Genomic DNA, 281,353 nt, shown 5'->3' with positions numbered 1-281,353 from the left:
TGGACTCAGACTGCAAGATGGTTGGCGGGGGTGCACTGAGTTTACCCTGAGGGATGGGCAGCCCATGGCCTGTGTCTCTGCAGTTACTTAGCATGACCAGCTCACCACCATCACACACCCATGGGCTCCCGTCCCACAAGGACTCCATGGATGATGAGACCTGGATTTGAATTTGTTGAAATAAATGCATTCTTGCTTTGGTATTTGCAATATCCTTGTTTTTACTCCAGTACTCAGGTGACAACATCCAGTCTTCCTGGGTGAGGGCTCCCGCCATTGATGAACTCAGGTCTTTATTGGCCACATTTGACTCTGGCTGCATGCACTGGCTGTTTTGAATAATGTGCATCCAGTCCCGGTCCTGGGCTTGGGCCTTGGGACCAGACTTCATCCCCACTGACCGCAAGAGAGGACCTCTGACTCTCAGAGTCACACATGGAAGGGGGTCGAGTAGGAAGAGTCTGGAAGTGGCGAAGATTCCACTCCATGGCCCTTCTGATCGCCGGCCAGAGCAGATCCCAAAGAAGGCCTGGAGAGACCCAGGTCGTTCCCATTGGTTGAAGTTCCCAGATTATTTTTTTAATGGCTTGTGTTAAATGTTTACATGGAACCAATGAACAGCTTTAATACCAAAACACAATAAAACATTATTGTTTAATTACTGGAGTTACAGAAAATACTAATTCATGGTATGACAGTGTTGCTCAATCATAAGGATGGATGACAGACATCTTTTAGTCCCTGTAGGGTGTTTCTGTGCCTGCATCAAAATTTCACTTGGAAATAAAGTCAGATGTCTAATATGTGGCCTTTCTTATGTGTGAGACCTGGGCCTGGTGGTCCCCTAGCCCCACACCCTGCCCATTCCTCCCTCCAGGCCCTTCTTTCCCTGAGGGGAGGTGGAATGGAGGGGCACAGAGAGTGGTGGGCGTGTGTGAATGAAGTCTCTGCCGGACAGTGAGTGTGTCAGCTCCATGGTCCTCTCAAGACCCCAGTATCACGCTTGCATTCTGGGGGCCATGCAGGGCCCCACCTCCAGTGCCTTAGGGATCATCCAGGTTGGTGCCCAGACTGTCCTTCCTTTGCCTGGAAATGCTCCTGCCAGATGCTGCTTAACTAGCCTCTTCCTCTGGCTCAGTGACCATCACCCTGGTTTGCCTGGGATGGTCCTGGTTAATCCATGTAGTCCACATATAACTAGGGCTCCTGTTTGGATGAAAGGTCACATGATATCCACAGTCAGGGACATCTCAGGGCCCGATAACGGAGGACAGTTAGGAGCAGCAGGTTGGCTGGAAGCACACCAGGTGTGGCATTGCCTACCCTGGGCTCACGTCCTGACCAGGTCACTCACTGGTTCACAGTCACATCAATGGTCACTGAGTCTTTATGTCCTTGCTTACAACCCCCAAAGTGCAAATGCTTCCCAGTGCTTAGAAGAAGTTTATTGAGGTCTTGCTTCTCTTTCTGAATAATGCTTAGAAAAATATTAGAGCTACTCTGTTACCTTCTATTATTCTCTTTCACCCTGAAATCTTCATTTCTTTCCTCATTATCTTTTTGATCCCCCCTCTTCATTTTTCCCCATGCTCTGCCAATATCTTTGGCCTTCCTACCTGTACCTGGGTTGGAAGCAAGAGTCACCTCTGCCAGCATGTCCCCTTCCCAGGCACACACACCAGAGGTCCTCTGGTCCTGGGCACACAAACCTGAAAGGTAACCATATATTTGGGAACTGCAAAGACAACTCTCTTCTTCCTTGATTTGCCTGGACCCAGGGGTCTCATGGAGAAAATCCTGAAACCTGTTCATTATTGGGGTTTATGCATGTAATGACATGTCTGGTGAGCCTAGGAGAAAAATGCAAGAATGGTTAAGTCATGGAGGGAAAGTGAGGTCAGCATCTGGAGGGCAGGCCCTGCTCACCAGCAATGTACTGATGACTCCAGACACAAGGTGAGGCCCCCCCGGGCAAGATGTCCTGGGACGGACAGACTACAGGTAGACCAGGCCAAAGAGCACCGTCGAGAGCGAAAGCTGCTAGGGCTGTGAGATGACGGGTGCAAGCTCCCAAGCCTTCCCAGAGAGAGCTGAAAGGGAAGTCTTTGCTAAGTGGCTTGGGAGGGTGATAGGAGGAGAGAGAGAGAGAGGGGGAATGAACAGGAGAGGGCAGGAGGCAGCCCTCTTTGGGAACAGATATGCTCAGGGAACAGCTGAGCCTAGTAACCTGAGCAGATCCCCAAGCCCTCCAAGGTGTGCCCTGCAACCTGTTCCCAGGCCTGCCAGGTGTATCTGCTCTTAGATTTCCAAGGCTATGTTCCATTCATCGTCCCATTCATCTATGTCATCCCATCTTATCCTGTGGATTCCCATGGAATAGGGGATGGTGATCCCCCTGCTGGGTCCAAGCTTCACCCAAGCATCCAGCAGACTGCCCTGGAGTTATGGAGACGTGGCGTTGTTGGAGTTACTAAAGCCAGAGGGAATCTAGGCCTTGATCATGTTCCTACCCCCCACCTCCCACCACAAGTCCACGCCTAGGATTATGACACATAGTCAGGGACCAAAGCCCAGGTAGGTGTGTGCAGAATCTTCAGAGGATGACAGTATCCTCCCTGCCTTCAGTCAATCCACTGCTCCTCAGCTTTGTAATTCTGGGCAAGTCCTATTATCCCGCCAAGCCCCAGCATCCTCACCCATAAAACAGCAGAAAGAGTGGTTTAGGAGAATTTGTCTTAGAAGCAGGATGTGAGTAAGACCTATGAGTCAAGGCATCATCATGAACAAATACTGCACAAGGCCTCGCCGACTGAGGGCAGCAAGAAATCCACTTGACCCTCGGTTACTACTCTTACGGTTTTATCTCTCTGGTAACAATGACTGCTTAGGCACAAACTCTCTCCGGATTTAATTTAAAATAAATCTTATTTATTTGTGAAAAACAAGAAAGAAAGAAAAGCATTCATTCCCAGAACCTCTTTAGGCCCTGCACAGTTTCTAGGCGGGTTCTGGCCACAACTTACTCTCACTGTCTATAAACTTGAATTTCTGCCTGCACTGCGCAGAAAATATTTGATGCAGGGAAGAGGCTAGACAGCCTTGCTTCATAGAGCTTCCCTGCCTGCAGAGAAAGCATGTGGGTGATATTCCCACTGCTCTTAGGACCTTGGTCACTCTGAGAAGCTTCCCCTCCCACCCCTCCTACACGCACCTCCGAACTAATTCCAGTTCAAATCACCTCCCCCACCGCACCTGGCGCCGCCAGGCTCATAGCCTGACACACAGCACCCCCTGGAGGTGACAATGGGAGCTGCGCCCATAGTTACTTAGTTCTCTTCTGCCTTCTCATCAGGCAAACAATGCTGTTCGGGGGCAGTGAACACTTCTTATGCGAGTGAGTAACAGCTGGAGTGATTATTTATTCTGGGACTTCAGTTATAGTTTTCCTGTCATGGCACAAAACTGTGAGAATGCTCTGTTGGGAAGTAGGGATAAGGAATAAACAGAACCAGCCCTCCTTCCTTATCTAGAGAAGTACTTCTTAGAGCCTTAATTACTTAAAATAATACCAATACTACATGAACTGTTCCATAAAGTAGAAAAATTAGGAAATAGACATGTTTTTCAACTCATTTAATAAGGTCAGCTTTGCCTAGAAACCAAAGCCAAATAAAAAGGGCTACATACGGAGATTCTTCATGAACGTGCAAAAATCCTCCAGAATTGAATTCAACAGCATATAACACAATAACACATCATGACCAACGGAGGCTTATCTCACAAACACAAGGTTGGTTAAATACTAGAAAACCAATCAGTGTCCTCAGCAAACCACTGGTTTGTTCAGTGTTAACAAGCTAAAAAAGGAAAAACACGGTCATCTTAACAGATGCATCTGACAATATTTAACATCTGTTCATTATTTTTTTAATTCTTGAAATACTAGGAATATAAGAGAGTTTTCCTAATCTCAGTTCTCCTAAATGGATATATACCATTTTCATAGACGGGAAGTCTCAGTTTTGATAAGATGTCAATTGTTCCCCCTACTGATTTATAGCTTCAATTCAATTCAGATCAACTGTCTGATTCTTTAAAAAAAAAAAATCAGAATCTAAAATTTATATGGGTAATCAGTGGAACTAGAATAACCAAAATAATTTTGATGGACAATAACAAAGTTACAGGGTTTACAGCACGTGATTTCAAGACATATAGTAACCAAGACAGTGGGCACTGGTGAAAAAGACAAGCAACTGAATACCACAGAGCAGAGAGGACAGAAATAGACCCGCACACACGTGGTTAATCACTTTTTGACCTAATGCCAAGGGAATTCAATGGAACAGGAAAGGTTTTTCAACAACTAGTGTTGGATCAACTGGATATCAACATGGAAAAAAAATAAATCTTGACCCCTTCCTCATACAATAAAATTAACATACTCTACCTAAATATTAATTCAAAAAGGATTATAAAGGTTAAAACTTCTAGAAAATACTGAAGAAAAACTGGTGACCTTGGAATAAGCAAGGATTTCTTAAATATGGCACCAAGGGTAGGAATCATAAAAGAAAAAATCGATAAATTGGGATCTATCAAAAATCTTTTAATCTTCAAAAGGCACCGTTAAGGTCATGAAAAGGCAAGCCACAGACTAGGAGGAAAATTTGCAACACATACATCAGGCAAAGACATTTAGAATCGCCAAAATAATTCTTACTTGATCAATAACAAGACAAAGAACAGCCCCCTGGACTCCTTTGTTACACATGCTGACACTGTCAGCACTCAACAATGCTGTGAGTCTTTTCTTATCTTACTTCCCTTTCGAGGAAACTAGGGCAAAAACCAGTCAGGTCACCTAATCGGGGTCTATACTTTAGAAAGCAGTAGGGTTTGGGGATAACTCCTGACCCTTCTGCTCACATGGGTGCTGTACAAGTGAGGGGGAGGCAGAGGCTTATAACCATCCCAATTCCAAACACAGCCCCGGAGATCACCTCCAGGACTCTCTGTAGCCCTGGGGCCAAACGCTGGCAGGGGCTGGATGGGAAGATCCTCCTGGCTCCCACATGCTCACCTTAGCCCACTGCCACCTCCTTGTATCCCCCTTATCTGGGGGCCGGGACATCCCTTCCTCTTGGAGAGTTCTGGGGACAGAATTATCCCACTGGCTTCAGGCCACATCCACGGACGACACATCATGTCCCCTCGCAGGCACTGACTCAGCACTTCAGGGACTTGCCACAGACCCTGCCCTGCTTCTACATCCTCCCTGAGGCTCTGGGCCATCTGCACGAATCAAAGCCCAGCACCAGCTCCAGGTATCCCATTCTAAGACTTCATTTTAATAAGAACTAAGGGGAAACATTTTCTCCAAAGAGGTTCTTATTTCTGCTCACCATCCCCACCTTTCCTAGTCCAGAGGCTCTGCCTGGGCTCAAGCAATGATAGAAAAGTGTCCTCAGAGGAGGAGGCTGAGTTGTGATTCCCCAGGTGGAGGTGGAGCAGAGGGCTCAGCCTCCCCAGTGGGGACTAAGGAGGCCTTATTATTATAATAAATCAGTCTCACTTGATTGGCTGCAAATGGTGGAGTGATGTGACCATATGTCACTTGGGCATTAAACAAATCCTCATGAGCTAAGAATATGTTTGTTTAGCTAATTGACCTCTTTGGCCTTCATCAACCACTGGGTAAACATCCTCAGATAATGATTTCCAGAGAGCGGATTGTGGCTTTCAAGTGTGCTGAGAAGGGCCCCCAGCCCCAAGACCACCTCCTCCGGCTGCCTGCTGAAGCACATACGTGCCTGGTCTCAGGAGGGTACCCTGGCGGTAACGGGGCTAAGGGAAGAGAGTGGAGCCTGGCAACTCTCCTTGGCTATGTGGCCCACACTCTGAGCCATAATCATCCAGACTGTTACGTGAAGGAAATGCCCACGCCCAGAGGGATGGGGACATAAAGCAGGGGTTCCAGGGTCTAGGCTCTGTAGTACGTATTCTGGGAAATCTGTGATAAGTCAGTCAGAAGATGGACCCATGTCACGTCTATGCAAAGGAGCAGAAGTCCAGCTGTTTACTGGGGACTAATGATTTGGATACCTGTGGGGCCTGGACCTCAGAGACCCAAGTCCTCCAACTCAATTCTCCTTGCAAGCAGAGGGTTGTGGGCTGGGCACTCAACCAGGAGGGGAGTCTTCTCTAGTCAGGAGAATGGATACTTGTTATATCTCAGAGCTAACTTCTCCTGCCCTGGAATCACCAATCCCATTCCCCATGCCCCGTGGTGAAGTCCGGACATTTCATTCCCGTCACATGAAAGCTGCCATGGGCACCATTTCAGTTCCCTATGGAAGGGAATAACTTCAAGCTGTGAGGCAGATGGAAGCTTAGACTCAACCTCGGCATGATCTGAGTGACTATGGCCCCACTGGTTTCTTCTGGCTGTCACATCCCCCTCACACCTAGGACGGTGGGCTTCTGGTAGCTACTGAACTCTGTTTATTCAGCTACAAAATAGACTATCTAACACGGAAACCTTATCAGTAATTTAGTGCTTTCTTCTTGCCTGATGCTAAGCACCTTACCCATATTTTCTCACTTAGTCTATACAATAAGTAAGACACTTCCCTAAGGCCACAGAGGGTGGCAGAACCAGACCTCCAGTGAGTTCTCCCTAATTCCAGTGGTGCAGGTCATCCAGTGTAGAGGGGAAATGCTATTTACTTGCACGTTAATAACTTTCCTTTGCAGGATGAAAACCATCTGCATATAAAGTATGGAGCACAGAGCCTGGCACGTGGCAGGAATTCAAATGGAAGTTATTCATGTCATTCTACCAGAGGTGGTGCAGCCAGATGAGACCCCAACATACCTTCTGGGTCAAGCCACTTCCGCCCCTTCTCCCCAGTCCCCAGGGCTTATGAGCTTGAATTAAATAGGATTAAAGGCTTATCAGGGCTGGGAGCTACACCCCAACTCCTGAGTTTAGCCCCAGACCTTCTGTCCGCCAGCTGAGAAGGACGAGCGAGAAAGGCAGCTGCGCAGGGGAGTGGCTGTTGCCTTCGCACGGTGTCAAGAGAGCTTCTGTGCAGGAGCCAGCCCTCCCTCCGGATCCCCATGGTGAGAAAATGGGCCCTGCTCCTGCCCATGCTGCTCTGCGGCCTGACTGGTCCCGCACACCTCTTCCAGCCAAGCCTGGTGCTGGAGATGGCCCAGGTCCTCTTGGATAACTACTGCTTCCCAGAGAACCTGATGGGGATGCAGGGAGCCATCGAGCAGGCCATCAAAAGTCAGGAGATTCTGTCTATCTCAGACCCTCAGACTCTGGCCCATGTGTTGACAGCTGGGGTGCAGAGCTCCTTGAATGACCCTCGCCTGGTCATCTCCTATGAGCCCAGCACCCTCGAGGCCCCTCCGCGAGCTCCAGCAGTCACGAACCTCACACTAGAGGAAATCATCGCAGGGCTGCAGGATGGCCTTCGCCATGAGATTCTGGAAGGCAATGTGGGCTACCTGCGGGTGGACGACATCCCGGGCCAGGAGGTGATGAGCAAGCTGAGGAGCTTCCTGGTGGCCAACGTCTGGAGGAAGCTCGTGAACACGTCCGCCTTGGTGCTGGACCTCCGGCACTGCACTGGGGGACACGTGTCTGGCATCCCCTATGTCATCTCCTACCTGCACCCAGGGAGCACAGTCTCGCACGTGGACACCGTCTACGACCGCCCCTCCAACACAACCACTGAGATCTGGACCCTGCCTGAAGCCCTGGGAGAGAAGTACAGTGCAGACAAGGATGTGGTGGTCCTCACCAGCAGCCGCACGGGGGGCGTGGCTGAGGACATCGCTTACATCCTCAAACAGATGCGCAGGGCCATCGTGGTGGGCGAGCGGACTGTTGGGGGGGCTCTGAACCTCCAGAAGCTGAGGGTAGGCCAGTCCGACTTCTTTCTCACTGTGCCTGTGTCCAGATCCCTGGGGCCCCTGGGTGAGGGCAGCCAGACGTGGGAGGGCAGTGGGGTGCTGCCCTGTGTGGGGACACCGGCCGAGCAGGCCCTGGAGAAAGCCCTGGCCGTTCTCATGCTGCGCAGGGCCCTGCCAGGAGTCATTCAGCGCCTTCAGGAGGCGCTGCGCGAGTACTACACGCTGGTGGACCGTGTGCCCGCCCTGCTGAGCCACCTGGCCGCCATGGACCTGTCCTCGGTGGTCTCCGAGGACGATCTGGTCACTAAGCTCAATGCTGGCCTGCAGGCTGTGTCTGAGGACCCCAGGCTCCAGGTGCAGGTGGTCAGACCCAAAGAAGCCTCTTCTGGGCCTGAGGAAGAAGCTGAAGAACCTCCAGAGGCGGTCCCGGAAGTGCCCGAGGACGAGGCTGTTCGGCGGGCTCTGGTGGACTCCGTGTTCCAGGTTTCTGTGCTGCCGGGCAACGTGGGCTACCTGCGCTTCGACAGTTTCGCTGATGCCTCTGTCCTGGAGGTGCTGGGCCCGTACATCCTGCACCAGGTGTGGGAGCCCCTGCAGGACACGGAGCACCTCATCATGGACCTGCGGCAGAACCCCGGGGGGCCGTCCTCCGCGGTGCCCCTGCTGCTCTCCTACTTCCAGAGCCCTGACGCCAGCCCCGTGCGCCTCTTCTCCACCTACGACCGGCGCACCAACGTCACACGCGAGCACTTCAGCCAGACGGAGCTGCTGGGCCGGCCCTACGGCACCCAGCGTGGCGTGTACCTGCTCACTAGCCACCGCACCGCCACCGCGGCCGAGGAGCTGGCCTTCCTCATGCAGTCACTGGGCTGGGCCACGCTGGTGGGCGAGATCACCGCGGGCAGCCTGCTGCACACACACACAGTATCCCTGCTGGAGACGCCCGAGGGCGGCCTGGCGCTCACGGTGCCTGTGCTCACCTTCATCGACAACCATGGCGAGTGCTGGCTGGGGGGCGGTGTGGTCCCCGATGCCATCGTGCTGGCCGAGGAAGCCCTAGACAGAGCCCAGGAGCTGCTGGAGTTCCACCGAAGCTTGGGGGAGTTGGTGGAAGGCACGGGGCGCCTGCTGGAGGCCCACTACGCTCGGCCAGAGGTCGTGGGGCAGATGGGTGCCCTGCTGCGAGCCAAGCTGGCCCAGGGGGCCTACCGCACCGCGGTGGACCTGGAGTCGCTGGCTTCCCAGCTTACGGCCGACCTGCAGGAGATGTCTGGGGACCACCGTCTGCTGGTGTTCCACAGCCCCGGCGAAATGGTGGCTGAGGAGGCGCCCCCACCGCCTCCCGTCGTCCCCTCCCCGGAGGAGCTGTCCTATCTCATCGAGGCCCTGTTCAAGACTGAGGTGCTGCCCGGCCAGCTGGGCTACCTGCGTTTCGACGCCATGGCTGAGCTGGAGACGGTGAAGGCCGTCGGGCCACAGCTGGTGCAGCTGGTGTGGCAGAAGCTGGTGGACACGGCCGCGCTGGTGGTCGACCTGCGCTACAACCCCGGCAGCTACTCCACAGCCGTGCCTCTACTCTGCTCCTACTTCTTCGAGGCAGAGCCCCGCCGGCACCTCTACTCTGTCTTTGACAGGGCCACGTCAAGGGTCACAGAGGTATGGACCCTGCCCCACGTTACAGGCCAGCGCTACGGCTCCCACAAGGACCTCTATGTTCTGGTGAGCCACACCAGCGGTTCAGCAGCTGAGGCTTTCGCTCACACCATGCAGGATCTGCAGCGAGCCACCATCATCGGGGAGCCCACGGCCGGAGGGGCACTCTCCGTGGGAATCTACCAGGTGGGCAGCAGCGCCTTATACGCCTCCATGCCCACGCAGATGGCCATGAGTGCCAGCACCGGCGAGGCCTGGGATCTGGCTGGGGTGGAGCCGGACATCACTGTGCCCATGAGCGTGGCCCTCTCCACAGCCCGGGACATAGTGACCCTGCGTGCCAAGGTGCCCACTGTGCTGCAGACAGCTGGGAAGCTCGTAGCGGATAACTACGCCTCCCCTGAGCTGGGAGTCAAGATGGCAGCCGAACTGAGTGGTCTGCAGAGCCGCTATGCCAGGGTGACCTCAGAAGCCGCCCTCGCCGAGCTGCTGCAAGCCGACCTGCAGGTGCTGTCCGGGGACCCACACCTGAAGACAGCTCATATACCTGAGGATGCCAAAGACCGCATTCCTGGCATTGTACCCATGCAGGTGAGTCACAAGGGAAAGTTGGTCCCACATGGTCCCATGAGGAAGTCAATCGACTGTCCACACATCCAGGGCTCTGTGCAGGGTTCAAGGCAATGGCTTCCGGACTTGTTTTCATGTTAAAGTTTCACCAGTCAAATCTTTTCCTCTCTCTGACCCTGTCCTCCACTCCTCGTGCCCATGAGGTCCCTGACCACCTCTGGAGAACATCAGTACCCACAGAAGCTCAGGTTGAAAAATGCTAGTACAGAAGGAACTTCATTCTTGTCCGGGTAGAAAGCAAGAGTTTGCAGAATTTCTCTTTGTTGGTGTTAGAGAAAGAGGTTGCTAAGTCACATGAGGTCCCCGTGAGTTCCTCTCCTGGAAATGTGGGGTTTGTGTCCATCTACGTCACCTGTCTGCCTCGGGGGAATTGCAGTTTTTGTGAATGAGCCGGGGGATGGAGACAGGGAATCGGGGAGTGGCCCTGGCCTCACATGTGCCTTGGGGCTAGAACAAGGAGCCTGGGGACAGGCCCAGGGGTGCTGGTGCCCAGCCTAGACAACTCCCGAGGTGAGGCTGCCTTGGGGCACTGACTGCCTTCTCCCCTCCCCCAGTGCCAAGTACTGTCTCCCAAAGGTGTCATGCTGGGTGAGTGTGCGCCTAGATACAAGGGCCAACAGAATGGGAAATTCTGAGTGAAGCTGTCTGGTCAAAATATTTGATGTCAGCATTGCAGATCTGGGTAAATCAAGGCTAAGGAGGTTTGCTGCAGGGTGGATGAGAGAAAAATTCTGCAGATCAGGGGCCAAAGTTCGCCGCAAGCCTCAGCAAGCTCTCCTGTCAACAAAGAGCTCCATCAAAACAGCTTTACAACACCTCTCCACGGCCTTTATCATCTACTATTTCACTGCATGGCCACAACACTTAAGCAGGGAGCATTTGTCCTGGTTCCTTTGAAGGCAGGACCTGAGACAGGGGCTTGCGTGCGGGCAGTTGGTGTGGGAGATGTTTGCTGAAGCTGGAGTGAGGGAGCAGGGTGAATTGGATGGAGCCCAATTGGTGAGTCCATTATTGAGGCTGTTGTTTCTGAAGAGTCCAATAGCACCCTGACAAGTGTGAAGAGTGCCTCCTGGAGCTGTCCCTCTGCAGATAGAACTCAGTAGTTCCATCCTCTGTTAGCTGAAAGTCACCCCCAAACAAGAACTCGCTCAGGCTCTGGAGCAGCTTGGAGAAGATCTTGAAGTAGAAAAAGACAAGGGTGCCCAGAGGCAGGGCCCTGTCGGCTGTGGCTGAAATCAGAGGGCTGAGGCACCAAAAGCGTCTACGACCGAACTGTCATCTCATTTTACCAAACGGGGCACTGAGGCCTGGAGGAGCACACGGGACAGTGGCCTGCAGCCAGAGAACTTGTGACTGAGGTCAGCTCAAGGTCTGGAAGGCAGGGGTCCTGAAGTCAGCAGGGGTGCTCCTGGGCTGGAGTCACCTTGTATGGATTCGGGTCCTGGCTCTACCACTGGCTGGCTATATGAGCCCGAGCAAGTTCCTTAATCACTCTGTGCTTCGGTTTTTTTTTTTTAATTTAAAAGATGAGGATAATAGTGTCTTCTCTACAGCAACTTCCACACTGCGCTCAGCCCAGGTCCACATCCCCGGTAAAGACTCAGGAGCCCTGTAGCTCATGCCTTCCCTTCCTGCCTCAGATAGGGAGGGAGTGATGAACTCAGAGACAAAAAGTATCTGGGGAGCTCAGGGAAGTCAGAGTGGAGACTGCGCCTGGGCCTCTCAACTCAGATGCCAGGTTGAGGAGTTGGTACCCGTGAGCATTCCCTGTAAGGAGGCTGCTGATCACACATGGGATTCACGCCCCAGGCCCACTACCCATTTAACTTTCCAGGTACCATCAGGAAAGGCCCTGGCACCCACTCCTTCCTTACAAAATGTTAGCTCCCTTCCCGTGCCATCAACATTTTTCACGATGTAAAGGAATTCCATGGCACCCACTTTCAAATCTGAGCTTTCACTGTATCTGCAGAAGTGACAGGGAGTAGATGCCGGGCGGGGCTTGGCAGAACAGGGAACCACAGCTATGGAAGAGCTGGATGTGGACTTTCTTCTTTAGCAGAGGTGGTTGTCCATTTAAGTACCATGATCAGTAATGAAATAAAGAAATAAAGTAATCAAACCCCTAAAAACAAGTGAGCTTTCAAATCTTTCCTTTCCTGACATGGAGCTGACCTCCCACTCTTTCAGATCCCTTCCCCTGAAGTCTTTGAAGACCTGATCAAGTTCTCCTTCCACACTAACGTGCTGGAGGGCAATGTTGGCTACCTGAGGTTTGACATGTTTGGGGACTGTGAGCTGCTCACCCAGGTCTCCGAGCTGCTGGTGGAGCACGTCTGGAAGAAGATTGTACACACGGATGCTCTGATTGTCGACATGAGGTCAGTGGGCCTGAGCAGCTGCTGTAGACAGTCAAAGCCATGCGCATGGTAGGGAAGAAAGGACTCTGGGACACAGTACGGGACTAAGGGGAGCACCCGGCTGTCGGGGCTCTGGCCTGCTAGCCCGGGGTTCTGGTGTAATTGGCCGGATGGGGCTCCACCACCGGTAGGTTTTAAGCTCACATGGCCTCAATGTGCATTCTAGGCTGAGAAGCGCTGGGCCAGTCTGGTGGTCCCCAAATGTCCCTGGTCATAGGATTAAGTGAGGAGAGAGGGGAAGGGTGACCTTAAAAACACTGAGTCCAGGGTCCTTCTGAATCCAAATCCCTGCGAATCCAAAGCCCCAGGCATGAGACCCAGTGACTAGTATATTTGACAAGCATCATCCAAGTGACTCTGATGATCAGCCATGTTTGGGAAAGCTAGGCCTCCTCCTATGCTTGGATCTCATATCTTACAAAATCAGCGCAGGACAACCCTGGTCATGAGAATCATAAAGCCAATGGCCCAGTCAGAATATTACAGTTCAGCCACTATTGCTGCAAAAAGAACTCTTTACATCACAAAATTATTGCTGAGGGGATGCTTTCAGCTAGACCTCGCATCTGCTTCTGTGAAGGTATGCCTCACACAAGGCGAGTTTCCTTCCCAGAGCTGGGGGAGGGGAGTTAGGAGGGTAATGGGCAGAAGAATGCCCGTGTGTAGTGGCCAGCCCTCTCCTCACTCCAAGGACCATCAGGCATCTTCCACGTGCACTGGGAGGAGGGAAGCCTGCTCCCCGGGAAAATGGACACTGCCTCCACCCCCAGCTGCTGGATTGACTGAGAGAGAACTCTGGTTGCTGGCTTGCAATACTGTTGTGATTCTTATTTGTCACTAGGTGGCCCTAGATCACAGAGGTGGGTTCTCCTCCCTGGAAGAGAAACTCCCAGGGCTTGGGTTTGGGTATGTCAGAACTTGTGGCGTCTCTAATGACTTTATCCTTCAAACGCTCTATTGAACATCCAAATGACCCTCATGCCAAATCTCTTTCTGCTTAACTGTACTTGTTGTTCAGTCGCTCAGTCGTATCTGACTCTTTGCCACCCCATAGACTGCAGCATGCCAAGCCTCCCGTCCTTCACCAGCTTAACAGTATAGTCCACATTTTTTTTTTTTTTTTACAGAGGAGACCCATCCCACAGGTGTGCTTTGCTTAAAGATCCTTCCAAGCCACAGTTTGGAGGTTCAGATGCTGAAGTCATGGGCCCTGAGCCCATCCAGGCCATCCTAGACCATCAACCAGAAGAGATTGCTAATACACTGCCAACGCAGCTGTTGGCATTCCTTGCTGGACTCCTTGTTTCACAGATAAGGAGACAGGGGCCAGAGAAGTCACACAGTGGGACATATACAAATGGCCTGGAATGACCACAGGCTCCACGGTGCAGTCCCACAGCTCTGAACACTCCACCACTCAAGGACAGACTCCATCACACTAAATGCCGTTAGGACATCTCAGCTAAGATGCCCAGTGGGGACTGTGAAATTAGTAAGCATGAACCTGGGAAGAGAGTGTTCTCAAAATGTGCTCCACTCACAGGCAGCATGAGTTCAGGGGAGCAGTCCATGGTCAGCAAGCTGAGGAAATTTATCAACAAGTTCCAAGCTGCAGGACTTGTCAGAGCCTTTAATATAACATACAATATGTATCACATAACATATTAATACATGAACAGAAAGAATGGGTCTGTTATGTACTATTTTTTTTAACGAATTTGACCACAAAGTCCCTTGTTCTCAAGAATCTTGTACTCTGGGAAATGCCAACCAAAGAATTCTGTAAGATAAGGAAAGGGCACCATACTTAGGCTGCCTGGAATTAAGAACAGTCCACAGGGCGAGGATTTGGGCCCCCTGGGGGCATCGAGGGCTTCCCTGTGGGTTCTGCCCCTTAGTGGGCAACTTTTCCCTTCCTTCAGGTTCAACATCGGTGGCCCCACCTCCTCCATCTCTGCCCTGTGCTCCTACTTTTTCGACGAAGGCCCACCTATTCTGCTGGACAAAATCTACAACCGGCCCAACGACTCTGTCAGTGAGCTCTGGACCCTTTCTCAGCTTGAAGGTGCGTGCAGAAGGCTTTCCTTCCTATTATTCTAGAACCTCCTGAGAAATCAAGGAAAGACAGTTTGGGTTCAGGTAAAAGTAATCATAGCCAGAATATAAAACCCCTGTCCTATTCCATGCACTCTGTGTATGAGACCTTCAATCCCTGCAAAACATTTACCATTATGCCCATTTTCTAGACGAGAAAAATGAGTTCTAAGTCAGCTACCTTGTCTAAGGTCACTCAGCTAATGATTGTTCCAAAATTTGAACACTGGTTTGTCTAAAACCAAAATGCCTGCCATTCTTGCCATGACAACCATCAGTCTGAAAGACAAATGTAGAGCCAGAAGGATCCCCTGCCCATAACCAAATCCCAATGGGTTTCCAGTGGTTTTCCACCTTATCTGAACTCTCAGCAGCTGCCCAGCACATCTGCCTGAAGAAAGTTCATAACTCTAATGAACCTTCTGTTACCTGCCCTGGGCCCAGAGCAGAGGCTGGAGGAGGCAGTACAGCCCCTCTGCTTTACAGAACCACGGGTCTCCCGTTCACATCCCAGGGGATAGCCTGCCTCTGTCTCCCTTGCTTAGCTTGCAAAACCAAGGAACCTGGATGCCCATCTGACAGGAAGGCGCTGGGAAACCCACGGAGGTTGTGCATCTAATCAGAAAAGCGCTCTGCAATTTTCATTTGCGCATTTTCTTATCACACAAGCATTTGGGGGCAATCTTCCAAGATACACATTCAATAATATTACAAAATGTAAATAAAAATCAGGACCAGATGAATTCTCAATTTAAATAGATATTCAAGACTGGAAGTTAAAATCAGATCTGCAGACCATGGAGCCCAGGAATTGCCACGTCCAATATGGGAGCCACATGCCCCGCATGCATTGGAATGTGTAAAGTGTTAAGTGCACACGAGATTTTGAAGATTTTATGAAAAAAAGGATGTAAAATATCTCAATAACTTTATTGTTTAAAAATTTTGAGAGGAGCATATTTTGGATCCATGGAGTTAGTATTAATAAATAATTAATAAACAGTATTAAACTTCATTTTATCAATTCCCTTACACTTGTTTAACATGGTTGCTAGAAAACTTGAAATGACATTGGTGGCTTGCATTTAAGCTCATGTTGCATTCCTATTGGACATCACTGTCCTAGAGGTTGTCACCATTAAATCACAAACTTGGCTCTTCTGGGGGTCCAGAGTGAAAAGAGTCTGGTCAGGTTAGCCCTTCTCTCAGGTAAATCAGTCAAGCCTTTTCCCATCACTTGGTGAAAAACACTCTCAAGCACTTGCATGCTCAGGATCAGGCACACATCCTTATCCTCATTTTATAGATGCAGAAACTGGGGCTTAGAAAGGTGGAGTGAATCGCACGCAGACATGAGGATACAGAACCAACCCTCCTCTCTCTGAGTTGAGGCAGTCTGGAGAAGACCAGTACCCAGCGTGGGGATTTGACTCCCTATTTTGAAGGGTCTTGTATCTTGCAGGTGAACGCTATGGCTCCAAGAAGAGTATGGTCATTCTGACCAGCACTTTGACTGCTGGCGCCGCAGAGGAATTCACCTACATCATGAAGAGGCTGGGCCGAGCACTGGTCATCGGAGAGGTGACCAGTGGGGGCTGCCAGCCACCGCAGACCTACCACGTGGATGACACTGACCTGTACCTCACCATCCCCACCGCCCGCTCAGTGGGGGCTGCAGACGGCAGCTCATGGGAAGGGGTGGGCGTGGTACCTGACGTGGCTGTTCCTGCAGAGGCCGCCCTTACCAGAGCCCAGGAGATGCTCCAGCACACTCCGCTAAGGGCGAGGCGCAGCCCACGCCTGCATGGCCGCCGCAAGGGCCACCACAGGCAGAGCCAGGGAAGGGCGGGATCTCTGGGCCGCAACCAAGGGGTGGGCAGGCCTGAGGTCCTGACTGAGGCCCCCAGTGGGCAGAAAAGGGGCCTGCTGCAGTGTGGTTAGGGTTAGAATCGCAGCTGCCCTTGGGGCTCATACATTTGGTCTCTTCCCAACTGCCAGCATCCTTTCTGTTGGAGCACCTAGGGACAGGAAGCTCATCCCCTTCAAAGTCAGTCCCCTGCAGGGAAGTGAAGTCCAAATCTATCCCCACCCATGCTTCTTAATCACCAGCCCCTGGTCCTCACGCTGTCAACTAGAGCATCTCGGTCTAATCGCATGATAATTTGAGCCACAGATGCTAGGCACATGTACATTTTCTGGTAGACACATTTAAGAAAAGTACAAAGAAGCAGGTAAGATTAATTTGAATGATGTACTTTAACTCACTATATTCACAGTAGTATCATTTCAGTGTATACTCAATACAAAAATTACTATGAATTGGGATGCTTTTGCACCAAGTCTTTGAGATCGGGTATGTGGCCCATGCTTGTACCTTTCCATCAGCACATGTCACATTGGTCCAGCTCACAGCAGCCACCTGCAGCTGGCGGCTCCCGTGTGGCACAGTGCAGGCCCAGGGGTGCGGAGCGCCCACTCCCTCTCCACACTGTCCCCATTCTGTCCTCCCTGGGCCTGCATCTTTCCCATTAGAGCGCCTCTCTCCCTCTGCCTGGGACCACGTCTGTCCCCATCATGCGATGTTGCTCTCAGGGACAGGGATGTCCTGCTCAGCTCGTCTCCTACTGCTGCCAGCTGGCATGGCGCCTGACACAGGCAGTGGATACACAGTGAACACACACCTATCAAGCTGAAAAGCTACGTGTTCCTCCAGGTAGCTGCTCTCAGACACGCGAACACGAGTTCAGGTCCCTTAGTAATCCTCTCTTCTCTGCCCCAAACGCTCCCAATCCAATTGTACACGATAAGTCTATCTTTCCTGCATGTTTCTCCCATGACCGCTTCTCCTGCTTCTGCCACGGACCCAAAAATGAGCTCTGATGCCACGAAGCTTCCCACCATGCAGTGTTGCTGTCAGAGGAGAGAGTGGCCCTGGGCGGCAGTCTGGGAACCTGCCCAGCTCATCCAAGTGCAGCCTGTCACTGTGCCCGCTCTGACAACCAAGCTGACTCCTAACAGGGTGAGAAGTTTGAGGCAGGCAGAGCCCAAGAACTGCCCTGGATCTGGGCCAGCCCTGGGAGGAGACCTGGAGCCCAGGGGTGGCCTGGGGAAAGGAGACACCTCTAGCTGATGTCCTGGGACCATGCAACCCTGCTCTGCTAGAGTCACGGGGACCAAAGTCGTGGTGGGGCGAGGCCAGGAGGACAGGGGCCCCCACTGCCCATCCCTGCCCCTGGAGGCCCAGGCTCCAGGACTGCACGCTGAGGGTGAAGTTCTGCCTTGCCCTCTGGTGAGTCCAGGCTGTGGTCGCCACAGTGACTTCCCCAGGGGGCTAGGAACAGCCTGGACTTCATCAGTCCCCTTCCCAGACCTCAGAGGTCTGGAGAATCTGGGCCACCACCCATCCCTAGGGGTTTTCTCTGCTAGAAGACCTCAAACCAGCCCTTGAAAGCCCCCATGAAAGGCAAGATTTTACTCCAGCTCCTTTTCCTCCTGCTAAATTCAAGAAAGATTCAGGGCATGATTGAATTTAGTAGTATCATATATCCTGTGATCTAACCTTTTTCTTCATTAGACCTATTGCTATACAGACAAATGTATGATCACCTTCTATGCTTCCACTCTAGGACTCTCCTCCCTCTTCTCTCTCTCTCACATACATACACACACACACACACACACACACATATATACATGCATATATATTATATATATAGCTATCTGATGATTATCTAAAGCAAACAATAGTATCTTCTAGATGGTAGTATTTAGGCTGATATTTTAACTTTCTTCTTTATACTTTCTTTTTCTTAAATTCTTATGATTAGCATATGTCATTATTTCAGGATGCAGCAGTCATTATTCCAAAAATATAATAAGATAAAATAAATTATATAACTGAGTCACTATCATAGTGATCATTAGCAGTTGTTTATCTTTTATGAGTTTTCCTTTTACATCATTTGGATTTCCTTGATATGCACCACTGACATTTACTATAGCTTATTTTGTTTAAGGTGTCTTGTATGTGTTGTGGGGTCCACAGATGGAGAAGATCCTGGTGGGTCTTAAATGTCTTAAGTAGGGGAAGGGGTGGAGCAGTTCTTGGGGTGGGTGACATACACAGATCTCCCTTCCAAGTGTCACACCACCTGGACACCCATTATTACCATCTCCGCAGAGTCGACTCTGCCTCAGAGCCATAGACATCAGCGGTTATTCACTGGCAGCCATACGTCTAGCACAGTGCTGTTTGCCTTCGTTTAGGCCACCAGCATTTGCACCACTTTGGGTGTTCAGAGAATTGCTCCATATGAACTTGTGGGAAACAGGCTCACTCAGAAGCAGAGAGGTGGTTGAGATCCCAGGTTCCAGCTTGAGCCTGTCCAGGCGGGAAGGCCAGCTGTGTGACTCTGGGCAACTTAATTCATATCTCTGTGCCTCAGTTTCCTCTTCCACGCCATGGGCAAGATATTAGCACCTTTGGGGCTGTGTACATGCATGAGTTAATCTCATGCTTGGCCAATGTCCACTATAACCATTCCTCCACCATGAAACCAGATACCCTGGAGTGCACTTTCCAGCTCTCTGTGGGACACGTGTTCCTGCCTGGGCCAATCAGAGGCCCCTGTACCGGATGTTTTGTTTTGTTTTAATTTCTGCAGCAAATGACCCAGGGAAGCTGAGTAGCAGCAATGTCCAGATGGCGAGTGTGCAGGGCAGCACCGCCACGCCCCAACTTATCAGGGGCAGCAGCAGCACCCTCCAGAGGCAGTTCCCTGTGCCTGGCCACAGCTGAGGTCTTGCTGAGTAGCTCCTTGCTTCTGCTTACTATTCATCCTGGGCCCCCAGCTTGCCCACCCAACACCGGGTGAAGCCCTCTCAAGACAAACTTTTCTGCTTCAACCATTCACAGACTTTGTTTTTGTACAATGAACTGCACCATCCCTCCCCCTCCCTTGTCTTGAGGTCCTGGCTCAGTGCCTGAGTCCCCACCAGCCTTCTGCTCCATTTCTGTATCCCGGCCTGCAGCCAGGGCCGCTATTTTGCCATGCAGTCTTCTCACATCTCCTGCTGCTTGAGAACCCCTCAAGGCACCCACTGATGTGCCGTGAGAGGGTTTAGACGAGGCTGAGTATCCCCTCTCCCAAGATATACCCAGTCACAGACGTGCTGGACCTGCATCATCAGGATTGCTGCTGGGCCCAGCTCCCAGGCACCACGCTGAAGCACCAGAGGAGAGGATGCCAGCTTCTCTCCCATCTCACCCCCCTGCTTCCTGTGTGCCTGCCTCTGCCAAGCAGCCCAACACGAAGCAGATAGACACGTCTGTGTTTCAGAGAGGGTCATGACCACCCACACAGCTTTAATGCAATGAGAGGATACAGTTCAGAAAGTAAAAGGATGCAGCCAGAAACAGTCATGAGCAAGGAAACCTGCCTCCAAGGTCCCCGCTGGAGGGCACCCATCTCCCACCCCCTGGTTTCTCTAGGATTAGCTGCCACCTGGCCTAAGGATCTCCTTACTACCTTGCAGATCAGGGTGGCTGGCAGTGAAAATAGCTGCATAATCCAAGCAGCTTAGAATAAGGGTATCAGAGGCCACTGGCTTCCTGTCTCCAGTTCCAGGAAAACATGAGATGGTTGGGGAACAAAAGGTTAAACGTAAAGAATGGCAACCCTCCTTTCAGAAAGCACTGACTCCCCAACCCCTATTCAAAATCGCCTTCCAAAATTCTTTTCTAGGACATGGCACAAATCAAAACACATTGGAGAATAATCTGTTTTTTAAATAGAAGCTTCATTCTATTACTTTCATATCTTACTATATGATCTTTAGACCGCACACATGACTTCTACTAGAAAAAAAAAAAAATTAAACAAAATAGGCTCTTAAGAGAAGTGACCTGCAGGGGAGGCCTGCTGCCACCAGGGGGCACCAGCACCTCCCAAGGAAAGAAAGACTACAGGCTTCCCCTTGGGACAACCCCTGCTGACTTTCACCCCTCTGTAGGGGTCTCTCCCTCTGGCCAGAGGAACAGGGCGGTACTGCAAGGTTACAAGGCTAGGCCAGCACCCAGTCGATTCAAAGACTGGGATCGCAGTAGAGGTAAAGGTCTCCATCTGGTGGCTCCTGCCCCTCCCCATTGCCGCCACCACTAAAGTGCTTCCTTCGCCCCGTGCCATTTTGACCATCAGTTTTTAAAGGACATCTGGATAAATGGTAATAATGTCACATACAGCCCTGACTGCTGGCCTCACCTGAGGCCTGTGTTCATCCTGGCCGTAAGGAGCCCTCACCCAGAGATCACTCTAGGTTTCAGGGCCACCCTCCCCCAAGCCCAGTGGGCTTCACTCACTTTCTTGAACCTAATTTTATAGCCATTTGACTAGACTCCCTGGTCTAGGATTCAGGAACTGGCCAGAAGTAGAAATCTGGGACCCTGACCTTGTTAAGGTTTTACTTCTCTTCCAGAAAAAGCAGAAAGAAAACCAGATCTTGGTCAAAATTGAAAACTAAAATGGATGTGAATGTGGAATGTCTTATTTTAGCCTTATTAGCACACTTGGGGGACTTTTAAAAACCCTATCTGAATGGCTGCTACTTGGGAGATCACATATTAAAATATAATTTGCTATTTTTTCCAGCCACTATAGGTATTTTCCTTTCCATTGTCCAGAAAAGAAGCCAAGACTTTGTTTATCGGCTCAGTGGTTCCTGTGTTACCTGCCTAATGCTGGCATTGCCAGAAAGCCACCAGGGCTGAGATCCAGGGAGAAGGTCCACAGAGGCAAAGATGCCAGCACAGCTCGGGGGGGCTGTTTGATGCTGAGAGGGTATTCTCAGGTGTGAGGTGCTGGGGAACCTTCTGTAAACTGGAGAGACAGGGCAGGGATTTTAAAAAGACAGCCAGCCTACACTACCAGAACAGGATTGGGGTGAAGAACAGATTAAATTATATAAAGAGAATTTAAGGAATGTGGCAATTCTTACTCCAGAATTGTCAAGTAAAATTCATACCTGCTGATGTGATGTTTTGTGGCAACTTCACCCGCCAACTCTTAACCGGGATGGAAGGTGGCAGAGAGAGTGTGAGCAAAGTTGTGATTAAAAGTGACTGCTCTCCGGCAGATACAGGAGGGGGGAGAGAAAAGGGGTGAGACAGTCTTCAACCGCAATGGGGACTTTGGGAACCCAGCCTAGGGACAAGGAGGAAATGCCACATTAATAAACTGTAAGACATCACCTCCGTGAGTCATCTTGGAGTCTGTCGATCTGAATGTCAGCAAAACGACCTGCATCTGCATCAGTTTTTACCACAATGAACTCTGTCTTAAAAAGTTAAGTTGGGAGATGTTTTCTTGTGCTTCTTCATTAAATTAACTTTATTAAATTGTTTTCAAAATGTTTCTCTTGCTTACAAGTGATGCGGTCATTATTAGTAAGCATTCTGTTTGCAACCAAGCCAGAGGAGTATGGGTGGGCCAGGGAAGACACACTGGTCTAGACATCTACAGGGTCCTAGCCTTGACCGCACCACCTCCTGTCCCTGCATCGCTTTGCACGTCAGCTCTTGGTGGACCTCACTGCTATAAAGTGAGGGGATGGACCAGAAACGCAGAATCCCTTACAATTCTAAATTTCTATTTATAATTTTTTTTTATTTCAGTGTACTTATACCTGTCAAACTGATTTCAAAGAAATTATGGAATAATCCAACAAGCCAGAGGAAGACAGCTGTGCATGCAGTTTAACAGATGTCAAAACCCTTGTGAGAAGCTGGTTTATCAGGGGTGAGGCCAGACCAGGCATCTTACTCATTCCTTCTACAGAGGTCTGTTGAACACTTGCTTTGGCCTCCATTGTTCTAGTTGCTGGGGACAGAGCAGTGAACAACACAGCAAAAATTCCTTACATTCTAGTGATGGGAGATACAATAAACCAGATAATTCAGTAAAAAAAAAAAAAAAAAAACAGTATGCAAGAGAATGAAAATCCTCAAGAGAAGGCAACAGAAAATGTTGGGGAGGGCAGGGTGCAAGTTGAATTTTTAGACAGGGAGTCGATGCCTGGTGCTAAGTCCCAGTTTTTCAACTGTCCACAATGCCACACAGCCCAGCTGGGCCAAGCAGACACGTGGCAGGCTGGGAAGGATGTGAGCACGAGTGGGGCAGTCTGGGTTCTTATTCTCACACTGCTTCTCCAGAACCCATAGTCTTAGGAAAATCAGCTGGCCTCTTGGAGTTCAGTTTCTTCTGCTGTAAAATGGGAATTAAGTGTCTATCTCCAGGGCATATCATGCAAATTAAATGACATAATGTACGTTGCTGTGTGATGTGGAGTCTAAGGTTCCAACCACGTGAGGTGTCCTTCCCTGCCCCGCATGGGACAGTAGGGGAGGGAGACTCCCCAAAGCTTCAGTCTCCTTCTGGGCAGAACCTCCCTGTGGGCAAATTCTAGCTCCATGCAGTTTCCAAAGGGACTCAGCCTGCAGGGCTCCTGGGCTCCAAGCCTCTCTGTAGAAACGGGAGTGCTTCCTTGGTGCTTCTGAGAACCCTGCTTCTTCCTTCCAGATGGAGAGGAAATGGTTCAGGAGGTACATCTTCGCTCCTCCAGCCCACTTTACCTGTTGCAGCCAGAGGCCCCCTGGAAGGTCTTCTCAGAGCCAGCCCTCCAGGACCCTAGCTCCAACTCCTTTCCTTCAATGCCTTCCCACCACTGCATCTCCAAGAGTCGCATCCTCACTCTGTCTGCCCATCTGTGCCTTGCAGCAGCCTCAGACACCTGTATCTCAGGACCACCCTCTCCCTAGCATTTCCTGCCCTTTCTGAATCACCAGCTCTTGCTGGACTCTGCAGCTCAGCTTACACCCCCACCCCTACCCATGGGTTTGACTCAGTCATGCCCCTTGATGTGACCAGTGCAGCACAGGCCTCTCTGTTCTGCATCTGTCATGCTGCACCCGAATCATCTCACCTTCCAAACAAGGACCATGGGTTGAACTCATGTGGCCCCCCCAGGGCCTGGCACACAATCTGGCACAGCCCAGACACTCAGGGAGGCCAAGAAATGGATGAATATATGGGTGGCTGTGGAGAGTGGATGTGAGGGTAGGTAGGAAGTCGGGGGAGTAGGAAAGAGAGGGATGGGGCAGGGTGGCAGGAGGGACAAGCAGCTGCCTCGGGCAAGGCGGGAGCCAGATATGGTGACGGAGAGAGGTGGAGTCTGGGGGTATTTAGATGGATGGCGGCTGGCTGAGACCCCCACCAGCTCCTTTCTATCCACAAGCCTGAGTTCTGCAACTGAGGTCTGCAAGTCAAATGAGCAAATCTTGAACGTTAAGTGGAAACCAATTAAAAAAACACACTGCAGTGACTTGAAAGAAATTCCAACAAATGGCTTTCACAAACCAGCTTGTGTTTCAGCAGAGTTTATGATCTGAATTTGCATCATTAGGAATAAGGACAAATGTGGATGAACAGCAGGGGCGGAAACAACATGCATTAGATGATAAACAGCATCCACAGCTCTCCCGTCCTCACAGTGCTTCACGCCCTAAGGTTTTACGGTCGCTTCCCGAGAACTAAGAGGGGGGTGTTGTTTCACTTTCCCATTTTCACATATTCAGAATGTGAATAACCGTGGACCAGGTGTTGGTTGAATTACTGGTCCCAGTTCCTCCAGCCCCTGTAGGATTATACACGCACTCATGACTTCCCTACTGGCCCCCTGCACATCTCGCCCCTTAACTCTGGGTTTGGCCATCAACTTGTTTTGGCCGAGCAGATGTTAGTGGAAGTGACCGAAGCAGAGGCTTGAAGTGTGTTTGTGTATTTGGACTCGTCCTTCTGTGCTCTTGGCATAGCCATGAGAGAAGCACGATGTGGTAGCCCATGAGTCCTGAGAGAAAAAGCTACCTGGAACCAAGATCAGGCAAGCCCAGCTCAACCCCATCCAACTCACAGACCCAGGACCGAGAAACCCGGCCTGCACTGCTCGCCACTGCAATTCTGTGAGTTAACAACAGCTGACTAATCTGGACCATGACAACTGCACTCTTTACTTAGTGATGACACTGCCAGGCATGTGCTGGCCATTTCCCACACATCTTCCCACATAATCGTGACAACATCCCTCAGACACAGGCGTCACCATCTCCACTTTACAGATAAGGATGCTGGGACTCAGCTAGAAGAGTCTGCCCAAGCTCAGGGCTCGTATGTGAAAGGTCAGGACTCCAATCATGCCTGTCTGCCTCCAAAGCCCCTGCTGTGCACCAAACTTGCTTCCACGTGGAGCAGAAGCTGTGCTGACAGGAGAAGAGCCCCCTCCTGAAGGTGCTGGAAGCGCTTGGTGCCTCTTCCTCGGCATACCCTGTGACTAGAAAGTGCCTTGTTTCACAACTGTATTTCCTTTAAAACACATATGGGGGCTGGTTGTCTTTTTCCAATTCTGACTGAGCTGTTCATCCTCAAATGCCCCAGGAGACAGCCCTGCAGACAACCGTGACCAGCCTTTTCAGAGGAAGGCCCTGTGAGCCATCTTGGCCTCATGGCCAGCGCTTGCTCCAGACCGCCCGTTAACTGTGTGAAGTCATGTGCCGGCGGCCAGCGCTTGCTCCAGACCGCCCGTTAACTGTGTGAAGTCATGTGCCGGGAGAGGTGGTGGCGCTCACGGAAGCACTCGTGGCAGATGGGGCACGTGAGGGCCTCTGCTCTCAGCCTCTTGGAATGCAGGCTGGGCCCCGCATGCTCCTTTTTGTGGTGGGATCTCATGTGGAAGACCAGGTCGGACGTCAGGCGGAAGGACAGGTTGCAGTTGGCGCACCAGTTCTGGGTGGACAGGCCCAGGGAGGTGAGCGTAGGGGGCAGCAGGGCCCAAGAGCTGGTGGAGGACGACGATGGGGGCGTGGGGATCTGGACCGTGGCGTGCTTGAGCCACAGCGTGGGGGCGCCCAGGAAAGTGCCGCAGAGAGGAGCATGTGGTGGCCCTGTTTGCAGGTTCCAGAAATCACCCACCAAAAGCTTGGAGTTGGAAAGTCGACCCCAGCAAGTGACATCAACCGTGCTGATGAGTCCCAGCAGCTCTCCCAGGGCATCTGCAGGTTCACCGGCCTGAAAGACACAGGCTGGTCCCAGTCTCCCTGCTGGACCCCTGGCTGGCTTGCTGAAGGCACTTCTCTGCTCCCTGCGGGCTCCACTGGGCCACACAGAGACGCGGGTGCTGCCAGTTAGGTCCCTGCGGATATCAGGGGTCAGCTGCTGGGGGCCAGGCTGGCCTACAGGGCCACTGTGCTTCCTGTCCTGGGCCTGCCCACCCCCAAGCCTCTTCTTGAGCTGACGCACCTCTGTGAAGGCGCTCTGCCCCTGTTCCCACCAAGTCTTTTGGGGCATCAGCTTTCCCAGCCTGAGCTTGCCTGGGGCCACTGATAGTACCATCTCGGCACAGGCCTCATCCTGGCCACTGCCGCCCAGGGCAGTCTCAGAGCCCAGGCAGTTTGTTTTCTCCAGTAGCACTGGCTTCTGGCCCCAGCCCTGCTCAGATTCACTAAGCTGCCATCTGTTTTCAGCTGAAGGGCTCTGCAGAACTCCCTTCCCAGTAGCCATGGGGGCCACAGAGCCTGAGCCAGCTGAGTAAGGTGGATCCTCCGGCAGCTGTCAGCCCCAGGAGTTTCTGGAGGGCTTGGCCCGGGGAGTGGCTGTGAGATTGAAGGGCTCCCCTGGGGCCTGGGCCAGCACACTTGGACGACAGGGCTCTGCAGAGAGAGGAAGCAACAGGCCATGAAACGTGTGCTCTTCACTCAGGGACATATCATAGCATGCAGCCTGTAGGAACTTAGAGAACTCCTCCCCTCACCCGGGACCTCAGTATCTTGGGCCAGTTGCTGATAAGAGCATGAACTTGAAGGCAGACAAGTGTCCATGTGAGTCCAAACTCTGCCAGTCTTCAGCTGTGTGATGTTAGACGAGCTACCCTTCTAATTAATCTTCTCAGCTAACTTGACCAGAGACAGTTTTCCTCCTTTGCCTCCAAAGCATCCTGACTGCTACAGATGCAGCGACTCACCCTGACTCAGAGCACCACGGTTTCACCACTAGGGCTCCATCAGAGGAAGGACCACAGCGCACAATGCTGCCGCCCGGAGGCCAGACTCGGTACTGCCCTGCATCTATCAGCATCCAGGCAGGAGCTGCTGTGTTAACAGTGGCACAAGGCTTCCACCCGTCAGTAGTGACTTGGTTGACACTCTAACATCTCCGCACCCTGATAAACAGCAGTTTTTGTTCCTTGCTGCTCAGTATGCTAATTTTTCTTCCAAATAATCACACACACCAGGACATTTCAAGCACTTGATGACAGGAACTCTGTAGCACAGGTGACCAGAGGGTAAAAGCTGGACAATAAACACCCAGGCAAGGCAGGCTGGGTGCGCGGCTGTTCCTGGCCCCTGCTCCCATGCCTGGGGGAGCCGCCTTTCTACCAGGCCCTGACCCTGCAACAAGTGTGGGTCTGCCCCTCTCCACTCTCCTGACTACACTTGTTTTTCACACATTCATCCACTTGCTTGTCCTCTGCTCACCTGTCAACTGTCAGAGGTCTTCTTGTGCCAACCTACTTGGCATTAACAGGGGAATCAGCCTCTGCTTTGCCCTCAAGGTGCTCATGGCGCAGGGGAGATACACAATGGCCATATGTGAATGCGCCTGGAAGGAGAGGGAGCCATCAGCCCTGCTGGGGAGACATTTACCCCTCTTCCCTGACCAGCCCACCAGCAAGTTCTTGAAGCTTGCAGACCCATCTTTAAGTGTCTCCTCGGCTTGTGAGAGGTTTGCCGGACCACACTCCACTGAGTGTTCTGAGCTTTTATCATTAAGAAATATGTGTCCCGAGCCCAGGAGGACTGTGAGGAGTGGGCAGCTCTGATCCTTCCTCACAGGGACATCATTTAGGTTCAACTCAGCTTCTTCTTCTTCTTCTTGGCCTGCCTCCTGCTCCACCTGTAAAAGGCCTCACAGATACCTGCCCTCCTTATCACTATCTTGGTGACAGAAGTCTGTGACATGTGCTTGGCATATGAGTGAAGAGGACCCTGGTCCTGCAGTACTAAACATCCTGCCCGATGTCCCTGCAAAGAGGAGGCACAGCTGGGACTGAAACCCAGGTGTGCGCCCCCAAAGCCTGCATGGCTGCACTGGCCACGTCGCCTTCCCAGAGTCCCCCTGATGAACAACCAAGCCAACTACATGACCCAAATACCAAAGGAGGGTATACTGAAGGTTTAAGCTTCCTTTTCCTGCCTTCTCTCCAACTTCTCCCAAGCTTTTACCCAATCAGAAAGTCAGACTCTTTGTCTAACCTGTGAAGTTTGAACAGTTTGTGAGGAAACATATGCCAGACCTACCCTTCAGCCCATCCAGTGTGACTCCAGTCTCCTGCTTGGTCGTCCTGAAAGGACTTCCAAGATGGGCCACCAGGGTGAGGTGAGCCTCCCCATATATCTTTTCCAAACTGAGTCCTCAAAGGAGATGCCATTGACATCAGAATTAGTGCCGGTCAACGTTAGTTGAAGAGGCAGAGATGGCCATGTCACTGCACCGAGTGACCCTGAGCTGTCCTTCACCTCTCTCAGCTTCAACTTCCCATTAACTGGGGTTGGACTGAATTATCTCCACAGTCCTTTCCAGATCTAACCATGTGTGACTCCAGTTGGGATGAAGCCGTTTCTCCCTCTAGCAGTCTGCTCGACACACACACACACATCCAGGCACATTCACACCCTCACATACACATGCATTCACAATACATACACACCCACAATCTCACAGGTAGTCACTCTCACGTACATACTCACATACACTCAAACACATACACACTATTACACAATCAAATGCACATACACCCTCACACAAACTCCCCCTTCTTCTCTCTCTCACTCTCTGCCCCTCACTGTTTACCAGATGTAGAACCACCTGATGTGTTTCCCACAGCTGGGCAGGAGGCTGCCTTGCTGACCTGGCTGCACCCCTGTACTCCTCTGCACACAGCCCCACTGCGTTGCCCTCACAGCTCGGGCAACATTGTCCAACCACAGCCATGCAGACCCCATTGACAGAACTTCCAGTGTTTTGAACGACAGATGAGAAGACCTTCTCAGCTATAAAATTTGAAACATGCTGTCTTCCTGCAGGCTGGAGTGTTTGCTACCAGAATGCTTCATGATATAAGTATACATCTCACCATTTATTGACTACATAAATGTACGTGCCAGAGATGCCCAGAGCTTAACACATCTTACGTTATGGCATTTTCACAACTACATGAGGAGTGTTGCAGGTCTCAATCCAAATGTGTCCATCTACAACCTACAGATGCCATATCAATAAACCCTGTGCTGTTCCAGCTGTTTGAAACTCTTCTAGATCTGGATTCTGTCAACTGCTGAATCCACCCGAAACACTCATCAGTGTTATCATCCAACTCCTGATAATGATAATGAGAACAAGGAGGAGAAGGAAGGAAAGGTGGAGACCAAGGTACCGAACTGATGGAAGACCTTAGCATGCCGTCCACCCTCCCTGACTGAGGGTCACCACTCTCACACGCACCAGCACCGCCAGGTCAGGTCACCCAGGCAAGTGCAAAGAATGTCCTAGCAAACCCCTTCTGGGGACCCACCTAACCTTGGTCCACTGCATCTGCGGCAATCACCAGAAGGAAGTCTTTCAAATGAAAGATGATATGAGTCTGTTGTGGCTTGTTCGGGGTTAGGGGAACACAGGCACAGCCGCTCAGTGCTGCTTCTGTCCCCCTTTCCTACATGGACCTACCAACGCCCTTTGCAACTGGAAGGTGGCTCTCTGTCCAGAAGATCGCTGAGCAAAGCAGAGCCGCTCCCTCCTCTTTCTCTTTCCACTGACACCAGCTGTTCTAGCAGCAAGCGGATCTATGCATCCCTTGATTTTTTCCTCCCTTCCAATATTAAAGGAACTTTGCTGTCCTCCACACTCCTCAGTAGCCTAAGTCCATTCTGGGCTCTTGATCCCTGACATTATTTACTCATCCTTGTCACTCTGCTGTACGTGTCCTGAGAAGGGACTCTTCTTGCCTTCCTTGGTTATTTCAGTCTGAGCTCAGCAAGACAAACCTCTGAGCCATACAGACATCATTCAGTGCTGGCTTCCCTGGTAGCTCAGATGGTAAAGAATCTGCCTGCAGTGCAGGAGACCCGGATTCGATCCCTGGGTCAGGAAGATCCCCTGGAGAAGGAAATGGCAACCCACTGCAGTATCCTTGCCTGGAAAGTCCCATGGACAGAGGAGCCTGGTGGGCTGCAGTCCATGGGGTCACAAAGAGCCGGGCATGACTGAGCGACTAACACTTACACTTACACACTTGTGGTCTTCCTATTGAAGCAATCTGACTTCAATCCCAGACTCGCCAACCTTTTCCCAGCCTTCAGATGAAGTACTGATCTTGGCAGACTTCTGCAACTGAGCCTCCCAAGTCAAGAGTTTTGACCACGTCTGTCCTCCCTCCCACCGGGAATACTTCTCCCTCAGGACTCAGTCCATCAACCAGTGTTCTACTGACCAAAAGATGAAGTTTTCCGAGAAGTGAAGCCTCACCTGCCCCGCAGTGTAAAAGCGCTTGTTTCTCTGTTTATTACCTACTGCTGGGGCACTGGCTGCAGACTCAAATCATTCCTTCATCTGAGCAGCACTGGTCACGTTCTAACTTTCTGTTCAGGTTCTAACCAGGCTTCCAGCCTCACAGTCACAGGGAATTTAAGTGTGTGGGTTTCTAGGGTCAGAATGCCTGGGTCAAATACAGCTCTGCTCTTGCCAATCACGTGACCCTGGACAAGGTCCCGATCCTCTCCCTGCCTCTGTTGTCTCACTATGGATCATCTTAGTGCCCACTTCATGAGGTGGTTATGAGGATTAAATGGATTAACATACCTAGAGTGCTAAAGAGCCTGCCTCAATAAATGTGAAAGTGAAAATGTTAGTCACTCAGACGTGTCCAGCTCTTTGCCACCCTATATACTGTAGCCCGCCAGGCTCCTCTGTCCGTGGAATTCTCCAGGCAAGAATACTGGAGTGTGTAGCCATTCCTTCTCCAGGGGATCTTCCCAACCCAGGAATCGAACCCGGGTCTCTTGCATTGCAGGCAGATTCTTCTCCGTCTGAGCCACCAGGGAAGCCCAGGTTTATCATCATACTAGTAATTTATTATCATACTAGTTCTGAAGGTTAAAGACAAGCCCAGGGCTGCCTTCCCTCCACTCATGCCCCTCCCTGCCAGGGACCAGCACACAGTAGTGTTTAATAAGGGTCCAAACAGCCTGGGCAGTTTCCACCTTCCCCCTCCATTTACAGGAAAAAGAACTCTTTCTCAAGCAACTGAATGATAGCATGTTACTGATATCTGAACATACTCACCACCCCAAGCTAGCCAGCCAGCCTCCAATTGTCCCAAGTTGCAGCTCAGAAACTAGGTCTTATTCAGTGAAACCATCTCTGCCGACAGGGCCTTTCTCCACTGCTTCCTCTTCAGCTAAAACAAATGAGAACAGAAAAAAGTCTTCTGGGCCCCAAGACTTTGGTTTCCTCAGACTCTGGAGATGCTTCTCATACTTTTTTGGAAGATTTCTGAAGATAATCATCTATCTACCTCTTATATATGTGGATTGTGTGGTGCTGGGTTTTCCTAAAAGGGAAACATACATGTTTTCTAGATCTCCTCTAGCCAAAGAACTCTGAGAAAATGAAAAACTGCAGAGTTGTCCAGGCCTTCCTGGAGGTTGGCTACTGGTGCCACGCAGTGGGAAAGAAGAGAAGGACTTTCCAGCCAGCCCTCGAAGGCTCCACATTCAGTTATGCCTACATCCCTCTAGTAGCAATGCCTGCTATGATCAAGCAAAACCAAATGCAGGATTCCCAGGAATGTAGCCAGCTCCCAGGCCCACTGTGAGGTCAGCTGCAGTCCTAACACAACTTGGCCAGTTCCAGTGGCAGTCTTCAGAGGAAAAGTCCATGGTTTGTACAATAGACTGCATAGTCAGACTCTACAAGAACATCATTGGCTAGAAAGAAGAAGAGATGCAGTCTATTGGAGAAGGAAAAGAAATTCAAAAGCACTGCAGCTCAAGATTTTGCCTAGAATAAAAAAAAATTATGAGATCGTCTGTTTTAAAGAAAAGTTGTCACCTCTTAGGTTTTCTGAAAAAGAAATCTGCTAATCAAAGCAGACATGATAGTTCTATATCATTGGAAAAGCATCCCTTCCGCCTCCCTCCCCAAAGTCTAATACCTGGGAAGTCAGAGGTTAAATGATGCAAAAGACAATTTAACTCTTCAGTCCAGAGAACAGTCTCCCAAATCAAAGTGTCATGCTTATACCTATGAAAGTGTCCAATGTTCTTTGACATAAAGTAGAAAAAAAATTTTCTTTCAATAAACACACTGAAATCTTCTTCCATCATTTTTAATTTTTGTTCAATTCTGTGTGATTTATCTACTGACAAATTTCCTTTTGCATATCAACCAAAAGTTAAATAAGATGAATTATCACTAAAAATCATAACAAACTCAAAAAGCAGGTTAAATTAATTATGAAAAACAAAAGTCTCAAATGTTGGGCAGTAATTAGCAGCTTTAAAACCAAACAAGTTTCATTTTTACAATTATATATATATACACATATATATATATAGTATGTATATGCGCATGTTTGAACATATAGCTATACATACCACAAAAATATCATCAAATAATGAAATCATGTCTGATTAAATTTTTAAGAAGCAAAAAACTGCTTTGCTATATAATATTTTCTACTTCATTTCTCAAAAATGAATCAGATTTGTTTTCCTATATTCACTTAGTATCTTGGATATGAAAATGAAACCTTTCTACTGTGGTCTTATCTCATGTACACAAAAACATCACTCTCCAATGTCACAATAATTGTTATAAAAAGGCTGGATCATTCAACAGTAATTCTGAAACCTAATTTCTGCACACCACCAGCATTGCCAAGTATACACTTTATAAATTTATAGTTAACTTCCAGTTTCAACTCTCAGCCAAATGTTTCCCATGCAAAGCTCTGGCCTATTGTCTTCCCATAACTGCTCTCTGAATCCCACCCTGGCCCTCCCCACCAACCTGGCCTAGGACTGCCTGCACAGAAGGATGGCATGGGCCCCCATGTTCCCTTAATGGTCCTGCAAAATTTAGCTTCCTGGTGCTGTCTGTGTCTATTACTAAAGGCCAAATACCAAGAAAAGGATTCAATCAATGCCTTGTTTCTAAAGCCAAGTATTTCTTTCAGCTCACCCTGAAAACTCAGAGATTTATAACTTGATCCTTTATGTATTTTCCCACAACAGGCACTGAACAGGTTACATGCCTAGATCTTTGATATAATCAGTTGGAGAAAGGATCTGGAACAAATGCATCGTTATTATCCTAGTACCCAGAACAAACTCTGGCTAATAACGGAGCGGCAGAGGATGGGTGAAGGGCTGAAGGGATGAATTAAAAGGATTGCAGCACAAAAAGTCAACCTAGGAGGAAAAAAAAAAAAAATCCAAGGTGGAATTCTTGATGGGGGAAGGAAAAGGGGAAGAAGGGAGGAGGAGAGAGAGAAAGAAGGAGAGAGAAAAGGAAGGACGGGGGACACAGGTAAAACAACGATGGACAAGAAAAGGTGAGACAGATGAGAGAAAAATACAGAGAGAAGCAAGGAGACAAAAGACAGAGGCAGAGGGCAGGGAGAGGGGCAGCACAGGAGCGGGGAGAAAGGAGCGATGGAGAAGGCTGGTGACAGCGGCAAGAACCGAGCAGTTAAAGGCAGGGCTGAGAACCTGCCCCGGGGTAAGGCCAGTAGAAATGAGATGACTCCCGACCCCCACGCCCATTCGCGGCCCCGTCCCGGGGGCAGGACAGCGCGTCTCACCTCGGCTCTCTCGCGGCGCTGGGGACGCGCTGGCAGCCCCGGCCGCCTCCAGGTCGCGGCCGTGACACGCGGCTGGGAACTTGGCGCGCGAGCCCTGGGGCCGGCTGGTCCCCGCCTTCCCGGACTGCCCCGCCTCTGAGGCGGGGCCTCGGGCCCGGCCCCGCCCCGCCCGCAGCGGGCAGAAGGGTTTCTGGGAAGGGCCTGCGAGTGGGCTGAGCCCTCAGAAAGGGGCGCCTAGGAGACCCGCTCCGAGAAGGCAATGGCCCCACTCCAGTACTCTTGCCTGGAAAATCCCATGGGCGGAGGAGCCCGGTGGGCTGCAGTCCATGGGGTTGGACACTACTGACGCGACTTAGCAGCAGCAGCAGCAGCAGCAGCAGGAGACCCGCTGCACCGCCCGCCGCAACCGCCCGCCTTCACCTAGCCCTCTTGGCGGGGCCTGGCCGGCCCGCGAGCCCGGCTCCGCATATCTCGACCGGCCGCCCCCGCTGGCTCAGGTCTTGCCCCATGCCTCGCAAGTTCGGGACTGAGGAGGGTGCCCTGGCGCGCGGGCTCGCCTTTGGAGGCGGCCCTTGGACCACGGCAGAGGCTGTACGTGATCTGTGTGCTGCGACTTCTACTCTCTTAGGTCTCCGAGACCCAGGCGACAGACAGTACAGATGGTCGGTGCCCTGCGGCTGCAGATCCTCCGTGCGCTGCCCAGAGACCCCCATCAGCGTCATGGACTCTCCTTCCCTTCCAGGCTGAGCGGCCCGTGCAAGCTCCATATTTGTGGCTTCCCTGAGAATCACCCAGACTTCACTGGAGCTGACCCTCGGCCTCTCAGCCTTTGCTGAGCCACCTCAGTTCTGAAATGGCAGCGTTTTGCCCGATAACGGTGAGTTCTGTGACTTCACAGAATGCACAGGTGGCAGGGAACTTAATTACTCGCGGAAGGTGGGAGAGGCCAGCACCTAAAGGGTTGGGGACCAGAGGAAATGCCTTCTAAGTGACTGCATTCATGCCAGATCGTGGACTAAATAGGACATAGACCTGGAGTGAGGGTGAGAGGAGACGGGAGTAGAGTCTCAGGTAACCTGAATGGTTGCAGTGGCATCCAGGTGTATGGGTCACATTGTTTGAGCCCAGCAGAAGGGCAGAGCAGATTGGATAGGGGAAGAGAGAATCCTTGAGGGACTAAAGGGAACCTTCCTTCAGTCACTCAGTAACTGTTCTGGATGCCCCTGAAAGGAGAGTGTGGTTTCCTAAGGTGACAAAGCCCTGTGCTTTTCTCAAAGATTTGGGAGCATCTGTTACACAAGGCAAGATTGTAAAGGACCAAAATTATGATGAGTCTGAGGTGGGCAAAGTGAAATTCAGAACAGACATTAAAGTTCTGGTAACGGCCCCCAAAGCAAAACTTTCCTTCTGTGAAGAGAGCCCACTAATTAACATGGACATGAGAAATCAAATCTCTAATGTGCAGCTCAGTCAGCCTTACTGGAATTACAGGACTTCTAGGACAACCTCGAAAATAATCTGTCCACCTAGAATTCTGTATCTGACCCAACTGTTATTCAAGAGTGAGCACAACACAGATATTTTCAGGGGTACAGAGCCTAAATTGAACACCCTCACAACCTTGGTGAAAGAACTAACAAAGAATGTGTTTCAGAAGGAAGGAAACAGAACCCAGAAGAAAGCAGAGAGTTTCAAGAAACAGTGACTGTAAGTCCAAGATCAAGATGTCAGTAGGGTTGGTTTTTTATGAAACCTCCATGAATTGCAGGCAGCCACCTGCCCTCTGTGTCCCAAACACTGCCTTTTCACTGTAACTGTTTGAGGCCCATCTCTCGTCTCTTACTTTTCTTATGAGGATACTAGACTTAGGCCCAACACTTAAGACCTTATTTAACCTTAATCACCTCCCTAAACACGCAGCATCTAAATGCAGTCCCATTAAGGATTAGGGCTTGATAAATTAACTTGGCAGTTAGGGCACAATTCAGCTCATAGCACTCAGTAAATATCAAATAAGTTACATCAGTACTTAAAAAACTTCCCACAAAGAAAATACCAGATATAGGAGATAGCGTATCAAAAATTCATGAAGCAAATCATTGTGATCATGTTCAAAATCTTTCCAAAGACAATGTAAAACCCTCCCAAGTGCATTTTAGGAGGCTCAGTTCAGTTCAGTTCAGTCACTCAGTCATGTCCAACTCTTTGCAACCCCATGAATCGCAGCACACCAGGCCTCCCTGTCCATCACCAACTCCCAGGGCTCACTCAAACTCATGTCCATCGAGTCAGTGATGCCATCCAGCCATCTCATCCTCTGGTGTCCCCTTCTCCTCCTGCCTCCAATCCCTCCCAGCATCAGGGTCTGTTCCCTCCCAGCATCAGATGACTCTGATGACTCCATCAGAGTCAACTCTTAGCATGAGGTGGCCAAAGTACTGGAGTTTCAGCTTTAGCATCAGTCCTTTCAATGAACACCCAGGACTGATCTCCTTTAGAATGGACTGGTTGGATCTCCTTGCAGTCCAAGGGACTCACAAGAGTCTTCTCCAACACCACAGTTCAAAAGCATCAATTCTTCGGCACTCAGCTTTCTTCACAGTCCAACTCTCACATCCATATATGACCACTGGAAAAACTATAGCCTTGACTAGATGGAGCTTTGTTGGCAAAGTAATGTCTCTGCTTTTGAATATGCTATCTAGGTTGGTCGTAATAGTCTTCAGTTCAGTTCAGTTCAGTTCAGTCTCTCAGTCATGTCCAACTCTTTGCGACCCCATGAATTGCAGCACGCCAGGCCTCCCTGTTCATCACCAACTCCTGGAGTTCACCCAGACTCACGTCCATCGAGTCAGTGATGCCATCCAGCCATCTCATCCTCTGTCATCCCCTTCTCCTGCCCCCAATCCCTCCCAGCATCAGAGTCTTTTCCAATGAGTCACCTCTTCACATGAAGGTGGCCAAAGTACTGGAGTTTCAGCTTTAGCATCATTCCTTCCAAAGAAATCCCAGGGCTAATCTCCTCCAGAATGGACTGGTTGGATCTCCTTGCAGTCCAAGGGACTCTCAAGAGTCTTCTCCAACACCACAGTTCGAAAGCATCAATTCTTTGGCGCTCAGCCTTCTTCACAGTCCAACTCTCACATCTATACACGACCACAGGAAAAACCATAGCCTTGACTAGACGGACCTTTGTTGGCAAAGTAATGTCTCTGCTTTTGAATATGCTATCTAGGTTGGTCATAACTTTCATTCCAAGGAGTAAGCGTCTTTTAATTTCATGGCTGCAGTCACCATCTGCAGTGATTTTGGAACCCCCTAAAATAAAGTCTGACACTGTTTCCACTGTTTCCCCATCTATTTCCCATGAAGTGATGGGACTGGATGCCATGATCTTCGTTTTCTGACATGCTGAGTTTTAAGCCAACTTTTTCACTCTCCTCTTTCACTTTCATCAAGAGGCTTTTTAGTTCCTCTTCACTTTCTGCCTTAAGGGTGGTGTCATCTGCATATCAGAGGTTATTGATATTTCTCCCGGCAATCTTGATTCCAGCTTGTGTTTCTTCCAGTCCAGCGTTTCTCATGATTTACTCTGCATAGAAGTTAAATAAGCAGGGTGACAACATACAGCCTTGACATACTCCTTTTCCTGTTTGGAACCAGTCTGTTGTTCCATGTCCAGTTCTAACTGTTGCTTCCTGACCTGCATATAGGTTTCTCAAGAGGCAGGTCAGGTGGTCTGGTATTCCCATCTCTTTCAGAATTTTCCACAGTTGATTGTGATCTACACAGTCAAAGGCTTTGGCAGTCAATAAAGCAGAAATAGATGTTTTTCTGGAACTCTCTTGCTTTTTCCATGATCCAGTGGATGTTGGCAATTTGATCTCTGGTTCCTCTGCCTTTTCTGAATCCAGCTTGAACATCTGGAAGTTCACGGTTCACATATTGCTGAAGCCTGGCTTGGAGAATTTTGAGCATTACTTTACTAGCGTGTGAGATGAGTGCAATTGTGCGGTAGTTTGAGCGTTCTTTGGCATTGCCTTTCTTTGGGATTGGAATGAAAACTGACATTTTCCAGTCCTGTGGCCACTGCTGAGTTTTCCAAATTTGCTGGCATATTTAGTGCAGCACTTTCACAGTATCATCTTTCAGGGTTTGAAATAGCTCAACTGGAATTCCATCACTTCCACTAGCTTTGTTCGTAGTGATGCTTTCTAAGGCCCACTTGACTTCACATTCCAGGATGTCTGGCTCTAGGTGAGTGATCACACCATCGTGATTATCTGGGTCATGAAAATCTTTTTTGTACAGTTCTTCTGTGTATTCTTGCCACCTCTTCTTAATATCTTCTGCTTCTGTTAGGTCCATACCATTTCTGTCCTTTATCGAGCCCATCTTTGCATGAAATGTTCCCTTGGTATCTCTAGTCTTTCCCATTCTGTTGTTTTCCTCTATTTCTTTGCATTGATCGCTGAGGAAGTCTTGCTTATCTCTTCTTGGTATTCTTTGGAACTCTGCATTCAGATGCTTATATCTTTCCTTTTCTCCTTTGCTTTTCATTTCTCTTCTTTTCACAGCTATTTGTAAGGCCTCTCCAGACAGCCATTTTGCTTTTTTGCATTTCTTTTCCATGGGGATGGTCTTGATCCCTGTCTCCTGTACAATGTCACATCCCTGTCTCCTGTACAATGTCACGAACCTCAGTCCATAGTTCATCAGGCACTCTATCTATCAGATCTAGGCCCTTAAATCTATTTCTCACTTCCACTGTATAATCATAAGGGATTTGATTTAGGTCATACCTGAATGGTCTAGTGGTTTTCCCTACTTTCTTCAATTTAAGTCTGAATTTGGCATAATAGTCTTACCTAATAGCAAATCCAGATAAGAACAGCACAAAAATAGGAAATTACTGACTAGCCTCTCATGAGCAAAGGCAAAAAAAATCTGAACTAATACTAAATTCAATCCAGCAGTTAAAAAATATCATGGCCAATTTGAATCTATTGACAATATGTTAATGTTGTTTCAGCTGCATTAATTTAATTAGCCATATTAATAGATTACTGGAAAAATATGTTTCTCACAAAATATACAAAAAATTTTAGTTAAAATTCAGCATTCATTCATATCTAGCACACCAAGAATATTAGTGAAATACCTTTATCTGATAAAGGATTTCTATCAAAAGCTTTCAGTATCATTCTTAATGGTGATGTGTTAGTGGCATTCTTTTAAAAATCAAGAATGCCTCCATCATAGCTCTACCCTTTGGAGTAGTCAGGACAATGTTTTTTATTTTTATGCTGATCCAGTGAATTTTATAGTTAAATTTTTAAAATAAGAGAGCCTAGCAAGTTGAGTGCAGAGAAGGCAATAGCACCCCACTCCAGTACTCTTGCCTGGAAAATCCCATGGATGGAGGAGCCTGGCGAGCTGCAGTCCATGGGGTCGCTAAGAGTCAAACACGACTGAGTGTCTTCAGTTTCACTTTTCACTTTCATGCATTGGAGAAGGAAATGGCAACCCACTCCAGTATCCTTGCCTGGCAAATCCCAGGGACCGGGGAGACTGGTGGGCTGCCGTTGATGGGATCGCACAGAGTTGGACACGACTGAGGCGACTTAGCAGCAGTGGCAGCAGCAAATAGAGTGACTATATCAATCAATAAGTACCTTAAAACTTAAACAACTTAAAACTCTATTTAAAGTACTGCTTATACTAGCAGCAAAAAATGTTATTTAGAGAAGGTACTTGACAAAAGAAGTGAAGATCTTCATAGGGAAATGAAAGGTATTGAGAAGGACCCAAATGGATGAAGACATTCCCATGTTCACTGAGGAGTCCCGACTGCAGATTCAAATACCTCAAAATGAATCATAAACAAATATTAAGAAGGTTTTGGTGGAGTGAAAAATCAATTCTAAAATCAAGAGTTGATTCTAAAATGTGCATGACCAAACAGATGGCCAACAATTACCCTAAGAAAACTTCAATGGGTGATTTGCCTTGTACTATCAAGGCTCGCTCTAGCTCTCTAAGTACATTAGGCTAGGTATAATAATTGAACCCTGTGTATATCAGATTATAACAAACCGCACCAAATCTTATCAGCTGCAAAGCACAAACTATATTTCACTCATATATCTCACTGTTGCACATATACATGTCCATCCCAGATTCCCAAGAGGGAGCAGCACTTCTCACTTACTCAGCTCCTAGGCTGTTAGTTCCACATAAGTCACACCTGGATTTGTAAAGATTCTGTTCAGAAGTGGTACATGTAACTTCTATTAATGTTTCTTCAGTGGAGTCAAGTCCAAGTCTGCCATGAATATGGCAGGGAAGCAGTCCTCTACAAGAGGAAGGGAGCAGGAAAAACAGTAATACAATCATTCACATGATGATAATTCAGACAGTGTGGCATCATTGGATATAAACCAATAGATGGATAAAGACAATAGAACAGAGAGCACAGAACCGGGCCAAAACAGTACAGATTTTGAACACATCAGAGGTGATGTGTGAATCATGGAGGAAAAAAGAGAACAGACAGCAAATGATGTGGGGACAATTTGCTCTATATATGGGAAACATGAAACCAGGTCCGTAGCAAGAATCATACTCATAAATTAATTGCAGATGGATTCAAGATGTCAGTGTGAAAGGCAAATCTTTAAAACTTTTAAGATAAAACCTCTTTCACCTTAACAAAGAATTTCGTAAATAAGATACAAGCTGTGCAAAACTTAACAGCTTCTAAAAAGTGACAAATTCAACTATGTTAAAATCAAGAACTTAAAAAAGAGTACATATGTATACATACAATACACACACACACACACATATATACACACACACACTTATTCAGGAATACATATATTTACACATATAAATCACTTTGTTCTACACCTGAAACTACCACATTGCAAATCAACTATACTTCATTTTTATAAAACCAAAAATTTCTGTTTTATTAAAAGGCATTAAATAGAGTGAAAAAAGAGCCACACACTGAAGAAGATCTTTGCAACAATTGATAAAAGATTAGTATCCTCAATAAACATGGAATTTTAAGGAATCAATATGAAAGAGAAACAACTGAATTGGAGAATGGATACGTGCAGAAACAGGCATTTCACAAAGCATGGAAAACGAATGACCCAAAATCTGTTGAACAGAACATCAGTCCCTTCAGACTGAAACAGATGTTGAATCAATATAAAAATATATAAAAATATGACAATAGCAAGTGTCATGAAGGATGTGAAGCAAAGAAAACCTAATAAGCTGTAGGGAGAAGTATACTGGACTTCATCAATTCCAAATATCTTTTATTTAAGATATTCCATTATTTAAAACACCACTTGAATAACAGGAACTACAAAAATCTCCAACACAATGCCTAGACATTTGTAGTTTTTGTATTTTTGTTATACATATTTGAAGGTCTATTTTATATTTATTACACAATGATTTGCAGCATATTTCTCTCTTCTCTTGTGACAACAAAAGAAAATAAAATAAATTGGAAAAATTGTTTCTAAAAATGTTTATATTCACAATCTGAGTTTTTGAAACACTTTTGACTCAGAGTTGTTTATGTCCAAGGTTGATCTTTGGAGACACAAGTCACCCACCCCTTTCTGATTTCTGGTCCCAGAAACTATGAGCATAATAAAAGCTTGTGCTTACTTGCTCAGTCATGTCTGACTCTTTGTGACCCCGTGGACTGTAGCCTGCCAGGCTTCTCTGTCCATGGGATTCTCCAGGCAAGAATACTGGTGTGACCAGTCAGAATGGCTGCGATCCAAAAGTCTACAAATAATAAATGCCGGAGAGGGTGTGGAGAAAAGGGAACCCTCTTACACTGTTGGTGGGAATGCAAACTAGTACAGCCACTATGGAGAACAGTGTGGAGATTCCTTAAAAAACTGGAAATAGAACTGCCTTATGATCCAGCAACCCCACTGCTGGGCATACACACTGAGGAAACCAGAAGGGAAAGAGACACGTGTACCCCAATGTTCATCGCAGCACTGTTTATAATAGCCAAGACATGGAAGCAACCTAGATGTCCATCAGCAGATGAATGGATAAGAAAGCTGTGGTACATATACACAATGGAGTATTACTCAGCCATTAAAAAGAATACTTTTGAATCAGTTCTAATGAGGTGGATGAAACTGGAGCCTATTATACAGAGTGAAGTAAGCCAGAAGGAAAAACATAAATACAGTATTCTAACGCATATATATGGAATTTAGAAAGATGTTAACAATAACCCAGTGTACGAGACAACAAAAGAGACACTGATGTATAGAACAGTCTTATGGACTCTGTGGGAGAGGGAGAGGGTGGGAAGATTTGGGAGAATGGCAATGAAACATGTAAAATATCATGTAGGAAACGAGTTGCCAGTCCAGGTTCGATGCATGATGCTGGATGCTTGGGGCTGGTGCACTGGGACGGCCCAGAGGGATGGTATGGGGAGGGAGGAGGGAGGAGGGTTCAGGATGGGGAACACATGTATACCTGTGGCGGATTCATTTTGATATTTGGCAAAACTAATACAATTATGTAAAGTTTAAAAATAAAATAAAATTGGAAGATTAAAAAAAAAAAAACAAACAAACAAAAAAAAAAAAAGAATACTGGTGTGAGTTGCCATGCCCTCCTCCAGGGGATCTTCCCAACTCAGGGATCGAACCCAGGTCTCCCACACTGCAGGGTGGATTCTTTACTGCCTGAGCCACCAGAGAAACCCAAGAATACTGGAGTGGGTAACACATCCCTTCTCCAGAGCATCTTCCTGGCCCAGGAATCAAACCAGGGTCTCCTGCATTGCAGGTTGAGCTACCAGGGAAGCCCCATAATAAAATAGCTCTTGCTTTATGTCACCCAGTTTGGGGTGGTTTGTTAAACAACAGAAAATAACTGGCATGCCCCTCATTCACAAGGTACTTTGACATCCTTGCAGGACCTTCTTCCCCTTCTAGATCCTTCCATCCATGGAGTCACAAGAATGATCACTGAAACTCTCTACACTTCCACTTTCCAGACTTCCTCCCATCGGTGATATCCTCATCTAAGCCATCTCAGCTGCTCTCTTTCAGTTGACAAAAAGGTAGGATTTCTCCAGGATTTTAATGGCCCCCTGAGAAGGATGAGGGACAGAGGTCTCACCCTACTGCCCCTCCAAACATCCCCTGCCTCCCCCCAGGGTTGTCCACAGGCAGGACATTGAGTAGAACCGCAGGTCATAAAGTCACTATGCCAACCTTCCCATCCATTATAAGGGTCATCACAAGGAATTCTGCTTCCTTGGGGTGGGGGAAGGGCCCAAAGCCAACCATCTTTGCCTCTTCCCCCTCGGGGGAGGTACCAGGGGTGGCTCATTTTGCACCGCGGTTAGAGGGCTAGAGGGGTGGAGGCCCCTGGGCAGCGGAGGTCGTGGGGGCTGTGGCCTGAGGGGGCCTGGAGTGGCCAGGGCCCAACAGGGCCGTATGTATGGCCAGGTAAATGGAGAGCAGTGGGCCCTGGATACCCGGCCCCGGGCTCTTCCTGTTGCTGTTGCTGCTCCCTCCACTGCTGAGTGCAGGGAGCTTCCAGCACGATGTCCTGAACTGGAGAAATTTCCGCCACCTTGACTTTGGCTGGAAAACCATTCACCGCTACCTCAGCCCAGGCTGGGGAAGCCTCCACAGGAGCATCAGGAGCAAGGCGAGCAAGTTGCATGACTGTGATGGTGCTTTTGACTTCTATTTAGTCTTGGATGCGTGAGTAGCCCTCCCATCTGGCCCCCTGTGCTTCTCAAGGAGCCTCTGTCACCAAGGTCACTGACGGGAAGAAGGGGTTCAAGGGGTCCCCTGGCTTTGTGACAGAGGAGATGAGGACGGTCTTGGTCAGACCCAAGGAATAGACCTCTATGGCCTCCTTGTTCCTAGACAAAAAGAAAGCCCCAGGCATCTATTTCCTGCGATATCTACTTCTGGAAGGAAAAAGGGCACCATAAGGTTTCCCAGTCTCTCTTTCTTCAGCTCGGCCAGGATCTGCGATGCACGTGCATGACCTTAAACACCTGGAGTGGCAGGTGATTGCTAGGCCCCGCCTTCTCAGCAGCCGTGGGAAGCTCACAGTGCGTTTTGGTTTTGTTTTCTTTCCAGAGAGATTGCTGTGTCCTCTGTTAGGCACTCTTGTAGTGTTTCTGCTTGGAAAGTCCTTTGCTTTGCTGGTTGTAACTGTTTTGCTGCTTTCTTCGAAAGCTTGGAGAACCACGTTTTAATTTGTGTCACTTTAAGAACAGTTTGGTTTGTCTACCTGTGGCCCTGGGAAACCTGGGCTGTGCATTAGGTACCTTCTGACCCTCAAAGGAAAGGGCGAGGTGAATCCTCAGGCTGGAGAGATTGCCTTGGTTCTATTTTCAACTCCTCTGTGAGACGGAGGATAAACTTTACTTATTTAGTAGTAACAATGGCTTGACTCTCAGTAGCACTGAAACATTTTTACGGTTTCCAAGGCTCATCACTGGCATCTATCATCCTCAAGACAATCCTGGGAGACATAGTGGGAATGTATTTGCCTATGCAATCTCTTGGAAAAGGGAAATGGACTCCTAGAGGTTGGATGAGGTATGACAGAGGCTGGTGGAGGTGCCAGGACCAAATCCTGCTGGATTCTGCAAATGGGTGGAGGAAAAGAGGCTGTCCAAGAAAGGGACCTACATACCCATTCCCCAGCCTCAGGCCATTACAGTAAGAAGAATAAGCCTCAGTTCAGTTCAGTTCAGTCGCTCAGTCGTGTCCGACTCTTTGCGACCCCATGAATTGCAGCACGCCAGGCCTCCCTGTCCATCACCAACTAACTCCCAGAGTTCACTCAAACTCATGTCCATCTAGTCGGTGATGCCATCCAGCTATCTCATCCTTTGTCGTCCCATTCCCCTCCTGCCCCCAATCCCTCCCAGCATCAGAGTCTTTTCCAATGAGTCAACTCTTCGCATGAGGTGGCCGAAGTACTGGAGTTTCAGCTTTAGCATCATTCCTTCCAAAGAAATCCCAGGGCTGATCTCCTTCAGAATGGACTGGTTGGATCTCCTTGCAGTCCAAGGGACTCTCAAGAGTCTTCTCCAACACCACAGTTCAAAAGCATCAATTCTTTGGCGCTCAGCCATCTTCACAGTCCAATTCTCACATCCATACATGACCACAGGAAAAACCATAGCCTTGACTAGATGGGCCTTTGTTGGCAAAGTAATGTCTCTGCTTTTGAATATGCTATCTAGGTTGGTCATAACTTTCCTTCCAAGGAGCAAGTGTCTTTTAATTTCATGGCTGCAGTCACCATCTGCAGTGATTTGGGAGCCCCCCAAAATAAATCTGACACTGTTTCCACTGTTTCCCCATCTATTTCCCATGAAGTGAGGGGACCAGATGCCATGATCTTAGTTTTCTGAATGTTGAATTTTAAGCCAACTTTTTCACTCTCCTCTTTCACTTTCATCAAGAGGCTTTTTAGTTCCTCTTCACTTTCTGCCATAAGGGTTGTGTCATTTGCATATCTGAGGGTATTGATATTTCTCCCGGCAATCTGGATTCCAGCTTGTGCTTCTTCCAGCCCAGCATTTCTCATGATGTACTCTGCATAGAAGTTAAATAAGCAGGGTGACAATATACAGCCTTGACGTACTCCTTTTCCTATTTGGAACCAGTCTGTTCCATGTCCAGTTCTAACTGTTGCTTCCTGACCTGCATATAAGTTTCTCAAGAGGCAGATCAGGTGGTCTGGTATTCCCATCTCTTTCAGAATTTTCCACAGTTGATTGTGATCTACACAGTCAAAGGCTTTGGCATAGTCAATAAAGCAGAAATAGATGTTTTCTGGAACTCTCTTGCTTTTTAGATGATCCAGCGGATGTTGGCAATTTGATCTCTGGTTCCTCTGCCTTTTCTAAATCCAGCTTGAACATCTGGAAGCTCATGGTTCATATATTGCTGAAGCCTGGCTTGGAGAATTTTGAGCATTACTTTGCTAGTGTGTGAGATGAGTGCAATTGTGCGGTAGTTTGAGCATTCTTTGGCATTGCCTTTCTTTGGGATTGGAATGAAAACTGACCTTTTCCAGTCCTGTGGCCACTGCTGAGTTTTCCAAATTTGCTGGCATATTGAGTGCAGCACTTTCACAGCATCCTCTTTCAGGATTTGAAAGAGCTCAATTGGAATCCCATCACCTCCACTAGCTTTGTTCGTAGTGATGCTTCCTAAGGCCCACTTCTGTGCGTGACACTCCCAGAATTGTCTGGCTCTTTCATCCATTGGTGAGCAGTCTTATTCACTCCCTTGTCCCCTTGCTCATCCCCTCACTGAAATAATTACTGGAAAACTTCTATACACCACTCACTGTTTTGGGCAATGGAGATAAGGCAGCAAACACAACAGAACTTGAAAAGTCCTTTTCCTCTTAGAGCTTTCATTTTAGGAGGCAAGACATAAATCAAAGAGGAGCTAGGGTATTAGATGGGGATAAACACCAGGGGGGAAATCAGGACAGGAGGATGAGAAGTTTTGAGGGAGGGACTGTTCTAAAGAGGTACCCAGGAAAGACTATAGTGACAGACTGAGAATACTTGGATGACTTTTGAGCAGAGTAGGTGTGTGATTGGATCATGTTTAAAAGAGTCACAGATGAAGGGCACAAGAATAGAGCCTTCTAAGTGAGGGGTCTGGTGCAGGAATCCAGGGAGGAGACGATGGTAGCGTGGACCAGTAGATATGGGTGGCAGTGATGAGTGGAAAGATTCTGGAGCTATTTTGAAATCAGAGACTCCAGGATTCCAGAGAGTGTGGATGGTCGGCGGCTGGGGGAGCCAGGTGCGTTGCTAGGTTGGAGATAGGGGTAGGAGAGGAAAGCAGTTTCTTCACCATGTCTTCTTCATAATGTGAGTAAATATTATTATCTCCATTTTACGCATGAGGCCAGGAGGCTGCTCAAGGCCTGGGGATGAATGACCTACCGAAGCCTCAATATAGAATACACAGATCCAGAATTGGAGCTCCGGAGTCTTAGTCTTTCTCTTCAACAGTATGATTATAATGTATCTTGATGCGAGTCTCTTAGTTTATTTCATTTGTACCTAAGATCCTTGGAATTATAGGATCATATATTTTGTCTAATTTTGGACGTTTTTGGATGTTATTTCTTCAAATAATGTTTGTTTCTTTTTCTTTTTGCTTTATTAATGCACACAGTATGTATATCGTTCTGCTTAAGTGTGTCCTGCAGGTCCCTCAGACTCTGACCATGTTTATTCGTTCCTTTTCCGTTATGCTCCTAACACTAGACCGCAGCGATTGTCCTGTCCTCCGCTTTGCTTGTTCCTTTCTCTGCCTAGTAACTTTTTTATTGAACCACCCTAATTATGATTTTTTCAATTTATTATTATACTTTTCTGCTCCAAAATTCCTCCTTGATCTGTTAATGATTTGTCCTTCATGATATTTATTTTGCTCATGTATCACTATCCCAATTTCCTCTATTTCTTTCTCTTTATTTTCCCACTGTCTGAGTATATTTAAGATGATTTTAAGTGTTTTTCCAGTAAGTCTGATGCCTTACAGAGTTTCTAGTAAGTCTGATGCCATTCATCTTCAGGAATGATTTCTGTAATTTTATTTACTTCCTTTGAATGAACAGTGGTCTGGTTTCTTCGTATTTTTTATGATTATTTTTGTTGAAAATTAGGATTTTTATTACTATAATGTGGTACATCTAGAAAGCAGAATTCACCATAGCTCACTGGGTTGTATTTGCTTTCATCTGTTAATATAGACTCATGTAATAGTCCATTTATTCTGAATCATTTCCAAACTACTTTTGCAAAGAATATTCCTTGTTGTTGTATGTGATCACTAGAGTTTCTGTTCCTGTAACTCTTATTCATTGAGTGTATTGACAGAGATTTCCCAAATGCCAGGATCTGAAACAAACATGAAATCATTGCAAAACAGTAAAAAGACATGGGAGTGATGGGAAGAAGCCACCTCTTCCATTCTTTGTAGAATGTTTCTTTACTAGGACATTTCTTTAGCACTTAGCCAGACCACCACTGAGCCTAGGGACCAGCCTGAGGTGGAAACTTAAAGTCTTCTCAAGACTTTCCTGCGCATTCTCTTGGGCTGCGCGTATGGGTCTGTTTCTAAATTCACCTATGCCCGCCACAGCTGATTTTAAACATCCTAATTGACACCAGCCAGGTAAGGTGAGCTTTACAAAATAATGTGTAAGTAAGGTCAACATTCCGCCCTCTGGATCAAAGTCAGCTTGGGACAAAGCCGGTGATCAAAAACAAAATTGTTGCCATGCCAGAGAAGGTGTGGGAGAAAGGTGACGAAATATGCAGCAGAACTTTCCTACCATTTTGAAATGAACTATTTGTTGGCTGCACCTTTGCTTTATTGTTGGTTTTTGTTTCTTAGGACTCCTAGAAAGCTGATGCTGATAGGTATGGTTGTTGAGTGTGTCCCTGGGGGAATGAAAGCTTAGATTTTCAGAATCTGCCATGTTGATGACATCCTTCATGCTATAAGTTGTTGTTTGTAATTTTATTTTCACATTTGGGAGAAACTACTTGAACACAAATTTTAAATCAAACACTCTTACTGTTCACAGCAAAAGTCGTGAGGCTCCTAACCCTTTCCTCACCAGTTTCGATCTCACTTCCAAGAGGCAGCCACGGGATCTCACTTCCAAGAAAAATCTTGCAGATTTTCCTTGTGATAATACGATCACATTTCCAGTGCTGTGCTTGTACTGACTACTGTTTCCTGCTTTTTGAGGCTTACACCTTCTCTACTGAGTTCTTATTAGAGGAGGAAGAAAATTTAGCTTTCTTAGAGGTCAGCTCTCCTACATGACCCTGCCCCAACAACTTCCAATGTCCCATCATAGTTATCTCCGTAGGGTGTTTTGGTCTCAAGCATAGTATCAAAGCTATCCTGCAATTGCTGGTGGTCCTTGTCTCTCCACTCCCGTATAAGAGGAGGGCACTGGTGATGCTTGAAACTTGTTTAGCAGAAGCCCATGTGGCTGCTCGGTTCCAGAGTGCCCCCTTCCTAGGGACCTGGAGCTCCCTGTCATGGTTTCCACTGCCATAAACGCTGGTGTTCCCTTATATTCTAGAATCTAACGCTTCGTTCACAATAATCCCACACTGAAACCTTTTGCAGAGTAGTTGGGTGGGTTAAAGACTTGAGTTTCCTTTGTATCTTCTTTGGAAGACCCTCTGCAGTGAGGGGGCACTCAGTGGAGAGGAGTGATGGGAGGGAAAGCAGGATGTGGTGTGCATGGTCAGGAAAGGCGTTGCCTCGCACCAAAAGTACAGGAGCTCCCCGGACAAAGTGTGCATTGTGGGTAGGTGGGCCATCTCATGCTTTGTCGCCCACAGTTGCCACACACAGCATGTCTCCCGGGTCTGCTAAGTTGAGGGGCTAAATCATGGGGTTTACAGCTGGTTCTTATGGTTCACATCCATGGAAATGTTGCTTGATCTGTAAGTAGTTCCATTTTCTCATCTGTAAAATACAAATAATGATGATTTCATAGAAGTGTTCAGCATTGGATATCATGCATGTAATGTGTCTGGTATGTACATACTCCATGCTGCTGCTGCTGAGTCACCTCAGTCGTGTCCGACTCTGTGTGACCCCATAGATGGCAGCCCACCAGGCTCCCCCGTCCCTGGGATTCTCCAGGCAACAACACTGGAGTGGGTTGCCATTTCCTTCTCCAATGCATGAAAGTGAAAAGTGAAAGCGAAGTCACTCAGTCATGTCCGACTCTTAGCGGCCCCATGGACTGCAGCCTACCAGGCTTCTCCATCCATGCAATTTTCCAGGCAAGAGTACTGGAGTGGGGTGACATACTCCATGAATAATAACTATAGTATTGTTAGAATTATATACCCTTAGTTTACTCACCATCTCCTAACGGCTTTAGATACAGCCAAGAGGAGTCAGGACGCCCTTGGGTATATGAGAATTACACATTTAAATATGATATTCAGGGTGTTTATGGGCATGGTGATCACTGCAGGTAAAAAGAAGGAGCTCCGGCGGGTTTTCTCAGACTCACAATCCATATCAAAGACTTGAGCCAACATTCGCGGAGGAAGAGCCCAGAACGAGGCACCAGCCTCAGTTTCTCTACTACCATGTGCAGAACCTTGACAAAACCATTAGCCAGAGAGACCCACATTTGCCCTCCGTAACTTGGAGCACATCCTGCAGAGGTGCGGGACTGCGAGGCCAGCAGGGCACGTGGAAGTTCTTCACACCTACATATAAGAGGTTGTGAGGCTCTCCAGCCTCCCCATTCTCCATTCAGGTAACTGGTCAGAGCCGATGGCAGTGAGAAACTGGAAGTGGGGATAGGGAGGCCCTGCAGCTCTCCCTGACGGTGTGGCATCACGGCACCAGGATAGCAGCATCCTGGACCTAGTGCTGCCCTCCCCATGAATGTTCCCAGAAAAGGCCTTCAGTGTTCAGCGTGGCTCAGCTTTGCAGGCCGATAAGAAAGTAGTAGAATAAAATAATCCAAGTAGTACATCCTTCTCCTGCCTGAGGCCAGGGCTCTTCTTGTCGTGTCGAAATTAGGGGACCAGGAGTGCAAACGTATTAGAATTGCTCAGACTTCTCCAGCCAGTGTATCCTCCCTTATTCCTTGAGTGTCAACCAACCTGGTTTACTACCCAAAGTGTCTCATCCCCAACAAGAGTCAGGTTGGTCACCTTCTCCACCACTCACGCTGGTGAAAGTCACCACCAGGGTGACCCAAAGAGGTTGCTAAGGGAGTATGACAGCCTTCAGCTACACGGGGTGGGGAAGGGTTGCTAAAGACTCTGCTGGAAACTGGAGAGGCAGACAATCTGCCCACCGCAAGGAGGCGCCTCATCCCTCCTAATCAGGTCTTCTTTGTTTTCAGGTCAAACGGTGAAGGCAACACCTGGAATGAAATTTGTGATTTAACAGAACGGCTGCTGAAGAGGTTTACCAAGTATGGCTGGCGTTTTTCTCTGCCAGACAGAGCACACAGCTCTTTACAGTCGGTGAAAATGGGAGTCCTTCGGTTTCAGGAGCAGAGAGCCCTAGGTGGTGTTCTGAGGCAGAATTACCAGTCACACTGATCTTACCAGGTCCCAATAGCTCAGTCGGTAAAGAGTCTGCCTGCAATACAGGAGACCTGCGTTCATTTCCTGGGTTGGGAAGATCCCCTGGATAATGAAATGGCAACCCACTCCAGTATTCTTGCCTGGAGAATCCCATGGACAGAGGAGCCTGGTGGGCTGCAGTCCATGGGGTTGCAAGAGTCGGACACGACCAAGCAACTAAGTACATGCTCAACATCTTTCTTGACTCCTGCCTGGGAATCAGGTCACAGTGTAGGGGACACCCTCTGTCCTTAAGAACCTCACAGATTAGGAAACAGGCAAGTCTCATACCTAAACACCGAGTTAAAGGGTGCCAACGACCAAAGGATAAGAACAAAGGAGTTACTTGCAACTTTAAGGAAAAAACAAGTATTCTTAGAAAAAGAAGAAGGCAAGCTTGGCTTCCTAAAGACTGTGGAATATTGAACTAGATCTTAAAGGATGAGGAAAGACAGGGTAACAGAAACCACTTCTGTAGTGAGTGGTCTGTTTGGCTAGAAAGCGGGGTTGACTCAAGGGACGACTGAGAGATGAAGCTAAACAGGGCAGTTCGGGAGGCTTCTTGTGCCAGGTTCGTGATTACCTGCTGTGAGCAATAGGGAGCTATAGATTATTCTAGGGCAGGGATCTGACATGATCAAGGTTGTGCTTCAGGAGAAAAGTCTGATAATTATGGATTAAATGAGATGGAACTTGAACCAGGAGAAGGGGGAACCCAGCTAGGTAGCAATTTCATGAAAAGATGAGTCAATGGACCAGAAGACAGTGGGGGAAAGAGAGAAGGATGTGTGCATGAATGGCTGCTGAGAGGTAGAACACTTTCCCTGAGATAAAAGGCAAGCATGGAAGACAGAGAGGAAGGAAGTGTGGTAAGGTCCAAAGAATTTTACATTAGAGGAGAGGTCCGTGGAGAGGCCCTCACGCACAAATGCATAAGTGCCCACTTTCTTGTGCGTGCAGGAAGCATGCACATGTTTCTGTGTGTGCTTACGTGTGTGTGTGTGTGTGTGTGTGTGTGTGTGTGTGTCTGAGAGAGAGAGAAAGAAACTTTGGGGGCTTGGGGTGGGGGGATATAGAAATGGACCGAGATGACATCTTAGCAACTTTCAGCAAGATCGTACATCTTACAGGCCTCTGAACCCGTCATGAAAGTATTGGAACTTTCAGGATTAGAGAAACGCACACCAAGGCGAAAGAGTTGGGATGGGTAGGGCAGAAATTGACACGCACCGCTGCCTCTCTGGCTGCTCGTTGATATTAATTTTGACCAGTGTTCACGGCTTCTTATGAACCCTTGCTTCCTCCCCAGCCCTAAACTGAGGATTTCTCTCATCACCTACTCCTCAGTCAGCAATATCATTCTGCCACTCACCTCAGACAGGTAAGTGTCATTTTAAATCTCCAAGGTAGGCCTGGTGGGCACGGTCATAGAGAGGCCCAGGGAGCTGAGGGTCTCCACTGGGTGCAGGCTGGGCCAGCCTGGGCTCTCCTGAGTGCCCACTCAGACCCCAGTCCTGATTCCCTGGCTCCCACTGACCCCTGGCTGTACTGACACCAGCAGACTCCTGTGCTGCTGGATCATCTCAACCCCCTCCTAGCCCTGCCCTCCACTCATCCTGTCCTCTCAGCCCTCTTCGCCTTTCTCAGAACTGGCTCACTGTGAGGACTCCTGGGACCTGGAGGAGCAGATGCAGGCCCTTTGTGAACCCTGGCCTGTGTTGGGCACCTGCCCTGCGTGCCAGTCTCTGCTCTGGGCCATGGGGGAAGAGGGCAGGCAGAGTCAGAACCACGCAGCAGGGATGGGCATGATGAAGTGCTGGAGCTTCACTGTGTGGGAGCTTGGTCCCTTGGTGGATCTGAGACAAGGAAGCCCATGCGTGTGGTTCCAAATACCAGGCAGAACTGGGTGTAGGAGGGAAGCATGACACAGCAGCATCCTAAGTGTGCCAAAAAGCCTGGAGGTGTTAAGACGTGCTTCTAGTAACAGGGAGATAAAGATGCTCCTGATGCGCTGAACCCAGTTCAGTGGGTGAAACACTAAAGAGAGGTTAAGGTCATTTAGAACTAAGTGGGTCCAGGATTTGTGGCACAGCACCCTTTTCAGGACCTTGGAGAGAAGCCACAAGCAGCAGCTTAAACAGGACAGCAAGGTTTCCAAGGAGGAAGTGTGATGGTGTCAGTTCATGGAGATAGGTGGCAGAGAGGTGTCCAGTGAGGACTGGAAACGTACCTCTGGGGGCAGAGCTGCCCAAGGAGGAGAGGAGGACAACTGCCTCTTCCAAGGCGTGGGGCTCGAGGCCCGAACCAAGAGAGGTTTAGTGAGGCTCATGGAGGGCCTCCACAGTCCTCTCTGGAAAGTGAAGGAGAGAAATCTTCCATGACAAGAGGGTTCAGGAGAGGGAATGGAGCTCAAGGGAGAGGAAAAGAAGTGAAATCCTGTGTGTGGGGGGTGGGGGGGAGTGGGTTGGATGGGGAGGGGAATACATACCTAGGAAAACAGGTCAACATCAACCATGACCCTCATTCTTCCAGCTCAGGAGGACCCCACAGAATCTTGCTGGGAGCTGGTCTCAGCCTGGGGTTGGGCATTTCCAAAAGTGCCTAGGCATTTAGGAGGATGTGGCAGAGGGCTGGGGTGGGTCTTGCTGTACAAGGTGAGTCCAGAGTGGCTGAGGGAGCCTGATAAGAAGTGTGACTCTAGAGGGTCTGCAGAGGATTTGGGGCAGGACTGGGACCGGGGCTGGTGCTCTCTGAGCCCTATCCACTGGGGCGAGCAGGCTGAGAGGGCACCGTCCACACAGGCCTTGCTCTGGTGCTGGAGAAGCCAGACAGCATGGGGCTAGGAAGCCTCAGGCATGCTGGTGGGGGTGGGTGAGAACTGGGAAGAGGTTCGGCAGCTCCTGTCGTATGAGTGGGGTACTTTAAGAGCAGGAGTGATTGCTGAGGGAAGTAGGAGCCTGGTGTCATGGTATGAGAAGAGCTGGAAGGGCAGCAGAAGAGAGAGCCACTCATGTGAGAACGTTGCCTGATGATGTGGGTCCTGGGCAGGAGGCTGTGAGCACTGAGAGTTCCAGCATATTCTGAAGTGTGAATGACGAAACTGAAATCTTCTAGAAAGTGCCAGGACATGTGTTTCTGCTCAGCTAGGTAAGATCTGCTTTGGCTTGCCCTGGCAATGGGTCCCAGGTCTCCTCTTCTCATGGGCTAGGTTGAGTAGGTCTGGGGCTCTCATATTTCACTGCACATTGAGCATCTCTGCCTGCAGTGAGAAGCCAGCCTTCAGGGACCATGTAATCCTTAGACTTGCTGTGACAGCTCAGCCCATCACACTGGATAAGCCTGAACCTAAGTCTCCGCCCCCCACCCCAGTGTGTCCCAGTCCCATCCCCTGCAATCTGCTTTAGCAGAGGATGACATCTCATTGTCATGGCAGCCTGGAGTCACTACTCTCCCTTTCATGGACAGCCCTCAGGTCGCTTTTCCAGCTTATGGTCTGTTTCTTCAGGAACAGATGAAGGCCAAGAGCCCTAGACTCTAACAGAGAAGCTTGACTACTCCCTTTAGTGCTGGTCCAGAGGGAGAAGTGGCTTGGAGGGACCAAGTCCCCCTCAGGGATCTGCGGCTGAAGAGGAGGGGACAGGGCAGCGTATCATCAGCAGAGTGACTTTGCCAAACGCAGCCTTGCTTGTTGGAGGATAATGTGCCCTCACCAGGGACCCCTTAGGTGCCAGCAGTACCGCCAGTCATGTTGGGGGTGCTGGACCCACAGGTGCACATCCAGAGTGCTCCCCTCTCAACACAGATAGTTAAGGCAGGGCCCTTGCTGAGTCCCCTGAAGTCTGGATGCCTGATAAAGGGATGAGCACTTTGAAAACCAGGTCCTACTTGTGGGACAGAAAAGCAGCTTCCTCCATACCCCTGAGTTGGGAATGAAGAAGGGGTAGGGCTGGTGCTGTCCGTGGCAGATACATGGGCAGAAGAGTGAGGACAGGGCCGCTTGTGTCCCCTCAGGTCCAGGCAGGTCTGCACAGGGCAGAATGGTCCCAGGGCAGCCGGGGCTGTTTGTAGCCATCAACACCCATTCCTCCTCTATTCTCCTTTCGAATCGTTTTCAGAAATGAACTAAAACAAGGTCTTCAAAGACTTCGGGGGGTAAGGCCCTCAGGAACCAGAAGATTGCACGATGGATTGAAAAGGGTACGGACTCTATAGGTCAGAGGATTTATTCTGCTTTGTCAAGTTCTTAAAGAATTATTGGGTCATCTCACTGCCCTCCCCCAACTTTCCTTTATTTTGTTTCAGGCAGGTGATGAGATTGCGAAAATTTACTCTGCTAGTAAGTTGCCCGCTGATGTCACTGTGCTCAGGTGCGACAGAGCCAGGCCCGGGCCTCAGCGAGGGCTGGTGCACACCCTCCTCGGCCAGCTCCTGGCGCTGACTCTTGGCGCGAGCTCCTTGCCCTCTCTGTGCTGCAGGTCCCTCCTCCCCACAGTGAGGATGAAAAGCTCCCCCAGGGATGTTCCTGAGAACCACATGGGGTCATGCTTTAAATTCCTAGTTCTTACTAGATATCATTGCTTGACCTACAGTTGGACTGCATGAAAAAGAAAAGAGAAATTCCAGGGACAGTGAGTGAGTAAATATAGTTCAGTTTGGGGAGCAGAGGCCTTGGTGCCCCTGCCTGCCCACACTCTGTCCACCACGGCACTGGCTCTGCCCCTTCAGCCTCTCCCCTGTGGTTGACTCTCGTCCTGTGACCATGTTTCCAACAGTGGGAAAGGCTGTGCTCGGCCCAGAACCACTGGCATGTAGACTGTAGGGCTGTGGCCTCATCAGGAAGGAAGCACAGGCTGCTGGGAAGGCAGGGAGCTGGGCGGGGCTGCTGCCCAAGCCTCTGGCAGTCAGTCTGGGTGCTCCTCCCTGAGCTCAGCTGAGAGGCTTGTCCTGGCCAGCGAAGTAGCTGCAGTTGCCATTCAGGATAAAGGCTGTCCACCCGCCCCTAGTGAGGGTCACTAGGAAGCACTCTGAGCCCGGCTCCTCATCTGTCACGTGAGTCCTAGACTAAGGGTCCTTCTCCGTCCAGGTGCTCTGGGTGGTGGGTACTCAGGTCAGGGTGGCCCCTCCTCAGGAGGAGGAGATGTGGGCGCTGCACTGTGGGCCTGGCAGCCTGAGGCAGGTGCTTGCTGACCAGGCCACTCCCTGCTTGTTCTGCAGACAATAAAGCTGCCAGCATGGTTTATGCTTTGACTGCTGGATCACTGGACAAATGGACAGTGTGGGCTGCTATGCGGGAAGTAAGTCCCATCCATCATTTCCAACTTTGTGTCCCATCTGGTTGTGTATTTTCTACTCACAGTCTTTTTTTCTATTAGTCCAACAGGTTGAAGAATTTTAAGACCAAACTTTATGCCATAGGTATGAAAAACTCTCAGAGAAACCAGGTAATTCAGAACAGGTAACCAGGCGCCGCCCTTGAACCCAGTTGGGGAAATTTTTCAAAGGCAGCTGTCCCAGTATCACCCAGTGGATGTCCCTGTACCCCAGCCCAAGTGTTTGGACAACAGGTAGTCACTTCAGATGAACAGAAGGTGTTGTGTAAACTCTACACCAGAGGTGTGGGTGGAGGAGCTTTCCACACCCTGAGGGTGGGGTACTGACAGATGCCAGGCTTGGAGTCCAACATGGCAGCAGGCAAGAGCCTATTTCCCGGGACAGAATGCTGTGTTCTCAACCCTTGTGTGTTTGCCAAGCCATCCTCTCTTCCTTGTAGTTGTTTGAAATTGTGGGTGCAAAGACCCAGGTATATGAGCTACCCAAACCTGATGACATGGAAGGCTTTATTGTATCGGTGAGTGTGGGATAAATGTGAGAAGGAGGTTGGGGTAGCTTCTCACCATGCTCATGCGTGTCTCTCTTCCTGACCCTACCACCTATGATACTCTCTTCCAGCTCGTGGGAAATTCCTGTAAGCAAGTTATGGGTGGGGACACCTACTATGCCTGTGTAGGAGGTACGTGCTGGGGTCACTGTTCAAGAGTAAATGACATTTGCGTGTGCGTGATGTGAATGTGCCTGAGTCTGAGGTGTGTGTCTCTGGTGTAAGTGTGAGTCTGTGTGTGTGTGTGTGTGTGGTGTCTTGGTGTGTGCTGTGTGTGTGCATGGAGTGTTGTTGCAGAAATATGTCGGGTATGTTATTGTGTGTTGAGTATTTAAGTAAGTGTGTGTGTGAGTCATGTCTGCCATGGATTATGATGTAGATATTGGGTGTAATTACCTTTTCTTCTGGTTTTATTGAGATATACTTGACATACAGCTCTGTATAAATTGAAGGTATATACCACCAAACGACTTCACATACATGTGTTGGGAAATAATTACCCTAGTAAGATTAGTGTAATTACCTTTTTAAAATTCAAAGCTGAACAGTTTTACTTAGATATAAGAAAAATAAAGCACAGATTAATAAGAAATGTATTTTAAGTAATAAGAAAATTTATTTTTAAACTCTGAATGGAACACTGGCAAATGTAATCCAACAATATATGAAAAGGACAATACATCAAGACTAACTAAGGATCACCTCAGAAATGCAAGTTTGACTCAGTATTTGAAATATCAGTGTAATTTACCACATCAGCAAAATGGAGAAAGAAAATATGACTTTTTTCAATGGATGAATAAAAGAATTGGACAAAGTTCAAGTCATAAGAGGACCATAGTCTGACAAAGGCAACCACACAAATTCTCACAGCCAACACTATACCCAGTGATTCAACAAGGATGGCCTCTCTCTGAGGTCTCGAACTTGACGAGGATACCCTCTCTCCCTGGGAGGGTCCCTGACTCGGTGTGGGAAGGACCCTGTGCAGTCAAGTTTCCATTAGAAGCGCTCTCTCTGAGTGAGCTCTGTGTGTGCCAGCCTGAGCATCCACATCACTGGGATTTGCACAGTTGAGGCAGGTGGATAAGCACAAGCTCCCACGGGTAAACGGCTCCCAGCTGGATGCAGCTGGACGCAGACCCAGGAGACTGGTCCTGGTTGCGGTGCTCCAAACTGCAAGACCACAGTGCAGTAGGCTGTGGTCACACAGAGCAGCGCTCATATCTGAGATCTGCTGCCCACAGGTACAAAACCAGGGCAAGTTGCTGAGTATCTGGCAGCTCCAATTTCATCCTCAGAGTCTAAATAACAAACATCCACTATCACATCTGCAAAGAGATGTAGACGCAGTGGGATTCACAGTGACTGGCACAGTATCTGGAAGCTGGTGGTCCTTACCAACAGGAGCTGGCCCCTGGCTCTGCCCCCACTCTCATGCAGAGCCCAGGTTGGGGAAGGAAATGGTTAAAGAACACCCAGGATGAAAACGTCCTCAGCTGCACTCACTGTAGGTCACGTCTGACCCTGACTCCTCCTGTCTCTGACCCTGTGACCTGCAATGCGAAGTGTAGATGTGAGGAGAGACACACACACGTGCAGGGTCTTTCCCTGCTTCTCTGGTGTTGCTGCCAGCTGTCTAACAGCCTGACAGCTTCCATGCTCTGATCATGTCCCCAGGACACACACAGCCCTGTCAGACCCCAGGGGAGGATGCCTGTTGTCATTCACGCCCTGTGGTGGCCCAGCAGGGGTGACAGGTGCCCACTGCACACCCTCTGCCAGTGAGGTCAAGTGGTACTGCTCTAACCGTTACCACTGCCGGCATCTTGTCGAAAGCCGTCTCACAGCACGGCTGTCACTGGGGGGAAAGCTCAAGGCAGGAACCTGGGCCTGAAACAAACAGAAGCTGTCACTCTGAATAAGTCAGTAGGCCGGGCGTGAGGAAGCCTGGAGGAGGTGAGCATGAGGCAGGTCACTTCTTCAGCCTCTCAGGACTAAGACTCTACTCCAAGACTAAGCAGAGGCCTCTGCCCGCCTCCTTGCCTCCAGGCCTGTGCCCCAGGCCTGCCTCCAGGCCTGTGCCCCAGGCCTGCCTCCAGGCCTGTGCTCCAGTCCCTCCTCTGCCCAGGGCACGAGGGGCTGAGCAGGCCGCTTCCCTTCCCACCTGACCACAGAAGCTGAGGCCCTCCAGCTGGATCATCAGACTCTCCAAGGACCAGCCTCTGCTGTAAGCTCACCTGCTGCAGAGGCTGTGGGATCAGGGGACTGAACTTCCTGAAAAACCTCCCTCAGCTTTACAGGCTTCAGCTTACCACCCTTTCAGATGTTACTCTCCTGGTGCCTCAGTCCCAGAGCCTCTCCTGGTCAGCTGCTCGCTGCGGCTTCCCACAGCTTTGATGTTTTTCTGTCATTTGTCACTTATGTACTGTGACTTCTGCTTCACTGTGTCCATGGCTATTTTAATTTTTATCATTCACCTCGCTTTTTCCTACCTTTTATTATGGAAATGTTCATAACTATAGCAAAGCAAAGTGAACACAGATGTACAGTGGACTCTCCTGTCTCCACTACCTGGACTGACAGCATTTCTATCATCGTTTATCATGGGGTTACCTCACCTCCAAACCCTTCATTGTGCCTAACTTTACCTGGTAACTTTTTGGTTGAGTTCTCTTTTTGAAATGCAGCAGACCTAAGTGTATCATTTGATGAGTTCTGACAAATGCACAGGGCACCCATGTAACCCCAAACCCCACAAAGACTCAGAGCATTACATTTGCACCTAGAGTGTCCCCTCAGCTCCCTTCCCAGGCAATCCCTCCCCCACCCCCTGGAGACAGCTACTCCCTGATTTCTTCCTCTACAGTCTAATTTGCTGCTTTAGAACCTCTCCTCAGTGACTCACAGGGATGAGCACAGGATCTGGCCCCGGGCACTCGCCACTGTGGTTTGGGGATTCACCCACCCTGTGGGTTGCTGGGTTTGCTTGAGATTTGGCCCTGGAAGGCAGGCTGGAGGCGGCAGCCTGTCACCCGTTTTCCTGTATATGACCAGACCAGAGTGAGTGTCTGCAAGAACCCGGCAGCAAAGGCCATAGTAGGAGCCAGTGCAGAGCAGGGCTTCCCTCTGGTGTCCAGCTCTGCATCCTGGCCAGAGACTCTCTGTGAGGGGGGGTGGGAAGGCTCTGTGGGGCAGGAGGACCTGAGGCATGAAGGATGGTCACAGACGGGCACTCCTGCAGCCAGCCTGGGCAGAGACTGCCCCTCCTCCAGGATAAGGTCCCCCCTTGTCCCATCCCACTTTCTCCTGAGCTAACAATCACAAGGAGTTCTGCTTTTATATGTAAACTCCTACCTAAATATACTTTATGAAGATATTTTTCCTTTAGTGGGATCGTGCAGTACATAATGTTTTCCAGCCTCTGCACGGTATTCCCTGCATGAATGGACCAATGTATTTCATTAGTCTCCCTTGGTCAGTATTCAGATCATTCCTAATAAGTATACTACAAGTCACATTGCGGGACTGTTCTGATGGTTACCCCTCTTGGCTCAGAGTATCCCTGGGATCAAGACCAGAAGTAGAACTGATACCTTGAGAGGCCACCCAGCTCACTGTGGGCAGTGTCCAGCTTGTCTCAAAATGGCCGTGCCAAGCTGCATGTAGGGCTCCGCCATCTGCCCTCCCCAAGGCAGGTCACCTCTATCCGTGCACCCTAGTCAGTCTCGTGCAGGTTGCATGCCCTCTTCAAGCTCCTCTCCACCTGGCTTTCTCAGGGAGCCTGCCTTCCCATAACTCTGTCTGGCGGCCCCAGGTGACCTGGTGTGTAACTTTTCTTCCAGAGAGAAAGCTCTCTCCTCCACAAAGGATCAGTATCCCTCAGGCTGTTGATCCTTCTGCCTCTGGTGGGCAGCTGCACTGTGCATGGGAAATGAAGCCCTGTGCGCTGATTTCAGTTCTTCTTGCAACTTCATTTTCATCCTGTGGGGCTAACTGTTGAGAGGAATTAGGATATGGGGTGTTGGGAAACAGAAGAGGCTGCTGCCTGGACAAAGAAAACTTGTTTATTTTGAACTCTCTTCTGCTCAAAAACCTGAAACCATCACCCTGCCTTCCACTTTGGAGACTTGCCAGAGTTTAGAAGCCCTCCTTTGAGAGCAGCACTGCCTGGGGCAGAGGGGCTCTGCTGCGAAGGTGAAGCAGCACCTGAGCAGGGCTGGAGGCAGCAGGAGACCCAAGGCGGAAGGAAGGCGCCAGGCTGAGGGCAGTGCGCACTGCCACTGAAGAGGCAGCATGGTCTGTGCTCTGGGCTGTCAGCTGGCCCTGCCCTCGGCTGCTGCCCTCCCTCCTGTCACCCACATGGAGGAGGAGGCAGAGTCCAATCTTTACCATGAGGCTGGGGCTTGCCAGCTCCTCTCTGGTTCCAACTCAGTCCAACGAGCTGAAAAATCCACGTATCAAAGTGTCAGGGAGGATGTGTCCCTGGAGAGGAGTGTGATAGATGTTCAGAATTAAGGCAGGAATGGGCTTCCCTGGTGGCTCAGCTGGTAAAGAATCCGTCTGCAGTGCGGGAGACCTGGGTTCAATCCCTGGGTTGAGAGGATCCCCAGGAGAAGGGAACGGCTACCCACTCCAGTATTCTGGCCTGGAGAATTCCATGGACTGTATAGTCCATGGGGTCGCAAAAAGTTGGACACGACTAAACAACTTGCACTTCATTTCAAGACAGGAGCAGAGGCGGTGTGAGTGGGTGCTGGGTTAGGTACTTGAGCTCAGATTCTGGCCCTGTACCTGCCAGAGAGTAGGGGGAACCTCTTGCCCTATCTTAGCTCCAATTTCACCCTCTGTAAAATTGGGAGTAGTAGATCATGTGTACCTTGTGGATTCAGGAGACTTAAAGGAAGAAGTATAAAGATTGATAGGCGCACTGTAGATGCTTGCTTGTGGAGAACATCATTTTGAATGAACACAGCAGGTAGTGCCTTGCATGGATTTTCCCACTTTTCTGGTTCCTCTTGTCTTTTTGGCAGGAAGGCTACACGGTCTATTTTTGCCTCATCTAGAGCCCGACCTCTCCATATTCTGGCAGTTAAGGTTTCCTTTCTCTGCCTGTGTCTACTTACAATATAGTTTATTCGTTTAGAGCTATGCTTCTTTGCAAAAAGTAATCCTAAAATGTAAATTGCAGACAATCCGCTTTGAGACTGAGGGGCAGCTGCCCTGCTCAGGTGGACCCAGTTGTGCTGGCAAACGTGTATGTGCAAGACACAGTCCCACCTGCTTTTTCTGGGACAAATACAGATTCCCATGTCTCGGTGAGCAGAGAAGGTGCTTCGGCTTTTGTGTCATAGTTCAGCTGACCATATGTGCATGGGTTTACTTTGGGGCTGTCTATACCTATGTGTCTCTTTCTGTATTAGTACCATACTGTTTTGGTTACTGCAGCTTTGGAGTATAGTCCGAAAATAGGAAACATAATACCTCCAGCTCTGTTTTTTTTTTTTTTTTTTAATTTTACAATATTGTATTGGTTTTGCCATATATCAACATGAATCCACCACGGGTATACACGTGTTCCCCATCCTGAACCCTCCTCCCTCCTCCCTCCCTGTACCATCCCTCTGGGTCGTCCCAGTGCACCAGCTCCAGCTCTGTTCTTTCTTCAAAAATTTTTGTTTATTTGGTGTCAAGAAAGTATGCAGACTTTAAACAGGGGGTGCGATTTTTGGAGAACCCTTGAAAACCTAAAAAAACTTATCATCAAGCCAGCTTCAGCCCACAGGCTGAGAATATATTTTCTGCAAGCAGAGAAATTGCAAACTTGGCCCTGATCTGATGGGAACTGCAGGGATACCTGAAGCAGGAGGAATCAGGACTGCCAGATAAAAGTCTGTGCTGGCATTTCTGAGGAATGCTCCTCGAGTTAACTGACCTTGGGCAAATGAAGCATATGGGATTGAAATTCACCAACTTTGTCCAGGAGGCACAGGTGGAGGCTAATGACCTTGGGCTTAGAGCAAGAAGACTTGCATGTTATCCTGGACAACTCCCCAGATTGTTGTGCTTAGCCTCTTAGTCAGATCCAACTCTTTGTAACACCATGGACTGTAGCCTTCCAGGCTCCTCTGTCTATGGGGATTCTTTGGACAAGAATCCTGGAGTGGGTTGCCATGCCCTCCTTCAGAGGATCTTCCCAACCCAGGGACTGAATCCCAGTCTCCCACATTGCAGGTGGATTTTTTACTGACTGAGCCACCAGGGAAGCCGTCTTCTCTGGGTCCCCTGGTATTTGCCTCCGGGACCAGAAATTCCCAGCAGCCTAGAGAGAGGCTATGGCCCAGAACTTCACTTTAGCATATCAATGTCTCTCACCCTGGCAAAAGGAAGTGCTGGTGAACCCTGGGGGCATTGTGTGAGGAACATGAAGGGTCAGGAAGAGGGAAGGGAAGAGCAGTCATTGAATACTTCAGAACCACATCTAAGACAAGGTTTTATCCTCCATGGGGGATTCTCCTGTGCAGGGTCCTTTCCTCCTTGCTTGCCTCACCCAGGTCCTGGCCTTGCTCCTGGGGTCTCTAGCCTGCTATAGGCACAGAGAAGCACAGGGAAGAGGAATAAACCCCAAGTGCGAGAAAGTCCTTTGTGTAGCTGGTGCTACACAAAGCACCAGCCTTGTGTGCTCAACTCAAACAAGGGTCAGATCTATCTTCAGCTTGCTTTATCTTGGTTCCTGTCTTTGTGTAAGGGAGGGCCTGGTGGAGAGCACTGCCTGCAATGCCTAGGGAAGACTCTGGGACATATGGGTCAGAAACCCGAGACTGGATTTGCCTCTGTGGTGGGGATGACATTGGGTGCCTTTAGTGAGTTTGATGGGTCAGGGGAAGTAGTAAGAGGTCCCCTGAGTTCTCAAAGCCCAGCCCTGCTGCCTCAGAGTGGACCGTCAGTGACAACAGGTGAGCCCAGGGGACAAATGGGTTATTCAGACCCTGGTTCCTTACGGGTGTCCCCGGGGAATGCAGTTATGGGGTGACCTGTAATAATTGTGAAGTCGGAAGGAAGTCAGGACTCAACCACTCCTAACACAGAAATTTGGATGTTGCCCTTGCAGAATCCTACCATCTCGGATTTTATGCACCTGACCTGAGTCCAGACAAAATTAGTGACTATACTTGCAGATATAAACTGGACAAAAACAAAGTCTACAGTAAGTAACCCCCCACCTTGGTGCCTCTAAGTGACAAACTTTCCACACCACACTGCATTCCCTCAGCCAACCCAGCCGTCAGATGCCTTCCTTACCATTCACTTAGACACTCTGAGGATAGAAGGAGTGGGGACAAGCAGAGGCAGGGACGTGGCTAGGAAACCTGGCCCCCTTGCCCTTCATCTCAGGCTGGGGAGTGATCAGTCCCCAACAAGTCAAGAAAGCCTTGGATCCGGGCTTATCCCTGCAAAGGCTCAGCCCTGCTGGGAGCGCTGGCTCTGCCCTCATGCTACATTCTCCCACTATTTCCTTGGCCCTCCCTCCCCTTGAGAGAAAGGACCTGAATCTTATGAGTCTGTTGGTGAGAAGTGGAGGCAGCCCTGGGGCCCTGAGTCTGTGCAAGGTGCACTGAGCTCTCCCAGGAGAGTTGGGTCACCGGGATTGAGAAAGGATGACAACAGCCAGGCCTGGGCCCTGGGATCTTGGCTCAGGCCCATTTTACATGTGTGATTTTGACCTAATGAATGTTCTGTTCTCAGCCTCTATTATCTGTACTGTAAAATGGGGTCTGTAGAGTAGGTGCACTAACTAAGCCCTGCCGCTGCTGCTGCTGCTAAGTCGCTTCAGTCGTGTCTGACTCTGTGTGACCCCAAAGACGGCAGCCCACCAGGCTCCACCATCCCTGGGATTCCCCAGGCAAGAACACTGGAGTGGGTTGCCATTTCCTTCTCCAATGCATGAAAGTGAAAAGTGAAAGTGAAATTGCTCAGTCATGTCTGACTCTTAGTGACCCCATGGACTGCAGCCTACCAGGCTCCTCCATCCATGGGATTTTCCAGGCAAGAGTACTGGAGTGGGGTGCCATTGCCTTCTTTGAACTAAGCCCTACCATATACATAAGGCTACTATTTGGAAATATTCAGGCACAAATATCCTCCACAATGGGGGAGCAGCCTGAGAAAGCCCACAGTGGGGGCAGGAGATGTGCCCTCATCACTGAGGCAGGTCTGACCTCCCCCAGAGAGTGCCTGGAGATAGTTGGACTTCCTCTTCCTCCTTAACTCTCCCAGCCAACCCCCTGATACGTTGATTGGATATGATTATATTATGTTCTCTGACTCCTCATTCCAGGGTCATCTGATAAACCCAGAGCGAGTCCTCTCCACCAGGACACTTCTGGACCATGTCTCCTTACATGGGTGCATAGAACAGGCAGGGCTCTGCCATTTCCACACTCTCACACCACACAGGGTGTAAATGGCCTTGGGGGTTAGATTTCCCTTGGTCTGTACTTTCTCAGGAGTGGTTCCTACCGTAAATCATTTGTATGGAGAACGTATGTTTATTGAGCACCTGCTGCATCAGGTTATGTGCTAAGTGGCTTATATGCACGATCTCAGTTAATTCTCAAATGAGACCTAATTGTATGTAGCTGATGCAGTAAGAGCTGGAAAGCAGTGATCTGACCACCTAGTCTGGGCCTTTGGCCTTGCTGATGAGAGTTCTTGAAAAAGGTTGGGAACAACCTATCATCCAATAAATGTTCTCAGACACTTCTATTACTGTTTTCTCACTCGTGGTGTCCTCAGTTTCTCTCTGAGGTGGACCAGCACAGAGATCTCACATGGGAGAGCTTATTCCTGCTGGGCTCTCTGCTGACCACCATGGTGGATGTGGCTGGAGGCTGACCAGAGTGGTGGATCAGCAGTATTTATTGCCATGAGCCCTGAGGATTGCCATGAGTGCAATGAGGATTCATTTGGTAGTCTCTCATTATAGTTTACTCTGATTAAAACATCTGGGAAAACTTTTTAGTAAACACAGAAAAGCATAACAAAGATTAATTTTAAAACCAACATTTCTGTATGCTTTATATTGTCTATCTTAAGTGTGTCATGATTTCACATATTAAGAAATCTTTAAACATGGTGTTCTTGTGACCCTCGGTATATGAGGTGGCTGCCATTACCTCACTCTCCCTGCTGTGTGAACACTGTGGAGATTATACTACATTTTCTTGTGATTTTTTTTCACCCTAATCTCAGCCATTCTACCCCTCAGACACAAATCCTTCCCCCTAAATAAACTTAGTGATTAGTTTTTTAATATCAGTACCAATGAAGGGGAAAACAGTTCAGAACTTCGTCGCTAATGTGAGAACTGAATTATGGCCAAAAGCTGGTCACTGGGAAGGGAAGTGCAGACAGTCAGGGGGTGAGAATAGTTAGGGTTCAGGAGAGGGAAGGCTCCACAGCCACTCACCGTGCACTGGCGGGGGCTCCTGAGGGCCATCTGCCAACCCCCACAACATTATAGAACAAGCCCGGACACAGGGGCTTCCCTGTGTGCACAGACAGCACCACCACCCACCCAGACGCTCTGCTCACTAACCTGCGTGTCATCCGTGACTTCCATTTGTTCTCATCCCACATCCAGGCCACCTACAGGGCCTTCTGCCTCTGTATCCAAACTCATCTGGACTTGGACAGCCCCTCGACACACTCACTGTACTTAGAATAAAGCCCACACCCCTTCCCAGGGTCCACGAGTCCCCCACCACTCATCTCTTTCCGTCAACAAGTTCAGCTGACTGTGCCACAGGCCATGGCACAGGTGCCCACAGCCTGGCACTCTTCCTCAGCACTTCCCTTGCCTTTCCCCTCATCTGGTTTCAGCTCCAGGAACATTGCCTCAGAGACCTTATCTTTAATGAGAATTCTCAATAACATACAAAAGTGGCAAAAATTGTATAGAGCCCTTGAAGCAGCCTTACCTGCTTTCAATAATTATCAACGCTGGCCAACCTGGTTTGCTTATATTTTCACCACTGATTATTATAAAGCAAATCCCAGATATCCCCCATCATGTTCTGTGTAAATATTTCATTTTCTCTTAAGGAGAAATTGTGTCTCTAAAAGACTAAGCAGTTATTCCTTCCACTCCCTTCCCTATTCCTTCCCTTGCTTATGGACATCATGGTGCTTTTCTCCCTGGCATTCATTTTGTTGTTTGGTACTTTATTGTCTGTCTCCATGTTGAGTCCCACAAATGTCAGGCCCTTAAGAGCAAGCTTCTGCCCACCTTGTTCCCATGAAACACCTGAGCCCCTGCACCGCGCCTGGTGCATGGTAGGGTGTCAGAAGAAGGCAGAGAAGAGAAGCTGCTTCTGCCGGAGCGGTGGCTCTGCTTACCAAGGGCAGGCAGAAGGGGAGGGGTGGATGGATGGACAAGTCCATTGACACTCTTCATATGATTGTCTTTTAGCTAAACCACCTGACTCAGTGACTGGAGAAAAACTAGTCTGCATAGGACATGTTTTTCTTGAGGCTGGAAAGTAAGTGTTTATGATCTGGGGCCCTTTGGGCAGGTTTCCCTGCCATGAGGAGTCCGGAGTGTGGGATGCCCCATTTACTGAGGGCAGCACATGTCTGTCTCCAAGACGGCTCAGGCATCCTCCACCCCTGTCCTGGTTGATAATCCCCTGAGGTGTAAAGAGATCCGCTGTGGGCTGTGACCCAGGCTCTGCTGAGGAGGGCAGGATGTGGGAGACGGTGTGTCCCAGGGATGGTACCTTTACTCCAGGAAGCTTTTCCAGACGAAGCCAACATGCTGTGTACATACAGAGTTGGGATGGTGACACATACAGCCATCCTTAGTCACTTAGTCCGTGGTCATGAGGGTATCTAACCCCATGCAGGGCTCCTCACTGCCTGGTCTGCCTTCATTTCAGAGGTCAGTCGCATGTTGTCTGGGCATCAGCTTTCCTTGCCCGTGCTTCCTGCTCCCTGGAAGCTCCAAACGCCTGATGTTTGACGTCATTACAATAAAGACATCTGGGGAAACAGATTGAGACAAGTGCAAGAACTGTCAGTTGTCACCTTGTCAGCATTTGCCCTCTTCTATGCTTTAGGGTGGTCATCGTTGATTACTCTCTGAACAGGGAAAATACCTGGAGTGAGCGAAGCCTGAAAATTACCAGCAGGGACTGTGTGAGTGAATGTTGGGTTGCAAGAGAATCTGCTTGGGAGGAAGAGACAACCAGGGATGCGGGACAGGGGAACAACATCATTGGGAAAGGGCCAGCCAGTTTGGTGCCTGAGTTCTTTATCAGGGAGCTATCCCCACAACTCTGGTTTGTGAAATTCACTGGAATGCCTCTATGAGTGTCTCAAGGTGCAGCTGGCTATCTGGGTCCTACAGAAACTGCCTTCTCTGTGAACCAAGTATCGTTGAAGGTATGTGCAAGGAACCAACTCAAGCTCTAAGCAACTCCAAAAATGGCTCTGAGCTTCTGCCCACCTGGACCCACAATGCCACCTCTCCTGGCCCAGGACTTGTGGTGGGTAACTCCAGGTGCCAGCCTGGATTCCAGCTGGAGTGAATGTAAAAGGCTGGGACACTGCACACTAGGAGACAGAATCCAGCCCTCTGAGACTCCCAGGCCCTCCAAATTAGAGTCCCAAGCACAGGGGTCTGGAGGGTGGGAGCAGCTGTGGCCATGCCCAGGCTGTGTCTTCACTGAGTTGGTGCAGCAGCAGGTAGGGCTCTGAACCCACTCATTACCTTCACAATCCCAGCCTCCCAAGACTGGGGAACACAGGCGATCACTTTACAGAGGTCATCAGCCTCCCTTCTGCCTCTCCTCCTTTCTCATGTTCCTCTTCTGCCCCTCTCTGAAAACTGGCTCTGACCTCTGCAGGGGCTCTACCCTCTGTTCCTGGGCAGCTGGCAGGGTCACGGGGAGGTTGGGGCTCAGCACAAGGAGACAAAGCTGGGAAGAAAAGGCTGCTTTTCCCAGCTCTACAGCATCTCGGCTGCTTAGCCTGGGGCAGCCCGGCATGGATAACAGAGCCTGTCGGCCTGGACTGAGCTTTCTCTAGGAGGAGGGACGCTTGTGCCTAATGCCACTGCCCCTAGGTCCAGTCCCAGCTGGTGAGCGTTCCCTCAGTGTGATGGTCCTTGTGTGTCCATCTCTGCTGGTCCCTGCACATCCTCCTGAGGATCTGAGCCTGAACCTCCACAATTCCCACCAGGAGTCCCTCCACCTAACTGCTGTCTGTCCACGGGCACATTGAGAAGAGAACTCTGGAGCTGCCTGTGGCTCCAGGCCCAGCATCGATCACTCTCAGCCTGACTTGGCCTCTCCTTTAAGCAGCCCTATTTCCTGGACAGGGGCTTTCTCTGTCCCCTTCCCTTCTGCTTCTCACCAGCAGAGCTGTTGATGTGGGGAAGAGCTGGGCAGTGCAGGCCCATGTATGCAGCAAACACACCCTTGGTTATGAACAGAGCTCACTCCTTAAGCTCCCATGTGGATATGCCCTGTACTACTGGGCTTTCTAAAGCCTCTCTCTAATGCTTTCAAGTGCCTGCACTTCCTCACCACAGGTGTGAGATGGAGCCTCAGAGAGTAGCTGTGCCCAAGGTCACAGAGCTGGGAAGTAGGGAAGAGAAGCTACGGGTAGGTGATCTCTACCTCTTCTCTTGCCTGCCTCTGCTCTTGCACCCCCACTCCTCAGGGGCCCCCAGCCCTCCCTCGCCCACCTGTGTATCATGGCTTTTTGTGGTCCTCGCAAAACCCCAGTGCGCTCAGCCAAGGCGGGCAGTGAGGGCTGGGCTGTCACTCCTTGGAGGACTGGGCTTCCTTAACAGGGCTCTGGGCAGAGCCTCTGAGCAGAGTCAGAGGTGGGAGTCTGTGGCCCAGGGCTCCACAGTGGCTCTCTGGGTACCAGCCATGATCTCCTAGCCCCACTCTGGTCCCTATAGATGAGGCAACCTGAGGAGAAGGGGAATTGTGGGGTCTAGTGTGGGGAGTGCATTTTGGGTGCATAAGAAGTGGTCACTCGGGCTAACCCCAGGACTTTGGCACGTGTGCTCTCTACAGTATGAGCCTACAGAGCCCACAACGACTACAACGACCACAAAGCCTACCACAACAACAAGGACAACCACAACCACAGCGCCTACAACTGTCACGACAAGGAGGACGACAACGACGAGGAGGACGACAACGACAACAACGACGACAACGAGGAGGACGACGACGACAACGACTACAACAACAACGACGACAACGACGACGACTACAACAACAACTACAACAACGACGACGACGACGACAACAACGAGAAGGACAACGACAACACCAACGACTACAACAACAACTACTACAACGACGACGACGACAACGAGAAGGACAACGACAACACCAACGACTACAACAACAACTACTACAACGACGACGACGACAACGAGAAGGACAACGACAACACCAACGACTACAACAACAACTACAACAACGACGACGACGACAACAACAACGAGAAGGACAACAACACCGACGACAATGACTACGACAACAACGACGACGACGACAACAACGAGAAGGACAACGACAACACCGACGACAACAACGAGGACTACGACAACGACGACGACGACAACAACAACGAGGAGAACAACGACAACAACGACTACAACAACAACGACTACAACAACGACGACAACGACAACGAGGAGGACAACGACAACACCACCAACAACAACGACAACAAGGAGGACGACGACGACAACAAGGACGACGATGACTACGACTACAACGACTACTACGACCACAACGACGACGACCACAACAACAACGACAACTACTACCACGACGACGACAACTACTACCACGACGACGACCACCACCACCACCACCACCACAACCACAGAAAGTACAGTCGTCCCCGAGACTACAGTGCCCATTGTTGTCACCCAGAGCCCGGTTCCTCTCTTGTACCCAACACTTGTCCCATCCCTGGTTGTGGTCCCGTTGCTGCTTATCTGCATCTGCTGCTACAAGAGGGTGAGTGACCCCTGCCTGCACAGCCTCTGCACAGCCCTCACCAACCCCCTGAGGGGCGGGGCACGTGCTGGCCCCAGAACCCTGCCTGTGGGAAGCTTTCTATCAGCTCCAGGGCCCTCACACTAGCAAACAAGGTGCAGACTATCCTCCCATTCTGGGCATAGACACAGCCTGGGCTTCTGGGGGGCCACCTGCCTCATGCGTTAACTTCACAGGGAAGGGGCCTATGAACTGTCCAGACCCCTGAGACCAAGGCTGTCCCACAGGAGTCAGACTCCTGAAGGACTCAGGTAGACCAAAGCCCCAGAAGTCTCTGCTGTTGGGGGAAGAAGAGGGGTCTGTGTGGTCACTGATGGCCCAAAGGGAGAAGGCTGCTGGCCTGGAGAGTGCTAACCTTGAGGCGGCTGTGCCTTTGAAAGCAGCATGGATCCCTGCCCATCTCTGGTACCTTAGTCACTCCTTCATCAGTCATAATAAGTCACCAGGATGTGCAGCTGCCACCTTTGCCCACAGGAGCTCACTGTCCAGTGTCTGGTCTGGTATTGGCACCTGGGGGACATTGAGGGTAAATGTCACCTTCAGAGGGTGTGTCAGGAACCCTGATAATGAAAAGAGTAGAGACTGGCCCTGGGGAGGGAGGGGAGAAAAAGGGGATGGCCAGCTGGATTTGCGAAGACACAGGCCAGAGCGGGAGAAGAATAGGAAAAAGCAGGGCTGAGAAAGGATAAGCAAAGCAGCGTAGAAGCTAGCAGATCAGATTTCTGCAAGAGGTGAGTGAGGAGAGAAAGCATGGGGAGAAGGAGGTGGACCATCATCCCTGAGGGCTGGGAGGCAGGCAGGTCTGCAGGCGGATGGGAGAAGAGGGGAGCTGGGAGGGGTGTGGGAAGTGCTCTCTTGTCTTCATATTATGTCAGGGCTGCTGATGAAAACTCCCATGTGCAGCCTCTGCCAGGGACCAGGGGCCTTGATCTGCCTTTCTCCACCTTGACCCTACAAGGATGTATTGATTCCCCTTTGAAATCTGAGAAGTCTAAGGCTTAGGAAGATAGTCACAGGTCATGAGCACCTAAGAGATACCCTAAAGCCTGTTTTTTGCCCACTTACTGTTGCAGAGCAGTGTCCCAGTGTCTGCATGGCTGAGTCAGACTTGCCCATGCCCTTTCCACATTAATTATATCTCTTTAACATCCTAGGTCATCAAGGAGCCACCATCAGTCCAGAATCCAAAAAAAGTGAGTGATGTGTTTGGCTGATGTTGAGAGCACGCCTGATGCACACATTGCCTTGCACACTGAGACCCCCTAATGTGTATGGGGCTATGCCCCTCAACCCTTCCAGCTCCCACCTATCTGAGCAGAGAGAACTGGCGGAAAGAAGAGGGTGACAGGGGGCAGAGAGGGATGCAGATGAGAAACGGACTCACACCATGTCGCCCGCAAACACCATTCCCCAGTTCCCAACACCACCTGATACAGGGCCTTTATCAAGGAATTAGCAATGTGGGGTGGCCTGTTTTAGAAACACCTGTGATCCCTCCTGGAATCAATGAGCTTTTTGTCAGTTCCCAAAGGACTGTGTGTAGGATGGTCCTTCCAGGACGCAGGTGAGCGTTTGGAAAAGGATCCTCAGGTTTCCAGGCCTTGGTCTCTCCCCGCGCGCGATGCATGTTGTGCCCTGTCTCCCTGACCTTCTTCTCCATCTCATTTCAGGGTGGAGGTCTTGGCAGGGTTGGCCCTTAGGGCCTGGGGACTAAGGAAGGAGGAGGGAGTCTTACCTGGCATTGAGCTGTGAGGGGGGCACAGCCCAGATGAACGCAGAGACAAAGGGTCAGGAGAAAATGCTGTGACTGACCCAGAGTGGGGACCCAAACCAGGGCCCATAAGAAGTAGAGTAGGGGCTCATGTCCCAAGAAAGGGAGACCTGGGTCTGAGATCTAGTGGCCAACAGGGTCACTGCTTGGCATCGACACTGGCTGCAGTGGGACCTGGGGGACTGGATCTGCCAGAGGCGGGTGAGTGCAGTCCTGTCAGCTGCTACTGCTACATCCCTGACAGCCTCCATCACCTGGCGCAGCCTTGCACCCGGCTTGCCCTACCAGGGAGGCCTCTGGGAACCAAGGGGACAGGATGAAGTTTGCTGATGTTTGGAGAAGAGTCTTTGTAAGCCAAATGGAGCTGATGTGCTTTCACATGGAGGCCACTCTCTTCCTGTGCCGGGTGCTGCTCATCTGTCCTGGATTCTCCCACAAACATTTGCAGAGTGGCAAGTACTTGACAGGTGCCAGGGCAACAGATGTCATGTGTCTGCACCCAGGAGCTGCCAGACAAGAACTCAGACAATTGTTTCTCTTTCTCACAGCCATGCCCTGCACAGACCACAGTGATTGTCTCCCGCTGTGAGTGCCAAGAAGACAGGATAAGACAGATGGAGGTGAGAAGGACTCATAGGAAGGGAAGGATGACAGCCTTAAGGCTGGCTGTTTGGAGAAGCAGGAGGGCCAGATTGATCCACATGGACTTGGGCTTAAAAGACCTGGCTTGGATGGAGATGAGCTTTATGGGCTCTGGTCTCCTGCCACTTGGTGACAGAGCAAATCCAGAAGCTCTTCCCACCCGAGTGGCTCAGGGTAAGACAAAGAGTTGAATGTTCATGCACTCACTGCCTCCAGCTGTCCCAGCACCAGGGTTTCCCCTTGAACAGGCCCAGGATTCTGGATGTTGGTGGCTGAATCACAGCTGGCCAATTCCTAGTTCTCACAGAGGTTGCCATCAGCTCTGACAATGTCCTGAATTTCACCAGAGAGTGATTGGATGAGAGAAAAGAAACAATGACAAAGAGCCACACACAGGTCAGCAAAAAAGAAAAACAAACGTATGAGCCAAGATCCCACCATGATTAAAATAGCTGTGGGAAGTGCCCACAGCTCCTGTCTGCTCAGTGAGAGAGGCAAAGGCCTTACTGCATGTTCTTGTGGCACCTGAGATGGGGTGACGGGAAACACCAGAAGGAGGGAAGCTGAGGACTCTTCCCTCTTCCCAGTGACTGAGATCCTCGCTGGCAGGAGGCTGAGAGAGGACAGGGACTCAGGAGGGCCGCAGGTGGCAGGTGCGAGGAAGAAGGAACCAGCATCTCTGGTTCACTTTGCCCTTCTCCTCCTGGTCCTGCCTCTGTCCCTGTGGGTCCATTGCTTCCTCCCGGGAGCTTCAGATGGCAGCTGGAAGGCCAGCCCCACGTCTCCCCTGACAGTCACTGTGGGGGCCCAGGAAAGCCAGAGCTCACCTTCCAAGGGGGAGGAAGCCACCTGCCAGGGATTTGTTCCCACTCAGAGGCCCGGCCGCGCATCCTACCTCCACCAGGTCCACTTTCTGGCCTGTCCTTCATTTTCCTCATCTTTCTCTTTCTCCCCAGTATTGGGACCCTTCCCCCTGAGCAGGGAGTGGGTCTCTTCCCTGCCTTCTCCCTTTGTGCCCCCAAATGCAGGCCCTCTTCCCCCTCCTTCATCTCCTGCCCGGTCCCCATGCCCACCATGTTTCTCCTTGAGGACCTCTCCTTGGCTACTGCGCACCTCCTCCAACCTTTGACGTTTGATTTTTATTCAAAAGCAGCCCCAACATCTCCTCCTACACCTAAAGCACTGATTTGTTCCAGAATCCAATTCAGTCTGTGACCCACAGAGTCCATCTCCCAACAAACACAGAAGGTTTCCCAGCCCCCTGCCCCAGGTGAGGCCTGCAGCGCTGCCTCAGCCAGTGTGTGGGGACACAGCCCTGGGGACTCGTGGGAGATGGAGGCGATGCTGCTCATCTGGAGGCAACGTCTGTGCCTGTAGCTTCCTCACAACCACATCTGCTTTGCAGGGAAAACTGGATGTTTTTTATCACTTTCTTCAGCGCTGCAGCCTGGTGCCATGGATGTGGTGTCAACCCAGGGACATGGTAAGCTGGGTACAGTGTGCTCCCCGTGGGCTGGGTTCTTGTTTTTGGTCTTGACAGTTACTGCCTGTGACTGTGGTTCAGAGAGCCTTGTGGGGGCATCTGCTAAGAGGAAAGCCCAAGACATGGAGACCTGGACATCATGAGCCTCCAGATAATTCTCAACATGGTGCCCATGCATTTTCCCTGCATGGTCATCTCAAGGATGTCAGGACCTTTTTTCTCCAGAGCAATGCCCAGAACTTCCAATCCTGAGTAAAAAGGGCTATGAGGCGTATTGGGCTCCCATCCATCATCCCTCCCCACTACCTACCCACCGCTGTGGGACTGCTGGCTGCACCCCACCCGTGAGACCCTCCTGGGCTGGTTACTCAGGTACCAGGAGTGGTGGAGGACGTGGTGACACCCCCTACCCAATGTTGTCCGACCAACACTGACTGCATTTACCAGGTCATAAAGATGCCCTCCTTGCGTCAGTGCCTGTGACAATGGGGAGAAGCCAAATCATCCCAGTTGTCATCCTTGGAATTTACTAATAATGATGGATAACAATGGTGCATCCTTTCTGCGGTCAGTTGCTAAACCAAGAGTGTTTTCACTGCTTTAATCCTCCCAGTAACTGTATAGGTAGATACTGCTATTATCCTAGCTTTGCCAAGGGGGAACTGACCCACAGAGAGGCTGAGTGACTTGACCCAGGTCACAGAGGCTGGGAGGAGCAAAGCTGAGCTTGGATTCTGAGCCTGGCCACTCTCACTGCTCTGCCCCCTTTCCGTTCAGCATTCATGGTCTCATGATGGTTACTCCCAAGCCACCAGAGATCTGCCCTCCTCAGGCCTCCAGATGCAAAGAGGTACTGCTCCTGGTTCACCTGGGAAGCACCTGGGCATCATATTTTGGGGTGTTCTCATGCACAGACCTTTTGTACAGACTGGGCCAGGGATCTGGAGGATGTTCTGGTTCCAGGGTCTGTAGTTAGGCTGCACTGACTGTATTCACTGAATCAGCCAAACACTGGCTCAGGTGGCTGGTCAGGTGGGTGTTAGAAGCTCTGGACAGGCCTGAAGCCCCTGGACACTGTTGGGGACACAGCTGAGGCACGGTCCCGCCCGCCAGAGATGCTGCTGGTGACGGAGGCGTCAGTGCAGCTGGGCTCCTGGCTGTGGATCAGAATAGAGCTCTCAGGCCCAGCCTTACTTATACAGAAGCTCCATTTTCCATATATCTCTTGATAGCTCCCTGGAGACTTGAAAGTCATGAATATGTCAGTGAGTGCCTGCTTGGCCAGATCATAGTCTGTGACAGGGTGACATTTAAGCTAAGAAATAATTAATGAAAAGGAGTTGGTGAAGTGAATATCCAAAGTCCATCCCAACAGAGGAAACATCCAGTACTTTTACCCTGGGGCTCTTAGGCTTGGAGAATCGAAAGGCTGGAAATTGAGTACTGTCTTCATCAGTCCAATGGTCAAGACATTCCCAGGTTACCAGTGTCACCCTATGGTGGGTGGGGGACAGATGAGTACCAGCAGATCAGAGCGTCACAGGAGCACCAAGTCCACACTGCGTGTGGTCCAGACATGCACTGAGTCCTCCTGTGGTGAGTGTATGAATGGACACGTCCAGTCATATGTGATTCTTTGTAGATGCTTCGTCTGTTTCTCTGGCATGCATAGGCATTTGGGATCTAATGAAATAAGGCACAGATATCTGCTTTGCAGGGCACTGAGCAGGGATGAAGAAAGGTCCCTGCGGCCTTTTCTGGAGTTACTGACTTCAACCTGCTACTAAGTCTGCAAACTTAGTTTCTTAAATGCTCCAAGACCTACCATGTGTATCTCAAACAGGGATAAAACAATAAAATACCACCGAACCAACAATAATGCACTTATGAAGAATGGTAGGTGTATTTTTGGTGAGGGCAAGGGAGGATTCGGGTGAGTCTGAATAATCCAAAGTCTGGAGTTCTGTTGACAAATCTGATCCGTGGCTCCTACCAAATGTTACATCTGGTGGTGTTACCACTGTGGCATCCTTACAGGCAGGGGTGACTCTGGCTCCCCATCCTAGCTCACACAAACTTCAGGAGGACAGCAGCGTGTCTAGAATCTCCCACGCTCACTGATGCCCGTGTCCTCTCAGCGCTTGGCTGGGAGGATAGTGGAGAAAGGGACCCACTCTCTGCCTCCCATTCTGGAGAAGAACTTGCCCTCTGGGTTCCCACCTTGTCCTACCCTCCCTCCTCACAGTGGGAAAGGGAACCAACTTAGATCCCACCCCAGAAAAGTCTTCCATCACCAGGCATTATATTCTGATTTGTGGTATCTCAGCCCATGTTCCTGTAGGGCTTTTTCCTAAGAAATAAAAAAAAGATATGGTGTGTGAGAGCACCTAGTGTGAAAAAGAAAGTGGAGCGCGTGGGAATGAGGAAGGGAATCTTAAAAGTGGAGGAAATGGAAAACGCGTGGTCTGAGTTGGACCATGTCTGGAAGGAGGTGGTAACCGGGAGACAGAGCCCTGGCATCGTGCTCGGTGGAAACCATGGGGGGAGGTGGAGTGGTCAGCAGTTAGCAAGCCCCTCGGACCCTTGAAGTCCAAGCTGTCACCTCCTCTTCCTCACACAATGGCTAGCACAGGTGGGCTCCTCTCAGTGTCCTCACAGACCCTACTGCTGCTTGGGAAGAAGTTGAGGATGATAAGGGCCCACCCTCTCCTGGCTCTATTGAACCTCCCCACACTTAGTCAATTATTGCTTTGAGGGTGATGAGTTACAAGGAGGATGAACAAAGTAAGGATGGACTTATGGGCCTCAGCCTTCCAGTATACTTCAGAAGGCTTCCTGCTACGGCCCAGCTTGTGCTAAAGACATAATGGTCTCAAACCTGTGCCTTAAAATAAGTACAAACAAGGAGACAATTAATGAGGGGGGTTTATTGTGCAGGAAACTGGCTCACATAGTGGTCCAGTCTTTTGCTGAACTGGACCGTGTGATCTAGCGGTCACTGTGACAGGCCTCTCGTCGGCCTGCGGGCCACCCAGGTCAGAAGTCAGGAGCTCAACCTCGGCCACTCCCCCGTTGTCACAGCACTCCAGGGACATACAAGTAATGGAGGAATCTCAGAGATCAGACATCTTGCTAGAAAAGAAACATGCAAGGTTTATAAGATAGACTGAGTAGGGATAGTTGGAAATATTTGTTGGAAATGAAGTTAAGGGGATAGTTACGGGGATTCATGGAAAAGGTAGGACTTAGGGTGATTCTTAAAAGGTGATTAGGAGCTCGCTAGGAAAACACGGTATGGAAGGATACTCCAAAGAGAGATAATAGCCAATTATCTCTAGGTTGTGTAATAACTTAGAAATGGTAACCTAAGTTGTTCCAAGAAAGATTTTAATCTGATTGCCTTCATCCTAAGCAGCCCAGAGTTGGTGTCAGCTGCTCAGTGTGCTGAGGCTACCCTTCTTGTCACAACCAGGACACTTAGCAGGGGACTAGAGAGAGATGATGGCAAAGCTAGAAGCAACTGATACTTGGATTATGCTGTCCCAAAGGGTCGATGGCAATCTCTACCCAAACTGAAAGATCTGTATGTGCTGCTGCCTTAACAGCCCATCACCCATCTGAGGGCACCATCGTGTGCCCTTGCCCTGTGGGCCCAGAGCTCAGACTGAAAGTTGTGGTGAGGACTCATCCTTTGAGCACACAGTCACCAAGAGAGCCTGGTCAATGCTGGGGCTGCTGTGGCCATCAGCACTCATCCTTCCACAGGCTCCCAGTGCACAGGGGAGCAGACAAGTTCAATGCCAGAGCAAAGGGGACCCAAAGTCAGAAAAATGGGGCTCCATGGGAAAAGCGAGAGTAGATTCCAATGTCCGAACGAGTCTAGACGTGGGAGCACAGACTGGAGGCCCACACCCAGAAAGAGGAGTGGCATCAACAAAGGCTGACCCTGGGAATCCTGAGGGGTACTGAGCTTGATCTCCTCGAGCCAAGGAGACCACAGCCTTCTGCTCCCAAGTCCAGTGGCTCCTCAGTGATATTCTGTTTCTACCCTTCTTCATACAGGGGAGGTGCATCGACTTTGCCTTAATGAGTCCTCACTGCATGCCAATGCTCTATGGCTCAGAGACCTGCCTTCAACCCAGTCAAGAGTGCCTCCCCCTCAATATCTGCTGCTCACGTTGTCAGCATCCCCCACCGATATGCTCTCAGCCACCGTCCAGGATGTTACCGCTGATCCCTCCCCCAGAGGTCTACAGAAGTACTTTATCTCTCCCGCCCCCATAGCTCAACATCTAAAGAACTTAAAACTGAAAATTAGGAGCCCCTTTTGTACCAAATTAGACATATATATATATATATAATACAATATATATCTTGTGTTTTGGATTACAGTCAAAAGGAGCTGGAATTAGTTTCTGATCAGCAGGAGAGTTTCTTGCCTGGGGAGCACTGCTCCTCTGTATGAGACGCAACTGTACTCATCTACCAGGACAAGGCACCCTGGTGTCCTGTGGATGTAGACGTGATGAGTCCCATTCCCACAAGACAGACCTCCATCTGTCACCAAGCGTTGAGATGCATGGGGTGTTAGACGAAATATGCTCTTTCAAGAAAGCCCCAAATATCTGATATATGGAAATAGTCTGGTGTCCATTACTCACTTGCTGTTACTTAATCTCCTGGGTGAGTTACGTAATCTCCCTGTACTTCAGTTTCCTTACTGAAAAGATGTGGATAATGGTGTCTCTTCTAAAAAGAGGGCGACAGTAACTGCTGCAACATGCTCAGCACAAGGCCAGGTCACTTGTAAAGACTCAGGGGCCCAGGTCTTTAAGGTCTTCTCTGCTTCACCAGGGAAGGAGACAGTGATGAGCTCAGAGACATCAGCAAGTGTGTGGTGAGTGAAAAGATGTTAGAAAAAATCATCACTGGAACTTTAAGCACTGGATACCATGACAAAGGGTTGGCATACATGAGAATTCTCTGAAAACTGTTAACCACAGGAAGTTAACATCAAAGGCCACCACCCATGTAATCTCCAAGATACCATCAGAAAAGGTCCTTCCACCACTATGTCCTTGACAAACATGAGTTCCCTTCGTGTACCTTAATTTTTCTCATAGAGTTAATTCCTAGTTTCCAATTTCCTATCAGCTCCTCTGATTTTTCCTATCAGCTCCCAATTTTCCAGGTCCCTTCTGAAGAAGCCTTTGAAGACATAATCAGGTTTCTTTGCACACTTATATGCTAGAGGACTATCAGTAGACAAAAATTCATTGTGAAGATCACACAACATGTTTATGAAGATGAATCAATACCCTGGACCAAAGAGTCCCAGATGAGTAGAAGTGGCTACTACCTCAAATGTGTACATACCAGTGCAACAAACAAGGGACCATTAAGAATCAAGTAAACATGAGAAGATGAAAAGAAGTGAATAAAATTCCCTAAAGAAATAGAGATCTATGAACTCTCTTATAAAGAATTCAGTCCTCTTCAAGCAGTTTAGTGAAACGCAAGAAACATGGACAGACAACTACATGAAATTCAGGGGGAAGATGCACCAACGAAATGAGAAGCTCAACAAAGAAAACAATCAAAAGAACGACTGAAAACGAGAGCTGAAAAATAAAACACTGCGTTGAAGAATAGAATAAAGTATTTCAGCAACAAACTCAAGCAAGCAGAAGAAAGAATCAGTGAACTAAAAGGTAGATCATTTGAAATTATCCTGCCACAGGAGTGAAAAGAAAAAAAAGTATTAAAAAGTGACAACACACGCTGGGACATTATCAGTAGAAAAAATAGTGAATTATGGAAGTCCCATATGAGAAGAGAGAGAGAGAAAAGAAAGTATATTGGAAACAAAATGGTTGAAAACTTACCAAACATGGAATGAGAAATACATCTAGATTCACGAGGCCCAAAGAATCCCAAATAGCTTGAGCCTGCAATGGTTACAGGAAATTACATTGTGAGTAAATAGTCTATGGTCAAAGACACAAGCAATTTTTAAAGCAACAAGAAAAAAAAATGAGCCACCACATGTAAGACACCATCATAACACTCAAGAGAGACTTCTCAATAGAAACTGCAGACCAGGAGAGAGGGATGATGCATTCAAATACAGAAAGAAAATAAAACTGTCAAGGAAGAATATTGTATCCAGGAAATCTACTCTTCAGAAATGAAAGAGATATTGCAAACATACCAAAGAAACAATAACAAAACAAAGCTGAAGGTGTTCATCACCAGAAAATTTTCTGTATAAGAAATGCTGCAGGAATTTCATCAAGCACAAATAAATGAATAATAATTAGTGTCAGAAGAATGTAAAACTCACCAGTAATGGCTGATCCTGTAATATTGTCATAATAGTGCATAATTCACTCAGAATACCAGTTAAAAGGTTAAAAAATATATTAAACAACCATAGCTACAATAATTTCTTACTGGACACAAAACATAAAGTATGTGAGTTGTCATATTGATAACCTAACATGAAGGAGGAAGAAATAAAAGGAAAAATTTAGGTATGCTATCAGCTTAAAATAGAACATTATAAATATCAGATATTTTAGGTATGCTTCATGATAACCACAAAGAAATAACCTCTGGTAGATATACCGAAGATGAAAGAGGAATCTTAGCATACCCCCTACTAAAAGTTATAAAATAACAAAAGACAGCACAATAAGAATGCAGGATACAGGAATCTTGGGGCTGGTACACTGGGATGACCCAGAGGGATGGTATGGGGAGGGAGGTGGGAGGGGGGTTCAGGATGGGGAGCACGTGCATACCCGTGGCGGACGCATGTTGATGTATGGCCAAACCAATACAATATTATAAAGTAATTAGCCTCCAATTAAAATAAATTAAAAAATTAAACTAAATTAAATAATTAAAATAAATAAATAATAATAAATATTAATAGGAGTGTAAACTTCAAAAAAAAAAAAGAAGCTAGGGAAAATGGATTTAGAAAACAGTTGAAAAAATTAACAAAATGGCAATGGTAAGTACCTACATATCAATAATTACTTTAAACAAAGTAAATTCAATTAAGAACACATAAAATAGCTTAATGGACAAAAACAAAAAACAGGTCCAGAAATATGCTGCCCATAACAGAATCACTTCAGCCTTAAAGACACACAAGGATTAAGTGATGGAATGGGAAAAGAGACTCCAGCAGAGGGTAAGCAGAAGACAACATCAATACCTATACCTTATAGGGAACGTAGACTTTAAGCTAAAAATGCTCTAGGGGAAAAGGTCATTATATAATGATAAAAGAAAGTCAATCTGTCAAGAAAACAGCAATTGCACACATTTATGCACCCAGCATTAGAGCATCTAAGTATATAAAGCAGTTATTAACAGAACACATGGAGAAATAAGGGCTTTCCCAGTGGCTTAGTGGTAAAGTATCCACCTGCAATGCAGAAGCTGCGGGTTCAGTCTCTGGGTCAGGAGGATCCCCTGGAGGAGGGCATGGCAATCTACCCCAGTATTCTTGCCTGGAGAATCCCATGGACAGAGGAGCCTGGTAGGCTACAGTCCATAGGGTCGCAAAGAGCTGGACACGACTGAAGCAACCCAGCATGCACGCAAGGAGAAATAAATAATACAGTAAAAGGTGGAGATTTTAACATCCACTCTAAACAATGGAAAAATCATCCAGATAGAGAATTGATAAGGAAGCGGCCGATTTGAAGAAAACCAGACCTAAAGGCCAAATGCATTATATTTCATCCAACAGCAGCAGACTCCACAATTTTCTTAAGCGCCTATGGGTCAGTTTCTAAAGTAGATCCTTTTTTAGGCTCCAGGTAACTCTTGATAAATTTAAGGAGATCAAAATCATGGCATGTGTTTTTTCCAAACACAGTGGTATGAAATCAGAAATGAATATCATGAGGAAAGCTGGAAAATCCTCAAACACGTGAAAAGTACATACCACACACGTCTGTACCCAATGGATCAGAGAAGACTTTTTCAAAACAAAAATAGACAAATATCTTGAACAACAAAAAAGTAAAGACAATATATAAACAAAATCATGTGGTATGCCTCAAAAACTTTTCTAAGGATGACATTTATAAAAGTAAATTATTATTTTAAGGAAAAAGAAATAGTTCAGCCTAAGGAACTAAATAAGCACAAAGTAGAGTGCAAGGATGGTTCAACACACACCAAACTATAAATGTAACGTCACATTAATAGATTGAAAGAAGAAAGTCATATGTCCATGTCAGCAGATGCAGAAAATGCATTTAAATGAATTCAACATCCATTACTGATAAAAACTCTCAACACATGTATGGAAGGACCATAGCCCAACAAAAAACTCCATATATGACAGTTCACCAATTAACATCAACCTGGATGTTGATCAAACCCAGGTCTCCTGTATTGCTGGCGGACTCTTTACCACTGAGCCAGAAAACCTTAGAGACACCACAAAATAAATTAGATATGATCAACAAATTCAGTAGAGTTGCAGAATAAAAAGATCATAGAAAAATTACTAGCATTTCTATGGAGTAACAATGAAGGATCTGAAAAAAATGAAGACAGCAATCCCATATACAATAGTATCAATAAAACAATTAAAGATAAATTTAACTGATAGATGAAAGAGCTGTATATTAAGACTATAAGACATTGATAACAGAAACTGCAGAAGGCATAAATAAATGGAAAGATGATTTATATTCATGGATGAGACTAATCAATACTGGTAAATTGTCCAGACTCCCTAATGCCATTTATGCCTTCAGTGCAATCTCTGTCAAGATTGTTTTAAAGATGGCATTGCATTCATCCCTGCCTTTCCCTGATCAACTCCACAAGCAAGTTCTTGAAGCTAGCACACCCATCTCAAAGCATTTCTTCAGTTTGTGAGACGTTTGCTGGACCACACTCCACTGAGTGTTCTGAGTTTTTGTCATTAAGAAATATGTGTCCTGAGCCCAGGAGGACCTGAGGCGTGGGCAGCTCTGCTCCTTCCTCATGGGGACATCATTTAGGTTCAACTCAGCTTCTTCCTCTTGCCCTGCCCCCTGCCCCCCCTGTAAGAGGCCTCACGACTACCTGCCCTGCTCACTATCTTGATAAGCGTTTGTGACATGTGTTTTGCATATTTCACCTCCTTCCATCCTCCATATACCTGTAGGGTCATCATCATCCTTCACCGATGAGGAGGGCCCAGATCCTGCCTCACTAGCATCCTGCCCAATGTCCGCTGCAAGGAGGTGGCACAACCGGGACTGAACCTCAAGTGTGTGTCCCCAGAGCCTGTGCTGCACTGGCCACGTCCCCTCCCAGAGCCCCCAGTGACGAACAGCCAACCAACCGTGTGACCCAAACTCCAAATGAGGGCACGCTGAGAGTTTAAGCATCCTTTCCTACCTTAACTCTAACTGCTCCTGAGTGTTTACTCCATGAAAAAGTCAGATTCTTGTCTAACTTCCTTGCACTTCTAACAGCTCCTGAGGAAATACAGGACACCCAAATATGTGTCTTTGGGTCTCCTGTGCTTTGTCATCCTGAAAGGACATCCAAACTGTGCCACTGTCAGCATCTGAGCCTCTCCTAATGTCATTTCAAACCTGATTCCTCCAAGGGGATGCCACTGACATCTAAGGTTAGCGTTGGCCACTGTTCCTTGAAGAGAGACAAAGTCAGACACATCACTGCACTGAGTGACCTTGAACTGATCACTCACCTCTCTCAGCCTGAATTTCTCATCATTATGCTGAATTTGGGCCAAACTATATTCACAGTCCTTTCTAGATCTCCCAGTGTATAACTAGAGCTGGGATGAAGCTAGAGTAATTACTTTTTTAAAAGCTCAAAATTAAAATGAGAAAATATATATTTTAAACCCTGAACATAACGTAACATAGCAAATGAAATCCAATAAAGTACAAAAAGGGCAATACATCAAGACTAATTAGGGTTCACCCCATAAATGCAAGTCTAATTCAGGTTTGCAGTATCGATATAATTTACCACATTGGCAAAATGGAGAAGGGAAACATGATTATCTCAAAAAAGGAAGAAAATAGTTGGAAACAGTTCAAGTTCAGCATCACAATAGGAGCAGGCTAACAAAAGGCAGCTGCACAAAATGCATTCTCACAACTAACATTACACTCAGTACTCAGTGGGGACGGTGTCTCTCTGGGACCTGAAGCTTGACCAGGAAGCCATCTCTGCCTTGAGAGGGTGCCTGCATCAGTGTGGGGAGGATCCTATGTAGTTGCTCTTCTGATCGACGTCCTCTCTCAGAAGCATCAAGTGGTGTCCGATGAGGACAGGGCTGTAAGAAAAATCATGGCTGGGACTTTCGACTCTAGGTACTAAGACATGGGGTCCTACACATGAACATTCTCTGTAAAAGGCTGCTGCCCACATGTAGGTCCACATTCCGGGCTTACCAAGCACATAGTCTTTCAAGAACTAATTGGAAAAGGCTCTGGCACCTGTTAGCTCCTTCAGACAGGAGACTAAATCTCAAAAAGACCACTCACATCATAATGAGGGAAATACAAATGACGACCACAAAGGAAGGCTACATTGATCGGAAAATATATAAAATACGACAATATCAAGTGTGGTGAGGAATGTGAAGCTAGGAAAATCTAATAGGCTCTAGGGAGAAGTACACCAGATTTCCTCAATTCCAAAACACCATTTATATCGGATACTCCATTATTTTAAATACCACTCCAAAAATGCTTTTGATCACTTCTAATGTTTATTTTGCATGCTGAAAGACCTAGACTCATTAGGGGAGGATTTTTAACATATATCACTCTTCCTTTATGCACATAAAAATGAAGAGAATAAAGTAAGTGGGTTAAGGTATTTCCAAAAAGCTTTAAATTCATATTCTTAGCTTTTTAATCATGTTTTATTTAGACTTGTGTATGCCCACATAGAACAGAGAGAAGCCATTGCCACTCAACCTTCCCTGATTTCTGGTCACAGAACCTAGGACCATCATAAAATAGTTCTCGTTTCTGTGACTCAGTTTGGGGGTGATTTGCTACACAGAAGATGACTGAAAATGTCCCACATTCACAAAGAACTTTGACATCCTTGCAGGGCTTCTTTCCCTTCTAGATCCTTCTATCCATCCACTGGGTCACACAAGTAACCACTGCAGCACTCCAGGCTGCCAATTTTTGACCCAACAGTGATGTTCTTATGTAAATCATCTCAGCTGCCTTCTTTCAGTTGACAAAAAGGCAGACTTTTTGAAGGAATTATGGCCTCCTGAAAATGTTTGGGATGAAGAACAAATGGAAGCTTCATCTTCCCCCACCGCCCATGCCTCCCTACTGGGATGTCAGTAGGCAGGACCCTGAGCAGGCCTACGGGTCACAAAGTCACCATGCCAACCATCCTGTCCCTCATAAGGGACAGCAATCACAAACCCTGCTTCCTTGGGGCAGAGGAGGATTGTGCAGAGAGTGGGACCATCCCCCAGGGCCAGCCTCTTGCCTCTTCTGCACTCGGGCAGATATCAGGGGGGCCTACAGCACCAGCACACCTCGGTGAAAGGGTGGAGGCGTGGGGTCCCTGGGAACCAGCGGAGGCAGCAGATGCCACGGCCTGAGATGGCCTGATGGCCAGGGCCAGTGGGACCACGGCAGGTGCCAAAGGAAATGGGCAGCGCTGGGCCTGGGGTGCTGGGCTCCATGCTCTTCCTGATGCTCGGGCTGCAGCCTCTACCGCTTAGCCGAGGGAGATCCCTGCACCACCCCCCAAACTCGAGAAGCTTCCACCTGGGCTCCAGACATCACGGAAGCACCTGGGAGAAGCTGAAATCCTGCGAGGGTGCCTTTGACCTGTACTTCATAGTGGACGCGTGAGTGGCTCTCCTGCCTGGCCCCGGTGCTCTTCAGGGAACCTCTGTCTGCAGGACCACTTCATGTTTGATTAGACCCAAGGAACAGACCTCTGTGTCCTCCTTGTTCCTGAGTTAGGAGTGCCCTGGGCCTTTGTCCCCTGGGACATTTATATTTTGGAAAGTAAACAAAACACCACAGGGTTTCTGGATGGCTGTCAGTCTCTCCATCAGCTTGACCTGGATCTGTGACCTGCGTGTCCCTTAATCAGCTGGAGGGGCAGCTGATTGCCAAGTGCTGTCTTCTCAGTACTTGGGAGAAGCTCACTGTGATTTCTGGGTTTGTTTGGTTTCAGTTTTTTAATTTACCCCAGTGACTTCTATTTCTACTGCCTCCAGAGAGATTGACATGTCATCTGTTAAACATTCTCATGGTGTCACTGCTTACAAGTCCTTTGATTTGCAGGTTCTAAATGTTTTCTTGCTTTCTTTGACAACTTGGACACCCACGTGAATGCTTGTGTTCGCTTTCTGAACAGTTTGGTCTGTCTGCCTATGGCCTTGGGAAACCTGGGCCTCTTATTTTTTTTTTTTTTTTTTGGGGGGGGCGGTTTTTCCTCTTTGTTTTATTTATTTATTTATTTATTTATTTAGTTTTTTCTGACTTTCAACCAACACAGGTTAGTGTCCTGGCCTGTGACTTTTATTTATTTATTTATTTAATTTTATTTTATTTTTAAACTTTGCATAATTGTATTAGTTTTGCCAAATATCAAAATGAATCCATCACAGGTATCCCCTCTGGCAATCAAGGAAGGAAAGGGAGGGGCAGGGCCTCAGACTGGAGAGGTTGCCTTGGTTCCATTTTCAACACCTCTGTGGGACTGATGATGATGTGTGTGTGTTCATCACTCAGTCGTGTTCAACTCTTTGCGACTCCATAGACTGTAGTTCGCCAGGCTTCTCTGCCCATGGAATTCTCCAGGCAAGAATAATAGAGTGAATTGCCATTCCCTTCTTCAGGGGATCTTCCTGATCCAGGGATTGAACTTAGATCTCCTGCATTGCAGGCAGATTCTTTACCATCTGAGCTACCAAGGAAGCCCAGGGCTGAGGATAAATTTTATTCACTCGGTAGTAATAGTGATATGACTCTCAATATCACTGAAGCACTTTACAGTCCCCAAATTCCTTTAAGGCACATCTGCTATCTTTAAAACATATGGAGGCAGAGTAGGGAATGTATTTGCATTTATAATCGACTGGAAAGAGGGCAGGCGCCTAGACATTGGATAAAGTAGCCCAGAGGCTGGTGAGAGTAACAGGACTGAATCCTGGATTCTACAAACGGGAAAAGGAGCAGAGGGTCAGGGAGACGTAAGTCTAGAGTATGGCTACAGTGGAATACGCCAGGCTTATCTGAAAGCACAGCACATTCCTCAGGCCCCACTGTCTTAAGCGTCCTCAGTCTCCACCCTGGCACTAAAGTTAAAGACAAAGGGAGCAACCGAAGGAAGAACCAGGAAGGGCCTGAAGCTTTCCCTGCTGGTGGAGTATCATGATGCCAGGACAGCAGTGTCCCAGGCCATGTTCAGCCCCTCCCCAGACAGTGGTCCCAGAAAAGGCCTTCGGTGTCCAGAGTGGCTCAGCTTTAAAGCTGATGAGAAGAAAATGGAAATAAAATGTTATAACACCCTCCTTGGCCTGAGGCCCTGGTGCCTGTTGGAGGCCCATAAGTGAGGGACAGGAGAGCCAACACAGCAGAATTTTTCGATGCATCTTTCCTTATTCCCTTGTCTTGAAGCCTTAAGTACAATGATCAACCCTCCTGGTTTGCCACCCGAAGTTCCTCACCCCCCTGCCCATGGGTCTGGTTGGTCACCCTCCCCAGCACTCACAGTGATGAAAGTCACCACTAGGGTGACCCACTGAGGTCGCTGAGGGAGTGTGGCAGCCTTGCACTGCCTGGGATGGGAAGGATTTGCTCAAGTTTCTCCTGGAATCTGGGGAGGCAGAAACTGCACCCACTGGATGGATGCTCCTCATGTCTCTGACTCAGGTCTTCTTTGTTTTCAGGTCACAGAAGGCAAAAGATATTTGGGAGGACATTTGCCAACTAGTGGATGAGATAACGACGAAGTACACAAAGTATGGCTGGGGTTCCTCTTCCGGGCTGGCTACACAGCTCTCTAGAGTTGGTGGTCGTGGGTCTTCCTCTTCCGGGCTGGGCACATAGCTCTCTAGAGTTGGTGGTTGTAGACGTCCCTTTGCTCAGGAGCACAGAGCCTGGAGTGGGGGTGTTCTGAAGCAGAAAGGACACAGCACTCTGGTTCTATCAGGTCTTAACAGGTTTCTTGGCTCCTGTCTGTGAGTCAGGCCACATTGTAAGGGACACAGTCTGCCCTGAGGACCTCACAGATTAAGAAACAGGCAAACCAGTAACCAAACACAGAGTTAAATTGTGCCAAGGTTTAAAACTAAAGTGCAAAGGAATTACTTTCAAGTTTAAGGAAAAAGCAAGTATTCTTTTTTGAAAGTCAAGTGTGACTTCCTAGGGGATCTGAATTTTTGGACTAGATTTGAAGAATGGGGAAAGACAGGGTCATGTAAACAAATAGCAGATTTCTTGTCGAATGAGTGATCTGTTTGACTAGAGAGTACAGTTAACTATGGGGAGGGTTGAAAGGTGACTGGGACAGGACAGCATGGGACCAAAACCTTTAAGGCTCATAATGCCAAGCCAAGGGGCTTAAAATTCCTGCTCTGAGCATTTGGGAGCTACAAGCTGATTTTTGAGCAAGTGTCTAATATGATGCATGACGTTCTCCAGGTACCAAAGTCTGCTAACTGTGGTTAAAATGATTTGTAACAAAAACCAAGAGCAGCAAGGAGCATAGCTAGGGACCTATGGTAGCAACTAAAATAAAAATAATGTGGTCAATGGACCACAAGGCAGTGGAAGGAGAGAGAAGGGAGAGACGTGTGGAAGGCTGAAACGAGGTAGAGTAATTTCTTTGAGAAGGCAGAGGAACCAGATATCAAATTGCCAACATCTGCTGGATCATAGAAAAAGCAAGAGAGTTCCAGAAAAACATCTATTTCTGCCTTATTGACTATGCCAAAGCCTTTGACTGTGTGGATTACAATAAACTATGGAAAATTCTGAAAGAGATGGGAATACCAGACCACCTGACCTGCCTCCTGAGAAATTTGTATGCAGGTCAGGAAGCAACAGTTAGAACTGGACATGGAACAACAGACTGTTCCAAATAGGAAAAGGAGTATGTTAAGGCTGTATATTGTCACCCTGCTTATTTAACTTATATGCAGAGTACATCAGGAGAAATGCTGGGCTGGAGGAAGCACAAGCTGGAATCAAGATTGCTGGGAGAAATATCAATAACCTCAGATATGCAGATGACACCACCCTTATGGCAGAAAGTGAAGAGGAACTAAACAGCCTCTTGATGAAAGTGAAAGAGGAGAGTGAAAAAGTTGGCTTAAAACTCAACATTCAGAAAATGAAGATCATGGCATCCAGTCCCATCATTTCATGGGAAATAGATGGGGAAATGGTGGAAACTGTGGCTGACTTTACTTTTCTGGGCTCCAAAATCACTGCAGATGGTGATTGCAGCCATGAAATTAAAAGACACTTGCTCCTTGGAAGGAAAGTTATGACCAACCTAGATAGCATATTCAAAAGCAGAGACATTACTTTGCCAACAAAGGTCCGTCTAGTTAAGGCTATGGTTTTTCCAGTGGTCATGTATGGATGTGAGAGTTGAACTATAAAGAAAGTTGAGCGCCAAAGAATTGATGCTTTTGAACTGTGGTGTTGGAGAAGACTATTGAGAATCCCTTGGACTGCAAGGAGATCCAATCAGTCCATCCTAAAGGAAATCAGTCTTGAGTGTTCATCGAAAGGACTGATGTTGAAGCTGAAACTCCAATACTTTGGCCACCTCATGGGAAGAGTTGACTCATTGGAAAAGACTCTGATGCTGAGAGGGATTGGGGGCAGGAAGAGAAGGGGACGACAGAGGATGAGATGGCTGGATGGCATCACTGACTCGATGGACGTGAGTCTGAGTGAACTCCGGGAGTTGGTGATGGACAGAGAGGCCTGGCGTGCTGCAATTCATGGGATGGCAAAGAGTCGGACATGCCTGAGCGACTGAACTGAACTGAACTGAACTGAACTGAATTTCTTTGATATGAACAGAACACGGGGAAGGGGGCAAGGAGGGAAAAGGAGTGATGTTACAAAGCATATTGGAGCAGATAAGAGGCTGAGAGAGCCGTGCGGACGTGGGCGGGGCCCTTCTGTGCACATCTCATGTGCGTGCCTGTGTGAGGGAGAGACAGAGAGAGAGAGACAGAGGGAGACTTGGAGTGGAGCTGGGAGTATAGGGATGGAGCAAGAGGGTCCCACGTCTCCACAGGCCTCAGAACCCTTCACTAAGTTATAGGAACCTCTGGGCTTCAGGAAATAACCCCAAAGCAAAAGAGTTGGAATGGGAATAGAGAAACTGGCAGGCACCCCCTTCCTGGCTCCTCACTGGCTTCATTTGCGTACTTCTTCTCCAGCCCTGACCTGCGGATGTCCTTCATCACCTACTCCACACAGGGCCGCATCGTCATGAAGCTCACCTCAGACAGGCAAGTGCTGTTTTAATCCCCCAAGGCAGCCATGGTGGGAGGGTCACAGGAAAAACCAGGGAACTGAGGGTTCCCTGAGACATCATAAGGAGCCATAAGGTGCAGACTAGGCCATCCTGGACTGTCAGTGTCCACTCTGACCCCCAGCCCTGGCTCCCTCCCACTGACCTCTGGCTGGGCTGGCATTGGTAGACCCCATGCTGCTAGATATCTCCACCTCCTGTCCTATCCACCCAGCCCTCTTCTCGTTTCTTAGAACTGGCTCACTGTGAGGACTCCTGGGACCTGGAGGAGCAGATGCGGGCCCTTTGTGAACACTGGCCTGTGCTGGCTCCTGCTCCATGTGTCAGTCTCTGCTCTGGGCCATGCGGGAAGAACCAGGCGGCAGGGATGGGCGTGATGAAGTGCTAGGGCTTCCATGGATTCACCCCTTGGTGGCTGAGACAAGGGAACCCATGAGTGTGGTTCTGAAGACCAGGCTGGGCTGGGGTCAGGAGGGCAGCATGACACAGCAGCATCCTGCTGCTGCTGATGCTAAGTCGCTTCAGTCGTGTCCAACTCTGTACGACCCCATAGATGGCAGCTCACCAGGCTCCCCCGTCCCTGGGATTCTCCAGGCAAGAACACTGGGGTGGGTTGCCATTTCCTTCTCCAATGCATAAAAGTGAAAAGTGAAAGTGAAGTCACTCAGTCGTGTCCGACTCTTAGCGACCCCATGGACTGGAGCCTACCAGGTTCCTCTGTCCATGGGATTTTCCAGGCAAGAGTACTGGAGTGGGGTGCCATTGCCTTCTCCACGTGCCCAAAGGCCAGAGGTGGAAGATAGGGAGCTCATGAGCATCCAGGAGCTCAAGATGCTCATGATGCAAATGACTGAAACCCAGAGAGTGTGGGGGTGCCAGTGCATGGAGACAGCACTCCCCAGGCCTGGCTCCCAGGAGAAGCAGGGACTGGGGCTGCCTGTTCAGTGAGCTGGGGAAAGCGTGGTTTTGTGTGTCCCTGTGGTCTGCATTATGGAGAGAGAGACCTGAGTGAGTGTGAGGTGCAAGCAGCAAGTGAGGGGGAGTTGTCAGGCAGGCGGAAGAGAGAGAGACGGGGCCTCTGGTAGAGGAGCTGCCTGTGGGGGAGAGGAGGACCGCTGACTCCTTTAGGCAGAAGACTCAGAGTCTGAACCAATCGACCTGTGGGGGCGACTCCTAAGGGGCTCCCAGTCCTCTCTGGAGAGTGGAGGTGAGGCTGTCTTTCTCAAGGGAAAGTGTCAGAAGAGGAGTGGGATGAGGGGACGGGAAAAGGGTGATGGAGTTTTAAGAAGTTAAGGGCTTCATGGGGACATAAGCAGGCTAGTGTTCTCTTCATGCATGGAGCTGGGAGTCGAGACTGAGCAGGTGGCAGGGAGGGCAGTCTAAGAAAAAGGCTGGTGGATAAGAGTTCCAGCATATTTGCAGGTGTTGTCAGTGAAACAGAAATCCTCCCAAAAGTGACAGGAAGAGCGGGGTGGGCAGGGCCTGGTTTGGCCTCCAGTGGCCCTGGTCACAGGCCTCCTCTGTTCCCATGCTAGGTCAGGCAGGGCAGGACCAGGGGCTCTCACATTTCAGCTCATGGCAGAATCACTTCTGCTTGAGGCAAGAGCCAGCTTTCAGGTGCCACGTTCTCTAAGACTTGCTGTGACAGGTCAGCCCATCACACAGGACAAGCCTGAACCTAAGCCCCACCCCCTGGCATGTCCCAGTCCCATCCCCTGTAACCTGCATTAACAAAAGCCAACAGAGATCCCTGTGGCAGCCTGGGGTCCCTGCTCTTCAGCCCTCATGGACACTCCTCAGGCCTCTTCCCCATTTATGGTCTATTTCTTCAGGAGCACATGAAGCTGTGCTTGATCGATGCTAAGGGAAATAGTCAAGCTGCTGCATTAGAGTCTAGGGCTCTAATGCAGCAGCTTGACTATTTCCCTTAGCATCGATCAAGTGAGGGAAGTGGCTTGGAGGGACCCAGTCCACTACAGGGGACTGCAGCAGGGGAGGAGGGGACAGGGCAGGAGCATCAGCAAAGTGACTTCTCCAAACTCAGCCTTCCCTGTTGGAATGACCTTACTGGGGACCCCTTAGGTGCCAGCAGTACGGCCAGTCATGGTGGGGGTGCCAGATCCGTAGGTGTCCCCCTCACCATGGATAGTCAAAGCTGGGTCCTTGCTGAGTCTCCGAGGTTTGAATGCCTGAGACAGCGATGAGCATGCTGAAAGGCAGCCATTCACGGGGCCAGCAAAGCCGCAGCATCCACACTCACTGAGCAGGGGACAAAGAAGGATTAGGGTTAGTCCTGTCAGCATCAAAGACATGGGCAGAAGGGTCAGGACAGGACCACGTCTATCCTCTCTGGTCCAGGCAGGACTGGTGCAAGACAGCTGGGGCTGTTTTACAGCCCTTAACTCTCGTTCCCCCTCTACCCTCTTTTCCGATACGTTTTTAGAACAAAAATACGTGATGGTCTTAAAAGACTTCAGGACATAGTGCCTACAGGAGCCACAAACATGCAGGAAGGACTGAAAGAGGTACAAGACAACTCTGAAAACTTATTCTGCTTTGTCAAGTTCTTAAGAGTATTATTGGTTCATCCGCCAACATTCTTTCAATTTGTTGCAGGCAAATAAACAGATTCAACAAGCTACCTCAGGAGGTAAGCTGCCGCTGACGTCACTGTGCTCAGGTGGGACAGAGCCAGGCCCGGGCCTCAGCGAGGGCTGGTGCACACCCTCCTTGGCCAGCTACTAGCGCTGACTCTAGGAGCGAGCTCCTTGCCCTCTCTGTGCTGCAGGTTCCTCCTCCCCACAGTGAGGATGAAAAGCTCCCCTAGGGATGTTCCTGAGAACCACATGGGGTCATGCATTAAATTCCTGGTTCTTACTAGATATCAAGTGCTTGACCTACAGTTGGGTTGCATGAAAAAGAAGAGAAATTCCAGGGACAGTGAGCAGAGTTCAGTTTAGGGAGCAGAGGCCTTGGTGCCCCTGCCTGCCCACACTCTGTCCACCACGGCCCTGGCTCTGCCCCTTCAGCCTCTCCCCTGTGGTTGACTCTCATCCTGTGACTGTGTTTCCAACAGCGGGAAAGGCTGTGCTCAGCCCAGAACCACCAGCATGTAGACTGTAGGGCTGCGGCCTCATCAGGAAGGAAGCGCAGGCTGCTGGGAAGGCAGGGAGCTGGGCGGGGCCGCTGCCCAAGCCTGTGTCGGTCAGTCTGGCTGCTCCTCCCTGAGCTCAGCTGAGAGGCTTGTCCTTGCCAGGGAAGTAGCTGCAGTTGCCATTCAGGATAAAGGCTGTCCACGCGCCCCTAGTGAGGGTCACTAGGAAGCACTCTGAGCCAGGCTCAGGTTCCTCACCTGTCAAGTAAGTCCTAGGCTAAGTCCTCTGTCCCTCCAGGCACTCTGGTGGCAGTTCTGGGGTCAGGGTGGCCCCTCCCCAGGAGGAGGAGGCACAGGAGCAGAGCTGCAGGCCTGGCAGCCTGAGGCAGGTCACTTCAGGTTCCTTGCTCACCAGGCCATCCCTTGCTTCCTCTCTAGACAGGAATACTTCCAGCCTGATTATCACCCTGACTGCGGGGCCACTGCAACCAAGGACGTTACAGGACACAAAGAAGGAAGTGAGCGCTGTCCACCAGTATCAGCTTTGTGCTCCATGTAGTTGGGTGTTTCCACTCAAAACTTCTTTTCTCTTAGGCTCAACAGGCTCGGGATATGGGGGCCAAGGTTTACTGCGTGGGTGTAAAGGACTATGAGAGAGATCAGGTAATTCAGAGCAGATAACCAAGTGCCACGTGTGAGCCCAGCTGGGGAAAGCTTTCAAAGGCAGCTGTCCCAGGGTCACCCAGACAATGGCCCTCGACCTCAGCCCAAATGTTTGGACAACAGGTAGTCAGATGAACAGCAAGTGTTGTGTAAACCTACACACCAGAGCTGCGGGTGGAGCTTCCACTCTCTGAGGGTGGGCTGCTGACAGATGCCAGGGTTTGGCTCTTGGAGTCCAACATGGCAGGAGGCAAGACTCTATGTCCTGAGATGAGACTGCTGTGTTCTCAACTCCTGGCTGTGTGACAACCATCTCCTCTCTCTTGTAGTTGAATGATATTGTAGAAAGAAAGGACCAAATGTATGGGACAGAGGAATTCAATTCTGCAGAAACATTTGTTACGTCGGTGAGTGTGGGCTAAACATGAGAGGGGAGGTGGGCTGCCTTTTCCCCATGTCCCTGCTATCAGTCTCCCTGACCCTGCCACCCCTCTGTTCCAGCTCGTGAAAAATTCATGTATGGAAGCCATGGCTGGGGACACACACTTTGTCTGTTTAGGAGGTAAGAGCCAAGTCACAGATCTAGACAGAAGTGCTTGTGTGTGTGTGTGTGTGTGTGTGTGATGCATTCAAGTGGTATGGGTGTTCTGATTGTGGCATATGTGTATTAGTGTGTTTCTGTACATGGCTTGATTGTGTGTGTGGTGTCTATGTGGTCTGAGTGGATTGTGTATGGTATGTGTGTGTGGTGTGCATGTGAGTATCGTGTGAGTGTGTGATGTGTATGTGTATATGACACGACTGTATGGAAATCTGTCCAGCATGGAAGTGTGCATTGATACACACACGTGTGACTGTGTGACACGTGTATGCCAGGTGTTCTGTGTGGATGTGTGGGATTACTTTTATCTCACAGATTGATTGAGAGGTTATTGACATATAGTTCTGTATGGTTTTGAAGTATACCACATAATGGTACAGACTTATATTGCAAAAAGGTGACCATAAATAAATTTAGTTTTTAAAATATAAAACCAAAAATTTCTTTAAAAAATTAAATATACATTGATGCTTAAAACTCTCAACAATACTTATCACATGAATTCAAACTACCCATAAAAACATAATACATCAAGATTAACTAGGGCTCACACATGAAATGCAAGCCTGATTCAATATATAAAATATTAATGTGATTTTCCTCATCAGAAAAAATGGAGAAGAAAAACTTGATTATTTCAGTGGGTAACGAATTGGACATAGCTCATGGTCAGTGTCATGCTAGTAACAGAGCCTAACAAAGGCATCCAGGGAAGCCATGTCTGCCCCGAGAGGGTCTCTCCACCAGTGTGGGAATGATCCTGTGCAGTTGTGTTTCTATCAGAAGCCCTCTCTCTGAATGAGCTGTGTGCATGCCAGTTTGTGCATCCATATCACTGGGATTTGTAGAGTTGAGGTGGGTGATAAGCACAAGCTCCCACTGGTGACAGCACCAAGCTGGATGCAGCTGGATACAGACGCAGGAAGCCGGTCCTGGCTGTGGCGCTCTGAACTGCAAGACCACAGCGCAGAAGGCTGTGGTCAGACAGAGCAGTGATCCTATCTGAGCTCTGCTGTTCATGGGTACAAAACCGGGACAAATTATTGAGTATCTCCCAGCTCCAATCTCATCTCCAAGAAGTTGAAATAACACCCACCACCCACTATCAGATCTGCAGTGGGACATAGAAGCAATAGAGTGCACAGGATCTGGAAGCTGGTGGTTCTCACCAATAGGAGCTGGTACTAAGACTTCCATCACTGACCCCTGGTTCTTCCCCTACCTCTCTGCTGAGCTCAGGTTGGGGAGGGAAGTGGTTAAAGAACACCCAGGGTGAGAGCATCTCCAGCTGAGCCCTCAGTGGGTGGAAGCTCTCTGACCCCTCCTGTCTCTGACCCTGTGGCCTGTGCAAGGTGTGGCCATGGAAGGAGACCCCACCCACGTGCAGGGGCTTTCCTTGCACATCCCAGCTTGCAAGCAACCTGAGAGCTTCCATTCTCTGATCATGTCCCCAGGACACACACGGGCTTGCAGACCTCAGGGGAGGATGCCTGTTGTCATTCATGCCCTGTGGTGGTCTAGGTGGGGTGACAGGTGCCTGCTGCACACCCTCTGCCAGTGGGGCCCAGGGGTGCTGCCTTAACCTTTACAACTGCTGCCATCTTTACAAAAGCTGCCACATAGCATGACTGTCACTGAGATAGAAAGCTCAAGGCAGGAACCTGGAGCCTAAATAAAGTAGAATCCGTCACTCTGAATAAGTCAGTGAGCTGGGTGTGAGGAAGCCTGGAGGGGTGAGCATGAGACATGTCACTTCTTCAGCCTCTCAGGCTCCCTCCAGGTCTAAGCAGAGGCCTCTGCTGGCCTCCCTGCCTCCAGGCCTGTGCTCCAGCTCATCCTCTGCACAGGGCATTAGGCGCTGAGAAGGCCACTTCCCTAACCCACATAACTGTGGGACTGAGGCCCCCAAGCTGGATAACCAGACCCTCCAAGGACCAGCCTCTGCTCTAAGTTCACCTGCTGCAGAGGCTGGTAGGTAGGGGCCTAGGCTTTCTGGAAAACCTCGTTTAACTTTACAGGATCCAGACGACCCAGGTTTTGAGACTTCACTCTCAGAGCACCTTAATCCAAAGGCTTTCCTCGGCATCTGGCTCCCCTGGTTTCCCACAGCCCTTGATCTCTCCTCTCATTAGAGGCTTCTCACCCGGTATGAAGCATGACTTCTGCTTGGCTATGTCCACATCTTTATTTTTATCATTCAGTAAATTCTTTTGCTTCAGATTTTATTATGGATCATTTCAAACCCCCAGCAAAGTAGAAACAATTATTTAGTGGGCAATCCAATCTCTACCACCTGAATTTGCAATTAATATCTAACTGTATTCCCTTTCATATTAATCTGTCTAGCTCTCTTTCTATGTCTCTTTTTATCAGTCCATCTTATTTTTTGATGCATTTCAAAATAAATTACAATCATCAGATTACTATACCACATATCTTTAATTGGGAAACAATTTTACTAAGATTTCTCTTTTTGAAATGCAGCAGAACTAAGTGTATCATTTGATGAGTTGTGACAAATGCACACAGCAGCAAAGCCCACGAAGACTCAGAGCATTACATTTGCACCTAGAGTGTCCCCTCAGCTCCCTTCCCAGGCAATGCCTGCCCCCACCCCCCAGAGGCTGCTACTCCCTGATTCTTCCTCTACAGTCTAATTTGCACTTTAGAACTCTCCCCAGTGACTCTCAAGGGATGAGCGTGGGCTCTGTTCTGGGGCATGGGCACCATGGTTTGAGGATTCATCCCTCCTGTGTGCTTCTAGGTTTCCTCAGACCTTGACCCCGGGAAGGGGTGCTGGAGGCAGCACCTGGTTACTCTTCTTCCTGTATGTGAGCAGACAAGACTGGGTGTCCTCAAGAATACTCAAGGCCACAGTAGGAGCCAGTGCAGAGCAGGCCTTCCCTCTGGGGTCCAGCGTCCAGCTCTGCATCATGGCCAGAGACACTCTGGGTGGGGGCAGGCTCTGTGGGGCAGGAGGACCTGAGGCCTGAAGGATGGGCACACAGCGCCGATGGACACTACTGCAGCCAGCCTGGGCAGAGGCTGCCCCTGCTCCAGGATAAGGTCCCCCCTTGTCCCATCCCACTGTCTCCAGAATCAACCACAAAGAATTCATCTTTTATGTGAAAGTGTTGGTGGCTCAGTTGTGTCCAACTCTTTGCAACCCCATGGATTGTACCCACCAGGCTCCTCTGGCCAAGGAATTCTCCAGGTAAGAATACTGGAGTAGGTAGCCATTCCCTTCTCCAGGGGCTCTTCCCAAGCCAGGGATCTAACACAGGTCTCCTGCATTACAAGGTCGATTCTTTACCAACTGAGCCACTAGGGAAGCCCTTTTGTATGTAAATTCCTACCTAACTATACTTTACAAGGATATTTTTACATTCATGGCATCTTGTAGTACATAGTGTTTTCCAACCTTCTACACAGTATTTCATTTTATGGATGGACCAGTTTATTTCATTACTCTCCCTTGGTCAGTATTCAGATTGTTCCTAATTGGTAGATACTAGAAGTTACACTCAGAGAAGGCGATGGCACCCCACTCCAGTACTCTTGCCTGGAGAATCCCATGGACAGAGGAGCCTGGTAGGCTGCAGTCCATGGGGTTGCTACAGGTCGGACACGACTAAGCGACTTCACTTTCACTTTTCACCTTCATGCATTGGAGAAGGCAATGGCACCCCACTCCAGTGTTCTTGCCTGGAAAATCCCAGGGACGGGGGAGCCTGGTTGGGCTGCCGTCTATGGGGTCGCACAGAGTCAGACACGACTGAAGCGACTTAGCAGCAGCAGAAGTTATACTATAGGACCATCTTGGTAATTACCTCTCTGTGAGCTTGGAAAAGGACCAGAAGTTGACCTGCTGCCATAAGGGAAAGCCAGGTCACATTTCGTCGTGTTAAGTTTCTCTCAAAGTGGCTGTGCCAAGTAGCATGTGGTGCTCCAAGACCTGCCCTCCCCAGGGCAGGTCACGTCCATCTGTGTACCCTAGTCCGTCTCAAGCAAGTCAGATGCCCTCTTCCTGGGCATCTGCTCATCTCCATCAGCCTTCTCAGGGAGAGGCCTGCCTTCCCAGCTCCTCTCATTGGAGCCCCCGGGTGGCCTGGTATATGTATTTTCTTTCAGAGAGAAAGCTCTGCATTCCAGAAAGGATTGGTCTCCCTTCCAGAGCCAGTCAGTCCTTCTGCCACATGAGAGCTGGTGGGCAGTGGACTGCATGTGGAAATGCAGCAAATGCAGCCCTGGAAGCTGATCTTAGACCTCCTTGTCACTTCATTTTCGTCCTGTGGTTGATACTGTTGGAGGGATTGGGGTGCTGAGGTAGAGGTTTAGGAAACAAAAGGAGCAGCTTTCTTGATAAAGCAAAAGGCCTTTACCTTTAAGTCTCTTTTGCCGAAATACTAAAACCATCACCCTGTCTTCCACTTTGGAGACTTGCCAGAGTTCATAAGCCCTCCTTTGAAAGCCGCAGTGCCTGGGGCAGAGGGGCTCCACTGCGAAGGTGAAGCAGCACCCGAGCTGGGCTGGAGGCAGCAGGAGACCCAAGGAGGAAGGAAGGCGCCAGGCAGAGGGCAAAAGCCAGTGTGGCCTGTGGCCTGGGCTACCAGCCAGCCCTGACCTCTGCTGCTGCCCTCCCTCGTCTTCCAATGGAGGAAGAGGCTGGGCTCAATCTTCACCATAAGGCTGGGACTGCTAGGTCCCTTATGAGGGTTTCTGCTTAAAAACAGTCTGTCATAACATGTTAGCAGGCTAGTGTCAGCCAACTGGCCAAGAATCTATTTACTTCAAAAGAGAATTTGCAAACCCCACCTTGATATGATGGGGGCCGCAGGAACACCTAAAGCCGGAAAAATCAGGACTGCCAGGTCTAGGGCTGTGCTGGCATTTCTGAGGAATGCTTCCCAAGTTAACTGACCTTGGGTAAATCAAGAATATGCAACTGGAACTAGCCAAGCTGGGCCAGGCTGCAGGGGTGGAGGCTAAAGACCATGGACTTGCAGTAGGATGGCCTGCATTTACCCTGGCCAGCTCCCCAGGGGCAGGCCTATGACTTGCCCTCTCTGGATCCCCCGGTATTTGTTTCAGTTGCCAGGAAGCACCCCTGGGGACCCAGTAGTCTGGCGAGGGGCTATGGCCCAGAACTGCATATCAGTGTCTACCACCCTGGCTAAAGGAAATGCTTGGTGAATCTCTGTGGTGGGGGTAGGGCATTGTGTGAGGCAGGTGAAGGGGCAGGAAGAAGGAGGGGAAGAATAGTCACTGCAGACTTCAGAACCACAGCTAAGACAGGATTCCACCCTCCATGGGGAGTCTCCTGTGCAGGGTCCTTGCCTCATTGCATGCCTCACCCAGGTCCTGGTTTTGCTCCTGGGGTGTCTAGCCTGCCATAGACACAGAGAAACACAGGGAGGAACAGATTCTCAAGTGTCAGAAAGTCCCACAGGCACCGGGCTTGTGTGCCGAGCTCAGACGAGGGTCAGGACTGTCTTCAGCCTGTGTTGTCTTGGTTCCTCTGTGATTTTCAGTGGCAAGCACTGCCTATACCACTTAGGGAAGAGCGTGGCTTTTCCGGGTCTTGATTTACCCCTGTGGAGGGTATGAGACTGGGTGTCTTTTAGCTCTACTGTTCATTCAGGTTTGTAGCAGCACCCCAAGGTCTCAAAGCCCAGCCCAGTAGCCTCAGAGTGGACACTCAGTGAGGATCTTGCACAAGAGGTAACCAGAGTTTGGTTCAGACAGAGCTGCTTCCTCATAGAAGTCACTTGAGAGTTCAGTTTTGGGTGAAATTCTGTCTGCTTCCTCATAGAAGTCACTTGGGAGTTCAGTTTTGGGTAAAATTCTGTAACTGTGAGATCAGAGGGAAGACAGCACTGAGGCCCTTCTAACACAGACCTTTGGATGTTACTTTTGCAGTAGCCTATGATGTGACATTTTTTGCATCTGGCCTAGATGAAAAAAGGAAGGATGAAATTGTTTGCAGATATCAGCTGGGCTCCGGCAAAGTCTTTGGTAAGTAAATCCCTTGATACCTCCAAGTAAGAAATATGCCACAACACACTGCATTCCCTTCACCCAACAAAGCCTTCAAAGTTCTTACTGGCCTCTCACTGTAGACACTTTAATGATAGCAGCAAAATTGACAAGTGGAGGGGGGACTTGGCTGGAAGCCTGGTTAACTCTCCCTTCATATGGAAATCTGAAAATAATCAATCCCTTAGCATCTTTTTTTTCTTTATTTTTTTTTATTGAAGTATAATTGCTTTACAGAATTTTGTTGTTTTCTATCAAACCTCAACATGAATCGGCCATAGGTATACATATACCCCTTCGCTTTTGAAGCTCCCTCCCATCTCCCTCCCCATCCCACCCCTCTAGGTTGATACAGAGCCCCTGTTTGAGTTTCCTGAGCCCTACAGCAAACTCGTTGGCTATCTATTTTGCATATGGTAATGTAAGTTTCCATGTTACTCTTTCCATACATCTCACCCTCTCCTCCCCTCTCCCTATGTCCATAAGTCTATTCTCTATGTCTGTTTCTCCACTGCTCCCCTGTAAATAAATTCATTTTTCTAGATTCTGTATATGTGTGTTAGAATACGATATTTATCTTTCTCTTTCTGGCTCACTTCACTCTGGTATAATAGGTTCTAGGTTCATCTACTTCATCAGAACTGACTCAAATGCCTTCCTTTTATGGCTGAGTAATATTCCATTGTGTATATGTACCACAACTTCTTTTTTTTTTTTTTTTTAGTGGATTCCATCCATGTTTTATTCTTCAACTAACCTGGCAGAGCTAAACCACAGCTGACTCAGATTGCATCCTAAGTATAATAACAATATTTTCAACATGAATAACTTCTTAGATAGTAACATGGGGGCATTATATTTGTCCTATTTCACACACTGTTTTAGTTTTGATTATTAGGCGAAGGAGGTAAAGCTAGACTAAAAGAAGTTATCCTAGGTGAATCATCATCAGTGTACTGAAGAAACTTCTTAAGACAGTACGATATCCTTTAAAGTGAATCATTTCCGTTCAGTTCAGTTCACTCAGTCGTGTCCGACTCTTTGTGACCCCATGAATCCCAGCATGCCAGGTCTCCCTGTCCATCTCCAACTCCCAGAGTTCACTCAGACTCACGTCCATTGAGTCGGTGATGCCATCCAGCCATCTCAACCTCTGTCGTCCCCTTCTCCTCCTGCCCTCAATCCCTCCCAGCATCAGGATCTTTTCAACTGAGTCAACTCTTCCCATGAGGTGGCCTAAATATTGGAGTTTCAGCTTTAGCATGGGTCCTTCCAATGAACACCCAGGACTGATCTCCTTCAGAATGGACTGGTTGGATCTCCTTGCAGTCCAAGGGATTCTCAAGAGTCTTCTCCAACACCACCGTTCAAAAGCATCAATTCTTTGGCACTCAGCTTTCTTCTTTTTTTTAAATATAAATTATTTAATAATAATTAAATAATATATAAATATTTATTATTATTTATTATTAATAAATAAATATATAAATAATAATATAAATTATATAAATATAATATATATATTTTAAAATATAAATTATTTATTTTAATTGGAGGCTAATTACTTTACAATATTGTAATGGTTTTGCAATACATCAACAAGAATCCGCCACGGGTGTACAAGTGTTCCCCATCTGGAACCCCGCTCCCACCTCCTTCCCCATGCCATTCCTCTGGGTCATCCCAGTGCACCAGCCCCTAGCATCCTGTATCATGCATCAAACCTGGACTGGTGATTCATTTCATATATGATATTGTATATGTTTCAATGCCATTCTCCCAAATTATCCCACCCTCTCCCTCTCCCATGGAATCCAAAAGACTATTTTATACATGTGTGTCTCTTTTGCTGTCTCTCATACAGGGTTATCATTACCATCTTTCTAAATTCCATATATATATGTTCAGATCAGATCAGATCAGTAGCTCAGTCGTGTCCGACTGTTTGCGACCCCATGAATAGCAGCACGTCGGGCCTCCCTGTCCATCACCAACTCCCGGAGTTCACTGAGACTCACGTCCATCGAGTCAGTGATGCCATCCAGCCATCTCATCCTCTGTCGTCCCCTTCTCCCCCTGCCCCCAATCCCTCCCAGCATCAGAGTCTTTTCCAGTGAGTCAACTCTTCGCATGAGGTGGCCAAAGTACTGGAGTTTCAGCTTTAGCATCATTCCTTCCAAAGAAATCCCAGGGCTGATCTCCTTCAGAATGGACTGGTTGGATCTCCTTTTAGTCCAAGGGACTCTCAAGAGTCTTCTCCAACACCACACTTCAAAAGCATCAATTCTTCAGCACTCAGCCTTCTTCACAGTCCAACTCTCACATCCATACATGACCACAGGAAAAACCATAGCCTTGACTAGACGAAATTTTGTTGGCAAAGTAATGTCTCTGCTTTTGAATATGCTATCTAGGTTGGTCATAACTTTCCTTCCAAGGAGTAAGCATCTTTTAATTTTATGGTTGCAGACACCATCTGTAGTGATTTTAGAGCCCAGAAAAATAAAGCCTGACACTGTTTCCACTGTTTCCCCATCTATTTCCCATGAAGTGATGGGACCAGATGCCATGATCTTAGTTTTCTGAATGTTGAGTTTTAAGCCAACTTTTTCACTCTCCACTTTCACTTTCATCAAGAGGCTGTTTAGTTCCTCTTCACTTTCTGCCATAAGGGTGCTGTCATCTGCATATCCGAGGTTATTGATACTTCTTCCGGCAATCTTGATTCCAGCTTGTGCTTCCTCCAGTCCAGCGTTTCTCATGATGTACTCTGTATAGAAGTTAAATAAACAGGGTGACAATATACAGCCTTGACGAACTCCTTTTCCTATTTGGAACCAGTCTGTTGTTCCATGTCCAGTTCTAACTGTTGCTTCCTGACCTACATACAAATTTCTCAAGAGGCAGATCAGGTGGTCTGGTATTCCCATCTCTTGAAGAATTTTCCAGTTTATTGTGATCCACACAGTCAAAGGCTTTGGCATAGTCAATAAAGCAGAAATAGATGCTTTTCTGGAACTCTCTTGCTTTTTCCATGATCCAGCAGATGTTGGCAATTGGATCTCTGGTTCCTCTGCCTTTTCTAAAACCAGCTTGAACATCAGGAAGTTCACGGTTCACATATTGCTGAAGCCTGGTTTGGAGAATTTTGAGCATTACTTAACTAGTGTGTAAGATGAGTGCAATTGTGTGGTAGTTTGAGCACTCTTTGGTGTTGCCTTTCTTTGGGATTGGAATGAAAACTGACCTTTTCCAGTCCTGTGGCCACTGCTGAGTTTTCCAAATTTGCTGGCATATTGAGTGAAGCACTTTCACAGCATCATCTTTCAGGATTTGGAATAGCTCAACTGGAATTCCATTGCCTCCAATAGCTTTGTTGGTAGTGATGCTTTCTAAGGCCCACTTGACTTCACATTCCAGGATGTCTGGCTCTAGGTCAGTGATCACACCATCGTGATTATCTGGGTCGTGAAGATCTTTTTTGTATGGTTCTTCTGTGTATTCTTGCCATCTCTTCTTAATATCTTCTGCTTCTGTTAGGTCCATACCATTTCTGTCCTTTATCGAGCTCATCTTTGCATGAAATGTTCCTGTGGTATCTCTGATTTTCTTGAAGAGATCCCTAGTCTTTCCCATTCTGTTGTTTTCCTCTATTTCTTTGCATTGATCGCTGAAGAAGGCTTTCTGATCTCTTCTTGCTATTCTTTGGAACTCTGCATTCAGATGTTTATATCTTTCCTTTTCTCCTTTGCTTTTCGCTTCTCTTCTTTTCACAGCTATTTGTAAGGCCTCCCCAGACAGCCCTTTTGCTTTTTTGCATTTCTTTTCCATGGGGATGGTCTTGATCCCTGTCTCCTGTACAATGTCATGAACCTCATTCTATAGTTCATCAGGCACTTAGTATACTGTATTTATGTTTTTCTTTCTGGCTTACTTCACTCTGTATAATAGGCTCCAGTTTCATCCACCTCATTAGAACTAATTCAAATGTATTCTTTTTAATGGCTGAGTAATACTCCATTGTGTATATGTACCACAGCTTTCTTATCCATTCATCTGCTGATGGACATCTAGGTTGCTTCCATGTCCTGGCTATTATAAACAGTGCTGCGATGAACATTGGGGTACATGTGTCTCTTTCAATTCTCGTTTCCTCGGTGTGTATGTCCAGCAGTGGGATTGCTGGGTCTTATGGCAGTTCTATTTCCAGTTTTTTAAGGAATCTCCACACTGTTCTCCATAGTGGCTGTACTAGTTTTCATTCTACCAACAGTATAAGAGGGTTCCCTTTTCTCCACACCCTCTCCAGCATTTATTGCTTGTAGACTTTTGGATAGCAGCCATTCTGACTGCGTGAAATGGTACCTCATTGTGTGATGTTGAGCATCTTTTCATGTGTTTGTTAGCCAGCTGTATGTCTTCTTTGGAGAAATGTCTATTTAGTTCTTTGGCCCATTTTTTGATTGGGTCATTTATTTTTCTGGAATTGAGCTGCAGGAGTTGCTTGTTTATTTTTGAGATTAGTTCTTTGTCAGTTGCTTCATTTGCTATTATTTTCTCCCATTCTGAAGGCTGTCTTTTCACCTTGCTTCGAGTTTCCTTTGTTGTGCAGAAGCTTTTAATTTTAATTAGGTCCCATTTGTTTATTTTTGCTTTTATTTCCAATATTCTGGGAGGTGGGTCATAGACGATCCTGCTGTGATGTATGTCAGAGAGTGTTTTGCCTATGTTCTCCTCTAGGAGTTTAGTAGTTTCTGGTCTTAGGTTTAGATCTTTAATCCATTTTGAGTTTATTTTTGTGTATGGTGTTAGAAAGTGTTCTAGTTTCATTCTTTTACAGGTTGTTGACCAGTTTTCCCAGCACCACTTGTTAAAGAGATTGTCTTTTCTCCATTGCATATTCTTGCCTCCTTTGTCAAAGATAAGGTGTCCATAGGTGTGTGGATTTATCTCTGGGCTTTCTACTTTGTTCCATTGATCTATATTTCTGTCTTTGTGCCAGTAGCATACTGTCTTGATGACTGTGGCTTTGTAGTAGAGCCTGAAGTCAGGCAGGTTGATTCCTCCAGTTTCATTCTTCTTTCTCAAGATTGCTTTGGCTATTCGAGGTTTTTTGTATTTCCATGCAAATTGTAAAATTATTTGTTCTAGCTCTGTGAAAAATACTGTTGGTAGCTTGATAGGGATTGCATTGAATCTATAGATTGCTTTGGGTAGTATACTCATTTTCACTATATTGATTCTTCCGATCCATGAATACGGTATATTTCTCCATCTATTAGTGTCCTCTTTGATTTCTTTCACCAGTGTTTTATAGTTTTCTATATATAGGTCTTTAGTTTCTTTAGGTAGATATATTCCTAAGTATTTTATTCTTTTCATTGCAATGGTGAATGGAATTGTTTCCTTAATTTCTCTTTCTATTTTCTCATTATTAGTGTATAGGAATGCAAGGGATTTCTGTGTGTTGATTTTATATCCTGCAACTTTACTATAGTCATTGATTAGCTCTAGTAATTTTCTGGTGGAGTCTTTAGGGTTTTCTATGTAGAGGATCATGTCATCTGCAAAAAGTGAGAGTTTTACTTCTTCTTTTCCAATCTGGATTCCTTTTATTTCTTTTTCTGCTCTGATTGCTGTGGCCAAAAGTTCCAAAACTATGTTGAATAGTAGTGATGAAAGTGGGCACCCTTGTCCTGATAGTGATCATTTGATCATTATGTAGTGTCCTTCTTTGTCTCTTTTCACAGCCTTTGTTTTAAAGTCTATTTTATCTGATATGAGTATTGCTATTCCTGCTTTCTTTTGGTCTCTATTTGTGTGGAATATCTTACTCCAGCCCTTCACTTTCAGTCTGTATGTGTCCCTTGTTTTGAGGTGGGTCTCTTGTAGACCCACCCCAACATATATAGGGGTCTTGTTTTTGTACCCATTCAGCCAGTCTTTGTCTTTTGGTTGGGGCATTCAACCCATTTACGTTTAAGGTAATTATTGATAAGTATGATCCCATTGCCATTTACTTTATGGTTTGGGGCTCGAGTTTATACACCCTTTTTGTGTTTCCTGTCTAGAGAAGATCCTTTAGCATTTGTTGGAGAGCTGGTTTGGTGGTGCTAAATTCTCTCAGCTTTTGCTTGTCTGTAAAGCTTTTGATTATCATAAGCTTCATATTTGAATGAGATACTTGCTGGGTACAGTAATCTGGGCTGTAGGTTATTTTCTTTCATGACTTTAAGTATGTCCCGCCATTCCCTCCTGCCTGAAGAGTTTCTATTGAAAGATCAGCTGTTATCCTTATGGGAAACCTCTTGTGTGTTATTTGTTGTTTTTCCCTTGCTGCTTTTAATATTTGTTCTTTGTGTTTGATCTTTGTTAATTTGATTAATATGTGTCTTGGGGTGTTTTGCCTTGGGTTTATTCTGTTTGGGACTCTCTGGGTTTCTTGGGCTTGGGTGATTATTTCCTTCCCCATTTTAGGGAAGTTTTCAACTATTATATCAAGTATTTTCTCATGGTCTTTCTTTTTGTCTTCTTCTGGGACTTCTATAATTCGAATGTTGGGGCCTTTAACATTGTTCTGGAGGTCTCTGAGATTGTCCTCATTTCTTTTAATTCGTCTTTCTTTTTTCCTCTCTGATTCATTTATTTCTACCATTCTATCTTCTACCTCACTAATCCTATCTTCTGCTTCCATTATTCTACTATTTGTTCCCTCCAGAGTGTTTTTGATCTCATTTTTTGCATTATTCATTATATATTGACTCATTTTTATTTCTTCTAGGTCCTTGTTAAACCTTTCTTGCATCTTCTCAGTCCTTGTCTCCAGGCTATTTTATCTGTGATTCCATTTTGTTTTCAAGATTTTGGATCATTTTCACTATCATTATTTGGAATTATTTATCAGATAGATTCCGTATCTCTTCCTCTTTTGTTTGGTTTGGTGGGCATTTATCCTGTTCCTTTACCTCCTGGGTATTCCTCTGTCTCTTCGTCTGTTTATATTGCTGTGTTTGGGATGGCCTTTCTGTATTCTGGCAATATGTGGAGTTCTCTTTATTGTGGAGTTTCCTCTCTGTGGGTGGGGTTGTATAGGTGGCTTGTCAAGGTTTCCTGGTTAGGGAAGCTTGTGTCACTGTTCCGATGGGTGGGGCTGGATTTCTTCTCTCTGGAGTGCAATGAAGTGTCCAGTAATGAGTTATAAGATGTCAATGGGTTTGGAGTGACTTTAGGCAGCCTGTATATTGAAGCTCAGGGCTATGTTCCTGTGTTGCCAGAGAATTTGTGTGATATGTCTTGCTCTGGAACTTGGCCCTTGGGTGGGGCTTGGTTTCAGTGTAGGTATGGAGGCATTTGATGAGCTCCTATTAATTAATGTTCCCTGGAGTCAGGAGTTCTCTGGTGTTCTCAGGATTTGGACTTAAACCTCCTGCTTCTGGCTTTCAGTCTTATTTTTACAGTAGCCTCAAGACTTCTCTGTCTATACAGCACCTTTGATAAAACATCTAGGTTAAAGATGAAAACTTTCTCCACAGTGAGGGACACCCAGAGAGGTTCACAGAGTTACATGAAGAAGAGAAGAGGGAGGAGGGAGATAGAGGTGACAGGATGAGATGAGGTGGAATCAAAAGAGGAGAGAGCAAGCTAGCCAGTAATCACATCCTTATGTGTGCTCCACAGTCTGGACCGCTCAGAGATGTTCACAGAGTTATACAGATAAGAGAAGAGGGAGGAAGGAGACAGAGGTGGCCAGGACAATAAAGGGGGAATCAAAAGGAGAGAGACATCCAGCCAGTAGTCAGTTCTCTAAGTGTTCTCCACAGTCTGGAACACACAAAGAGATTCAGAGTTGGGTAGAGAAGAGAAGGGGGAGGGGGCAAATAGAGGTGACCTGGTGGATAAAAAGGAGAGTCCAAAGAGGGAGAGAGCAGTCAAGCCAGTAATCTCGCTCCCAAGTAAAAATGGGTACTGAAGATTGGGTTCTTAAAGGTACAAAATTGATAACAAATACCAAAAAGCAAAGATTAAAATCTAGAGTAGAGGTTGGATTTTCAAAAATACAATATTAAAGAAAAGAAAAAGAAAAAAGTCACAAAAATTATAAAATATATATATATATGAAGTTTACTTTAAAAAATAGGGTCTCTTTTTTTTTTCCAAAGTAATAGTAGGTTATAAAAATGAAAATTAAAGGAGTATTAGAGGACTTAAAATTTTTTTTAATTAAAAAAAATAAAGAATGATAGTAAAAATAGTAAAAATATATCTAGGACTTTCTCTGGTATTGTTGTGGGCAGTGTGGGGTCAGTTCATTTTTGGCTAGTTCCTTGATCCAGTTTATATTTCTCAAGATCTGTAGGCCCCTTCTTATGTAGTTGGTACTAACTACAGGGTTTTAATCTATTGCATCTGTCACTTCCAAGGTGGTTCCCTCTGTTTTAGCTTCTTCTGTTTGCTGGTCTCTTCAGTGTCTGATTTCTGCCCTGACACAAAGGGGACGGTGGTGGACACTTTTTTAGGCTCACTTGTTCAGTCGTGCTGTGGGGAGGGAGGGACGCTGCAAACAAATAACACTGGCGTGTGCTCACAGTGTCTCAGGCACACTGGGCCTGCCCCCGCTCACAGCGTGTGTGCTTTCCCTGTCTACACTGCTTAGGCTCTAGGTTGCTCCACTGGGAACCATCCGAGGCCAGCCCTGGGTTGTATGCACTTCCCAGGTCTAAGCTGCTCAGGTTCAGGCACTCGGGTAGTCCTCAGAGGTGCAGACTCGGTTGGGCCTGCGTTTGTGCCCTTCCCAGGTCTGAGCAGCTCAGGTGATGAGATGTTTGGCGAGTGTGGTCACTGCGACTTATCACCTCCCTGTCCCTGCCGCTCAGTTTTCTGGGTGTACAACTGGCGCACCTTCTCAGGCGGATGTTGACCATCCAGAATCCCAAGAAGTCTCAGTTAGCAAAGAAGCCTGCTTGCAGTTTGGTAGATACTGCCTCTCTGCAGCAGCGATTGCCCCCTTCTGGCTCTGCCTGCCTGTCACCAGAGGGGGATGGTCTGTAGCCAGCTGGCTCTGTTCAGTCCTTTGTTGTGTGAGCGGGCCTGACGGTGTCTTAGGTTAGGGGTTTTCGCATAGCTCTAGTCAGTCCTTTGTTCTGTGCGTGGGCCTGGCAGTGTCTTAGGACTTTTCACGTTGTAGCTATCCCACAGTCTGGTTTGCTAGCCCAAGTTAGTTCCCTCAGATTGCCCTCGGGGCATTCAGGCCAGGTCCTTACTCTAAGCAATGCAGCCCGGGTCTCCCCACCCAGCCCCCGCCTGCTAGTGGCGGATGCAGGCGTCTGCGCTGCTTCTCCGCTGGGGGAGTTACAGTTGGGCACGTAATCTGTGGGTTTTAATTATTTATTTAGTTTCCCTCCCTGTTATGTTGCCCTCTGTGCTTCTAAGGTTCGCCACAGACTCGGCAGTGAGAGTGTTTCCTGGTGTTTGGAAACTTCTCTCTTTTTAAGACTCCCTTCCTGGGATGGAGCTCCATCCCTACCTCTTTTGTCTCTCTTTTTGTCTTTTATATTTTTCCCTATCTCCTTTAGAAGACAATGGGCTGCTTTTCTGGGTGCCTGATGTCCTCTGCCAGCATTCAGAAGTTGTTTGTGGAATTTACTCAGAGTTTAAAAAATGTTCTTTTGATGAATTTGTGGGGGAGAAAGTGGTCTCCCCGTCTTATTCTTCCGCCATCTTGGGACTGCCTCCACAACTTCTTTATCCATTCATCTGTCAATGGATATCTAGGTTGCTTCCATGTTCTAGCTATTGTATGTAGTGTTGCAATGATCAATGGAATACATGTGTCTTTTTCAACACTGGTTTCCTCAGGATATATGCCTAGGAGTGGGATTACTGGGTCATATGGTGGGTTTACTCCTAGTTTTTTATGGAATCTCCAAACCATCTTCCGTAGTGACTGTATCAATTTACATTCCCATCAACAGTGCAAGAGTGTTCCCTTTTCTCCACACCCTCTTCAGAATTTATTGTTTGTAGACTTTTTGATGAGGGCCATTCTGACTGGTTTGAGGTGATATCTCATTGTGGTTTTGATTTGCATTTCTCTAATAATGAGTGATGTTGAGCATCTTTTCATGTGTTTGTTAGCCATCTGTATGTCTTCTTTGGAGAAATGTCTGTTTAAGTCTTTTTCCCACTTTTTGATTGGGTTGTTTGTTTTTCTGGTATTGAGTTGTATAAGCTGCTTATATATTTTGTAAATTAATCCTTTGTCAGTTGTTTCATTAGCTATTATTTTCTCCCATTCTGAATTTTGTTTTTTCACCTTGCTTATAGTTTACTTTGCTGTGCAAAAACTTTTAAGTTTAATCAGGTTCCACTTGTTTACTTTTGTTTTTATTTCCATGACTCTAGTAGGTGGGTCATAGAGGATCTTGCTTTGATTTATGCCATCAAGTGTTCTGCCTATGTTTTCCTCTAAGAGTTTTATATGTAAGTTCTGGTCTTACATTTAGGTCTTTAATCCATTTTGAGTTTATCTTTATGTATCGTGTTACGAAGTGTTTTAATTTCATTCTTTTACATATAGCTGTCCAATTTTCCAGTACCATTCATTGAAGAGGCTGTCTTTGCCGCATTGTATACTCTTGCCTCGTTTGTCAAAAATAAGATACCCATAGGTGCATGGGTTTATTTCTGGGCTTTCTATCTTGTTCCATTGGTCTATATTTCTGCTTTTGTGCCAGTACCATACTGTCTTGATGACTGTAGCTTTGTAGCATAACCTGAAATCAGGAAGATTGATTCCTCCAGCTCCATTCTTCTTTCTCAAGACTGCTTTGGCTATTTGGGGTCTTTTGTGTTTCCATGTTAATTGTGAAATTTTTTGTTCTAGTTCTGTGAAAAATGCCATTGGTAATTTGATAGGAATTGCATTTAATCTGTAGATTGCATTTGGTAGTATAGTCATTTTCACAATATTAATTCTTCATACCCAGGAACCTGGAATGTCTCTCCACCTGTTTATGCACCTTTGATTTCTTTCATCAGTGTCTTATAATTTTCTGTGTATGATTCTTTTGTTTCCTTAGGTAAATTTATTCCTAGATATTTTATTCTTTTTGTTGCAATGGTGAATGGGATTGATTCCTTAATTTCTCTTTCTGATTTTTCATTGTCAGTATATAGATATGCAAGTGATTTCTGTGTATTGATTTTGTATCCTGCAACTTTGCAAAATTCACTGATTAGCCCTAGTAATTTTCTGATACTATCTTTAGGGTTTTCTATGTACAGTATCATATCATCTGCAAACAGTGAGAGCTTTACTTCTTCTTTTCCGATCTGGATTCCTTTTATTTCTTTTTCTTCTCTGATTGCTGTAGCTAGGACTTCCAGAACTATGTTGAGTAATAGTGGTGAAAGTGGACACCCTTGTCTTGTTTCTGATCTTAGGGGGAATGCTTTCAATTTTTCACCACTTAGAATAATGTTCTTTAGCACCTTTTTTGAAAAGATAAACATTATTGATAATCCTTTGGCCATGCTCATTAAGAAAAAAAATAGACTTAAAATAAAAAAAGAAGTGAAAGAGAAAAAAATCACAACTGGTATCACAGAGATACAAAAAGTCACAAGGGAATACTACAATCAGTTATATGCCTACAAACTGAATGAAAAAGAAATGCGTAAATTCCTAGAAACTTATAATTTTCCAAGACTGAATCAGGAAGAAATATATAATCTGTACAGACTGACCACTAGTATTGAAATTGAATATGTAAAAAAAAAAAAAAAAAACTCACAGCAAACAAAAGTCCAAAGAGAAATGGCTTTAGAGGGGATTTCTACTAAACTTATACAAAAGAACTAATACCTATCCTTATCAAGCTATTTCAAAATATTGAAGAGGAGGAAACACTCCCCAAATCATTGTTCAAAGCCACCATTACCCAGCTACCAAAGGAAAACAAAGGAAAACTTTCACTACAGAAAAAGAAATTACAGGCCACTATCTCTGATGAAAAAAGATGGAAAAAAGCTCAACAAGATATTAGTGAACTGAATTCAAAAATATATAAAAAGGGATAAAACACCTTAATGAAGTGGGATTTATTCCAGAGATGGGAAGAATGATTCAATATACACAAATCAATGAATATAATTCACCATACTAACAAAGAAAAGTTATAGACCATCTCAATAGACAAAGCATTTGACAAAACTAATATACATTCATGATTAAAAAAAAAACAACCTTATCAAAGGTGATACAGAAGGAGCACAGCTCAACTTAATGAAACCCATTCATGACAAACCCACAGCTGACATAATACTCAATAGTGAAAAGCTAAAAGCTTTTCTTTTAAAATCAGGAACAAGACAAAGTTGTCCATTCTCATCACTTCTATTGAACATATATTGGAAGGCCTAGAGACAGTAAGCATAAAAGAAAATAAAAGATGTTCAAATAGGAAGGAAAAAGTAAAACTCTCACTATTTGCAGATGTATAATACTATACACAGAAAGTAATAATAATAATAATAACTCCACTAATAAGACCATTAAAGACAGTAAATGAATTCAATAAAGTTTAGGAAATAAGATTAATATACAGAAATCTCTTACATTTCTATACACTAACAATAAACTATCAGAAAGAGAATTTAAGAAACTAATCCCATCTACAATTACATGAAAAAAAATAAAATACCTAACAATAAACTTAACCAAGGAGGTGAAAGTCATCCACTTAAAACCTATAAGATATTGATGAAGGAAAATGAAGAAAACACAAATGAAAAGAAAGGCCACGTTCATGGATTGGAAGAATTAATATTGTTAAGATGTCCGTATTACCCAAAACAATACACCAATTTAATGCAATTCCTAGGAAAAACTCTGTGACATTTTTCACAGAAATAGAATAAGAATAAATAAACAAACCCAGTTTGTTTCATCTATATGCTGGGCATATCATGAGAAATGCCAGGTGGATGAGTTACAAGCTGGAATCAAGAAAGGTGGGAGAAACATCCACAACCTTAGACATGAGGATGATACCACTCTCGTGGCAGAAGTGAAGAGGAACTTAACAGCCTCTTGATGACGGTGAAGGAGGAGAGTGAAAGAGCCAGCTTAAAACTAAATATATGTAAAAAACAAAACTAGGATCGTGGCGTCTGGCCCCACTACTTCATGGCAAATGTAGGGGGAAAAAAGTGAAAGTAGTGACAGATTTCCTCTTCTTGGGCTCTAAAATCACTGCAGATGGTGACTGTAGCCTTGAAATCAGAAGACGTTTGCTTCTTGGCAGGAAAGCGATGACAAACCTAGACAGTGTGTTGAAAAGCAGAGACATTACTCTGCTGACAAAGGTACGTACAGTCAAGGCTATGGTCTTCCCCAGTGGTCATGTATGGTTGTGAGAGTTGGACCATAAAGAAGGCAGAGAGCTGAAGAATTGATGCCTTCAAACTGTGGTGCTGGAGAGGACTCCTGGGAGTCCCTTGGACAGCAAGGAGATCAAACCAGTCAGTCTTAAGAGAAATCAATCTTGAATACTTGTTGGAAGGACTAATGCTGAAGCTGAAACTCCAGTATTTTGGTCATCTGATGCAAACAACTGACTCACTTCCCAGTGACTTTCCCAAGTCCCTGATGTTGAATAAGATTGAGCGCAGAAGGAGAAGAGGGCGTCAGAGGATGAGATGGCTAGATGATATCACCAATGCAATGGACATGAACTTGAGAAAACTTCGGGAGATGGTAAACAACAGAGAGGTCTGGCATGTTGCAGTCCATGGGGTTGCAAAGAGTCAGACATGACTGAGCAACTGAACAACAACAACAGAATAAATAATCTTAAAATGAATACAGAACCACACACATACAAAAAAAAAAAAAAAAAACCCACAAATAGTCAGAGCAATCTTGAAAAAGAACAAAACTAGGGATATCATGCTTCCGGTGTTCAGACAATAGCACAAAACTACAGTAATCAAAACAAAAATTGACACATAAATCATAGCATAGGGATCCGAATCCCAGAAATAAACACATGTACATATGGTCAATTGCTGCTGCTAAGTCACTTCAGTCGTGTCCGACTCTGTGCGACCCCATAGACAGCAGCCCACCAGGCTCCCCTGTCCCTGGGATTCTCCAGGCAAGAACACTGGAGTGGGATGCCATTTCCTTCTCCAATGCATGAAAGTGAAAAGTGAAAGTGAAGTCACTCAATCGTGTCCAACTCTTCACGACCCCATGGACTGCAGCCTACCAGGCTCCTCCATCCATGGGATTTTCTAGGCAAGAGTACTGGATTGGGTTGCCATTGCCTTCTCCTATGGTCAATTAATCTATGACAAAGGAGGTAAAAAAACAATATAATGGAGAAAAGACAGTCTCTTCAATATGTGATACTGAGAAAATTGGACACCAGCACATAAAAGAATGAGATTAGAACATTTCCTCACAATATATACCAAAAAATAAATAAAATTGCATTTAAACAAAAAGTGCCAGAGAGGATGTGGAGAAAAGGGACCCTCCTACACTTCAGTTCAGTCCCTCAGTCATGTCTGACTCTGCAACCCCATGAACCACAGCATGCCAGGCCTCCCTGTCCATCACCCACTCCTGGAGCCCACCCAAGCCCATGTCCATTGTGTCAGTGATGCCATCCAACCACCTCATCCTCTGTCGTCCCCTTCTCCTCCTGCCTTCAATCTTTCCCAGCATCAGGGTCTTTTCAAATGAGTCAGCTCTTCACATCAGGTGGCCAAAGTATTGGAGTTTCAGCTTCAACATCAGTCCTTTCCATCAGGAAAGGTGGTCTGGTATTCCCATCTCTTTACGAATTTTCCAGGTTGTTGTGATCCACACCGTCAAAGGCTTTGGCATAGTCAATAAAGCAGAAATAGATGTTTTTCTGGAATTCTCTTGCTTTCTCTATGATCCAATGGATGTTGGCAATTTGATCTCTGGTTCCCCTGCCCTTCCTAAATCCAGCTTGAACATCTGCAAGTTCTCGGTTCACATACTGTTGAAGCCTTGCTCAGAGAATTTTGAGCATTACTTTACTAGCATGTGAGATAAGTGCAATTGTGCAGTAGTTTGAGCATTCTTCATCATTGTCTTTTTGGAACTGGAATGAAAGTTGACCTTTTCCAGTCCTGTGGCCACTACTGAGTTTTCCAAATTTCCTGAATACAACACTTTCACAGCATCATATTTTAGGACTTGAAATAGCTCAGCTGGAATTCCATCACCTCCACTAGCTTTATTCGTAGTGATCCTTCCTAAGGCCCACTTGACTTCAGACTTCAGGATGTCTGGCTCTAGGTGAGTGGTCACACCATCATTGTTATCTGGGTTATTAAGATCTTCTTTGTACAGTTCTTCTGTGTATTCTTGCCACCTTTTCTTAATATCTTCTGCTTCTGTTAGGTCCATACCATTTCTGTCCTTTATTTTGCCCATCTTTGCATGAATTGTTCCGTCGGTATCTCTAATTTTCTTGAAGAGATCTCTAGTCTTTCCCATTGTATTGTTTTCCTCTATTTCTTTGCATTGATCACTGAGGAAGGCTTTCTTATCTCTCCTTACTATTCTTTGGAACTCTGCATTCAGATGGCTATATCTTTTCCTTTCTCCTTTGCCTTTTACTTCTCTTCTTTTCTCAGCTATTTGTAAGGCATCCTCAGACAACAATTTTCCCTTTTTTGCATTTCTTTTTCTTGGGGATGGTCTTGATCCCTGCCTCCCATACAATGTCACAAACCTCTGTCCATAGTTCTTCAGGCACTCTGTCTATCAGATCTAATCCCTTGAATCTATTTGTCACTTTCACTGTATAATCATAAGGGGTTTGATTTAGGTCATGTCAGGATGGTCTAGTGTTTTTCCTTACTTTCTTCAATTTATGTCTGAATTTTGAAATAGGGAGTTCATGATCTGAGCCACAGTCAGCTTCTGATCTTGTTTTTGCTGACTGTATAGAGCTTCTCCATCTTTGACTGCAAAGAATATAATCAATCTGATTTTGGTATTACCATCTGGTGATGTCCATGTGTAGAGTTGTCTCTTGTGTTGTTGGAAGAGGATGTTTTCTATGACCAGTGCATTCTCTTGGCAAAACTCTGTTAGCCTTTGCCCTGTGTTAGCCTTTGCCTTTGTACAATTCATTTGGTACTCCAAGGCCAAACTTGCCTGTTACTCCAGCTATCTCTTGACTTCCTACTTTTGCATTCCTGTCCCCTATGAAAAGGACATTTTGTGTGTGTGTGTGTGTTAGTTCTAGAAGTTCTTGTAGGTCTTCATAGAACTGTTCAATTTCAGCTTCTTCAGCATTAGTGTTTGGGGCATAGACTTGAATTACTGTGATATTGAATGGTTTGCCTTGGAAACGAAAAGAGATCATTCTGTCATTTTTAAGATTGCACCCAAGTACTGCATTTTAGACTCTTGTTTGACTGTGAGGGCTACTCCATTTCTTCTAAGGGATTCTTGACCACAGTAGTAGATATAATGGTCATCTGAATTAAATTCACCCATTCCAGCCCATTTTAGTTCACTGATTCCTAAAATGTCAGTTGTTCATTCTTGCCATCTCCTGTTTGACCACTTCCAGTTTACCTTGATTCATAGACCTAACATTCCAGGTTTCTATGAAATATTGTTCTTTACAGGATTGGACTTTATTTCCATCACTAGTCACATCTACAACTGGGCATTGTTTTTGCTTTGGCTCCATCCCTTCATTTTTTTCTGGAGTTATTTCTTCACTCTTCTCCAATAACATATTGGGCACCGACTGACCTGGGGACTTCATCTTTCAGTGTCCAGTCTTTTCATACTGTTCATGTCTCAAGGCAAGAACACTGAAGTGGTTTGCCATTCCCTCTGGACCACGTTTTGTCAAAACTCTCCACCATATCCTATCTGTCTTGGGTGGCCCTACACAGCATGGGTCCTAGTTTCATTGAGTTAGACAAGGCTGTGGTCCATGTGATCAGTTTGGTTAGTTTTCTGTGATTGTGGTTTTCATTCTGTCTGCCTTCTGATGAGTAAGGATAAGAGGCTTATGGAATTATCAACCCCAGCCAATTGCATTTTGCCAATACTTTCACTGTTGATTTATTGTTGTTCAGTCGCTAAGTCCTGTCTTACTCCTTGCAACCCCTTGGACTGCAGCATACCAGGCTTCCCTGGCCTTCACTATCTCCCAGAATTTGGTCAAACCCATGTCCATTGAGTTGGTGATGCCATCCAACCATCTCATTCTCTTTTGCCCTCTTCTCCTCTTACCCTTAATCTTTCCTAAGCACCAGGGTCTTTTCCAATGAGGCAGCACTTTACATCACGTGACCAAAGTATTGGCGCTTCAGTTTCAGCATCAGTCCTTCCAATGAACATTCAGGGTTGATTTCCTTTAGCATTGACTGGTTTGATCTCCTTACAGTCCAAGGGACCCTCAAGAGTCTTCTCCAGCACCACAATTCAAAAGGATCAGTTTTTCAGCACTCAGCCTTCTTTATGGTCCAATTGTCACATCCATGCATAACTAATGGAAAAGCCATAGCTTTTACTATACTCAAATTTGTTGGCAAAGTGATGCCTCTGCTTTTTAATATGCTGTCTAGGTTTGTCACAGTTTTTCTTCCAAGGTGCAAGCATCTTTTAATTTTGTGGCTATAGTCACTGCCTGCAGTGATTTTGGAGCCAAGAAAATAAAATCTGTCACTGTTTCCACTTTCCCTACATCTATTTGCCTTAAAACAATGAGAGTGGGTGCCATGATCTTAGTTTTTTGAATGTTGAGTTTTAAGCCAGTTTTTTCATGCTCCTCTTTCACCCTAATTAAGAGGCTCTTTAGTTCCTCTTCAGTTTCTGCAATAAGGGTGATGTCATCTGCATATCTGAGGTTGTTATTTCTCCTAGCAATCTTGGCTCCAGCCTGTGATTCATACAGCCTGACATTTGTCATGATGGACTCTGCATATAATTAAATAAGCAGGGTAGCAATATACAGCCTTAATGTACTCCTTTTCCAATTTTGAACCAGTCCATTGTTCCATGTTCAATTCTAATTGTTGTTTCTTAACCTGGATACAAGTTTCTCAGAAGACAGGTAACACGGTCTAGTATTCCCATCTCTTTAAGAATTTTCCAGTTTGTTGTGATGCAGTCAAAGGTTTTAGCATAGTCAATGGAGCAGAAGTAGATGTTCTTCTGGAATTCCCTTGCTTTTCTATGATCCAATGGATGTTGGCAATTTGATCTCTGATTCCTCTGCCTTTTCTAAATCCAGCTTGTACATGTAGAAGTTCTCTGTTCACATACCGCTGATGCCTAGATTGAAGGATTTTAGCATTACCTTGCTAGCATGTGAAATGAATACAATTGCACTGTAGTTTGAACATTCATTGGCATTGCCTTTTTTTGGTATTGGAATGAAAACTGACCTTTTTCAGTCCTATGGCCACTGCTGAGTTTTCCAAATTTGCTGACATATTGAGTGCAGCATTTTAACAGCATTACCTTATAGGGTTTTAAATAGCTCAGTGGATTTCTATCACCTCCATTAGCTTTGTTCACAGTAATGCTTCCTAAGGCCCACTTGACTTCACACTCCAAGATGTCTGACTCTAGGTGAGTGGCCACACCATCGTGGTTATCTGGGCCATTAAGATCTCTTTTGCACAGTTCTTCTGTGTATTCTTGCCATCTCTTCTTGCTCTGCTTCTGTTAGGTCCTTGCCATTTCTATCCTTTATTGAGCCCATCTTTGCATGAAATGTTCCTTTGGTATCTCTAATTTCCTTGAAGAGATCTCTCATCTTTTCCATTCTGTTGTTTTCCTCTATTTCACTTCTTCATTGATCACTGAGGAAGGCTTTCTTTATCTCTTTTTGCTATTCTTTGGAACTCTGCATTCAGATGGGTATATCTTTTCTCTTCTCTTATTTTCTCAGCTATTTGTAAGGCCTCCTCAGACAGCCACTTTGCCTTCTGCATTACTTTATCTTAGGGATGGTTTTGGCCACCAACTCCTGTACAATGTTATGAACTTCTGTCCTTAGTTCTTTGAGCATTCTGTCTACCACATATAATCCCTTAAATCTATTCGTCACCTCTGCTGTATGCTGCTGCTGCTGCTAAGTTGCATCAGTCGTGTCCAACTCTATGCAACCCCATAGACAGCAGCCCACCAGGCTCCCCCATCCCTGGGATTCTCCAGGCAAGAACACTGGAGTGGGTTGCCATTGCCTTCTCCAATGCATGAAAGTGAAAAGTGAAAGTGAAGTCGCTCAGTCGTGTCTGACTCGTAGCGACCCCATGGACTGCAGCCCACCAGGCTCCTCCGTCCATGGGACTTTCCAGGCAAAAGTACTGAAGTGGGGTGCCATTGCCTTCTCCAACCTCTACTGTATAATCATACGCAATTTGATTTAGGTCATACCTGAATGGTCTAGTGGGTTTCCCTACTTTCTTCAATTTAAGCCTGAATTCTGCAATAAAGAGCTCATGATATGAGCCACAGTCAGCTCCAGCTTTTTTTGTTTGTTTGTTTTCTGACTATATAGAGCTTCTCCGTCTTTGGATGCAAAGAATATAATCAATCTGATTTCGGTACTCACCATCTGGTGATATCCATTTATAGAGTAGTCTCTAGTGTTTTTGGAAGAGGGTGTTTGCTATGATCAGTGTGTTCTCCTGGCAAAACTCTGTTAGCCTTTGCTATGCTTCATTTTGTACTCTAAAACCAAACTTGCCTGTTATTCCAGGTATCTCTTGACTTCCCAATCCCCTATGATGAAAAGGACATCTTTTTTTTTTTTTTTTTTTGGTGTTAGTTCTAGAAGGTCTTATAGGTCTTCAGGCAACCATTCAACTTCAGCTTCTTTGGCATTAGCGTTTGGGGAATAGACTTGGATTACTGTGATTTTAAATGGTTTGCCCCAAAAATGAACCAAGATCATTCTGTTGTGTATGAGACTGCATCCAATAACTGCATTTCAGACTTTTGTTGACTATGAGGGCTACTCCATTTCTTCTGAGGAATTCTTGTCCACAGGAGTAGATACAATGGTCATCCGAATCATTATTGAGAAGCAAATCCTAAATATCCCTTCATGTCCTGTTTCTCCTAAAAGGAACCTGTCTCTAAAAGACAGGAGAGGTCACTTCCTCCTCAGCAGCTGTGCCTTTCCCTCCTTCCCTTATACCTTCCCGTGCTTATTGATGTCACAGTACTTTTCTCTCTTTTTGTTCACTGTTTCTTACTTTACTGTCTGTCCCTCTCTCCAGTCCCACAGATGTCAGGCCCTTGAGAGCAGGGCCTCTGTCTGCTTTCTTTACACTAAAAATCAAGGCCCTTTACAACAACTTTATAGGATACAACCCTCAAAAACTGTGAATCACAGTATTGTACATTGGTAACCTATATTGTATATCAAGTGATCGTAAATAAATAAATAAGTGAAAACATAAAACCTAAATATCAGAGCTCTACATAGTGTCTGGTACATGGTACCAGAAGAAAGAGAAGAAAAGTTGCTTCTTCCCAAGTGTTAGTTAGCTCCGCTTCCAACAGCAAACAGAATGGGAAGGACAGATAAGTGAACATGTCTGCTGACTTTCTTCTCGTGTGGTTTTCTTTTAGATGAAAAGCCCATCTCTATGAATCAAGGAAAGTTAATTTGCCCAGGACATATATTTGACAAGGCTGGACAGTAAGTATTTAGGGTTGGGAGGCCATTTGGGCCAAGAATGTAGGAAGTCACCTCTGCTGGGCAACACATGTCTTTCTCAGGACAGCCCAGGTCACCCTCTGCACCTGGCCTGGTTGGTGGTCCCTCGAGGAGCTCAGAGACCCACTCAGGTTCTGCTGAGGGCAGGATTTGGAAGATATGCAACCAGGGATGGTAACTTTGCTCCAGGCAGCTTTTCCAAGGGACTCCAACATACTCTGTACATACAGAGGAGTCAGGATGGTGACACAGTACAGCTATTCCTGGTCACTTAGTTCATGGCCAGGAATACATCTGACCCCATTCAGGACTCCTCATTGTCTGATAACCTTCATTGCAGAGGCCAATCTCATGGTGCTTGGGGATAAACTCCCCTTAACCCTACAGACAGCTCTCCAGTAACCCTGATTGGCTGATGTTCAAAGTTATTACCATGAGAAGAACTGTGGGCTATGGACTGAGCCAAAAAAACTGTCTCTTTGACCTGGTGGTTACCCTCTGCCTTTCTGTGCTTTAGGGAGGTTTTCATTGATTACAGCCTGAACAATGGTGTCAGCTTTATAGGCGAAGACTTGAAAATTGTCAGCAAGGATTGTGTGAATGACAGGGTGGGACTGCGGGAACCTCAGTGGACTGCAGCTTGGGAAGAAGAAACAGAAGATGCAGGCGCATCCTGGGAAGAAGAGGTGAGGGGAGAAAATTCCTCAAGAAAGGCCTAGCAAGTAGCTAATGAGACAAGCATCTCTGGCAGCACCTCACTGCCAGATAGGTGCCCTTATCCCTTTACCAGATTTGCAAAATTCACTGTAAACTCTTCTATAAGGGCACCGAGGTTGTAGGCATCTGTTCAGGCCTTGCAGATACTCTGCTCTCTGTGAACCATGTCATTGAAGGCCCTTTAAAGGGACCAATTCCAGCTCTAAGCAGACTCCAGAAACAGTGCTGAGGCTCTGTGTGCCCTGAACCCACCATGCCACCTCCCCTAACCCAGGGCTTGTGGTGGGGAGCTCAAGGCTACAGCCTGGATTCCAGCTGAGGTGAGTTGGAGAGGATGGGATACTGTGTACTAGGAAAACAGCGTCCAGGTGCTCTGAGACCCCTTGGCTCAAATCAAGGTGCAAGGCTCAAGGATCTGGAGGGTGGGAGAGCTGTGGCCATGTCCACTCAGCGTGTGTCTTCACTGCATTGCCGCAGCAGCAGACAGGGCTCTGAACCCATTCATGACCATCATAGCCCCCAGCCTCCCAAGACTGTTTGGAGAACACTGGTGGTCACTTTGCAGAGGTCGTCAGCCTCCCTTCTGCTTCTCCTCCTTTCTCATGCTCTTCCACTGCCCCTCTCTGCTAACCAGCTCTGCCCTCTGCCCTCTGTTCCTGGGGAGTTTGCAGGACTGTGGGGAGGGCAGGGCTCAGCTCAGGAAGAGGAAACTGGAAACAAAGTGCTGCTCCCAGGGGTCTGCTTTTCCCAGCTCTGAAACATCCAGGCTGCTTAACCTTGAGCAGCCCAACTTGGGCAACAGAGCCTGTCAGCCTGGAGTGAGTTTTCTCTGGGAGGAGGGATGCCTATGCTTAATGCCACTGCCCCTGTGTCCAGTCCTAGCTGGTGTGGGTTCTTGTAGTGTGACAGTCCTCGTCTGTCTCCCCTGCACCCTGCATATCCTCCTGTTGATCTGAGACTGAACCTCCACTTTTCCCACTAGAGTCTTTCCACCTGACAGCTGTTTGTCCATAGGTGCATTGAGAAGAGAACTCTGAAGCTGCCTGTGGCTCTGGGCCCAACACAGGGTCACCCTCAGCTTGAATGGGCCTCTCCTTTCAGCCTCCCTGTTTCCTGGGCATAGGCTCTCTCTGCACCCTTCCCTTCTGCTTCCCTCCAACATAGCCATTGATGTGGGGAAGAGCTGGGCAGTGCAGGCCCATGTATGCAGCACATGCACCCTTAGTTAAGAACAAGAGTACAGAGCTCATTCTCTAAGCCCCCATGCGGACATGTCCTATACTGGACTATAACCTCTGTCTAACATGCTCAAGTACGCACTTACTGCTGCTGCTGACGCTAAGTCGCTTCAGTCATGTCTGACTCTGTGTGACTCCATAGACAGCAGCCCACCAGGCTCCCCCATCCCTGGGATTCTCCAGGCAAGAACACTGGAGTGGGTTGCCATTTCCTCCTCCAGTGCATGAAAGTGAAAAGTCAAAGTGAAATCGCTCAGTCGTGTCTGACTCCTAGCGACCCCATGGACTGCAGCCTACCAGGCTCCTCCATCCATGGGATTTTCCAGGCAAGAGTACTGGAGTGGGGTGCCATGGCCTTCTCCTACCCACTTACTTCCTCACCACAATGTGAGACCGAGGCTGTAAGACAGGGAGTAGCTTTGCCTGAGGTTGCAAAGCTGAGAAATGGGGGAGAGAGGCTATGGCAAGGTGAGTTGGGTGTCCTATCTTGGCTATTGCACCCCCACTCTCAGGGGCCCTGCAACCTCCCTCTTACTCATCTGTGTATTGTAGTTTGTTGTGGTCCTCACAAAATCCAAGTGCTCTCAGCCAAAGCAGGTAGTGAGGGCTGGACTGTTACTCCTTGGAGGACTGGGCTTCCTTAACAGGGCTCTGGGGAGAGCCTCTGAGCAGGGCCAGTGGTAGGGTATTTAGCCAAGGGCTGCACAGTGGCTCTCTGGGTACCAGCCATGATCTCGTAGCCCCACTCTGGTCCCTGTAGATGAGGCAACCTGAGGAGAAGGGGAATTGTGGGGTCTAGTGTGGGAAGTGCATTTTGGGTACATGGGAATAAGTCACCCAAGTCAACCCCTGGTCTTTGGCATGTGTGCTCTCTACAGTATGAGCCTACAGAGCCTACAACTGTCCCAACAACTACCACAACAACCACAAAGCCTACCACTGTCACAACGAGCACGACGACCACAACTACAATGCCTACCACAGTCATGACAACAACACAGACAACCACCACAACACCTACCACAGTCAGGACAACAACAACAGAGAAGACCACAACACCTACCACAGTCCAGACAACAACAACAACAACAACACGGAAGACCACAATGCCTACCACAGTCAGGACAACAACAACAACAACAACACGGAAGACCACAACGCCTACCACAGTCAGAACAACAACAACAACAACAACACGGAAGACCACAACGCCTACCACAGTCAGAACAACAACAACAACAACACGGAGGACCACAACACCTACCACAGTCAGGACAACAACAACAACAACAACACGGAAGACCACAACGCCCACCACAGTCAGGACAACAACAACAACAACACGGAGGACCACAACGCCTACCACAGTCAGAACAACAACAACAACAACACGGAGGACCACAACACCTACCACAGTCAGGACAACAACAACAACAACACGGAGGACCACAACACCTACCACAGTCAGAACAACAACAACAACAAGAAAAACAACAACAACAACACGGAAGACCACAACACCTACCACAGTCAGAACAACAACAACAACAACACGGAGGACCACAACACCTACCACAGTCAGGACAACAACAACACGGAGGACCACAACACCTACCACAGTCAGAACAACAACAACAACAACAACACGGAGGACCACAACGCCTACCACAGTCAAGACAACAACAACAACAACAACAAGGAGGACCACAACACCTACCACAGTCAGGACAACAATAACATGGAGGCCAATAAGGCCTTTCACTGTCAGGACGACAACATGGAGGCCCATAACGCCTTTCACCATCAGGACAACAGCAACATGGAGGCCCATAACGCCTTTCACCATCAGGACAACAGCAACATGGAGGCCCATAAGGCCTTTCACCATCAGGACAACATCATGGAAGCCCATAAGGCCTATCACAGTCTGGACAACAACAACGTGGAGGCCCATAACACCTTTCACCATCAGGACAACAACAACAACATGGAGGCCCATAATGCCTTTCCCCATCAGGACAACAACAGCATGGAGGCCCATAAGGCCTTTCACAGTCAGGACGACAACAACAACACAGAGGACCACAACGCCTACCACCGTCAAAACAACAACAACAACAAGAAAAACAACAACAACAACAAGAAAAACAACAACAACAACAAGAAAAACAACAACAACAACAACACGGAGGACCACAACACCTACCACAGTCAGGACAACAACAACAACAACAACACGGAGGACCACAACGTCTACCACAGTCAGAACAACAACAACAACAACACGGAGGACCACAACGCCTACCACAGTCAGGACAACAACAACAACAACAACACGGAGGACCACAACACCTACCACAGTCAGAACAACAACAACAACAAGGAGGACCACAACGCCTACCACAGTCAAGACAACAACAACAACAAGAACAACAACAACAACAACAAGGAGGACCACAACGCCTACCACAGTCAGAACAACAACAACAACAACGAGGACCACAACGCCTACCACAGTCAGGACAACAACAACAACAACAAGGAAAACAACAACAACAACAAGAAAAACAACAACAACAACAAGGAGGACCACAACGCCTACCACAGTCAGAACAACAACAACAACAAGGAGGACCACAACGCCTACCACAGTCAGGACAACAACAACAAAGCAAACAACCAGAACAACAACAAGGCCTACCACAGTTAGGACAACAACAACAATAACAACAAGGAAAACAACAACAAGGACAACAAGGATTACCACAACGCCTACCACTGTGAGGACAAGCAGGACAACGACGACAACAGTGATGACAACAGTGACAACAGTAGCCACAACAACGACCACAACAACCACAACGATGACAGTGACGACAATCCCTACTACTTGCACAAAGACAACAACCTCTGTGACTACAGTTGTCACCCAGATACCGGTTCCCAGCAGTCCTTTCTTGTATGCTACATTCATCCCCTCACTGATCGTGATCCCATTGGTGCTTATCTGTATCTGCTGCTACAAGACGGTGAGTGACCCCTACCTGAACAGCCCCTGTCCAGCCCTCCCCAAGCCCCTGAGAAAACAGACACATGCCTGCCCCATGATGCTGCTCTTTGGCAGGGTCCCATCAGCTCTGAGGCCCTCACACCAGCAAACAAGGTACAGACTCTGTCTTTCCATATCTGGGCATAGACACAGCCTGGGCATCTAGGGGGCTGCCTGCCTCATGCTTTCACATTCAAAAGGAAGGGATCTATGGGCTGTCCCAGCCCTGAGGAGAAGGGACACTGGACCCTCTGAGACCAAGGCTACCCTAGAGCAGTCAAGATTCTGAAGGACTCAGGTGGACCAAAGCCCCTGAAGTTTTTGCTGTTGGGGGAAGGAGAGGAGTCTGCAGGAGTGGATGTGCCTTTGAAAACAGAATGGATCCCTGCCCATCTCTGGTGCTTTCTGTCACTCTTTGATCAGTCTTCACTAAGTCACCAGGATGTGCAGGGCCCTATGCTGGGCATAGAGGGGCAGAAATGAAGCACCCATCACACTTTCCCACAGGACCTCACTGTCTGGTGTCTCATCTGACATTAGTACCTGGATGTGGGGGAGGGGTGGGCATTGAGGGTAAATGTCACCTTCAGAGGGTGTGACAGGTGCCCTGGTCATGAAAAGAATAGAGACTGGCTCTGGGCAAGGAGGGGAGACAGAGGGGATGGCCAGCCAGGTTTGCAAGAGCACAGGGCAGAGCTGGGTGAAGAAGAGGAAAAAGAAGAGCTGAGAAAGGACAAGCAAAGCAGCATAGAAACCAGGTTTCTGCAAAGAGCGAGAAGTGAGGAGAGAAAGCTTGGTGAGATGGAAGTGGACCATCATCCCTGAGGGCTGTTAGGCTCGGGGAGGGCTCAGGGGGATGAGGGATGGGGAGGAATTGGGGAGTGTTCTTTTATTTTCATATGATGTCAGGGCTGCTGATGAAAATTTCCCGTTGGGGCCTCTACCAGGGACAAGGGGCTTTAGAGTGCCCATCTCCCCCTTGAGTCTACACAGAGGTATGAATTCCCATTGAAAACGAAGGAGCCTGAGGCTCAGGAAGGCTACACTCAGGTAATGTAGACTGTAACTCCAAAACCCATGTTTTGACCCCTTACTGCTGCAGAAGAGGGTGCCTTCCTGTCTGCGTGGCTGAGCCACAGTCCTTCATGCCCCATCCACCCTATTTATGTCTCTTTAACATCTTAGGTCATCAAGGAGCCACCATCAGCCCAAAGACCAGAAAAGGTAAGTGATATGTTTGGTTCAGATGTTGTCAGCACACCAGCTGTGCACACTGCTCTGCGCAGAGAGGCCTCTGCTACCCATGGTGAGATGGCCTCTTGCAACCCTCTAGTTCCCACCTACATGGGCAGAAAGAACTGGCGGAAAGAAGAGGGTGACAGAAGGAAGGGAAGGACCCTAGAGAGGATGTGAGGCTCATAAATGGCACCCAGACAACACTGTTCCCCAACCCCCAACACAGCTTGATCCAGGGCCTTTAGCACTGAATTCAACAATGTGGGGTAGCCTGTTTCAGGAACAGCTATATTCTGTCCTGATATCAATGGGCTTTTTGAAATTCCCAAAGGACTATTTGTAAGATGGTCCTTTCCAGGACTCAGGTAAGTTTTGGAAAATGATCCTCAGGTTTCAGGGACTTGGTCCCCCTCCCTGGGCTCTGATGTATGTTGGGCTTTGTTTCCTTTTTCTTCATCCTTGGCTTATTTCAGGGTGAGGGTCTTGGTGGGGTTTGCCTTTGGGGACTGGGGGCTTAGGAGGGGGGACGGAATCTTACCTGACATTGAGGTGTGAGCCCAGATGAGCATGGGGACAAAGGGTCAGGAGAGGATGCTGTGGCAGACTCAGGGTGGGGACCCAAACCAGGGCTATAAGAAGCAATTAGAGCAAGGGGCTCATGTCCCAAGTCAGGGGGACCTGGGTTTGAGATCTACTGGCAAACAGGGTGTCTGCCAGGGCTGGCATTAACACTGGCTACAGTGGGGCCTGGGGGGCTGGATCTGCCAGAGGTGGGTGAATGTAGCCCTGTCACCTGCTAACGCTACACCCTGGACAGCTTCCATTACATGGTACAGCCTCACACCCAGCTTCTCCTATAAGAGTGGCCTCTGGGAATGAGGGAACAGGACAGAGTTTGTTGATCTTTGGAGAAGAGCCATCTTCATAAAATAAATGGGCTTGGTGTGTTTTTACATGGAGACCACTGTCTTACTGTGCCAGGTGCTGCTCATTTCTCCTTGATTCTCCAACAAACATTTGCTGAGTGGCCAGTACTTGACCAGAGAAGGCAATGGCAACCCATGCCAGCACTCTTTCCTGGAAAATCCCAGGGACAGGGGAGCCTGGTGGGCTGCCGTCTATGGGGTCACACGAGTCGGACACGACTGAAGCGACTTAGCAGCAGCAACAGCAGCAGCAGTACTTGACAGGTGCCAGGGCAACAGATGTCATGTGTCTGCATCCAGGAGCTGTCAGATGAGAAAGTCAACAATTATTTTCTCTTTCTCACAGCCATGCCCTGTACAGACCACAGTGATTGTCTCCTGCTGTGAATGCCAAGAAGACAGGATAAGCCAGATGGAGGTGAGAAAGGCCCATAGGAAGGGAAGGATGATCCCCCTCAAGGCTAGAGGTTCGGAGGAGCAGGAGGGCCAGATTGATCTACATGGACTTGGGTCTAAAAGACCTGGCTTGGATGGAGATGAGCTTTATGGGCTCTGGTCTCCTGCCACTTGGTGACAGAGCAAATCCAGAAGCTCTTCCCACCCGAGTGGCTCAGGGTAAGACAAAGAGTTGAATGTTCATGCACTCACTGCCTCCAGCTGTCCCAGCACCAGGGTTTCCCCTTGAACAGGCCCAGGATTCTGGATGTTGGTGGCTGACTCACAGCTAGCCAATTCCTAGTTCTCACAGAGATTGTCATCAGCTCTGACAATGTCCTGAATTTCACCAAAGAGTGATTGGATGAGAGAAAAGAAACAATGACAAAGAGCCACACACAAGTCAGGGGAAAAAAGCAAAAGAAAAAGAAACGTATGAGCCAAGATCCCACCACGATTAAAATACCAGGAAGTGCCCACAGCTCCTGTCTGCTCAGTGAGAGAGGCAAAGGCCTTACTGCCTGTTCTTGTGGCACCTGAGATGGGGTGACGGGAAGCACCAGAAGGAGGGAAGCTGAGGACTCTTCCCTCTTCCCAGTGACTGAGATCCGCGCTGGCAGGAGGCTGAGAGAGGACAGGGACTCAGGAGGGTCGCAGATGGCAGGTGCGAGGAAGAAGGAACCACCATCTCTGGTTCACTTTGCCCTTCTCCTCCTGGTCCTGCCTCTGTCCCTGTGGGTCCATTGCTTCCTCCCGGGAGCTTCAGATGGCAGCTGGAAGGCCAGCCCCACGTCTCCCCTGACAGTCACTGTGGGGGCCCAGGAAAGCCAGAGCTCACCTTCCAAGGGGGAGGAAGCCACCTGCCAGGGATTTGTTCCCACTCAGAGGCCCGGCCGTGCATCCTACCTCCACCAGGTCCACTTTCTGGCCTGTCCTTCATTTTCCTCATCTTTCTCTTTCTCCCCAGTATCGGGACCCTTCCCCCTGAGCAGGGAGTGGGTCTCTTCCCTGCCTTCTCCCTTTGTGCCCCCAAATGCAGGCCCTCTTCCCCCTCCTTCATCTCCTGCCCGGTCCCCATGACCACCATGTTTCTCCTTGAGGACCTCTCCTTGGCTACTGCGCACCTCCTCCAACCTTTGACGTTTGATTTTTATTCAAAAGCAGCCCCAACATCTCCTCCTACACCTAAAGCACTGATTTGTTCCAGAATCCAATTCAGTCTGTGACCCACAGAGTCCATCTCCCAACAAACACAGAAGGTTTCCCAGCCCCCTGCCCCAGGTGAGGCCTGCAGCACTGCCTCAGCCAGTGTGTGGGGACACAGCCCTGGGGACTCGTGGGAGATGGAGGAGATGCTGCTCATCTGGAGGCAGCGTCTGTGCCTGTAGCTTCCTCACAACCACATCTGCTTTGCAGGGAAAACTGGATGTTTTTTATCACTTTCTTCAGCGCTGCAGCCTGGTGCCATTGATGCGGTATCCAACCAGAGACATGGTAAGCAGGACACAGGGGTGCTCTCCGTGGGCTGGGGTCTTGGTTTTGCCCTTGAAAATTGTTCCCTGGGACTGTGAATCAGAGAACCCTGTCCCAGCATCTGCTGAGAGAAATGCCCAAGACGTAGAAAGACCTGGAGGTCATGAGCCTTCAGATGATTCTTCACAGGACACCCAAGCATTTCCCCTGCATCCTCATCAAGGATATCAGGTCTGTTCTCCAGAACAATGCCCAGAACTTCCAATCCTGAGTAAAAAGGGCTGTGAGGTGTATTTGCCTCCGTCCGTCATCCCTCCCGACTACTTACCCACTGTTATGGGACTGCTGGCTGCACCCCACCTGTGAGACCCTCCTGGGCTGGTTGCTCAGGTATCAGGAGTGGTGGAGGACATGGTGCCACGCCCTTCCCAATGTTGTCTAGCCAACACTGACTGCATTTACCAGGTCATAAAGATGCCCTCCTTGCGTCAGTGTCTGTGACAATGGGGAGAAGCCAAATCATTCCAGTTGTTATTCTCCAAAATTAATAATAATGATGGATAATTTTGTTGCGTCTTTTCTGTGGTCAGTTGCTAAACCAAGAGTGTTTTCACTGCTTTAATCCTCCCAGTAACTGTATAGGTAGATACTGCTATTATCCCAGCTTTGCCAAGGGGGAACTGACCCACAGAGAGGCTGAGTGACTTGACCCAGATCACAGAGGCTGGGAGGAACAAAGCTGAACTTGGATTCTGAGCCTGGCCATTCTCATTGCTCTGCCCCCTTTCAGTTCAGCATTCATGGTCTCATGATGGTTACTCCCAAGCCACCAGAGATCTGCCCTCCTCAGGCCTCCAGATGCAAAGAGGCACTGCTCCTGGTTCACCTGGGAAGCACCTGGGTATCATATTTTGGGGTGTTCTCATGCACAGACCTTTTGTACAGACTGGGCCAGGGATCTGGAGGATGTTCTGGTTCCAGGGTCTGTAGTTAGGCTGCACTGACTGTATTCACTGAATCAGCCAAACACTGGCTCAGGTGGCTGGTCAGGTGGGTGTTAGAAGCTCTGGACAGGCCTGAAGCCCCTGGACACTGTTGGGGACACAGCTGAGGCACGGTCCTGCCCACCAGAGATGCTGCTGGTGACGGAGAGGTCAGTGCAGCTGGGCTCCTGGCTGTGGATCAGAATAGAGCTCTCAGGCCCAGCCTTACTTACACAGAAGCTCCATTTTCCATATATCTCTTGATAGCTCTCTGGAGACTTGAAAGTCATGAATATATCAGTGAGTGCCTGCTTGGCCAGATCACAGTCTGTGACAGGGTGACATTTAAGCTAAGAAATAATTGATCAAAAGGAGTTGGTGAAGTGAAAATCCAAAGTCCATCCCAACAGAGGAAACATCCAGTACTTTTACCCTGGGGCTGTTAGGCTTGGAGAATTGAAAGGCTGGAAATTGAGTACTGTCTTCATCAGTCCAATGGTCAAGACATTCCCAGGTTACCAGTGTCACCCTATGGTGTGGGGGAGACGGATGAGCACCAGTAGATCAGAGCGTCACAGGAGCACCAAGTCCAGACTGCATGTTGGCCACACATGCACTGAGTCCTCCTGTGGTGAATGAATGAGTAGGAAATGAATGAATGAACACTTCTAGTCACGTATATTTCTGTGTAGATACTTTTGGTCATTTCTCTGAAACAAGGAGCATTTTGGATCTGATGATATAAGGCAGAGAAATCTGCATTGAGGGGTGCTGTGCAAGAATGTGGACAGATCCCTTTGCCATCTTCAAGTGATCATAGGAACGTGCTGGCTTCAACCTGTTACCTAGTCTATGATCTTGACCTAGTTTCTTGAACATTCCAATCATAACATTTTTATCTCAAAATCAGGGATAAAATAATACAACACCACTGAATTTATAATACAGTTATCAAGAATGCTAGGTTACTTTTTTGTTGAGGATAAGGGAATGTCCAGATGAGTCCACACAGCCCAGAATCCAGAGGTCCTGGAGTCCCATTGGCAAATCCAATCCAGAGACGCCCAGAGATGCTGTCAGCTAATCAGTGTGCTCAGGCCACTCTCCTTGTCACGTACAGGACTCTCAGCTGGGGAATAGTGGGAGATGATAGAAAAGCCAGGGACAGCTGGTACTGCAGACACATTATGCTGCCCCAAAGGGAGCCCAGAACAAAAGTTGTGTATGTGGTGCTGCCTCAACACCCCATCCCCCATCTAATGGCACCATTGCCTGCCCTTGCCCTGTGGGTCCAGAACCCAGGTTGAAAGTTGAGATTAGGACTCGTCCTTTCGACAAACACTCACCAAGAAAGCCTGGGCAGTGCTGAGGCTGCTGTGGCAATCAGCAGCAATCCCAGTGCAAAGGTGACCAGACAAGTTCAACACTAGAGCAAAGGGAGTCCAGAGTCAGAACAACAGGGCTCGCTGGGGAAGGGAGGGCATATGTCCAGGGCCTGAATAGAGTCTAGAAATAGGCATCCAGATTTGAAGCCAGCACCCAGGAAGAGGAATAGCATCAGCAAAAGCTCACCCTGGGGATCCTGACAGGTACTGAGTCTGATCCCCTTGAGCCAAGGAAACCACAGCCTTCTGCTCCAATTCCAAGGCATCTCAGTGACCCTCTCTCTCTCCTCTTCTTCACACAGGGAAGATGCCCCAGCTTCGCCTTAATGAATCCTCACTGCGCACCAATGCTCTGTGGCCCAAAGATCTGCCCTCAACCCAGGCAGGAGTGTTTCCCCCTAAATAGCTGTAGCTCTCACTGGCAACATCACCAACCCATACGCACTCAGTCATTCTCCAGATTCCTGCCGCTGAGCCCTCCCACTGCCAATAAGCTCTGCAGAAGTCCTTTGTCACTCCCACCCCCATAGCCCAATGTCTAAAGCACCAAAAACACAAACTGTTAAGAGCCCCTTTTGTACCAAATTAAACATATATATTGTGTTTTGGATTACAGTCAAAAGGAGTTGGAATTTGTTGCTGATCAGCAAGAGAGTTTCTTACCTGGTAAGCACTGCTCCTCCATATGAGACAACTGTACTACTCCCACCAGGACAAAGCACCCTGGTGTTCTGTGGATGTAGACAGGATGAGTCCCATTCCCCAAGACTGGTCTCCATCTGTCACCAAGGGTTGAAATACGTGTGGTGTTAGCCGAAATATGCTCTTTCAAGAAAGTCCAAAATATCTTTGATGTGTGAATACAATCTGTGTCCATTACTCACTTGCTGTTATTTAATCTCAACATATTGAAAAACAGAGATATTACTTTGCCAACAAAGGTCCATCTAGTCAAGGCTATGGTTTTTCCAGTGGCCATTTATGGACGTGAGAGTTGGACTGTGAAGAAAGCTGAATGCCGAAGAATTGATGCTTTTGAACTGTGGTGTTGGAGAAGACTCTTGAGAGTCCCTTGGACTGCAAGGAGATCCAACCAGTCCATTTTGAAGGAGATCAGCCCTGGGATTTCTTTGGAAGGAATGATGTTAAAGCTGAAACTCCAGTACTTTGGCCACCTCAAGCGAAGAGTTGATCCATTGGAAAAGACTCTGATGCTGGGAGGGATTGGGGGCAGGAGGAGAAGGGGACGACAGAGGACAAGATGGCTGGATGGCATCACCTGACTTGATGGATGTGAGTTTGAGTGAATTTCGGGAGTTGGTGATGGACAGGGAGGCTTGGCGTGCTGCGATTCATAGGGTCACAAAGAGTCGGACACGACTGAGTGACCAAACTGAACTGAATTGAATCTCCTGGGCAAGTTACTTAATCTAACTGTGCTTCAATTTCCTTACTGAAAAGATGTGGATAGTGGTGTCTCCTCTAAAAGGAGCCACAAGGGTGACAGTAACTGCTGCAACATGCTCATCACAGGGCCCTGTCACTTGTGAAGACTCGGGGGCCCAGTCTTTAAGGTCTTCTCCCATGCCCCAGGGAAGAAGACAATGATGAGCTTAGAGACATCAAAAAGCATGTAGTGAGTAAAAAGATGTTAGAAAAAATCATGACTTGGGCTTTTAGCTCTGGATATCATGACAAGGGGTTGGCACACATGAGAATTCTCTGAAAACTGTTGACCACATATAGGTTAACATTCAAGGCCACCACCCATATAATCTCCAAGATACCATCAGAAAAGGTCCTTCCACCTACTATGTCCTTCACAAATGTGAGTTCCCTTCCTGTACCTTTATTTTTCTCATAATGTTAATTCCTGGTTCCCAGTTTCCCATCAGCTCCTCTGGTGACACAGACAGACCTCCCAATTTTCCAAGTCCCTTTTGAAGAAGCCTTTGAAGACATGATCAGGTTTCCTTGCACACTTATGTGCTAGAGGACTATCAGTAGACAAGAATTCATTGTGAAGATCACACAACATATTTATGAAGATGAATCAATACCCTGGACCAAAGAGTCCAAGATGAGTAGAAGTGGCTACTACCTCAAATGTGTACGTACCAGTGCAACAAACAAGGGACCATTAAGAATCAATAAACATGAGAAGATGAAAAGAAGTGAATAAAATTCTCTAAAGAAATAGAGATCTATGAACTCTCTTATAAAGAATTCAGTCCTCTTAAAGCAGTTTCAGTTCAGTTCAGTTGCTCAGTCATGTCTGACTCTTTGCGACCCCATGAATTGCAGCACGCCAGGCCTCCCTGTCTATCACCCACTCCCGGAGTTCACTCAAACTCATGTCCATCGAGTCAGTGATAGCATCCAGCCATCTCATCCTCTGTCGTCCCCTTCTCCTCCTGCCCCCAATCCCTCCCAGCATCAGAGTCTTTTCCAATGAGTCAACTCTTCACGTGAGGTGGCCAAAGTACTGGAGTTTCAGCTTTAGCATCATTCCTTCCAAAGAAATCCCAGGGCTGATCTCCTTCAAAATGGACTGGTTGGATCTCCTTGCAATCCAAGGGACTCTCAAGAGTCTTCTCCAACACCACAGTTCAAAAGCATCAATTCTTCGGCATTCAGCTTTCTTCACAGTCCAACTCTCACATCCATACACGGCCACTGGAAAAACCATAGCCTTGACTAAATGGACCTTTGTTGGCAAAATAATGTCTCTGCTTTTGAATATGCTTTCTAGGTTGGTCATAACTTTCCTTCCAAGGAGTAAGTGTCTTAATTTCATGGCTGCAATCACCATCTGCAGTGATTTTGGAGCCAAGAAAAATAAAGTCTGACACTGTTTTCACTGTTTCCCCATCTATTTCCCATGAAGTGATGGGACCAGATGCCATGATCTTTGTTTTCTGAATGTTGAGCTTTAAGCCAACTTTTTCACTCTCCTCTTTCACTTTCATCAAGAGGCTCTTTAGTTCTTCTTTGCTTTCTGCCATAGGGTGATGTCATCTGCATATCTGAGGTTATTGATATTTCTCCTGGCAATCTTGATTCCAGCTTGTGCTTCTTCCAGCCCAGCGTTTCTCATGATGTACTCTGCATAAAAGTTATATAAGCAGGGTGACAATATACAGCCTTGACATACTCCTTTTCCTATTAGTGAAATGCAAGAAACATGGACAGACAACTACATGAAATTCAGGGGGAAGATACATCAACAAAATGAGAAGCTCAACAAAGAAACAAAACTATCAACAGACCAACTGGAAACTAGACCTGAAAAATACCATGAATATTTTTGTTGTTTGGGCACTAAGTCTTGTCCAACTCTTTGCAACCCTATGGACTGTAGCATTCCAGGCTCTTCTGTCTTCCACTGTCTCCTGGAGTTTGTTCATATTCATGTTCATTGAGTCAGTGATGCTATCTAACCATCTCATCTTCTGCCACCCTCTTCTCCTTTTGCCTTCAGTCTTTCCCAGCATCAGGGTCTTTTCCAATGAGTAGGCTCTTTGCATCAGGTGGCCAAAGTATTGGAGTTTCAGCTTGAGCATCAGTCCTTCCAATGAATATTCAGGGTTGATTTCCTTTAGGATTGACTGGTTGGATCTCTTTGCAGTCCAAGGGACTTTCAAGAGTCTCTACACCTACATCTACAGTGCAGGAAATCCAAGTAGAAGGGGAACCAATAGACAGTAACTGTCACTGTAGCACTGAGTACAGATGACCACAAAAAGAGGCCAAGGGGACACATTCATGCAACTCTGTCCCCCTAAATTGTCTTCTTTTCCCTCAATTCTCTTTGAGCAAAGAGGTTTTTGTGTCATGTGGCCAGCAGTGGTCTGGAGCTAGCTCATAGGGCCTTGTAGGATTTTCAAGAATTTTGTGAGCCAGCTATTTTAACGCAGACATTATAGAAAGCCATATTAAGTAAACTGTTAATAAATTATATATTTTTAAAAGGCAATAAATACCCCCCAAACTCAGAACTTCCTAATTCTTTTACTAGAGAAGGCAATGGCACCCCACTCCAGTACTCTTGCCTGGAAAATCCCATGGACAGAGGAACCTGGTAGGCTCCATTCCATGGGGTCCCTAAGAGTCGGACATGACTGAGGGACTTCACTTTCACTTTTCACTTTCATGCATTGGAGAAGGAAATGGCAACCCACTGCAGTGTTCTTGCCTGGAGAATCCCAGGGACAGGGGAGCCTGGTGGGCTGCCATCTATGGGATCGCACAGAGTCAGACACGACTGAAGCGACTTAGCAGTTTTGGCTGTTGAATATCTTGCTGCAGATGGAACTGCATCTGCAGCTCTGTATGGTAGTTCTGGTGCCCTGCTCCTGTGCATTTCTGCCCAACTCCGCATCTAATGACATCAGGAGAAGAGAGAACCATAAACCCTGACAGGGAGACATTCATCCCTGTCCTTCCCTGAATGGCTCCACCAGCAAGTTCTTGAAGCTCACAGGTCCATCTTCAGGTGTCTCCTCAGTGAGAGAGTAACAAGCAGAAAGGCCAGGGGTCTCCAAACGGAGGAAATAGGCTGCAAGTGTCAGGCATTTTTATCTCTCTTAAGCAGCAGGAGGAAACAAACCAGCGATATTTTTCCTTCTCTATAGAGGTAGGTGTAGAAGACTCTTGAGAGTCCCTTGGACTTCTCTATACAAATTTAAAAGGAGGTTTCTCTTAAAACACTGTGTTGCCATAATGACACCTGGTTTCGCCTGAAGTTAACTATTCTCAAACCTTGAGTTAACCAATTTTTCTTATGGAAATGTTTGTCTTAAGCTATGCTAATGTGCTATGCATTTACCCCAAACTCTGTTGACAAGAGGGTTCCGCCTAATCGCTCAGAACTTACTTGACAAACCAGTATGTTATACTCAGACATTGTTCCTCTAATCTATGTAAATGAAACTATTTGTATGGTAATCTGCCCTTCTACAAGATTCAAGTCAATCATTTTATGGCCCAGGATGAATCATCTGGTGCCAAGATTATCCCAAAATACATTTTATGAATGAAGGGCCTGGTGCCATTCTGAGTTTTAAGACATTCCTTTCTTTCATTAACAGACTGTTAATGACTATATAACATCCAGCTGAAGACTAGCAGGGGGGTGCTCTTTCTGCCCCCTTCTGATGACTATGTCAGAAGCTTTCTCTATCTCCTTTATACTTTAATAAAACTTTATTACACAAAAGCTCTGAGCGATCAGGCCTCGTCTCTGGCCCCGGCTTGAATTCTTCTCCTCTGGAGGCCAAGAATCCCGGCGTGTTTTTGTTCAGCAACAACCTTTCATCAGCTTGTGAGAGGTTTGCCAGACCACACTTCACTGAGTGTTCTATCATTAAGAAGTATGTGTCCTGAGCCCAGGAGGACCGCAAGGAGTGGACATCTCTGCTCCTTCCTCACAGGGACATCATTTGGGTTCAACTCAGCTGCTTACTCTTGCCCTGCCTCCTGCCCCAACTGTAAAAGTCATCATAGCTACCTGCCCTCCTGCTCACTATCTGGGCAAAAGGAGTCTGTGGTATGTGTTTTGCGTATGTCGCCTCCTTCCATCTTCCATATACCTGGAGGGCCATCACCATCTTTCACAGATGAGGAGGATCCAGGTTCTGCAATACTAAACATCCTGTCCAGTGTCCTCCTACAGGATGAGGCTCAGGCTACAAGCACCATGTATGATCCCCAACTCCTCTCAGATGACCTCTGTGGATGTGTTTGTTTCTCTCTGGGTCACTCCTGGCCCTGGACAGTAAGTTCTGGGCCAGGGACCACATGCACAGCCACTCAGTCCTGCCTCTGTCCCCACTTCCTACATGGACCTACCAACGCCCTTGCAACTAGAGGGTAGTTCCCTGTCCAGATGATCATCAGGCAAAGCAGAGCTGCTCCCTCCTCTTTCTCCTTCCAAAGACACCAGGGTTCTGGCAGTGAGTGGATCTATGCAGCCTTGTTGTTTTGCTCCCATCCCGTATTAGAGGAACTCTGCTGAACTCCACACCCCTCAACAGCCTCACTTCATTTTGGTCTCCTGTTCCCTGACACTGTTTACTCCTGTCCCCTGACACTGTTCACTCCTGTGGCCCTCTTGTATGTGTCTTGATAAGGGTTCTTCTCGTTTTCCTTGTGTCTTCCAGTCCGAACTCAGCAAGACAGCCCTCTGAGCCACACTGACATCTTTCAGTACCACCCGTTGTCTTCCTTGTTGAAAGAACCTGATTTCAATCCCAGATAACCCAACTTTTTCCCAGTCCTTAGATCATGGGCTCATGGAGTAATGATCTTGGCAGCCTTCTGAAACTGAGCTCCCCAAGTCAGCAGTATTGAGGGGTATATTTTCATGGACCCCACTAATAAATGAACTTGACTTAATAGTTAAACAAGAGTCAAATCAAGTTTTTTTATACTTTTTACAGGTACTTTTTACAGGAAAAACATCTAAAAATAAGAACATTAAAAAGTTGATTATAAAAGAATATGCCATGATGCTGGGCAAACCAAAAGAAGGCTGGAGTCTTCAAGAACAGTAATGAAAACCAGTGTGAGGGTTAAAGAGGGCAAGTTCCTAATGGTAAAATTTTATTTCTTAGAAAGCTACATTATTATTTAACTAGCATGCACTTACAAAAGAAAAATTATAACTGATAAAGAGAAATTGTCAAATCCACTTTATACTGAGAAACTGGAACAACTGTCTGTTAAAAAGACAAAATATTACTTAAACTATAGAAGGTTTGAACAACACAATAAACAGAATAATGGGATTTATAATGTAATATATATATATAATTTAATAATAAGGAATCTTCCATTCAGTCATGTATCAAAAAAGAAATGTGGACTTCCTTGGTGGTCCAGTGGTTAAAATTCTGTGCTTCTAAGGCATGGGGTGCAGGTTCCATCCCTGGTCAGAGAATGAAGATCCCACATGCCACATGGAATGGCAAAAAAAATTAAAAGTAAAATAATCAAAAGACCATATTCTCTGATTACAATGCAATTGGTTTGGATATTGATGATAAAAAGAAAGTTTAAAAAATGCATACAATCAAAAATTTTAAATCATACATGTAGATAATTATGACTCAAAGGACAGATCAAAACGAAAATTTAACTGTTCTTAAAATCAAATGATAGTAATTATTACTTATTAAAACCTATGAGATACAGTGAAAGAAAAATTTAAAGAAATAGTTGAGCCCCAAACAGAAAAGGTGAAATATGAAAATCAATAAGACAATAATTGAATGAAACGTATTAGAAAAAGAATTGCAAAATACTCAAAGAAAGTGAAAGGGACAAGATGTGAAAGAACAAATATATCAAATGAAAAACTAAAATTCAGTAGGGAGTAATAATGAAAACTAAATTTATTTGAGAAGTTTACAATTATAGATACTACACTAATGAAATTGATCATAGAACATGGCAGTGTTTCCTAATCTTTTTTAAAAAATTTTATTTTATATTGGAGTATAGTTGATTAACAGTGTTGTGTAAGTTTCCGGTGTATAGCAAAGTGATTCACTTATAATCTATTCTTTTTCAAGTTCTTTTCTCATTTAGGTTATTACAGAATATTGAGCCAAGTTCCTGTGTTATACAGGAGTTTTTTAAAATATCTTTTCCTTATAGACGCTTACTCCTTGGAAGGAAAGTTATGACCAACCTAGATAGCATATTCAAAAGCAGAGACATTACTTTGCCAACAAAATTTCGTCTAGTCAAGGCTATGGTTTTTCCATTGGTCATGTATAGATGTGAGAGTTGGACTGTGAAGAAAGCTGAGCGCCGAAGAATTGATGCTTTTGAACTGTGGTGTTGGAGAAGACTCTTGAGAGTCCCTTGGACTGCAAGGAGATCCAACCAGTCCATTCTGAAGGAGATCAGCCCTGGGATTTCTTTGGAAGGACTGATGCTAAAGCTGAAACTCCAATACTTTGGCCACCTCATGTGAAGAGGTGACTCATTGGAAAAGACTCTGATGCTGGGAGGGATTCGGGGCAGGAGGAGAAGGGGATGACAAAGGATGAGATAGCTGGATGGCATTACCAACTTGACGGACAAAAGTTTGGGTGAACTCCGGGAGATGGTGATGGACAGGGATGCCTGGTGTGCTGCGATTCATGGGGTTGCAAAGAGTTGGACACGACTGAGTGACTGAACTGAACTGATAGCCCCCTCACGAAATTTTAGTACCATTGATATAACTATTTATATCTTTATGTATACTGTCCTTCATACCTCAAAAAAGTAAGACAAGATTTCACCTCCGTGGGGCCATATTCTCCCTGTTATGAATACATAGAATAAGAAAAGACATAATTAAATTCTAATAGAAATTATAAAGAGAGTATAATTACAGATAGAAACATAAAAATCAAACATTCTGAAAACTTTATACCAATATGTCAGTAGATAATCAAATTCCAAGAAAAACATGATATTTGAAATTACTGATAAACAGAAGCACGCAATAATCCAGTGTGTTAGTCTGCTTGGGCTGTGACTGAAACAGTGGAGACTTGTTTTTCCCGGGGTTCTGGAGGCTGGACACCTAAGATCAATGTGTCTGCAGGGTTGGGTTCTGAAGGGACCTCTCTTCCTACACTGAGGCCACCTTCCTACGATGTTCCCCACTGCCTTTTCACTATGACTGCATGCAGAAATAGATGTGGTGACCCTTCCTCTTCTCATGAAGACAACAGACCTGTAGCATTAGGGCCCAAGCTTCTGATCTCATTTAACCTTAATCATGTCCCTTAAGCCCCTGTGTCCAAAAGCAGTCACACTAAAGATTAGGGCTCAATCTATTAATTTGGGAGGAGGGGCACAATTCAATGCATAGCACTTAGTAAATGTTTTTAAAAGTTTTATCAGTGGTTTAATTTCTTCCCACAAAAAAAAAAAAAAAAAACACCAGGTAGAGAAGATATCATACAAAACATAAGCAACAGACTCTCAGACATAGAAAACAGACCTATGTTGCCAAAGGGAACAAGAAGGGAAGGAGTGACAAATTACAAGCATGGGATTTACAGGTGCAGAAGACTATGCATATATGGACAAGCAACAAGAATTTCTTCTATAGCACAGGGGATTATGTTCAATATCTTTAATAGCCTGTAATAGAATATAATCTGAAAAATAGAACTATATTACTTTGCCATATACTGAAACTAACACCATATTGTAAATGAATACTGTTCAATTTTTTTAAAGATGGTGAATAAAGAAAAAATATATAAAAATGTGACAATAACAAATGTCATGAAGAATGTGCAACAATTAAAACCTAATTATGATGTCAGGAGTATACCACATCTCATCATATCATCCCATCATATCATATATTTAAGGTGTTCCATTATTTTAGATATCTTTGCAACAACAACAAATGGAAAACAAGAACAACAGTAATTGCTAACATAATATTTTCCATCATAGGTATTTGTAGCGGCGGGGGGGGGGGGGGGCGGTGTCACGCTGCCATTAGGGCAAGGCTGTTAGCCCAAGACCTTATTGCGAGATGGTTAGTGCCCACGGTTAGAGGTCCCGCTGCTCTAGCACTCAGCCTCACAGAGACCCCTGTGGCAGAGAGTATGGTGAGAACCAGGTCCAGGCTTTCTCCCTGGGGCCCTCTAGGGCCTCCAGAATCAGGCCAGCAGGTGAGTTGGGGTCAGGCGACAGGCTAGGGCTGTATCCTGTAGAGCTCGAGAGCCCTCACCACGGCCACCCACTGACCACACCCAGGCTTCGCAGCAGCAGCTGCCCCTGCCCCCATCCCACCTCAGAGGCCTATGGTGGCAGCAGCATCCGTGGGTCGCAGGCCCCATTGGGGTGGCCTTGGGAGCCTGAGGGCCAGCAGGACCCTGGGTTCCTGGCTCCCTCAGTGATGACAGCTGGTCAGGGACTGGACACCTGGGTCTGAGGGCATCACTACCTAAGATCTGCTTCCTCAGCCAGACCTGGACGCTGGCGGGAGGATCCAGACTCGGTGCTAGACAAGGTCCTGGGCAGGGAAATTAGACCCCATCCCGACTCCCTCTTTTTAGCCAGGGACTGTACCTCAGAGGAGGAAAGTTGAGTCCTGGATCCTTGAACAGGTAAAATGAGGGAAGGCTATGGTTTTTCCTGTGGTCATGTATGGATGTGAGAGTTGGACTGTGAAGAAAGCTGAGCGCCGAAGAATTGATGCTTTTGAACTGTGGTGTTGGAGAAGACTCTTGAGAGTCCCTTGGACTGCAAGGAGATCCAACCAGTCCCTTCTGAAGGAAATCAGCCCTGAGTGTTCATTGGAAGGACTAATGCTAAAGCTGAAACTCCAGTACTTTGGCCACCTCATGCAAAGAGTTGACTCATTGGAAAAGACTCTGATGCTGGGAGGGATTGGGGGCAGGAGGAGAAGGGGATGACAGAGGATGAGATGGCTGGATGGCATCACCGACTCAATGGACGTGAGTCTGAGTGAACTCTGGGAGTTGGTGATGGATAGGGAGGCCTGGCGTGCTGCGATTCATGGGGTCGCAAAGAGTCGGACACAACTGAGCGACTGAACTGGACTGAACTAATGTCACTTTGTTTATGGGATTTGTTAAGTGTTAAAAGTCAAAAGGAGGCAAGGAGACAGAATTAAATGCCTCATCTTCCCTTTCTTGTCAGAACAGAAAAGAGCATTTCTTTGGTGAGGTTAACAGACATGTCGTGACCTGACTGTGACCTGACCTCAGGAACAAAGGATCTGACACCAAGAAATTTGCAACAACTAACCATGTCCCAACCTCACCTTTCCCATAAAAGGGCTTTCCTGAAAGCTTTCAGGGAGTTCAGGGATTTTTAAGGCGTGAATCACCTGTCTTTTGCTCTGCAAAGGCTCTGCAATAAACCTTTGTCTGCTCCAAGCTCAGACGTTTCAACGTTGTTTGGCTTCACCGTATGTTGGGCACATGGACTTGTGTTCCATAACCATTTTAGATTTAATAAGAATAGATTTTGATATATATCACTCTTTTGTGCATACAAAAGGAAACAACTTGGCTAAAATATTTCTAAACACTTTTACATTCAGTCTGAATTTTTGAAACACTTGATTCAGGGTTGTTAATGCCCAGTGTTGCTCAGTGGAGCAGAGATAGGCCATCCCCACTCAGCCCTTTCTGATTTCCTGTCACAGAATTTGTGGGTATAACACAAAAGATCTTGTTTTATGTCACTCAGTTTAGGGTGGTTTGTTAAACAGCAGAAGATAACTGGCGTGTCCTTCATTCACAAGGAACTTTGACTCTCCTGCAAGACCTTCTTCCCCTTCTGGATCCTTCCACCCACTGTGTCACAGGAATGACCACTTCGACGCTCTACGCTCCCAGTTCCTGGACGTCCTCCCAATGGTGATGTCCGTATCTAAGCCACCTCAGCTGCCTTCTTTCAGTTGACAAAAAGAGAGGATTTCTCTGGGATTTTAATGGCTGCTTGAGAGGGTTTGGAATGAGAGACAGAGGCCTCATTTTATCAAAAGATCCTCTGCCTGCCCTCTGGGATTATCAGCAGGAGGACAATGAGCAGAGCTGCAGGTCACAAAGTCACCATGCCAACCTTCCTGTCCATCATAAGGGTCATCACAGAGAAGTTAGTCTCCTTGGGGTGGGGGAAGGGCTGTCCCCCAGGGCCAGCCATTTTGCCTCTTCACCCTCAGGGCAGGTACTGGGGAAAGCTCACAGTGCACTATCGTTAGAGGACTGGACTTACCAAGGTCCCTGGGTGCAAGCAGAGATGATAGCGGCCCCGGCCTGAGGTGGCCTGGAGTGGTTAGGATCAAGTGGGAACTCAGGAGTGGCCAGTTAAATGGAGACCAGTGGGCCCTGGATGCCTGGGCTCTTCTTTTTGCTGTTGCTCCCCCTTCCACTGATGTGTGCAGAGGGCCTCCAGCACAGTGCCTTGGACTGGACAAATTCCCACCAACACCTTTGCAAGGACTGGGGAAATGTTCATTGCTACTTCAGCCCAGATGAGATAAGCTTCCATGGCAGCAACATGCAGCACAGGAGCAAGTCGAACAAGCTGTATGACTGTGATGGTGACTTCAACCTCTATTTCGTCCTGGATGCGTGAGTGGCTCTCCCACCTGGCCCCGGGTGCCCCTCAAGGCACCTCTGTCATTAACCTTACTGATGGCAGGAGACGGTCCAAGGGAACCCCAGGCTCTGAGAAAGAAGAGGCAAGGACAGTCTTGATCAGACCCAAGGACAGACCTCTGTGACTCCCTTGTTCCTGAGGCAGAAGGAATGCTAAGTGACAGACAACAGACACGGAAGCACACACACTGTATGATACAATTATGTGAAATGTCCAGGATAGGCAAATCCACAGTGACAGAAAATAGACGAACGCTCACAGGGGATAGGGAGATGTGTCGGGCGTGGGGCGGGGCGTGGGGCGCGGAGTGGTGGCGGCGGCGGGCGGTGGTTGGGGATTGACTACTAGCAGCGACAGATTTGGGGGCAGTGATAGAAATTTTTTACAATTAGTGGTGATGGTTGCATGACATAGTGACTACACTAAAAACCACTGAATTGTAGTCTTTCAAATGGTAGAAGTGAAGTCGCTCAGTTGTGTCCGATTCTTGCAACCCCATGGACTATAGCCTGCCAGGTTCCTCTGTCCATGGGTTTTTCCAGGCAAGAATACTGGGGTGGATTGCCGTTTCCTTCTCCATTCAAACGGTGAACTAGATGTTAAATAAATTTTGTGCTCGGTCATGTCCAACTCTTTTATTACCCCATGAACCATAGCCTGCCAGTCTTCTCTGCCCATGGGATTTTTCAGGCAAGAATACTGGCCTGCATTGCCATCTCCTCCTCCAGGGGATCCTCCCAACCCAAGGATTGAACTCGTGTCTCCTGCATCTCCTGCATTGGCAAGAGGATTCTTTACACTGAGATGCCCGACAGTGACTTCATATAAAATATAAATTTTATCTCAATTTTTTTAAAGTATTCAGAGAAAAGAGGAAGGGGAAAACATTGTAGAGTTGTGTCAGGCAGTTAAATAATAAAAGTTGTAATAATAAAATTAGGTCACTTTTCTGAAAAAAAAAATGGGCAGAAGACTTGAATAGATATTTTTGCAAAGAAGACATGTAGATGACTAACAGGCACATGAAAAGATGCTTGGCATTGCTAATTGTTAGAGAAACACAAATCAAAACCACAGTGAGGTACAATCTCACCCCTGTCAGAATGACTATCATCAATAAGTCTACAAAATGTTGGGGAGGATGTGGAGAGAAGGAGACTCTGGAACACTATTGGTGGTAATGCAAATTGGTGTAACCACTATCAAAAACAGTATTGAGGCTCTTTATAAAACTGAAAATTGAACTACCATATAGTCCAGCGATTCCACTCCTGGGTATAAATTTGAGAAGATAGATGCACTTTATTGTTTATAAACAGTGTAATTTCCAGTTGCCAAGGCATGAAAGCAAACCAAATGCCCATCAACAGATGACTGGATTAAGAAGACGTGTGATGTATATATAAATATATATGTGATTACTACTCAGCCATGAAAAATGAAATAATGCCACTTGCAGCAACATAGAGATTATTATACTATGTGAACTTAAGTCAAAGAGAGAAAGACAGTATTGTATGGTATCAGTTGCATGTGGAATCTGTTTAGATTATTATTGTTTTATTATTATTGTATTATTGTTTAATAATACAAAGGAATGCATATACAAAACAGAGCAGACTCAGAAAGAAAACAAACTTGTGGTTACCAAAGGGGAGAGGAAATGGGGGAGAGAAAATTAAGGCTATGAGATTAACAGATACAAACTGCTCTATAGAAAATAGACAAACAACAAGAAATTACAGGGGATTATGCTCATTATCTTGCAATAATTTATAATGAAATATAATCTGCACAAATACTAAGTCACTATACTGTACACCTGAAACACAATATTGTAAATCAACTACACTTCAGTGAAAAGATTGTTCTGAGCTCTTTGTCAGACAGTCCAAAGATCTCCATTTTTAATTGAAATATAATTGATTTGCACTGTTGAGTTTCAGTCTACAGAAAGCTGATTCAATACATACATATTCTTTCCATTATAGATTATTACAAGATATTGAATACAATTCCCTGTGCTATACAGTAGGTCCTTATTGTTTATCTATTTTGTATATAGTAGTATGTGTAAATTAATCCCAAACTCCTGATTTATTGCCTCTTCTTCCCTTCCCCTTTGGCAACCATAAGTTTGTTTTCTATGTCCGTGAGACTGTTTCTGTTTTGTAAGTTCATCTGAATCATTTTCAAGGTTCTACATATAAGCAATATCATAAGTGATATCTTCTTTATCTGTTTAACTGTCACTGGACACTTAGGTTGCTTCCATGTCTTGGCTACTGTAAATAGTGTTGTTATAAACATTAGGGTATATGTATCATTTCAAATTAGAATTTTCATCTTTTCTGGATATATGCCTAGGAGTGGGATCTGGATCACATGGTAACTCGATTTTTAGTTTTTTAAGGAACCTCCATGCTATTCTCCACAGTAGCTGCACCAATTCACATTCCCATCTACAGTGTAGCAGGGTTCCCTTTTCTCTACACCATCTGCAGCATTTGTTATCTGTAGACTTTTTGAAGACGGACATTTTGGCCAGTGTGACTGCATTTCTCTAACGATTAGTCATGTTGAGCATCTTTTCATGTGCCCGGACTCTTCTTCAGGAGATGTTGCTGCTCAGGAGGATCCTGCAACCTCTTCTCTAAATGCTCAAGGCTCTAGCAGCCCCATGTATTATACCTGCTCCATGGCTTCTGTGGTCTGACCTTGTAAATTTAGAATATAGGAAAATAGCCTGGGCAAGCTGTGAATTTGGTGGCAGGAGATAATTCTTCTTCTCTCTCTAGTTCCTTAGATTTCAGAATTCACAGCTATTAGAGTGAATATATGTGTTAGACTGTGAGGACCTCATAGATCATCAAGCCCAATTTTCACCTGTCCCCTTTTAGGAAAAAGACTCAATTTTGCCTGCTTACACGCACCCAGTTACCAGGGTCACGCTTCCTATAGATCCAGCCCACTCTTTTTCGAGAGATAACTGAGTTTTAGATAATACTTCCTTGCATGGAGCCACAGTAACATTATTACATAGCTCAAAAATGACCCCATCTGGATAGAATGGATTCTGAGGTCCACTGACAGTGCATTATTTGTTTTCTACTTTGTTTTGTTTTTATTTTAATACTGTATGTTCCCCAAGATTACTTCCTGCTCCAGGCTGAAAGTTCTCACTTCTCTGTATTTCATATCCCTGTGCTTTCTACCGGAGAAGGCAATGGCACCCCACTCCAGTACTCTTGCCTGGAAAATCCCATGGACGGAGGAGCCTGGTAGGCTGCAGTCCATGGGGTCACTAAGAGTTGGACACAACTGAGCGACTTCACTTTCACTTTTCACTTTCATGCATTGGAGAAGGAAATGGCAACCCACTCCAGTGTTCTTGCCTGGAGAATCCCAGGGACGGGGGAGCCTGGTGGGCTGCCGTCTATGGGGTCGCACACAGTCGGACACGACTGAAGCGACGCAGCAGCAGCAGCAGCAGCAGTGCTTTCTACCTGACCCTCACTCCCTTCAGCTTTTCCTTTGTTTTCAGATGACCTAGTGACTATACACTGGTTACTTGCTTTATGTATCAACTGCATCAGCCCCTCTTTTCCTCTTTTAGTTCACAACCAACACCATTAGGCGGGTGGGTTAGCACTTAAGGGAAAACTGAGCCTCAGAAGGCTTCCTTGTGGCTCAATGGTCAAGAATCTGCCTGCCAATGCAGAGAATGTAGGTTTGATCCCTGGATCAGGAAGTTCCCTGGGGAATGGCAATCCATTCCAATATTCTTGTCTGGGAAATCCCATGGACAGAAGGAGCCTGGTGGGCTACATCCATGGAGTCATAAAAGAGTCAGCCGCAGCTTACCAACTAAACAACGAGCCTCAAAAAAATTAAGTAGCATGCTCCAGAGACTAAGAGGAAATTCAAACTTGGGTCTTCCAACTCCTGGCTGCCTGGCTGCATGGTACATGGTAATTGTTGTTCTTTTTGAAGCTCTTTTTAATATAATACACATAATAGAAAACTTTCCTTGTATGTACATTCACAGTGTTGTGTGACCATCACCACTGTTCACCTCTAAGATGTTTTCATCATCACATATTGAAACTGTACACATTTTTTTCACATTTAACTTAGCTCTATTCCTTGCCCTTGACAAATATCTCCCCAAACCCTCTTCCCCCAAGTCCCTGGCAGTCACCATTCTCCTGTATACTTCTGAGTTTGCCTATTTGAGATTCCACAAAAAAAAAAAAAAGAGAAATTGTATAATATTTGTCTTCTGTGCATGGCTTATTTACTTAAGGTAATGTCTTTAACATTTGTGTCAATTTGTGTTGACACAAAAGGCAAAAATTTATTTCTTTTTAAAGACTGAATAATATCCTATTGTGTGTGTGTATCATGTATTCTTTATCTGTTACTGGGCACTTAGATTGTTTCCATATCGTGACTATTGCAAATAATGTTAAAATGAGCATGAGAGCAGACATACATATCTCTTCCAGATCCTCGTTTTATTTTCTTTGGGTCTATACCCAGAATTCCACTTGTATTTTAAGAAAAAAGAATTGAAGAAAAGACTTTTCCATTATTTTCATCCTCATTTCCCACTTTTTTTGCATCTCCATGTGATGAGCATGCCTCTAGCAGAGAAAGACCAAATAAGTAGAAATGAGTCAGTCCTTGAGGCAGCGCCTCATGCTGCCTGGCTCATTGTTCCATCACATATTCATCAGGTATAAATGGAAAGTTAACAGCATCCAGAAAAACGCATCCCCGGAATCATTCTCCTGTCAGGCACAGAGACACCAGGACAATCACCATCTGTTTGAATGCCAACTCTCTGGGGCAGAAACTTGCTTAAGATATAGTACAGTCACATAAACCCCCCTGGCCTTAGCTTTCTTGGAATCCCTTTTTCTGAGCCTTCCTATTTTTTTTTTAATTGGAGAATATTTGCTTTAGAATGTTGTGTTGATTTCTGCCATATAACAACGTGAATCAGCCGTAAGTATACACACGTCCCCTCCCGCTTGAACCTCCCCCTTCCCCCCAACCCTATCCCACCCATCTAGATCGTCACAGAGTACCACGCTGAGCTCCCTGTGGTACACAGCAGCTTTCCCCGAGCTATTTTACACATGGTAATATACATGTTTCAACGCTACACTCTCAGTTCATCCCACCCTCTCCTTCCCCCATGTGTCTACAGGCCTGTTCCCTGTGCTTGTGTCTCTATTCCTACCCTGCAAATAGGTTCATCATACTACTTTTCTAGATTCCATATGTGTGCATTAATATATGATATTTGGTTTTCTCTTTCTTCATTCTGTACAACAGGTTCTAGGTTCACCCCCCTTGCTAGAACTGACTAAAAGCATTCCTTTTTATGACTGAGTAACATTTCATTGTGGGTACGTACCACAACTTCTTTATCCGGTCATCTGTCGATAGACATCCGGGTTGCTCCCGTGTCCTGGCTGTTGTAAATAGTGCTGCAAGAACACTGGGGTACATGTGTCTTTTTGAATTATGGTTTTCTCTGGGGTATGTGCCCAGTAGTGGGATTGCTGGATTCTGTGGTGGTTTTATTCCTAGAAAACTGTACATATTTTTAAACACCCCCTTTTGCCCCAGTTCCTGGTAATCCATGTTTTATTTTCTGTATCTGTGAATTTGTCTAAGATACACATATACATGGGTTGATACAGTAACTGGCCTATTGACTCTCATTTATTTCATTAGCAAAATGTTTCTGAGGTCCATCCGTGTCGTAACATGTGTCAGAATTTCGTTCCTTTACGTGGCTGAATAATATCCCATTGTGTGTACATGTATTTACTTTATTTGTCCATCTGTTGATAAGTGCATGGGTTGTTTTCACTCTGGGGATCTCCAACACTTATTTTTCAAGTTGTGTGTTGTTTTCTTTTGGTAACAGCCATCCCAGTGAGTGTGAAGTGGTACCTTGTGGTTTTGTTTGCTTTTCCTAATGACCAGTAATGCTGAGCATCTCTGTGTACTTGATAACTGACCATTTTTATATGTTCTTTGGAGACACATCTATTCAAATCTTTTGCCCATTTTTTGAATTGGGTCCCTTGGGATTTTGTTGTTATTATTCTTGAGCTGTAGGTGTTCTTTATATATCTGGACATCAATTCTTTACGAGATACAATTTGTGAGTATTCTATCTCATTCTGTGGATTATCTTTTCACTTGATTAATAGTATCCTTTGCACAGTAGTTTTAAATTTTCATGAGCTTTGACTTGGTTTATCTATTTATATCTTTTGTTCACTGTGCTTTTACTGTCGGATCTAAAAAAATAACCACTACCAATCTAATGTCATGAAGCTTTACCCTGTGTTTTCATCTAGGAGTTTAATACGGGCATACCTCTTCTTATTGTGCTTTGCTTTGTTGCTCTTCACAGATGCCACATTTTTTTTTTTTACAAGTTGAGGGTTTTTTGGCAATTTTTCATTGAGCAAATTTATTGACTCAGTTTTCCTAACAACATTATATTTTAATTCTGGTATGTACATTGTTTTTAGATATAATGCTATTAAACACGTAATCAATTCAGTTGAGTCGCTCAGTCATGTCCGACTCCTTGCAACCCCATGGACTGCAGCATGCCAGGCCTCCCTGTCCATCACCAACTCACAGAGTTTGCTCAAACTCATGTCTATCACGTCGGTGATGCTATCCAACCATCTCATCCTCTGTCATCCCCTTCTCCTCCTGCCTTCAGTCTTTCCCAGCATCAGGGTCTTTTCAAATGAGTCAGCTCTTCGCATCAGGGGGCCAAAGTACTGGAGTTTCAGCTTCAACATCAGTCCTTCCAATGAATATTCAGGACTGATTTCCTTTAGGATTAACTGGTTGAATCTCCTTGCAGTCCAAGGGACTCTCAAGAGCCTCCAACACCACAGTTCAAAAGCATCAATTCTTCGGCGCTCAGCTTTCTTTATAGTCCAACTCTCATAGCCATACGTGACCACTGGAAAAACCATAGCTTTTACTAGACAGATCTTTGTTGGTAAATTAATGTCTCTGTTTTTTAATACGCTGTCTAGGTTGAAATAGAACATGTAATAGGTTGTAATAGAACATGTAACAGATTACAGTAAAGTATAAACATAACTTTTATATGCTCCAGGAAATCAAAATTCGTGTGACTCACTTTTTTGCAATATTCGCTTTATTTCAGTGGTCTGGAACAGAACCCATAATATCTCCAAGGTATGCCTTTAGTTTTAGGCCTTCTTACATTTAGGCCTTTGATCCTTCTTGAAATATATTTTGCATATGTGCAAGGTAAGAGTTCAGGTGCACTCTTTTGCATATGGACATCCAGTAAAAATATGTAGAAATACTAAAAATACTCTCCTTTCCCACATTACATGCTCTTGGCACCCTTTTCAAAATCATTGGCCGCATTTACAAAGATTTGTTACTGGAAACTCTGTTCTAGTCTTTTGTTCTGTATGTCTGTTCTTATGGCATTACCACTATTATGATCACTGTAGATGTGTAATAAATTTCAAAACCAGAAATGTGAGTACTCCTATTATGTTCTTCTTTTTCAAGACTTTTCTAACTCCTTGAAGGCCTTCTGAGATTCATATGCATTTTAGAATGCATTGTTTAATTTCAGTAAAAAAAAGGCTACTGAGATTTTGGTAGAGATTTCACTGGATCTGTAGGTAGCCTTATTAGTAATTTCAGCTTAACAATATTGTCTCCAGCCCATTTCTTTCCAATGATTTATCTTCTTAAATTTCTTTCAGCAATGTGTTATAGTTTTTGTGTACAAATCTTTTGTCTTCTTGGTTAAATTTTGTTTCTGTTAGATGCTATTTCAAATGGAATTGAATTTATTTATTTTTCGGAATGTTAATTGCTATTATATAGAAATGCAATGATTTTTGTAGTTTGATTTTGTATACTGAGACTTTGATGATATTTTTTATTAACTAACAGATTTTTTAGTTGAATCTTTGAGAGTTTTTACACGTAAGATCATATTATCCAAGAAGAGAAGCACTTTCACATCTCCTTTTTCAATCTGTATAATTTCTATTTCTTTTTCTTGCTTTTCTAGCTAGGACTTCCGATGCTATATTACATAGAATTAACACAAGTGGCATTCATATGTTGCTCTTGATTTCAGGGTCAAAGCTTCTCATCTTTGGCCAGGATGTGATGGTTTTACACTTTTCATATATAGCTTTTGTCATGTTGGGGAGTTTTCTCTATTCCTAATTTGAGTGTTTTTTATCAAGAAAGAGTGTTGGATTTTATCATACTCTTTTCCTACTTGAATTGAGATGATCATGTATTTTGGTTTCTTCATTTGATTAATGTGGGATGTTACATTTATATGATTTTTATATGCAGAACCATTTTTGAATTGTAGAAATCCTACTTGGTCACAGTGTGTAAACATTTTAATATTCTGCTGGATTCAGTTTCCTGGTATTTCCTTGAGGATTAATGCATCAGTCCATGAAGGACGACTGGTATTGTGCACTTGCAGTGTTTGGCTTTGGCATCATGTGATACAGCCCTCATAGAGTGAATCTGGAAGTGTTCCCTCATCTTCAGTTTTTTGAAGAGTTTAGAAAGAGTTGTTGACTGTTCTTGAAAAGCTTGGTAAAATTCACCCTTGAAATCATCTAGTCCTTGGCCACTATTGTTGGGGTATTTTTCTATTCATGATTCAGTCTTTTCACTAATTATTGACCTATTCATATTTTGCATGATTGGATTTTGGTGGATTGTATATTTCTAGTAATTTGCCCATTTTGTTTAGGTTATCAAATTTTTTGAATAGAAATATTCATAGTATTACCTTATAATCCTTTTATTTTTATGTAATCAGTAGTAGTGTTTCATGTTTTGATTTTAGTAATCTGAGTTCCGTTTTTTTTTAAACAAATCTATAATCAGAATAGGATTGTTTATAGCCATAACTTTTCCCTCTTGGCACTACTTTTACTGCACCCCAAATGCTTTGATATGTTGATTTTTCATTTTCGTTTGATTTATGGTATTCTTAAATTTCTCTTGTGACTTCTTCTTTGATCAATTTTATTTGTTTAAAATTGTACTCTTTAATATCCATACATTTCCCATTTCTTCATGTTTCTTTCTACTATTGATTCTCACTTCATTTGTGCTTGGAAAAAACATTTAGACAATTTCCATCTTTAGAATTTGTTTGAACTTACATTATGACCTAACATATGATCTACTGAAGAGAATATTCCATGTGCACTTGGGGGGAAGTCTGCCTTCTGTTGTTATTAGTTAGAGTATTCTGTGCAAATTTGTTAAGTACATTTGGTTTATAGTGTTGTTCATGTTCTGTTTCCCTTATTTCTCTATTTCCTTATGTTTTGTCTAGTTCTTCTATCCTTATTGAAAATTTGGTATTGATGTCTCCAATCTTTATTGTAAATCTATTTCTCTCTTAAATTCTTACAGTTGCCTCATAAATTTTTGGTGCTCTAGTATTAGGTGCTTGTTTAAAAAATTGTTATATTTTCTTGTTAAATTAGCCCTTTTATGAATATGTAATGCCCTTCTCTGCCTTCCTAAAACTTATTTTAATTGAACCATAGCCGATTTACCATGTTATGTTAATTTCTGTTGTACAATCAAATGATTCAGTTGTACAAACATACATTCTTTTTCATATTCTTTTCCACTGTGGTTTATCATGGGATATTAAATATATTTTTCTGTGCTGTACTGGAGGATCTTGTTGGTTTTCCATTCTATATATAATATTTGTATCTGCTAATCCCCAACTCCGCCCCTATCCCCACACCTTGGGAACACAAATCTGTGCTCTGTGTCTGTCAGCCTCCAGCTACTATTTGACACATAAATTTTTTCAGTATCAAAAATGATATTGGAAATGGACAACTTTTCAGATAAGATATTTTTATCCTCCTTTTTCTTTCCTTTAGGATAAATCTTCAAAAATAGGATTATCTACGTTTCTTAATTTTTACAATTCAATGTGTTATGCCAGTTATTTTGCAAAGGCAAAATAATCCTTTCTCCAACAATAGAAGAGCTTTCTAGATTCACCTAAACTTTACCAGCATATGGACATCTATCCATCTGTCTCTCTGAAATTTAATATGTAAAAATGATGTTTTGTTCATGCTCTTATTTCCACTTAATTGATTACTGGTGAAATCATTTTAACAAATTAAGTAATAACTATATTTCCTTCTTCAACAGTTTTTTACTTAAAATCTACTTCATCTAATATAGTCACACCATCTCTCCTTGCGTTTCTTTCAACATGGAATATTGAGCCTCTTTCCTTTTCAAATATGCGTGTCCCTACGTAAAAGTCTGCTGTAGACACGTACACACAGGCCTCTTTTAAAAGTTGGAGTAGAGCTGCTTTACAACGTTGTGTTAGAGTGCCCTGCAGAGCAAAGTGAATCGGCTATACACAGACATGTATTTATATACACCCTCTTTTGGGGTTTCCTCCCCATCTACGTCATCACAGAGCACAGAATAGCGTTCTCTGTGCCATACAGTCAGCTCTCGTTAGTTACCTATTTTATACATGTAGTATAGATGCGTCAGTCCCAATCTCCCAGTCCGTCCCACCAGGCCCTTCTCTCCTTGATGTCAATTTTTGTAAATCCATCCTGCCGATCTATGAAGTTTGTCTGGAAGTTTAAATTCATTTACATTTGAAGTAATTGCTGCATGGAAGGACGTCTGCCATTTTGCAGCTCGTTTTTGTTCGCCTTCTAGCTTTTTTGTCCCTTATAGTCAACATTTCTGCTTACGCATATGTTCACTAGAGTTTTTTTTTGTAGTGACAGGTTTTGTTTTTCTTACTTTTTTGTGCATATTCTATTATAGATATTTTCTTCATGATTATATGGACTTTAGCTAATATGTTAAAGTTATAATAATCTTTTTACAACTGAATCATCTTGCTTATAATGCTGATATAACAGAATTGTTTTGGAATTGTGAACGATGCTTGAAAAGTTTCTGATACATGTTCCATGAATGATAATTCTGAAACTGTTAGAGTCTCTATCTTTAGCTTCCTTACCACCTCCTGACAGTTCTAGACATAACCAAGAGGAGGCAGAAGGAATGGTAGAGAAAAGAAGGATGCTCTTAGGTCTGTGAAAGTGAATGGAGAAAATCACATATACATATGATATTCAGGATGTCTAGGCTCATGGTGATCTCTTGAGGTGAAAGGTTGAACTCCTGGTTGGTTTTTCTGACTCACATGCCTTATAAAAGACATGGGCCAACATTCACTGGGGAAGAGCCCATGACAGGGTACTAGCCTTTCATACCTACCATGTGCAGAACCATGACAAAACACTTAGCTAGAGAGACCCACATTTGCCCTCCATAGCCCGGGAGTGCAGCCTGCAGAGGTGTGGGACTGCAAGGACATTTGAGCCCTGGTCTGCAGGGCACATTGACGTTCCTCCCATCTGAACAGAAAGGGTCGTTAGGCCCTCTAGCCTCCCCATTCTCCATTCAGGTACCAAAGTCAGAGCTAATGGCAGTGAGAAACTGGAAGTGGGGTAGGAAAGTCCTGCAGCTCTCCCTGATGGTGTGGCACCACGATGCCAGGACTGCAGAATCTTGGCCCTAGTTCAGCTCCTCCCCATGAGAGTTCCCAGGAAAGATCTTCGGTGTCCAGAATGGCTCAGCTTTGCAGGCTGATAAGAAAGTAGTAAAATAAAGTGGTTTGAGTAGCACATCTTTCTCCTGCCTGAGGCCAGAGCTCTTATTGTTGGGTCAAACCTGGGGGACCAGGAGAGCAAATGTACTAGAATTGCTCGGGCTTCTTCGACCACTGTATCCTCCCTTATTCCTTGAGTGTCAGCCAACCTCGTTCCCACCCAGAGTCCCGAATCCCCAAGCACATGAGTCAGGCTGGTCACCTTCCCCACCACTCACGCTGGTGAAAGTCACCACCAGGGTGACCCAGTGCGGTTGCTAAGGGAGTATGACGGCCTTCAGCTACACGGGGTGGGGAAGGGTTGCTAAAGAGTCTGCTGGAAACTGGAGAGGCAGACAATCTGCCCACCGCAAGGAGGTGCCTCATCCCTCTTAATCAGGTCTTCTTTGTTTTTAGGTCGGACAGCATGGGCAGCTCCTGGAAGGACATTCACCAGTTAGTGCAAAAGATGGTGAAGAAATACACAAAGTACGGCTGGTGTTTTGCTCTGCCTGGCAGAGTACACAGCTCTTCAGAGGTGGTGGGCGTGGAAGTCCCTCAGGCCAGGAGCACAGTGCCCAGAGCCCAGGACAGTGTCCTGAAGCAGAAAGAAAGACGCTACGTTGGTTCCATTGGATCTTGGCAGCTTTCTTGACCCTTACCTGGGAGTGAGATTACACTGTAGAGGAACGCAGTCTGTGCCTGAAGACCTCACAGACTAGGAAGTGGGCAGACCAGTAACATACAGCTAAATGCTGAGTTAAATGGTGCCAAGTGCTGAAAGCAAAGGTTCAAGGACTTATTCGAAATTAAGGGAAAAAAGCAAGTACTCTTAGAGGGGGAAAGAAGGCAAGGATGACTTCCTAGAGGATATGGAATTTTGCACTAGGCCTTGAAGAACAAGAAGACAGATTAATAAGAACCATGAAGGAAATTTCTTGTGCAGTGAGTGATCTGTTAGGCTGGAAAGCAGGGCTAACTCAGGGGAAGGCTAATAGAACAGTCTGGACAGAACAGTGTGAGGCCAAGTCCATGGGGCTCATAATACCAGGCCCTGGGGCTTGGATTTCCTGCTGTGAGCAATAGGGAGCTGTAGATTATCCTAGAGTTGGGGCCAGAGGGTAGAGTGCCTGACATGGTTAAGGTTGTGTTCCAGGAGAAAAATCTGATAATTATAAGTTAAATGAGGTGGAACACGAACCAGAAGTGGGGAACCCAGCTAGGGACCTATTATAGCAATTTTGCAAGAAGAGAATGAAGGTCAATGGACCAGAAAACAGTGCGGGGAAGAAGGATGTATATGAGAGATACTGCTGAGAGAACAACTTCCCTGAGATAAGAGGTGGACAGGGAAGACAGGAGAGGAGGGAAGTGTGGGAAGATCCAAAGGATTTCACGTTAGAGGAGAGGCCAGTGGAGAGGCCTTCACGCCTCTCCACGTGCCACCTTTATGTGGGCAGGGAACGTGTGCATATGCCTCTGTGTGTGTCCTCGTGTGCGTGTTAATGATTTTTTAAATTTATTTATGTGTTTAGTTGTTTACTTATCTTTGGCTTCACTGGTTCTTTGTTGCTGCATGCAGACTTCCTCTAGTCGCAGTGAGTGGGGGCTACTCTTTTTTCCTGTGACACTGCCCACCAGGCTTGCTTTAGAGGATTAACGCAGCACTTGGCTGTCTGAGGTGAGCTTCGCGACAGTGTTGAACTGTGTAGAGAAGGCGATGAAGGGCTCTTTGCTGCCGTGTGCAGGCTTCTCATTGCAGTGGCTTCTTCTCTTGTGGAGCACAGGCTTTAGGCATGCAAGCTTCTTTGGTTTGCATGGGCCTAGTTGCCACGTGGCATGGGAATCTTCCCAGAGCAGAAAGTGAACCTGTGTCCCCTGAATTGGCAGGTGAACTCTTAACCACTGGAACACCAGGGAAGTCTGTGTGTGTGTGTGTGTGTGTGTGTGTGTGTGTGTGTGAGAGAGAGAGAGAGAGACATTGGGAGTGTTGGGCATATAGAAATGGACCAGGATGCCATCCCAGTGATCACTTTCAGCAAGTTCGCACATCTCACAGGGCTCCTTTTACAAAAGGAATGGGAATTTTCAGTGTTTGAGAAACAGAGCCTAAACAGGAGAGCTGGGTTATGGAGCAGGGAAACTGTAAGCCATCCCTCTCCTGGCTGCTCACTGGCATCATTTTGAGCTCACGTGCATGTTCCTTCCACAGCCCCAAACTGCGCATGTCCTTCATCACCTATGCTGCACAGGGCAGCACGGTCATGAGCCTCACCTCAGACAGGTAAGGGCTGATTTAATCCACTAATGCAAGTCTAGTGCGTGATGTCACAGAAAAAAAAAAAAACACTGGGGCTCTCGGTGACCCAACGAGGACCCACTGTGTGCAGGCTGGGCCATCCTGGGCTCCCCTCACTGATCACTCGGACCTGCAGCCTTGGCTCCCACTGATCTCTGGCTGCACTGGGACTGGGAGACCCCAGTGCTGCTCGACCACCTCCACCCCTCTAGGCCCTGCCCTCCACTAGTCTGGTCCTCTCCACACACTTCCATTTTCTCACATTCGGCTCACTGTGAGGATTTCCTTGAACTGGCTGAACAGGTGTGCAGACCTTTTATGAACTCTGGCCTGTATTGTGCACCTGCGCTTGTACTGATCTCTGCTCTGGGTCAGTGAAGGTGAGGAGAGATGGTCGTACCTAAGGGATAGGGGATGGGCTGTGTTGAAGTGCTAGAGGATTCAGTGGAGGGGAGCTTGCTCCTGGTGGGCTTGAGACAGATGGCCTCATGAATGTGGTTCTGAACACCAGACTAGACTGCAGTTCCAGAGGCAGACCCAGGTGTGTGCCGAAAAGCATGGAGGTAGGAAGGAGTGGTGCTTCTGAGTAGCTGTTATGTTAAGAATTTCAAGGACACAAAAGCTGGAACCTAATTCAGAGTGAGTGAAGCACCAAAGATAGGTTGAGGACATTTGCGACTGGATGCCTCCAAGATTTAGACACAGTCCCTGCTCAGGACCTTGTAGAGAAGTTGGAGTAGCAGATGAGCTGCAGCAGCAAGGATGCTGGGGACAGAGTATGGGGGTGCCAGCATGTGGAGACATGCCTGGCTCCTAGAAGAAGCAGGGCTTGGGCTTCCTACTGTGAGCTGGGGAAGGCATAGTTTTCTTCATGTGTGTGTTTCAAGCTTAGAAGAGATACTGGAGTGGGCGTGAGGTGAAAGAAGGCAAGTTCATGGGGGCAGACTCTCGCAGGCAGAGGAGAGAGAAGTAGCAGGGGCTTGACGTGGGCTTCTGGGAGAGGAGTTGCCCGTGGTGGAGAGAAAGATCATTGACTCTTCTAGGTTACGGAGCTCAAGGCCTGGATGAAGAGAGCTTTCTTGAGGCTCTTGGAAGGCATCCCCAGTCTTCTCTGGAGAATAAAGGAGGGGAAGTCTTCCAAGACTGTGGGTTCAGGAGAAAGAATGGGACTCAAGGGAGTGGGAAATACTTGAAATCCTGTGTGTAGTCCAGGATACACCTAAGACATATCAAAATCAACCATGGCCTTCATGCTTCCAGCACAGGGCCTGGCAGAATCTTGGTGGGAGCTGGTCTCAACCTGAGATTGGGCATTTCCAAAGCTGCCTAGGCATTTAGGAGGATGTGGCAGAGGGCTGGGGTGGGTCTTTCTGTACAAGGTGAGTCCAGAGTGACTCAGGAAGCCTGGTAAGAGGTGCAGCTCTGATGGGTCTGCAAAGAATGTGGGGCAGGACTGGGACCAGGGCTGGTGCTCTCTTATCCCTATCTACTGGGGTGAGCAAGCTGAGAGGGCACCGTCCACACAGGCCTTGCTCTGGTGCTGGAGAAGCCAGACAGCATGGGGCTAGGAAGCCTCAGGCATGCTGGTGGGGTTGGGTGAGAACTGGGAAGAGGTGCAGGAGCTCCTGTCGTGTGAGAGGGGTACTTTAAGAGCAGGAGGGATTGCTGAGGGTACTAGGAGCCTGGCGTCATGGTATGAGAAAAGCTGGAAGGGCAGCAGAAGGGAGAGCTACTCAGGCAAGAACGTTGCCTGATGATGTGGGTCCTGGGCAGGAGGCTGTGAGTACAGAGAGTTCCAGAATATTTTTGTGGTTCAAACAACAAAATTGAAATCTTCCAGAAAGTGCCAAGATGTGTGGTTCTGCTCAACTAGGCAAGGCCTGCTTTGGCCTGCCCTGGCAATGGGTCCCAGGTCTCCTCTTCTCATGGGCTAGGTTGAGCAGGTCTGGGGCTCTCATATTTCACTGCACGTGAGCAACTTTTCTGAGAAGCCAGCCAGCCTTCAGGGACCACGTACTCATTAGACCTGCTGTGACAGCTCAGCCCATCGCACTGGATAAGCCTGAACCTAAGCCCCAGCTCAGTGTGTCCCGTCCCATGCCCTCTGACCTGCTTTAGCAGAAGATGACATGCCGTCATCATGGCAGCCTGGAGTCACTGCGTTTCCGCCCCTGGGGACAGCCCTCAGGCCTCTTTTCCAGCTTTTGGTCTATTTCTTCAGAAGCATATGGAGCCCAGGAGCCCTAGACTCTAATGGAGCAGCCTGACTACTTCCTTTAGCACCGATCCAACGAGGGAAGTGGCTGGAAGGGACCAAGCCCACCTCAGGGGTCTGTAGCAAGGGAGCAGGAGACAGGGCAGGAACATCAGCAGGGTGACTTCTCCGAACTCAACTTTGCTTGTTGGAGGATAATGTGCCCTCACCAGGGACCTCTTGGGTGCCTACAGTACCACCAGTCATGTTGGGGGGTGCCGGATCCACAGGTGCGCATCCGTGGGTGCTCCCCTCTCACCATGGACGGTCAAGGCAGGGCCCTTGCTGAGTCCCCTGAGGTCTGGAAGCCTGAGACAGGGATGAGCACATTGAAAGTCAGGACCTACTTATGGGACAGAAAAGCAGCATCCTCCACGCTCACTGAGTGGTGAACAAGGAAGGGTTAGGGTTAGCTCTCTCGGTGTCAAAGACACGGGCAGAAGGGTCATGAGAGGATCACTGTGTCCTCTCTGGCCCGGGCAGGTCTGCACAGGGCAGAATGGTGCCAGGGCAGCTGGGGCTGTTTGTAGCCATTAACCTCCATTCCCCCTCTACCCTCTTTTCCGATATGTTTTTAGAACAGAAATACAGGATGGTCTTAAAAGACTTCAGAATATAGTGCCTTCAGGAGCCACAAACATGCAGGAAGGATTGAAAAAGGTACAAAGACAGCTCTGAGAATTTATTCTGCTTTATCAAATTCTTGGAATATTATTGTGTCTTCTCACTGCCTTCCCCCAAATTTTGTTGCAGGCAAATGAGCAGATTGAAAGCGTTTACTCCAATAGTAAGTTGCCCGCTGACGTCACTGTGCTCAGTGGGGACAGAGCCAGGTCCAGGCCTCAGCGAGGGCTGGTGCACACCCTCCTTGGCCAGCTCCTAGCCCTGACTCTTGGAGCGAGTTCCTTGCCCTCTCTGTGCTGCAGGTTCCTCCTCCCTGCCATAAGGATGAAAAGCTCTCCCAGGGATGTTCCTGAGAATCACATGGGATTATGCTTTACATTCCTAGTTCGTGTGTGTGTGTGTGTGTGTGTGAGTCACTCAGTCACGTCTGACTCTTTGAGACCCCATGGACTGTAGCTTGCAAGGCTCCTCTGTCCCTGGAATTCTCCAGGCAAGAATACTGGAGTGGGTTGTCATTCCCTCCTCCAGAGGATCTTCCCAACCCAGGGATCTAACCCATGTCTCACGCACTGCAAGGCAGATGCTTTACCGTCTGAGCCACCAGTGAAGCCCACATTCCTGGTTCTTACTAGATATCATTGCTTGCCCTACAGTTGGGCTGCATGAAAAAGAAAAGAGAAATTCCAGGGACAGTGAGTGAGTAAATAGAGTTCAGTTTGGGGAGCAGAGGCCTTGGTGCCCCTGCCTGCCCACACTCTGTCCACCACGGCCCCGGCTCTGCCCCTTCAGCCTCTCCCCTGTGGTTGACTCTCGTCCTGTGACCATGTTTCCAACAGTGGGAAAGGCTGTGCTCGGCCCAGAACCACCAGCATGTAGACTGTAGGGCTGTGGCCTCATCAGGAAGGAAGCACAGGCTGCTGGGAAGGCAGGGAGCTGGGCGGGGCCGCTGCCCAAGCCTCTGGCAGTCAGTCTGGCTGCTCCTCCCTGAGCTCAGCTGAGAGGCTTGTCCTTGCCAGGGAAGTAGCTGCAGCTCCCTTTCAGGGCATAGGCTGTGCCACCTTGCCCTAGTGAGGGTCCATTAGGAAGAGCTCTGAGCCAGGCTCAGGCTCCTTATCTGTCAAATGGGTTCTGGCCTAAGTCCTCTGACCCTCCAGGCGCTCTGGGTGACAGTTCTGGGGTCAGGGTGGCCCCTCCCCAGGAGAAGGTGATCCAGGATCTGTGCTGCAGGTTTGACAGGCTGAGGCAAGTCACTCCAGGTACCTTGCTGACCAGCCCACTCCCTGCTTCTTCTGCAGACAAGAATGCTTCCAGCCTGATATTCACTGTGACTGCTGGGCCACTGCTGCCAGTGACGTTACAGGATTCTAAGGGTGAAGTGAGTTCCATTCATCGTTACCTGCTTTGTGGTCCATGTATTTGGGTGTTTTATACTCAAAACCTTCTTCCTCTTAGGCTAACAAGGCTCGGAGTATGAAGACCACGATTTACGCAATGGGTATAAAAGACTATAAGAGAGACCAGGTAACCTAGAACAGTGACCAAGTGCCACTCTTGAGTCCAGCTGGGGAAAGCTTTGGGACAGGCAACTGTCCCAGGGTCACCCAAAGGGCCCCAAGTGTTTCAACAACAGGTAGCCCCAGCAGATGAATGGCAAGTGTCGTATAAACTTACACACCAGAGGTGCAGGTGGAGAAGCTTTACACATCCCTGTGGGTGGGCTGCTGGCTGATGCCCGGGTGTGGCCCTTGAAGTCCAACGTGGGCAGGAGGTGAGGGTCTCTCTCCTAGGATAGGACTTGCTGTGTCCTCAACACTCACTATTTACCAAGCCATCTTCTCTCCCTTTTAGCTGCTGCAAATTGTACAAGGAAAGAGACAGGTGTACCATGTGGATGAATCCAACATCGATGAAGGCTTTATTAGATCAGTGAGTGTGGCTAAATTTGAGAAGGGGGCTGGGTGGCTTCCCACCATGCTCACACCTATCTCTCTCCTTGACCCTGTCCTTCTGTTCCAGATTGTGGGAAATTCCTGTAAGCAAGTTATGGGCAAGGACACATTCTATGCTTGTGTGGGAGGTATGTGCTGGAGTCACTGTTCTAGACAGAAAGGCATTTCTGTGTGTGTGGTATGAATGTGCCTGAGTGTGTCTGCACCTTTGAGTGGTATGAGGATAGGCTCTGAGTGTGTTTGGATGAGTGTGAAGTGTGTGTTGGGGGTGAAAGGAAGTATATTGTGTGTTTTGAATGGAGTAAATATATGCTGTGCATGTGGCGTGCATGAGTGTAATGTCTGAGCGTGTGCCATGTGTGTGCATATATGAGGGGCTGAGAATGCTTCAGCCATGTGATTGGGCCTGTTTTTGTGTGAGGCACATCTGTCAGAGGTTGTGGTGTGATTATTGTATGTATTACCTTTACTTCCAGTTTTGAGAAACAATTAACATACTGCCTTGTATAAATTTAAAGTGTAACACAAAATGACTTGATATACATGTATTGGGATACGATTGCCACAGGAAGTTTAGCCTAATTACTTTCTCAAACTCAAATCTAAAATTATCATTAAAAACTAAGAAAAGATAAGTGTTAAACCCTGAACATAACACTAGCAAATGAAATGCAACAATACATAGAAAGGGCAATACATCAAAAATAATTAGGGATCACCTAATATAATCCCCAGAAATGTAAGTCTGATCTAGTGTTTGAAATTTCAATATAATGTATCACGTCAGCAAAATGGAGAAAGGACAATATAATGTATCACATCAGCAAAATGGAGAAAGGAAACGATTATTTCAGTGGAGAAGCAAACAGCTGGACACAGTTCAAGTTCAGCATCATAACAGGAGCAACCTGATAAAGACATCTATGCAAATTTTCACAGCTGATACTACACCCAGTGATTCAATGAGGACTGCCTCTCCCTGAGATCTGGAACTTGACAAGGATGCCCTCTCTTCCACGGGAGGGTCCCTGCATCAGCGTGGGGAGGATCCTGTGCAGTTGAGTTTCTGTTAGAAGCCCTCTCTCTGAGTAAGCCCTGTGTATGCAAGTCTGTGCATCCACACCACTGGGATTTGTAGAGCTGAGGTGGGTGAGTAAGCACACGTCCCCACTGGTGACAGCACCCAGCTGGATGCATCTAGATACAGACCCAGGAGGCCGGTCCTGGCTGTGGCGCTCTGAACTGCAAGACCACCGCGCACAAGGCTGTGGTCAGACAGAGCAGTGCTCATGTCTGAGCTCTTGCTGCTCATTGACAGAGAACCGGGGCAAATTGCTGAGTATCTGCCACTTTGAGCTTCATCTCCAAGAAGCAGAAATACCAATGCCCATGCAATGAGACATAGATGCAGTGGGGGCACAGTTACTGGCACGGGATCTAGAAGCTGGTGGCCCTCACCAACAGGAGCTGGTACTAAGGCTTCCATCGCTGAGCCCTGGTGCTGACCCCACCCCTCTGCTGAGTCCAGGATGGGGAGGGGAAGTGGTCAGAGAGCACCCAGAATGAAAGCCTCTGCAGCTGAGCTGTCTGTGGGTCCCGTCTGATCCTGACTCCTCCTGTCTCTGACCCTGTGACCTGCAGGGCAAGGTGTAGAATGTGAGGAAAGAACCCCCCACACACGCAGGGTCCTTTCCTGCATGTCCCAGCTGTGCAACAGCCATTCTCTGATCACATCCCCAGGACACACACAGGCCTGTCAGGCCTCAGGGGAGGATGCCTGTGGTCATTGATGCCTTGTGATGGCCCAGCTGGGGTGACAGGTGCCTGTTGCAAACCCTCTGCGGGCATGACCCAGCGGTGCTGCTCCCGGTCCAACTGCCGTCATCTCATCAAAAGCTGCCACATAGCATGACTGCCATTTGGAGGGAAAGCTCAAAGCTGGAACTTGGGCCCCAGTAAAGCAGAAGAATCTATTCATCAGGCAGTCATTCTGAACAAGTCAGTGGGCTGGGCAGGTGGCTGCCAGGAGCAGGTGAACACGAGGAACACGGCCTCTTCAGTTTCTTGGGCTCTCTCTAGGACGAAGCAGAGGCCTCTGCTGACCTCCTGCCTCCAGGCCTGTGCTCCAGCCCTTGCTCTGCACAGGGCACAAGGGGCTGAGAAGGCCACTTCCCTGACATGCCTGATCACGGAGACTGAGGCCTCCAGGCCAGACAACTGGGCCCTCCAAGGTCCAGCCTCTGTTGTAAGCCCTCCTACTGCAGAGGCTTCAGGGTCAGGGGATTGGGCTTCCTGCAAAACCTTCCTCAGCTTTACAGGGCCAGTTTTTGAGATTTCACACTCAGAGTGCCTCAGTGCCAAAGGCTTTCTTGGTCAGCTGGCACCCCTGGCTATCACAGCCCTTGCTGTCTTCCTCTGTCGTCACTCATCACTCAGTATGAGTCATGACGACTGCAGCTCTTCCAACCTTTTATTATGGAAGGTTTCAAACCTACAGCACAGAGAGAATGAACAATGGGCACTCCTCTCTCTACTACCTGGATTTTCAATTAATATCAGACCATATTTCCTTTATCACGTATTTTCTCTAACTCCTCTTTCTTTCTTCTCTCTCTTTCTTCATCTATTTATCTTATTTCTTGATGCATTTCAAAGTAAGTTATTATCTCTAATATACTGCCTCCAAAGTCCTATTCTGCATACCTTTACCTGGGGAACAATTTTTGTTGAGTTCTCATTTTGAAATGCAGCAGACAAGTATATTATTTCATGGGTTCTGACAAATGCATACAACACCTGTAACCTCTAATCCCATGAAGGCTCAAAGTATTGGAGGTGCCTCCAGGATGTCTCCTCAGCTCCCTTCCCAGGCAATACCAGCCCCCACCCCTTGGATGCAACTACTCCCTGATTTCTTCCTCCACAGGCTAATTTGCTGCTTTAGAATCTCTTCTCAGTGACTCAAAGGATGAGTGCAGGGTCTGGCCTGAAGCTCTCAGCGCCATTGTTTGGCAATTCATCCATCTGTGTGTTTCTGAGCTTCCTCGAAGCTTGCACCCTAGGGGGAAGGCTGAAGGTGGCGGCTAGTCACTCATTTTCCTGTGTGTAACTGGGCCGGAGTGAGTGTCTGCAGAAGCACAGCAGGTGGGGCCCAGCAGTGGAGGCCATGGTGAGACACGGGGCAGAGCAGGGCTTCCCTCTGAGGTCGGCGTCCAGCTCTGCATCATGGCTGGAGGCCCTTTGTGAAGGGGTGGGTGGGGCAGGCTGGGTGAGGCAGGAGGACTGCAGGGTGTGGGCAGGACCCATTGTTCAGACGGGGCTGCTCCTGCAACCAACTTGGGCAGATACTGTCCCTCTGCCACGTAAGGTTCCCTCTTGACCCATCCCTCTGTCTCCAGGTTTAACAACCGCAAAGAGTTCAGCTTTCATGTGTAAATACCTTCCTAAATACACTTCACAAGGATATTTTTACATCAATGGGATCATGCAGTCTGTTGTTCAGTTGCTAAGTCACGTCTGACTCTTCGCAAGCTCGTGGACTGCAGCACATCAGGCTCCTCTGTCATCCATTATCTCCCAGAGTTTGCTCAAATTTATGTCCATTGAGTTGGTAATGCTATTTAACCATCTCTTCCTCTGCTGCCCCCTTGTCCTTTTGCCTTCAATCTTTCCCAGCATCAGGGTCTTTTCCAATGAGTTGACTCTTTGCATCAAGTGGCCAAAGCATTGGACATCAGTTTCAGTATTAGTTCTTCTAACGTTCAAGGCGGATTTCTCCTTACAGTCTGAAGGACTCTCAAGAGTCTTCTCAGCACAATTCAAAAGCATTAATTCTTCAGTGCTCAGCCTTCTTTATGGTCCAACTCTCACATCCGTACATGACTACTGGAAAAACCATATCTTGGACTACATGGACCTTTGTCAGCAAAGTGATGTCTCTGCTTTTTAATATGCTGTCTAGGTTGGTCATAGCTTCTCTTCCAAGGAGCAAGTGTCTTTTGATTTCATGGCTGCAATCACCGTCTGCAGTGATTTGGGAGCCCAAAAAAGAAAAATCCATCACTGCTTCCACTTTTTCCCTTCTATTTGCCATGAAGTGATGGGACTAGTGTCAAGATCTTAGTTTTTTGAATGTTGAGTTTCAAGCCAGCATTTTCACTGTCCTCTTTTACCCTTATCAAGAGGCTGTTTATTTGCTTTTCACTTTTTGCCATTAGAGTGGTGTCATCTGCACATCTGAGGTTGTTGATATTTCTCCCAGCAATCTTGATTCCAGCTTGGGATACATCCAGCCTGGCATTTCATAAATGACAACCCACTCCAGTATTCTTGCCTGGAAAATCCCATGGACAGAGGAGCCTGGTGGGCTACAGTCCACGGGGTCACAAAAAATTAAACACGATTAAGCATCTAACCCTTACCCCTTACTCTGCATATAAGTTAAACAAGTTAAACAAGCAGGGTGACAATATACAGCCTTGTCATCCTCCTTTCCCAATTTTGAACCAGTTGGTCTGGTTCTAATTGTTGCTTCTTGACCTGCATACAGATTTCTCAGGAGACGGGTAAGGTGGTCTGTTATTCCCAAACTTCCACAGTTTGTTATGATCCACATAGTCAAAGGCTTTAGTGTAGTTAATGAAACAGAAGTAGATGCATTTCTAGAATTCTTTTGCTTTCTCCATGATTGAAAAAATGTTGGCAATTTAATCTCGGATTCCTCTGCCTTTTCTTAACCCAGCTTGTACATCTGGAAATCCTTGGTTCACATATTGCTGAAGCCTAGCTTGAAGGATTTTGAGCACAGCCTTGCTGGCATGTGAAGTGAGCACAAGCGTAGAGTGGACTGAACATTCCTTTGGCATTGCCCTTTTTTGGGATCAGAATGAAAACTGACTTTTTCCAGTCCTGTGACCACTGCTGAGTTTTCCAAATTTGCTGACAATATTTTCCAAGCTTCTGTGTAGTATTTCATTGTATGGATGGACTGATTTATTTAATTGGTCTTCCTTGATCAATATACAGATTGTTCCTAATAAGTTGATACTACAAGTCAGACTATATGTAGGACCTTCCTGATGGTTACCTCTCTGTGAGCTTAGGAAAGGAATTCACTAAGATTTCAATGAGAAGTAGAATTTCTACATGAAAGACACACCCATGTTAAAGTCAGTCATTGTCCCATTGCTTTTGCTTTTCATCTGGGAGTCCTAAAGTTTTCACTCTTGTATTTAGTTCTTTAAACCATTTTAACTTTATTTTTGTAGATTAAGGGATAAAATGGTCTTTTTTCGTTCTTTCACATGGAGCTGTCCAGTTGTACCAACAACATTTAGTAAAGAGATTTTTTTTCTCATTGTATACTCTTGTCTCAATGTAATAGATTAACTGACCACATATGCACGGGTTTATTCCTGGGCTCTCTATTCTGTCTGCTGATTTATGTGTCTGTATTTGTGCTAGTACTATCTGCTTTGACTTCTGTGGCTTTGTAGCATACTCTGAAAACAGAGAGCAAGATGCTTCTAGTCCATTCTTCTTTCTCAAGATTGTTTTAACTACTGGATTCAAGAAAATATGCAGACTTTTCTACATGGGCTTCAATATTTTCAAAACTGAAAAGAAAATATGTCAGCAAGCCAGCATCAGCCCATGAGCTAAGAATCTATTTGCTTCAAAGCTGAGAATTTGTAAACTTCACTTTGATGGAAGTTTCAGGAAGACCTAAAGCGAAAGAATGAGGACTGCCAAGTTCAAGGCTATGCTGACATTTCTAAGGAATGTTCTTCAGAGTTAACTGACTTTAGGTAATTAACTGACCTTGGCCAGGAGACAGAGGTGAAGGCTAATGACCTTGGGTTTATAGCAGGAAGACTTGCGTTTTAACCCGGCCAGCTCACCAGAGGCCAGGTGCACTAATTGCCCTCTCTGGATCCCCTGGTATTTATTTCTGTTGTCAGGAAGCACAAGTGGGGATCCAGCAGCCTGCATAGGGGCTATGATCCAAAACTGCACCTCAGCAAATCAATGTCTCTCAGTCTGACAAAATAAAGTTCTTGGTTAATCCCTGGAATGGCAGTGGGGGGTTGCATGAAGTACACGAAGAGTCAGGGAGAGGGAGGGGAAGAGCAGTCATTGCAGACTTCAGAACTAAAGCTAAGATTTCACCTTCCATAAGAGATTCTCTTATGCAAGGTCCTCACCCCCTTGCTTGCCTCGGTCAGGTCCGGGCCTTGTTTCTAGGGTCTTCAGCCTGCCATAAGCACAGAGAAGCACAGGGAGGAAGAACAGACCCCCAAGTGTCAGAAAGCCACACAGGCACCCAGGCTTGTATGCTCAGTTCAGACCAAGAGTCAGGACTCTCTTCAGCCTGTGTTATCTTGGTTCCTGTCATTTATGTACGGGAGGGCCAGGTGGACAGCGCTCCTGGTATGTCTCAGAGAAGACCTCGAGACATCAGTCAGAGAGAGACCTTTGCTTGGGGTTGGCCCTGTGGAGGGTGTGAGACCTTGATGGGCTTTGATGGGTAGGGGCAGTGGTGAGAGGCCCCCAAGAGCCCAACCACTTCAGAGTAGACCCTCAGTGAAAACAGGTGAAGCCCAGAGTTGAAGAGACATTGATTCAAACACAACTGCTTCCTCATCAGAGTCCCAAGGAATTCAGTTGAAGGGGTGACTTATTATAACTGTAAGATCAGAGGGAAGTCAGCATTCAACCCCTCCTAACACAGTCATGGATATTGTCTTTGCAGAATCCTACCAACTTGGTTTTTTTGCACACGGTCTAAATCCAGACAAAATTAAAGAATATACTTGCAGATATAAGTTGGATGAGATCCAAGTCTATAGTAAGTACCCAGGTTGGTGCTTCCCACACTGCTCTTCAGTACATATAGCAAACCAAGGCTTCAAACCCCTTCACTGTAGAGAATACAGGCAGCGTGGATGATGGGAGAAGGGACCTAACTGGGAAGGCCGACCACCTTGCCCTTCAGCTCAGGCCGGGGAGCGATCAGCCCTCAACACATCAAGAGCGTCTTGGCTCAGGGCTTGTCCCTAAGAGGCTGGACTTGGGGTGCTTGGGCTGCTCTCACTGCTCTATTGCTCTCACACTTTACTTGGCCTTCACGCCCCTTGGAAATAAAGATGTGACCCTCATGACTTCCGGTGAGTAGTGGAGGCAGCCCCAGGACCCTCAGTCTGTTCCAGGGGCACTGCGCTCTCCCAGGAGGGTGGAGTCACCTGGGATTGAGAGCAGATGCCAATCGCCGGGCCTGGGCCCTGGCTCAGATCCACTCTACATGTGTGATCTTGACCTAACGAGCGTTCTGTTCTCAGTCTCTATTATCTCTACTATACAATGGATCCCATGCGGTAGATACACTAAGCCCTATCATGCATGTAAAGCTGCTATTTGAAAATACTCAGGTACCAGATGTTCCTCCACAATAGGTGAGTGGCCTGAGAAAGCCCACAGTAGGGGCAGGAGATGAGCCCTCATCACTGAGGTGGGTGTGATCTCCCCCACAGAGTGCCTGGGGACAGGTGGACTTCCTCTTCCTCCTCAACTCTGCCAGTTAGCTTCCTGATACATTGATTTGATATGATTGTTTTATATTCAATGACTTCTCGTTCCAAAGCCATCTGGAAAACCCAGTGCAAGTCTCTCCCTCAGCACACTTCTGGGCCATCTCTCCTCCTTCCACTGGTGCATAGGATGGGCAGGGCTCTGCTATGACCACACTCCCACACTACAGAGTGTGTAGATGACCTCAGGGAGTGAAATTATACTTTCTCAGGAGTGATTGCTGCTGCTGCTAAGTCGCTTCAGGAGTGATTGCTGCTGCTGCTAAGTCGCTTCAGTCGTGTCCGACTCTGTGCGACCCCATAGATGGCAGCCCACCAGGCTCCCCCGTCCCTGGGGTTCTCCAGGCAAGAATACTGGAATGGGTTGCCATTTCCTCCTCCAACGCCTAAGAGTGAAGAGTGAAAAGTGAAAGTGAAGTCACTCAGTCATGTCCGACTCTTTGAGACCCCATGGACTGCAGCCTACCAGGCTCCTCTGTCCATGGGATTTTCCAGTCAAGGGTACTGGAGTGGGGTGCCATTAAGTAAATCATTTGTATGGAGAGCTAGTGTTTATTGAGCATCCACCATATCAGGTAATGTGCAAAGTGCCTTACACGCACTATCACAATTAATTCTCAAAAGAGACCCATTGTTATTTCTTTGTACAGAGCTGATGTAGCCATAGTCACAGTGGTCTAATTGCCCATCTGTGTCTACTGGGCCTTCAACCGTATTGATAACAGATTTATAGAAAGGCTAAATACAACCTATCCCCCACGAAATGTGCTTAGATAAACTCCCTGGGGTCTATGACTCTACAGCTTTCCCACTCTTGACTCACCAATGTTTCTCTCTGAGGTGGATCAGCAACAAGGCTCACACGTGAGACTCCATCACACAGTCCTGGGCTCCTCTGCTGACCGCCACACTGCATGTGGTTGGAGGCTGACCAGAGTGGCAGAGCAGCACTGTTCATTGCAAGAGCAGTGATGCGTCAATGAGGATAGATTGGGTTGATTTTAATTACATTTTCCTCTAACAGAAACATCTCAGAAGACATTTTAATAAATATAGAGAGGCATAACAAAGAATAATTAATTTTTAATCAATATTTGTACATGTTTTATGTTGTCTATCTTTGGTATATAATGTTTTTTATATTAAGAAATCTTTAAAATTGGCAATGGAAAGATTTGGTTTAATCAATTAATAGTGATTTGAAAGCTCCTCTGCAGTCAACCATGCATTTCTTGGCCTTCAGTATACGAGGGCAGCAGAAGCGGGGGTAGGGGGGCGGGGGTAGAAGGACGGACAAATCCGTTGACCTTCTTTTCATGTGGTTTTCTTTTAGATAAAGAACCTGCCTCTGTGAGTAATGAAAAAATAACTTGCCAAGGACATATTTTTGCTAAGACTGGACAGTAAGTGTCTATGTTCTGGGGCCATTTGGGCAGGTTTCCCCACCATGAGGAGTCCAGACTGCGGGATGCCCCATTTAGTGAGGGCAGCACACGTCTGTCTCCAGGAGGGCTCAGGCATCCTCCACCCCTGCCCTGGATGATAATCCCCTGAGATGTTCAGGGATCTTCTGTGGGCCAGGCTCTGCTGAGGAGGGGAGGATGTGGGAGATGGTGTGTCCCACCGATGGTACCTTTACTCTGGGCAGCTTTTCAAAATGAAGCCAACATGCTGTGTACATACAGAGGAGTCAGGATAGTGACACATACAGCCATCCCTTGCCACTAAGCCCAGGATCATGAGGGCATCTGACCCCATGCAGGGCTCCTCACTGCCTCATCTGCTTTCATTTCAGAGCTCGAGCTCATGTTGTCTGGGGAGGAACTCCCTTTACCCATGCTGCTTGCAGTACAGTAACCCCAAATTCCTAAGTCAGTGCCTTCAGAGGAGAGCTGGGGCTACAGACTGAGCCAAGTGTAAGCACTGTATCTGTCCTGTCTCTTGGGTTCCATCTGCCCTTTCTGTTCTTTTAGAGTGATTATTGTTGATTACTCTCTGGACCTGGGCAAGACCTACAGCAAGCGATTCTTGAAAGTTACCAGCAAGGATTGTGTAAGTGACAGGGTGGGTGGGGTGCAGCCTCCCTCTAGATATGTCTAGAATACCTGCGCTGCAGGGAAGACACCCTGAGAATCAACAGAGAGGAACAATATCCTCACAGAAGAGCCAGCAAGTAGCCTGTGCATACAGGCCCCTTGAACAATACCTCAGCCATATCGCACTGTTGGAAAGTTGTTTCCCCCATCCGCTTTGTGAAATTCAAGCTAATTCTTTTACAAGACACCTGGGGCATCTGTCTAGGCCTTGCAGAAACTTTACCCTCTCTGTGAACTAAGTGTCATTGAAGGCACTTGAAATATACCAATTCAAGCTCTAAGCCATTCTAGAAATGGTGTTGATATTCTGCCTACCATGGACCCACCATGCCACCTCCCCTGCCCAGGCCTTGTGGTGGGGAGCTCAAGGCTCCAGCCTGGATTCCATCCAGGTTGAGTGTAAGAGGCTGAGACACTGTACTAGGAGACAGATTCCAGGCCCTCTGCGAACCTTGGGCTCTCCAAATTGGGGTCCCAGGCCTAGGGATCTAGAGGGTGGGAACAGCTGTGGCCGTGATCAGTCAGTGTGTGTCTTCACTGCGTGGGTGCAGTAGCAGGCAGGGCTCTGAACACACTCGTGAACATCACAGCCGCAGCCTCCCAAGTCTGTTTGGGGAACACTGGCGGTCACTTTGGAGAGGTCATCAGCCTCCCTTCTGCCTCTCCTCCTTTCTCACGCTCCTCCACTGCCCCTCTCTGCAAACTGGCTCTGACCTCTGCAGGGGGGCTCTGCCCTCTGTTCCTGGGGAGCTGGCAGGGCTGTGGGGAGGGTGGGGCTCAGCTCAGGAGGAGGAAACTGGGAACAAAGTGCTGCTCCCAGGAGCTGCTTTTCCCAGGTCTATGGCATCCAGGTCACTTAGCCTGGGGCACCCCTACCTGGGTGACAGAGTCTGTCAGCCTGGAGTGAGGTTTCTCTGGGAGGAGGGACACCTGTGCCTAGTGCTACTGCCCCTGTGTCCAGTCTTGGCTTGTGAGGGCTCCCTTAGTGTGACGGCCCCCATGTGCACCTGCCTTCTCTGCTCCTGCACATCTTCCCAGGAACCTGAGACTGAACCTCCACATTTTGTACATGAGACTTGCCACCTGAGAATCCCCCATCCATAGGCACATTGACAGGAGAACTCAGGAGCCACCTGGCTCCAGGCCCAGCATGGGGTCACCCTCTGCCCGACTGGCCCCTCCTTTCAGCAGCCCTGTTTCCTAAGCACAAGCTCTCCATGCCCCCTTCCCTTCTGCTTCTCTCCAGCAGAGCTGTTGATGTTCGGAAGAGCTGGGCACTGCAGGTCCGTGTACGCAGCATGTGCACCCTTGGTTATGAACAACAAGAGAAGAGAGTCCATTCTTTAAGCCCCCGTGTGGACCCAGCCTGTGCTGGGACTTTCTATAGCCTCTGTCCAACGTGCTCACGTACCCACTAACTTCCTCACCACAGATGTGAGATGGGGCCTCAGAGAGTATCTTTACCCAAGGTTGAAGAACCAGAAAGTAGGGAAGAGAAGCTCTGGGTAGGTGATCAGGTCTCCTGCCTCTGCTCTTGCACCCCCACTCCTCAAGGGCCCCCAGCCCTCCCTCGCCCACCTGTGTATCATGGCTTTTTGTGGTCCTCGCAAAACCCCAGCGCTCAGCCAAGGCAGGCAGTGAGCGCTGGGCTGTCACTCCTTGGAGGACTGAACTTCCTTGACAGGGCTCTGGGGAGAGCCTCTGAGCAGGGTCAGCAGTGGAGGTCTGTGGCCCAGGGCTCCACAGTGGCTCTCCAGGTACCAGCCATGATCTCCTAGCCCCACTATGGGCCCTGTAGATGAGGCAACCTGAGGAGAAGTGGTCCTGAGTAAGCCAATGTGGAAATGGGTAGTGGGTGCCTTGGAGGAGATCATCCAAGGCAACTCCAGGACCTTGGTGTGTGTGCCTTCTCTAGGGTAAGCCTTTTGAGCCCATCATTGTCCCAATGACCAGGATCTGAGTTCTGAGATTTTTCCATAGGAGAAAGATCCATTGCACACATTCATCTCTCAGGAGGCCATAAGGTCCGTGGCTGTCCATAGGAGGAGGCCCCACTACCTAAGCGTGTCTCAGAGGAGGAGGACCCAGTCCACATGTTTGTCTCACAGGTGGAGCCCCCAGTGCCCACAGAGCCCACAGTGCCCGCAGAGTATCCGGATCCCGGCAATCTTCTCCTGTTACTTTCACTCATCCCACTCCTGGCCGTGATCTCACTGCTGCTTCTCTGCCTCTGGTGCTACAGAAGGGTGAGTGAGCTCTGCCTGCACAGCGTAGAAATCCAGGTTTTCACCAAGCCCTGGGGAGCCTGGCATGTGTCTCACCCACAACCCCACCTGTGGGCAGGTTCCCATCAGCTCTGGGGTGCTCACACCAGCAAACAAGGCACACACTCTGTCCCCCATCCCCAGGCATACATACAGCCACCTGCCTCATGCTTCCATCTTCACAGGGAGGTGGTTGATGGGTTGTCCCAGCCCCTAGGGACAAGGGACTCCACACCCCCTGAGGCTTGGACTTCCCCAGAGCAGTCAAGCTTCTGAAGGATTCAAGTGAACAAAACCTCAGGAGTCTCTGCTCTTGAGGGAAGAAAAGGTCTGCAGGGACACTGATGGGAGGGAGAGGCCAGCCAGGAGCACGCTAACTTCCAGGGCAATTGTGCCTTTGAAAACAGTATGGATCCCTGCCCGTCTCTTGTACCTTCTGTCACTCTCATCAGTCATCACTAAATCACCAGGATCTGCATGCCCATGCTGGACACAAAGGGGCAGAGATGGAGCAACCACCTCCTTTGCCCACAGCAGCTCACTGTATGCTGTCTGGTCTGGTATTGGTACCTGGGGGACATTGAGGATAAATATCACCTTCAGAGTGCGTGTGGCATGTTTTCTGATAATGGTAAAAGACAGAGTCTGGCCCCAGGGAGGGAGGTAAGGGGAGGAGATGAGGGCTGTAAGGAGTTTTCTCTCATCTTCATTTGATGTCTGAGCTGCTGATAAAAACTCCCAGGTGAGGCCTCTATCAAGTCCAGGGTTCTTAGTCTACCTGTTTCCCACTTGCCCCTCCATGAAGGTGTCAATTTCCCTTTGAAAACTGAGGAGTTTGAGGCCCAGGAAGGTAGAACCTTGCTGCTCACAGATGCTCAGGCCTTGGGCACCTAGGTTGACAGCCCAATGCTCATGTTTTGTCCCCCCAATGCTGCTGAGCAGGATCCCCTCCTGAAGCCATGACTGAGCCAGAGACCTCCACGCCAATTTCAGCTGTGTCTATATCTCTTTAACATCCTAGATCTCCAAGGAGCCAAAACCAGCCCCAAAACCAGTCCCAAAGGTAAGTGGTGTGTGTGGTCCTGACGTTGCCAGCAGGACTGATGCACACTGCCCCGCTCAGAGAGGCCTCTGCTGCCTACATGAGACATCTTCCTGCCCCTCAAGCTCCCTCCTACTTGGGCAGCAAGAACTGGCATAAAGAAGAGGGCAACAGAGGGACAGGGAGGGAGCCCAGAGAGAATGTGAGACACGCAAAATGTCTCCCAGAGAGCACCATTCCTCAACTCCCAGCATGGCCTCATCCAAGGCCTTTAGCACTGGATCAGCAATGTGGGGTAGCCTGTTTCAGAAACAGCTATGATTCCTCCAGAAATCAATGGGCTTATTATCATTCACAAAGGAATGGTTCTTCAAGTACTCAGGCAAGTTTTTGGAAAAGGATCCTCAGGTTTCAGGCACCTGGACACCCTCCCGAGGCACTGGTGTGTGTTGGGCTCCGTTTCCTTGATCTTCGCCCCTGGCTCATGTCAGAGTAAGGGTCTTGGCGGGGTCAACCTTTAGGAACTGGGGGCTAAGGAAGGAGGAGAGAGTCTTACATGGCATTGAGCTGTGAGGGAGGTGCAGCCCAGATGAGCAGAGGGACAAAGGGTCAGGAGAGGATGCTGTGGCAGACTCGGGTGGGGGGACCCAAACCAGGGCCCATAAGAAGAAGTTAGAGCAAGGGGCTCGTGTCCCAAACCAGAGGGACCTGGGTCTGATGTCTACTGGCAAACAGGGTCTCTGCAGGGCTGGCATAGCACTGGCTGCAGTGGGGCCTGGGGGGCTGGACCTGCCCGCGGTGGGTGAGTGCAGCCCTGTCCCCTACTGTTGCTGCACCCCTGACAGCCACCGTCACACGGCGCAGCCTCGAACCCGGCCTCTCCTGCAGGGGCGCCTCTGGGAACCAAGGGGACAGGGTGGAGTTTGCTGATGTTTGGGGAAGAGCCGTCTTTGTAAGCCAGATGGAGCTGGTGCGCTTTCACATGGAGGCCACTCTCTTCCTGTGCCGGGTGCTGCTCATCTGTCCTTGATTCTCCCACAAACATTCGCTGAGTGGCCAGTACTTGACAGGTGCCAGGGAAACAGATGTCACGTGTCTGCACCCAAGAGCTGCCACACACAAGGACTCGGACAATTGTTTCTCTTTCTAGAAGCCATGCCCTGCACAGACCAGAGTGATTGTCTCTTGTGGTGGGTGCCGAGAAGACACGCTAAGAGAGATGGAGGTGAGAAAGGTCCTTAGGAAGGGAGGGATGACCCCTTCCAGACTGGGGAGTCAGAGGAGCAGGAAGCCAGTTCCTACAGTAGAGACCTGTGCCCCAAGTCTTGGTTGGTTGGAGATAAGCTTTATGGGCACTGTATGTTGGTCACATCATGCCAGAGAAAACCTGGAGGCCTCTCTAACCTAGGCACTTAGAGGAAGACAGTGGGTATAAGGGCTCAGGTGCCCACTACCTCCAGGTAGCCCCAACATCATAGTCTCTCCCTGGATCTTGGTGGCTGGCTCACAGCGGGCCAGGCCCTGGTTCTCACAGAAGTTGTCATCGGCTTTAGTAATGGCCTGGGTTTCACTGGACAGTGATTAGATGAGCGAAACAAACTGAATGACAGTCTCATGGTGGCCACAAGAAAAAATATTTCTGAGCCAAGTTCCTACCATGGTTAATCTACTCAGAAGGGCCTGTGGCTCCTACTACCCTTGCAGAAGTCTGCTCATTGAGAGAGAGAGAACCCACTGCACTATCCTTGTGGGCCCCGAGATGGGGTTATAAGGGCCGCATGGAGGAGGGGGCCTGAGGATACTTCCCTCTCCCAGAGACTATCTAGCCCCAATCAGTGGAGCTGGATCCCAGCCTGGCAGAGGTGTGAGAGGTAACAGCAGCAGAGAGGGCCTGGAGTAGCTGGTGTGAGGAAGAAAGGAGCCACCATTTCTGCCCACCTTTTCCCTCCCATCCTGGTCCTGCCTCTGACCTTGGTAGGATCCATTGCCTCCCCATAAAGGCAGCATCTGTGCTTATAGTTTCTTCACAACCGCATTTATATTTCAGGGGAAACTGGATACCTTGTGTGACTTTGTTCAGCACTGCAACCAGATGCCGCTGATGTGGTGTCCGACCAGGAACATGGTAAGCAGGGCACAGGATACTCCCCATGGGCTGGGAGCTTGTTTTTGTCCTTAACATTTGCCCCCTGAGGCTGTAGGTCAAAGATCCCTATCCAAGGCTCCACTCACCTGTGTGCTTGAATCTGTGGTCAGGCCCACTGCAACCATTCACCCTGAAGTCCAGTCCCACCCCCCCGCATGCCTCCTGTGCTGAGGAACCTCCACAGTGGGGGGCACTCACAGTCCATGTGTAGGGAATAACCCTGAAGGGCCTGATGCTGGAGTTCTTCTGGATCCACAGAAAAGTTTCCACGTAAGGCCATTCCTTCAAGATCAGAAGATGTAGCTGATCCAGTAATACATAGAAACAGAGAGTTAGTCAAAATAGGGCACAGAGGGGGGGAAATGAATAGGAGAAAAACGTCAAAGAACTAAATGAAACCGAGATAAGTAAGCAACATGATACAGGGTTAAAAGTAAGATGCTCATCAAACTCAGAGAAAATACGTGAATACAGTAAGAACTTCAAAATAGAGATGTAAAATATAGAAAAGAACCAACTTGAGCTGAAGAATACAATAACTGAAATTAAAAGTACACCACACACAATTTCCCAGTCACGGGGCCACCACTGAGGACTCAGCAGCCTCACGCCCGAGCCCCCTCACTTCCTGACACTCCGTCCCCCCTGCCCACCTTCTCCCACCACCACCTTCTCCCACCACCACCTTCCACAGGCCATTTCCACCAAAGAAAAGGAATCATATTTATTGTATGTCTGCTATCCAGAACCTCCACTTTTGACCCCTTTGCTGAGGCAAGTAAGGGTGATGATCTGCTTCCAGCTGGCACTGAGGATTATATTCGTATAAGAATTCAACAGAGAAATGGCAGGAAGACCCTTACTACTGTCCAAGGGGTCACTGATGATTGTGATAAAAAGAAACTAGTTATCTTAAACTTAAGGCATTTAAGAAAAAATTCATCTGCAATGGTACTGTAATTGAGCATCAAGAATATGGAGAAGTAATTCAGCTACAGGGTAACCAGCACAAGAACATATGCCAGTTCCTGGTAGAGATTGAACTGGCTAAGGACCCCCGAAGGTTCAGGGGTTTTAAGTGCTTTTGGCTCACTGAAGCTTACTTAAGTGAGGATTTCCTTGCAATGAGTAGAATTTCCCTTCTGTCCTTTGTCACAAGTTTAAAAACCTCACAGCTTGCATAATGTAACCATTTGGGGTCTGCTTTTAACTTGGACTAGTGCAACTCCTTCATGCAATTAACTGAAAAGAGCCATGCTGTCTAGTCTTGAAGTCCCTCATTTAAACAGAGGTCAAGCAGTAGGTGCCTGCAGTGTCCAGCCTGGAACAAAGCAGTAACAGTGATGCTTCAGCCAAGTTCCAGAGCCCCAAGATCACAGGCGGCTATGTCTGGCCGGAAGCTCCTCGGCAGTCTCTCTGCAGAGTTCCCTGCCTTGAGAGAAGGTCACCGCCTGAACAGCCCTTGATGAAGCAGAGAGTGAAGGGTGGGTGAGGCAACTGTGCTGCTACAGGGCACCTTCAGTGTCAGGGAAAGATCTCCTGATGTCTCCAACGTGACCCAGTGGGCAGAGCTTAGAGCAGCTACCCTCCAGTGAGGTGACAGGACATCTGGCTTGCCACCAAGGTATTTTTGACCAGACATGTCCTAGTTAATGGGAGAAGGCAATGGCACCCCACTCCAGTACTCTTGCCCAGAAAATCCCATGGATGGACGAGCCTGGTGGGCTGCAGTCCATGGGGTCGCTAAGAGTTGGACACGACTGAGCGACTTCACTTTCACTTTTCACTTTCATGCATTGGAGAAGGAAATGGCAACCCACTCCAGTGTTCTTGCCTGGAGAATCCCAGGGACGGGGGAGCCTGGTGGGCTGCCGTCTAAGGGGTCGCACAGAATCGGACACGACTGAAGCAGCTTAGCAGCAGCAGCAGCAGTCCTAGTTAATCGATGTCCAAACTAGAATGTGAGGCCAACCTTCTATCAGTTAAATTTTTGACAAGGGAATAAATTTCAAACTGATCTTATCAGTCTTGTGGCTATAGAGCTCACAGCTTACTAACAGCAGCTGCCCGATGCGATGTGAACTAAACTGGTTTTGGTGGGTTTTTTTTCCCCCCTCCCTCTTCAGTTTTAATGCTATGTAATATATTTAAACCCTTACTTAAATAAAACTTTTTTTCAGAAAAAAAATACACTACATAAAATTAACAGCAGAATAGATGATGCAGAAGGGAGCAGGAATCTGGAAGTCAAATTAGGAGAAATCACCCAATCAGAACAGCAAAAAGGAAACAGAATCTTAAGAAATCAGGATAGTTTAAGGGGTTTCTAGGACTACCTCAAGCATAACAACATTCATATTACAAAGTTCCCAATAGAAGAAAGAACGAAAGGGACAAAAAACTTACCTGAAGAAATGACTGAAATTTTCCCTCACCTAGAAAAGGAAACAAATATCCAAGTCAAGGAATCATGGAGAGTCCCAAGCAAGATTAACCTGAAAATACTTGCACCAAGACACCTTATAATGAAAATGTCAAAATCTAGAAAGAAAGAAAAAATTATAAAGACAGCAAGAGAAAAACAACTAGTTACATGCAAAGAAACCCCCATAAAACCATGCACCGCTACTTCAGCAGAAATTCTATAATCAAAGGGCCGAAAGAAAAAAATGCATGACCAAGAATTTTCTATCTGGCAAGTTTACCGTTTACAATTGAAGGAGTGGCAAAGAATATCCCAGACAAGAAAAGCTGAGTCCAACACTACTAAACTAACCACACAAGAAAAGTTATAAAGAGACTTATTTAAGTGAAAAGTTAGAGGAGGAAATGACAACTCATTCCAGTATTCTTGCCTGGGAAATTCCATGGACAGGAGAGCCTGGCGGGCTATAGTCATTGGGATTGCAAAGGGGAGACATAACTTAGTGGTTAAACAACAGCATGCCTTCTCTGGGGCTTCCCAGGTGACTCAGTGGTGAAGAATCCGCCTGCCAAGCAGGAGACTCAGGTTAAATCCCTGAGTCAGGAAGACCCCCTGGAGAAGGAAATGGCAACCCAATCCAGTATTCTTGCCTGAAAATCCCCATGGACAGAGAAGCCTGGCGGGCTACAGTCCATGGGGGTCACAAGGAGTCAGACGTGACTTAGCAACTAAATAACAAATGAAAAGGATAAGACTGTAAGTAGAAATAATATTTTTTTTTTAATCTCACTGGTAAAAGCAAAGAATGTAAAGATAGTGTGAAGGTTACAAGACCAAACAATTTAAATAAACTACAAGTACAATAATTAATCAAGGGATATACAAAATAAAAAGACATAAAATATGGTGTCAAAAATGTAAAACATTGATCGGGTGGAAATGCAGTGTTTAGATTGCATTCAAGTGTAAGTGCCAATCACACAGACTACTAGATACAGAGGTTGTTAAACTTAAAACACAGAGCAACTACACACCATAAATGTATAAATGGTACACAGAAAGGAAGAGAAATAAATCCAAATATAACACTCAAGAAAACCATCAAATTACAATAAAAGACAGCAGGAGAAGCAGAAAGGAAAATAGAAAGAAACACACACACAATTAACAAAATGGCAATAAGTACACCACCATCAATAACTACTTCAAATGTAAATGGAATAAATGCTCCGAGCAAAAGATGGAGTCTGAGTTTATTTTTTTAAAGACTATTTAATCTACTGCAAGACAATCACTTCATATTAAAGAAACACAAAAGTAATGGAAAAAGTGTTCCATGCAAATAAAAAGCGTATCAATACTTAGATAAAATAAACATTAAAACAAAGGCTATAGTAAGAGACAAAGAAAGACATTACATAACGATAAAGGGATCAACCCAACGAAGGATATAAATCTTGTAATACTTATGCACCAACATAGGAACATCTAAATACATGAGGCAAATATTAACAGACATTTTTTAAAAAGAGAAATCAACAGTAAAATAGTCATGCGTGTTCAGTTGCTTAGCCTTGTCTGACTCTGTGGCCGCCCCATGGACTGTAGCCCACCAGGCTCCTCTGTCCATGGAATTTTCCAGACAAGAATACTGGAATTTGGGGCATTTCCTACTCCAGGGATCTTCCCAACCCAGAGATCAAATCCATCCCTCTTGTGTCTCCTGGATTGGCAGGTGGATTCTTTACCACTAGCACCGCCTGGCATATAGTAGAGGATTTAACACCGCACTTGCAGCAATGGATAGATCATCCAGACAGAAGATCAATAAGAAAACACTGGCCTTAAACAGCACATTAGATCAGGTTGTTTAATAGATACATATAGAGAGAGAACATTCCGTACAAAAGAGCAGAATACACATTCTTTTCAAAAGTATGTGAAATATTCTCCGGAGATGTGACATATAAGGCCAGAAAACAAGTCTAAATAAGTTTAAGGACACTGAAATTATACTAAGCATCATTTTATATGCTTAAATAAATAAGCAATTATATTAAGCACCACAAAGGAATGAAACTAGAAATCAAACACAAGGAAAAAACTGCAAAAAAAAAAAAAAAAAAACACGTGGAGATTGAACATGTTACTAAATGAGTCAAAGAAGAAATTAGAAGAAATAAAAAATATTTTGAGACAAATGAAAATAGAAACACAACATTCCAAAACATATGGGATACAGCAAAATCAATATTAAGAGGGATGCTTATAATTATACAGGCCTAGTTTAAGAAATAAGACAAATTTCAAGTAAATAATCCAACCTTGAGCCTAAAGAAACTAGAAAAAAAAAAAAAACCTAAAGTTAAAGAAGAATATCAGAATGAAAATAAATAAAATAGAAACTAAAATAGCAATTGAAAAGGTCAGTGAAATTAAGAGCCGGTTCTTTGAAATGATAAACAAAATTGACCAACCCTTAACCAACCTTGTCAGCAAAAGAAGAGAAGGTGATTAATAAGCACATGTATTCAGTGATAAAATAAATTATGGGGGTATAATATACAGAATGGAGAATATGGAATAATATCATAACTTTAAATGATGACAAGATGGTAAACAATTGTGATCATCTCATAATGTACATACATGTCAAACCACTATGTGGTATACTTGAAACTAATATAACATTGTATGTCAATTATATGTCAATAATCTAATAATAAAAATGGGCACTGGTCATTGAGGAAGCATCCCCCGAAAATGAGCTGGAGAATCTGGGAAAGACCCGATGGTTTTCTTCTTCACAGGGTATTGTGGAAGGCCTTTCCTACTTGCTGTCTGCACCTCCTGGAGCTGAGTGCCAGCTGCCAAGGTGCTTAGGCCACCCAGTCTGGCATTCTGGGCCCTTCAGCTAAGAGTCCTCAGCTGAGCAGGAGATAGGGACAAGGAGATTTTGCCCCAGTCAAATGCCAGGGGCGGTTGGTGTTGCAACCATATTTTTCTGTCCAAAAGGCCTGAATCAGTCTTCCCAACCTAAACAGCCTGTGATGCTGGCACCCCCACTGCCTGTCACCCGTCTAATGGTGCACCCGTCTGCTCTTGCACTGTGGGCTCAGAGTCCAGTCTGAGTGTCATGATGGGGATTCATTCACTTAGCGCAACTGACCGAGAGAACCTGGGCAATGCTGGAGCTGTGATCAAGCTTCATCCTTGCTCTCCAGGCTCTCAGCCAAGGGGGACAGAAAAGTTCAACACCAGAGCAAAGGAAGTCCAGAGTCTGAAGCCTGGGTCTCCTGGGCAAGGCAGGGCAGACTTTCAGTGCCTGAAGAGAGTCTCAAATAGAAGCAGAGAATGGAGGCCAGCGCCCAAGGAGAGAAAAGACATCAAAGGCCAGCACTGTGGGTCCTGATGGGTAGTGAGCCATATGCCCTTGAGTGGAGGAGACCATCGTTTACCAGTGTCTTCTGAGTGACTTCCTATTCCCTCTCTTTTGTATAGCATAGGTGCGGCAGTCTTAGCCTACCAGAGCTTCACTGTGAACAGAAGCCCTGTGGTTCAAAGATCTGCTTTCAACCCAGCCAGGATACCTTCCTTCTAAACAACTGCTGCTCACGGTGCCACCACCCTCCACCTGTATGCTCCCAGCCGCCCTCCAGTATGCTGCCGCTGATTCCTCCCACTCCCGGCGAGTTCTACAGACCCTCTTCATCACTTCCGCCCCCATAGCCTAACACCCAAAAGCACCAAACCCACAAATTTTTAAGAGCCCTTTGTGTACTGAATTAGACATATAGAGAGAGTCCTGGTTACAGTCAAAAGGAGTTGGGATTTGTTGCTGAGCAGCAAGAGAGAGTGTTACCTGGTGAGCTTTGCTCTGCTGTGTGAGACATATCTATACTGCTTCTGCCAGGACAAAGCATCCTGGTTACTATAGATGTACACATGGATGAGTCTCACTCCCTGTCTTCATCTGTCACCAAGGGCGGGACACAAGGGACTTTAGCATAATTCTGCTCTTTGAAAAGAGCCCAAAATGTCTTTGAAATAGTAATATGATCCTTTGTCCCAAATTACTGCCTGTTAATCCTGGGGCAAGTGATTTAATCTCTCTGTGCTTCAAGTTCCTTGCTGAAAAGATGGGGATAATATTGTCTCCTCTGCAGGCTGGCCATGAAGATGGCAGTAGGGCAGCAAAGTACTCAGCACAAGACCAGGCCCCTAGTGAAGACATGGGAACTCAGTAACTAATGTCTTCTCTGTGCTCCAGGAGAAGATAGGATGAGCTCAGAAACATCAAGAAGTGTCTAATGAGGACAGAGGTGTAAGAAAGATCATGGCTGGGACTTTCAACTCTGGGTACTAAGACGTGGGGTTCCTACACATGAACATTCTCTGTAAAAGGCCGCTGACCGCATGCACATTCACATTCCAGGCTTACCAAGCATATACACGTCCAAGAATTAATTTGAACATGTCTTATCACCTGTTGTCTCCTTCAGAAAGGACCCAAAATCAATCCCATAAGTAATGAGAAGCATGCAAATCAAGACTACAGAGAGATATTGAGTCAATAGGAAAATATATAAAAATATAACAGTACCAAGTGTCATGAAGAATGTGAAGCCAGGAAAACCTAATAGGCTATTGGGAGAAGTACCCCAGATTTCCTCAATTTCAAAACACCATTTATTTAAGACATTCTGTTATTTCAAATATCACCCCAAAAATGCTTTGATCGCTTCTAATGTATATTTTATATATTGAAAGACCTAGGCTTATTAGACAAGGATTTTTAGCATACATCATTCTTTCTTTATGCACATAAAAATGAAGAAAATAAAATAAATCAGTTAAGATATTTATTAAAAGTTTTACACTCAGATTCTTAGCTTTTTAATTACTTTTGACTTATACTTTTGTATGCACATGTAGCACAGAGACAAGCCATTGATGGCCACTCAACCTTCCCTGATTTCTGGTCACAGAACCTAGGAGCATAATAAAATAGTTCTCATTTATGTGACTCAGTTTGGCATGATTTGCTACACAGAAGAAGAAAACTGAAATTTCCCTCATTCACACAGAACTCTAACATCCCTTGAAGGCCTTCTTCCCCTTCTAGACCCACCCTTCCATCCACTGGGTCACTCAAGTAACCACTGCAGCACTCCAGGCTGCCAATTCTTGACCCAACAGTGATGTTCTTATGTAAATCACCTCAGCTGCCTTCTTTCAGTTGACAAAAAGGCAGACTTTTTGAAGGAATTATGGCCTCCTGAAAATGTTTGGGATGAAGAACAAATGGAAGCTGCATCTTCCCCCATGCCCCATGCCTCCCTACTGGGACTGTCAGTAGGCAGGACCCTGAGCAGGCCTACGGGTCACAAAGTCACCATGCCAACCATCCTGTCCCTCATAAGGGACACCACTGCAAACCCTGCCTCCTTGGGGCAGAGGAGGATTGTGCAGAGAGTGGGACCATCCCCCAGGGCCAGCCTCTTGCCTCTTCTGCACTCGGGCAGATATCAGGGGGGCCTACAGCACCAGCACACCTCGGTGAAAGGGTGGAGGCGTGGGGTCCCTGGGAACCAGCGGAGGCAGCAGATGCCACGGCCTGAGATGGCCTGATGGCCAGGGCCAGTGGGACCACGGCGGGTACCAAAGGAAATGGGCAGCGCTGGGCCTGGGGTGCTGGGCTCCATGCTCTTCCTGATGCTCGGGCTGCAGCCTCTGCCGCTTAGCCGAGGGAGATCCCTGCACCACCCCCCAAACTCGAGAAGCTTCCACCTGGGCTCCAGACATCACGGAAGCACCTGGGAGAAGCTGAAATCCTGCGAGGGTGCCTTTGACCTGTACTTCATAGTGGACGCGTGAGTGGCTCTCCTGCCTGGCCCCGGTGCTCTTCAGGGAACCTCTGTCTGCAGGACCACTTCATGTTTGATTAGACCCAAGGAACAGACCTCTGTGTCCTCCTTGTTCCTGAGTTAGGAGTGCCCTGGGCCTTTGTCCCCTGGGACATTTATATTTTGGAAAGTAAACAAAACACCACAGGGTTTCTGGATGGCTGTCAGTCTCTCCATCAGCTTGACCTGGATCTGTGACCTGCGTGTCCCTTAATCAGCTGGAGGGGCAGCTGATTGCCAAGTGCTGTCTTCTCGGCATTTGGGAGAAGCTCACTGTGATTTCTGGGTTTGTTTGGTTTCAGTTTTTTAATTTACCCCAGTGACTTCTATTTCTACTGCCTCCAGAGAGATTGACATGTCATCTGTTAAACATTCTCATGGTGTCACTGCTTACAAGTCCTTTGATTTGCAGGTTCTAAATGTTTTCTTGCTTTCTTTGACAACTTGGACACCCATGTGAATGCTTGTGTGCACTTTCTGAATAGTTTGCTCTGTCTGCCTATGGCCCTGGGGAACCTGGGCCTCTCATTAAGTACCTTCTGGTCCTCAAGGAAGGAAAGGGAAGGGCAGGTCTTCACACTGCAGATATTGCCTTGGTCCCATTGTCAACTCCTCTGTAGGGCTGAGGATGCATTTTACTTATTCAGCAGTAACAATGATATGACTCTCAGTATCACTGAAGCACTTTACAGTCCCCAAATCCCTTTACTGCACATCTGTCATTATTAAAACAGTTCTGGAAGTAGAGTAGGGAAAGTATTTGCATATATAATCAACTGGAAAGAGGGAAGGTTCCTAGACATTGGATGAAGTAACCCAGAGGCTGGTGAGAGTAGAAGGACTGAATCCTGGATTCTACAAATGGGAAAAGGAGCCGAGCGTTGCCAAGAAAGGGCCCTACACACTAATTTCCCAGCCCCAGGTCAGCAGGAGTAAGCCTGGATTGTGGCTACAGTGGGATGACATTGTTGTTCAGTTGCTAAGTCATGTCTGACTCTTTGGGACCCCAGGCTTCCCTGTCCTTCACTATCTCCCAGAGTTTGCTCCAACTCATGTCCACTGAGTCAGTGATGCCACCCAACCATCTCATCCTCTGTTGCCCCCCTTCACCTTCTGCCCTCAATATTTTCCAGCATCACAGTCTTTTCCAATGTATTGGCTCTTACCAAACACACTGGCTTGGGCAAGTCACCCACTTCTCTCTGCCACAAGTGACCCCATCTGTACAATGATCTTCATATCCACTTCACCAGGCTGTGATGATGATGAAGGGCAATTCATAGGTGGTTTTCCTACTACAGCATCTGATGCAATAAAGAGTAAAAGCATGGGAGGAACTTTAGTTGGTGGCTCAGAGGTTAAAGCGTCTGCCTGGAATGCAGGAGACCCGGGTTCGATCCCTGGGTCGGGAAGATCCCCTGGAGAAAGAAATGGCAACCCACCCCAGTACTCTTGCTTGGAGAATCCCATGGAGGGAGGAGTCTGGTAGGCTACAGTCCATGGGGTCGCAAAGAGTTGGACACGACTGAGCGACTTCACTTTCACTATGGGAGGAAATACTGAGGAAGGCAGAGCCCCACTCTTTGGACACTCCTCTGTGTTCCAGAGGACCGTGATCCAGCCCTCACTGCCCTTGGTGGGGAGATGGGCTACCAGTTAGTTAGTGTTTTTGAAGTCATCTGGGACATTCCACTCATGATATTAGCAGTCCTGTTTATTCATTCACTCCTTTATTAATTCATCCATTTACAAATAATCACTGAGCAATGCTATACTTTAGCCACCATTGGGGGAAGGTGGGATAAGGCAGAAAACAAAATTCAGTAAAGTCTTTGTCCTCCTGGAGCTTCCATTTTAGAAGAGAGACAAGTGATAAATAAAGGGGAGAATAAGCAATATTTTACATGGGAATAAGCATACTGGAGGATTTCCAGGCAGGAGAATGGAAAGCGCTCTGTGTGTGTGTGTGTGTGTGTGTGTGTGCTTAGTCACTCAACCATGTCCAATTCTTTGCAACCATTTGGACTGTAGCCCATGAGGTTCCTCTGTCCACGGGGTTTTTCCGGCAAGAATACCGGAGTGGGTTGCCACTTCCTCCTGCAGGGGATCTTCCCCACCCAGAGATCAAAACTAGAGAGTATACTAAGGAGCTGGTCGGGAAGGCCAAGCTCACAGACTGGAAGCTGAGAAGTGGGAGAAACTGCATGTTATTTGTACAGAGAACATGTACAATTGGATTGTGATCTAAAAGAGACACAGTTGATGGTTACCAAGTGTAGGGCCTCCTGGGAGACCAGTGAGGGGCCTGGGGCAGGAATCTAGGGTGAAGATAATGGTACTACAGTCCAGTAGGGCGTGGGTGGTGATGAGGGCCAGATACTAGAGCTCTTTTGAAGGTGGAGGCAACAGAGTTCCAGGCAGAATTGATTGGCGGAAGCCATCTGTGTCCCTACACTGAGGATAAGGGTAGAGGAGGAAAGTGATTTCATCACTGTTATTAATGTGAATCAATGTTATTACCCCTGTTTTACAGATGAGGCAAGGACGATGCTCAGGGCCAGAGAAGGACTAGAAGCAATGTTCTATTTTCTTCTTGGGTAGGATTGATCAGAGGAGGACAGATAGAGGAGGAGGCAGAGTGAAAAGAAAAAATGGTTCAAGGAGGCCCAGTGAGAGGTTGGGAAAAGACAGACAGGAGCCTGGGGGCAGGTGTGTGCAATGAGAAAATAGGGACATGGGCCCCAGAGGAGTATCCACGTGAGATTTACAGGTGGAGGGAGAGAAGGATTGATGTAGAGGAGAGAAGCAGGACTTCAGGATCCACCCACATCAGAGACATGAGGGTTCTGGGCAGTGTCACCCCGGGTGCGCTAAGGAGAGGGGCTCAGAGTTGCCATTTCTGATATTAAGTGGTAAATTGAGGCACAATTTAATTTTTAAGAATTTATCTGAGCATACATGGAGTTGAATTCAGTTCAGTTCAGTTCAGTCCAGTCGCTCAGTCGTGTCCGACTCTTTGCGACCCCATGAATCGCAGCACGCCAGGCCTCCCTGTCAAACTCCCGGAGTTCACTCAGACTCACGTCCATCAAGTCAGTGATGTCATCCAGCCATCTCATCCTCTGTCATCCCCTTCTCCTCCTGCCCCCAATCCCTCCCAGCATCAGAGTCTTTTCCAATGAGTCAAAGCTTCACATGAGGTGGCCAAAATATTGGAGTTTCAGCTTTAGCATCATTCCTTCCAAAGAATTGAATTAGGAAATGCCAAATCAAAATTGTTAGAAGCATTTCACCACCAGGTCACTGATCACTTCGCTTCACTTTTTTTTTTTTTTTTAAACTTTACAATACTGTATTGGTTTTGCCAAATATTGAAATGAATCTGCCACAGGTATACATGTGTTCCCCATCCTGAACCCTCCTCCCTCCTCCCTCCCCAAACCATCCCTCTGGGTCATCCCAGTGCACTAGCCCCAAGCATCCAGTATCGTGCATTGAACCTGGACTGGCGACTCATTTCATACATGATATTACACATGTTTCAATGCCATTCTCCCAAATCTTCCCACCCTCTCCCTCTCCCCCATAGTCTATAAGACTGTTCTATACATCAGTGTCTCTTTTGCTGTCTCGTATACAGGGTTATTGTTACCATCTTTGTAAATTCCATATATATGCCTTAGTATACTGTATTGGTGTTTTTCTTTCTGGCTTACTTCACTCTGTATAATAGGCTCCAGTTTCATCCACCTCGTTAGAACTGATTCAAATGTATTCTTTTTAATGGCTGAGTAATACTCCATTGTGTATATGTACCACAGCTTTCTTATCCATTCATCTGCTGATGGACATCTAGGTTGCTTCCATGTCCTGGCTATTATAAACAGTGCTGCGATGAACACCGGGGTACACGTGTCTCTTTCCCTCCTGGTTTCCTCAGTGTGTGTGCCCAGCAGTGGGACTGCTGGGTCACTCTTTTTCTTTCCACTCCTGAAACGTGATAATTTCAGTTGTCCTGTCCTCAGCTTTGTTGGTTCTTTGTGTTGTCTGCTAACATCTGATATTGAACTGTAAAGAATTTTTCAGTTTAAATATGGAACTTTTCAGCTCCAGAATTTGTTTGTTCTTTTAATAATTTATGTCTCTTGTTGATAGTATCATTTTTCTCATATACTGTTTTCCTGATTTTGTTTATTTGTCCTTATTTTCCTTTGACTCTGAGCTTCTTCAAGTTTTTGTCTAGAAAGTCTGGAGCCTTGGTATCCATGGGAATGGCTTCTGTAAATTTATTTATATCTTTTGAATGAGCAACGTTCTATTTCCTTGTATATTTTGTTGAAAATTGTTTTTAAACTATAATGTGGTTATTCTAGAAGTCAGAATTTCCCATTGGCTGTTGGGATGTGTGTTTCTGTTATTGTAGAATAATATTTTAGAAGTATGTAGCAGTTTATATTGAAACTTTTCCAAACTACTTTTGCAAATAATATTCCTTGCTGTCTGTAATCACTGGAATTGCTGTTTCATTAGCTCGTAGTCAGCTAATTTTTGATAGAGATTTCCTAGTTTTCCAGAAGTTGAACAAATATAAAATCATCCCCAAAAGAAATAAACAGAGAGAGATAGAAGATAGACAGGCAGAACAGCACTTCTCTCAACCATTGCAGAATGGTTATTTGCTGGGGCCGTTCTTCCACCACTTAGATAGGCTTGCTCTGAGCCTAGATACCCACCCAAGGGAAAAGTTAAAGGTCTGCTCGGGACTTTTCTAGCCCTGGCATATGTGTGGCTTTTTTAATTCACTTGTATACACCTACTTTTGAGCATTCTAATATTCATCCAAACAGGTTTAAAGAGATGTACATAATAATTCATAAGTTAGATCTACACTGATTCTTCTGGAATCAAGCAGAACTTGGCAACAGGACCACTGATCAAGATCAAAATGGCCACTGTACCAGGGAAGGAGTAGGGGAAAGGTGAATAAAATTGCCACAAAACTCTTATGCCGTTTTGAAGAGAACTATTTCGTGATTGCACATTTGCTTTATTGTTAACATTTTATTGTTTTTTAGAGTCCTTACAAAGTTGGTGTTGACAGCTTATTGGTAAAGAATCTGCCTGCAATGCAAGAGATCTGGGTCCGATCCCTGGGTCGGGAAGATCCCCTAAAGTAGGAAATGGCACCCCGCACCAGCATTCTTGCCTGGAGAATTCCATGGACTAGAGAAGCCTGTTGGGCTACAGTCCATGGAGTCACAAAGAGTCAGACACAACTGAGTGACTAACACTCTCACTTCCAGAGTTCCTACAAAGTTGGTGCTGACGGCTTATTGTTGTTTACTCAATGTGTCCATGGGAGAATGAGGACTTGGAGTTTTAGAATCTGCCATTTAGTTCCATTCTCCATGCTACAAGTTTTTGTTTGCAATTTCATATTTTAATTTAGGATGACATGCTTAAACATAAATTTAAAATCAGACACTATTATAAAATTTACAATGTTAAAAAAAAAAAAAATCTGTGAGTCTCCTGCCTGCAGGCAGACTCTACTGTCTGAGCCACCAGGGAATTCCTTCATTTCTGATACCACTCCCCAAAGGTAGCCATCTACAAATCTCCCAGACTTTTCTTTTGGTATTATGATCATGTTTCTAATACAGTGCTTGTACTGATGGCTGTTTCCTGCTGTATGAGTTTGCAAGTTCCTTACTGACTTTTTGCCATTGGGGAGGAAAATTTAACATTTTTATAACTCAGCTCCCCTGCATGATCCTGCCCCAGCAACTTCTAATCTCAGCACAGCTATATCACTATATCATTAAAACTTTGACCTAAAGTTTTAAGAGTGGAGATGTCCTCAAATTTCTGGTAATCCTCGTCTCTTTATTTTCATTTAGGAGGAGGCACTAAATCATGATTAAAGCTCTATGTGTCAAAAGCCCATATAGTTGCTCTGCTCCATGCTGCCTTTTCTAAGGGACCTGTAGATCTCTGAGGTGTTGTCCATTGTCCATGCGCTCTCATAGGGGTGTGTGTGTGTGTGTGTGTGTGTGTGTGTGCATATGTTCTAGAATCTAGACCTTCTTTCAAAATAATCACAAACTGGAAATTCTCCCAGAGAAGCTGCATGGGTTGAAGGTACTTGTTTCCTGAAAACCCTTCTTTTGAAGATCCTCTTTACTGAGAGGAATCACAGAAGGTAGGAGTAATGAGAAGGAAAGTAGAACGTGGTACCAGTACTTAGGAAGTTTTCTGACACATTAGCACAGGAGCTTCCAAGAGAAAGTGTGTGTTACGAGTGGACTGAGAGGATCTGACACTTCACCACAAAGCAATTATCAGACACAACCATAACACCTAGATCTGACAAGTGTGATGTGTAGAACATGGCTTTTGCAGCTAGATGTGAGCTTAAATCCATGGTATCCTTGGAAATTTTAGCAAATTCCTTGACCTGTGAAAGCCTCAGTTTTCTTACTTGCATCATAGGGGCGTTTTGGAATCGGAAATCATGCGTATAAAGTGATGGGTATATACGTGCTCCATAAATGATAATCCTCAAGTTGTTAGAGTAATCCAACAGCTGCTGTACTCACCATCTCTTGACAGATTTAGATGCCACCTAGAGGGCAGAAGGAAAGGTAAAGAGAAGGGTCCTCTTGGGTATAAAGGAATCACACATTTGACATTCAGCATATTTATGAATATGATGGTCACTGGAGGTGAAAGAAAGGAGCTTGTGGTGGGTTCCCCAGACTCATTTTCACATTCACTGGAAAAGAGCCCAAGACAGGGCACCAGCCTCAGTTACAGCCGTACCATGTGCAGAACCTTGACAAACACTTAGCCAGTAAGACCTACATTTGCCCTTCATAACCTAGCCTAGTACAGCCTGCAGAGGTGTGGGATTGCAAGGACCTTCGAACCCTGAGTGGCTAGGGACACATATAGCTACTTCCCACCTAGACAGAAGGGGTATTGAGGCCACAGCACCCTTCAGCCTCCTCTGTCTCCATCCTGGCAATAACATTAAGACAACGGGAACAAGAATCTGGAAGGCCAAAGAAGGGCCTGAGGCTTTCCCTGCTGGTGGGGTATCATGATGCCAGGGCAGCAGTGTTCCACGGCATGTTCAGCCCTTCCCCAGACAGTGGTCCCAGAAAAGGCCCTCAGTGTCCAGAGTGGCTCAGCTTTGCAGACTGATGAGAAGAAATGGAAATAAAAGCTCTGAGTAACACACCCTCCCTGGCCTGAGGCCAGTGCCTATTGGGTGCCCATAAGTGAGGGACAGTGAGAGCCAACACAGCAGAATCACTGGAGGCCTTTATAACCAACACATCATCCCTCTTTTCTTGTCTTTGAGCCCCAAGTAAAACAATTGACCCTCCTGATTTGCCACCCAAAGTCCCTCAACCCCCTGCACATGAATGTGGTTGATCAGCCTCCCCAGCACTCACAGTGATAAAAATCACTGCGACCCTAGGGTGATTTTTACTAGGGTGACCCACTGAGGTCACTAAGGAAGTGTGGCAGCCTTGTGCGACCTGGGATGGGAGGATTTTCTAAAGTTTCTGCTGGAATCTGGAGAAGCAGAAACTCCACCTACAGGATGGATGCCCCTCATGTCTCTGACTCAGGTCTTCTTTGTTTTCAGGTCACAGAAGGCAAATAATATTTGGAAGGACATTAACAAATTAGTGGATGAAATGGTGAAGAAGTACACAAAGTACGGCTGGGTCTTCCTCTTCTGGGCTGGGGACACAGCTCTCTAGATTTGGAGTTCATAGACGTCTCTATGGTCAGGAGCACAGAGCCCGGGGAGGGGCATGTTCTGAAGCAGAAAGAACAGATCAGTCTGGTTCTATCAGGTCTCAGCACATTTCTTGGCTCCTGCCTCTGAGTCAAGCCACATTGTAAGGGACACAGTCTGCCCTTGAGACCTCACAGATTAAGAAACAGGCAAACCAGTAACCAAATACTGAGTTAAATGGTGCCAAGGGTTAAAAGAAATGTGCAAAGGAATTACTTGCAACTTTAAGGGAAAAGCAAGACTTCTTTTTTAAAAACCAAGTATGACTTCCTAGGGGATCTGAAATTTTGAACTAGATTCAAAGAATGGGGAAAGACAGGGTGACAGGAACAATCAAGGAGGTTTCTTGATGGGGTGAGTGGTCTCTCTGACTGGACAGTAGGGTTAACTCAGGGGAAGGGTGAGAAATGACTCTGAACAGGAGAGCATGGGGCCAGAACCACTGAGGCTCATAATGCCAAGCCAAGGGGCTTAGGATTCCGGCTGTGAGCAATATGGAGCTATAGCTGATTCTTGAGTTAAGTGTCTCATATGGTACATGATGTCCTCCAGGTAGAAAAGTCTGATAGCAATGGTCAAAATGATTTGTAACAAGAGCCAAGACAAGTAGAGAGCACAGTTGGGACCTATGGCAGCAATTAAGATGAAAAATAATGAGGATCACTGGATGAGGAGAAGGGGAAGATGTGTGAAAGGTGAAACAAGGTAGAATAATTTCTCTGATATGAACAGGACATGGGGAAGGTGGGCAAGGAGGGAAAAGGAGTGACGTTACAAAGACTGTTAGAGTAGAAAAGAGGCCAGCTGAGAGACTCATGCAAAAGTGGGTGGGTGCCATCTTCTGGTGCACATCCCATGTGCGTGCCTGCGTGTGAGAGAGAGAGAGAGAGAAGGAGATTTGGAGTGGGGGTGGGAGTATAGGGGTGGAGCAAACAGGCCTCAGAATCCTCTACTAAGGTGTAGGAACCTCTGGGGTTCAGGAAATGGCCCCAAGGAGAAGAGCTGGAATGGGAGCAGGGAAACTGGCAAGCACCCGCGTCATGGCCGCTCACTGGCTTCATTTGCATACTTCTTCTCCAGCCCTAACCTGCAGATGTCCTTCATCACCTCCTCCACGCAGGGCAAAACCGTCATGAAGCTCACCTCAGACAGGCAAGTGCTGTTTCAATACCCCAAGGCAGGCATGGTGGGAGGGGTCACGAAACTGAGGGGTTTGCTGAGGACCCACTGGGTGCAGACTAAACCATCTTGGGCTCCCCTTGGTGCCTACTCTGATCCTGCAGTCCTAGCTCCCTGGCCCCCACTGACCTCTGGCTGAGCTGGCACTGAGAGACCACATCCTGCTAGATATCTACACCCTATCTAAACTCTATCCTCCACCTGTCCTGTCCTTTCAGCCCTTGTCTCATTTCTTAGAACTGGCTCACTGTGAGGACTCCTGGGACCTGGAGGAGCAGATGCGGGCCCTTTGTGAACACTGGCCTGTGTTGGCTCCTGCTCTGTGTGTCAGTCTCTGCTCAGGGCCAGTGCGGGAAGCAGGGAGGCAGAGTCAGATCAGGCGGCAGGGATGGGCGTGATGAAGTGCTAGAGCTTCCATGGATTGACCCCTTGGTGGCTCTGAGACAAGGGAGCCCATGAGTGTGGTTCTGAATACCAGGCTGGGCTGGGGTCAGGAGGGCAGCATGACACAGCAGCATCCTAGGCATGCCCAAAGGCCTGAGGTGGAAGATAGGGAGCTCATGAGCATCCAGGAGCTCAAGACGCTCATAGTGCAAACGACTGAAACCCAGAGAGTGTGGGGGTGCCAGTGCATGGAGACAGCACTCCCCAGGCCTGGCTCCCAGGAGAAGCAGGGACTGGGGCTTCCTGTTCAGTGAGCTGGGGAAGGCGTGGTTTTGTGTGTCCCTGTGGTCTGCATTATGGAGAGAGAGACCTGAGTGAGTGTGAGGTGCAAGCAGAAAGTGAGGGGGAGTTGTCAGGCAGGCGGAAGAGAGAGAGAGACGGGGCCTCTGATAGAGGAGCTGCCCACTGGGGAGAGGAGGACCGCTGACTCCTTTAGGCAGAGGATTCAGAGTCTGAACCAAGCTACCTGTGGGGGAGACCCCTAAGGGGCTCCCAGTCCTCTCTGGAGAGTGGAGGTGAGGCTGTCTTTCTCAAGGGAAAGTGTCAGAAGGGAAGTGGGGATCAGGGAAGGGGATAAAAGGTTTGGAGTTTTAAGATGTGAAAGGCTTCACGAGGGCATAAGCAGGCTAGTATTCTCTCCACGCATGGAGCTGGGAAGAGGGATTGAGTGGAGAGGGCAGGGGAACCAGTGGAGAGATGGCATGGGCAGCCTAAGAAAAACTTAGGCTCAGGCAGGAGTGAAGCCTGGAGAATCTCAGATCTGGGCCAGACACTGTGGAGGGATGAGAGTTCTGGCATATTTGGGGGTGCTGTCAACATAAAAGAAATCCTCCCAAAAGTGACAGGAAGAGCGGGGTGGGCAGGGCCTGGTTTGGCCTCCACTGGTCCTGGTCATAGGCCTCCTCAGTTCCCATGCTAGGTCAGGCAGGGCAGGACCAGGGGCTCTCAGATCTCAGCTCATGGCAGAATCCCTTCTGCCTGAGGCAAGCACTTGCCTTCAGGTACCACATTCTTTAAGACTTTCTGTAACAGCTCAGCCATCACACCAGATAAGCTTGAACATAAGCCCCACCCCCTGGTGTGTCCCAGTCCCATCCCCTGCTATCTGCTTTAACAGAGGCCAACAGAGATCCCTGCAGCAGCCTGGGATCACTGCTTTTCTGCTGGCATGAACAGTCTTCGGGCGTCTTTTCCAGCTTATGGTCTATTTCTTCAGGAGCACAAGAAGCCCAAGAGCCCTAGACTCTGATGGAGCACCTTGACAACCGCCCTTAGCGCCGATCCAGAGACGGAAGTGGCTTGGAGGGACCAAGTCACTACAGGGGTCTGCGGCAGGGGTGGGGGACAGGGCAGGAGCATCAGCAGAGTGACTTCTCAAACTCAGCGTTCCCTGTTGGAGGATAATGCCCTCATTAGGGACCCCTCACCAGGGACCCCTTATGTGCCAGCAGTACGGCCAGTCATGTTGGGGGTGCTGGATCCACAGGTGCACATCCGGGTGCTCCCCTCTCAACACAGATGGTCAAGGCAGGGCCCCTGCTGGAGCCCCCTGAGGTCTGGATGCCTGAGACAGAGAGGAGCACTCCGAAAGCCAGCCCTGAGTTACGGAACCAGCACAGCTGCATCCTCCAGGCTCCCTGGATGAGAGACGAGGCCTAGGTCCTGCCAGTGGCAGAGACACGGGCGGACAGGACCTCTTGTGTTCTCTCTGGTCCAGGCAGGTCTGCACAGGGGAGAATGGTGTCAGGACAGCTGGGCTGTTTTTTAATGATCAACCAGCATCTCCCTCTATCCTGTTTTCTGATTTTTCAGACAAGAAATAAGTCGTGGTCTTAGCCGACTGCAGAATATAGTGCCTACAGGAGCCACAAACTTGCAGGAAGGGTTGATAAAGGTACAAAGACAGTTCTGAGAATTTATTCTGCTTTGTCAAGTTCTTAGAGTATTATCTGGTCATCTGACTGCCTTCCCCCAACTTCCCTTCAATTTGTTGCAGGCAAATAAACAGATTCAACAAGCTACCTCAGGAGGTAAGTTGCCCGCTGACGTCACTGTGCTCAGGTGGGACAGAGCCAAGCTCGGGCCTCAGCGAGGGCTGGTGCACACCCTCCTCAACCAGCTCCTGGCGCTGACTCTTGGAGCGAGCTCCTTGCCCTCTCTGTGCTGCAGGTTCCTCCTCCCCACAGTGAGGATGAAAAGCTCCCCCAGGGATGTTCCTGAGAACAACATGGGGTCATGCATTAAATTCCTGGTTCTTACTAGATATCAAGTACTTGACCTATAGTTGAGCTGCATGAAAAAGAAAAGAGAAATTCCAGGGACAGTGAGGGGACGGAGTTCAGTTTGGGGAGCAGAGGCCTTGGTGCCCCTGCCTGCCCACACTCTGTCCACCATGGCCCTGGCTCTGCCCCTTCAGCCTCTCCCCTGTGGTTGACTCTTGTTCTGTGATCGTGTTTCCAACAGTGGGAAAGGCTGTGCTCAGCCCAGAACCACCGGCATGTAGACTGTAGGGCTGCGGCCTCATCGGGAAGGAAGCACAGGCTGCTGGGAAGGCAGGGAGCTGGGCGGGGCCATTGCCCAAGCCTGTGTCGGTCAGTCTGGCTGCTCCTCCCTGAGCTCAGCTGAGAGGCTTGTCCTTGCCAGGGAAGTAGCTGCAGTTGCCATTCAGGATAAAGGCTGTGCCACCTTGCCCTAGTGAGGGTCACTAGAAAGCACTCTGAGCCAGGCTCAGGCTCCTCACCTGTCACGTGGGTCCTGGGCTAAGGCCTTTCCTCTCTAGGCATCTGATAGTGGCTACTTGGATCAGGCAGAGGTGCGGGAGCAGTGCTGGGGGCCTAGCAGTGTGAACAGGTCTCTCCAGGTGCCTTTCTGACCAGGCCACTCCTTGCTTCTTCTGCAGAGAGCAGTGCTCCCAGCCTGATTATCACCCTGACTGCGGGGCCACTGCAACCAAGGACGTTACAGGACACAAAGAAGGAAGTGAGTCCTGTCCACCAGTATCAGCTTTGTGCTCCATGTGTTTGGGTGTTTCCACTCAAAACTTTTTTTCTCTTAGGCTCAACAAGCTCGGGATATGGGGGCCAAGGTTTACTGCTTGGGTGTAAAAGACTATGAAAGAGATCAGGTAATTCAGAGCAGATAACCAAGTGCCACGTGTGAGCCCAGCTGGGGAAAGATTCAAAGGCAGCTGTCCCAGGGTCACCTAGCGGATGACCCTCGACCCCAGCCCAAGTGTTTGGACAACAGGTAGTCATGGCAGATGAATAGCAAGTGTTGTGTAAACCTACACACCAGAGGTGTGGGTGGAGAAGTTTTCCATTCCCTGAGGGTGGGCTGCTGACAGACGCCAGGGTGTGGCCTTGGAGTCCAACATGGCAGCAAGCAAGAGCGTGTCTCCTGGGCCAGGACCTGCTGTGTGCTCAACCCCTGGCTGTGTGCCAACCATCTCCTCTCCCTTCCAGCTACATAATATTGTAGAAAGAAAGGACCAAATGTATGGGATGGATGAGTTCAATTCTGCAGAAAAGCTTGTTGCCTCGGTGAGTGTGGGCTAAACATGAGAGGGGAGGTGGGCTGCCTTTTCCCCATGTCCCTGCTATCAGTCTCCCTGACCCTGCCACCCCTCTGTTCCAGCTCGTGAAAAATTCGTGTATGGAAATGATGGCTGGGGACACACACTTTGTCTGTTTAGGAGGTAAGAGCCAAGTCACAGATCTAGACAGAAGTGCTTGTGTGTGTGTGTGTGTGTGTGTGTGTGTGTGTGTGTGTGTGATGCATTCATGTGGCATAAGTGTGTTGTGACTGTGGGCGGAGGTGTCTGTGGTGTGTTTTTGTATGTGATGTGATTGTGTATATGTTGTATGTGTGCTTTGAGTGGAGGGTGTATAGTATGTGTGTGTGGTGTACATGAGTGTGAGTGTTATGTGCATGTGAGGGGACTATATATAAATCTGTCCAGAATATAAGTGTTTTGATACAGAAGTAAATGTGTGATTGTATAACAGGTATACGCCAGGGGCTTGTGGATGTTGCTGTTACTGTTTAGTCACTAAATGGTATCTGACTCTTTGGATCCCATGGACTGTAGGCTGCCAGGCTCCTCTGTCCGTGGGATTTCCCAGGCAAGACTACCTGGATGGGTTGCCATTTCCTTCTCCATGGGATCTTCCCTGCCCAAGGATCAAAGCCACATCTGCCACATTGGCAGGCAGATTCTTTATGACTGAGCCACCAGGGAAGCCCATATACGTGTTTCATTACTTTTATCTTTCGGATTTATTGAGAGGCTATTGACAGAGCTCTGAATGAGTTGAAGGTACACCACATAGTATAGACTTGAACACATCCTGCAAAACAGATGACAAAAGTAAATTTAGCTCTTAAAATCTAAACCCAAAGCTTCTTTTAAAAATTAAATATTTAGTGATACTTAAAAACCTCAACAATACTTAGCAACTGAAATGAAACTAAACATAAAAAAGAGATAATACATCAAGACGAATTAGGGATCATCCCAGAAACGCAACTGGTTCAGGGCTTGAAATATCACTGAGTTTACGACATCAGGAAAATGGAAAAGAAAAGTATGAATATTTCAATGGATGAAAAAAGAACTGGACAAAGTTCAGGTCCAGAATCATAAGAACATATCTGACAAAGGCACCCATGCAAATTCTCAAAGCCAACAGTACACCCAATTAGGATGGCCTCTCCCTGAGATCTGGAACTTGACAAGATGCCCTCTCTCCCATGGGAGGGTCTCCCCTGGGGTCCCTGCATCAGTGTGGGAGGACCCTGAGCAGTTGTGTTTCTGTTAGAAGCCCTCTCTCTGATGAGCTCTGTGTGTGCCAGCTCAAGCACCCACATCACTGGGGTTTGTAGAGCTGAGATGGGTGGATAAGCACAAGCTCCCACCGGCAACAGCACCCAGCTTGGAGGCAGCTGGACGCAGACCCAGGAAGCTGGTCCTGGCTTCAGAATTCTGAACTGCAAGCCTACAGTGCAATAGGCTGTGCTCTCTGACTAATGCGCATCTGTCTAGAGCAGTGTTCATATCCAAGCTCTGCCTCCCACAGACAAAACCGAAGCGAGTTGCTGAGTGTCCACCAGCTCCAATTTCATCTCCAAGAAGTAGAAATAGCAACACCCACTATCAGATCTTCAGTGAGATGTAGACCCAGTGGAGTTCCCAATGACTGGCACAGAGTCTAGCAACTAGTGGCTTTCACCAACAGGAGCTGGTTTTAAGACTTCTATCACTGACCCCTGGCTCTGCCCCCACCTTCCTGCTGAGTCCAGGTTGGGGAGGGAAGTGGTTAAAGAACACCCAGGATGAAAGCATCTCTAGTTGAGCCCTCTGTGGGTGGAATCTGTCTGACTCCTCCTGTCTCTGACCCTGTGAGCGGCGGTGCAGTGTGGTGAGAGACCCTATATATGTGCAGAGCCCTTTCCTGCACATCCCAGCTGTGCAGCAACCCGACAGCTGCCATTCTCTGATCATGTCCCCAGGACATTCACAGGCCTGTTAGACCTCAGTGGACACTGTCATTCACTCCCTGTGGTGACCTGACTGGGATGCAAGTGCCTGCTGCACACGCCCTGCCAGTGAGGCCCTGCGGTACTGCTCTGACCTTAACAACTGCTGTCGTCTTGTCAAAAGCTGCCACACAGCATGACTGTCACTGAAATGGGAAGTTCAAGGCAGGAAGCTGGACCCCAAATAAAGCAGAAGAATCTGTTCATCAGGCTGTCATTCTGAATACATCCAAGGTTCAAATGAGGGGAATGCCAGGAGGGAGTACGCATGAGGCACGTGACCTCTCCAGCCTCTCAGGCTCCCTCCAGCACTAAGCAGAGGCCCCTCTGGCCTCCATGCCTCCAGGCCTGTGCTCCTCTGTGCCCATCCTCTACGCAGAGCCTGAGAAGCTGAGAAGGCCACTGCCCTAACCCACTGACCACGAAGGCTGAGGCCCCCAAGCCAGACAACCATGCCCTCTAACATCCAGCCTCTGCTCTAAGCCCACCTGCTGAAGAGACTGGTGAGTGTGGGCCTAGACTTCCTGGAAGACCTTCCTCAGCTTGCTGGCTCCAAGTACTGAGACTTTACTCTCAGAGTGCCTCAAACCCGAAATCTTTCCTAGTCAGCTGGCTCCTCTGGCTTCCCACAGCCCTTGGCCTCTTCTTATTATAGCCCCTTGTCACCCAGTGTAAACTATGATCTGCTTGGCTACACCCATGTCTTTATTTTTATCATTCAGTAAATTCTTTTTCTTCCAAACTTTTCTTATGAATCATTTCAAACCTGCAGTAAAGTGGAAACAATTGTACAGTGGGCACCCCTTTCTCCACCACCTGGATTTGCAACGAATATCAGTTGTATTTTGTTTAATATTAACCTATCTAACTCTTTCTATCTTCATTGGTTCATTTTAGTTTTTGATGCATTTCAAAATAAATTACAAGTACTGGCACAAAAATAGAAATATAGCTCAATGCAGCAGGATATAAAACCCAGAAATAAATTAATGCACCTATAATCAATTTGGAGAAGGGAATGGCAACCCACTCTAGTATTCTTGCCTAAAGAATTCTGTGGACAGAGGAGCCTGGTGGGCTGCTGTCCATGGGGGGGGGGATGATTTGGGAGAATGGCATTGAAACATGTATAATATCATATAAGAAATGAATCGCCAGTCCAGGTTTGATGCAGGATACAGGATGCCTGGGGCTGGTGCACTGGGATGACCCAGAGGGATGGTATGGGGAGGGAGGTGGGAGGGGGGTTCAGGATTGGGAACACATGTACACCCGTGGCGGATTCAAGTTGATGTATGGCAAAACCAATACAATATTGTAAAGTAATTAGCCTCCAATTAAAATAAATAAATTAAAAAAAAAGATCTGGTGTATATATATACAATGGAATATTATTCAACCATTAAAAAGAATGAAATAATGCCATTTGCAGCAACATGGATGAACCTAGAGATTGTTATACTGAGTGAAGTAAATCAAACAAAGAAGGAGAAATACACTGTGTCATACCTTATATATGGACTCTAAAAAGAAACACAAATACATAAACTTACAAAATATCAGATCAGATCAGATCAGTCGCTCAGTCGTGTCCGACTCTTTGCGACCCCATGAATCGCAGCACACCAGGCCTCCCTGTCCATTACCAACTCCCGGAGTTCACTGAGACTCACATCCATCGAGTCAGTGATGCCATCCAGCCATCTCATCCTCTGACGTCCCTTTCTCCTCTTGCCCCCAATCCCTCCCAGCATCAGAGTCTTTTCCAATGAGTCAACTCTTCGCATGAGGTGGCCAAAGTACTGGAGTTTCAGCTTTAGCATCATTCCTTCCAAAGAAATCCCAGGGCTGATCTCCTTCAGAATGGACTGGTTGGATCTCCTCGCAGTCCAAGGGACTCTCAAGAGTCTTCTCCAGGACCACAGTTCAAAAGCATCAATTCTTCAGCGCTCAGCCTTCTTCACAGTCCAACTCTCACATCCATACATGACCACAGGAAAAACCATAGCCTTGACTAGACGAACCTTTGTTGGCAAAGTAATGTCTCTGCTTTTGAATATGCTGTCTAGGTTGGCCATAACTTTCCTTCCAAGGGGTAAGCGTCTTTTAATTTCATGGCTGCAGTCACCATCTGCAGTGATTTTGGAGCCCAAGAATATAAAGTCTGACGCTGTTTCCACTGTTTCCCCATCTATTTCCCATGAAGTGATGGGACCAGATGCCATGATCTTCATTTTCTGAAATGTTGAGCTTTAAGCCAACTTTTTCACTCTCCACTTTCACTTTCATCAAGAGGCTTTTTAGTTCCTCTTCACTTTCTGCCATAAGGGTGGTGTCATCTGCATATCTGAGGTTATTGATATTTCTCCCGGCAATCTTGATTCCAGCTTGTGTTTCTTCCAGTCCAGCATTTCTCATGATGTACTCTGCATAGAAGTTAAATAAACAGGGTGACAATATACAGCCTTGAGGTACTCCTTTTCCTATTTGGAACCAGTCTGTTGTTCGATGTCCAGTTCTAACGGTTGCTTCCTGACCTGCATACAAATTTCTCAAGAATTTTGGGAAAGACTAGAGATCTCTTCAAGAAAATCAGAGATACCAATGGAACATTTCACGCAAAGACGGGCTTGATAAAGGACAGAAATGGTATGGACCTAACAGAAGCAGAAGATATTAAGAAGAGATGGCAAGAATACACAGAAGAACTGTACAAAAAAGATCTTCACGACCCAGATAATCATGATGGTGTGATCACTGACCTAGAGCCAGACATCCTGGAATGTGAAGTCAAGTGGGCCTTATAAAGCATCACTATGAACAAAGCTAGTGGAGGTGATGGAATTCCAGTTGATCTATTCCAAATCCTGAAAGATGATGCTGTGAAAGTGCTGCACTCAATATGCCAGCAAATTTGGAAAACTCAGCAGTGGCCACAGGACTGGAAAAGGTCAGTTTTCATTCCAATCCCAAAGAAAGGCAATGCCAAAGAATGCTCAAACTACCGCACAATTGCACTCATCTCACACGCTAGTAAAGTAATGCTCAAAATTCTTCAAGCCAGGCTTCAGCAATGTGTGAACTGTGAACTTCCTGATGTTCAAGCTGGTTTTAGAAAAGGCAGAGGAACCAGAGATCAAATGGCCAACATCTGCTGGATCATGGAAAAAGCAAGAGAGTTCCAGAAAAACATCTATTTCTGCTTTATTGACTGTGCCAAAGCCTTTGATTTTGTGGGTCACAATCAACTGTGGAAAATTCTGAAAGAGATGGGAATACCAGACCACCTGATCTGCCTCTTGAGAAATTTGTGTGCAGGTCAGGAAACAACCGTTAGAACTGGACATCGAACAACAGACTGGTTCCAAATAGGAAAAGGAGTACCTCAAGGCTGTATATTGTCACCCTGTTTATTTAACTTCTATGCAGAGTACATCATGAGAAATGCTGGACTGGAAGAAACACAAGCTGGAATCAAGATTGCTGGGAGAAATATCAATACCCTCAGATATGCAGATGACACCACCCTTATGGCAGAAAGTGAAGAGGAACTAAAAAGCCTCTTGATGAAAGTGAAAGTGGAGAGTGAAAAAGTTGGCTTAAAGCTCAACATTTCAGAAAACGAAGATCATGGCATCCAGTCCCATCACTTCATGGGAAATAGATGGGGAAACAGTGGAAACAGCGTCAGACTTTATATTCTTGGGCTCCAAAATCACTGCAGATGGTGACTGCAGCCATGAAATTAAAAGACGCTTACCCCTTGGAAGGAAAGTTATGGCCAACCTAGATAGCATATTCAAAAGCAGAGACATTACTTTGCCAACAAAGGTTCGTCTAGTCAAGGCTATGGTTTTTCCTGTGGTCATGTATGGATGTGAGAGTTGGACTGTGAAGAAGGCTGAGCGCTGAAGAATTGATGCTTTTGAACTGTGGTCCTGGAGAAGACTCTTGAGAGTCCCTTGGACTGCGAGGAGATCCAACCAGTCCATTCTGAAGGAGATCAGCCCTGGGATTTCTTTGGAAGGAATGATGCTAAAGCTGAAACTCCAGTACTTTGGCCACCTCATGCGAAGAGTTGACTCATTGGAAAAGACTCTGATGCTGGGAGGGATTGGGGGCAAGAGGAGAAAGGGACGTCAGAGGATGAGATGGCTGGATGGCATCATGACTCGATGGATGTGAGTCTCAGTGAACTCCGGGAGTTGGTAATGGACAGGGAGGCCTGGTGTGCTGCGATTCATGGGGTCGCAAAGAGTCGGACACGACTGAGCGACTGATCTGATCTGAAATCCTAATACAAAATAAAATGTTTAAAACAAAAAATTTAAGTTTTAAAAAAATCACAGTCACCAGGCTATCACAACACACATCTTTAATTTGGAAAAAAATTTTTGTTAAGATTCTCTTTTTGAAATGCAGCAGACTTAAGTGTATCATTTGATGAGTTCTGACAAATGCACACATGAAGACTCAGAACACTAGAGTTACCCCAGAATCTCCTCTCAGCTCCCTTCCCAGGCAATCCCTGCCCTCCCCCTCCGGAGGCAGCTACTCCCTGATTTCTTCCTCCAAAGGCTAATTTGCTTCTTTAGAACTTCTCTTCAGTGACTCATACGGAATGAGCCCAGGGTCTGGCCTGGGGTATTTGCCATTGTGGTTTGGGGGTTCACCGCTGCTGTGTGTTGCTTGGGGTTTGACCCTGGAAGGCAGGCTGGAGGCACCACCTGGCCATGCTTTTTCCTGTCTGTGCCCAGCCCGGCAGGTGAGGCCCAGCGTTGGAGGCCATAGCAGGAAGCAGGGCAGAGCAAGGCCTCCCTCTGAGGCCTGGTGTCCTACTCGAGTCCGCCGGAACCCCTCTGTGGGGGCTGTGTGGGCAGGAGAACCCGAGGGATGGAGGCAGGACACGCTGTGCACGCACAGTGCAGGGCACGCCAGCAACCAGCCTGGGCAGAGGCTGCCCTTTCACCATGATAAGGTCCCCCCTTGTCCCAACCTAATGTGTCCAGAGATAGCAGCCACAAAGAATTCCTCTTTCATATGCAACTCCTACTTCAGTATACTTTACAAGGATATTTTTAAATTAACAGGATCTTGTAGTACATAGAATTTTCCACCTTTATGCACAGTATTCTATTGCTTGGATGGGCCAATTTCTTTCATTGGTCTCCCTTGGTCAATATTCAGATTATTCCTAATAGGTTGATACTAGAAGTCATACTGTAGGACCATCCTGATTTTTACCACCCTGTGAACTTGGGAAAGGAATTCCCTCGATCAAGATCAAAATAGAATTTCTGCCTTAAGTGGAGAGCCAGGTAATAATTGGTCAAAGCCCAGTTTCTCTCAAAGTGGATCCACAGCTCAGCATATGCTGCTCCAGATCTGCCCTCCCCAGGGCAGGTCACATTCATCTGTGTACCCTAGTCAGTCTCAAGCAAGTTAGATGCCCTCTTCCTGCTCATCTCCATCAGCCTTCACAGGGAGAGGCCTGCCTTCCCAGCTCTTTGGAACCCCCGGGTGGCCTGGTGTATCATTTGCTTTCAGAGAGAAAGCTCTCCATTCCAGAAAGGACTGGTCTCCCTTCCAGGGACTATCAGTGCTTCTGCCATGTGAGAGCTGGTGGGCAGTGAACCGCATGTGGCAATACAGCAAATACAGCCCTGCAAGCCAATTTTAGACCTTCCTGTCACTTCATTTTCGTCCCATGGTTGATACTGTTGGAAGAATTAAGGTACGATGGGTAGAAATTTGGGAAGAAAAAGGGACAGCTTTCTGGACAATACAACCGTCCTTTATCTGAAAGTTTCTTTTGCTGAAATATTGAAACCATCACCCTGCCTTCTAGTTTGGAGACTTGCCATCCTTTGAGATCAGCACTGCCTGGGACAGAGGGGCTCTGTTGCAAAGCTGATGCAGCGCCTGAGCAGGGCTGGAGGCAGCAGGAGACCCAAGGAGGAAGGAAGGCGCCCAGGTGGCGGGCAGCGTGTGCTGCTCCCGAGGAAGCCAGTGTGGTCTGTGCTCTGGATTATCAGCCAGCCCTGACCTCTGCTGCTGCCCTCCCTCCAGTCACCCACATGGAAGAGGAGGCTGGGCTCAATCTTCACCACGGGGCTGGGACCGCCAGGTCCCCTATGGGGTTTATGCTTCCAACATAAACATGTTGGAAAACATGTCCCAAAACATGTTAGAAGGCCAAGAACCTATTTACTTCAAAAGAAAATTTTCAAACCCCACCTTGATCTGATGGAAGCTACAGGAACGTCTGAAGCAGGAGGAATCAGGACTGCCAGGTCCAAGGCTGTGCTGGCATTTCTGAGGAATGCTTCCCAAGTTAATTGATCTTGGGCAAATCAAGTATATGCAATTGGAACTAGCCAACCTTTGCCAGGATGCAGGGGTGGAGGCTAAAGACCATGGACTTGCAGTAGGATGGCCTGTATTTACCCTGGCCAGCTCCCCAGGGGCAGGCCTATGACTTGCCCTCTCTGGATCCCCTGGTATTTGCTTCAGTTGCCAGGAAGTGCCACTGGGGACCCAGTAGTCTGGTGAGGGGCTATGGCCCAGAACTGCATATCAGTGTCTACCACCCTGGCTAAAGGAAGTGCTTGGTGAATCTCTGTGGTGGGGGTAGGGCATTGTGTGAGGCAGGTGAAGGGGAGGAAGAAGGAGGGGAAGAATAGTCACTGCAGACTTCAGAACCACAGCTAAGACAGGATTCCACCCTCCATGGGGGAGTCTCCTGTGCAGGGTCCTTGCCTCATTGCATGCCTCACCCAGGTCCTGATTTTGGTCCTGGGGTCACTAGCCTACTATAGACACAGAGAAATATAGGAAGGTGAAACAGACCCTCAAGTGTCAGAAAACCCCACAAGCACCGGGCTTGTGTGCTCAACTCAAAGGTCAGGACTGTCTTCAGCTTGTGTTGTCTCGGTTCCTCTGTGATTTTCAGTGGCAAGCACTGACTATACCCCTTAGTGAAGACCATGGCTTTTCAGGGTCCGGATTTGTCCCTGTGGAGGGTATGAGACTGGGTGTCTTTTAGCTCAACTGTTCAGAGGGGGTTGTAGCAGCACCCCAAGTGCTCAAAGCCCAGCCCAGTATCCTCAGAGTGGACCCTCAGCGATACCAGTTGAGGATCTTGCACAGAAGGTAACCAGAGTTTGGTTCAGACAGAGCTACTTCCTCATAGAAACCACTTGGGAGTTTAGTTTTGAGTGAAATTCTGTAACTGTGAGTTCAGAGGGAAGACAGCACTGAGCTCCTCCTAACACAGACCTTTGGATGTTATTCTTACAGAACCCTATGAAGTAACATTTTCTGCATCTGGCCTACATCAAAAAAGGAAGGATGAAATTGTTTGCAGATATCAGCTGGGCCCCAGAAAAGTCTATGGTAAGTAACCCCCTTGGTATGCCAAGTTAGAAATATCACACAACATACTGCATTCCTTTCATCCAACCAAGTTTTCAAAGTCCTTGCTGCCCACTCACTGTAGATACTGTAAGAATAAAGGCAGAATGAACAAGTGGAGGAAGAGACATGGCTGGAAGCCTCGCCCTTCGTATGCAAAGCTAGTAAGTAATCCATCTCCTAGGACATCAAGATCTTTTTTGAAAAAATAAAGTTGATGAACAAACGTTTATCCAGGCTCATCAAGAAAAAAGAGAAAGGACTGAAACACAGAATGGCCATCATCAAAAAGCCTGCAAACAATAAACGCTGGAGAGGGTGTTGGGAAAAGGGAACCCTCTTGCACTGATGGTGGGAATATAAATGGATACAGCCACTATGGAAGACAACATGGGGATTCCTTTAAAAACTAGGAATAAAACCACCATATGAGCCAGCAATCCTACTGCTAGGCATATACCCTGAGGAAACCAAAATTGAAAAAGACATATGTACCCCAATGTTCATTGCAGTACTATTTACAATAGCTAGAATATGGAAGTAGCCTAGATGGCTGTCAACAGATGAATGGATAAAGAAGCTGTGGTACATGTATACAATGGAATACTACACAGCCATTGAAAAGGAGCGCATCTGAGTCAGTTCTAATGAGGTGGACGAGCCTAGAGCCTATTATACAGAGTGAAGTAAGTCAGAAAGAGAAATATAAATATTGTATACTGATGCATATATATAGAATCTAAAAAGATGGTACTGATGAATTTATTCACAGGGCAGCAATGGAGAAACAGACATAGAGAACAGACTTATGGACACGGCGGGAGGGGAGGAGAGGGTGAGGTGTATGGAGAGTGTAACATGGGAACTTATAATACCATATATAAAATAGATAGCCAGTGAGCATTTGCTGTATAACTCAGAGAATTCAAACAGGAGCTCTGTGACAATCTAGAAGGGGAGGGAGATGGGAGGGACATTCAGGAGGGAGGGGACATGGTTGTACCTATGGCTGATTCTTGTTGATGTTTGACAAAACCACAAAATTCTGTAAAGCAATTTTCCTTCAATTAAAAAATAAAAGTGGCAACAAAATAAAAATAAAAGAGAAAGGACTGAAACAAGAAGTGAGAGAGAAGAAATCACAATTGATATCACAGTGACACAAAAAGTCATAAAGGAATATTACAACCAGTTGTATGCCAACAAATTGGACAGTCAAGAAGAAATTGATAAATTTCTAGAAACATATAATCTTCCGAGATTGAATCAGGAAGAAATAGATCTGCACAGACTGACCTCTAGTATTGAAATTGAATATGTGATCAAAACACTCCCAGCAAGCAAAAGTCCAAGATGACATGGCTTTACAGGGGAATTCTACCAAACTTACACAGAAGAGCTAATGCCTACCCTTCTGAAACTATTTCAAAATGCTGAAGGGGAGGCAACATTCCCAAAATCATTCTACAAGATCACCATTACCCAGATACCAAAAGTAGACATGGTCACTACAGAAAAGAAAATTATTGGCCAATATCTCTGATGAATATAGATGAAAAAGCTCAACAAAATATTAGCCAACTGAATTCAACAAAGTATAAAAAAGGATTAAACATCACAATCCACTGAGATTTATTTCAGGGATATAAGAATGATTCAATATCCACAAATCAATGAATATAATTCACCACATTGACAACAGAAAAAAAATAAAGATAAAAATCACATGATGATCTCAATAGACACAGAAAAAGCATTTGATGAAATTCAATACCCATTTCATGATTTAAAAAACTCTCATCAAAGGTGGTATAGAGAGAGCATATCTGAATTTAATAAAAGCTATTTATGGCAATCCCACAACTGACATAATACAGATTAGTGAAAATGTGAAAGCTTTTCTTTTAAAATCAGGAACAAGACAAGGATACCCACTCATATCACTTCTATTTAACATATATTGGAAGGCGGAGACACAGAGAACAGACAAAAAGTGAAGTAAAAGACATCCAAATTGGAATAACAAATCTGTCACTATCTGCAGATGACATGATACTATATACAGAAAATGATAAAAAAAAAAAAAGAAACTCCACTAAAAGAACTACTAAAACTAATAAATGAAGTCAATAAAGTTGCATGATGCAAGATTAATATGCAGAAATTTGTTGCATTTCTATACACTAATAATAAACTATCAGAAAGTGAAAGGAAAGTCACTCAGTCATGTCCAACTCTTTGGAACGCCTTGGACTGGCTTCTCCAGGGAACTGTCCCAACCCAGGGATCGAACCCAGGTCTCCTGCATTGCAGGTGGATCCTTTAGCAGCTGAGCCACAAGGGAAGCCCAAGAATACTGGAGTGGGTGGCCTATCCCTTCTCCAGGGGATCTTCCCAATCCAGGAATCAAACGGAGGTCTCCTGCATATCAGGCAGATTCTTTGCCAACTGAGTTATCAGAGAAGCCCAATAATAAACTAGCAGAGAGAGAATTATAGAAAATAATCCTATTTACAACTGCATCGAAAAGAATAAAATACCTAGGTATAAACTTACCAAGGAGGTCAAAGACCTATACTCGAAACTACCTGACACTGATGAAAGAAAGTGAAAACACAAATAAATGGAAAGAAAAGCCGTGTTCTTGAAGTGGAAGAATTAATATTGTTAAAATGTCCATGCTACACAAGGCAATCTACAAATTTAATGTAATTCCTAGGAAAAAAATCTCTGACATTTTTCACAGAAATGAAATAAGTAATCCTCAAATGTCTATGGAACCACAAAAAAATAAAATAAAAAAGAATAGCCAATGTAAACTTGAGGAAAAAACAAAGCTAGAAATATCATGCTTCCTGTGTTCAGGCAATACCACAAGTTGCAGCAATCAAGACAGCAGGATAATGACACAAAAATTGGCACAAAGATCCATGGAACAGTATAGAGATCCCAGAAATAAATGCATGCACATATGGTCAGTTCAGTTGCTCAGTTGTGTCCAACTCTTTGCAACCCCATGGACTGCAGCATGCCAGGCTACCCTGTCCATCACCAACTCCCAGAGTTTGCTCAAACTCACATCCATTAAGTTGGTGATACCATCTAACCATCTCATTCTCTGTCGTCCCCTTCTCCTCCTGCCTTCAATCTTTCCCAGCATCAGGGTCTTTTCAAATGAGTCAGCTCTTCGCATCAGGTGGTCAAAGTATTGGAGTTTCAGCTTTGGCATCAGTCCTTCCAGTGAATATTCAGGACTGACTTCCTTTAGGATGGACTGGTTTGATCTCCTTGCTGTCCAAGGGACTCTCAAGAGTCTTCTCCAACACCATAGTTCAAAAGCATCAATTCTTTGGCTCTCAGCTTTCTTTATGGTCCAGCTCTCAAATCCATACATGACTACTGGAAAAACCATAGCTTTGACTAGACAGACTTTTGTTGGTAAAGTAATGTCTCTGCTTTTTAATATGCTGTCTAGGTTTGTCATAGCTTTTCTTCCAAGGAGCAAGTGTCTTTTAATTTCATGGCTGCAGTCACCATCTGAAGTGATTTTGGAGCCCAAGGAAACAAAGTCTCTCACTGTTTCCATTGTTTCCCTATCTATTTGCCGTGAAGTGATGGGACTGGGATGCCATGCTCTTAGTTTTTTTAATGTTAAGTTTTAAGCCAGGTTTTCACTCTCCTTTTTCACTTTCATCAAGAGGCTCTTTAGTTCCTCTTCGCTTTCTGTGTAATGGTGGTGTTATCTGCATATCTGAGGTTATTGATATTTCTCTCTGCAATTTTGATTCCAGCTTGTGTTTCATCCAGTCCAGCATTTTGCAAAATATACTCTGCATATAAGTTAAATAAGCAGGGTGACAATATACAGCCTTGACATACTCCTTTCCTAACTTGGAACCAGTCTGTTGTTCCCTGTCTGGCTCTATCTGTTGCTTCTTGACTTGCCTACAGATTTCTCAGGAGGCAGGTCAAGTGGTCTGGTATTCCCATCTCTTTAAGGATTTCCTGGTTTGTTGTGATCCACACAGTCAAAGGCTTTAGTGTAATCAATGAAGCAGAAGTAGATGTTTTTCTGGAATTCTCTTGCTTTTTCTATGAGCCTATGGATGTTGGCAATTTGATCTCTGGTTCCTCTGCCTTTTCTGAATCCAGCTCAAACATCTGGAAGTTCTCAATTCACATACTGTTGAAGCCTAGCTTGGAGAATTTTGAGTGTTACTTTGCTAATGTGTGAGATGAGTGCAATTGTATGGTAGTTTGAGCATTCTTTGGCATTGCCTTTCTTTGGAATGAAAACTGACCTCTTCCAGGCCTGTGGCCACTGCTTAATCTATGACAAATGAGGCAAGAATATATGATGGAGAAAAGTCAATCTCTTCAATATGTGGTGCTGGAAAAATTGGACAGCTGCACACAAAAAGAATGACATCAGAACATTTCCTCACATCATATACCAAAAACATAAAAACTAAAAATGCATTAAAGATGTAAGTTTAATACCTGAAACCATACAACTCCTAGAAGAAAACATAAAATATTCTTTAACACAAATTATAACAATACCTTTTTGGACCTGTCTCCTAAGACAATGAAAAAGAAATCAAAAATACACAAACGGGACCAAATTAAACTTAAAATCTTTTTCACAGCAAAATAAACTATCAACAAAATGAAAAGACAACCTACTGAAAGAGAAAATATTTGCAAATGGTATGACTAATGAGTCAATATCCAGAATATATAAATAACTCATACACTTCAATATAAAAAAACAGTTAAAAAATGGGCAGAAAACCTAAATAGACATTTTTCCATGTAAGATATACAGATAGCCAATAGGCACATAAACAGATTACCAGCATCACTAATTATGTAAGTCAAAACCACCATGAGATGTCACCTCACACATGTCAAAATAGCTATTAGCACATGTTGGCCAGGATGTGGAGAAAAGTGAAGCTTAGTGTACTATCGATGGAATTGTGAATTGGTGCAGTCACTAGGGAAAGCAATGTAGAAATTCCTCATTAAAGTGAAAATGGAATTACCATATGATCCAGCAATTCCTCTATTGGATATATTATCTGAAAAAAAAAAAACAGTAATTTGAAAAGATACATATGCCCTAATGTTCACAGCAGCATTATTTATAATAGACAAGATACGGAAGCAACCTAAGTGTCCCTCAACAGATGAACAGATAAAGAAGATGTGCTACATATCCACATACACAAGGAAACATTACTCAGCCATGAAAAATAATGAGATTCTACCATTTGAAATAACATGGCTGGATCTAGAGGATATTATGCTAACTGAAGTCAGAGAGAGAAAGGTAAATACTGTGCATTATCACTTATTCATGGCATCCAAAATTGAAAGAAACGGTTGAATATAACAAAACAGGAACAGACTCACAGATATAGAGAACAAACCAGTGGCAGCCAGAAGGAAGAGGGAAATGGGGGGAGGCAAGATCCAGGTGCAGGGGGTTAAGAGGTGCAAACTGCTGTGTATAAAAGAAATAAGCTACAGAATATATTATAAGCACAAGAAATGTAACCAATATTTTGTAATGCTCTTAAATGCAGCATATTAAAAATTTTAATCACTAGGCAATACCCCTGAGATTATTGTTGCTGTTCAGTCACTTAGTCGCATCCTACTCTTTGAAAGCCCATGGACTGCAGCACACCAGGCTTCCCTGTCCTTCACCATCTCCCAGAGTTTGCTCAGACTCGTATCCTTTGAGTCGGTGATGCCATCCAACCATCTTGTCCTCTGAGACCAGTATAATATTGCAAAGAAACAAAACAAAACAGAACTACAATTAAAAGGAAAAGAAAACTCTTCAGCAACCAACCATGCTTTTCTCGGTCCTCACTATGCAAGGCGCCTGCCATCACTTCACGCTCCCTACTCTGAACACTACAGACATTACACCACATTACCTTGGAGAATTTTTTTTACTCTAATCCAACCATCCTATTTATTCCTCAGACACAAATCTGTCCCCCTAAATATACTTGGTGGTAAGTTTCAATATCAGCACAAATGAAGGGGAACACAGGCAGAACTTCATAGCTAATCCGAGAACTGGGTTACAGCCAAAAGCAGGTCACTGGGAAGGAAACCATCCGAGGCAGAAGCCTGACCTGTGAGCACAGTCAGGGTCTGAGAAGAGTTAAGGGCTCAGGAGAGAGAAGGCTCCACGGCTACTCACGACACACGTCGGAGGCTCCTGAGGGCCAGCACCCGGCTCCCACAGAATTATAGAACAAGCACAGACACAGAGGCTTCCCTGTGGCCACAGACGGCACCACCACCCCCTAGACGCTCTGCCCACTAACCTGCCCGTCGTCCTTGACTCCTCTTTGTTCTCATCCCGCATCCAGGCCAATTGCAGGTCCTGCTTCTTCTGTGTCCAAACTTGCCTGGACCTGGCCAGCCCCTTGACACACTCACTGTACTTAAAATAAAGCCCACACCCCTTCCCAGGGCCCACGAGGCCCCATTCTCTTTCCACCAACAAGCTAAGCTAGTTACCTCAGGCCTCAGCACAGGCACCTACAGCCTGGACCCTCTTCCCCAGATTGTTCCCCGGCTTTCCCCCTCACCTGGTTCCTCTCCAGGAATCCCACCTCAGATACACCTCATCTTTAATGAGAATCTTCAGTAACATACAAACGTAGCAACAGTTGCATAGCGCCCCTGAGCAGCCTTACCTACTTCAGTAATTATCAACCCTGGCCAATCTGGTTTTGCTGATACTCTCATGGTTGATTCTTGTGAAGCAAATCCCAGACATCCCTCCATGTCCTGTGTAAACATTTCACTCTCTCTTACAGAGAAACTGTGTCTCTAAAAGACAGGACAGGTCACCTACTCCTAAGCAGCTGTGCCTTCCACTCCTTCCCTGTCCCTTCCCTTGTTTACTGACATCACAACACTTTTAGCTCTGACATTTTTTGTTCATTGTTTGTGACTTTATTGTCTGTCTCCATCTCTAGTCCCACAAATGTCAGGCCCTTGAGAGCAGGGCCTCTGTCTGCTTTGTTCCCTTTTAATATCTGCTGCTGCTAAGTCACTTCAGTCATGTCCAACTCTGTGCGACCCCATAGACGGCAGCCCACCAGGCTCCCCCATCCCTGGGATTCTCCAGGCAAGAACACTGGAGTGGGTTGCCATTTCCTTCTCCAGTGCATGAAAGTGAAAAGTGAAAGTGAAGTCGCTCAGTGGTTTCCGACTCTTCGCGACCCCATGGACTGCAGCCTACCAGGCTCCTTAGTCCATGGGATTTTCCAGGCAAGAGTACTGGAGTGGGGTGCCACTGCCTTCTCTGCTTTTAATATCAGTGCCCTTTATTAATATAACAACTATAAATGGAGTACAACCTTTAAATTTTGTGAATCACCATATTGTACACTTGGAACTTAGGTAATATTATATATCAACTGTATTTAAATAAAGTTTAAAAAAACAAAACACCAGAGCTCAGTGCTTGGGACATGGTACATGTCAGAAGAAAAGTTGCTTCTGCCCAAGTGTTAGCTCTGCTTCCAAGGGCAAACAGAATGGGAAATACAAATGAATGGACATGTCCAATGACAATTTTGTGTGGTTTTTGTTTTTGTTTTTAGGAAAAAGACCCATCTCTATCAATAACGAAAAATTAACTTGCCCAGGACATAGATTTGACAAGGCTGGACAGTAAGTATTTAGGGTTGGGGGGCGATTGGGCCAAGAATGTAGGAAGTCACCTCTGCTGGGCAACACATATCTGTCTCAGAACAGCTCAGGGCATCATCCTCACCTAGCCTGGTTGGTGGTCCCTCAAGGAGCTCAGGGACCCGCTGTGGCCCAGGCTCTGCATAGGGAAGGATTCAGAAGTTGTACAACCAGGGATGGTAACTTTGCTCCAGACAGCTTTTCCAAGGGACTCCAACATATTCTGTGCATACAGAGGAGTCAGGATGGTGACACAGTACAGCTGTTCCTGGTCACTTAGCTCATGGCCAGGAGGACATCTGACTCCACTCAGGACTCCTCACTGTGTGATAATCTTCACTGCAGAGGTCAATCTCATGGTGCTTGGGGATAAACTCCCTTTACCCCTGCTGACTGCTCCCTGATAGCCCCAAATGGCTGCTAGTCAAAATCATTACTGTGAGAGAGCTATGGACTGAGCCAAGGGCTGTGTCTTTGATCTGTTGGTTACCCTCTGCCTTTCTGTGCTTTAGGGAGGTTTTCATTGATTACAGCCTGAACAATGGCGTCAACTTTGTAGATGAAGACTTGAAAATTGCTGGCAAGGATTGTGGGAGTGACAGGGTGGGGCTGCAAGGACCTCAGTGGACGGGGGGGAGAATGGAGGAACACAAAACCTGGGAAGCAGAGGTAAGTGGAGCAAAATTCCTTGGGAAAGGCCAAGCGAGTAGTTTATGAGACAGGCGTCTCAGGCAGCATCCCACTGCCAGATAGGTGCCCTTAACCCTTCATCAGGTTTATAAAAATCACAGCAAATCCTTCTACAAGAACACCTAGGTTGAAGGCATCTGTCCAGGCCTTGCAGAAACTCTACCCTCTCTGTGAACCACGTGTCACTGAAGGCACTTCAAAGGGACCAATTCAAGCTCTAAGCAACTCCACAAATGGTGTTGATGTTCTGCCCACCCTGGACCCACCACACCACCTCCCCTGGCCAGGCCTTGTGGTGGGGAGCTCAAGGCTCCAGCCTGGATTCCATCCAGAGTGAGGGTAAGAAGCTGGGAGACAGATTCCAATCCCTCTGAGCCCCTTAGGCCCTCCAAATCTGGGTCCCAGACCCAGGAGTCTGGAGGGTTGGAGAGCTGTGGCCGTGATCAGTCAGCGTGTGTCTTCACTGCGTGGGTGCAGCAGCAGGCAGGGCTCTGAACACACTCATGACCATCACAGCCCCGGCCTCCCAAGTCTGTTTGGGGAACATTGGAGGTCACTTTGCAGAAGTCATCAGCCTCCCTTCTGCCTCTCCTCCTTTCTCACGCTCCTCCACTGCCCCTCTCTGCAAACTGGCTCTGACCTCTGCAGGGGGGCTCTGCCCTCTGTTCCTGGGGAGCTGGCAGGGCTGTGGGGAGGGTGGGGCTCAGCTCAGGAGGAGGAAACCGGGAACAAAGTGCTGCTCCCAGGGGCTGCTTTTCCCAGGTCTACGGCATCCAGGCTGCTTAGCCTGGAGCAGCCCGGTATGGGCAACAACAGAGCCTGTCACTTTGGAGTGAGGTTTCTTCAAGAAGAGGGACTCTGTGCTTAATCCCACTGCCCTTTTGTCTAGTGCCAGCTGGTGAGGGTTCTCGCAGTGTGACAGTCCCCGTATGTGTCTGTGTCCTCTGCTCCCTGTCCATCTTCCTGGGGACCTGAGACCAAACCCCCACATTTCCCAACCAGGAGTCTTGCCACCTGAGGACCACCCATCTACAGGCACATTGAGAAGAGAACTCAGGAGCCACCTCTGGCAGTGGGCCCAGCACAGGATCACCCAGAGACTGCCGTCCCCTGAGCACAGGCTCACTCTTTCCCCTTCCCTTCTGCTTCTCTCCAGCAAAGCCCCTGATGGAGAGAAGGGCTGGGCAGTGCAAGTCCATGGATGCAGCTCACTCACCCTTGGCTATGAACAACAAGAGCACAGAGCCCATTCCTTAAGGTCCCATGTGGACCTGGCCTGTGCCGGAACTTTCTATAGCCTCTTTCTAATGCATCAAATACCACTAACTTCCTCAGCACAGACATGGAGATAGAGCTCTGTTCAGAGAGAGGGAGAGAGTAGCTTTGCCCAAGGTCACAGAGCTGGGAAGCAGGGGAGAGAGGCCAGTGGCACTGTGGTCCCTGTAGATGAAGCAACCCGAGGGCAGGTGGTCCTGGGTAGACCAGGAGACCCAATGTGGGAAATGGTTGGTGGGTGCCTGGGAAGAGATCACCCTGGCCAACCTCAGAATCCTGGTATGTGTGCCTTCCATAGGTTAAGCCTTCAGAGCCCACTGTTGTATCAACAATGATCACACTGCCCACAGTTATCATGATAAGGACCATAGTGCCTACTGTTGTCTTGACAACCACAGTACCTACTGTTGCCACAACAACAAGCACACCACCTACCACTGTCACAACGACCAGAGTATCTACCACTGTCACGACTACAAGCACGGTACCTACCACTATCACAAGGACGACCACAGCGAGTACGTTTGTTCCAGAGGAGATGACAGTGCCTGAGGTGGTCCCAGAAGATGAGAGTGAACTTCCTGAAGTAGTCCCAGAAGATGAGACCACATTTCCTCAGGTGGTCCCAGAAGAGGAGACATTTCCTCAAGTGGTCCCAGAAGATGAGACCACATTTCCTGAGGTGGTCCCAGAAGATGAGACCACATTTCCTGAGGTGTTCCCAGAAGAGGAGACCACATTTCCTGAGGTGGTCCCAGAAGATGAGACCACGTTTCCTCAGGTGGTCCCAGAAGAGGAGACATTTCCTCAAGTGGTCCCAGAAGATGAGACCACGTTTCCTGAGGTGTTCCCGGAAGAGGAGACCACATTTCCTGAGGTGGTCCCAGAAGATGAGACCACATTTCCTGAGGTGTTCCCAGAAGAGGAGACTACATTTCCTCGGAGGTTCCCGGAAAATGAGACCACATTTCCTCAGGTGTTCCGAGAAAATGAGGCCACATTTCCAGAGGTGTCCCCAGAAGATGAGACCACATTTCCTGAGGTGATCCCAGAAGAGGAGGCCACATTTCCTGAGGTGTTCCCAGAAGAGGAGATCATATTTTCTGAGGCATTCCCAAAGAAGGAGACCACAGTGCCCACCACTGTCGCAGAGGAGACCACAGCACCCATGGTTGTGCCAGAGGAAGAGACCACCATGTCTAACATTTCCCCAGAAGAGGAGACCACGGTGCCCACCATTGTCACAGAGGAGACCACAGCACCCACGGTTGTGCCAGAGGAGGAGACCACCATGCCTAACATTTCCCCAGAAGAGGAGACCACGGTGCCCACCATTGTCACAGAGGAGACCACAGCACCCACGGTTGTGCCAGAGGAGGAGACCACCATGCCTAACATTTCCCCAGAAGAGGAGACCACGGTGCCCACTACTGTCGCAGAGGAGACCACAGCACCCACGGTTGTGCCAGAGGAGGAGACCACCATGCCTAACATTTCCCCAGAAGAGGAGACCACGGTGCCCACTACTGTCGCAGAGGAGACCACAGCACCCACGGTTGTGCCAGAGGAGGAGACCACCATACCTGAGTTTTTCCCAGAGGGGGAGATAATAATACGTGGGACTGTCCCAAAGAAGATTTCCTTAATGCCCAAGGTTGTCAGCCATAACCTGCTTTACAGAAATCCTCTCTGGGTCCCGGTGCTCATCTCAGCCCTGTTCCTGTCCCTCTTCCTGTCGCTGCTTGTCTGCATCTGCTGTCACAAGTGGGTGAGTGATCCCTGCCTGAACAGCCTGTCCCCAGCCCTTACCAACCTCCCCCTTGGGTAGGTGCCTGCCTCATGATCCTGTGGACAGGTTCCTATCAGCTCTGGAGCCCTCACACCAGCAAAAAACAGTCTGTGCCATGCTTTTACCTTCACAGGAAGGTGGTCCATGAAGGGGAAAAGGGTTTCCAGATGTCCTGAAACCACAGATGCCCCACAGTGGTCAGGATTCTTTAAAACTCAAATGAACAAAAGCCTACGGAGTTTCTGCTATTGGGGGAAGAAGAGGATTCTCCAGGGGCACTTGTGGCCCCAAGGGAGAAGGATGCTGGCCTGGAGGCTGCTAATCTTGGGGGCGCTGTGCCTCTGAAAACAGCATGGATCCCCACCCATCTCTGGTACCTTAGTCACTCCTTCATCAGTCATCACTAAGTTACCAGGATGTGCAGGACCTCATGCTGGGCACGGAGGCCCAGAAATGAAACGGCTGTTGTCATTGCCCATAGAAGCTCACTGGCTGGTGTATAGCCTGCTACTGGTACCTGGAGGGCTGAGGATAAACGTCACCTTCAGATCGTGTGGCAGACACATTGATGATGATAAAGGATAAAGACTGAGCCTGGGGCGGGAAAGAAGGGGAGGGAAGTGGGAGGGTGGGGAATGTTCTCCTGTCTTCATATGATGTCGTTTGCTGTTGAAAGCTCCCAGGTGGGGCCTGTACCAGGGAACAGGAGCCTTAGTCTGTCTCCCTGTTGACCCTACACAAAGCTATTGACTACCCTTTGAAAACTGAGGAGGCTGAGGCTCAAGGAGGTGGAACCTGTTACCCATGGATGCTCAGGCCTTGGGCATCTAGGTTGACACCCCAGTGCAGATGTTTGTCCCCCTGGTGTTCCTGAGCAGGGTTCCCTCCTGTCTGAAAGGCTGAGCTAGAGCCCTCCATGGCCCTTCCAGCTGTGTTTGTGTCTTTAACATCCTAGATCGTCAAGAAGCCACCACCAGCCCAGAAACCAGAAAAGGTGAGTGGTACGTTTGGCCCTAAAGTTGTCAGCACACCTGCCGCACACACTGCTCTCCACGGAGAGGCCCCCTGATGTGTATGGAGACATGTCCTCCCCTCCCCTAACTCCTACCCGGAGAGGCCCCCTGATGTGTATGGAGACATGTCCTCCCCTCCCCCAACTCCTACCCGGAGAGGCCCCCTGATGTGTACGGGGATATGTCCTCCCCTCCCCCAACTCCTAACCACCTGGCCAGAGAGAACAAGCAGAAAGAATATGGTGACAGAGGGAAGGGAGGGACCCCAGAGAGGATGTGAGACTCACAAAATGTCATCCAGACAATGCCGTTACCCAACACCCAACATGGCCTGATCTAGGGCCTTTGGTACTAAATCAGCATGTGGGGTAGCCTGTTTCAGGAACAGCTATGATCCACCCTGGAATCAATGGGCTTTTTGTCATTCCCGAAGGACTGTTTGTAGGATGGTCCTTCCCAAGACTCAGGTGACCTTTTGGAAAAGGATCCTCAGGTTTCAGAGACCTGGACCCCCTTCCTGAGCTCTGATATATTTTTGGCTCCATTTCCTTGTTCTTCATCCCTGGCTCATGTCAGGGTTAGGGTCTTGGTGGGGCTGGCATTTGGGGACTACGGGGCTGAGGAGGGTGGAGGGAGTCTTGCCTGGCATCAAGTTGTGAGGGAAGGGCAGCCAGGGTGAGCACAGAGACCAAGGGTCAGGTGAGGAGGCTGTGGCAGACCAAACCAGGCCCCATAAGTAGTAATTAGGGCAGGGACTCATGTCCTAAGATAGAGGGGCCTGGGTCTGATGTCTACTGGCAAACAGGGTCTCTGCAGGGCTGGCATAGCACTGGCTGCAGTGGGGCCTGGGGGGCTGGACCTGCCCGCGGCAGGTGAGGGCAGCCCTATCCCCTGCTTCTGCCACACCCCTGACAGCCGCCGTCAAATGGCGCAGCCTCGCACCCGGCCTCTCCTGCAGGGGCGCCTCCAGGAACCAAGGGGACAGGGTAGAGTTTGCTGATGTTTTGAGATATATTTAAACTGAAAGGAGTTGTGTGTTTTCACATGGAGGCCACTCTCTTTCTGTGCCAGGTACTGTTCATTGGTCCCTGATTCTCCAGCAAACATTTGCTGAGTGGCCGGTACTTGACAGTACCGGGGAAGCAGAAAACCTGTGTCTGCACCCAGGAGCTGCTGGACAAGGACTCAGTTATTTTCTCTTTCCAGAAGCCACCCCCCGAGCAGGGATATACCGCAGTGGTTATCCCTTGCTGTGAGTGCCAAGGAGACAGGATAAGACGGATGGAGGTGAGAAGTACCCTTAGGAAATGAAGGACAATGCCCTCCAAACTGGGGGGTGGGAGGAAGGGGGAGCCAGTTCCTGCAGCAGAGGCCTGGACTTCAAAATCCTAGATGAGTGGAGATGAGTCTATGGGCAGCGTATCTTGGACCGGGGTCTTCCCCCTGAAATGGGCTCAGTATTCTGGATGTTGATGATTGGCTCACAAGCAAACAATCCCTAGTTCTCACAAAGGTTATCATCAACTTTAGCAATTGCCTGTGTTTTGCTGACCAGTGACTGGATGAACGAAAATAAACTAAATTACAAGAACCTCATATAGGTCAATAACAAATATTTCTGAGCCCAGATCTTACCACCATTAAACAGGCCAGAAGGACCCACAGTTCCTGTCTGCTAAGTGAGGGAGGGAGAGAGCTCACTGCATTGTCCTCGGGCACCTGAGATGGGGTGACAAGGGCCACACGAAGGAGGAAACCTGAGGGCTCTTCCCTCTTCCCAGTGACTGAGATCCACGCTGGCAGGAGGCTGAGAGAGGACAGGGACTCGGGAGGGCCGCAGGTGGCAGGTGCGAGGAAGAAGAACCACCATCTCTGGTTCACTTTGCCCTTCTCCTCCTGGTCCTGCCTCTGTCCCTGTGGGTCCATTGCTTCCTCCCGGGAGCTTCAGATGGCAGCTGGAAGGCCAGCCGCACATCTCCCCTGACAGTCACTGTGGGGGCCCAGGAAAGCCAGAGCTCACCTTCCAAGGGGGAGGAAGCCACCTGCCAGGGACTTATTCCCACTCAGAGGCCCGGCCCCGCATCCTACCTCCACCAGGTCCACTTTCTGGCCTGTCCTTCGTTTTCCTCATCTTTCTCTTTCTCCCCAGTATCAGGACCCTTCCCCCTGAGCAGGGAGTGGGTCTCTCCCCAGCCTTCTCCCTCTCTGTCCCCAAATGCAGGCCCTCTTCCCCCTCCTTCATCTCCTGCCCGGTCCCCATGCCCACCATGTTTCTCCTTGAGGACCTCTCCTTGGCTACTGCGCACCTCCTCCAACCTTTGACATTAGTTTTAGGATTTTTTTGTTTTTGTTTTTGTTTAAAAAAAAAAAAAAAAACTCCTCCTACACCTAAAGCATGGATTTGTTCCAGAATCCAATTCAGTCTGTGACCCACAGAGTCCATCTCCCAACAAACACAGGTTTCCCAGCCCCCTGCCCCAGGTGAGGCCTGCAGCGCTGCCTCAGCCAGTGTGTGGGGACACAGCCGTGGGGACTCGTGGGAGATGGAGGAGATGCTGCTCATCTGGAGGCAGCGTCTGTGCCTGTAGCTTCCTCACAACCGCATCTTCTTTGCAGGGAAAACTGGATGTTTTTTATCACTTTCTTCAGCGCAGCAGCCTGGTGCCATTGATGCAGTGTCCAAGCAGGGACATGGTAAGCAGGACACAGGGGATGCTCTCTGTGGGCTGGGGTCTTGGTTTTGCCCTTGACGGTTGCTCCCTGGGACTGTAAGTCAGAGAACCCTGTCCCAGCATCTGCCAAAAGGAACACCCCAGAAGTGGAGACCTGGAGGTCATGAGCCTCCAGACGATTCTCCATATGGCACCCAGGCATTTCCCCTTCATCTTTATCAAGGATGTCAGCTCCTTTCTTCTCCAGAGCAATGCCTAGAACTCCCAATCCTGAGTGAAAAGATCTGGAGAGGCCTATTTGCCTCCCATCCACCCCCTCCCCATTACCCACCCACACCTATGGGACTGCTAGCTGCACCCCACCCATGAGATCTTCCTGAACTGGTCACCCAAGTGCCAGCAATGGTGAGACACGGTGACAGCCTCTCCCCAACGTTGTCGGGCCAACACTGACTGCATTTAGCAGGTAGCAAAGATGACCTCCTGTGTCACTGCCTGTGACAATGGGGAGAAGCCAGATTGTTCCAGTTGTCATCCTTGGAACAATAATGCTGGGTAATTCTACTGTGCTCTTTCTGTGGGTCAGTTGCTCAGCTAAAAACTTTACATGTTCTCATTGCTTTAATACTCCCAATAACTGTATAGGTAGATACTACTATTATCCCACTATACTGACCCACAGAGAGGCTGAGTGACTTGACTAAGTCACAAAGGCTGGGAGGAGCACAGTTAGACTTGAATTCTGAGCCTGGCTCTACCCTTCTCACTGCTCTGTCCCCCATTTGGGGTCAGTACTCATGATCTCATGGTGCCTGCCCACAAACCACCAGAGGTTGCCCTTCCCAGCTCCCTGGGGCCCAAGGAGGGAAATGGTTTGCCTGGAAATCATTTGCCTGGCCGTTCCAAACTCAGACCCTTTCTACAGACCAGACCAGGGGCCTGGAGGACATTGCGGAGCCTGAGTCTTTAATGAGGGCTGCATTGGTCACCTTCCCTGAATCAAACACTGGCTCTTGGTGACTGGGAACTTGGGCATTTAGAAACTGTAGTCAGGCCAGAAAGCCTCTGGACACTGCTACTGACACATCTGAGGCATTACTCACCCAGCAGAGACAGAGGTGCCAGAGGAGCCAGCGTTCCTATGGCTCTCAGTCCTGGGTTTGCTTGCCTGGAAGCCCCATTCTCCACCTGATTTGCCTGGAACCTCTCCCCAGAACCACAGCCTCATTATGCTTACAAGAGCCCCATGCCAGCATCATGCCTCAAACAGTAGAGACAACCACCCAGAGATGCTCAGTCAGGAGCACAAAGGCAGAGCAAGACACCCGATGGGAAAACACCAGAAGTAGCCTTCCTGCCTAGAGCACAGGTCTCTGAACGGTCACAGTCCCAGGGCTGCTCTGTGAAGCTCATGTTGGGATGGCAGAGTGGTGGATTAGGGAACTCGTATCCACCCAGGGCTCTGCTCGGCCCCTGCAACACCAGCTCTCAAGTCTGCCCATTAGTCTCTCTGGGTTCACAGTGATCTGTGTGCTTCCTGGAGGCAAAACGGAGGCCTGAGAAATCAGGGAAGCTGCCAAGGCCACCCAGAGAGTAAGCAGCAGCAGCCAGAGCTGGCTGAAACCAACCCTGCTCATCCTGAGAGGGGCTGGGAGCCCGTGAGTATGCCTGGTGGATGTGACCCCTCCCATTCCTCTGCCCCCCTCCCATTTGACCTTATCCCTCCCAACCATACTCCTGGGGCTCCCAGTGTTATAGGATATATTTGGATACCTCCAGTATTCCAGTGGGTGTAGGAGTCCTGATTTCTTTCTTGAAGTCTTTGGTGCTCTGGTCCCAGGCCTTAAAGTAAATCATGGTCTAAGTGACAGGGTGTCAGCTGGGATCTACGGTCTCTGCAGGCCAGAATCAGCTCCCAGTCTCACCCCTGAATGTACAGCAAGAGAGACACAGCCAGGCCGTGTGGACACGGTACCCATCTTCGTGACCTTCCACGCGCTATGGCATCGGTCACTTACTGTTGGCTTCTGTGAAATGACAGTGTCTGTCTACTCTCCCACCTGCTAATCTCCAGAGGAAGTTTTCTGATAGTGGAGCCTTTCAGAATACACAATTCCCTGAGGTTCCAGTAGAGAATCCTTCTCCTGACTCTTCAGCTTCTGGAGTATGATCCTTGGTTCCTGGCCCTCCTCCCTCTATAAGACAGTATGGCAGCACATAAATCCCTCTCTGCTTCCATAGGCACATTGCCTTGTTTTCTAGGGCGCATCTCCCTCTGCTTCTCTGTCACGGGACCCTTTGATCACATGTAGGGCCCCCCTGCCAGATAACCTAGGATAGTTCCCCCATCTCAAGAATCTTAACCACACCTGCAAAAGCCCTTTTGCAATATAACCTACAACATCCATCGGTGCAAAGGATGAGAACCTGGATATATTCAGGGCCATTATTCAAGCCACCATAGCAAACCAGTGGACTAGAAGCTTACTTCAGAGCAGGGACTATTTTATTGGGCACCTTGCATCCTTGGCTGCATATAATGAACTGAGGGATATGAAGGCATGAAGGTGTGTGGAGCAATCATAGCATGGATCACTCCAAGAAAAGTCCACACTCGGGCGTTGTGGCTCAAAGTGTACTCCTAAGTTCTGGCTGCTTTGGTTGCCAGTGAGATTTTGAGGGTTAGGGCGGACCCTGTGGTCCTGGAGGACCCTCCCACTGGAAGTGACCCGGGTGTCTGGGAAAGACCAAGGTGTCCTTCCTTCTCTCCACTATGCTGTCTCACAGAGCGTGGAGACATTTCTCTCTCTGTCTGCATCTCTTGGTGTTAGTGCCCAGTTGTTGCCAGCTGCCAGAGTGCTGAGGGCACTCCATCTGGCAATCTGGCCTCTTCAGCTGGGAGTCTTCCACTGGGCGGGAGCTGGAGACAAGGAGGAAATGACAGGAAAGTCGGGGGCAGTTGCTTCCTACAGACAGATTACACTGGCCCAAAAGATCTGTGCCAATGTTCACCCAAACCCAGGGGCCCATGCGTTTCCACAGCCCGTCACCATTGAGGGTTGGTGAGGATTAATCCCTTTGGCATACACTCACCAAGAGAACCTGGACCTTACTGGGGCTACAGTGGCAATCAGCCCTTGTCTTTACCCACAGGCTCCCAGGCCAGAAGGAAGCAGACAAGTTCAACACCAGAGCAAAGGGAGATGAGAGTCAGAACAACAATGCCTGAATAGAGTCTAGAAACAGGAGTGCAGACTGGAGGCTAGCACCTAGGAAGAGGAAGGGCATCAAGAAAGTCTGCCCTGGAGATCCTGACGGGCCTTGAGTCTGCTCCCCTTAAGTCAAGGAAACACAGTGACCTCACCTCTCCTCTCCTCTTTTCTCTACAGGGAAGGTGCATCAGCTTCACCTTAGTGAATCCCCACTGTGCGCAAATGCTCTGCAGATCAAACATCTGCCTTCAACCCAGCCAGGAGTGCTTCCCCCTCAATATCAACTGCTCAGATCATCAATATCCCCCACCCATATGCCCTCAGCCACCCTCCAAGATGCTACCGCTGATCCCTCCCACTGCCCGGAAGCTTTGCAGAAGTAGTATGTCGCTCCCACCTCCATAATCCAACATCTGAGCACCAAAAGCCCACATTGTTAAGAGCCGTTTACGTACTGTAGTGGACATATATATTGTGTTTGGTTTACAGTCAAAAGGAGTTGGAATTTGTTGGTGATCAGCAAGACAGTGTATTTGGTGAGCCACTTCTCATATCACTCCGCTGTAAGAGAAGTATCTGTCCATATTGGTCCTGCCAGGACAAAGCACTCTGGTGTCCTGTGAATGCAGAATGATGAGTCCAATTCCCCACAGTCAGTTCATCTGTTACCAAGGGCTAGAATGCATGCAGTTTTAGTCAAATTCTGCTCTTTGAAAATAGCCCAAAATATCTTTGAAGTATGAATACAATCCTGCCTCCACCACTCACTGGCTGCTTCTTAATCTTTTGGCCAAGTTACATTATCTCCCTGTGCTTCTAATTCTTCATTGAAAAGATGGAGATAATGGTATCTTCTCTACAGGATGCCATGAGGTTGACAATAACTGCTGCAATGTGTTCAGCACAGGGCCAAGTCCCTGGTAAAGACTCAGGTGCTCAGTAGTTAATGTCACCCTTTTGTGCCCTGATAGACAAGAGGATGATGAATTCAGAGGTGTAAGAAGTGTCTTGAGAAGTCAGGAGAGCCAGAGAGAGAGGACTGCCTGACTGGTCTTTTTGGCTCTGGACAGCAGCGTATGGGGTTGACACACACAGTCATTCTCTAAGGGGGCTGCTGACCATACATGGGCTCACATTCCAGGCCCATTGCCCACACAGCCTCCCAAATCTGCCATCAGAAAACGTCTTGGCACCTACTAATTCCTGTAGAAATGCTGGTTCCCTTCCTATACCCTTAATATTTCTCATAAAGGAAACCCTTGGTTCCCACCTTCCCAGTCTTTTCAAATCTACTCCTCTGCTGGTAGAGCCAGACGTCACAATCTTTCAGATTCATTTCCCTATAGACTCTGAATACCTAACCAAGTTTTCCTTTGACACTAATGTGCTTCAGGACTATTCATAGGCAAGAGTCTATTGCGAAAATCCCAGAACACAAGGTGAGACTTTAAAGCATCAGCCTAAACCACAGAGTCTGAGCAGGAAAGAGGAGATAGCTTACTCAAATGTGCACATATGCAAATCAGGGAGGTCAGGAAAACATGACATGACCCAAGGAAATGAATAAAGCTCTGATAACTGACCCTAAAGAAATGGAGTTGACTCATTGGAAAAGACTCTGATGCTGGGAGGGATTGGGGGCAGGAGGAGAAGGGGACGACAGAGGATGAGATGGCTGGATGGCATCACTGACTCAATGGACGTGAGTCTCAGTGAACTCCGGGTGTTGGTGATGGACAGGGAGGCCTGGCGTGCTGCGATTCATGGGGTCGCAAAGAGTCGGACACGACTGAGTGACTGAACTGAACTGAACTGAACTGTCTAATAATCCCACAACTGACATCATCCTCAGTGGTGAAAAGCTGAAAGCATTTCTTCTAAGATCAGCAGCAAGACAAAGATGCCCATTCTAACTGCTTTTATTCACCATATTATTGGAAATCCTAGCCACAGCAGTCAAATAAGAAAAAGAAATAAAAGGAATTCAAGTTGGACAGGAAGAAAAACTGTCACTGTTGACAGACGACTCTATACCGTACCAGAGAGCCTAAAGATGCCACGGAACACTGCTAGAGTCCGTCATCAATGAAGTCAGTAAAGCTGCAGGATATAGAAATACAGAATGTTGCATTCTAATGAGGTGGATGAAACTGGAGCCTATTATACAGAGTGAAGTAAGCCAGAAAGAAAAACACCAATACAGTATACTAACGCATATATATGGAATTTAGAAAGATGTTAACAATAACCCTGTATACGAGACAGCAAAAGAGACACTGATGTATAGAACAGTCTTTTGGACTCTGTGGGAGAGGGAGAGGGCGGGATGATTTGGGAGAATGGCATTGAAATACGTATAATATCATACATGAAACGAGTCGCCAGTCCAGGTTCGATGCACGATACTGGATGCTTGGGGCTGGTGCACTGGGACGACCCAGAGGGATGGTATGGGGAGGGAGGAGGGTTCAGGATGGGGAACACATGTATACCTGTGGTGGATTCATTTTGATATTTGGCAAAACCAGTACAATATTGTAAAGTTTAAAAATAAAATAAAATTAAAAAAAAATACAGAATGTTGCATTTCTCCATACTAACAGAAAACTGCAAGAGAAATTAAGGAAATAATCCCATTATAATTGCATAAAAAAGAATAAAATACCTAGAAATACATCTGCCTATGGAGGTGAAAGACCTGTACTCAGAAAAGTATAAGACACTTGATGAAAGAAACTGAAGGTAATACACACAGATAGAAAGATGCATTGCGTTCACGAACTGGAAGAATTGCATGCACGTGTGCTAAGTCACTTCAGTCATATCCAACTCTTTGCAACCCCGTGGACCCTAGGTAGCCTGGCAGGCTCCTCTGTCCATTGGACTCTCTAGGCAAGAATACTTGAGTGAGTTGCCATGCCCTTCTCCAGAGAATCTTCCAGACCCAGGGATCGAACTGGCATCTCACATCTCTCACATTGCATTGCCAAGCAGGTTCTTTATACTAGCACCATCTGAGAAGCCCGTTGGAGGAATTAATCCTATGAAAATTACCATACTGCCCAAGGAAATCTACAGACTCAGTGCAATAGTTATCAAATACCAATAGCATTTTTCAAAGAATGAGAAAAAGTAATTTAAAAACTTTTGGAAAAATAGAAGACCGCAACTAGCCAAAACAACCTTGAGAAAGAAGAACAGAGTTGAAAGGTCATGTTCTCTGACTGGACTACACTACAAAGCTATAAAAAACTTGATAGCATTTTGCTAAGTGAAATTAAAAAACAGAGTAAGATAAATACTGTGTGATCTCACTTGTGTGTGGGATCTTAAAAAAAATAAAACCTCAAAAAAAGAGATTATACTTGTGGTTACTGGAAGTGAGGAGTTGGTAGGGGAGGAATCAAAAGAGGTTGTTCAAAAGATGCAAACTTCCAGTTACAAGATAAAATGGTACTTGGGATGTAATTTATAACATGATAACCACAGTCAACACTACTATATGGTATATTTGAATTTATTCAGACAATAGATCCTAAGAATTTTTTTCATAGGAAAAAATATTCTTTTTCTATTTTTTGTATCTGGATGAGATGATGGATGTTAACTAACCTTACTATAGTAAGCATTTCACAATATATGTAAGTTAAACTACAACGCTGCATATTTTAAATGTTTATAATGTATGCTGCTGCTGCTGCTGCTGCTAAGTCGCTTCAGTCATATCCGACTCTGTGTGACCCCAGGGATGGCAGCCCACCAGGCTCCTCCGTCCATGGGATTTTCCAGACAAGAGTACTGGGGTGGGGTGCCATTGCCTTCTCCTTATAATGTATATGTTAATTATATCTCGATAAAACTAGGGGGAAAAAGAATCTCAACTAATAAATACAAAACGAATAATAAAATTAGAAATCACTATTTTACATGCTGTATAGCGCAAGGACTCTACTCAATACTCTATAATTATACGGGAAAAGAACCTTAAAAAACGAGTGGGTGTATATGCGTGTAGAGCTGATGCACTTTGTTGTACATCTAAAACTAACACAACATTTTAAATCAACTATACTCCAATAAAAATTTTTTACAAAGAATCACCATTTGAAACCCTTAATGAAATAAAACAAATACCTATCATCAGGAGACACTTAAGCCATTAGCTGGAATGTTATTGGGGGACTTAACTATGAATTAAAACATTGTTGAGAGAAATTTAATTGTGGGGACAGGAAAACTTTATCCCATTGACCAATCTCAGTATCAGTAAAAATACAACTATCAAGTATCATGTGTCTCCTGGTGTGATGCAAAAGGAATAAAATCAACAACAACAGTTAACCTGAATCTCAGCAAGCTTCACACTCTAACCACTAGCTTATAGGAAATTTATGATAGAATAAAAAGTTATTATGAGGCTATAATGAAACAACCAAATTTAAAATATGGAAAAATTGTACAAAAATGACTCCTGTTTTTTTAACATAAATGGGGTGAAATAAAAGGAGGTCAAACTAAAAAAAAAATACTGGGTGAGTATAGCAGTAAATAAGCAAATTTCTTCAGGATAGCTATAGTCTAAAAACTCTATATTAAAAATACCATTCCAATAGCATCAAAAATATAGTATATGTCAGGAAGGCACTTGACAGAAAAGGTCAAAACATTCAAAGGGAAATTCATAAGGAAGGTACTAAAAACAGCCCAAATAAATGAGGACATTGCCTTCTTCACTGATAGGAGTCCAGACCGCAGATTCAAATCCCTCAAAATATTTGCAGTCATTATAATAAAAAATTAGAGGGTTTGGGGGAGAAGTAAGACATGTTCTACTTCTAAAATTTACGTGAGTGAATGGTCTTGTTATCTGAACAAGTCTCCATGCCTTACATGCAGTGAAACCCAACAACACCCAAGTGCCAGAGTTTAGAGCAAAGAAATGTTTATTGCAAGGAGACAGGTGACTCATGCCTTAGAAACCTCAAACTCCTCGAAAGCTTTCAGCAAAAACCCTTTGATAGAAAAAGTGAGGCAGGAGTGTGGCTAGTTGTTGCAAACTTCTTGGTGTCTGATCTTTTGTTCCTAAGGTCAGGTCACAATGTGACTGTAAGCCTCACCAAAATAAATATCGTTCTCCATTCTGACAAGGAAGGGAAGGGGAGGCATTTAATTCTGCCTCCTTGCCTCCTTTTAACTTTTAACACTTAACGAATCCCATAAGCAGAGACATCATTACCCCTCATTTTACTTGTTAAAGGTCTCAAGACTCGATTTTCATCCTCTGAGGTCCAAGCCCTGGCTAAGAGGAAGGTGTCTGTGCCTGGGCTAGTTACCCTGCCCGGGATATTCGTCTAGCACCCAGTCTGGATCCTCCCGCCAGCATCCAGGTCTGGCTGAGGAAGCAGATCTCAGCTAGTGATGCCCTCAGACCCAGGTCTCCAGTCCCTGACCAGCTGTCATCACTGAGGGAGCCAGGAACCCAGGGCCCTGCTGGCCCTCAGGCTCCCAAGGCCACCCCAATGGGGCCTGCGACCCACGGATGCTGCTGCCACCAGAGGCCGCGGAGGTGGGATGGGGGCGGGGGCGGCCGCTGCTGCGGAGCCTGGGTCTGGTCAGTGGGCGGCCGTGATGAGGTCTCAGGAACTCTGCAGCACACAGCTCCCAGCCTACTGCCAGGCCCCCAGCTCACTCACTGGCCTGAGACCAGAGGGCCTGGAGGGCCCGAGGAGAGGGCCATGATCCACTTCTCATTGAACTCTCTGTCGTAAAGACCTCTGGGCAGCTGACTAAGGGTCTCATTCTAACCATCTCATACTAATGGTCACACACTAACGGCTGTGAGCCCAAGCCCATCCCATTACAGTTTTTGCATGTTTTTCCATGGAGCAGAGACAACTCATCCTCTCTCAGTCCATTCTGGATTTCTGGTCCACAGAACTGTGAGCATAACAGAATAGTTTTTGTTTTGTCGTTCAGCTTGTGGTGGTTTTTATACAACATGGATAACTGGCATGTCTCTCATTTACAAGGGACTTTGACACCCTTGCAGGACTTTATTTCCCTTCTATATCATTCCATCTACTGGGTCACATGAATGACCACTGTAACACCCTACACTCCCAGTTCCTAGACAGCATCATGCTGGGGATGTCCTTATCTGAGCCACCTCTGCTCTGCCCTCTTTCAGTTGATAAAAAAGGCAGGATATCTCTAGAATTTTAATAGCTCCAAATGGAGGCCTCATCTTGCCGCCTCTCCAAAGATCCCCTGACTCCCCCCGGGATTGTCCACAGGCAGGACGCTGAGCAGAGCTGCAGGTCACAAAGTCACCATGCCAACCTTCCTGTCCCTCATAAGGGTCATCACAGGGAATTCTGCCCCCTGGGGCGGGGGAAGGGCCATCCCCCAAAGCCAGCCATCTTCACCTCTTCGCCCTCAGGGCAGGTACCAGACAAGGCTCACGCGACACTTTTGTGAAAGGGCTGGAGGGGACAAAGGCCCTGGGAACGCACAGAGGCGGCGCAGGCTGCCGTCTGGGGTGGCCTTGAGTTGCCAGCACCCAGTGAGGCCGCAGAGGCAGCTGAAATAAATGGAGAGCTGGGGGCCTGGCATGCCGGGGCCCACGCTCTTCCTGCTACTGGTGCTGCCACCTCCGCCGCTGAGCTTGGGGAGCTTCCAGCACAGTGGTCCAGGCTGGAAAGACCTCCACCACCTCAGTTTGGACTGGGGGAAGCTCTATCGCCACCTCATCCAGAACTCGGGAAGCTTCCAGCACCGCCAGGGCCCTGGCACCTGGCACCGGAAGAGCCGGTCAAGAGAAGACAAGAATTCCTGCCACAGCTCATTTGACCTCTACTTCATCTTGGACATGTGAGTGGCCCTCCTGCCCTTGCCAGTGCCATTGGGTGGTGCTGTCTCTGATGTCAACTTGGGCAGGACTTGGCTTAAATGGACGCCAGCTTCTCTGAGGGGAGAGGGCAGCGTAGCCTTGGTCAGACCCAAGTAACAGACCACTGTGGCCTCCTTGTCCTGAATCAGAAGGAATGCCCTAGGCCTTTGTTTCCTGGGACTTTTTCTTTGGGAAATTAAAAAGGCCACCATAGGTTTCTGGATTGCTATCAGTTTGGCCTGGATCTGTGACCTGCATGCCCCTTAAACAGCTGCAGGGGCAGGTGGTTGCTAAGAGCTGTCTTCTCAGCATGGGGGAGATCACTTAGGGTTTGGGGCTGTGTTTGTGCTTTTGTTTTGTTTTTAACCAAATAACCTCTATTTTACTGGGCCCCAGACAGATTGCTGTGTCATCCTTAGGCACTCTCATAGTGTCAGCGCTTAGACAGTTCTTTGCTTTGCTGGTTCTAAATGTTTTGCTTCTTTCTTTGAGCACTTTAGAGACCCACATTACAGTTTGTGTGCTCTCTTTGGGCAGTTTGGTCTGTCTGCATGTGTCCCTGGGAAACCTGGGCCTCTCATTAAGTACCTTCTGGCCCTCAAGGAAGGAAATCGAAGGGTGGATCCTCAGACTGGAGAGACTGCCTTGGTTCCATTTTCAACTCCTCTGTGGGGCTGAGGATAAATTTTATTCATTTAGTATTAACAATGGTATGACTCCCAGTACCAAGAAAAACACTTTATGGTCCCTAAAATCTTTTACTGTCCATCTATCATCCTCAAAACAATCCTGGAATATAAAGCAGGGGAAGTGTTTACATATTCAGTCTTCCGGAAAGTGGTGCAAGCTCCCAGAGGTTGGGTGAAGTAGCCTGGAGACTGGTGGGGGTGACATGACTCAGACTTCTTGTGTTGCCCTGCTTCCAGCATCCCAGGTTGAACTTCCTCTGATTCTTCTTACTGTCCATGGAGACTGACGATTGAGGGGATATGTGCCCCAGCTTCTACACAAAGGCAGCAGAGGTGGGAAGGGAAGTTTCCTCCTCACAGTCCAGTGGAAGGACTGCTAAGACACCCTGGGGCACGTCTTGTCTGATTGCCCAGAGTGTGGTAGTAATTCCCCTTTTGGGCTTTGGAGTTGGAGATGGTTGGACATTGTAGGGGGATGACAGCCTCTTTGGGTCAGTCTTTCCAGAGAGTGGCAGTGAGTCCAAAGGGTCCTCTCAGCTGCCATTCTGTTGCAGTGCCCTTGACCACACCCCTGCTCTCTGCAGTCAAGCCCAGTGTGGGCACACACAGCCCCACAATGGATGGGGGAGGGCTCTGGACACAGGTGGGTCACATGAAATAATAATAATTGGGCACTTATTAGGTTCCAAGATGTGCTGAGCACTAAAACACCCAACAGCTTGTGGGATGATGTTCTATTTCTCTATCTTAAGGTTATGAAACAGGTTGAGAGTACTAAATGGTTTACTCAATGTCAATCAAAGTTAGTTTGCTGCAAAGCATTATGCAGTGGAAAGATGTTCCCTTTCTTCTCTTCCAAGAAAGGTATAAAGTAGCGGGACTAAAAAAGCACCAGAGAAATGGCTGCTTAAACCAGGTTGTCCCCACTTCCACCCCTCTCACCTGCCCCCTCCCCCACCTTTTGCCTCCTTTAGCTGCTTAAATGCTGGAGGCAGCACAGGTCCCTCTGAGCATAGCTGGTGTAGCTACATAATTCACTGTGAAGGGTACGGGCCTTCCCAAGAGGCTGGGAAGGCAGGAGGGACAGGGGAGCAACTTAAGTTCCCTCTACCCGCACTCAGACCCCAGTATTGAAGCTGCTTCTCAGACCCTCCCCTTTACCATCAGGCATGACATTTGCCTTTAAGGCTGGCCAGGACTGAATCCTACTGGATTTTGCAAATGGGAAGGGGATGTGGGGGTGTCCAAGAAAGGGCCCTTAGTACCCACTTCTCCGTGCTAGGCCATCAGGGAGGAGTAGGCGTACAGCTTGGCCATGGAGGCCTGGCCAGGCTTCTCTGAAAGCACAGCATATTCCTTGAGCCCCAGGGAAAGAACACCACTCCCTGGAAACTGTGCTCATTCATTCTAGCTGCAGAAAACAAGCTTGACAAGATTTTCCCAGAGTATGAGGACAGGCTTCCTCCTGTGGCTGCTTCCTGATACTCTTGGGGAGAGGGGAATAATGACCACTGAGGAGGCAGCCCCAGCTTTGCAGTCAGGCGGATTCCACTCATCAGTCATGCAGCTTGGGCAAGTCGCCTCCTCTCTCTGCCTCAGCATCCCCATCTGTACAATGGGATCTTCATACCTACCTCACCAGGTTGTGATGAGGATGAATGGGAGTTTATATGGTTTTCCTAGCATGTGTCAGATGAAGTCATGGGGGATGAGCGTAAAATAAACTGCCAGGGAAGGCAGAGTCGCACACCCTGGGAACTCTCCTGCACCGCGGGGGCCCCTGATCCAGCCCTGACTCCCTGGCTCGCTCTCTCCCATGTGCCCTTTGTGGGGAAGTGGGGTGCAGGCCAGACACCTCCTCAGACACTTCCCAGGTTCTCTGGATCTTTCATCCCTTGGTGAGCAGTCTTATTCACTCCCTCTTTCCCTTGCTCATCCGCTCACTGAAATGATTCCTGGAAAACTTCAGTACCCCAGTCACTGTTTTGGGGCAGGGAGGATAAGGCAGCAAACAAGACCTGAAAAGTCCTTGACCTCTTAGAGCTTTCATTTTAGGAGGCGAGAAATAAATCAGAGAGGAAATAGGGTATTAGATGGGGATAAACACCAAAGGGCAAATTAGGACAGGAGGATGAGAAGTGCTGAGGGAGGGGCTGTTCTAGAAGGTGCTCGGGAAAGGCTATATATGGTTTATGTGCTCTGGTCAGCAGAGGACGCTGAAACCTGAACCTAATACACAGCAACTCCGTTCATCTCTCCCAGCTGTGGTAACCTCTGTCCCATTTTCTGTATCTGTGAATTAACCTAATTGAGGGACCTCATACAAGTGGAATCACACTAGTTGGCCTTATGTGTCTGACTTATTTCACTTAGCAAAATGCTTTTCAAAGTTCATCCATGTTGTAGCATATATCAAATTTTCATTCTTTTTATGCCTGTATAATATTCCACTTAATGTATATACCACATTTTCTTTATCCTAGCTGTTGATAAGCACTCTAGACAGCATATTGAAAAGCAGAGACATTACTTTGTCAACAAAGGATCTGTCTAGTCAAGGCTATGGTTTTTCCAGTGGTCATGTATGGATGTGAGAGTTGGACTGTGAAGAAAGCTGAGCGCAGAAGAATTGATGCTTTTGAACTGTGGTGTTGGAGAAGACTCTTGAAAGTCCCTTGGACTGCAAGGGGATCCAACCAGTCCATTCTAAAGGAGATCAGTCCTGGGTGTTCATTGGAAGGACTGATGCTAAAGCTGAAACTCCAATACTTTGGCCACCTGATGTGAAGAGCTGACTCATTTGAAAAGACCCTGATGGTGGAAAAGATAGAGGGCAGGAGAAGAAGGGGACAACAGAGGATGAGATGGTTGGATGGCATCACCAACTCAATGGACATGGGTTTGGGTGAACTTTAGGAGTTGATGATGGATGGACAGGGAGGCCTGGCGTGCTGCGATTCATGGGGTCGCAAAGAGCCAGATACGACTGAGCGACTGAACTGAACTGAGCTGAAGCACTTGGATTGTTTCCATTTGGGAGCTATTGTGAGTAGTGCTGCAAACGTTTGTGTCCATGTATCTGTTTGAGTCCCTGTTTTCACTTCTTTGGGGCATACCACTGGGAGTGGAGTTACTGAATCACTGTATGCTTTTAGTTCTGTGTTTAACTATGTTCACTATGCTATACTATTTCCCACAGGGGCTGCACTATTTTGTATTCACACAAGCAGTGTACAAGGGTTTCGGTTTCTCTACATTCTCTCTGAGACATCACTTTCCAAGTGTTTTGTTTGTTTTATTTTGTTTTGGTTTTGATAATAGCCATTGCTGTGATTTTGGGTCACATTCCCTTAGTGTCTAGTGATGCTGAGCATCTTTTTTATGTGCTTAATGTCCGTTTGTATATCTTCTTTGTAGAAATGTATATTTAAGTCCATTACCCATTTTTTAATTGGGTTGTTTGGTTTTGGTTGTTGAATTGTAGGAGTTCTTATGCATTCTGGATATCAGTTTCTCATCAGATATATGATTTGCAACTGTTCTCTCATTCTGTAGGTTATCTTTTCATTGTTTACGGTATCTTTTGCACAAAAGTTTTTACTTTTTTTGAAGTTTGATTTATCTGCTTTTTTTCTTTTGTTGCCTGTGTTTTTGGTGTCATATCTAAAAACCATTACAAAATCCAATATCATGAAGCTTTTTCCCTATGTTTTGTTATAAGTTTATTAGTTTTTGCCTTTACTTTTAGGTCTCTGATCCATTTTGAATTAACTTTTGTATATACCATGTAGGTATAAGGTAAGAGTCTAACTGCATTCTTTTGCATGTAGACATTCTGTTTTCCTAGCATCATTTGTTGAAAATACTGTCATTTCTCACTTTGGATGGTCTTGATATCCTTGTAAAAAAAACTCAATTAAACAGATATAAGAGGGTTTATTTCTGGGCTCTCCAGTTTATTCCGTTTTTCTGTATGTTTGTCCTTATGCCAAAGTCACACTGCTTTGATTATTGTAGTTTTGTAATAAATTTTGAAACCAGCAAATGGGAATCTACAACTTTGTTCTTATTCAAGGTTTTGCTTATAGCTGTTTGAGTTTCCTGAGATCCCATATGAACTTTGGGGTGGATTGTTCAATTTCTACCAAAAAAAAATAAAAAATGCTGTTGAGACTTTGATAGATACTGCATTGCATTTGTAGATACCCTTAGCTAGTATTGCCAATATAACAATATTAAGGCCATTAATCCATGAATATGTAATGTTTGCTGATGAAAAGTCAATTAACAATTAGGCAAAGAAGAAAAAGTAGAGAATTTTATTTAAACCAAACAGAGGATTATAACCTAAGAGACAGAGTCTCAGAATCTCTGAGAACTGTTCTACTTACCACGAGCTATAGATGCAGTTTTATATATTTTTGAGACAAAGAATCATATACCACACTGACAGGTTAACATTATATGTAAAGTTCATCCGAGATTTTAGCCAGGTATGCATATAAAGAATAAGTTTTTAGGTCAATGATCCCCTGCCAGGATGAGGAAAAAAAATTGATCTTAAAACTTACAATACTGGCGTCAGAAGAAAGGGACCATTATCCTCAGAGGTTGATTATATCCTTCTATCTTGAGGGGATATGGTTAGTGCACAATGTGTATTTGGGAACAGTCCATCACAAATGGGGGCATGCACTGCATGTTTTAGTTTTGACTTAGCTTGATTGTCTTACCATAGAAAAAATTATGATTTTCCTTATCATGTTTTTCCAATGACTTACATATTTACAGAATTTCACTGGAGTGGATTGCCATTTCCTTCTCCAGGGGACCTTCCCAACCCAGGGATCAAACCCGGGTCTCCCGCACTGCAGGCAGATGCTTTACCATCTGACCCACCAGGGAATCCCGCACTTCACTTCACTTCACTTTGTCTCATTGATTAAATTAATTCTTTTTTTTTAATTTTATTTGATTTTTAAACTTTACATAATTGTATTAGTTTTGCCAAATATCAAAATGAATCCACCACAGGTATACATGTGTTTCCCATCCTGAACCCCCTCCCTCCTCCCTCCCCATACCCTCCCTCTGGGTCGTCCCAGTGCACTAGCCCCAAGCATCCAGTATCGTGCATCGAACCTGGACTGGCAACTCGTTTCTTACTTGATATTTTACATGTTTCAATGTCATTCTCCCAAATCTTCCCACCCTCTCCCTCTCCCACAGAGTCCATAAGACTGTTCTATACATCAGTGTCTCTTTTGCTGTCTCGTATACAGGGTTATTGTTACCATCTTTCTAAATTCCATATATATGCGTTAGTATACTGTATTTATGTTTTTCCTTCTGGCTTACTTCACTCTGCATAATAGGCTCCAGTTTCATCCACCTCATTAGAACTGATTCAAATGTATTCTTTTTAATGGCTGAGTAATACTCCATTGTGTATACGTACCACAGCTTTTACATTATTAAACAGAATTAATTCTTAAGGATTTTATTCTGTTTGATAATGTAAATGGAGCTGTTTTCTTAATTTCCTTCTTAGAATGTTCATTATTAGTATTGTTATTCAGTCACTCAGTAGTGGCCGACTCTGCAACCGCATGGACTGCAGCACACCAGGCTTCCCTGTCCACTAGCAACTCCTGGAGCTTGCTCAAACGCATGTCCATTGAGTCAGTGATGCCATCCAACCATCCCATCCTCTGTCGTCCCCTTCTCCTCCTGCCCTCAATCTTTCCCAGCAACAGGGTCTTTTCCAATCAGTCAGTCCTTCGCATCAGGTGGCCAAAGTTTCAGCTTCAGCATCAGTACTTCCACTGAATATTCAGGACTGATTTCCTTTAGGATGGACTGGTTGGATCTCCTTGCAGTCCGAGGGACTCTCAAGAGTCTTCTCCAACACCACAGTTCAAAAGCATCAATTCTTCGGGCACTCAGCTTTCTTTATAATCCAACTCTCACATCCATACATGACTACTGGAAAAACCATGAAAAGTTGAAAGTTAAGTCGTTCAGTTGTATCTGACTCTTTGCGGCCCTGTGGACTGTAGCCCACCAGGCTCCTCTGTCCCTGGGATTCTCCAGGCAAGAATACTGGAGTGGGTTGCCATTTCCTTCTCCAGGGAATCTTCCCAACCCAGGGACTGAACCCAGGTCTCCCGCATTGCAGGCAGACACTTTAACCTCTGAGCCACCAGGGAAGCCTAAACCTTTGTTGGCAATGTAATGTCTCTACTTTTTAATATGCTGTCTAGATTGGTCATAACTTTTCTTCCAAGGAGCAAGGGTCTTTTAATTTTATGGCTGAAGTCACCATCTGTAGTGATTTTGGAGTCCAAAAACAATAGTCTGTCACTGTTTCCACTGTTTCCTTATCTATTTGCCATGAAGTGATGGAACCAGATGCCATGATCTTTGTTTTCTGAATGTTGAGCTTTAAGCCAACTTTTTCGCTCTCCTCTTTCACTTTCATCAAGAGGCTCTTTAGTTCCTCTTCGCTTTCTGCCGTAAGGGTGCTGTCATCTGCATATCTGAGGTGATTGATATTTCTCCCAGCAGTCTTGATTCCAGCTTGTGCTTCCTCCAGCCCACTGTTTCTCATGATGTACTCTGCACAGAAGTTAAATAAACAGGGTGACAATATACAGCCTTGATGTACTCCTTTTCCTATTTGGAACCAGTCTGTTGTTTCATGTCCAGTTCTAACTGCTGTTTCCTGACCTGCATACAGATTTCTCAGGAGGCAGAACAGATGGTTTGGTACTCCCATCTCTTGAAGAATTTTCCATAGTTTGTTGTGATCCACACAGTCAAAGGCTTTGGCATAGTCAATAAGGCAGAAGGCATTTTTCTCTTGCTTTTTCAATGATTCAACAAATCTTGGCAATTTGATCTCTGGTTCTTCTGCCTTTTTAAAACCAGCTTGAACATCTGAAAGTTCACAATTCATGTACTGTTGAAGCCTGGCTTGGAGAATTTTAAGCATTGCTTTGCTAGCTTGTGACATGAATGCAATTGTGTGGTAGTTTGAGCATTCTTTGGCTTTGCCTTTTTCGGGGATTGGAATGAAAACTGACATTTTCCAGCCCTGTGGCCACTGCTGAGTTTTCCAAATTTGCTGGCATATTGAGTGCAGCATGTTCACAGCATCAATTTTTAGGATTTGAAATAGCTCAACTGGAATTCCATCACCTCCACTAGCTTTGTTAGTAGTGATGCTTCCTAAGGCCCACTCAACTTCACACTCCAGGATGTCTGGCTCTAGGTGAATGATCATACCATCATGGTTATCTGGGTCATGAAGGTCTTTTTTGTATAGTTCTTCTGTGTATTCTTGCCACCTCTTGTTAATATCTTATGCTTCTGTTAGATCCATACCATTTCTGTCCTTTATTGTGCCCATCTTTGCATGAAGTGTTCCTTTTGTATCTCTAATTTTCTTGAAGAGATCTCTGCTGCTGCTGCTGCTAAGTCGCTTCAGTTGTGTTCCACTCTGTGCAACTCCATGGACAGCAGCCAACCAGGCTCCTCTGTCCACAGAATTCTCCAGGCAAGAGTACTGGAGTGGGTTGCCATTTCCTTCTCCAGAAGAGATCTCTAGTCTTTCCCATTTTATTGTTTTCCTCTGTCTCTTTGCATTGATCACTGAGGAAGGCTTTCTTATCTCTCCTTGCTATTCTTTGGAACTCTGCATTCAAATGGGTATATCTTTCCTTTTCTCCTTTGCCTTTCGCTTCTCTTCTTTTCACAGCTATTTGGAGCTCTTTTCACAGCTATCTGGAGAAGTAACTCCAGAAAGAATGAAGAGACGAAGCCAAAGCAAAACAACACCCAGTTGTGGATGTGACTGTGATAGAAGTAAAGTCCAGTACTGTAAAGAGCAATATTGCACAGGAGCCTGGAATGTCAGGTCCATGAATCAAGGCACATGGAAGTGGTCAAGCAGGAGACAGCAAGAGTGGACATCGACATTCTAGGAATCAGTGAACTAAGATGGGCTGGAATGGGTGAATTTAACTCAGATGACCATTATATCTATTACTGTGGGCAAGAATCCCTTAGGACAAATGGAGTAGCCATCACAGTCAACAAGAGAGTCCAAAATGCAGTACTTGGATGCAATCTCAAAAACGACAGAATGATCTCTGTTCGTTTCCAAGGCCAACCATTATATCACAGTAATCCAAGTCTATGCCATGACCAATAATGTTGAAGAAGCTGAAGTTGAATGGTTCTATGATGACCTAGAAGACCTTCTAGAACTAATACCCAAAAAAGATGTCCTTTCCATTATAGGGTCAGATCAGATCAGATCAGTTGCTCAGTCGTGTCCGACTCTGTGACCCCATGAATCGCAGCACGCCAGGCCTCCCTGTCCAACACCAACTCCCAGAGTTCACCAAGACTCACGTCCATCAAGTCAGTGATACCATCCAGCCATCTCATCCTCCGTCGTCCCCTTCTCCTCCTGCCCCCAATCCCTCCCAGCATCACAGTCCTTTCCAATGAGTCAACTCTTCGCATGAGGTGGCCAAAGTACGGGAATTTCAGTTTTAGCATCATTCCTTCCAAAGAAATCCCAAGGCTGATCTCCTTCAGAATGGACTGGTTGGATCTCCTTGCAGTCCAAGGGACTCTCAAGAGTCTTCTCCAACACCACACTTCAAAAGCATCAATTCTTCAGCGCTCAGCCTTCTTCACAGTCCAACTCTCACATTCATACATGACCAAAGGAAATATAGGGTAGTGGAATGCAAAATTAGGAAATTAAGAAATACCTGGAGTATCAGGCAAATTTGGCCTTGGAGTACAGAATGATGTAGGGCAAAGGCTCATAGAGTTTGGCTAAAAGAACGCACTGGTCATAGCAAACACCCTCTTCCACCAACACAATAAAATACTCTACACATGGACATCATCAGATGGTCAACACCAAAATCAGATTGATTATATTCTTTGCAGCCAAAGATGTAGAAGTTCTATACAGTCAGTAAAAACAAGACCAGGAGCTGACTGTGGCTCAGATCATGAACTCCTTATTGCCAAATTCAGACTTAAATTGAAGAAAGTGGGGAAAACCACTAGACCATTCAGGTATGACCTAAATAAAACCAAATCCCTTACATTTCTACAGTGGAAGTGAGAAATATATTCAAGGGAATAGATCAGACTGCCTGAAGAACTATGGAGAGAGGTTCATGACATTGTACAGGAGGCGGGGATCAAGACCATCTCCAAGAGAAATAATTGCAAAAAGGCAAAATGGTTGTATGAGGAGGCCTTACAAATAGCTGTGAAAAGAAAAGAAGTAAAAGGCGAAGGAGAAAAGGAAAGATATACCCATTTGAATGCAGAATTCCAATATACATTATTAATATATAGAAATATAACTGATTTTTATATGTCAATTTTATATCCTATAGGTTTGCTGAATCGCTTTATTAAATCAAATGTTTTTGTGAAATCTTCAGGGTTTTTTTACATATAAGATTATATTACCCAAGTACAGAGATGCTATATTTTTTTTTTCCAATTTGGATGCCTTTATTTCTCTTTCTTGCCTAGTTGCTCTGGCCATAACTTCCAATTTTATGTTAACTGGAGTGATGAACGTGGCCATCCTGTACTACTGTTGATCTTTGGGGAAAAGCTTTTGGTCTTTCACCATTGTTATGCTAGCTGTAGGTTTTTCATATATTAGCCTTTATCATGTTTTTCAGAGAATTTTTCTCTGTGCCCAATTTGAGTGTTTTTATGAAGGGATTTTAGATTTTATCAAGTGATTCTTCTACCTCAGTTGAAATGATTATGCAGTTTTCCAATATACTGATTTTATTAATTACATTGTTCAATTTTTGTATGTTGAACCTTCTTTATATTAAAGAAATAAATCCCACCTTTTCAAATGCTGCTAGATTTTTTAATTGAAGGTTTTTGCACTTATATCCATATGAAATATTATTCTGTGTTCTTCTTGTAGCGTTTGTCTAGCTTTGGTATCAGGGTAATGCAAACCTCATAAAATAAGCTTGAAAATGTTCTTTAATCTTCAATTTTTTAACAGATTCTGAGAAGGGTTACTGTTAATTCTTCTTTAAATGATTAGTGGAATTAACCTGGATACCATCTGGTCCTGGACTTTTCTCTGTTGGGAGATTATTGATTACTGAATCAAGCTTTTGTTTATTCATGATTCAGTTTTGGTAGTCCAGTGTGTTCTTGGAACTCACTCATTTCATCTAGGTTATTTGTTGGTTTACAAATTTCAGTGCTCTCTTACAATCTTTTTTATTTGTATAAAATCAGTAGTGGTGTCCCACTTTGTTTTCTTATTTCAGTCATTTGAGTCACTCCTTTTTATTTAAGTCAGTGGATATAAAGGTTTGTAGATTTTGCTGATCTTTTCAATGTACCAATTTTTTTATTTCACTGGTATTTATTTTTCTAGTCTATGTTTTTTCTATCTCTGTTATAATCTTTTTTATTTCCTCCCTTCTGCTAGTTTGGGTTAATTTTCATTTCTTTTTCTAGTTCCATAAGCTATAAAGTTAGTTTATAGATTTGATATTTTTCTTCCTTTTTAATGAATCTGTTAACAACTACAAATTTCCCTCTTTACTTTCACTGTATTGTTTTGGTTCTTTTTTCATGTGTCTCCTATTTTCTAATTTCTCTTGTGATCCATTCGCTGATTAAAAAGGTATTGTTTAAACAATGTCCACATATTTGTGAATCTCCAGATTATTTTATGCAATTGACTTAACTTCCTGCAACTAGAGAAAGCCCTCACACAGCAACGAAGACCTAGCACAGCCAAAAAGAAAATAAATGAATAAATATTTTTAAAAAGACTTTTAAAGAAATGTCTTGTAGTCTATCCTGGAGAAAAATGTGTATTCTGCTGTTTAGGAGAAGAGTGTTCTATACATATCTGTTAGGTACAATTGGCTTGTGATGGTGTTCACATCCTTTATTGCCTTATTTCTCTATTTTCTTATAGTCTGTTTGATCGTTCTATTACTGACAGTGAGGTACTGAAGTGTCTGACTGTTGTTGTAGACCTGTTTGTATCTCCCTTACATCTGTTTGGAGAAGGCAACGCCACCCCACTCCAGTGCTCTTGCCTGGAAAATCCATGGACGGAGGAGCCTGGTAGGCTGCAGTCCATGGGGTCAGGAAGAGTCAGACACGACTGAGTGACTTCACTTTCACTTTTCACTTTCATGCATTGGAGAAGGAAATGGAAACCCACTCCAGTGTTCTTGCCTGGAGAATCCCAAGGATAGGGCAGCCTGGTGGGCTGCCGTTTATGGGGTCGCGCAGAGTCAGACACGACTGAAGCGACTTAGCAGTACATCTGTTTGTTTCTTAAATTTTGCTTCTCTGATATTTGGTGCATATCCATTTGTAATTTTTTTGTCTTCTCAGTGAAGTAACTCTCCTTTAATTATATAATGTCTTTCTTTGTCTTTCATAACAATTATTTATGTAAAGTCTAATAGTCATCCCAGCTCTCTTTGGATTTATCTTTGCTTGAAGTATCTCTTCTCATCCTTTCATTTTTAACCTCCTGGTGTCTTAACATCAAAAGTGAGTCTCCTGTAGTCATAACATGGTTGCATCTTTTTTTATCCATTATGGCAATTTGTATGCTTAGATTGGAGAGTTTAATCCATGTATATTTAAAGTAATTACTGATAGGGAAGGACATTTACTATTTGTTTTCTGTATGTCTTTTAGCTTTTTTTCTCCTTAATTTTCTCCATTTCTGCCTTCTTTTGTGTTTAGTTGATTTTTTTTTTAAGTAACAGGTTTTGGTTCCCTTTTTACTTCCTTTGCATGAAACTATGTTCAGTACCTACTAGAGATATTTTCTTTATGGCTACATGGGCATTAATGGTTACAAATCAATATTTTCATATACAATATATACATATAATTTTTCTGATTTTCTTTATTTCTTCCTTTTTAAAAATCCTTGTTTTCCTTCAAATATAGTTGACATATATCAAGTATATTTAGACAGCACCTTTATTACATCACATGATTATTACTTCTTTTTTGTGGTGGGAATAATTAAGATCTATTCACTTAGAAAGCTTAATGATTATAATAAACTATTGTTGTATGTTCACTAAACTGTGCATTAGCTACCTGAGATTTATTTGTCAACTAGTTGCAAGTTTGTACCCTTAAACAGCACTGCCTACTCCCCAGGACCCTGGTAACCACCACTGTACGTGTTTAGAGGGGTTTGGCTATTTTAGATTCCACATATAATGATAACATACAGCATTTGTCTTCCTCTGTCTGGCGTATCTTACTTAGCAAAGGATCCATCAGTACTGACACAAACGGCAGGACAGCCTTCTCTTTGTGGCTGAATTACATTCCACTGCATGTACGTACAACATGTCCTTTATCTGCTCATCTGTTCATGGGCACTTAGGCTGTTTCTGTTATCTTCACTATTGTGAATAACGCTGCAATAAACATGGAATTGTGTATGTGCCTTCAATACTCTGTTTTCATTCCCCATTCAGTTCCCCACCCAGCAGTGGGATCGCTGGCTGGTGTGGTAATTCTATTTTAAATTTTCTCGGGAGCCTCCATATTGTTTTCCATAGTGGCTAAAGCCATTTATATTCCCATCAACACTCTAACAGTTTCCCTTTTCTGTGCATTCTCACCAGTGCTTGTTATCTCTTGCCTTCTTGATGATAGCCATCCTAACAGGTGTGAGATGATCTCATTGTGGTCTTTGATTTGCATTCCTTTGATAATTAGTGACATGGAGCATCTTTTCATGTACTTGCCATCCTTTTGGATGTCTCCTTTGGAAAAAGTATCTATTTCTCTACCCACTTTTTAATCAGATTGTTTGGGTATTTTTAATTGAGTTGTATATGCCTTTTATATGTTTTAGATGTTAACCTTTTATCCAATATGTGATTGTAAATATTTTGTCCCATTCTATTGGTTGCCTTTTCATTTTTTTGTTGTTGTTGCTTTTGCTTTGTAGAAGTTTTATGCTTGATGTTGATTTTTGCTTTTGTTGTCATATCCCCAAAAGTTATTGGCAAGATTAATTTTAAAGAATTTCTCTCTATATTTCCTTCTAGGAGTTTCATGGTATCAGGTCTTATGACTTAAAGTTAGTTTTGGGAAGTCGTGTAACATACAGGTTCATTTCCATTTTTCTGCATGTGCTTTATTTTTTCAATACCATTTGTTGAAGATATTATCTTTTCCCCATAGGTGCTCTTAGCTCCCTTGTTCAAATATTTGTTAATTATATGTGGCGTTAATTCTGGGTTCTCTATTCTGTTCCATTTGTCTCTGTTTCTATTTGTATGCTATTACTATATGGTTTTAATCACTATAGCTTTGAAATCAGGAAGTAGAGTTTGAAGTCAGGAAGTATGATGCCTCCAGATTCGTTGTTCTTTCTCAGGAATGCTTTGGTTATTTGGAGCTTTTTGTTGCTTCACACAAATTTTAGGACTATTTTTTTCTATTGCTATGAATGCTATGGTTTTTCCTGTGGTCATGTATGGATGTGAGAGTTGGACTATGAAGAAGGCTGAGTGCCGAAGAATTGATGCTTTTGAACTGTGGTGTTGGAGAAGACTCTTGAGAGTCCCTTGGACTGCAAGGAGATCCAACCAGTCCATTCTGAAGGAGATCAGCCCTGGGATTTCTTTGGAAGGAATGATGCTAAAGCTGAAACTCCAGTACTTTGGCCACCTCATGCAAAGAGTTGACTCATTGGAAAGGACTGTGATGCTGGGAGGGATTGGAGGCAGGAGGAGAAGGGGACGACAGAGGATGAGATGGCTGGATGGCATCATGGACTCGATGAACGTGAGTTTGAGTGAACTCCGGGAGTTGTTGATAGACAGGGAGGCCTGGCGTGCTGCAATTCATGGGGTCGCAAAGAGTCGGACATGACTGAGTGACTGAACTGAACTGAATTGTTGGACATGGGCTTTCCTGGGGCTCAGTGGTAAGGAATCCACCCACCAATGCAGGAGACCTAGGTTTGACCCCTAGGTCAGGAAGATCCTCTTGAGAAGGAAATGGCAACCCACTCCAGTATACTTGCCTGAGAAATTCCACAGACAGAGGGGCCTGGTGGGCTACAGTCCATGGGGTTATAAGTCAGACATGACTTAGAGACCAAACAACAGTGATTGTTGGACATAGCCATGTCACACGCATCTGCTCAGTGCAATAGGTAGAGCATGAGTTTTAAGGCTAGAAATGGGTTCAGTCCCATACCAGCTATGGAAATTGTGGAAAATTCCATGACTTGTGAGAGCCCCAGCTTCCTTATCTGAATAATGAAAATAACGTTGATATCATGCGGTTGTTCTGGAATTGGAAAACATGTAACGTGAAGTGCCTGGTACATACATCTCAATGAATGATGATCTTGATGATGTTAAAAGAATCTACTCTTGGTGTCATCACTATTTGTTGAGATTTAGTCGCAGCCTAGAGGATGCAGAAGGAATGGTAGACAGGACCAACTAAGAGACTTTTGTTGGAATATTGTGCCAAAGAGCCCTGACCCGCACCCAAACACACACTTTCAAGGGACAAGAGAGGAGCAGACACCTGGGAATGGTTTATGCTCAAGGGAAATTGAGGGACCAGAAGAGTCACACCAAAATCACTGGAGGCCATATACACAATGGAGTATTACTCAGCCATTAAAAAGAATACATTTGAATCAGTTCTAATGAGGTGGATGAAACTGGAGCCTATTATACAGAGTGAAGTAAGCCAGAAGGAAAAACACCAATACAGTATACTAACACATATATATGGAATTTAGAAAGATGGTAACAATAACCCTGTATACGAGACAGCAAAAGAGACACTGATGTATATAAACAGTCTTTTGGACTCTGTGGGAGAGGGAGAGGGTGGGATGATTTGGGAGAATGGCATTGAAACATGTATAATATCATATTTGAAACGAGTCACCAGTCCAGGTTCGATGCACAATACTGGATGCTTGGGGCTGGTACACTAGGACGACCCAGAGGGATGGTATGGGGAGGGAGTAGGGTTCAGGATGGGGAACACATGTATACCTGTGGCAGATTCATGTTGATATATGGCAAAACCAATACAATATTGTAAAGTTAAAAAAAATTTTTTTAATCACTGGGGGCTTTTCCAATCAGTGCATCCTACATCACTTCCGATGTGATAGCTGCACATCCATCCTGGTTTGTTAGCAGAGGTTCCTCATCCCTTAAAAGTTCCTGACTCCCAAGCACACAGGTCCAATTTGTCACCCTTCCCACACTCAAAACTTATGAATTCCCCACCAGGATGACCCACTGAGGTTGCTGAGGGTGTGTAGCAGCCTCCAGCCACATGGAGTGGGAGGAAGGAGTTGCTAAAGGGTCTACTGGAAACTGAGGAGGCAGAAATTCTGCCTACATAATGGATGCACCTCATCCCTCTAACTTAAGTCTTCTTCATTTTCAGGTCAGGCAGTGTGAACAACAACTGGATGAACATTTATTCCTTTGTGGAGGATTTGGTCAAGAAGTTTGAAAAGTATGGCTTCTCCAAATCACAGGGTGTTTCCCCACCAGGCAGAGTACACAGCTGTTTAGACCCAGTGGGAATGGGAGCCCCTAGAGTCAGGAGCACAGAGCCCAGGGGCATGTTCTGAAGCAGAAAATAACAGGTCAAGCAGATTCCATTGGGTCTCAGCAGTTTTCTTGCCCTGTACTTGGAAGGCAGGTCATAATTGTAGGGAACACAGTCTACCCTGAAGGACCTTATAGATGAGGAAACAGGCAAACCTGTAACATGATAACTGAACACCAGGTTAAATGGTGTCAAGAGCCAAAAGAAAAAGGCAGAAGTCTTATGAGGCAAATTAAAGGGAAAAGCAAGAATTCTTAGGGAAAAAGTCAAGGATGGTTTCCTAGAGGATGTGGAATTTTGAACCTAGGTCTTGAAGGATGGGGAAGAGAGAGTAACAGAAACTATTAAGAAGACTTCTTGTGCAGTAAGTGGTCTGTTCAGCTGGAGAGTAGGGTTAATGCAGAAGAAGGTTGGGAGATGAGGCTGCACAGGACAGATTTGGAACAAAGCCTTCAGGACGCATAATACCAGGCCAAGGGACTTGGATTTCCTGCTGTAAAAAATAGGGGTCTACAGGTGATTCTTGGGCAGGGGTCTGACATGATCAAGGTTATGTGCCAAAAAGGAAAGTCTGATATTGTCAGTAAAATGTGTTGAAACAAGACCCAGGAGCAGTAGGGAGCTTATCTAAGAACACACTATAGCAGCTTACCTAAACATGATAAGTGTCAATGGACCAAAAGACAGAGTCCAGGGAAAGGAAATGGAGGGATGTATATGAATAGCTGCTAAGAAGGAGAATGATTTCTCTGAGATGAGTGAGAATAAAGCAGAGAAGGATGTAAAGGAGGGAAGAGGAGTAAAGGTACAAAGAATTTTATAGAAGAAGAGAAACCAGTTAGGAGGCCCTCCTGAAAGAACACATAGGTATCTGATGTGTGCAGTGTGCGTGTACATGTGTGTGTGTGTGTGTGTGTGTGTTTAAGAGAGAGAGAGAGACTTTGGAAGGGTGAGGGGTATAAGGTTGGATCAGGGTGCCATCCTGGTACATTCGTCCAAGAAGGCAGCATGTCTCCACAGGCTTCCTTCACTAGGATACATACAGTCCTTCATTAAAGTTAGAGAAACTTCCAGGTTTAGGAAATGAACCCAAAAGCAGAAGCTCTGGGGTGGGGAAAAAAGAAGCTGGCGTGCCCCTTCTTCCTGGCTGCACACTGGCCTCATTGTGAGCCTGTGTCATATAGAGCTTCTCACGAGCACGTGCTTCCTCCCCAGCCCTAACCTGCGGATGTCCTTCATCACCTTCTCCACAGAGGGTCACACCGTCATGCAGCTTACTTCAGACAGGTAAGTGCTGCTTTAATCTGCCAAGGCAGGCCTGGTGAATGAGGGCCAGAGAGACTCCTAGGAGCTGAGGGTTTCCACTGGGTGCAGACTGGGCCAGCCTGGGCTCCGCTGAATGCTCACTCTGACCCCAGTCCCAGCTCCCTGGTTCCTACCAAGCCCTGACTGTGCTGGCACTGGCAAACCCTGTGCTGCTCGACCAGCTCCACTTCCCCAAACCCTGCTCTCCACCTGTTCTGTCCTCTCAGCCCTCTTCTTGTTTCTTAGAACTAGTTCACTGTGAGGACTCCTGGGACCTGGAGGAGCAGATGCGGGCCCTCTGTGAACACTGGCCTGTGTTGGCACCTGTCCTGTGTGCCAGTCTCTGCTCTTGGCCGACTGGGGGAAGAAGAGAGGCAGAGTCAGAACCAGGCGGCAGGGATGGGCGTGAAGTGCTAGAGCTTCAGTGGATTGACCCCTTGGTGGATCTGAGACAAGGGAGCCCATGAATATGGTTCTGAATACCAGGCTGGGCTGGGTGTAAGAAGAAAGCATGACACAGCAGCATCCTAGGTGTGCCCAAAGGTTTGGAGATGGAAGATATAGAGCTCATGAGTAATCAGGAGCTTAAGATGCTCATGATGCAAATGACTGAAACCCAGAGAGTGTGGGGGTGCCAGTGCATGGAGACAGCACTCCCCAGGCCTGGCTCCCAGAAGAAACAGGGACTGGGTTTTCTGTTCAGTGCTCTGGGGAAGGCATGGTTTTGTGTGTCCCTGTGGCCTACAGAGAGAGACTCTGAGTGAGTGTGAGGTGGAAGAAAGCGAGTGAGTGGGGAGCTGTCAGGCTGGTGGCAGAAAGAGAGCTGGGGGCCTCTGGTAGAGGAGCTGTCCGTGGGGGAGAGGAGGACCACTGACTCCTCTAACCAAGAGTTGAGAACTTGAACCAAGGGAGCTGTGAGGGAGCCTCCTGAGGGGCTCCCAGTCCTTTCTGGAGAATGGAGATGAAAATGTCTACCTCAAGGGAAAGTGTCAGAAAAGGAGTGAGAATGAGGGGAGGGGGAAATGGGGTAGAGTTGTAAGAAGTGGACTTCATGAGGGCATAAGCAGGCTAGTATTCTCTCCATGCATGGAGCTGGGAATAAGGATGAGGTGGCAGAGCAGCCAAGAAAAAGGCCAGAGTGAAGTCTGGATAAGCTCAGTCCTGGGATGGAAGCTAGGGAGAGCTGAGGGTTCCAGCATATTTGAGATGCTGTCAACAAAACAAATCTTCCCAAAAGTGACAGGAAGAGGGTAGGGGTTTTTTGTTTTTGTTTTTTTTGCATGGGTGGGCAGGGTCTTGTTTGGCCTCCACTGGCCCTGGTCACAGGCCTCCTCAGTTCCCATGCTGGGTCAGGTAGGGCAGGATCAGGGGCTTGCAGTTCTCAGCTTATGGCAGAATCCCTTCTGCCTGAGGCAAGAGCCACCCTTCAGGCACCACATTCTCTAAGACTTGCTGTGAGGGCTCAGCCATCACACTGGATAAGCTTGAACCTAAGCCCCACCCCCTGGTGTGTCCCAGTCCCAGCCCCCAATATCCGCTGTAACAGAAGCCAACAGAGATCCCTGTGGCAGCCTGGGGTCACTGCTCTTCAGCCCACATGGACACTCCTCGGGCCTCTTCCATCTATTTCTTCAAGAGCACGTGAAGCCCAGGAGCCCTAGACTCTAATGGAGCAGCTTGACTACTTCCTTTAGCACCGATCCAGTGAGGGAAGTGGTTTGGAAGGACCAAGTCTATCTACTACAGGGGGCCTGTGGGAGAGAATGAGGGGGCATGGCAGAGTTATCAGCAGAGTGACTTCTCCAAACTCAGCCTTGCTTATTGGAGGATAATGTGCCCTCACCAGGAACCCCTTAGGTGCCAGCAGTACCTCCAGTCATGTTGGGGGTGCTGGATCCACAGGTGCGCATCCGTGGGTGCTCCCCTCTCACCACGGACTCACCACTTGCTGAGTCCCCTGAGGTCTGCCTGCTGAGAAAGGGATGAGCACATCGAAAGCCAGGTCCTACTTAAGGGACGGAAAAGCAGCATCCTCCATGCTCACTGGGAGATGGACAAAGAAGCGTTAGGGTTAGTCCTGTCGGTGTAAAGACATGGACAGAGGGGTCACAACAGGGCCACTGTGTTCTCTGGTCCAGGCGGGCTCCACAGAGCAGAATGGCACCGGCAGCTGGTCTATTTTCTAACAGTCAACCTTCATTCCTCCTCAATCCCCTTTCCTGACTTTTTTCAGAAATGAAGTTCATGATGGTCTTATCAGACTTCAGAACATAGTGCCTACAGGAGACACATACATGCAGGAAGGATTTAAAAAGGTACAGATCCTACAGCCCTGAGAATTTATTCTGCTTTGTCACATTCTTAAAGAATTATTGGGTTTTCTCACGTCTCACCTCCCCCAACTTTCCTTCAATTTGTTGCAGGCAATTGAGCAAATTGAACAAGCTCACTCAGGAGGTAAGCTGCCGGCTGACGTCACTGTGCTCAGGGGAACAGAGCCAGGCCCGGGCCTCAGCGAGGGCTGGTGCACACCCTCCTCGGCCAGCTCCTGGTGCTGACTCTAGGAGCGAGCTCCTTGCCCTCTCTGTGCTGCAGGTCCCTCCTCCCTGCAGTGAGGGTGAAAAGCTCCCCCAGGGATGTTCCTGAGAACCACATGGGATCATCTATTACATTCCTGGTTCTTACTAGATATCAAGTGCTTGACCTATAGTTGAGCTGCATGAAAAAGAAAAGAGAAATTCCAGGGACAGTGAGTAAATAGAGTTCAGTTTGGGGAGCAGAGGCCTTGGTGCCCCTGCCTGCCCACACTCTGTCCCCCACAGCCCTGGCTCTGCCCCTTCAGCCTCTCCCCTGTGGTTGACTCTCGTCCTGTGACCGTGTCTCCAACAGTGGGAAAGGCTGTGCTTGGCCCAGAACCACCGGCATGTAGACTGTAGGGCTGCGGCCTCATCAGGAAGGAAGCGCAGGCTGCTGGGAAGGCAGGGAGCTGGGCGGGGCCGCTGCCCAAGCCTGTGTCGGTCAGTCTGGGTGCTCCTCCCCGAGCTCAGCTGAGAGGCTTGTCCTTGCCAGGGAAGTAGCTGTAGTTGCCATTCAGGATAAAGGCTGTCCACCCGCCCCTAGTGAGGGTCACTAGGAAGCACTCTGAGCCCGGCTCAGGCTCCTCACCTGTCACGTGGGTCCTGGGCTAAGGCGCCTTCTCTTTCGGGGTGCTCTGGGTGGCAGTTCTGGGGTCAAGGTGGCCCCTCCCCAGGAGGAGGTGTGGGAGCCGCACTGTGGGCCTGGCAGCCTGAGGCAGGTCCCTCCAGGTGCCTTGCTCACAAGGCAACTCCCAATCTTTCCTGCAGAAAACAAGGTTCATTCCATGATTATCTGTCTGACTGATGGAACTCTGGAGGAAAAGACACTAAAGGAAACTGTAAAAGAAGTGAGTCCAGACCATCGTCACCAGCTTTGGGTTCCACTTGTTTGACGAATTATACTCAACGCTTTTTTTCTCGTAGGCTGACAAGGCTCGGCAAATGGGAGCGACAGTATACTGCGTGGGTGTAAAAAACTTTGAGGAGCATCAGGTATTTCTGAACGGGGAACCACGTGCCACTTTTGAGCCCAGCTGGTGAAAGCATTCAGAGACAGCTGTCCCAACATCACCCAGTGGATGTCCCTTTACCCCAGTCCAAGTGTTTGGACAACTAGTCATGGCATGTGAACAGCAAGTGTTGTGTAAACTTGCACACCAGAGGTGCGGGTGGAGGAGCTTTCCACTTCCTGAGGGGGGGCTGCTGATAGATGCCAGAGAGTGGCCCTTGGAATCCAACATCGCAGCAGGCAAGCGTCCGTTTCCTGGGATAGGATCTATTGTGTTTTCAGCCTCTGGCTGTGTGCCAACCCTCTCCTCTCCACTGCAGTTAATAGAAATTGCAGACAGCCCGTATCACGTGTTTGCAGTGAACCAAGGATTCAAGGCTCTTAAAGACATTGTTGATCCAGTGAGTGAGGGCTGGACTTGAGAAGCGGGAAGAGGTGGGTTCTCCACAAGTTCCTGCCATTCACATCCCCTGCTCCTGTCCCTCATCTTCCTGTTTTAGCTCGAAACTAAGTCCTGTATTGAAATTACTTCTGTGGAGCCTTCCGATATCTGTGTGGGAGGTAAGAGCTGGAGTTGCTATTGTAAATACAGTGGTGTGTGTTTGTGTGAGTTCTTAGCATGTCCAGTGTGCCTTATGGGTGTGCTCCGAGCACATGGTTTCAGTATATATGGTTTGTGTGTGTAGTGTGAGTTGTATGTGTGAGTGTGGAATCTGAGTGTGCGGGGTGATTGCACAGAAGTTCGGGGCAGATGACTACACCGGGCCTATAAGAGACTGTGTGTGAGGTGTGTGTGTAGGGGGTTGTGGTGTGTGTGTGTGTTTGTACAACTACTTCTTTCTTCCAGCTATTGGGCTTCCTTGGTGGCTCAGCTAGTAAAGAATCCACCTGCAATGTGGGGTTCCTGGGTTCAATCCCTGGGTTGGGAAGATCCCCTGGAGAAGGGAACAGCTACCCCCTCCAGTATTCTGGCCTGGAGAATTCCATGGACTGCATAGTCCATGGGGTCGCAAAGAGTTGGACATGATGAAGCGACTTTTGCTTTCTCTTTCTAGCTTCATTAAGATGTAATTGACAAACAGCTCTGTCTGTTTAATGTATGCCGCAAAATGACCTGACACAAAAATATTGCTAACTGATTACAGCTGATTATAAGCGTACATATTTTTTTAGCTCAAAACTTGAAATTTAACTAAGAAATAAGGAAAACTTAATTTTAAAAACCCTTAACAAAACACTAACAAACAGAAGCCAACAACATAAAAAAGGACAAATGCATCAAGACTAATAAGGTTCACCTCTGAAATGCCAACCCGATTCAATATATAAAATATCAATGTGATTTTCCTCATCAGAAAAATGAAGAAAAACATGATTATTTCAGTGGATGAAGAAAAGAACTGGACATAGTTCATGGTCAACGTCATACTAGTAACAGATCCTGACAAAGGCATCCAAAAAATACTCACAGCTATCATTACCCCCAGTGGTTCAGCGGGGACGCCTCTCCCTGAGATCTGAAACCTGATGAGGATGCCGTCCCTCCCCTGGGACGGTCCCTGCATCAGACTGGGGAGGATTCTATCGCATTGCTGATAGAAGCTCTCTCTCTGAACTGAGCTCTGTGTGTGCCAGCTCAAGCATCCACATTGCTGGGACTTGTAGAGCTGAGGTGGGTGGATAAGCACACGCTCCCAGTAACAGCATCCAGTTGCATGCAGCTGGATGCATAGCCAGGAAGCTGGTCCTGGCTGTGGTCCTCAGAACTGCAAGACTACGGTGCGATAGGCTGTGGGGTCAGACAGAGCAGCGTTCATATCCGGTCTCTGCTGCTCAAGGAACATGAAACCGAGGCAACTTGCTGAATATCTACCACCTCCAATTTCATCTCCAAGAAGTAGAAATAACAATACCCTCTATCAGATGTGCAGTGGGACATAGAAGCAGTGGAATTCACGGCGACTGGCACGGGATCTAGAAGCTGGTGGCCCTCACCTACAGGAGCTGGTACTAAGACTTCCATCACTGACCCCTGCTTCTTCCCCTACCTCTCTGCTGAGCTCAGGTTGGGGAGGGAAGTGGTTAAAGAACACCCAGGGTGAGAGCATCTCCAGCTGAGCCCTCAGTGGGCGGAAGCTCTCTGACCCCTCCTGTCTCTGACCCTGTGGCCTGTGCAAGGTGTGGCCATGGAAGGAGACCCCACCCACGTGCAGGGCCTTTCCTTGCACATCCCAGCTTGCAAGCAACCTGAGAGCTTCCATTCTCTGATCATGTCCCCAGGACACACACGGGCTTGCAGACCTCAGGGGAGGATGCCTGTTGTCATTCATGCCTGGTGGTGGCCTAGCTGGAGTGACAGGTGCTTGCTGCACACCCTCTGCCAGTGAGGCCCAGCGGTGCTGCTCTGACCTTTACAATTACTGTCATCTTGTCAAAAGCTGCCACACAGCATGACTGTCACTGGGAGGGAAAGCTCAAGGCAGGAACCTGGACCCCAAATAAAGTAGAAGCTGTCATTCTGAATAAGTCAGTGAGCCTAGTGAGGGAAAGCCAGGAGGATGTGAGCATGAGGCACGCAGCTGCTTCAGCACCCTTGGGCTGCCTCTAGGAACAGGCAGAGGCCTCTGCTGGCCTCCCTGCCCCTAGGCCTTGGCTCCAGCCCATCCTCTACGTAGGACCTGAAGGGCAGAGAAGGCTACTTCTGTAACCTTCTGGAGGTGAGGCCCCCAAGCCAGACAACTGGGCCTTTCAATTAGCCTCTACTCTAAGTCTGCCCATCTGCTGCAGAGGCTGGGGGTGGGGGTATTGGGTTTCCTGCAAAACTTTGGCCAGCTTTGCAGTGTCCAGCCCACCCAGCCCTTGAGACGTCACTCTCAGAGCGCCTCAATCCGCAGCCTTTCCTGGTCAGCTGGGCCCCCAGGCTTCTCACAGCCCTTGGTCTCTCATAGTCACTCATCACTCAGTAGAACCGTAACTTCCGCTTGGCTGTGTCTACGGCATTATATATATATATTATATTTTAATCATCCACTTCATTGTTTTTATTCCAACACTTTATTACAGAAGATTTCAAACACATAGCAAAAACGGAAATGAATGTACAATGAACATTCCTCTCTCCACTGGATTTGCAATTAATATCTAACCAATATCCCTGGTCACATATTTATCTAACTCCTCTCTCCTTCTTATCTCTCTCTCTTCATCAATCCGTCTTATTTCTTGATGCATTTCAAAATAACTTATACTGATCAGACTACCACACCCACAAACCCTTTATTCTGCATATCTTTACCTGTGGAACACTTTTCATTGAGTTTTGTTTTGTTTTGTTTTTTCAAATGCAGCAGACTTCAGTGTATCATTTGATGAGTTCTGAAAAATGCGCACTGAAGGTTCAGAACATCAGAGTTGTCCCCAGAATGCGGCCTCAGCTCTCCTCCCAGGCAATCCCTGCCCCCATCCCCTGGAGGCAGCTGCTCTCTGATTTCTTCCTCCACAGGCTATTTTGCTGCTTTAGAACTTCTCTCCGGTGACTCACGAAGGATGAGTGAGAGGTTTGGCCTGCGGCACTGGGCACTATGGTTTGGGGATTCATCCCTCCTGTGTGTTGCTGGGTTTATTCAGGCTTGACCCATAAATAAAGCCCAAATAAACCCAGGCAGGAAGGTTTATTCGGGCTTTATTCATGGCTCATTTTTCTGTATGTGACCAGACCAGAGCGAGTGTCTGCAAGAAGGCCAGCAGGTGGGGCCCAGTGGAGGCCACAGTAGGACCCGGGGCAGAGCGGGGCTTCCCTCTGAGGTCTGCTGTCCAGCTCCGCATTGGGGCTGGAGGCCCTCTGTGAGGGTGGGTGGGGCAGGCTGTGTTGGGCAGGGATGAAGGCAGGGCACATCGTGCAGAACAGTGTGGGATACCCCTGCAACCAGCCTGGGCAGAGGCTGTCCCTCCACCATGATAAGGTCCCCCCTTGTCCCATCCCATGGTCTCCCCAATTAACAACCACGGAGTTCAACTTTGATATGGAAATTCCTATCTAAACATACTCTACAGAGATATTTTACATCAATAGGATCACGCAGTACAGAGTATTCTCCAACCTTCTACATAATACGCCATTGTATGGATTGATCAATTCATTTCACTGGTCTTGGGGAGACAATATTCAGACTGCTCCTAACAGGTTGATGTTAGAAGTCATACTGTTGGACCATCCCGACGCTTACCTCTCTATGAGCTTGGGAAAGGAATTCCCTGCAATCAAGACCAAAGTACAACTACTGCCTTAAGGGGAAGCCCAGCTCATGGGTGGCAATGTCCAGTCTCTCTCAAAGTGGCTGTGCCACACCGCATGTGGTGCCCCCGCCTCCTCTCCCCAGGGCCAGCCACTTCCACCTGTGTGCCCCTGTCAGTCCCAAGCAGCTTGGACGCCCTCTTCACGCTCAGCTCCACCAGCCTTCTCAGACAAGCCTGCCTCATCAGCTCCTCTCTCTAGAGCTCCCAGACAACTTGATGTACAACTTTTCTTCCAGAGAGAAAGTTCTCTGTTCCAGAAAGACTCAGTCTCCCTTCCAGGGCCTGAGGGCTTGTAGGCAGTGAAGCCGTGTGGGATGTGCAGCAAATACAGCCCTGGAAGCCTATTTCAGTCCTCCCTGTGACTTTATTTTCTTCCTGTGGTTGATACTGTTGGAGGAATTGGGGTATGAGGAGAGGAATTTGGAAAGCAAGAGGGACAGCTTCCTGGGCAAAGCAAAAGTCCTTTACCCGGAAGTCTCTCTTGCTGAAATATTGAAACCACCACCCTGCCTTCCACTTTGGAGACTTGCCAGAGTTCAGCAGCCCCTCTTTGAGAGCAGCACTGCCTGGAGAAGGGGGGCTCCACTGCAGAGGTGAAGCAGCACGTGAGTGGAGCTGGAGGCAGCAGGAGAACCAAGGAGGAAGGAAGGCGCCCAGGCAGAGGGCAGCGAGCCAGTGTGGTCAGTGCCCTGTGCTGTCGTCCGGCCCCGCCCTCCGCTGCTGCCCTCCCTCCAGTCACCCACATGGAGGAGGCTGTGTCCAATCTTCACCATGCGGCTGGGACAGCCAGGTCCTCTACTGGGGCTTTCTGGTTTCAACTCAGAGCCCTGTGAGCTGAAGACTCAGGTCAGAAAGGGCATGTCCCCAGAGAGCAGAGTGATGGATGTTTGGAATTAAGACAGGAGCAGACGTGATGTAAATGTGTCCTAAATTGGGCACTTGAGGTCACGTCCCTGTACCTGCCTTGGGTCAGAGGAAGTGACCTGCCCTTTCTAAGTCACAGTATCCCTCTGCGTAAAATTGAGTAGTAAATCTTGCCTAGCTCATGCCTAAGTTCATGGGGCTGTTAGGAGATTTAAGGGAGAAAGTGTAAAGATTGGTGTGCAGTAGGTGCCCATTAGTGGGAAACAACATTTGGATGAACACAGGAGTTGTAAGCTTTGGCATGGCACTTATTTGCTCATTTCTGATTCCTTTTGGCTTTTTGCTTATGGCAGAAAAGCTTCTATTGGCTTTTTTTTTTTTTTTGCCTCATCTAGAGCCTGATTTCCCCATATTCAATAGCTAAAGTTTCTCTTCTCTGCCTATAGTTTAATTAAAATATGTTTCATTGGTTTATGGTTCTACTTTTCAAGGAAACCATTCTTTGCAGTAAATAATCCTGGAATATGAATTATGAAATATACTTCCATGAGATTAAGGCCCAGTCGCCTTGCTCAGGCTGGACTAAGTTGTGCTGGTAAAGGCGTGTTTGCAGGACACAGTTCCGGCTGCTTCTTCCTAGACAAATACAGATTCTTATGCCATGGTGGGCAGGGCTCTTAGGAAATGTGAACAGTGGGGGAGCAACCTGGCAGATTTGGGTTCAGAAGCAGCACTGGTTTGCTGGCTACTGGGCATGGAGGGGGTGTCGCTAAGGGGCCTCAAGGTTGCCCTCAATGGGCCACAAAGGCACTGGTGTCTTAGCACAAGACGATCAGTTCACCTTCCCTGCGCTTTGTCAAAGCTTCGGTGCTCTCTCCATGCTTCCGTGTTGCTCGAGCTCTTCCAAGGACAGGTCAATGCATCAGGTACCCTCTTAGACCAGGCAAGTACCAAGAGAAAGAGGAGTGGCCCAAGGCCAAGCCAAGGATGATGGGCAATAGTGTTAGGGGCAAGCACTTGGCCCCTGGAGAGCTTCCCTTTCTGAGGGCAGCAGCCTCTGCCCCAGCCAGTGGTTGACATGCAGAAATACAAACCCACACATGCCAAGTGTTCCCATTTTCCAAGAATTCTAGGAACCTGGATTAGTAGAGAAAATGTTCACATTTTAAACATGGACTCCCGTTTTCTTGAAAATACTTGAGAGCCTATAAAAACATGTCAGCAGGACAGCTTCAGCCCACAGCCCAAAAATCTGATTTCCTCAAAACAGAGAATTTACAAACTTCACCTTGATCTGATAGGGACTACAGGAAGAGTTGAAGGAGGGGGACTGTCAGGTCCAAAGCTGTGCTGACATTTCTGAGGAATATTCCTCAAGCTAATTGATCTTGGGCAATTAATGATCTTAACTAGGAGAACAGGGGTAGAGGCTATTGACCTTGGGCTTGTAGCTGGAAGACCTGCATTTATCCTGATCTACTCCCCAGGAGCTAGGCCTACTGGCTGCCTTCTCTGGATCCGTTAGTATTTCAGTTGCCAGGAAGTGCCAGTGGGGACAGCCTGGCACTAGGGCTATGGCCTGGCTAGCAGCCTGGCTAGGGCTATGGCCCAGAACTGCTCCTGTTGCTAAGTCGTTTCAGTCGTGTCCAACTCTGTGCGACCACATAGATGGGCAGCCCACCAGGCTCCCCCCATCCCTGGGATTCTCCAGGCAAGAACACTGGAGTGGGTTGCCATTTCCTTCTCCAATGCATGAAAGTGAAAAGTGAAAGTGAAGTCACTCAGTCTCTTCACAACCCCATGGACTGCAGCCTACCAGGCTCCTCCATCCATGGAATTTTCCAGGCAAGAGGACTGGAGTGGGGTGCCATTGCCTTCTCCGATGGCCCAGAACTACACCTTAGCAAATCAAAGTCTCCCACCCTAACAGAAGGAAATGCTTGGTGAATCCCTGGGGGCATTGTGTGAGGTACATGAAGCGGCAGGAAGAATGAGGTGAAGAGCAGTCATTGCAGACTTCAGAACCACAGCTAAGACAGGATTTCACCCTCCATGGGTGATTCTCCTGTGCAGCGTCCTCGCCTCCTTTCTTGGCCCTGCTTTACCCAGGTCCTGGCCCTGTTCCTGGGGTATCCAGCCTGCCATTGGCATAGAGAATCACAGTGAGGAGGAACAGACCCCTGAGTGTGAGAACGGCCCACGAGCACTTAGTCTTGTGTGCTCAGCTCAGACAAGGGTCAGGAATGTCTTCAGCCTGCATTACCTTGTTTCCGGGTCATTAATGTAAGGGAAGGCCTGGTAAGGAACACTGCCTGCACCTCTTAGGGAAGACCTTGGGACTTCAAAGTCAGAAACCTGTGGCTGGGTTTGCCCGATGGAGGGTAGCAGACAGGGTGCCTTCAACGAGCTTGATGAGCCAAAGGCGGCAGGGGGAGGCCCAGGCACCTCAGCTTCACCCTTTGTGATGCCAGGTAAGACCCAGTGTGTGCCCATATATTGGTTCAGACATAGCTGCTTGCTTATTGGAATCCTTGAGAATTCAGTTATAGCGTGGCCCATCGTAGCTGTAAGATCAGAAGGAAGTCAGCACTCTCCTAATAACAGACCTTTGGGTGTCGCCCTTGCAGATGAATATGAATTGATGATTTCTGGAAAAGGTTTTAATAATGCAAAGAATGAGGATGAAGTTATGTGTAGATTTAAATTCAAAGACAAGCTAATTGGTAAGTAGCCTCTCGGTGCCACCAAGTGACACGGTTTCCACACCACACTGCATTCCCTTAGCCAGCTAAGCCATCAAAGCCTTTGCTGACCATTCACTGCAGACACTGTGAGGATGGAGGCAACATAGGCAATGGAAGGAGCCACCTGGCTGGTAAGACTGGCCACCTTGCACTTTGTCTTAGTCTGGAAGGTATCAGCTCCAGCACATCAAGACCATCTTGGCTCAGAGCTTGCCCTTGCAGAGGCTGGCCTTGGGATGCTGGGTCTGCCCTTATGGCTGCACTCCCCCCACACTTCCCTTGGCCCTCACTTCCCTTGAGAGACAAGTACTTGAATCTCACAACTCTTCTGGTGGGAAGTGATGGCACCCCCAGGGTCCTGAATCTGGGCCAGGTGCACTGAGCTCTCCCAGGAGGGTGGTATTGGAGAGCAGATGCCAATTGCCAAGCCTGGACCCTGGAATTCTGGCTCAGGGCCACTTTACATGTGTGATCTTGACCTAATGAGTGTTCTGTTCTCAGTCTCTATTATCTGTCCTATACAATGGGGCCATTCGTATGGTAGGTGCACAACTAAGCCCTATCGTGTACATAGCTACTATTTGGAAATATTCAGGCGCTAAGTGTTCCTCCACGATGGGCAAGTGGCCTGAGGAAGCACACAGACGGGGCAGGAGATATGCCCTCATCACTGAAGTGGGTCTGATCTCCCCCAGAGAGTGCCTGGGGACAGTTAGACTTCCTCTTCCTCCTCAGGTCTCCAAGTAATCCCACTGCTACATTGATCTGATACGTTATGTTCAATGACTCCTCATTCCAGGGCCATCGGGTAAACCCAGAGCAAGTCCTCTCCTTCAGCACTTCTGGGCCATCTCTTCTTCCACGGGTGCATGAGATGGGCAGGATTCTTCCATTGCTAACTGCTTACACCACAAAATGTGTAGATGTTCTCAGGGAGTTAGATTTCCCATGGTTTGTAGTTTCTGGGGAGTGATTAGGACTCAGTAAACTTTTGCATGGAGAACTATTTACTGAGCACATTTGCTAATGTGCTCAGTGACTTACATGCACTATCCCAATTAATTCTCAAAAGACATCTATTGTTACTCCCTTGTATAGATGTGAAACCAGAGTCAGGGTCAATTCAAGAGCATGCCCAAGGTCACAAGCTGCTTCTTGCCTCCTCTGGGCCTTCCACCTCACTGAGATGACCTTCCTCGAGGAAGGTGGGACACAACCTATCTTTTAGGAAGTGTGTTCAGATGTTCCTCTGTGGTCCGTGGCTGTATTGCTTTCCTTTCTAGACATCACATCTCTGGGATGGACCAGGACCAGGTTCTCCCACAGGAGAGCCATCCTACAGTCCTGGGCTCCTCCACTGACCACCTCACTGCATACAGTCGAGGCTGATAAGAAGCAACTGCACTGTGCTGTTTACTGCCCGGAGCCCTGAGGCACTGATGAGGCTTGACTTGCTTCCTTTTAATTATGTTTGCCTCTGATTAAAACATAAGACAAAAGTTTAGAAAATATAAAGAAACGTAAAAAAGAAAAAAAATCAACCTAGGTTTCTGTAAGTTTTACATTGCTTGTCACTAGTATGTAAAGCTTTTATGTTTCAAAAAGTTCTCTAGATGGGGCGAGTGTTTAGCTAACCAGTTAATATTGGGCTGAAACCTGCTTCACAATCAGCCACGCTTTTCTGGGCCCTCAGTCTGTGGAGTGCCTGCCGTCACCCTCTCTCCCTGTTCAGGATTGTGAACAGCCTATGGAGAACAAACTGCTCACAGTAATCCCAACCGTCCTGTCCTTCAGATGCAAATCCTTTCCCTTGACCATGCTGGGCAGTTAGCTTTTATTTTCCGTCCCAGTGAAGGACTCGCACTGTCTGAAGTTCATAACTAATCTGACGGTTGAGTTAGGTCCAAAAAGTTTTCCACATGGAAATGAACCATTCTTTAGGGAAGAGCCCTGAGCTGTGGCAAAAAAATAAAAATAAAATAAAAACAATAAAAATACATTAGAAATTTCTAATTATAACTGCTACATAGTAGAAAACAGGAAAATACTAAAAAGTAAAGAATAAAACATTACCCCTGATCCCAACATAGGTAAGTGCCTGTAACATCTCAAATACAGCTTAATAAATCTAATTTTTCTGAATGACAGAAGAAAAGCTGAAGTGGAATTGGAGAAAGTATTGAGAGTCACACAGATGCTTCTTCATAAGACATGCTCTTCATGAGATGTGCTTCTTCATCCGTTCATTAAAAAAAAAAAAAATGTCCCTAAGTTAAAAGGAGGCTATAAAAACATTAACAAATGAGGAATGTAAAGGGAAACCTTCAGTTTGATTATAATTTCATTCATTTATTTTTGGCCGTGCTGAGTCTTTGCAGCTCTCCCTCCCCCTCCCTTCCCCACCCCTTCCCTGGTTTTTTGACACCGTGGTGCTTTTCTCTCTGGCATTCATTTTGACCATTGTTTGTTACTTTATAATCTGACTCCCTCTCCAGTCCCACAAATGTCAGGCCCTTGAGAGCAAGACTTCCGCCTGTCTTGTTCCCATGAAACTCCAGAGTCCAGGCCCTGAACAGCGCCTGGTGCGCAGTAGGTGTCAGAAAAAGGCAGAGAAGAGAAGCTGCTTCTGCCAGAGAGTGGGAGCTCTGCTTGCCAAGGGCAGGCAGAGGGGAGGGGTGGGTGGGTGGATGGGTAAGTCCCTGACATTCTTCTCACGTGATTGCATTTCAGATGAAAAAGCCAACTCTGTGCAAGATACCAGTATGATATGCCCAGGAATAAAGATAGAGAATCCAGATGAGTAAGTGCCCAATTTTGCCACCGTGAGGTGTAAAGAATTTGAGAACCCACCTCTACTGGGGCAACACAGTAATGTCTCCAGGAGGACGGCATGCATCCTCCGCACCTGCCCCCGCTAGACAGTCCCTTGAGGTGCTCAGTGATCTGCTGCAACCCTGGCTCTGCCGAGGAGAGCAGGATGCAGGAGGCGATGTGCCCAGGGGTGGATGGTACCTTTGCTCTGGGCAGCCTTTTGGAGCTAAACTCCCGTACTGTACTGACAGAGGAGTTGGAATGGTGACACCATACCACCATCCCCGGTCACTTAGCTCATGGCCACAGGGACATCTGAACTCACTCAGGGATCCTCACTGCCTCGTCAGACTTCATTGCAGAAGATGACCTCGTAATACTTTGGGATGAACTCTCCCCACCTATGCTGTCTGCTCCCTGATATCCCTGAATGCCTGATGTTCAAAGTCATTACAGTGAGGAGATTATGAGCTACAGCTTGAGCCAAGTATAAGAACTCTGTCTGACCTGACTGTCACTGTCTACCCTCTCTGTGCTTTAGGGCTTTCTCCCTTGAAATTAGCCTGAACAATGGTATCAGCTTCATCAACAGTGATGTTAGCCTCACCAGCAAGGACTGTGCGAGTACCAGGGTAAGGCTCTGGCAGCTAAGGCTGTCCTGACACCCTGCGCCCTGGGGAGGCAAGTGAAGGGAACAACACTCCGGGCAGGTCCAGCAGATAGCCTGATGCACCCTAAGCATCGTCTTGCAGTAGCTCAGAGCCCTTAACCCTACATCTGTGTGCTGAACTCCCATCAGGCTTGGGCAGTGCCATAGGAGGGCTACTAAAAAGAGCACCTGGGGTATGCCTTATCGTCCAAGCCTTGCAAACCTTTGCTCTCTCTGTGAACCAAGTGTCATTGAAGGCACATGGAAGAGACCAATAAGCAGACTCCAGAAATGATGCTGAGGCTCTGCCCACCCTGGACATACCTTGCCACCTTCCCTGGGCTGGGCCTTGTGGTGGGGACCTCAAGACTCCATCCTGGATTCCAACTGGGGTGAGTGGGAGAGATTGGGACACTGTGAGTAGGAGACAGAGGCCAGGACCTCTGGGACCCCCAAGCCCTCCAAATCTGGGTTCCAGGCACACGGGTCTGGAGGGTGCAGCAGCTGTGGCCATACCCAGCTAGCTTTGCCTGAGGCTGCAGAGCCAGGAGGTAGGGGAGTGAGGCTGTGGATAGGTGTTCAGGGTGCCCTGCCTCTGCTCTCGCACCCCCGCCTCTCTCCCGTCTGGGTGTCACAGCTGTCTGTGATCCTCACAATACCCCATGCTCTCAGCCAACGCAGGCAGTGAGGGCTGTGCCATCACTCCTTGGAGGACTGGGCTTCCTTAACAGGTCTCTGGACAGAGCCTCTGAGCAGGGCCAGCAGTGGGATCTGTGGCCCAGGGCTCCACAGGGTACCAGCTGTGATCTCCTAGAATCTGCTTCCTCAAGTGGGGTAAACAAGCAGAAAGGAGTAAGGGAGGACTGGCGTGGGATCCAAGTGGTAGGCGCCTGGTCCGTGCCAGGACCCTGCCATGTGTTCTTTCTGTAGGCAGGGGGGCCAGCTCAAGAGACGACTACCCCACCAGCTCCTTCAGCAGCTGCCCAGCCGCCTCCAGAGACACCGCCCACGCCGCCCACGCCGCCCGCGCCTCCCGCGCCACCCGCACAAGTCATCCCCTACATCAACCCGCTCTACTTCTTCGCGCTCATCCCAGCCCTGCTCCTGTTGTCCCTGACGTTCTGCTGCATCTGGTGGCTATGCCACAGGAGGGTGAGTGAGCCCTGCCTACGCAGCCTGTGTCCAGCCCTCACCAAGCCCTGAGGGACCCAGCATGGGCCTGCTTCAGGTCCTGCCTGTGGGCAGGTTCCCAGCTCCAGCAAACAAGGCACAGACTCTGTCCTCCCCTCCTGGGCATAGACAGTCAGGCTTCTAGGGGGTACCTGCCTCATGCTCCCACCCTCACATAGAGGTGGCCTATGGGTTGTCTGGCCCCTGAAAAGAGGGGACCCCAGATCCCCTGAGAACCACACTGCCCTACAGCAGAAAGACACGGATAGATCAAAGCCCCAGAAGTCTCTGCTGTTGGGGGAAGAAGCAGGGTCTGCATGGGCACTGATGGCCCAAAGAGAGAAGGATGCTGGCCTGGAGAGTGCTAACCTCAGAGGCGGCTGTGCCTTTGCAAACAGCATGGATCCCTGCCCATGTCTAGTACCTTAGTCACTCCCTCATCAGTCACAGAAAGTCACCGGGATATGCAGGACCCTATGCCGGGCACAGAGAGGCAGGAATGAAGTGCCCGCCACCTTTGCCCATAAGAGCTCATTGTCTAGTGTCTGGTCTGGTGTAGGCACCTGGGGGGCATTGAAGGTAAATGTCACCTTCAGAGGGTGTGGCAGGTGCCCTGATAATGAAGAGTAGAGACTGGGCCTGGGGAGGGAGAGGAAGCAGAGGGACTGGCCAGTTTGGCTTGTAAGGGCACAGGACCGCGCTGGGTGAAGAGGGAAAGCAGAGCTGAGAAAGGACAAGTAAAGCAGCTTAGAGGCCGGCAGGTCAGGTTTCTGCAAAGCGCAGAAGTGAGGAGAGAAAGCAGGGGAGAGAGCGGTGGACAGTCATCCCTGCGCGCTGGGAGGCAGGGAGGGCTGCAGGGGAATGGGAGAGGGGAGGCGGGAAGGGTGGGGAGTGCTCTCTTGTCTTCATATGCCATCAGGGCTGCTGATGGAAAACTCCATGTGCGGCCTCTACCAGGGACCAGGAACCTCAGTCTGTCTGTCTCCCACTTAACCATACATGGAGGTCTTGATTCCCCTTTGATAACTGAGGAGCCTGAGGCCCAGGGAGGGGGAGCCTGTTGGCTATAAACCTACAGACAGCAGACACCAAGGTTGACACCCCAAAACCCATTTTCTGCCTCCCTACTGCTATTGAGCTGCATCCCCTTCTATCTGTGTGGCTGATCCAGAGCCCTCCACATGCCTTTTAACCCATGATTTTAACCACAGTGACTTTCCCTTGTTGTGAGTACCAAGTAAGCAGGAAAAGATGGATGGAGGTGAAAAGTCATGAAGGAGGGAACTGTGACACCCAGGCTGGGGGTGAAACTTGAGAGAAGCCAATTCATGCAGCAAAGATCTACCCCAGAACACATCAGTTCAGTAGAGATAAGCTTTACGGGCACTAAACTTGACGACTCCAATTTTGATCACTTCCATTGCAGACCCTCAAGGAGCCACCGCCAGTGCTGAATCCAGAAAGGGTAAGTGATGTGTTTGGTCCTGATGTTGAGAGCACGCCCATTGCACACAATGCCCTACACAGAGAGGCCCCAGATGTATATAGGGAGATGTCCTCCCCCACCCCTCCAGCTCTCACCTGTCTGGGCAGAGAGAACTGGTAGAAAGAGAGGGTGACAGAGGGAAGGCAGGGATGCTGATGAAGAAGTAGACTCGCAAAATGTCACCCAGAGAACACCATTCCCCAGCCCCCAACATGGTCTGATCCAGGGCCTTTAGCACGGGATCAGCATGTGGGGTAGCCCGTCTCAGGAACAGCTATGATCCCTCCTGGAATCAATGGGCTTTTCGTCAGTTCCCGAGGGACTGTTTGTAGGATGATCCTTCCAGGAGTCAAGTGAGTTTTTGGAAAAGGATTCTCAGGTTTCAGGGTTCCCAGACCCCTCCCTGAGCTCTGATGCATGTTGGGCCTCCGTTTCCTTATTCTTCATCCCTGGCTCGTTTCAGGGTGAGGGCCTGGGGGTTGGCCTCTGAGGGACTGAGGAGGGAGGAGGGAGTCTTATCTGGCATCGAGCTGTGAGAGAGGTGACTCAAGGCCAGCACAGGGGCCAAGGTCAGGTGGGGAGGCTGTAGTGCGGACCAGCCAGGCAATGCAGGAGCACCGGTGGAGAGGCTGACCCACCAGGGTGTGGACCCAGACCAGGGCCCATAAGAGGAGGTTAGGGACCTGGGTCTGATATACAGCGGCAGACAGGGTCTCTGCAGGGCTGGCATAGCGCTGGCTGCAGTGGGGCCTGGGGGCTGGACCTGCCCACGGCGGGTGAGGGCAGCCCTGTCCCCTGCTGCTGCCGCACCCCTGACAGCCGCCGTCACATGGCGCAGCCTCGCACCTGGCCTCTCCTGCAAGGGGCGCCCCTGGGAACCAAGGGGACAGGATGAAGTTTGCTGATGTTTGGAGGAGAGCCGTCTTTGTAAGCCAGATGGAGCTGGTGCGCTTTCACATGGAGGCCACTCTCTTCCTGTGCCGGGTGCTGCTCATCTGTCCTTGATTCTCCCACAAACATTTGCTGAGTGGCCAGTACTTGACAGGTGCCAGGGCAACAGATGTCATGTGTCTGCAGGCAGGAGCTGCCAGACAAGAACATGGTGTTTTCTCTCCCTAGGAGCCAGAGGAGACATGCCAAATGTCATGCCCCACAGTGATTGTCCCTTGTGGGTGCCAAGGAGGGGGAATGAAACGAATGGAGGTGAGAAGGGCCCTCGGGAAGGAGTTCTGACTCCTAGGCTGGGGAGCAGGAGATGAGGACAGCTGGTTCATGCACAAGTCTGTGTCCATTTGGCATGGCGTGAGCAGAAACGAGCTGTGGGCACCAGAGTGTACTAGAGAAAAGCCAAAAGCGTCCCAAGCCTAGTTGCTCAGGGGAAGCCAAAAAGTACAAGTGCTCACGTTCCCATCACTACCAGCGTTTCCCCCCTGGGATGGGCCCAAGCTCTGGATATTGTTGGGGCCCCCAAAGGGCAGTTCAGGGCTGTTTCAGGGAACTGGTGGGAATGGAGCCCTGATAGGCAATTTCAAGCGATAGGAGACACTGCCCCTCTAGAGGCAGCATCTAGGCCTGTAGCATCCTCACAAACACATCTGCTTTTCAGGGAAAACTGGATAGCTTGTGTGACTTTGTTCAGCGCTGCAATCAGATGTCAGTAATGTGGTGTCCAACCAGAGACATGGTAAGCAGGGCACAGGGATGCCCCCCATGGGTTGGGGTCTTGGTTTTGCCCTTCATCATTGCCCCCTGAGACTGTGGGTCAGAGAACGCTGTCCTGTCTGGGTATCTGCCAGGAAGAATGCCCAAGAAGTGGAGACCGGGAGCTCATGCGCCTCCAGACGATTCTCCACATGGCACCCACGCGTTCCCTCCGTGTCCTCATCTCAAGGATTCAGGACCTTTCTTCTCAGAACTATGACTAGAACTTCCAATCCTGAGTGAAAAGGTCTGGAGAGACCTATTTGCCTTCCATCAATCGTCCCTTTCCACAACTCCCCCACGCCTATGGGACTGCTGGCTGCACCCCACCCATGAGATCTTCCTGAACTGGTCACTCAAGTGCCAGAAATGGTGGGACATGGTGACAGCCTCTCCACGATGTTGTCGGGCCAACACTGACTGCATTTAGCAGGTAGCAAAGACAACCTCCTGTGTCACTGCCTGTGACAATGGGGAGAAGCCAAATTGTTCCAGTTGTCATCCTTGGAATGTAACAATAATGCTGGGTAATTCTACTGTGCTCTTTCTGTGGGTCAGTTGCTCAGCTAAAAACTTTACATGTTTTCATTGCTTTCATCCTCCCAATAATTACAGGTAGATACTATTATTATCCCACTATATTGACCCACAGAGAGGCTGAGTGACTTGACTAAGTCACTATGCTGGGAGGAGCAGTTAGGCTTGAATTCTGAGCCTGGCTCTACCCTTCTCACTGCTCTGTCCCCCATTTGGGGTCAGTACTCATGATCTCATGGTGCCTGCCCACAAACCACCAGAGGTTGCCCTACCCAGCTCCCTGGGGCCCAAGGAGGGAAATGGTTTGCCTGGAAATCATTTGCCTGGCCGTTCCAAACTCAGACCCTTTCTACAGACCAGACCAGGGGCCTGGAGGACATTGCGGAGCCCGAGTCTTTAATGAGGGCTGCATTGGTCACCTTCCCTGAATCAAACACTGGCTCTTGGTGACTGGGAACTTGGGCATTTAGAAACTGTAGTCAGACCAGAAAGCCTCTGGACACTGCTACTGACACATCTGAGGCATTGCTCACACCCAGCAGAGACAGAGGTGCCAGAGGAGCCAGCGTTCCTATGGCTCTCAGTCCTGGGTTTGCTTGCCTGGAAGCCCCATTCTCCACCTGATTCGCCTGGAACCTCTCCCCAGAACCACAGCCTCATTATGCTCACAAGAGCCCCATGCCAGCATCATGCCTCAAACAGTAGAGACAACCACCCAGAGATGCTCAGTCAGGAGCACGAAGGACAGAGCAAGACACCAGAGGGGAAAGCACCAGAAGTAGCCTTCCTGCCCAGAGCACAGGTCTCTGAAATGGTCACAGTCCCAGGGCTGCTCTGTGAAGCTCAAGTTGGGATGGCAGAGTGGTGGATTAGGGAACTCGTATCCACCCAGGGCTCTGTTCAGCCCCTGCAACACCAGCTCTCAAGTCTGCCCATTAGTCTCTCTGGGTTCACAGTGATCTGTGTGCTTCCTGGAGGCAAAACGGAGGCCTGAGAAATCAGGGAAGCTGCCAAGGCCACCCAGAGAGTAAGCAGCAGCAGCCAGAGCTGGCTGAAACCAACCCTGCTCATCCTGAGAGGGGTTGGGAGCCCGTGACTGTGGCTGGTGGATGTGACCCCTCCCATTCCTCTGCCCCCCTCCCATGTGACCTTATCCCTCCCAACCATAATCCTGGGGCCCTGAGTGTTTAGGATATCTGTGGGTACTTGGAGTATTCCGGTGGGTGCAGGAGTCCTGATTCCTTTCTTGAAGGCCTTCTGCGTTCTGGTCCCAGGCCTTAAAGTGAATCATAGTCTAAATGATGGGGTGTCAACTGGGAGCCTACCATCTCTGCAGGCCAGTGTCAGCTCCCAATCCCCACCCTGAATGTATAACAGGAGACACCCTATTCAGGGACATATTATGCAGGAGTGGCCTCGAGTTTTTCCTACTTGAACCATAGATCCCCTCAGTGAGGAGTTCTAGAGCTGGAGGACAGGGCATGCCTCAGTGGGAACATGTCAAGACTGCGCTTGGGGGCTCTCAGCCTGCACTAGCTCAGCCTGGGCAGGGGATTAGGAGCATCAACCGGATGTCCTTCCAAGGACAGACATAAGCCTTTTGTCCTCTCACTGCTGACCACCCCATGTGCCCTGTACCCCCTCCCAGGAGCTCTGCTCAGGCAGAACCTCGCCCAGGCCCTCTTCACCAGGCTGTGCCAAAAACCAAGCCCCAGGGGAGTCAGTTCCCAGCAGTGCAAATGTGCAGCCTCTCTCTCCTCCATCCAGTTCCTGAGCCATGTGGAGGTTGTTTCCAAACTCCTCCACCTGGACTGGAAATGCAGTCAGACATGTGTATGCAAACATGCTCAGAGAGAGAACAGTGGAGTCTGGGGATGACCTTGTAGGAGTTGCTGCCTTCTGAAACCTCAGCCAGCTGCTCGTTGTGATTTAGATGTGTCTGCACTTCAGTTCAGTTCAGTCGCTCAGTCGTGTCTGACTCTCTGCGACCCCATGAATCGCAGCACGCCAGGCCTCCCTGTCCATCACCATCTCCCGGAGTTCACTTAAACTCACGTTTATCAAGTTGGTGATGCCATCCAGCCATCTCATCCTCTGTTGTCCCCTTTTCCTCCTGCCCCCAATCCCTCGCAGCATCAGAGTCTTTTCCAATGAGTCAACTCTTCGCATGAGGTGGCCAAAGTACTGGAGTTTCAGCTTCAGCATCATTCCTTCCAAAGAACACCCAGGGCTGATCTCCTTTAGAATGGACTGGTTGGATAGCCTTGCAGTCCAAGGGACTAAAAAGCCTCTTGATGCAAGTGAAAGAGGAGAGTGAAAAAGTTGGCTTAAAGCTCAACATTCAGAAAACAAAGATCATGGCATCTGGTCCCATCACTTCATGGGAAATAGATGGGGAAACAGTGGAAACAGTGTCAGACTTTATTTTTGGGGGCTCCAAAATCACTGCAGATGGTGATTGCAGCCATGAAATTAAAAGACGCTTACTCCTTGGAAGGAAAGTTATGACCAACCTAGATAGTATATTGAAAAGCAGAGACATTACTTTGCCAACAAAGGTCCATCTAGTCAAGGCTATGGTTTTTCCAGTGGTCACGTATGGATGTGAGAGTTGGACTGTGAAGAAAGCTGAGTGCAGAAGAATTGATGCTTTTGAACTGTGGTGTTGGAGAAGACTCTTGAGAGTCCCTTGGACTGCAAGGAGATCCAACCGGTCTGCACTTCAGCACAATACAATGCAGAAAATTCTCCAAGGTTCAGTTTACCAAAACACTCAGCGTTTTTGTAACAGAAGCAATTATTCTTGTTTATTGTAACCTTCTGTGAAATGACCATGTTTCTCTGCCCCACTGCCTTCTAATCCCCAGAGGAAATCTGATAATGGTCTCTCCCAGACCATCTTTCCTACACACATAATGGAATGATGCAACAAGGTTCAGTTTATTTTCTTAGTCTTGAGTCAAACCCACATTGGAGTTCCTGATTCTCTTTGTTCCCTGACTTTCCCAGGTCAGCCCATTCAGTTCATGGAAATCATTTCTGCTAGACACATCAGGAAAATCGAGTAAAAATAGGAAACCTTCCACTTCTCACTGAATGTGATGCTGGCAGTGACATAACTGTCTACAGAGAGTATGACTCACTCGAGACCTTTTACACAAGGATCTCATTCATTCCCACAACAGCGGCCATTTATACAGAGTAGGGATTGCCAGACAGTGAGTACTTCATACAAGCTCAGTCTTTTCATCCTCCCAACACTCTACTGGGGAGGAAGCTGACCCCCTATACACCTGCCCAGCTGCACAGCCATGAAGCCAGTATCCACAACCCAAGGCCCAGACTTCACCCATGCTTGGCTGCCTCTCTGTTCTGCCAGGTGATCACTGCTCTGCACTTTGAGGCTAAAGAAACCAAGGTTCTGATGCTCTTTGATAGGCTCAACATGATAAGGCTGTGTAAGGGTTCAGCAAGGCTGTTAACGACCCTAGGGAGACTCACTTTCAAGTCCAGGCCACAGCTCCTGTAATGTGCTGTCACAATGACTGGGAAAGAACTAGAAAGGACTTCCTTCCTCTGTGCAGTGTGTTAGATGTGTAAACAATTGTGAATATTAATTTCTTATTTTCATACTATATTGCTTGCAGACCTCCTCTAAATATGAACACATAAATATATACTGGAAACAGTTGTCCTAGGAATGATTAGAGCTACAGAGAGGCTGTAGGATGCATTCATGGCCAAGGAGTTCCTGAGTTCCTATGTTTTGATGCCGCTCACAGAGGGAACATCAAAACATGTGTGATAAAGCTGGGGCAGCATTTCTGCCCTCCAGGAAGTCCCAACTTGAAAGCTGTTCAAGGCTGTGACCTTTATGAAAGTCTCAGATCATAGCTTTGGGAGAGTGATGGCAGCCTGCTGCCCCATGCTCAACAACCCTCATCCCCTCCCAACTCCTCTCTCTCACACACACGTGCACACGTGCATGCACACACACACAGACCCATAGAGTCTCTCTCACACACACACGTGCGCACACACACACTTCCCTCTGTAATAAACAGGAAATCCAGAAATGGAGCCAAAGCTCCAAAGCACTGGAGATTAAGGTTCAACCAACCATTTGCCAATCGCTTCAAGAAACATTTCTTCACTGTGGAGCAGCTGAGTTAATATAGGAAGTAATTGGTCACTGGCTTAGATCTCTTCATTAATAGAAAACCAGAGGAGAAGGAGACTCCCCTCAGCCCCAGTCGCCTTCCTCAGCCCCTTATGATCACACAACAGACTCGGGTGCTCTGCCATGACCCGGGGGCCTCCACCACTGTCTGGAGCCCCTCACTCCTCTCCCTCAACCCATATGCACATCCCTGCCCCCTGCAGCTCCCAGTGACAGGCTGTGGCCAGGGGAGAGGAGCCAGGCCTCAGCACAGGTGCCCTGCAGTCTTGCTTTGAGAAAGTCAAAGGGATCCCACAGGCAGAAGATACTAAGTCTGGAATGACCTGTTCATGTTCTAGAATAAATAGAAATATGGGAGCTTAGAAATAAAGATAGAAGATCCCAATCTATAATCTAGCAATAAAAGAACATCCCCACACATGGGTGTGACAATGTGTGCTGACCTATAATGTACAGAAACCACAGAACTTTACTCTTTGGCTATGAAAGAAGACTTGAAAATGCAAAAACCTGGACCACAATGCCAACTTTCCCCCCAAGATTTATGGGCTTAATGCTGCTTTAGTGAAAATTGTAATGAATATTTTTAGGGAATTTGACCTAAATGATTCTGCTGCTGCTGCTGCTGCTAAGTCACTTCAGTCGTGTCTGACTCTGTGCGACCCCAGAGACGGCAGCCCACCAGGCTCCCCCGTCCCTGGGATTCTCCAGGCAAGAACACTGGAGTAGGGTTTCCATTTCCTTCTCCAATGCATGAAAGTGAAAAGTGAAAGTGAAGTCGCTCAGTCGTGTCCGACTCTTAGCGACCCCATGGACTGCAGCCTACCAGGCTCCTCCGTCCATGGATTTTCCAGGCAAGAGTACTGGAGTGGGGTGCCATTGCCTTCTCCGAAATGATTCTAAAGTGATTGTAAAATTCGCCTGAGTAAATGAACAGTTTAGTTCGGGAGTTTGGGATGCAATCCTAGGGCAGGAAGGATCAGAATCCTGCTGTTGATAGAGACTCTACGCATGGGCTTGAGAGAAGAGGGAACCAGCCACAGTGCCTCTGGCACTCCCAGACTGGCTTAGGGGGAAACAGAGGCAGTCTCAGAGGATGGTAGTCTGGATACGGGAAATGGAGAGGCCGGGAAGGACGATCGTGAAGCAGAGGGGCGTGGCGAGCGCAGCCGGAACACAGGAGCACTTCATGTGCATCCGGCAGTGCTGATGATAGGCCAGGAGCCTGGGGACTTGACGGCCTGATGCACCAGGCTGAGCACCGGGCTGCTTTTCCAGGCAGTGAGGAAGCACAACTGAAGGTGTGAGTTGAGGAAGAGGAAACTCGAGGAGGAGGATTCCATGAGGGCCTGGATTGATGGGCAGTGGAGCCAGGTGACCAGGGGACAGGAGGTGCTTGAGTCGGCCTAGGAAAGGAGCTGAGGGCTGAGACCGGCAGTAGGTGCAGAGGAACGTGAGAATGGATGGGCAGGTGGAGACATGTGTGGCTCAGGACAGGGTTTGGCACAGTGGGTCCCAAGGCTGGGCCTCACAGGTGCTCAAGGTAACATTTCACATTGAATGGCAGGCCCACCAAAGCCTGAAGTCTGTACTGCATATGGAGCACCTATAGGGACCGGCAGGCCCAGCAGGGGAATCAGGGGACTCTGGGCAGCAGGAGAAGGGTGGACTTGAGTCAGAGAAGGAGCTCGGCAGGCCCCAGGGAAACTGCAGCCTTCTGCTCCCAATTCCAGTGGCTTCTGGTGATCTTCTCTCTCTTGTCTCCCACAGGGAAAATGCGTCAACTTTGCCCTAATGAGGCCCCACTGTGGGCCACTGCACTGCAGCCCCAAGGCCTGTGTTCCCCCCAGCCGGGAGTGCTTCACCATCAACAACTGCTGCTCACGGTTCCAGCACTCCCCATCCATGTGCTCCAGGCCCCCCTCCAGAATGCAGCCGTTCATCTCTACCCCTTCCCGGACAGCCAACAGAGCCGCTTTGTCACTCCAGCCCCCATAGCCCAAGCTCTAAAGCACCAAAACCCCAAGATTATTAAGAGTCCTTTGCTTGCTGAATTAGACACATATACTGAGTCTTGGTTTATGGTCAAATGCGTTGGAATCGGTTGCTAACCTGGTGAGCACTGCTCCACTGTATGAAAAGTATCTATCCTGGTCCTGAGAGGACATAGCACCCCGATGTCCTGTGGATTAGACATGATGAGTCCCAGTCCCCAAAACCTGATCTTCATGTGTCACCAAGGTCTGGGATGGGGTTTTAGTCAAATTCTGCTCTTTGAACAAAGCCCAGAAGATCTTTAAAATATCAATACAATCCTGTGTCTCATACCCTAAACTGGCACAGAGAGGAGTACTTGAATTTCTCATCTTCTTCACTCCTTGCTCCTGGTTTCCATTTTTTGGTTGCTTATGTTTCCAATCTTGTCTCAGAAAGAGATGAGGCCCTCTACAGTTCACCAGCTGGAAGTGCACGTTTTCTTCCCGGATAAACCAACAGGTCCCTCATTTCAGTTCAGTTCAGTTCAGTCACTCGGCTGTGTCCGAGTCTTTGTGACCCCACGGACCACAGCACACCAGGCTTCCTTGTCCATCACCAATGATCCCAGAGCATTCTCAAACTTGTGTCCATCGAGTTGATGATGCCATCCAGCCATCTCATTCTCTGTCCCTAAGTCAGAGGTCCCTGAATAATGAAAGTCGCTCAGTCGTGTCCGACTCTTTGTGACCCCCTGGCCTATAACAGTCCATGAAATTCTCCAGGCCAGAACACTGGAGTGGGTATCTGTTCCCTTCTCCAGGGGAATCTTCCCAACCCAGGGATCAAACCCAGGTCTCCCACACTGCAGGCAGATTCTTTATCAGCTGAGCTACAAGGAAAGCCCTAGGACCAGGGAAATTTTAGAGGACATGTGTGTGAGTGTGAAGTCTCTCCATTTCCCTAGAGAAGTTCAATTCCGTTATTCGCCATCCTCCAAACGTAGAAGTACCTGTGCTCCCGACAGAGATGTTTTAGCATTCAGCATCCTCCCCACCACCCAGGCTGTCTGTATGATGTTCCAGGGCCATGCACACAGCCCACGGAGCACGGGCACACTTCAGAAGGAGTACCCTAGAGACACCACAGTTAGTCTCTCTAATCCATATTGGTAGTACGTTAAATACTTTCCGCCCTCACTCCCATCTCCTTGAATGTTATATTTGTGCCTTTTAGTTGAATATCTGTATGACAACTATAGGTAAAAAAAGGAAAATGTACTCACGATACCAAGTGTGTGACATTTTTTTAATTAGCCAGAAAGGAGATTTAAATAATGTGAAATCTTGTAGAGAGATTTTATCTCTTCCTTAGAAATGGAATATTTTGGATTGTTTGTAAGTGGTGAGAGCATTGTCCTGGCCTGAGAGTGTCAGGGACACATTTCTGAAACTGGCTCTGTGCTCCTATATTATATCTGTGTGTTTGTGTATAACTGTAATATAATACATGCCCGTCTCTGAGACTCTGTGACTGTACGCAGAGAAATGTATCTGTAATTTAATAAAGAGCCTAGTGTGACCCTGGCTGAAATCAGCGTGTCTGTTTATTAGTGGATGTTGAGAGCCTTCTCATTTTTAGCCCATCACTCCTGCCTC

General features: G+C 47.2%; 7 protein-coding genes and 1 pseudogene across 13 annotated transcripts; 7 read left to right on the top strand and 1 right to left on the bottom strand.

Moving 5' to 3' along the window:
* The first annotated feature begins 7,122 nt into the window (after nucleotides 1-7,122).
* Nucleotides 7,123-16,664, top strand: RBP3 (retinol binding protein 3). The gene is given in 4 exon segments (NM_174164.1): nucleotides 7,123-10,170; nucleotides 12,400-12,590; nucleotides 14,552-14,694; nucleotides 16,186-16,664. Coding segments are annotated over 4 exon segments (3,861 nt in total).
* A 7,473-nt stretch (nucleotides 16,665-24,137) lies between these two features.
* On the bottom strand, nucleotides 24,138-33,833 carry ZNF488 (zinc finger protein 488). 3 transcript variants are annotated; one of them, XM_059882704.1, is made up of 4 exons: nucleotides 33,687-33,833; nucleotides 31,166-31,280; nucleotides 27,304-27,427; nucleotides 24,138-26,478 (listed from the first exon to the last, which is right to left on the bottom strand). In XM_059882704.1, the coding sequence occupies exon 4, from the start codon at nucleotides 26,327-26,329 to the stop codon at nucleotides 25,355-25,357; it is 975 nt and encodes a 324-aa protein (XP_059738687.1). In that variant the 5' UTR covers nucleotides 26,330-26,478; nucleotides 27,304-27,427; nucleotides 31,166-31,280; nucleotides 33,687-33,833; the 3' UTR covers nucleotides 24,138-25,354. The 3 variants fall into 3 exon arrangements, with proteins under 3 accessions (XP_059738687.1, XP_059738688.1, XP_015316579.2); XM_059882705.1 differs by lacking the exon at nucleotides 27,304-27,427; XM_015461093.3 differs by lacking the exon at nucleotides 33,687-33,833 and having other exon boundaries at nucleotides 31,166-32,337.
* Nucleotides 33,834-42,829: 8,996 nt separating this feature from the next.
* LOC112444752 (anthrax toxin receptor-like) lies at nucleotides 42,830-67,877 on the top strand. Of its 2 annotated transcripts, XM_059882701.1 has the most exons (12): nucleotides 42,832-43,465; nucleotides 50,664-50,735; nucleotides 52,199-52,270; nucleotides 55,005-55,086; nucleotides 55,192-55,225; nucleotides 56,104-56,183; nucleotides 56,262-56,330; nucleotides 56,660-56,737; nucleotides 56,839-56,899; nucleotides 63,879-63,974; nucleotides 67,239-67,308; nucleotides 67,705-67,877. In XM_059882701.1, exons 1-12 carry the CDS (start codon nucleotides 43,209-43,211, stop codon nucleotides 67,778-67,780), a joined length of 1,047 nt encoding a protein of 348 aa, XP_059738684.1. In that variant the 5' UTR covers nucleotides 42,832-43,208; the 3' UTR covers nucleotides 67,781-67,877. The 2 variants fall into 2 exon arrangements, with proteins under 2 accessions (XP_059738685.1, XP_059738684.1); XM_059882702.1 differs by lacking the exons at nucleotides 67,239-67,308; nucleotides 67,705-67,877 and adding an exon at nucleotides 65,106-65,533 and having other exon boundaries at nucleotides 42,830-43,465.
* An 18,216-nt stretch (nucleotides 67,878-86,093) lies between these two features.
* Nucleotides 86,094-125,482, top strand: LOC132344150 (anthrax toxin receptor-like). Its single transcript, XM_059882703.1, has 12 exons — nucleotides 86,094-86,637; nucleotides 88,693-88,764; nucleotides 91,207-91,278; nucleotides 93,745-93,826; nucleotides 93,918-93,951; nucleotides 94,834-94,913; nucleotides 94,990-95,058; nucleotides 95,388-95,465; nucleotides 95,560-95,620; nucleotides 101,579-101,674; nucleotides 122,352-122,421; nucleotides 125,273-125,482. Exons 1-12 carry the CDS (start codon nucleotides 86,435-86,437, stop codon nucleotides 125,382-125,384), a joined length of 1,029 nt encoding a protein of 342 aa, XP_059738686.1. The 5' UTR covers nucleotides 86,094-86,434; the 3' UTR covers nucleotides 125,385-125,482.
* A 20,034-nt stretch (nucleotides 125,483-145,516) lies between these two features.
* Nucleotides 145,517-187,491, top strand: LOC112444750 (anthrax toxin receptor-like). Its single transcript, XM_024986890.2, has 17 exons — nucleotides 145,517-146,009; nucleotides 158,198-158,269; nucleotides 159,993-160,064; nucleotides 162,912-162,993; nucleotides 163,087-163,120; nucleotides 164,253-164,332; nucleotides 164,410-164,478; nucleotides 164,806-164,883; nucleotides 164,974-165,034; nucleotides 171,658-171,753; nucleotides 173,826-173,895; nucleotides 174,466-174,544; nucleotides 176,697-176,834; nucleotides 177,874-177,915; nucleotides 179,045-179,119; nucleotides 179,942-180,019; nucleotides 185,967-187,491. The coding sequence occupies exons 1-17, from the start codon at nucleotides 145,747-145,749 to the stop codon at nucleotides 186,192-186,194; spliced, it is 1,617 nt and encodes a 538-aa protein (XP_024842658.1). The 5' UTR covers nucleotides 145,517-145,746; the 3' UTR covers nucleotides 186,195-187,491.
* LOC112444720 (eukaryotic translation initiation factor 1-like) lies at nucleotides 180,689-181,344 on the top strand (annotated as a pseudogene).
* A 397-nt stretch (nucleotides 187,492-187,888) lies between the features above and the next one.
* On the top strand, nucleotides 187,889-229,897 carry LOC112444747 (uncharacterized). 3 transcript variants are annotated; one of them, XR_009493276.1, is made up of 18 exons: nucleotides 187,889-188,338; nucleotides 196,029-196,100; nucleotides 197,265-197,336; nucleotides 199,620-199,701; nucleotides 199,804-199,837; nucleotides 200,707-200,786; nucleotides 200,863-200,931; nucleotides 201,269-201,346; nucleotides 201,441-201,501; nucleotides 210,642-210,737; nucleotides 218,396-218,465; nucleotides 218,996-219,152; nucleotides 220,747-222,216; nucleotides 223,193-223,231; nucleotides 224,457-224,537; nucleotides 225,867-225,944; nucleotides 227,445-227,580; nucleotides 229,312-229,396. XR_009493276.1 is itself a non-coding variant. In XM_024986889.2 (17 exons), the coding sequence occupies exons 1-17, from the start codon at nucleotides 188,136-188,138 to the stop codon at nucleotides 229,537-229,539; spliced, it is 2,970 nt and encodes a 989-aa protein (XP_024842657.1). In that variant the 5' UTR covers nucleotides 187,889-188,135; the 3' UTR covers nucleotides 229,540-229,897. The 3 variants fall into 3 exon arrangements, 2 of the variants coding, with proteins under 2 accessions (XP_024842657.1, XP_059738683.1); XM_024986889.2 differs by lacking the exon at nucleotides 227,445-227,580 and having other exon boundaries at nucleotides 229,312-229,897; XM_059882700.1 differs by lacking the exons at nucleotides 187,889-188,338; nucleotides 227,445-227,580 and adding an exon at nucleotides 196,737-196,889 and having other exon boundaries at nucleotides 229,312-229,897.
* Nucleotides 229,898-235,489: 5,592 nt separating this feature from the next.
* Nucleotides 235,490-279,775, top strand: ANTXRL (ANTXR like). 2 transcript variants are annotated; one of them, XM_015461057.3, is made up of 17 exons: nucleotides 235,490-236,004; nucleotides 252,226-252,297; nucleotides 253,609-253,680; nucleotides 255,932-256,013; nucleotides 256,122-256,155; nucleotides 257,043-257,122; nucleotides 257,199-257,267; nucleotides 257,604-257,684; nucleotides 257,784-257,844; nucleotides 265,071-265,166; nucleotides 267,918-267,987; nucleotides 268,540-268,630; nucleotides 269,578-269,799; nucleotides 271,244-271,282; nucleotides 272,423-272,506; nucleotides 272,910-272,987; nucleotides 279,492-279,775. In XM_015461057.3, exons 1-17 carry the CDS (start codon nucleotides 235,724-235,726, stop codon nucleotides 279,717-279,719), a joined length of 1,740 nt encoding a protein of 579 aa, XP_015316543.2. In that variant the 5' UTR covers nucleotides 235,490-235,723; the 3' UTR covers nucleotides 279,720-279,775. The 2 variants fall into 2 exon arrangements, with proteins under 2 accessions (XP_015316543.2, XP_015316544.2); XM_015461058.3 differs by lacking the exon at nucleotides 279,492-279,775 and adding an exon at nucleotides 273,100-273,526.
* The last annotated feature ends 1,578 nt before the right edge of the window (nucleotides 279,776-281,353 follow it).

This window comes from Bos taurus, chromosome 28 (genome assembly GCF_002263795.3).
Source record: "Bos taurus isolate L1 Dominette 01449 registration number 42190680 breed Hereford chromosome 28, ARS-UCD2.0, whole genome shotgun sequence".
In the NCBI taxonomy this organism is placed as follows: domain Eukaryota; kingdom Metazoa; phylum Chordata; class Mammalia; order Artiodactyla; family Bovidae; genus Bos; species Bos taurus.
Note: the sequence above shows the minus strand (reverse complement) of the source record. Positions and strands in the feature narration are given on the sequence as shown.

Excerpts from the sequence above, each read along its gene's own strand:
- ZNF488 (XM_059882704.1), bottom strand. The coding sequence starts at position 26,329 with ATGGCTACTGGGAAGGGAGTTCTGCAGAGCCCTTCAGCTGAAAACAGA.
- LOC112444752 (XM_059882701.1), top strand. The coding sequence starts at position 43,209 with ATGGAGAGCAGTGGGCCCTGGATACCCGGCCCCGGGCTCTTCCTGTTG. Across the intron at positions 55,087-55,191 it reads TGCACGATGGATTGAAAAGG|GCAGGTGATGAGATTGCGAA; the intron begins GTACGGACTCTA and ends ATTTTGTTTCAG. Across the intron at positions 56,184-56,261 it reads TGTGGGCTGCTATGCGGGAA|TCCAACAGGTTGAAGAATTT; the intron begins GTAAGTCCCATC and ends TTTTTCTATTAG.
- LOC132344150 (XM_059882703.1), top strand. The coding sequence starts at position 86,435 with ATGGGCAGCGCTGGGCCTGGGGTGCTGGGCTCCATGCTCTTCCTGATG. Across the intron at positions 91,279-93,744 it reads ATGAAGCTCACCTCAGACAG|AACAAAAATACGTGATGGTC; the intron begins GCAAGTGCTGTT and ends ATACGTTTTTAG. Across the intron at positions 93,827-93,917 it reads TGCAGGAAGGACTGAAAGAG|GCAAATAAACAGATTCAACA; the intron begins GTACAAGACAAC and ends AATTTGTTGCAG.
- LOC112444750 (XM_024986890.2), top strand. The coding sequence starts at position 145,747 with ATGGAGACCAGTGGGCCCTGGATGCCTGGGCTCTTCTTTTTGCTGTTG. Across the intron at positions 146,010-158,197 it reads CTCTATTTCGTCCTGGATGC|GTCGGACAGCATGGGCAGCT; the intron begins GTGAGTGGCTCT and ends CTTTGTTTTTAG. Across the intron at positions 173,896-174,465 it reads ATTTTTGCTAAGACTGGACA|AGTGATTATTGTTGATTACT; the intron begins GTAAGTGTCTAT and ends CTGTTCTTTTAG.
- LOC112444747 (XM_024986889.2), top strand. The coding sequence starts at position 188,136 with ATGGGCAGCGCTGGGCCTGGGGTGCTGGGCTCCATGCTCTTCCTGATG. Across the intron at positions 199,702-199,803 it reads TGCAGGAAGGGTTGATAAAG|GCAAATAAACAGATTCAACA; the intron begins GTACAAAGACAG and ends AATTTGTTGCAG. Across the intron at positions 224,538-225,866 it reads ACAGGATAAGACGGATGGAG|GGAAAACTGGATGTTTTTTA; the intron begins GTGAGAAGTACC and ends TCTTCTTTGCAG.
- ANTXRL (XM_015461057.3), top strand. The coding sequence starts at position 235,724 with ATGGAGAGCTGGGGGCCTGGCATGCCGGGGCCCACGCTCTTCCTGCTA. Across the intron at positions 253,681-255,931 it reads ATGCAGCTTACTTCAGACAG|AAATGAAGTTCATGATGGTC; the intron begins GTAAGTGCTGCT and ends GACTTTTTTCAG. Across the intron at positions 267,988-268,539 it reads AAGATAGAGAATCCAGATGA|GGCTTTCTCCCTTGAAATTA; the intron begins GTAAGTGCCCAA and ends TCTGTGCTTTAG.